Genomic DNA, 288,358 nt, shown 5'->3' on the forward strand with positions numbered 1-288,358 from the left:
AAAAGCCTTGATTGGTGATATTTGATTAACCCAAAATGTTCAACAGAAGATGCACATATTCAATGCCTAACAATGATTTAGTTAAATTACATTCAGCAGTGTAGTTACGGATAAGAGATGAGTAAACCATGACCCTATGTTCATTAATGACCATGTTTTGATATGTAACACATATCAAAATTGATTTGGATCAAAATCTAAAATAAGAATTGCATAATGGCAACATGTAATAAAGGATCTGTTAAAATGGCATTATATTCATCCGGAGGAGTGGGTGGAGTACCGAATAAAAGATGGGTACCCTTTTGTGAAGGAGGGAAAGAAGGAAGGACGTGTACCCCTATCACTAAGTAAATCCATTTGAAAGAAGGGCATAATTATTTCCACTCTGAATAATCAGTTCTGTGGTTTTCCTACATATAAGATAATGCCACAAATATAGTTTTCTTTTAACAATATATCACAATACATTTACTCAAAAGAATCTATTGCGGTAAAGAGTTCATATGGAGTCTAAGCCAAAAATATCTGGACATGATGCCATCAGATCACTATTGTACTAATTACCTTTATTGTTAAATAAAATGGTTCTTGTCATTCATTTTACAATGTCCTAAATCGAAACACGAACAAAGCAACAGCACTTTATTGGCTTGTAATAGAGGAAAGCTGTCTATGACAAACGTCGAATACATTTTAACCCGGTCACCATATTTATAGCTTTCTATCCTTGAGAATATATGATTCAATAACATTTTATACACAAGAACCAACAAAAAAGCATCACAAAGTATTTAAGAACCGATAAATATGTATCATTAAATACACAAAACCAAAACATTGGCATATCACAATACACAACACCAATATATTAGGATCCCAAAATATACATGAAACAACAAAAGAGCATCATTAAATACACAAGAACCTACAAAGAGTATATACAGAGGAATTATCTGCAAAAAAAGGTTATCACTATTTACTTCATTAGTACACATACGACTATAACTAAAAAATCAAACATCTTTCCAATTCAAAAAAATTGTAAGTCAAAATTGCATGTTTAAAAACCTGACCAATTACAAAGATATTAAGGTCATTTGCAGCATTTTTAAATGTACTTTGAAATAGCTTAAGCAATTTAATCATATAAAAGTTTGTCTTTGCTTAGTCTGTTATTTGTCACCTGAAGGCTCAATTATAACATGAAGATATGCGACATTATAGCTATATCTTGAAAGGTTAGACATTTTAATTATCAATTCTCTATAAGCACCAAAGAATCAGCAGCCAGGTCAGCATTTAAATATAAGGTGATATTACTTGTGTTGTTGGTGTATAACCCATGGTTACTCATCAAAAGGAAAAAAAATAAGCCAAGTTACAAGGACCCTTTGCAATTATTATCCAAGCAATAGCATTTTGTCACTACTGTGAATCACATAAAAAACATTGTTTTTTTATGAAGATGTTACCACAAATAATGTGGTAATTGTGATACTTATTTAAAGAATCCTAAGTTTGGGTATCCTGACATAGGGAATGTAAGTCTCGTTCTAGTTTCATTTTCTTTACCAGAATTTACGACGTAGAACGACGTAGATACTCGAAACGCTGTATAACAATGCAAATTTTCTATTTTATGTTTTTTCTTAATACTTTATCATGTAGAAATAGATATTTGTCATTTTTTTTTGTTTTGGTATATTTTCCACAAAAAAATGTTTTGCTCTCAACACTGGACTCAACGCTCTCTAAATGACAAGTCTCTATCCTTTTGAATGGTAGACAATGACCCATTCTCATGAAATCACGGAGTCACATGACAAGAACTACATATCCTATAGAGTATGCGTTTTATCAATTTAACATAGTATTATTTGTATGTATATCATCAACATTTTACATGAAATAAAAATGCATATCTTTGCAAAAGTTGTATCTATATGTTTGTGGAAAGTTTAGGGAATGGAAAACTATGGGTTTCATGTGATCACCAGTAGTGACAGAACACTATTGCTTGGATGGTAATTGTACCAGTTTAAAATGACCATCTGTCTTGTCAAATTATTGATCACTGTTTTCACTGAATTTGTCGTTCTCAAAGACCTTTTAAGATAATTGAATTGTATATATGTATAATCCTCATTCAACATACATTTTCTTAAGTCCTAACATCTGGGTCCGATGGTACTATTCTTTTTTCATTTACATTTGGAGGCTGTAAAAGAAAAATGAGTCATCTGTGGAAAATTATTACTAAGTATTATCTACTGGTTTTACAAGAGGTATGCGCCTTTTGGGCTTATTTTTTTATTTATTTATTTTTTTTTTTGCGGTGGCAGGGGACATATAGCTACATGTAGTAATCTTATATGTAATGTCAGTACAACTATGCTCAAATATATTAGCTCCATTCCACATTTTACCACAGGAATGAAGAAGTGGCTCCCAGGAGTCTGAAAACTCAGCACTGCAGTGGTTAATGAATATTTTTAATGAAGAATGATTTCTTCAGTTTTATGTTGTATTTTGGTCTGCAAATTTTAGGAAATTGACCATACAGGGCCCTTTTGGTGACTTCAGTGAGTCCCAAAGCCTCAAAGTACATTCAACTCAGGGATATTCCAGGAAAAAATATGTTGGACGGCACACTGCATTATACCCCACCATCTTTTGTCGTTAGAATAGCCCTAAATTGACAGAGATATATAATATTTCATAAATTAAAAAAAGTATAGAAATCCAATTTCAGGGGAAATTACAACCGTTTCGAACTAAGTTGGTCAGAACTTTCTTTATCAATTTTCTATAAATGTCATGTTTTGCTCAATTGGCAGAATGGAACAGAATTTTTTTTTACAATAATCACTTTCACGGCAATTAAGTCATATTTCTCAAAATTTTAAAGAAACTTTATCTTGATGAAATGCGGGACAAAGAACAACTAATTTTATACAAAAATGTCCTAAAACATTCATGCAGAGTTTGGTTGAACAAATACATGTACATGTAGTTAAAAAAAGAGATGTTTTTAAAATCGTAAACATAAAACTTAACTTATAATAACCAATTGCATAACGCATTCAATGGAAATGAACTTTTTCATTGTTGGAGTCATTGTCTTAATCTTCATTTAGTGTAGGATTCGTGATTGAGTATATCTGCAGTCGTAGTTGTCTCTATGACAGATTTAGACATGATTCAGTCCTCTTTTCGGTTATACTTATGCGTACAGACAGAGATGTTGATGGATATTTTGAATCTGTGTGGGTGTAAGATGTCTGTCTGCTTTCACTGTCTTGCTGGTTGGATGACTGTTGAAAAGGCTTGGTATCTGGCATGTGTTTACCCGAGGTCTTTTTTTTTATCTGGTGCTATCTGGGGTGAATACAAAGTAAATTTACTGGTAAGGTCAGATTTCATCAAGGACGCTGTTAATTAATCACAAATTCTTTCAATGCATAGTGGTTAGAAGAACATTGTATTTAAATATTTTGATAGAAAGAACATGTTTTGCATACGCACCATTGTAGTCTGCAACCATTCCAACAAAAGAAACGGTGAGATCACTGATAAAATAGATCCCGGAGTCCACTATTATGTACATTGTACATTATTAGCCAACATATTATTTTTCCTCATATGCAAATTTAGGTTTAAATCTTCTTTTGTCATATGAATGGAATCATTGAGTTGATGTTATCAATAGGTATTTCAACTTAAAACTAAAACAAATGTGTAAAAAAGCTAAAACTGCAACAATTGAGATAATCAACTATCTTTATTTGGCACAGTCTTATCATTAGAAATTAGGTATTACTTAATTCCTTTTTGTTAATTGTAACAATGAGGAAAAATTTGGAGAGTGGACTTTTCTTCATCAATTGGCATATTTCCACTGACATTAAGTAGAACTACTGCTATTTTTCATTGTTCATAGTTTTCAAACATGGAAAATATGCAGACTTCAAACCATAGCCGTTACAATGGAAATCACACACCAATAGTAAATTTTATTGCATATTTCTAAATTTATATATGTTCTTGACAGACAAACATAATATCAATGCAATATGTAACAAGACCGTGGCAAACATTTTCTGAATCCTTTTGATGCTTACAGAGAATTGATATTAAGTGTGCATCTTAAAGTGCAGTAAATTATACAACGTCATTTTTCTCATATATCTCCAAAACTCTTAGGTTAAGCTAAATTATTCAATTGCTGAAATGATCCTTATTATAAGGCCTACAAAAGTTGCTAAGGATCAAAGTTTTCAGACGACACCATGTAGGAGTTATTGTCCTTGAAAAGTGAAAAAAATGACGGTTTTTCTCTTACAGCTTGAAAACTATGATAGATAGAACAAAACCTTCATTTGCTGAAATGGTCCTTAAGATAGGATGAAGCCTTCAATAGTTTGCGAGAATCAAAGTTTTCGGACGATTCCTTGTTAGTGTTATTTCCCTTGAAAGGCAACAAATTATGTTTAAGCGGTTTTCAGTTTTCTGTAATAGATAGAATGAAATTTTCAATTGATGAAATGATCCATGTGATAAGTCCAACCAAGTGCTTCTTGTGTCAAAATTGTCGGACAGGTCTCATTAACCACTTCCGGGTCAAATGACTACCGCCTATGTAGTACCAAAAACACACTGAATATAGAAATATGCATTGTAAGTGCATTATTTGTGTGTACTCTGATTGAAAGTAGTCAAAATAAAGCTGAGAATGTGTACTTAAAAGTCATATATGTAATATACTACAAAAGTGTATGAATATTGTTTACATGTGTGAGTAATTTGTCTCTATGCTGTCAGTTAGCAGAAAAGGTAAAAAATGATGATTTTCAGTATTTTGTATTCAAGTAAATTTTGTGGAGAATTTCTACGGACAATCTACCATTAGAGTAATGAGTTTCCAAGCTTTGTAATGGTATGTAAGTTTAAGATGTCATTTGTCCTGCGAATTCACAGTGAAAAATTACTTGTTTAACATGTAAAGTAATGGAAACGTTAGAAGTGGTTAGTGAGACCACAACTCTTTGTTAGAGTTATTGCCCTTGAGAGGCAATAATTTAATCTGGTAAGCGATTCGGGCTTCTAGGAGCCACTTGTTTTCTAGAGCCTGAAATGATTCGTGATCTTTACAACCCGTTTTGCATGGTTCAATGAGTAGAATGAATCAACATTTATCTCTAATCTTCGTACCAAAGTTGCTAAGTATGTTAAGGACATAGGTTCAATAAAGAAGCATTGTATTATAAAAAATTTAGTTCGGAAATAGACATTGAAAGCAATAATGCTTGCATTATATGGCATGTCTGTTTTACAATTTAACACTATCTAGTGTTTGGGTAGTCATGGAAATACTTCTTTTAAAAGGTCTGTTAAAATGTCATTATATTCATCTGGCTGTTTGGGTGCAGCACCGAATAAGAGAATGATACCTCTTAGCAAAACAGAAGGACGGAAGGACGGACATTTAAAAGTAAGGCATAATTATTTATTATAGTTTATAATTAGTTTTGTGGTATTCCTACGTATATATATGCCATAAATATTCTTTACATAGTATTAGTATATCACAAAACATTTACTCAAAAGAATCCATTATGTTAACGAGTTCATATAGGGGCTAAACCAAAAAAATCCGAAGATGAGGCGATCAGATCACTAATGAATTAATCATATATATTGTTAAATAATAATGGTTCTTGTCATTAATTTTACATACCCCTATATCGGAATTAAGAACAAAGCAACAGCGTTTAATTGGCATGTAATGGAGGAAAGCTGACGATGACAAACGTTGAATACATTTTAACGCGGTCACCATTTTCGTTAGTTTTTTATCATTATGAAGTTATGATTAAATAACATTTTATACAAACAATGTTTTCAAAAAGCACATAAGAAGCAATAAATACATGTATGCATCACAAAATAAACAAGACCAACAAATTAGCATCACAAAATACTCACGAACCAACAAATAGTATATACAGACGAATTTTGAACAAAAAGTTTTATCTCTGTTTATTTACTTTTAGACTTTTTTTACATTCCTCAAATGATAAGTACTAAAAACAAACATTTTTTTCTAATTTAAAGAAAATTTGTAGTCAAAATTGCATTTATAAAAACTTGTCCAATTAGATAAAAAGATATCAAGTGCATTTGCAGTATTTTTTAAATGTACTTTGAAATGGCGAAAGCACTTTAATCAAATATAGTTTGTCTTTCCGTTTAGTCTGCTATATGTCATCTGAAGGCTCAATTATAGAATGGAGATATGCTACATTATAGTTATATCTTCAATACTTAGACTTTTAACTGTCTTTAAATTTGTTTTATTGCTGCAGAGGAAAAACAATGCAGAAGTCTCTAGAGGTTCTGCAACTATTTATAGAAAATGTTCACTATTCAAATTACATGTTGTATTCAGTCAGACGATATAATGCACAAAATTTACTCTTGTTAACCTTCTCTTCATTATACGTTTTATTCTACGTTTGCTTAAAATGTTAAGTGAATGGACCGATTCAGAAACCGTATGATAGCGAGCGACGCGAAGCGGTGTGAGCTCTACGGTTATGTCATGTCCTTTCTAAATTTCCCTTAAGGTTCCCCAACATACTAATGAAAAAAAGTCACGTTCCGGAAGTAACAAAAAGTGACTGTACTTACGGAGAAAATTCATCATTTCCTTCAATCAAACAAATAACAAAATATAAGTTAGGATTACGTTTCAGTGAAAATAAATTCATATTTTCTAGTTTTCAAGTATTTTCCTATTTTTTTTTACTTATTTAAAGAAGTGAATGTTACGCTTATAAAAAAAAACTTCGGGTATAACGTGAATGTGTACGTACGTGTATCCCCGCTGTTCCACTGTTGGTGTTGTCAAGAACCTAACCCGCCTTGGAAAAAATATAACTCCGATTGTATTACCAAAATCGAAGCATAGCTTTTCTAAGATAGAAAAGGCAATCATTTTAATGTTTGAAATTTGCATCTGTCGTCTTCATTTTGTTTACGTCACATGATATGTGTAAAATATTCCCACCATCCGTGGAGAACTGTAATATTTCCGGGATCTGTACAGATTGATCTGACAGGCAAAAACTGAAATGGATATTGCTAGAGATGTCCTTAAGGGATAAAAAATTTACAGTATCGCGAAGAGTTATAACGTTATTGACCATTTTGAGAGCGGAAAAAGGGTATGTGGTTGGAACTTTTGGAAAAACATTTTTAAAGTTATTCATTTATTAACAAAAACTCCCCCATTAAAAAACAAGACAGATTTTCAAATAGAAATAGTGATTTTGGTTGCTGAATAAATATAAATAAAAATATTGCACTTGCGAAGCAAAAACCTTCATCCCCATCCCCTTCTATGTAATGTCATTTTTTTTTGTTCGAGTCTCGCACTGTTGGTACACGTATGGTAAAGCTCACGGTAATCGCTGATTTAGACAATGCATACCCCATATTATTCTGGAATTGTTATTGTTCATGACTTTTCTGATTGTCAACGCCTAATTTTACGAGTTCACAGCGACGGCGCAATGTTGACTTCTCGGACGGAAGTATAATGTCTTAATTGGTCGATTTTAAAAAACGTACATTTGCTTCATCTTAATTTTGATAAATAAGTAAATTTGTCAAATTTCAGGATTATTTCCTCCGTTCATTTATTCTAAAATCTCTTGGTGCAATGTATTAGTAAATGTCTTGGTGTGACGTGTTAGTTAGTTTGTGTTATTTGTGTTAATATAGCTGTGTCATTTATATGACATATCTCCGAGAAATATACTCCATGTTAAACCTTAAAAACTCCCACCGTGTTGAAATGTAAGCTATTATGGTCGTTGTATAAATGACTGATTGATTGGTTTTTGATTTATGTGTAATAGCAGTTATTTCATGCATGTAAGGACAAGAATAAAGGATCAATGGAACAGATCATGATATGTACTAGTCCGTCACGCTAAGCTTGATCAATGGAACATATCATGATATGTACTAGTCCGTCACGCTCTGCTTGATCTATCTAACATCAGCCCGCAGGTAGACATCCCTTTCCCACTCGGACACATTACTAGTCCGTCACGCTAAGCTTGATCTATCTAACATCAGCAACAGCCCGCAGGTAGACATTCGATTCCCACTCGGACACATTACTAGTCCGTCACGCTTGATCTATCTAACATCAGCAACAGCCCGCAGGTAGACATTCCATTCCCACTCGGACACATTACTAGTCCGTCACGCTTGATCTATCTAACACCAGCAACAGCCCGCAGGTAGACATTCCATTCCCACTCGGACACATTACTAGTCCGTCCCGCTAAGCTTGATCTATCTAACATCAGCAACAGCCCGCAGGTAGACATTCCATTCCCACTCGGACACATTACTAGTCCGTCCCGCTAAGCTTGATCTATCTAACATCAGCAACAGCCCGCAGGTAGACATTCCATTCCCACTCGGACACATTACTCGAACAAACAGTCGTCATATATCCCTTATATACCGTGTGCTTTGCAGCGACTTTGTTTTAATGACCTTCCCCATTTCTGTTCTATGCTTTTAATTATCTTTTTGAATATACGCATTTTCCACTTATATTAGGTGTTCAAAATTTCCAGATGAAAATGGATTATAAGTTAACTGCTAAAAGTACCTATCAATGTTTGAATAATTTAAAAAATAACCGGGCTCATTACACCTACAAGATTTAAGTTGTTCCAATACAATGATATTTTAATCCAACATAAATAGAATCATTATGTTACCAAGATGATTTTTGGTTTTTGATAATTTGTCAAAGAAATACAATTTTCCGTCGACTTTTGTTTTTAAAGACTCCTGAAGATTATTGTTGCTACCAAATGTTAATATATTTTTTAGTGTGTGTAAATAACGTATGTGTCAAGATAGAAGTTGAAATCCAAAACAAGTATTTGACAGAATAATCAAGGAAACCAAGGTTACAGCGGTAACCTAAAGAATGCAATCCAGGGACAAACCAGACATGGAAAACAGACATACACAACAAAGAACATTGAGTAACTAAAATCATACATACAAATTAACAAAGTAACAAAAGCAAATGAGCAACGCGTTCGGAATCGAAAATTGCTGAGTAAAAATGAGTTGTCTTATAAGGAATTATCATTATTTTTAACTAGACAGGCATTTAAGCCGTAAATAATGATGCTTGTTTGATTGTTTGTTTGTTTGTTAATATTAAGAGACACATATCAAATTGCAAGAAAGACAGCTCTTACTCGAGAATAGAACAGTATAACAAAAAGTATGTTTATCTCACTTGACAGAACTTACGAATGAACAAATACATTAAAATTTTAGTTTTTGAAACCTTTCATCATTCATTCAAAACATGGAAATTCACAATAACGAAATTAAATTGGAAATATATGATACACACGATGGCAACACGTATTTCTTTCAACAAATTTGTTAAATATATTTATTGATTTGTTGAATTCGTGAAGTACAGAATGTATTCTGTAAAACTTCGAGCCAAAGCAAGATTTCCTCATTGTACATACGGCTTATCTTTATATGTTCAAATGTTATTTGCAGAAAAACCCATTGACTTAAACATTCTATCTTAACAGTGTCTTTTTCTAAAGTGAACAAAACAGAAAAAATTGAGCATGTATTATATGTACTCATATCGAGTAAAGGGTGATTAGCTGTTAATATTTTCAAGGCAAAAAGATTGGTCAAAGCAACTGTTGGGATCACTGAAAGCTATCAAACTTAAATAAACATATGCAAATACACATACCCTTATACGTCTATTTTTTTAAAATGTGTGTCTAGAACCATATCTTGAATAACCAAATGATTTGAATCCTTTAAACATTAAGCAGAAAATGCTTTCCACATTGTGAAAGATGTACAAAGGAACAGAAATCAGATATAGCGAAACTCAACACATATATTAACAACACATATCGTTTAACCTTTGCAAAGAGTAATCAAGGGAACCAAGATTATAACGGGAATCAAAAGAATGTAATCCAGGGACAAAGACCAGACATGGAAAACATACATACACAAAAAAGAACATAAACTAACTAAAAACATGCATACAAAGTAACAAAAGCAAATGAGCAACTCGGACTCCACTAAAAAATGGGAGCATGGACCAGATGCACCGGTGGGATAAGCGTCCTCTGTTTTCTTTTTATTTCTAGAAACACCCGCCGAGTTGCTCATAAAAAGTCAAGTCCGGGGTAGACAAACGAGAAAAGGAAAACTATAACCCGTTGAATAAATCAGTTTTCATGGTACAGATGGATACACCATAACGATATACGAGTTCTAGATGACGACCATAAAACTTCTGTATTGATGACTTCAATCTTGCAGCAACATAACCCTGTTCCAGAAGCCTATTTGTTACAGTTCCAGTTCGATAAAAATTATTAAATACTTACAGAGACGACATATTAGAAATACCGAATCGAGACGAATAAGTAAGAATAATCAAGGGAACCAAGGTTATAAAGGTAATCAAAAGAATGCAATCCAGTGACAAAGACCAGACATGAAAGAGTAATCAAAGGAACCAAGGTTATGGCGGTAATTGGAAGCACACATATACAACGAAGACTTTAAACTGGGAGCATGGACCAGATGTACAGGTTGGGTAAGCGGCGTCTTCTGCTTTTCTAGAAACACCCGCCGAGTTGGAAAACAGACATACACAACAGAGAACATGAAGTAACTAAAGTCATATATACAAAGTAACAAAAGTAAATGAGCAAATCGAACTCCACTTTAAACCGGGAGTAAGAATGGACCAGGTGCATCGGTAAAGTAATCGTCCACTGCTTTACTAGAAACACTCGCCGAGTTGGTCATAAAAAGTCAAGTCCGGACTAAACAAACGAGGAAAGTGAATTTGAAATCTAGTCAATGTATAACCGATCCGCTTGCTGTAACACAAAATATCCAAAATAAGGAAAATATGTATTTAACCTCAATAAATCTTCTATAGAAGTGTATCAAAACAAGATCATTAGTGTGCACTATACAGTTACACTAAGACGCACTGTTTCTCACACCAAGTTACCAAGACTTAAATTAAAAGTTGAAATTTGGTGGATATATTGTTTAAATGTAGTTAAGCATTTATACAAAGACAGATGTAACATATGTAATGGTAAACAGGCGTAATTTAAATGAAGAATGGTATCCGGAACGTTTCAGTCCCATGCCATACTAGGCTCTCTCTTCAGAATCATATGCCTAATTTTCAAAATACCTTGTTTCGCACGAACTTTTGGAACTACAATTGGGAGAGAATGAATTGAAAAGGATTTTATTATTTTTACCCTTTTTCCACCTACTCTATACATGCTTTCATCCTGTGGTAGTGTCTAATTGCCTGATATTTTATAAAACATATTGTTTGGTTGTTTGTTTGGAAAGGCACCACTGGTTTGTACTAAAACTCAGTAATATTTTTTTTTCATGTATGTTATCATGGCTACTGGATTTTGTAACAATAATCACTAAATTACTTATAAATGAGTTGAACCTCCACACACCGAGGATTTAAACAAAATACACTTTTTATGACAAAATACTAGAAATGTCTGTGCGGACTGCCTCAAAACAGCTTTATTTCAACAAAATGAGACCATTAAATTTTCAGAAATGACTCAACTGTATTGTACTATCTTAGATAACAACTGTGTTAGATGACAAAGGAAAATCAGGTAGCACACAAAATCGAAGCACTTGCAATATGAAAATATCTGGAGTGGCATCGGACGATCAGAAAATGTGCAGATGGTCTGCACCCTACATTTTAAGTGAGTTATACTCGGTAAACATCAAGTTTGATGGGTTTCTAATGAGATGTGACGTGAACTCGTACTGAGGATGTCGTGTTTAATATCTGGGACAGAAACGTCGTACCGGCCAATCAAATAGTGATGAACACCACAAGTATTAAATGTTTTCCTTTTAGACTTTTTATCTTGACTACTGCCTAGATTTTATCAGTTCTGCAGTGTTCTAATTACGTTTCATATATTCTCAAATTCTGGGAATTTCGAAGTATCGCTTAGAAAGGGACGTTAACAAATTAAAAGTAAAAAAATTAGTTATCTATAGCTTTGAGATCTTTGTACATTACTACTCAGAAAGAGAAAATTAAATATCGGAATGTCAATGTTAGACGACATCTATGTAAAAGCCTAAGTATGTAACAGAAGAATGTGTATTCATTGTCTATTTCATTCCGAATTCACTAAGGTAAATTGGATTTAAGAGTAACAGAATTTAATGGACAAGTCTAGTGTTTTGTATTTTATTGCAGTCGTAAAATTTAGCATCATTTAGATGAAGATAGAATAAAAGTAGTGTAGGGTTTGTTCCAAAATGATATTATATATTATACTGGTCTTTTGGAAACCTGATCACAAAACTCGAGAATAAGAATTTAGGTGTGTAATGGGCAGACCCTGCAGACCTCGCTACGGTGTATCCATCTGCGCCATGAAAACTGATTTGTTCAATGTGCCATAGTTTTCCTTTCCTCTTTTGTCTACCCCGGACTTTATAGAGCAACTCAGTGGGTGTTTCTAGAAAATCAGAGGACGCTTACCCTACCGGTGCATCTGGCCCATGCTCTCAGATTTTAGTGGAGTCAAAGTTGCTCATTTGCTTTTGTTACTTTGTATGTATGATTTTAGTTACTTTATGTTCGTTGTTGTGTATGTCTATTTTCCATGTCTGGTCTTTGTCCCCGGATTACATTATTTTGATTACCGCTGTAACCTTGGTTCCCTTGATTACTCTGCAATATACGTCGGTTTGCTAGGGAACTTTTGAAATTTTGGTATTCAGTAAGTGGAAGGAAGCGTCATATTTCCTATAACACAAGTAATACGTTGGTTGGTTCGTAACATTTGTTGCCTTTGTTAGTGGTTAAAAGCATATATTAAATATTTAAGGATTTTGTTTATTTTATGAAATATGTAGTAATTTATTTCAATTGATTTGTGTTAACTACAGTTTTGTCCAGAAATAAAAGCATGTCACAAATTCATTTCACAGATAAATGGCTTATCTGATGAGCATTGTTGTGCATAATCTAACCATTCATAAAGCACAACTACTGCAATACCACCACATACATCTCTGGTAGGAATCCTACCGAACCAATTGGTAAATGTTAATTCTTCACCGTTAATCCACACCCATTTTCTTTCTATTTTGGTTAATCCAATGAACCGATCGTAAGCATAATCTAAACAGAAAGCATTTTACTCATGTAAAACATTTGTGATTTTTAAATCTAGTGTTACACTGTGAAGTAGTGAAATTTGTTAGTTTGTTAAAATAAGCTGTAGTTCTATTTCATCGATGGTGGCAAAATCAGGTAATTATGTAATCAATAATCGGCAGTGTTTATGAAATTGTACAGTATTCTTCTGATAATATATCGCTCGAATAAGATTAAACAGCAGAAGTGTGAAGATCGGATAACATTTTATTTCATTTCATGTTGTGTTTTGTAAGAAATAAAAAAGAAATATTGACTGCTCAACTTACTTCCACTTCGATCCATTGAGAGGACGACGCATGATATAAACTCCTGTTCCTCCTTTGAATTGATGGCAACAAGGTTTCCACCAAGACTTTCACAAAATGCCTAAAATCACATTTCATCATATATTAAACAAAGAATGAAGTTGTATCTAGACTAGGCTCTTACATTTATTGCATTGACTATCACAATTTTGACATTGTTTCATGTTTGTCATTTCTTCAATTTGTAAAATATTTGTTAATAAATTTATCAGTGCTCTACGATAGTAGACAAATCCTAACAACAGAAATGTAAACACATATTAATTTTTACTTATGAACTTTTGATTTCAGTGTGACATGAAAAGAATATATCATTTTGTGTCGTTTTATATGCCACGATCTTATTAAAATAATGTGTGACCACCCTATGTAAACTGTTTCCATTTAGGACAGAAGAAAAAATGTTTCCCGTAGTCGTAACATCGGGTGCTTTGACAATTATTGAAGTTAATTGGATTCAATATCATTTTAGTTATGAATCTTCCGTCTCTGTCAATCATTAATAGTGAATCAGGGTATGAAAGAGACCACTCAGTGCCCTTAGCTATATTTTAAATTTTTAGGCGAAATAACCTTCCCTATATTCCCGTCTTATTAATTCACCTAATATGTATCTAAATCATTATGTAGTGTTTGTCTAATCGCCCATTTCTATCATTCCATCAGAATAGATAACGAACCTGTGCACTAGTAAAATTCTTTTTATCCTTGCTGAAGAAATATTTCGAGTTTCCATACAAAACAGTGACATTTTTGTCTTCTGAGGTGTTAGCTTTAACGCCTAAATAAAACAAAAATCAGACATTTAAAACTATTGCCCTCAAGATTTGAGGTGTAAATGTACATTGTAATTATAGGAGAAACTTATAGTGTTTGTCTCTGTATTTGCACTATATAGTATAATATTCATGAAAGAAAGTCCGCAATATAGTTCTGATGTCTGAACAAATTCTTCACTAGGTTCTTGCATACCTTGATATTGCATACCTTGATATTAATATCATTAATTTAACAAGACCGACGAAACAAATTAACCCACTTTAAACCGTTAAAATCTATCGTGCTTAAAGTGTTATATACATTTCTGATATTGCTTTTCAGAAAAAAAAGTAGCCAAATTAACTATTTGGACCTTACTTTGTTGTCATAAAAACATAATGGAACAGTCACAATAAATATTGTTCGAACTGTTTAATTTAGATTAGATCATTTATGCAGTTTGAAAAAAAAAAACAACACTTTCCTCAGGTGGCAAAAACTCGAATCAAAAGTTATTTCACAAATGGAAAATATGTGGTAGAAATGGTCTGAGAAATTGGTAAAATTGTGTTCGCTATTTGTTGTCTTTATCATCATTCCCACTAAATGTCGACGGTCATGTTACAGTTCCCGTCAATTTCTGATCTTCGAAAAGTAGTGAAACCAGAAACAAACCGTTCATGTCTATCAGTAAAGTGGTCGATCGAATGGTGTAGACTGTAATATGTATTGTGCTGAATAAGATATGTTTTCAAACACTATACTGTAGTATATAAGAGTAACTCTTTCTTTGTACATGTGTACAATGTTGATCTGGGGCCAACTTAAGCCTACCCTGTTGTGTGAGTGTCATTATTGGAGACCCATTAGTGACCTTGAGAATATACATTTTTTCATCCTGGTGAGGTTGTTGTCTCTTTGTCATATTTATCATATCTATTATCATTATTTAGTAGGAATGTATTTTTTTACTTTCAAATTTTCCCATCTCAAAATATACAGACCAGTAAAACTGACAGTAAGAATTTATGTATTTGTCCAGTAGAAGCAAATCTACTTTATTGCTGACAGGACAAGCATTTGATAAACGTTTACGCTACTAATTCAAGACTATCAAGCCATACTTACATGTCGGCATTATTCTGTTCCACTGACCGGTAGATGTACATGTAGTTTTATCATAACCACAGAGCGTAAACTTGTCGTTACATGTGAAAGTAGCAGTTGCACCAACGAGTGGTTTTCCGACGTCTACTTGTCCGTTAGGTAGAACAAAGATGTTAGAGTGCTTCGAATTTGCTACATTAGATAATAATACATTTGTTGAATGATATTATACCATCGATGTGTGACATGAATTCTTCATTAAACAAGTCATAATTCAGTAGAACAGTTGTGCAGATGAGGTATATATTGGACTTTTTTTAAACTCCTGATTGCTGACATTGAAAAACATTTTGTGGCTTCTTTGTTTTTATTGTTTTCATTGTCGATTTTGTTTATTGACTTAATTCCCTTCAGGAACTAAACTTATTGAAAATGTTTAAGTGCGTCGAAACCACGAACATGACCCAAAAAAAGGAATTTGAAAAGCATTATGAATTCAACATTGTTAAGTGTCAGTTTCTGTAGGAATCAAACAGTGGGTGAAACATTGAATAAAACACACCATTTTTGAAAGTGTAATTTGACTATTTGCACCATCAGTTATACTGAGTTATAATATCATTGAAATGCACTGAAAATGGAGATTTCAAGGGTAGATGATTCAAAAACCTCATTTTTAAACATTCTATTGAAAAAAATTCTAAACCAATCAAATGATGCAGACATTGAATAGTGGTCTTTTCAAGTAAAGAAATCACCATTAAGTGAAATTATCTTATCAAATCGGTAGGTTTTTTTTTACATGCTTGTTTAAGATTTTTCCATGTTTGCCTGATTCTTACAGTGTGTATACTTAATTCTTTACCGGGTCTTACTGAACAGTACTTCACTCTTGGTCGGTAATTATATAGTCGAATCCTTGGATTATGATATCGTTCTTTTGGGGCGTGCGGAAAACGCCTGGCTGTAAATAAAAAATACGATGGGTTTCAATTTTCTAGTTTTTACCTTGGTATTCCCATTTGTTACACTTACTTCCCTTTTGACTTCAGCCTAGAAATTATCAGTCCGGTAATTTTGTTATTAACCTTCATTAATTAAGCAATCGCGGGTAAAAAATGAAGAAAGTGTAACAATGGGCACTAATAATTAACCTCTAACTTCTTGAATCATTAAAAGTTTTGCAAATTAATATCCCAGTGAAAAGATATATGGCCTTCATTTACATTCATTATTTTCAATGTTGTCTTACTATTCTGTTTCCAATAAAGTACACCTCCGCGGTCCCCAGTGGACCCCTGTTGCTTTGCATGATATGCTTTATCCTGTCTAGTGAGGTTGCCAGTGGCCCTCGACATTATTTTTTCTTGCGTTGGTTTAGTTTCCGATATAGATATTCGTATTTGAGTGTTTGTCTAACTAAAAAGGGACCAGTGTAAAGAAATGTAACGAGCAATGCTCACAACACCCAATGCGCAAGCATTTACACACTTTAGACAAATTCTATTCAGTACATGTATGAACCCAAATAAAATATTGCCCATTGAACGATGTGTGTGAAAAAGTCTATGATTTATAAATAATATACATACCGTCTACATTTTGAATTGTTGTATAGAAAAGCAGTAACAGCAGTCCAAGTTTGACTATCATTGAACTGATGTCTAAGTTCATTTTACTAAAATCTTAGCGTGTTAAAATTCAGTAGCTGGTATTAAATATTGACTTAATATTCAAATTTCTAGTAAACTGAAATAGACGGAAAAATCACTAAAAAATATGATAGTTGCTTTGATGCGTAAAAATGTGACAATCAAGTAAAGGAAAACATATGTCGCCTTACGTTTGTTATTACCTGACAAAAATATCCCGAATTATTCTTAATATTTTATGTTATAAAAAGAAACTTTTTATTTTTTTGGTTGAGAAATCAATTCGCATTCGTCTTAGGGTTTTTAAAATAAGATACTATGATTAGACGGGGAACAGGATATTTTGAATCCTTGAACAAAAACTTGATCAAGATAACAGGCAACGCATTATAAATAGCAAGAACTATGCACACGAATTTTAAGTACAATATTGAACGCAGAAACTGAAGGGTAACAAGAGGCTCCCATGAACATGAATCGCTCATCTGGTTGAATTCCGTCTTTTAAAGACAATACATTTAACAAGAAGTTGTCTAACAAGTTTGATTCAAGATGACTTTGGTAGGACTTATCATAAGGATCATTTCAGCAATTGAAAGTTTCTATCTATCATAGTTTTCAAGCCATTGGCTGAAAACTATAAAAAAAAATTCCTTTTTTTCCCATTTCAAGGGCAATAAGTCTTATAAGGAGTCGTCTGACAACTTTTATGCCTGAAGACTTTTGTAGTCCTAAAAATAAGATATCATTTTAGCTATTGAAAGAATTTGGCTAAACCTAACAGTTTTGAAAATATATGCGAACAACCACTGTCTAACCCCTATGTTCTGTGTTTACGAACGGTTGCCATGTTTTTCTACGAATCAAAAATTCCCACATCAGTTCTATGAAGGATATTGAGAGGAACATTCGTATCAAGTTTCGTTTCAATTGGTAAAAATGTGTCAGAGGAGAAGAAAAACTTTGAAAAAGGGCAATAACTTCAATATGGCTTAATGAATTGAAATGAAACTTTAACTGCAGATAGATCGCATCATGCTGGACAATTTTTGCCCATGTCAGAATTTAGCTAAACCTATCGGTTTTGGAGGTATATGCCAAAAAAACTACTTTCTAACTGCTATGTTCTGTGTTTAGGAACGGTTGCCATGTTTTTCAACGGATCAAAAATCCCAACATCAATTCTAGGCAGGATACTCCAAGGAACATTCATAGCAAGTTTTGTTTCAATTGGTAGAGTAGTGTCAGAGGAGAAGATTTTTTTCTTTCCAGTGATAAGACATATTATTTTTCATCCACATTTTCCAGAAACCAACTATTTAAAAAAAATCCATACCCCCCGAAAATCAAATGACTCTAAAATGAGTATCTTATGTAAGGTTTGGCATCACGTTTGACCTGTAATATAAAACAAAAACCCTTAGCACGGGCTGACAAAATATTGCAACATACGAATGGAAATGAACATTGTCTTCTACGTTTTGCACAATGTATGCTGTAACTTATGTCTCATGATCGTAAAGGATCTTATCCGTATGCAGAGGGTTTTTTGTCAGCATTTTCGAGTTATTCATAAGACTTTTATGCTATACTAATTAATATATATTCAAATGTTTTTCTTAGTATGCCAACTCCCTGTTAAAAACTTACCGACCATACTGACATTTTATTGCTAAAAAGCATTTGCCAACATCTTCGAGTTATTAATAAGACTTTTACACAAGTTACACAAGATATAGTGAACATAACAAATGCATCAGTGTAAAACCTAAATACACATTTGTGGTGCCAACTACCATTCAGTTAAAATATACAGCGCAAACTAAATACAAATAAGCACTGCAAAGAAGTAAAAATCGATAATCATTAAGTTCGGTGGGTTCTGAACCAAATAAGACGTTAAATCTAACTAAATTATCCTGCCTCATCTTAGATTTGAATTTATTTCGGTCAACCAAATTGTGATGATGGCTATGAAAGTACTTCTGTGATTACACGAACAAAGATAGAACATAACTATGTTTAAGAATCTAACTTGTATTTCGTCCTACAAGGACAGTCATTGTACAAATTTCATAAACGACAGTAGCGAATCAACTGTGGAATACATACTCCATAGGCTGAAAATCATAATGTCCTTTGTCCTCTATGTATTGCCTGCGATATAGGTATGAAGAATATTTTGTATCAATTACATTTTTTATTTCATTTTGGTTATTAGTATTTAAGTGTAATTCATCTTTGAAATAAGAATTATTCATAGATAATGCATCATCTTTGTTACAGATATTGAAACTAAATGAACGAGGTAGTAGTTTGTTAACTTTTAATAGTACCCTTTTAAAAACCTTCCTTCATGCACGTATGCTAAAAAAACGCCCACGAATGGGGCAAAGCTTATTACCATAAGTGTTCCAATGGCCTACGAGAGAAACTATCCTCCTAATCCAACTGATGTTCTATTTAGAAAATCTTACATTTTAATAGCAGTACGACTCAGAGGACTTATTGATACAAAGTTTTGTTTATCACTTAATACGCCAGTTCTCTACCTTTTACACGGTGAGCATATCTTCTAGGCCCTGTTTGTATGGGAAAAAAAACAATGTTGAATAAGATCAAGTATAACTGGGTTTTGCTTGCCGTGTGGTGTAACTTCTTATAGTGTTAGAAAATATAAAAAAAAAAAAAAACAAAAGATGTTACTTCCGTTTGGTTTTTGATTTTTATAATCAACAAATGAGTCACGTCACTTATAAAGTTATAGTGAGTGTTTATAACTACATTTTGCAAACTCATCAACATACCTTTACATTATCTTTAAACAATCCTAACTTTGGGGATTTGATACATTGCATCTACCGCAAAGAACTTGAGATATACTACAGACACTGTGAAGACAGCCTAATATCTTGACCAATACTTAGGTACTGTTGACCACACTTTACGACAAACGTGATGACATTTCATTCAGAATTGTCAACTTTCCTTTTATTTGTGGCAACATCCCTTCAGCACCTGCGTATGGAGTGTTCATATCACAACTCATAGGTTATGCCAGAGCTTGCCGAAACTACGAAGAGGTTTTGCATCGCGCAAGAATTCTAACAAATAAGCTTCTGGAACAGGGTTATGTTGTTAGAAGATTGAAGTCTTCACTACAGAAATGTTATGGTTGTCATCATGAACTCGTGGATCGTTATTGTGTTCCATTTCGTTGAATAAATCAGTTTATATTTGCATCCTGAAAACTGATTTATTCAACGTGTCATAGTTTTCCTTTCCTCGTTTGTCTACCCCGTACTTGATTTTTTATGAGCAACTCGTCGGGTGTTTCTAGAAAAGCAGAGGACGCTTACCCTATTGGTGCGCCTGGTCCATGCTCCCAATTTTTAGTGGAGTCCGAGGTGCTTATTTGCTTTTGTTACTTTATATGTATGATTTTAGTTACTTCTTCGCTGTGTATGTCTGTTTTCCATGTCTGATCATTGTCCCTGGATTACATTCTTTAGAATATTGGTTCCGTTGATTATACTTTAATAAGAACAAGCGTGCAATTTCCTATTGATGAAAGTGAAAGCCAAGATATCTTCACCTAAAAGAAGTAAAGATAAAAACTCTTGTTATTTATATCATAAACCATACTGTTCTACAAAAAAGAAGAAAATTATGTCTATGGGAAATTTCTTCACTTGTATGATTCAGAAGGGAATTGCAATAATAACATAAAACAAAAAAACAGACAAAAATTATATTCACATTTTTATCATATCTTTGGTATTGAGTAATTTTGTATACAATTGAGTGTTAGATATAGACCTTCCTACATATTTGAGTTGCATGTTACTGGTGAAAGATTAATCATTAAAACACGTGTACAGCATAAAAAAATTGATTGCTATTTTGTATTCTATAATGGCATTATAGAAAGTAAAACCAAAGAAACCATTATTAGAACAAGGAAATTGATATCCTTAATTCTTGGAATAAAGACTATTTTGCCTGATTCAGCTATAACAAGTACCCACGCGAACAGATAACCAAAGGAATAAATAGGCAACCCGGATTCCACAAAAAAGCATAATCAAGGTTTGGACCAGAGGCTCTGGTAGCGTAAGTATGCCCATTTTATCTACAAACATTTATATTATACTGCGGGGCAATAATGGAAGTAATCAATTTAGAATAATGTTCAACTAGTTTATTTCACATATGAACTTTCTTGGATAATCGCAAGCAGTTGCATTTGTTCCAGGTGTCCACAAATAGCCTGTGCTTGCAATCATGGCCATGCATATACCATCTAATTCAGTCAGTCTGTATTCGAAACTTAAACTTTCACCATTGGACCACTCCCATTCATCTTTATCGTTTTTAGTCAAACCAATGTATCGATATTCACCTGAAGTATATTTATCATTTTCAGTCAAACCAATGTATCGATATTCACCTGAAGAATATTTATCATTTTTAGTCAAACCAATGTATCGATATTCACCTGAAGTATATTTATCATTTTGGTCATCATACTTGTCTAAATTGTATAAACTAGGAGCACAAAAACACTTTGTGATATGGATACGTAGTGTAAAATAAGTTATTCAGTGTTTGATAAGACTACACCATGTTTTGTACTTTAAATCAGAGACTTTCAACATTACATTCTGCTGCAAAGGTTCCTTCACTGGCGAGAATTTGAATTTTTTATAGCTTTAAGAAACGTTTAAAAGAGTAAACCTGGCAACCAAGTTATAGCGGTAATTAAAAGAATGTAATCCAGGGACAAAGACCAGACATGAAAAACAGACATACACAACAAAGAACATAAAGTAACTAAAAACACCCGCCGAATTGCTCATAAAAAGTCAAGTCGGGGGTAGACAAACGAGGAAAGGAAAACTATGACCCGTTGAATAAATCAGTTTTCATAGTGCAAATGGATACATCATAACGATCCACGAGTTCATGATGACGACCATAAAACGTCTGTAGTGATGACTACAATCGAAATGGAAGCAGTTATCAAGGAAGCATCCTAGCCATTCCTCATGAATAAATTAATTTGCAGTTGGTCATACCAGAACATTAAGTTACAAATTCGTAACGTTCATTGTAATATAAAATATTTGAATCAAAACGTACTAGGCATGTTTTAAAAAAAGCTAAATTATATTTTAGAAATTATATTACATAATCTCTGGCAACATCCCTTCAGCAAGAGCGTATTGAGTGTTCATATCACAGCTTATACGTTACGCAGACTTTTTGTATCGGCTACACTAGTTATGATTAGGTTTTCTGGAACCAGTTTATGTTACTACAAGATTGAATTCATCATAACAGAACTTTTATGGTCGTCATCATGAACTCGTGGATCGTTATGGTGTATCTTTCTGCACTATGAAATCTGATTTGTTTAAAGTGTCATGGTTTTTCGTTTCTTCTTTCGTCTACCCCGGACTTGACTTCTTATGAACATCTCGGCGGGTGTTTCTAGAAAAGCAGAGGACGCTTACCCTACCGGTGCATCTGGTCCATGCTTCCAGACTTTAGTGGAGTCCGAGTTGATCATTTACTTTTGTTACTTTATGTATTTGTTTTGTTTTATGTTCTTTGTTGTGTGTGTCTGTCTTCCATGTCTGATCTGTGTCCTTGGATTACATTCCTTTAACTTCCTCTAGAATCTTGGTTCCCTTGATTACTCTTTATCAATATGATTAATCAATTTTGTACAGACGGAATCGATTAAATAAAATTACGTTTGATGTATTTGTCCATATTATACGCTACGCATGATACAAATTCTTGTTCTTCTCTAGAATTTATAGCAACCAAGTTTCCACCAAGACCTTCACAAAATTTCTACAAATAAGATATAAACAATGTATTGAGATATGACAACAAGAAACTGTGACAACAAGAAACTATGAGTTCCCAAGGAAGAGATACGAACGAAGAAATAAAACGGACGGACAAACTGAACAACATAAGACTGGTAACATAATTATTTATCTTGATTATGGATCTATGATATGTAATTTATGTTATTTCATTTATAAATTTGTACTAAAAGACACGATAATAATTGCACAAACCTTTTCACTATAATCTTCATCATAATATTCTACAAATCATATTTTTTATCACCTAAAGATGCCAATATTGTTGTCTGTTTAAACAAACCCACCTGAGAGCCATTGAAACTTCTTTTTATTGTGCTGAAGTAGTATAAAGAGTTCCCTTGTCCAACAGTAAAATTCTTAGCACTAATAATGTCTTCCGTGATGCCTACAATTAATAAACCTTATTAACATGGTTCTGCAAGTCGAATGATATGTCATTCGTAGGATAATTCTGAATGTACCCTTTAACATAAAAATAATTTAAATTAAAGAATGTTAAACGGTTCTTTGATGTAGAATATCCGCGTACTTTAGTAAAGATGTGAGGATCCTAATCTTTATCGCGAAACCTAATAAATGAAATTATATATGTACTTTTCTTTGTATCACTGATAAACCAAGGGTGTATAAATTGATATAAGTATGCACCAAATCTTAATTTCCTTGATTTAATATATAATCGTTAATATTTTTGACATATATAGAATATGTAGAAGGTTGTACTCACATACAGGCATTGAACCATCCCACTGGCCGCTTAAATTACACGTTATTACGTCATTACCACATAGCGTATATTTAGTATTACACGAGAAAGCAGCTGTGTTTCCAGGGACTGGTTTCCAGACCTCTACTTGTCCATTAAGTAGATTGTTAATGTCAGAGTACTTTGCTATATGAAGACAAATGTACCATTATGTTCAACAGCCTTAAAAAGCAGTGTTCCTTTTTTTTTTTTTTTTTTTTTTTTTTTTTTAGAAAATAGCAATAGTGTATTATTTATTAGCAAAATAAACCATTTCTGAATGAATATAAATATCAAATGTATCTATATAGAGTTTTTTACAATAATAATGAATTTATTGTAAATTTATGGAAATGCGAAAATCTGCATAAATGTAAATACTCTCCCGTTTCAGTAAAACAATTCAAAATGTTGTTGCTATAGCAACAATTAGCGAAATAATGCAACTAATTATCGTGTAAATTGTTACAAACCAGGTCTTCTGGGACAACTGTAGTGATTCGACTTGTAATGATTATATATATTTATTGCCGATCTGTGGAACCCTCTGTGTCCGTGACTAAATGTGAATAGTCGTACTAAAAATAAATCAATAACTTGTTACATGCAGTTATAAATGAATAGTTTTCGGCATGACAAGTAATGATTTTGCTTTCTTAAACATAGTTTAAGTTTTGTCAACAATCTTCTTACCTCTGTGAAAGTCATGATGACCGTCTTTCCCTCGTGAGTATCTAAATGATCGTCCCTTGGCGATCTCTCTTATGAATCTCTGGTCAAAATTGCCTATATATAATTTATAAATGCACATCTTCTCTAAGATTATTTCTCTGTTTGAAAAGACTATTATTTGATCTCAGCATCACTAGATTTGTTCATAATTTTTTAATTGAATGTAAGAACAATGAGGGTTTTAACAAAGGTGTCTGCCCTTGAAATGGTTATTAACAGTGCATTTAAAAAAAATCTTAACTCAATTTACCAATATAATTCGAAAAATCTTATCTTTTTTTATTTGATAAGTCTAATGACACTTTCAAAATGGTGTTCATCAACAGTCTAATGCTTACAAAGACTGATACTTAAGCTCCCCGAACACGTTCCTGTACAAATACACTGTTAAAATTGCACCCGTCTAAACAAACTCTCTCTGAATAAGTGGTTTCAACCAGACATTTTGACAAGTTTCTTAAAATTAAGTTAAATATATTTTGAACCCAGCTTAACAAAACCAATTTTAAACGGGTTCCGGTTTAAGGCAGTTTCAATGTTTGGTTAAGAAACGACCAACTAAACCGGCATATCTAATCTTACAATGCATGCGAAAATATCAATATATTATAAATCATGTCCTTGTAAGAATGAAGTTTCAACGCTTGCATACATTTACAATGTCTTATTCAATAGCGATTTCTTATCGTACTTGAGTCTTACCGTCTGTCTGGAGAAAGAAGAAAGTTATTAGCTTCAAAAGGAGAACCAGTTTAAACATCCTGAGTCCCTTGGTATACAAAATTAATTTTGTCGTTTAACGGGAATCCGATATGTACGTAATAGTGAATGCTTTTCTTTTAGATTATTGATTTAGCGTGATAATATTAAGAAATGATAATTTCAACAATACTTACACATATTGAAGACGGAAAACACGCGTTACAATCCAATTCATTTACATATCCTACTATTTTTCTTCTGTTTCTCGTGTCTCTTAGTATTGGTACATTCGAGGATTTGTCCTCTGTTTCTCGTGTCTCTTAGTATTGGTACATTTGAGGATTTGTCTTCTGTTTCTCGTGTCTCTTAGTATTGGTACATTCGAGGATTTGTCTTCTGTTTCTCGTGTCTCTTAGTATTGGTACATTCGAGGAAACAAGATACTGTTGTTGATATATTAGCACGGTTCTGTTTATTCTGAAGTCACTTGAAACTGAACAAAAAACGTTATGGACTTTACAAACTTGTTTTGATGTCTATTTTAGTTGGCGTTTTTGTCATAAATAACGTAATTAAATATGCAAGGCGTTTATATCATCTCCTGGTATGTGTTTTATATACTGTTATGGTATAAGTGGTGAGTGATCTGATTAATTGCATTAAAAACAAAACTTTTTTTAATATTTTGGAACGAATCAAAATGGGGATCGCTTAGTTAATAAATGTTGAAGAACATGTTAGCTGACATAAATATAATCGGCTTGACGATTATTAAACAATATGGCGATAGGCCAAAATAATATATATATAAGGTTGTTCTTTAACGTAGATAAGATTTCGATCTACAGGTAAGATTAATATCTATTTTACTAGATTCTCAATAAAAAACATTGTATTGTTTTGTTTTATAAAGTCAATCTTATATATTGTCCAACACTTAGAGAACGGTGGTAAAGGAAAACTCATGACACAACTAATCGACAGGGAAAATAGAAACACAAAGCAATGATCACGAATAAGTATGCCATTAAAAACTGGGAGCATGATAAAGTGCACCGGTAGTACAAGCGTCACTGGAAAACAAAACGATAACCATACACTGAGAAAAGAAGGTCAAGGGAGATAACTAAATATTGTATATACTACTCTATTTGTCCTGTGATTTATCATAGCTTTACAGAAAAAACAGTGTCTGATGTGTAATGTACATTAACACTTCATGAAAAACACAGATAAACAAACTCAAAGTAATACATCACATAACATTTACTGTAGCCTGTTGGGGAGCCCACATATAATATGTCCTTTGAACACAACAACATTTGTAGATCCAACCAACAAACGAAGTTTATTGATTACGGAACGTCGAGGTTACCGTATTAAGAGTTGAACGAAAAAGTGCCGCAAGTGTTTAAATACCGCTGTTTCCATGGTCAGTATGTAATAAGTTACATGTACTTCAGAGAACCATTTAAGTATCGCAACTGTGCATGGTACCAGAGCAATTTGCCTAGTTTAAACATATTTGAATTAAATATTAGAAAGTGGATCAGACGAAAATTATATAGTTGTTCTCTCCATAATGAACATAACAAATATAGTATACATACAACGAACATGCATCAACAAAAAATAAGTACATATAAAATTAAATATATACACATCATTCAAAGAAGATCTACCATTGCGTTCTGTATTTTATACTAAAATCACTGGCAAATAAATGATAAAGCATTGTGTTTGAGGGACTAGAACTACAATGGTAAATCTTAAAACAATTTGTTTGCTTGATAAAGTGTTGTATCATAATAAATTTAGCAGTGTTTTGATAAGGAGTAAGTAAATCATTGCCAGAAAGTATATGTTAAATATTTATTTCGCATTCATAGAGATAAATGAATTGGAAAATTTAGACGAGCTTGATTATAAAAAGGACACTCCAGAAAATAGTGAATTGCATCTTCTAACCCCAATCACAGTCTCATTTAGGACATCGTCTAAGTCTTGTATATATAAAATTATAGTATCGTTCACCAGAATCATAAAAGTGTGGTGGTTTTAATGAAGTTACTCGGTTTTTTATTTTTGAAAGAACTGTGAGATGTTGAATTAGTCTATATTTAAAGCTACACCCTGAAATAAAGAACAAATGATAATATTGAGAGACGAGATTGTTGTATAGTTCAGGACATTGTTTTATCGTATTTAAAAAAAATGAAATTCAGAGATATAGATATTATTAATGATCCAAAGGACTTTTTCAAAATTGTATTTAAATTATATTTTCAAACACAGGTTGTATATAAAGAAACTTCATTTGTATAGTTTCATTTAAATTCAACAAAGAAATTCAACTAAAAAATGAAAACTAAAAGCTTTAATATATAAAATCTCAAAGACGGTTTCTTAAAACACAGAAATCGTACATGAGATGATGGCAAATATATTTCCGGTCAGAAGGTGATATTGTTTGACATCAGTCATGTCAAGAATCAAGAAATCAACGTACAATATTGATAGAAAGCAAAGCATTTTAATCCCAATAAATCCCAAAACGTTGGCATTTTACATCAATCTCTTGTAAGAATTAAAATAGCTAGGATTGATTTCATTCTGTTTCAATTGAAAGCTTGATAGGCAATGGTGAAATTGAATATGATACAAACATATCACAGATTTCAAGAGTTATGTCCCTTATCTTAAGTCTACTGCCTTTAGTACAGATGGATCTTTGACACAATTTTTCTCACTTGTACTTTGGCAACAAAATAAAAGTATGCCGAGAGAGAAATTCTAAAATCAATCTAGACAAATGACTTTAATACTATATGTATAGACATATCATGGCATAAATTGTATCTCTGAATTGTTCTTAAAGATACGATACAAGCAAAAACAAAAGCAGTTCTTTCTAAACTTGTTTTTAAATCAAATATTTATAGCACATTCTTCAACTACAACTTATAAATTTCATTTGCCTGTTAGACTTTCATACGCAAAGACATATTAAGTAAGATATTCTTCAAATGTGACAGTTAAAATTATGTTACCCTATCTAGAGCATATCTCTGTCTTCAAGGCATTTAGGACTATCTATTTCGTGTTCATTACAAAATGATACTTTATATCACTCATGAGACAGTTTTATTCATGTAAGGATATAATAAAATAATAGCAAACACCTGCAGTCTAAGATGCTAAGAAAACTTCAATTGATTGTTGGTATTAGGAACGAGAGACGACCCTGTTAAATTTATTTTATAATGAATAACGTATGAAATAGTTCTATTGAAATTGGTAATTTTATGTTTATTCAAGTCACTTCAGTATATAATTGGTGAGGAGGGGTATTGGTTAAAAGTGCTGAACAGTTAATGCTAAACATTACAGAAATTACGTTTCGCAAGTATCTCCTTGTACACAACTGTCAAGTAATAATTGTAAATATTTTTTAGCCCTATATATAATAGTTATCTCCTTAAAACAATCGCCAGGCTACATTTATGAAAATAATGATTTATTTCATCGCTCAGAAAAATGCAAGCTTTACTAAGTATAAAAGGTTATTGTATAAGTGATTCCCATCCTTTGATTAATATATTCAAGATAATAATTTGCACTACGGCCACCTAAGCTTGTCAAACATGTGTAATCAAGGGAACCAAGATTCTAGCAGAAATAATAAATTTAAAGAATTAAGAAAAACACCAGACAGAGAAACAGACACACACAACTTAGACACTATACTGCTAGGAGCATGAACCAGGTGCATAAGTAGAGTAAGCGCCCGTTGCTTATAAAAAGTAAAATCCGGAGCAGACAAAAGAGGAAAGAAAACTATGACAAAACTATGACACGTTGCACAAATTGGTTATCATGATACAGACGGATACACCGTAAAGATATCCGAATGATGACGACCATAAAACTTCTGTGGTGATGACTGTAATCTTGTAGTAACATAACATTGTTATAGAAGCCAAATTGTAAAAAGTCTAGCTCGGTAGAAAACGTCTGCGCAGTTACGGCATTAGATGTGATATGAAAACTCCATACGTATGTGCTGAAGTGAATAAAGGAAAGTTGACAATACGGAATGAAGAGTTATCGTGTTAGTCTTATAATTTGAACAATAGTTTTCCTTAACTATCGCTCTCTTGATATATGTCAAGGTATGAAACTTCTCATTGTCTGTAGTATTCTGTATTTCGAGTTTTTCGGTTAGATGCGATGCATAAAATCTCCGAACCTAGGATCGTGTAACAATAATGTGTCATCTATATGTTTCAATGTTTTTTCCTTTGGATCAGATCCCCTATTAAAGAGTAATCAAGGGAACCAAAAGAATGCAATCCAGGGACGAAAACCAAACATGGAAAACAGACATACACAACAAAGAACATAAAGTAACTAAATCATACATACAAAGTAACTAAAGCAAATGAGCAACTCGGACTCCAATATAAACTGGGAGCATAGATCTGGTGCACCGGTAGGGTAAGCGTACTTTGCTTTTCTATAAAAAACACCCATCGATTTGCTCATAAAAAGTCAAGTCCGGGATAGACAATCCAAGAAAGGAAAACTATGACCCGTTGAATAAATCAGTTTTCATGGTGCAGATGGATACACCATAAGGATCCACGAGTTCATGATGACGGCCATAAAACTTCTGTAGTGATGACTTTAATCTTGTAGCAACATAGCCAGAAGCCTATTTGGTAGAGTTCTAGCGCGATACAAAAAGTCTGCGTAGTTTCGGCAAGCTCTGGCATAACGTAAAAGTTGTGATATGAACACTCCATACGCAGGTGCTGAAGGGATGTTGCCACAGATTAACGGAAAGTTGACAATTCTGAATGAAAAGTCATCACGTTCGTCGTAAAGTTTGGTCAATAGTATTCCTTTACCATCGATTTCTAAGTGTAGGTCAAGATATGAGGCTAACTACACAGTGTCTGTAGTATCCTTTATCTCAAGTTCATTTGGGTAGATGCGATGTGTCAAATCCCGGAAATTAGGACTGTTGAAAGATAATACGTCATCTATACAGCGGAAACTGAGATTGAAGGATCTAGCCAAACGATATTCTTTCTTTCTGATCAGATCAGCTATAAAGTCAGCCTCATAAGTGTGAAGGAAAAGGTCAGCAAGTAAAGGAGCACAATTTGTTCCCATTGGAATGCCGACCGTTTGCTGAAAAACACGTCCACCACACCGGACAAATATGTTATCGATTAAAAATTCCAGCATTTTGTAAACATCTTCCTCTGTACATTTGGAAGATGATTTGGAATTATTTCTTACAAAGTATGAGGAATCTCTACCAAGAACTATATATTTGTATCTAGGTGTACCATGTTTTTTTTTAAAAAACAACGATGTATAATGTTTTTAAGTCGGGATTTTAACTGAGTATGGGGTATAGAAGTACACAGTGTTGAAAAATCATAGGTTTTAATGTATTATATTCAGATAATAGTCTTGAACCGATTGTCTCCAAAAGATCTTTCGAATTTTTCAGGATCCACATTGAATTAGTACCAATACGGGAGTAACAAGTGTTGTGGTAGGACTGCAGACCCTCTTTGACAGTTGTGAGTATAGAAGTTAAAAGTTTTGAAAGAGGTTTGGTGGTACATTTTGCAGATCCAGCTATGAAACGTTGTTTCTATGGATTCTTATGGAGTTTAGGAATCCTGTACATAGACGGTAAATCACAATTATTATCCGTGGTAGAGAGACCGAAGGAGGATAGCACAGATTTATGGTTTTCCACAATCATTTCTTTGGAGAGTGTGGTAGCAGTATAGGTCTTATCACTGCTATTATTTTCTACTCTGCCTCTGATAAGAAACATTGAATGTAAAACGTTATGCGGACAAAAACAATGCTGTTTTGGGCTTTGTCTGCTGGTACGACAACATATTTTTCATGTATAGTAGACAATGTTTTTGCTACATCGAGGTCTTTGAAAACTGATGTAGCCTTGGCACTCATTGACCTACTTACAACTTTCATTCGTTTCAAATTAAAGACCTTATGGCCTTTAACCACTCTGACAGAGAATCAATGTCTTCTTATTCTCGTCTTATCCATTTTATTGCATAATCCTCGACAGCATCCATAAAACTTTAAAGTTATAATTCCGATTTATGGAGCGTGGTTCACGGTACTTGGGACCTTTAGAAAGGATATTACGCAGAGATTCGTTTTCGATCATGGCTAAATCTCCCGTAACGACGTTACCAGAAGGACCATATTTGAATGGAGAGGGTTTGCAAGAAGTCACCTATTTACATGTAATGCTAAAAATGTCCAAATTTACATTTTATCGAATAATTTGAGAACCTAAAGTAATTTAAAAAAACTATCGCTCAAAATTACTTTATCAATCCTGAACTTAATGAAAATTACCTAACATCTGAAAGTTATCGGTTACCGTTTATACACTTAGATCTGAATCATAGATCGGTAATTCAATAGACAAAATTTAATTACAGATCTATGACAAAATGTATAAAATTATACCTGTACCTGTAAACAATCATAATTTTGAACGATGAGTTACTGTGCCAAGAGCGCCGAATGAACCACGAACGAGTAATTGTTGGATGATGATCACGATGAGCTCTATATAACCAGAAATGTTAATAATTAAATGAAGATTTTGAAATCAAGATTTTATTTAATCGGATTTGCCCATTCACATTGCAATGTACGTCACACAGCTTCTATCATTAATCGTGGACGTCCAGTTCTAAATTACGTAACACAGAATAGATGATATAGTGTCAGGAACTTCCAGGAGTAAGAGCGTTTAGAACACACTTTCGTATTTCTTTGTCACGATCCATGACAGTTTCTGTCAGGATCTGTCAGGGAATATGGCAAAATGTGTCCTGACCCAGGACAGCCTCTGTCAGACCCTGTCAGGATCTATCAGAATTTCGGTTCTGTCAGCTGTCGTAGAAGAGTGTTCCTGACAGTTTCTAAAAGAATATAAGAGAAGTTAGAAGTGATCGCAACTGTATCTTAAAGGCAAATTATGAACGTTTCTCAATCACATCATTTGTGAAAAATCTGCTCATGAACCTAACGCAACATTAAAAATAAAGGAAGCCATGAAAGAGCTATAACGTAAGATTAGATTATCAGTAAAAACGTTGATAAAATCTACAAATTCTTATCTACTTACAAACATCGTTTATCTTGTAAATGAATTAGGAGAAAAAAATATCTAGTTTTTGTGAGAATACATATTTCTCATTTTCTCATTAAAATGAAATTAATACCGTCATTATGGAATCATAGTCACGAAACCGTTTGGAAATATTTTAAGGTTTGACAATAACAAATGTGTTTAAGTGCAAACATAAAACTGTTCAGAAAAAAGGCTACCATTCATATATCAATATATTTAATTAAATTCGGATTTACCAAAGAAGTAAAAATTAGTATGTTGTTAATGTTACACTTCAAGGAGACCCCTGAATTTTAGCCTACTTGCAAAAATTAAAAGACTACATCGTTATTATTTTACGAAAAAAACATTTCAATGGAAAAAAGAACGGGTATGGTTAAACAAAAGAGCATCAGCGGAACCAAAATCGAAAATAATAAAATATTTTCTTTCAATAAATGTAAACACACCTTCAAGTAAGCTATAAAAGACCCTGACAACAAAAGTTATAAATTGACGGTAACAGAACAATTACACTTCTAAACTAACTATGCAGTCAAATAACGACACGAAGACACATTAATGACATACAGCTCTCCGATAAGAAGAGTATGGAATCTGCTGTGGGGTTAAACTAGTTTTATGAATATCTCTGCGAAAAGAATTAGAAAAATCGGATCCTTTACGAATAAATATATTAAGGGCAGTGGATAAAACAATCAGGTTGTGTCTGAAAGAATTTGTTTACAGACTTTATTTCCGTAAAATACTGGTTCAGTAATACATTTCTATTTACGAACCTGATAACTTGCCATCGTGAGGTCAGTTTCCGATCTGAATCTGTGAAGATATTGAGTTTTGACAATTTGATTGTGCATCATATAACATACAAAAGTTTTAATGGATAATTGTGTACTCAAGCAAATTCTTTTCTACAGAGAATAACAAAAATGTCACGATGTAATCAACTACTGATTACAGAATGTTTTTCCAGCAATTATTGAGAGACCGCGCATTTACAGGTGATTGATTGATAGTTACGTTCTTGGAAAACAAATATGACAAATACATTAAAATTCTAGCCCTCCACATACAAGTTAATGCTGATACACATTTACTTTTTTAATAATTGGAAAGGGGGTTTCTAATAACTGATACATTGTAAATTCTTTTATTACGAAAACACAAAATAACTTATCAAAGTAGCAAAATAGAATTTCTTTAAAACGGATGAATTTCTACTTGGTGACAATATTAGTATAGACAAAAAAAACGTGGCTTTTCTCAACCTCATTCTAAAATTTGAACAATGGATTACTAGTGTTTTAAATAATCTTTTTTATTACATAAATTTCATTATTGAAAAGGCGAATGTGGTTGACAGTTCGATCACATGTTGGAATAATGTTTTCATGACAATCGTGAGAATCTGTCGAATCTTGTTGGTGATTCTAGCAGAGTAAGCTCAAATTCATTACCAGTGTTTAGATATAATATAAGAATTATCTAACTATATAATACGCTTTAAATGGAATTAAGCTTTCATGCAATCACATTAAAATGAGTTTATCTGGTATATTTCCTTAAATCTTAACAGACCATCAATAAAGTCTCGTCTTGCAATAAAGACGAAGGAAATTATATCAAAGTACATGTACTATTTATAAACAATCCCAGGAATGATAAATGTCATTAAAATGAAGATATTGTTCTTTGTGCAATACATGATAATCAGCAAATGTTTCTCTTTGACATATTTTTAAGTATCATTCTGTCTATGAATCAGACAATTGGTGGCACATCATTTTTTCTTAATTTGGTCTTTTTTGCCGCGAATATTTAATACATCTAGAAAACTACCTAAAAGCTATTCAAATTTGTTTTGAAGCATCTTTGGTGTAGATATTTTTATACTGCTAATAAAGGGAAAAAGTGCAGGAAAATTATTCCTTAGTGCATTCTAACTAAATTTACCATCAATATCTTAAAGACAAATTTTACTAACACTTTGATGGTCATTTCTGAATATGATGTATGAATACTTGGATAATGCAATACAATCTCTTAATTCTTCATACGCCACAACTTATACATTTTCCCTGATTCGTAGACAGATGATTAGTTAAGTACCATTCAGTGTAAGAATTTGGCATTGGGTGGCACATCATTTTCCCCAACTAAGTTTTTTCTTGCCAAAAATATATTCAGTAAATCAAGAAAACAACCAAAAGGCGATTTAAGTTTATCCTGAAGCATCTGTGATAGAGATATATTTTGACTGCTTATATATGGAAAGAGTGCGTGAAAATTTTCCCGCTATTTCCCCGTAGTGCATTTAACTAAATTTTTCCTATCAATATCTTAAAAAGGCAAATTTTACAAACACTCTAATGGTTATTTCTGGTGTTTATCAGGTATAATTAATTGGTTAATGTAATAAAATCTCTGCATTTTTTTTCCTTTATGTGCCACACCTTATACACATTTTCCCTCATTCTTAGACGGAGAAGAACTTAAATATTTTTTCTTGACAATTTACCAGTTTATTCATATCCTATTAAATTGTTACATATCATTAGGTGATATTTAAATGCAACTTGCATATACAAGTCCATGTGAAGAGTTATTCCTCTTCGATCAGTTGCAGTTACTATATCACAAGCAATATTGAACAGTAGTAACAATAACATTGAACTAATAGTCAAAATATAGTCTAAAATGAAAGTCTGTATTACAAATGGCAATATCAAGGGAAAAATGGAGTTAGAAACCACTGCAATGGTTCTGACATCAGTTGTAAATGATGGTTTAACCAGAATCAGTATACAGGGGTAATTACTCTTTCGCTGTACCTGTGTATAATGATGTTTTGGGAGCAGCTACAGCCTGTCTTAAGGTGTGAGGGTTTCCTCATCGTTTATTGAAGACCAATAGGTGGTCTCGGTCTTACATTTTCTCAATGGTGGCGTTGTTGCCTCTTTGACATAATCGCCATACTTATTCTCGTTATATTAATTTTGCACTAAACCACCTACAATGCATATTGAATACAGTCATTCACAGAAAAAAATAACAATAAAGTTTCATCAATATTTATTATCATTTTTCAAAATCTTAAACCTCAAACAATAATATCAACATAAGTTTTAGAATGAAATTCTATAAAAGTCAACAATGTCAGGCTTAAAATAAATAAATCTGTTGTAGTTTTTAATAAAGAACTGAACCTTCCAAGGAGTACTAATCACTATTAAATGATTGTGACTTTTTCATGGAGAAAGATTCAGAAGGTTTCATATGGCATTAATGCTTGGAATCTAAGTACATATTCTCCAAGATATATCAGAACTTAAAACTGCAATACTTTAAATGCACGTTTTAAGATTAATAGTATAAATAGGGCTGTGTCTGAAAGCTAAAGTATTAATCAATCACGGACAAAAAGTAATCAAGGGAACCAAGTTTACAGCGGTAACCAAAAGAATGCAATCCAGGGACAAAGACCAGACATGGAAAACAGACATACACAACAAAGAACATAAAGTAACTAAAATCATACATACAAAGTAACAAAAGCAAATGAGCAACTCAGACTCCACTACAAACTGGGAGCAAGGACCAGGTGCACCGGTAGGGTAAGCGTCCTCTGTTTTTCTAGAAACACCCGCCGAGTGGCTCATAAAAAGTCAAGTCCGGGGTAGACAAACGAGAAAAGGAAACCTATGACCCGCTAAATAAATCAGTTTTCATGGTGCAGATGGATACACCATAACGACCCATGACAAGTTCATGACGACAACCGTAAAACTTCTGTAGTGATGACTTCAATCTTGTAGCAACATAACCCTGTTCCAAAAGCCTATTTGTTAGAGTTCTAACGTGATACAAAAAGTCTGCATAGTTTCAGCAAGCTCTGGCATAACGTATGAGTTGTGATATGAACACTCCATACGCAGGTGCTGAAGGGATGTTGCCACAGATGAACGGAAAGTTGACAATTTTGAAAAAAAAGTCATCATGTTTGTCGTAAAGTTTGGTCAATAGTTTTCCTTTACCATCGATTTCTAAGTGTAGGTCAAGATATGAGGCTGACTTCACAGCGTCTGTAGTATCCTTTATCTCAAGTTCTTTGGGGTAGATGCGATGTATCAAATCCCCAAAATTAGGACTGTTTAAAGATAATACGTCATCTATATAGCGGAAACTGAGATCAGATCAGATCAGTTATAAAGTCAGCCTCATCAGAATGAAGGAAAATTTCAGCAAGTAAAGGAGCACAGTTTGTTCCCATTGGAATGCCGACCGTTTGTTGAAAAACACGTCCACCACTCAAAGTCATCCTTCAAAGAGTAAAAATTCAAAATAGGTATGAACTGCAACCAAGAAAATTAACTAGCTACAATATAAGAATCAAAGAGCTCTAGAGTAACATGTTTTAAACATAAGAAAGATGGTGGAGATTATAAAAAATAATATACAGGACGAAAATTAAGATAAAACAGTATACCCAAGTCTCTTCTTCTTCAAAAGAAAAAATGATCTACTTCTTATAAACACCATTCAACAAAAACTAATAGATCTAAATAAAACAAGGCAAAAATATGAGCAGAAACCTACATGTACAAAAAAAAATTAAGGTGTCCAATTTGAAAAGCTTTCCAGGGGCGATCTTTGTTTATATAAATAAAAAAGAGCAAGTAACAAATGAGTCATTTTTCAATAAACTATATACATGTAAACATCACCAACAAAATGAATAACAGTTAACAAAACATGAAAAATAAACAACAACATAACAACTAAGAATAGAAGCAAACACTGAATACAAAAATCAATGAAAAAAAAATGTCTTCTTTAAATAAATAGTATACCAGCTTTATAAAGTGACAAATATAATCTTATCACAACAGGTAACAAATAGTTCCTAGTTACACAGAATTTTGTCAGTACGATGGGGTAAAAATCTGCCCCACAGTTTGTACTTTACATGTACTTTAGAAAAACAGTTGTAGTTGAAAAGTTAAAACATTTTGTAAAATAAAATTTTCAAGAACATAATTTTAAATATTTGGAAAGAGAAATCACACTCCACACATTTATAATACATAAGGCTGCTGGGCAGCTTTCTTTAAGATTGAAAGACTTATTTCAATCCCTTTTTTCAGTGGCATATATCATGTAAAAAAATACAAATAAATTTAGAACTAGGTTGCCAGTATAATTTATTAATCATAAACTACTAGTCATAATGATAAAATTGCCCAAGCTACATAATTCACATGTCAATAAATGTATTACATTTAAGAATAAAGAATTGAACCTTATCTAAAATATATCTGAAGTTGTACTTGTTAAGGGCAATGAAACAGACCTATGTATCTCTGTCGCAAATGCAATGTACATTTACAAAATGACAGACACCATTGATAATAAAAACAAATCATTGATACTTTCTAGTAAAAAAATAATGAATACCACTGTAGCAGGCAGATTGACTAGTGAGCGGTGCCGAGTGCCACATCAACAGAGGTATCATAAAACCTTTCAAGAGAGGTGAACTTGTAGTTTACAAAATACAATTTCTACTGTTGTTTACAAACTTATCCATTTCATAAATATTCAATGATATAGAACTTCATACTAAAAATAATTGTCAAAGAAAATTCTTTGACATATAGAAAAATAACAAAAATTGACTAATAATCATTTACCCTGACATTTGTTTACATCATAAAAGTTCCAATTGGCAGGGACAGGAAAAAAAATTTACATGTATGTACAAAATCTACAAACTTTCAATTACAAAACAAATATATAATTCTAGTTGGGCTAAACTATCCTTCTATTAACTACATGTACATATGCAGGGATTGAATTTAAGAAATTTATCCACCAGCCATATGTAGCAAGTACTGAAAATATACACTAGCTAAATCTGAAGTTTCTTACGTAATTTCTGGACTTTATCTATAATACCTATAGAATTCAATAAACAAATTTTAGCAAGAAGAAAATACCGCCAATTTCTACTTGTAAAATTGAATTTTAACTTGCATTTTACAAGTATTTTTCCTTAAATTCGATCACTGTCATGTATATCTACAAATAATAACCTAAAAATATCACAGCTTGCTCACCTGGTACTTTCACATGAATACAGAAGTGGAGTTTAAAATATTCAGTTTGGATTAGTCAACTTTATAACTATACATTTAAATCAATGCATAAAGATTAACAAAAAAATTGAGGACAAAATAAATGCTTTTCAAACATGCTTAAGCCAGTTTCTTGAATGCTTTGAATGTTCCATAAAAACATACTCATACTGAAACAAAATTTTAAAAAAAGTCACATGGATAAAAATTAGTTTGATCATTGTACCGCAAAACAAAATAAGCAATGGGTATTTGAATACCAATCTTTGGTCCAAATAGCATCAGGCATAAAATGTTTCTAATTCCAATTAATACCATTCAAATTTCATTTTTAGAATGTGGACCTTCCATCCTTTTCATTGAACTTTTGGTATTATTCGAATGGACTATTGTTTGAAAGCTTGTTCTTCCACTACATAATCAGGAAGATCAAAAAACACAATTAATACAAGATTTTTAAAACTACAATTTTGAACACAAATAAATGCAAAATAACAACTTCTGGCATGTCGTGGCATAATAAGGAATATTAAAAGAGGATTTAAGTCGATAAATGTGGTAAGAGAAATAACCCATTATGAAATTAAGGCAAGATAAGAAAAAAAACTCAAACCAGTTAAGACAAAAAAAAGCAAATATTGCAAAATGCCCCAATAAAAATAAGCCATGTTGAAAGCACCAATCACATATCATCTTCTGTGTCATCAACAAAGTGATAAAAATATGGCAGATCATGAAAATGATGTTCATTGGTCACGTGACTGATCATATGACCAGTTAAAAGTGTCCTTCCATATTCTATGGCTTCTGTTCTGTCATGAGCTAAACCAACTTCTGTCAACCAGTCACACATGTCAGTACCTGTAAAGACTTGTTTATATTCTCTTAATCTATACCTGTAAAATAAAGAAAAAAATACAATTAATAACTGATAAAAATTGTACTGATTGAGAAATTTTAGATCTCATTTAGTGCTTATAATCCTATTAAAAGTTTGAAAAGTGTCATGTATCAAATCCCTGTCAAAATTTAACATAATCAATAAAATTGACTTTAATAGGCCAAAACAAAAAGATCTGTGTTTAACGATACTTGAGTAACTTATTTTGTACTATTTTCTTCTTGACCAATTTGAGGATCACTGATACTGTGATTCATGAATTCTAAATTTTTACCTGAAAATATCTGAGGCTTTTATTATGGTAAAAATCAAATCGTTTTACTTGAAGCCAGAAATGATTGATAATAATAAAGATCTCCATTAGACTGATATAGAATAAAAACATTAATTCAACAGTAATTTTTGACCTCAATAGAAGAGTTAGTTATTTAGAACAGAACAAAAAATAGAGTTTACTTATGGGAAAAAAGATCACTGAAAAAATTTCTCTTTCAGATCCATAATAAGGTCTAAGTAAATGGTAATATATTTTCATGAACATGTGTGTAAGTTAAAACAGATAACAATAATCAATTCTATACATACACATATTCAACTGGAATAACAAATAAAAAAAATTATAAAAGCAAATTCTAGCAGAAAGAGATGTGCCATCATAATTGAATGTAGAAAAATTGTTTTAATTCTTCAATCTCTAAAAATAGTTTCTTACACAGTACAATTTCATTTCACATATGGTTTGTTCATCAAAAATAACTGATGTAAATAATGATATTTATCACATTAATTACTGGTATGAGACTCTAGAAAAAGTGTTGCATATTTAAACCAATACATTGTATAATATGAATGCATTCCAAGAAGTGCTTTGCATAATACATGAATTTCCAAATGTAGCTTGACAGAAAACCTATTTTTGAATATCATTCATCTCTATATCATCTCTAACACCAACTTACTTCAAATCTTTGACAATAGATTTAAAACAGCTGGTTTTATGATATTTTTTAAACTGTTCACAAAGATGTCTTGTATCATCATCTAAATCATCACTATCAGGTAAAGTCACAACCTCTACTCCATATACCAGCTTTCTCCATCTAAAATTGGAAACTTTACAATCAGAAAATTTATGTATTGCAATATCAGAAACAGAAACATGTTTAAATACATGAAGGGATACTCGGCAACTAAAAGGAAATCTACATGAATAATCTAACTGCATTTGTCCAATCACCATTACAGGTTATAAAAAACCATTACCAATGAAATATATTTGTAATTAAAAAGAAAAAAGAAATATGCTTCTATCTTAGCTATTAAAGTCTTCAACTAATAAGCAATACTATTACTAACAGCTAAGTGTGAATATTTGTATCAATGCCGACATATCAATTGCTGGAAATTAAAGACACCTCAAATGTTAAAAGCTTAACTATAAAGTAGATGTTTTCTCTAAAAAAAACAAAACAAAAACAAACAAACAAAAAAAAACATAAAACTTTAATTCAACTTATGTAAGTATACAAATACCATATTTTTGTTTACCTTTTAAGCAGAAAAAATCCAAATAATTTCTTTTTTAAACCCTTTATATTCAGTTTCAGAAACACATAATTGGAAGCTTAGTTACTCAAAAACATAATTTAGCTGATAAGCCTAGTACTAACATACATATATAAACATAAAAACATCTACTTCTTAATATCAAATATAGATTAATGTAATACCAGAATAACCGAAAAAAACAAAGCATTTAAAGGGACATAACTAATACCTCGCCATGTCATAGAGTAAAACACTATGCCTTTCAAAACACAAAATAAATATAGGGGGAGGCAGATATTTAGAACAAACTAACTGATAAAAAGAACTTTAAATGGCATGTGTTTATAATCGAAGCTACAAATGGGATTTTTTGTGAAAATAACTCTTGATTTAAAGTTTATAGTACTAGAGAGTTTTGCGAAGTTTAAAAAAGGAATCCTTTCATTTTTCTAAAATTATCAATCGTCAGCAGTGAATGGACAAATGAGCACATTTCTAACAATTACAAGTAAAACAGATGATATCACAAAACAATTGCTACCACCAATAGCCATCCTACACATGCAATAGCTTATTTTGGTATTTAAAGCCAACTTTGAAAGGTCATGGCAATCATGGTTAACTTATAGATATCACATGAATGTCAACAAATTTATATTAGAATTAATCGATTCTAGGACATCAAACATCACTAAATTTGAATGTGTAATTTTTGGACAGTTTTCATGTTCTGATATTGAAAACTTGTAGTATTTCTTAGCCCCAAATATACATTTGAACATGTTTTACCCTGAAGGTTCCTCAAATGCAGTTTTAAACATTCTTGGTAAATTGTTGGTAGTTTAAAAATATTATATACTGGTAACTTGATCCCATCAATCATTTGTCTAGACTGACAATGTAAGTTTAGAACATTTGCTGATAAAATACATGATATACCAGGTTCAGCAATAGACAGAAGAAGTAGATATTTTATAATTACAAAATTTTAAAAACAACTGATATAAATAAGCTCATTCCTACAAACCAAATTACAATACAAACATGCAGATCACAATGGAAATACATAAACATATAGGGAACACAAAAGGCATGCCTCATTTTACTCAAACTTTCAGTATTAACCTATTAGTTTAAGTTACTCAAACCTCCCAAACCAAAAATGAGTATATACACACCCTCGCTTGTAAATTTCATTTCCACAATTACATGAGGGCAACCTAGTATTGTAATGACAATTTTTTAATAAATAAATCAGTGTACATGTAGTTAGTATGTGTTATTTAATAAAGCTCTTTCGGGCCAATTTTCTGAGCAGACTCAGTTGGCACTTCCATAAGGTCAATGCTACATTTTTCTATAAAAACTATTAAATGTTTTCAACTGAAGTGTTACCAGAAATGGTTACACCTACCTAGTTGTAGTATCAATTAAACCTGCTCTGAAAATTATCACGAAAGGGTCTGTATCCTAAAGAAGCATCTATTTTACAGCACAATAATGTCTGTGTCCTAATTTATTTCATTACATTTCTGACATGCCATGCAAAAAAAAATTAAGACAAAAAGGTGTAACCACAGTTTTACCTTCTCAGAATTTTATTGTTTAGAGTAAGTATGCTACAACACATCAATTAATGGTAAATATATATCATATGTAATTCAATAGAATAGAATAGAAATGTTCTACCCTTATAATATCTATGTAAAAATGTACACAGCAAAATCACACACAAGAACAAAAATGTTGTGTAACAAATGATTTACATATAAATTTATCATGATTACCATATGCATTAATTTACATATGATTCTCACATAACCCACAACAACAATAATATGATGTAAAACCATAATCCATCAATCAAGTAAGCAATTGATAATCACATGTTAAGTATTTCACCTACATACGACTATCATAGAAGTATATGAGCAGTCCAATATTAACACATGAAAAATCAAAAATATTCATGTGATCCACATATGTAAATTATTGTATGAATTCATCAAAGAATGGTTATCATATGTGGCACTTACCACAATGTGATTCCTAGCTGTAACTTTATATTTAATTAGATTTGAATTAGTCTCATTTGAATAACAATCCATAAAAGTAGAAATATTGGGCAAAATCCAACATTGATTGTATGGTTCTCATGTGTAAATTATCTCATGAACTGAACAACAGTTGGTTTTCATATGTGGCACTTATGGTAATGTATTGTGTCTTAATTTTAATACTTTAATGTCAATAGCATCCTAACCTCTCATGCTTTTAGATCTATCTACATATTACAAGGGTATTGAAATAACAACACTGCAACCAGATGCATGCTATTTATACAGATTTCTTCCAAATCAGGTGTATCTGGATATATTCACCTTAATTAATATTTAAGCCATTTACATTGATCTTACAGCAATTACTGGTCTTCATTATCTTGACATTCCTACGCTCATTTAGGATTGTTTCTGTATTTTTTAAGAATCAAAGATGTAAGTAAATGAAGAAATGTATTTAAAAATTGAAAAACTTATTTTTTAATACATATTCTTTAAATAGTGAATATAAACAATGTTTTGTATATTCAGACACATTATTTCAACTCTGAACTATGTGCTTGGAGAGAAGCAGGGACTACCAATTTATTAGGTCTTTGGTATGACTTAACTGGGGATTGAATCCACAACCTACCACACCCAAGATGAGCAAGTTACCCCGAGACCACCAAGGCGGTTTAAAATACAATTGAAGTTTCTCATAATATACAGAATATCAATTTCCTTAGCCCACAACAAATAATATCTTTGTTTCCTGCTGTCCTACCTACCCTAGTTTGTTGTGCCTATCCTATCATTTTATGGCCATTTTTACTCAAGCACTCTTTAAAATCAGATAGTTTCCCCATTAACTCAATGTAAAATGTTTATGAAAAAAAAATTAACTTGCCTACCTATCTACCCTATTTATTTCATGCTGGTAGCAGGAAACAGAACTATTATTATTTTTGGCCTTATTTTACTGAGCAACTACTTTGAAAACTACAATAACAGAACATTTTAGGTTTATTGTAATATTTAAATTCCATTCTAATTTAAGAGTGGTATGATAAAATGATCCGGTACATTTTTTTACAGTAATTTTTACTTTTTGAAACTCATTAAACTATACAGTGAGCAATGCTCACTTAAATGATATTCCCAATTTGATAACACGCATCTTTTGACCTCCAAAATTAAGTAGGATCAAAATCTGAAATAAGAGGTGGTCATTGGGAATATGTAATAAAGAATCTGTGAAAGTGTCATTAAATCCATTCAGAGGTGTAGAAGGAAATATGGATGAGAGATGGACAACCCTCTGCATAATGGAAGGAAAGAAGTACAGACAGATGGATGAACACCCCTCTAACTATTCAACCCCAGTCAAAGTGGAGATGTCAAAATGTCAAGTCTAAAAAATATCACTGAATTTGAGTGTGTGTGTGTGTGTTAATAAATCATGTGCAATTAATTACATGCCATCTCTTTTCAAATACTGGTCAAAAAGAAAATGAAAAAAAAAACATACCTCTTTATACAAGGCAAGAATATCAATCTGGTATCAAATCCAAATATAGCAAAAATAATAAAACCCTGAAATATTCAATAAATAAACAATTAACTACATGTATGAACTTAAAACATATTTTATGTAATTTTACCAGAAGTGAAAAGCACACATTTATAAATAAATACATCAACTGACAGAAAAAAAACCCTTCTTGAATTAGTATAAGCTGTTAATAAGCAATTTCAAGATATATCTTTAGCAAAAGTTCAATATGAAATTTCCAGAGAAGTCATTTATAAGCAAAACCTTTGTTGCATAATTTAGAATTTGTTTAGCCCTTTTTCTGTAAAAATTCTGAATAATTTGCAATTCCTTGGGCAAATCTGTAAATAAATATTTCCTGAGAAAAACAACTAACATACCTGACCATAGTTCATCACACCATCTAGAAACTCTACCTCCACATAGGTACCTGATGTTATCTTATTGAACAGTCTCCATGTACACAGGAATAAACCCTGTAATAATAATTTTTTTCTAATTATCTCCCATGGCTTCCAGAGAGAAAATACTTTTCTTGTTCTGTCTTCCGGTAACTCATTCACAAAGTATGTTCTCCTTGTGCAAATACATGTACATGTATCTGTGTTTCATTAATATAAATGTGTAATGAAAGCACAGTTTAATATAATTTTGTCTACATTAATTATCCCAAGGCAAAATCAAAATGATTGTGTGGTTATGATTACCTCTTTGAATAAAATAGTCACCAGATCAGTTCATAATTATTTTTTATTTTCATTTTTTAAACAACTCCTGTGGTCAGCTTGAAATGTCCCTAGATCCAAAAAGATGAAGACCTAAGTGTTCAATGAAAACAACACCTGATGACAAGTTTATGGGAATGAAAGAACAACAGGCTGTACAGCCTTCAGTTGTCTCACAGCCACAACTGGAAACAAGAGTGCAACCATTGTTGTTTACTATAGTAAATACCAAGCACTGTCCAGAGAAAGTTTTTTAAAAAATCAGGATAACTGGAAATTGTTAGGGTTCCTTTTTTATTTTGTTTTTTTCATTTTGGAAAAAAAAGTATAAGATTGGCGGTTAAAACTAGAAATGGTTGGGCAACTGTAACTACACATATTTTTTGGGTCCAAAAATAACAAGTCGATTTAAGAATTGGCAATGATAAAAATTTTGTCTATTGAAAAATAACATAAATTTTCCATTTGCATATTGTTTATAGCGCAAAGTGCAATAAACAAAATATGCACATGGAAAATTTATGTTATTTTTCAATAGACAACATTTTTTATCATAGCCAATTCTTATAAATTAATTGAAAACATATTTTTATCTTTAAAAAATCTTTGAAAAAAGTAGTTCTGAATTTAACTGAATAAGGGCGTGTCAATATTTTTTTATCCATTAAAATATAACAAAACTATTTTAACCAATCAGATTATGATATTTATCTCAAATTAATTTATTAGTCAATAATAAATTTACCACTAGTTAAATATTGTTCATTAACCTAACACAAATGCTCATTTTTGGTTCTTCCTGGGTTGTATTTACAGTATAAAAAAAAACACATTTTTAGAAACTTCCAACATTGCTTCTAGTTTACAAGGAATGAATGGAGTTGAACAGTCAGAAATGTACAAGAGTACATGATGTAGACTTACCATAAACATGGAGATCTGAGATAGCACCAACATCAGTATAAATCTATTAGTCTGATAGTCATCCTTCACTTTCCTTGATTTACCAGACCCAATATCATTCTCATCAGGAATGGCCACCACTGACGTGTTATATTTCCGTAACAAGCCTGCACATCGCCTCCTCTGCTCAGCACCACATGACCCATAGACACATGTTTGTGACTCAATTGACTCCAGCAGTCCATCACTACTGTTGCTACAGGTCTCAGACATCAAACTTTCCGTCTCTTTTGGGAAAGGCACTATATCTTCTATACTTGTTTGACTAGTTTTACCCCTGGCTACAAACAGACAAAATTTATAGATGTTAACACAATAATCACTGAACATTTTACTCTGCAGCACTATATCTTCCAACAAGTAAACTGGTTATAGATTGCTACCAAGAAACCATTTTTATTATTTATGTCACTCAAAATGGATAAGGGACATTCATCAGTGTTAAAGCCGCAATAAAAAAAAAATTTCCTAGATTCTCATCCAACTGTATTATATATTTGGAGCAGGTGGTCTAATTTTAGTTTTTAAATTTTATCAATTATAGTGAAAAATGCTGTCAATTTTAAAGAACTTGACCTACTTTAGACATTAATCAAAATAATGTTTTTTGAGAGGCTGAAAAAATCGGGTTGAAAGAGGATAAGAATTTGGGATATTTTTTTATTTTGGCCTTTATAGAAATATTTATGTGTTGTAACATACAAATGTTCCACACAGAGCCTGTTATTTTAAAGAGATATATGTTTATTGTCAATATCTTATACCTCTCTCACCATTGTCGGTAAAGTTTGAACAAGTAACCATCTATGTCAACTCCCGGTACTACTAAAACTATTTTTTAAAAGCCCTAAATACATAAATAACTCCGACAGTGCCACTATGATGATACTCACCATTACATGTATTTTCACAATTATTACAGTTACTATTTATAGACATGTAGTCATTGTCATCATGCTCCTCATGATTGGCAGACAAGAGGCGACACCTATCTTCATGACGAGCACCATTGTTAGGCTTCCCACCTAATGTCTCCCCTGAGTTTTCACCCCTAAGTCTGTTATAATGTGATGAATTTCTCTGTTTCATTATGAGACTGATGATATTTACTGTACTGCAGAAAATCAGCACTACTAAGGATAAGATCGTCTGAAAATAAAACCATGGTAATCCAAATCTAAAATATAGCAGATGATCGAAGTTTATAGTTGAAGGTCAAATGGCAAAATTGGAAGATACAACAACGAATACAAATATTTCTACTATTAGACAATGTTGTTTGTTAAATGCCACTTATCTGTTGACTCACATAAAAACAAAAAACAAAGAAAAAGAAAAAGAAAAAATAGAAGGACTCTAATATATGACTTACTGTGAAAGTACTTTTATTCGTGGATACCAGTTTTCATGGATGGGAGAAGAAAAATAAGATCGTTGATTTTTTTATTCATGATTTTGAAGTTTTCAGTATACACATCAATTGGAATCCCCTATTCGTTGGGAATGTAATTTTGTGGTTTTGCATAGCAAAAGATAACCATGAAAATTGGTACCCAACGAACAATAGTACATTCACAGTATTTATGAACAATGCTTATTTGTTCTTGGTTCTGTTTGACAAATCAGTGATTGAAAAGATAAGCAATTATATGTGAATTGATACAGATTTTTTTTTAATAAGATGATACAGAACATAGAAGAAAAAACAAACCTGATCTGTACCATAATGGAATGAAGGATCAATCTCTTCCTTCATATGATGACTCCCTAATATAATCAACAACCCTGTACAGAACATAGGAAACCTGAAATATATATACAATATATAAACTTTTTGCTAAGTTAAAATCTTTTAATTAATATTGATATAGTGTATAGATCTGTGCTGTTTCCATTTGTTAGATGTATGTCAATAAAGTAACTTGAAAAATGTTCTCTTCCATAGCAGATATTTCTAAAAATATAAATAACAATTTAAATTTGTTCTTTTATTTTTCCATACATAATAATATGTAGTACTCTTTCTCCATATTTAAGCTTCTGGTTTAATCAAAATATTGCATCATAAAACAAATAAAGTCTACACCTACCCAAATGCAAATAAATATAGCCACCATTTGATTCTAAGTACAAAACAAAGACTCCTACAATGCAGCAAGTATAAAGTAAGGGAGATAACTGCTGTCCAACACCTGGTTGACAACACTCCCACCAGAATAAATGTAAATTGTAGGTAATGTAACCATGTCTTTGTATTGGAATGTGAACCTTCATAAAGTATCATCCCCAAACAGCTCAGAACCTGAAATGGAAAAAAAAATACTTTAAAAAGATAATATATAAAGATTATACAAAACACATAATGATAAGTTAATATCATATTGTACTAAAGATCGGTCTTAATGTGATTAACTTGTACTTTACGGAATTTATAATCCATTTCTTTTCATTGACCTACATGTATTATTGAGTATAAGAAATAATATTATTTAAGAAACAAAATTTTCATAATTTCATAGAAAATTCAAAAAAAAAATACCTGATTAAGAAGGGCATTCTACATGTTAATTTAAATAAGAAAATATTGAAAGTGTCTTCTCTTCTTGCGAGAAACTTTGTCCCTGTATCCCCATGAACCTTGAATGTCATCCTCAAAATCAGTCCTAGAATTTTCTCTAGATCAAGTATGTACATAGTTTGCTTATAAAACCACTTACAGAATTTGCTCTCAAGTTGGCACAAGAATTATACTGATAGACAAAAATATTTCTTTACATTATTTTGTCCTTCCCAACTTAATAGAAAGGGGCTACAAAGTAATGAATAAGACAGTCTAATTGATAAGAAAAGGCCATGTGGGCTATTTTGCAGGCACGACATCAGATTTAACCAATAATTATAGATATACACTACCTCATAATTTGGAGTGCCCATATCTATTTCAAAAGGAAATGACAGCTATAAACATGATGAATAAACCTCTTATATATTTGACACAAGCCCTGCTAAAGATTCTGGTATCCTTATGTATTATTCATATACTTACATGAGCCACACAGAAAGAGATGAGGAACTGATGAGGAAGCTTTTTATATCTACCACTGAGGACCATCAATACAATCACCCAAATCTAGAAAATAAGAACTTTGTTATGGCACAATAATACATGTACATGTAATATATAATAAGGAAAGACACCATTTATCATAAATACAGCGGCAAAAAATTGATCACTGTAAGAATGACAAATCATTGTCATAAAGTGACAAAATTGGGAGGGAAGGAAAAAGGTAATTTCAGTATACCTCCCACTCATTTAGTGGGGGTATAATTAAAATATAATAATTACACACCACTTTAAGATGTAAATGTAGGGAATTGGAATAAAATATAACATTAAGATTCCCAAACATTCTTAATAAAATGATTGTTGGGGTTTAACGTCCGAGCAGCAATATTTCAGCTATTTTCAGACGATGGACATGATATGGATGATAAAATGAACAAGAAATGATGATGAAATGAAAAATAAAGGGATGGGACACAAGGATAATAGGGTCAAAAAATTTTGATTGCCGCTAGAAAAAGGGAGGGATGGGTAAGGTCGGGCAATTTAGCCTCCGGTGGCGGAGCACAAAGGTTCCTACTCCTATCGAATACCACAGCAGAGTTCTTTAAAGTGCGAGGAATGTGACATCTTTCCCAACACAGTGCACCACTATGGTTTGTGGTCAGGTTTTCCGTATTATACCCCAAGGAACATTCACACTAAGTTTGGTTCTAAGTAGTTTCAGAGGAGAAGAGTTTTGCATAAATGTTAACGACAACGACGGACGACGACGATGGACGCCAAATGATGGCAATAGCTCACATGGCCTTTGGCAGTTGATACATCCCTCAAAATTGCTTACAACCAATTCACTATCAATATAAAACCACACATCAATTAAAAATCAATCCACTCATTGGGAGGCAAGATAATTATAAAGAAATTCAGACAGACAGATGGATAGACAGATGAAGTAATTTCAATATTCCACCCACTTGCTAAGTAGCGGTTTAGTTAACTATAGCTTACCAAATGAAACTGATGTGTCTTTATACAAATGTTCCCTTTACAGAAACATGATAGTCCTTAAAACTAACATGAAATTTAATAAAGGTCAACAAGTGAAAAACTTTACAAAGATGAAGTACAAGTACATATATGTTTTATAACTACAGACTCACAAAAGATTGAGAACTACGTACAGAACAAACTAAGCTGATGATACTGGTATCAAATGATGTCTCCAGCATCAATGATTTATAATCCATCTCATTGTTAACAACAACTGTCATCATCCTGGCTGAGATAAACATGATGGGAGCTGAGAGGAATGTTCCTGCTACCATACCTGTGGCTACCTGTAATTAAATACTATGATACATGTAGCTACCAATTCATTTTCCATGTAATTGTATATATAATTTCAGCCAGCTGGTATATGATGCCAGGCACCCCTCATTATGTCATGATTGTACTCTTTAACCTTAACCTTTGACCCAGAACCTTGAAAATGGACAAGGATCTGGATTATCATAAGGAATATATTCATATATTCATATGTATACATTTACTCTTAAAGATTAAAATATAAGTAGGGCAAATATCCATTGAAAGATATTGATTCTGGGTGGTTTCAATAATGATAATTAAAATTAGGAGCATAGTGTCCGCAGGGACCTACATGCATAAACATCTATGCAGAGAGTCAGAAACATCCAGCTGAAATTTGTTCTGTCTGATGGAGTAACTCAGAAGTATTTGCCGGACCTTTCAATGCAGCCATAAAGCAAGTCAATCATATTTTCTAGGCCAATCTCTTTTGCAAATGAGTTCAATAGATTTGAATGTGACACCCTTACTAAGTGTTTATTTACATGTATGATGTTCAATACAAACAGTTCTGACACTCATAGGAAAAGCCTGAAATCATATTAATATGCATGTACATTTCTTCAATCTAAGCCAGTGATTGAAAATGCTACTGACTTTAGTGATTAAATTTCTGATAATTTTCCCACCATATTATATTCCCCAGTTTTCTACTGATTTTATAGAAGAAACCAATCCTCCATCAGCATATTCTAGATTTTAATCATTACAGCACTCTCTATTGTAAAATTAAAGATTTTTAACATGCTCCCTTAAGCTTGCATTTTGAAAATCTTAATTATACCATCTCAACCAAAGAAATAATTTAAACAACTCGTTACTAAAGAAGAATATATATCTATAAACTTACTATGTCTTGTCCTATTGAGTAATGGCTGGCATACAGGAACACTGAGGGTGCCGTGGGAAATGTTCCATACAGAAATCCAAACATACTCATTGACTCTGAAATGTTTTTATCTGATGATGTCTTCTCTAGAGCACCAACAACTTCCCATGTCACTAATGGCATAATCAGTCTGATATAAAAAAAAAAAGTAAAAATGTTTTAAAATCAGTGTTTAATGATTTTGAACAAATTCTTTTATTTTTAGGTGAGGGACACAATCAAAGCTGGCTATATTGCTGAAAGATCCTTTTTGTGTTGAAGAAAACATGATACTTCCATATTATAAATTTTCAACATCAGAATATTATTGCTGGGACAGTGGGGTCTTCACTTTATTTTATCTACAGATGTAGCTTTGATTACATACGTGTACAATACATGTATTGACTAGATGTGAAACCACCAATGACTTACGCTTTGGCAACAATGAGAAGGACGGGAACTATAAGTTGTGGTCCCATCTGACCTGAAACTTTCCCCACCAAGCTCAGGCCAAGATAAAACAATGCTGTTCCAGAAAAAGCATCACCTACAGATAGAAAGAGGAAGTAAGATGTACATGTATCAGTAATTATGAATGACAAATCAGACAAGAAACATTGACCAAATTCAATGTAATAAATGGTTCAGACTACTTGCTCTGACTTAATGTTATTTGTACATGAACTATTTACACTGAAATAGTCAAAGTTTTATCTTGGGTAAGTGATTTTCTTTTTGGTTTTAAAAATAACATGTAACTAACCAAAAATTATTCCCTTTATTTCATTAGATGTTTCAAAGTGCAAATCTTTATCATGTCTCTCATCACCTTGCTATTTTTAAATAAAACAAATTCTCACCTAATACATCTAAAATCTCCATGACAACTAGTGGAATGTGTCTGTTCAGAACGAAGTTCCCAATAATTCCTATCACAGTCATAAATACAATGGGGTTTGTCAAAACTCCCTTGATCACATGTAACGTTAGAGCACATGTCCCAGATTTTGACACATGATGGCTCTCTTGCAAACCATTCTCTCGTCTTTTCTGTATCTCAAGCAGAAGAAATCCTATGGGATTGAGTATAACTACTGATACAGGTGCAATCAGATATATATAGTTCAGGTACTGTGGATGACTCTTCTCATATAATGCTTGCACTAGAAAATTATAGTACAATGTATATACATGTATACATGTACATTGATTATAATTACAAGTACATGTAGAAATAATGTGACAATAAAAGCATAAGCCATATACATGTAACAAAGCTATTTACCATCATAGTTTTTTTTTGTATTTTCAAACAATTGACTAGTTTTAACATGTAACTTTTGCTTTCAATTCTGGGAGTTATACTGTAAGTACATTTTGTATATTTGTAAGTCATTTTTCATCTTTGAAAAATACAACTATGTCATGAATGAATCTAAGGTTGAAAATTCAGATAATGTAGGATTAACATTTCTAAAGCATTATCATCAAAACATCATTTAGACTAGTATAGTTAAAAGATTGGTATTTTTGTTATATACATGTATTAAGCATTTACATGTAAAAATAATTTTATGTGTACCTTTATTGAGCCTTTACATGTACATGCAAAAATAATTCTACATGTATGCATACCATGTTTTTGTTTAAAGTCATACATACATTTGTATAAGTAGGAAAAAGTAGGTTAATTCTGCTGTTTGGTAAACAAAATGAAAATATATCTTAAGTAAATCTCTAAATTCTATAAATTTTGCCTTCATCTTTCAAGTAATACATGTACATGCATGAACAGTATATCGCTTAAACAAATTATGTAAAATTAAGTGTGTTTATTTCTATCATAAGCTTACATATTGGATATCCTAAAGCAAAATCATTGCTCTGTGTGCAGAATATGGCAAACAGACCAGCAAGTCCATAGTTAATTGGTCTCCTAGCAACAACAGTCACAACTAATACCAAAATAAATATCACACTCTTAGATATGAGAACACTTAGAAGAAAATTCCAGTCAACGACTGAGAAGTCTAATGTACACATGTTTTTAAACAGTAAGGCGGGAAGACAAAATTTGGAGACAAACGTTCCTATTCCTTTGCCTTGTGATGTGGAGACAACATTCATTCTTCCAGCCATGTATCCAAAGAGTATGATGGCAAAACATTGGACTATTGCTGGGTAGAGATTATCTATTGACACTGTATTCCCACCATCAGTATGGGAACCATTGTGTGGCACGACAGTGGAATTCTCTGCTGTCTCCATTTTTAAGACGAGTTTCAATCAAAACTGCTGGTTAAAAGCTCAGTTGGTGTGCATTACATATAATTCATCATCATTGTTAAATTACTTTATGGAGAAGTAATAAATGTATGGTTTACAACCTGAGAATCCTCTACGGCTACTAAATGCATATCTGGGTGCATTAAAGAATGTGAAGGGATGATCACATTTTGACTCTGAAAGAAAAAAATTAAAGAAATGAAAATACAAAATATTGAATGTACATGTACATGAATACAATATATAGAGAAAGAATCAAATCTTTCTAATATATACAATGTACATGTTCAAAGTTATGACAACAATGTAAAGATCACATGTACTACTTTTAAATTATAATGAACATCCATAATATTTCGTTAAATTGAAATGTGATAAGATTCTGGATTGGTGGTCAGAGATATTGCACTAAAGCCCTGTTTCTCATTACACCAATAGAAGCTTTGTTGTAAAATAGTTGCAGTTTAAATTAAGAAGCCCAGGGCTTGAAAATTTGATTAAAGACAAAATTTAAATTTAAAAGAACAGCCTTCGAAGGCTTATAGGATTTAGTTTGCTATATTGTAGCTTAAATCATGTATATTTTGTATTGCACATACCTATAAAATGGTCCTTACTTTTCTCATACAGTTTGAGGGGATATACTGTGAAATTATCATTGTTTATGGGGTACCAATTTTTCTAGTTTTTGTGGGTTTGGAATCTATGAACTGATGATTTTTCGTTTAACCAAGAAAAATGGTAAGCATGAATAAAAGTTACTTTCACAGTATGTACAAACTGCTAATTCATCTTTGAACAATTGTAAGGACATTGTGCCTCTGTCAAATAATCAGTGACAATGTCAGGAATTTGTCTAGAAGTCCATATATTTCTAAACAGACAATTTCATTCTTCCTATCGTTATTAAAAAAATTATCAGCAACATTGAAAGAAACCAACTCTTTCACAAATAAACAAACTATTGATCAATGTTACACGTACATGTACCACAGCGCTTGACAGATTACATTTGTAACCCTGAAAGCCTACATGTGACCAAACACCTAAAATTAAAGAGATAAGAAACTCATTTAGTGGCCATTGTATTGATAAAATTATCATGCAACGGAGAATGACATTCTCTGACCTTTCAACTTATTCATCAAACTTCTTTTTCTCCTTATGATGAAATGAACCATAATAAATTTAGCAAATGCCCAGAAGACGTAAAAATGGGAAACTGAAGATTTTATTTCATTATCTTTATAAACAAAAAAGGTGTGATAGATTAATGTGAAAATAATGAATTTAAGTTTGATCTATTTTCGTAAAAATCAGGGAGTAGGTACATGTAACTTGTTTTTAATACTTCTTTTTTGTTTATGTTGGTAAAAAGAAAAAATATGATATGAGGAAGAAGCTAAGATATTGTAGAATGGGACACTGTAAGATATTGAAGAATGTGACACAGTAAGATATTGTAGAATGTGACACAGTAAGATATTGTAGAATGGGACACTGTAAGATATTGTAGAATGGAACACTGTAAGAAATTGTAGAATGGAACACTGAAGGTTTTATGAAGCTAAGATATTGTAGAATGTGACACAGTAAGATATTGTAGAATGGGACACTGTAAGATATTGTAGAATGAGACACTGAAGGTTTTAAGAAGCTAAGATATTGAAGAATGGGACACTGAAGGTTTTAAGAAGCTGAGATATTGTAGAATGGGACAATGAAGGTTTTAAGAAGCCAAGATATTGTAGAATGGGACAATGAAGATTTTAAGAAGCTACAATATTGTAGAATGGGACACTGAAGGTTTTATTTCAATATTGGCAATACTTTTTTAGTTATGATCATTTCAAGTTGTTATTGTTGATTAAGTAAGTACCAGATCTTAACCCTCTGCCACATGTTCAAATGATATTTCAGTGTTGCAAATCTCTTTTATTACAGGTCGATGATGTGACTCAGAAATAATAATATGCATAATGACCCATCAAGGAAGTGAATTGCTGTTCTTAAAGTAACTTTTATACTTTATTTAAGTGTTTGAGACCCACAAATGGAAAACAACAAGATAGCAAGGGAATAAAAACAACTTTAAATTATCAAGGTAACCTGTATTAACATGATTAAGTTATAGTGTAATCTAACCTCACAAAGAACTGGTGATAACAACACTTCATTATGTTCACTTATAATATCATAATTCTTGAAGAATGCATGTTTCCTCCAATTAAGTCATGTACATGTAGGAAATCAACTTATACATTGTATACTTCAATGTGATAAAAAATGACCTTTGAAATCACAAAAATGTAACTAAAACATCAAATCCATGTGCATGTACAAATGCAAATGTAGTTACACTTTGTATTTCAGAAAAATAGTCTCAGATGCTAAAAAACATCATATTGACCACTTGAGAAACTTTCTTCAAAAGCAAAACTTTGAATCTCTATCTATTGAAACTTTGAAATGTAGTCAATACTTCTGCTAGACAAAACTTTTCAAAGACCCACATGTTATGTGATTAAAACACATCAGACATTTAAAAAAAAAAATACTTCAGTTTGTGTTGAAACAAGATATTCTTCGCCAATCCGGGAATTGTTTGAATGATAAAATTTCAAATATTTGGAATATCTTTTGTAAGCTCCTACAGATGAAATTGCATGTATCCTTAATTAAATTTAACAAAAATGGTAAATGACATGAAATGCATTTCATTTAAAAGGAACCACACTAAATGCTTCACTCGCATTTAAAGCAAATGCCTTCCTGATTTTATTCTAAAGCAATGAGGAGTGTAGAAAGACCAGGTTGCCATTAAGTTCAAAGTAAACAAAAGAAAACATTCTTGCGATTTTTCATTGTGGTGTTCTTTCCTAAGGACATACATTGTACTTATATAAAATAAACATTTTGCAAGTTACAAATAATGACATAGTCCTATGAATTAAAATTTTTGAGAAGACATGTTGCGCCTGACATTTATGCTACAGGAAGATGACTATACCAAATAGAAATGGCAGTGGCTCCTCATCCACACATCCATCAATAACATGTGGAATCGTGACAGAAACGCAGAATTTAATACAGAAATATTGTTGACCTTATCTGCAATATGTATGACTATTAATGGGTTTGCCAACTGTGATCACATTTAATAAACTGGACAGTTTTATATTTGTGTTATATGATAGTCAGGTAGAACATTTGATTGTGGGAGCAAGCCCCAGTGTTCTCCCCATAAATTTCAAATAGCACAGTACTTACTGGCATAACACAGCTCTTTTGGCCTTCCTCAAAAATTATAGCACAGTGCCCTTAGTGTAATCCAACTTAAATTAATTACTGACACCACAGTGCTAAGAAATCATGTTTTAAAATCAGGGACTGTATGAGCATAGTAATATAAAGTCCTTGATAGAAATAAAACACCTGTATCTGGAGTAGTACTTTATTAATTTGCACATAAAAAGTAACTCATGGTTTTTGATCCTGACTAAGACTAGAGCTAACAACCTGCTTTATACATGCATCGAGAGTAAATCTTGGATACATGTACGTCAAGAATTAAGGGGTTATTTTGATAAATTGACAAAGATAACTCGTCGCTGGACTTAATACTGTTACATTTTAAAAAATTAGAAAAACAAATTTTGGCACCCATTTTGGCTCTGATTTCTACAAAATTCGGCAGCTGGTGATTTTTCTGGCGACAGAATTTTGAAAGCCAGAGCAGCCTTTCTTCACCTTCCTCATAATATTTAGTTTTGACATGTGATGGATGGTAAGTGAGTAAAGTAGGCTTCTTAGATATGTCTGCAACAATTTAAATAAACAATATCCATTTATCCATGGGAAGAACCCTTTTTCCAGTATGAAAAAAAAATCCATACATTGCACATGTACATATTGATATTGATTTTCAAGCATGCCACCATATGTTACTACCTCCAGATGTTTGTCAATAGCATCTCCTGCAAATCGACTTTTAGCTTGGTTTCTTCTCAATAAATTTTGACTGTTGTAAGACTTAACATACGTTCTAGTTCGGGAATGTAGATTAAATTAAATTGTTTTCTTTTCTACGACCTCTATCAGAAACGGAAGTTTATCAAGGGACGTAATCAATGAAATAAAAACAAACAAAAAACGTGTTATTTTGTCTCTTTAAAGTGTCGACCCAAATTTTGATACTGGTCTTGTCATGTTTTTATTTATTAAGTTTATTTTGTTGTTGTTGTCGTTGATGTTTAACTGGTCATGTTTCTATTGTTTATTTTTTTTACCTTTTTGTTGTTGATAATATGTTTTTTGTTTGGTTTTTGTTTGTTTTTTTTTTAAGGTACATGTAAATGTTTTAGGGCATCTACAGAGTCGGAAGTTTCTTTCTTACTGTGATATTTTTGATATATGTAATGATGTACCTTTTTTTGCCACAGACAGACAAAACATTTGGATGGTTCCTTTACAGAATAATTCGGATAGGAATACGACTGAACCGACCTCTTAAGTAAAGCTGTTTTCAGTTCTCAAGTGTTTCGGAAAGCTGTTCCATAAGGTAGCAGAAGCAAATCGAAATCTCTTCTTACCAAATTGTGTAGAGCTCCATAACACTACAGTACCGGAAAGAATGTTTTTCAGGCTTTAATTTTAGCAGGTACTATATGCAAGCAGGTGAAAAGTTATTTATTATTTTGACGGTTTTCAGTTGTCATTGTTCTCTGTTTTCTGATTATGGTAGGGGTGCATCTAACTTAGCCTTATCAAAAAGTTGTTTATATGAGCTTGAGTGGTCCTCATACACAAATCTGAGTACTCTTTCTCCTGCACGTACGTTTTCAAGTTTTTTAGAAATGGTCTTAAAACAGAAATGCCGTGCCAATGGGTCAAAATAAAGTCACTAAGAACAATTACACGTGTGAAAGATAATTGTTAATTCTGTTAAAAAATGTACCTAAATGTTGCAAAATGTTTACCTGCTGAGATGTCTTCCTTCATACATGCATTTTTCCTATATAGTCTACAACAATAAAAGGAAGTTTGACTGTTTTCACACAAAAAATTCGCGTTATTCGTATGCATACATGTTTTTTTTCCAAAAAAAATTCCCAGCAACTAGAAACTGAAACTTGTCATGGTTTACCTACGCCTTATATTTATCTTAACTCGGTCAATAAGATTCAAAGATTCCCTTTCTTAAATTCTAATTAATGATTAAATCATAACTTGGACTACATAAAGATAAATTGTTGTTACAGGCATAGTTATATGTGTGTGTATGTTTTGCTGTTTTGTTTTGAAAATGACTGTAGATCCACTACTTCTGGTTTCGACATTTTCTTTTACATTTCATCTGACAAATAATCCACTATAATTGTCACTCTTAAATCTTAAGACGGATCTATTTACTACGATTTTTGATTTTGATACATTATTCATTTAAGACTTTTTAAACTAACATGTGAAAGTTGTCATTTTGAAATTAATTCTAACAATTGCAAAATGCCGTGAAAAAATGCTCATTTAAATCGGTTTTGTTTACATTTTTTTTCTAATTGTGTTAACAAACTTATGAAGAGTTTTAAACAAAATATATTTAATAAAAATTAATTTCCTTACATTAATTCTATTGACCTTCAAATGAAGTCCCGCTCCCATAAAGGATTAATTCGATTAATGCTAATCCTCTACTGTGTATTGCATTTATAAACTTATAATTGATTAAACGACCATTTCAGAAAAGGATTTTATGGCAATGGATTGAAACAGAAAAGGTTAGTGATCTAACTTATTATTTATAGTCCAGTTGTTTTGAGAACGTATTTCATAAACTATACACAGTATATGAATACAATCATGTAACAGTCAATAATGAAGACATATAGAAGATCATGGGAACTTTTGTAAAATTATACAAGTAAAGTAGACATAATTGTACAATGAAAATCTATGAAAAACTCTGTATGTATAGCCATTGTAGTATTTATGAAGTATTATACACGGTACAATCTTTCCACGAATATCAACCTTGTATCCGTTGTTTGAAATTTTCTAAAACTTGATGAAATTTCATTGTTTCTTTATTGGTAACTATCATCTAGAACTTGATCTAGTTAGGGGAACTTTGTTGGTGGTATCTGCTAAAGCTTGAACTAGTTAGGGGAACTTTGTTATTGGTACAGTATCTTCGAAAGCTTGATATAGTTAGGGAAACTTTGCTTGTTATTGGTACAGTATCTTCGAAAACTTGATGTAGTTAGGGGAACTTAGTTTTTTTTATTGGTACATTATCTTCTAAAGCTTGATCTAGTTAGGGGAACTTTGTTATTGGTACAGTATCTTCTAAAACTTGATCTAGTTAGGGGAACTTTGTTATTGGTACAGTATCTTCTAAAACTTGATCTAGTTAGGGGAACTTTGTTATTGGTACAGTATCTTCTAAAGCTTGATCTAGTTAGGGGAACTTTGTTATTGGTACAGTATCTTCTAAAGCTTGATCTAGTTAGGGAAACTTTGTTATTGGTACAGTATCTTCTAAAGCTTGATCTAGTTAGGGGAACTTTGTTATTGGTACAGTATCTTCTAAAGCTTGATCTAGTTAGGGGAACTTTGTTATTGGTACAGTATCTTCTAAAGCTTGATCTAGTTAGGGGAACTTTGTTATTGGTACAGTATCTTCTAAAGCTTGATCTAGTTAGGGGAACTTTGTTATTGGTACAGTATCTTCTAAAGCTTGATCTAGTTAGGGGAACTTTGTTATTGGTACAGTATCTTCTAAAGCTTGATCTAGTTAGGGAAACTTTGTAATTGGTACTGTATCTTCTAAAGCTTGATCTAGTTAGGGGAACTTTGTTATTGGTATAGTATCTTCTAAAACTTGATGTAGTTAGGGGAACTTTGTTATTGGTACAGTATCTTCTAAAACTTGATGTAGTTAGGGGAACTTTGTTTTTTATTGGTACAGTATCTTCTAAAGCTTGATCTAGTTAGGGGAACTTTGTTATTGGTACAGTATCTTCTAAAGCTTGATCTAGTTAGGGGAACTTTGTAATTGGTACAGTATCTTCTAAAGCTTGATATAGTTAGGGAAACTTTATTATTGGTACTGTATCTTCTAAAACTTGATGTAGTTAGGGGAACTTTGTTTTTTATTGGTACAGTATTTTCTAAAACTTGATGTAGTTAGGGGAACTTTGTTATTGGTACAGTATCTTCTAAAACTTGATGTAGTTAGGAGTGCTTTGTTTTTTTTTATTGGTGTGTTCCTCTTATTCTTGCTTTACTTTAGTACTGGAAAATGACATAATTAACAAGAACAAAGGAAAATAAAAACAACAGTATAACAAAAAACCATACAGAATGAAGTGAAACAAAAATAACAAAAAAGAAACCAAATAACTAAAAACCTAAATTTAAAAAAAATAAAGTAAAATAATTGAATCAACAAAAACAACAGTTTTTCTCTGACTACTTTATTTTAGTTGGTTGTTCTGCATAGTAATGGCCTACATTGGTATCTTACCATGAGAATGAAAATTGGAAATGTATTTTATACATGAACCTCCGTTCAATGAAATTCTTTAATGCGGGTAAACGTTACATGTTTTTAGATTCTCATCGAACTGCACTGTACATTTTGGATTTTGAATACGCCCTGGAAAAGTTCCTTAATATTCTTCATTGAAATTTTATATTCCAGACAAGCCGTTCAAATCACGTTTTATTTCATCTTCCAGCAAACGTTCTACTACTACTATTACGATTTTTTAACCTCTACTTTAACCAACATGATACACTTTGTTATCAATTATGGCAATAAATGTTATGAAGATAATGGCTTTAAGCGTTTTGTCTATAAGGTGTATGCTGAGATAATGAATGGAGAGAATCGGATGTTCTATTGAGTGAATTTTGTGGTGTATTCTTTTGTTGTCGTTCAGAACTTTTGATGTATTAAAGTATCTATTCTCATTTGATTAAAAAATAATTCATGGAAGGGGTAGATTTGTACTCATTTTAACATGGGTACGGCATTTATATTCGATTATTTAACACCCAGTGAAAAATTTCCCTAGGCGCAGCCAAAATAACGGCTGTTCCGTTTGACCTTTCCCGTATGGAAGTTGGATTAATAAAGAAACAAATCACATATCCAAGTAAACCGTCTATTGAATAAGTATCAATATCCATATAGATCAGCTGTTAAATCGTCACGTAAACATTTTTAAATGAGTGTTTTGTCTCGAAGCGGCAGCGAAAGAGAAGAGACAGTGCACAGTTGCTAAAGATGGAGTTGTACCGTCATATACAAATGTACTGTTTGACGATATGACGGTCATATTAGAATTTATCATATTGTATTTTGGTTATACATGAATGTATACTGGTGTATATTTTTAAGTTTCATCATATCCGCTATTTTTTTTCAGTCTCTTACTGTTCTTCCGTATTTGTGGGATCGAGTACATATTTGTTATCTTTACGTTTTATTCGAGTAATTCTTACTTGCACATAGAAAAATATTAAATAGGGGGATGGAATATACATGTAGATTAACAATTAAGAAACTGATGAACAAATACAATGTATGGAGGACGATATTTTTAAGGAAAACACAACTGTAAGCTAGAACTGTCTATAATAGAAAAGAATGAACCATTTCCATAGTTAAAACACATTAAGGTAAATTTCACAATTCAACAAATACGTTGCAAAGTGGAGGGAATTAATCCAAGACCCAGAAGTAGTAATGCTGAGGAAAAGATGAAATTAATAACTCATGCTTGTCATTTATATATAACATGGTGTTTTGTATGCATACCTTTAACAATTTAAAATGTACATTTTGTGCAGTTATTGTATTAAGTTAAAATACACATAGTTATAAAGAACATATGTATCTTTTACCATTGCAACACACCAATAAATGTTTAAATAATGCACCAACTATCTCTTGTTGTACCATTATTGACAAAATATCCAACTTCGAATAGATTTCAAGATGTGTCATGAATTAGAGTTCAGTCACTTTAATTTTTTTTAAAAAAGACTGGTACAATCATGTACTTAACACCTACATGTACATACTGTACATACATGTATTTACATTGTTATTATATACGAACAATGTTTATTGATTATCAAATCACCATTTTATTATCCGTAGTAAACTTTAAGAGATATTTAAAATTATTATGTACATGTAATTCTACATCTGATTGGTATCCCGCTGTTGATGGAAGAACCAAACAATGGGAAGGCCAATGAAAAAGCCACCATTGAAATACGTCCAGGTAGATTAAAAAACACATAATATTGTTTACGTCTGTGTAATAACAAAACAAAAAATTATACCCCAAAAATGTGGGACTGCATAGAATATTCTGCTTTACAGAATTAAAAAAAAAATGCATTTTTGAAGTACACAAAAATAATCGCAGACCCTTTGGCATAGATGTACTTGTGCTTCAGAGGTACGTTTTGTAAATACAAAGGTAAGTAATAGTAAAAAATACTATTTTTCGTCAAAAATAACTAAGGGCCATCAAACATTTAATCAAACCACGAAAGTAGTATTAAAGAACAAAATATTTTGTAACTTCAAGAAGCGATCTTTCAACTTTTGGTCAATCAAAACTCGCTTTGAAAACTGATGACTTTGAAAAAAGATACAAACATGCAACTATTGTATTTGAAGCTTTGTTATAGAATCAGTAAATTTCAGAAGTCACATTCTATGAATTGGTTACATTGCAGATTTGACTCTGTCAAGATGTCTGACTCCAGACGAAGTACGCCTGTTTCCATTCCAACAGGTCGAACTGAAAATGATAACGTTGAAATAACCCAAGAAGAGGAAAATAAAGTTTACCAATCAGAAGTAGACGATTGTCAGATAGAAGAACACATGTCAGAAGTTACAACGAAAGACGTGTCATATATTGACGATCGTTCTTTATCTGAGGACAATATTACAGAGGGGAGTGTCCCAACGGAACCGACAACTCTGTCACTGGTTGAAAACTCAAATGAGCTACATGTAGATCAGGATGTCGATGAAAATATTATACAAAAAGTACACGAGACAAACTCACAATCTAATGAATCAAAACATTCTGAAAATGGACAGGACAGTTTACCCGGGGAAACAACTAGTAATGCTGGAGATAAACAGGAAAATAACCAGAGAGATGAAACAGTTGCTAAAAACATTCAATATTCTAGTTTTGTAGAAAATCAGAGATTAAAACCTGGTCACAGAAGACTTGCCAGAATTCGGAAATCAGACTCCCGACGACACACGATAGCTGCACATAAGAACCGTCAATCACACGAGGGTCGGGTACCGTTGGAACTAAAGCGACAATCGCTTAATGTTGAAAGGTCAGACAAATTACCACCGACTCGACAATCTAGGTTACCATCGCTGCAGAACTTAGGTTCAAATATTGCAAGCGCATTCCGGATGGCGCGCCAAAGGTTAGTGCCAGTGGTTTCTTAGAACACGTATAATTTGCATGGTGTTGAAAATTTCATGCATTACATGTTTTGTTTACTGTATGTCGTATTTTTGAGATTTCAAAGTAAATTTATTATCGAGCCTCACACGCCATTTGAATTATAATTTCCATAATGATGCATGTATTATAAGATCAAATAGAATTGGTCAACTTATGTTACAAATCGAGATTGCTAAATGGATAGTAGAAATGTACTTATTTAAAATGATGATATATTTTAAATGATCAATAGTTTAAATACTTGTATAATATAAAACGAGTCCAATGTAATTCTTCTGATAACTCCATATAAAATCAGTTCAAAAGTTCAGGATTATAAGAGATTAACTCGATTGTGTTTTCTTATGTAAGTTTTTGTAAGAATCAGGCAAAATGTTAAAAATCATAAACAAGCATGTTTAGTTTATAACAATTTTATTTGGTCAACTAGAACAAATGGGATAGGATACAAGTTAGTCAAACTTATGAAGTCTTCTCCAGTGAATTATATTTCTTACAATATTACACAGAGCATACTACAAGGACATACAGTAATGACATTTACAAGAATAAAACGAAGAACAAAACAACTTATATCAATAAAATAACAAAACAACTTATATCAATAAAATAACAACAAAAGATAAGCAAATACACATAGTCTGTGTGTGGACCCGACGCCTCCAAATATTTTAAACAACGAGGAAACGTTTGTCAAGAAAGAAGCATGTAAAGATAATATAGTTTCACTCCAGGATGAATTTGAAAAGACATTTTAACTTGATCTCTGCATCACTAGATTTGCTCAGAATTTTTTCAATTAAATAATAGAAAAATGAGGTTTTTGACAGAGTTATTTATCCTTGAAATGTTTATTTTCAGAGCATTTCAATAAAATTATAACTCAATTTACCAAAGTGAAAATACAGAAAATCTTCCCTTTTTGCTTTGATTCTGATGGTTGCAAATAGTCAAATTAAACTTTCAAAATAGTGGGTTTTTTTAACCATGTTTCACCCACTGCCTGATTCTTATAGGGACTGACACTTAAGAATACATTCAATATACCGTACTTATAACAACCGCAAAACACAATGCAACATTTCTACAAGATTTAATTTTCCCTTTCATTTATCTTATTGGATTTGGCAACAAAGTTGCAACTGCACCTCGAAACTTTAAATACTCTGTGAAAATAACGTCAACAGATCAAAACGAAATATGAGACACTGAATATGGAAGAGAAATATTTAATTGAGCCACCGAAATCACCATCAATTCGAAGGTAGAGTTATAGAAAACACTTTTTGCAGAATTTATTTTTTTATGTTAAATTTAGTAATTAATCGGTCGATCTGAAATAATTGAATAGTCATTTCAAAACTAATCTTTGATATGTGTGCTCTTCATCGAACCTCCTGGCAAATGAACTTGTTTGTAGATTACTAGTTCTTAAACTTCATTGAAACATTAGTTATCTGCCATTTATACTTTGAGAGAATCATCTAAAAGTTGAAAGCTCGACGAACATATTAAACAAAATCCATGTAAAATTCTTTGTTTACCGTACACATGCTTATATTCATCGTGGACGGAAAACAAATGCTTCTAAATGGAACTTCCGTTTTTAGCGTTATTGGTAGTATTGGGAAGAGGGAACCTGAATCAGAAGAAACTAAGATAAAATCTGAGGTGGACAAGCTATGGAAAATCAGAACTACTCTCATAAAGCGTGAAATGTATGTATTAAATAATAAATTCAAGATTCGAGCAACGCTCGATCTCTACTTAAGTCATTGGCTTGTTGTTCATCTTCTCTGAAGGACGGCTAGGGTATTTCTATGTATTTCTAGGAATACAACTGACAAAATCGTTCTGGAATAAGCTACATGTAAATGTACATGTACGTAATAAAAATAGATTGTTTTTATAAGTATTCAAAAGACAGTAATTCATTGCTCTAGTATGCTGGTACCATTCGTTTCCCTCAAAACTTTGGAAGTTCGTGCACTTACTTCAAGTTACAATAGTGAAAAGACAATGTTGTGCAACATTTAAAATTCAACACAAAATGAAATAGAGATTATATGAGATAGTATTTAGTAATATCATTTATATTAACTGTAGACTTACAATGTAACTGTACCCTACCGGTGCATTTGGTCCATGCACCCAGTTTTCAGTGGAGTCCGAGTTGCTCATTAGCTTTTGTTACTTTGTATGTATGATTTTATTTACTTTATGTTCTTTGTTGTGTATGTCTGTTTTCCATGTCTGGTCTTTGTCCATGGGTTACATTTTTTTATTACCGCTATAACCTTGGTTCCCTTGATTACTCTTTCAGGAAGATTTTTGTTTCGAAGTGTACTTCGACATTCTTAATGATAAAGATTTTTTGTTTGTTTCGTAAATTTAGAGCAACGAACCAACGCTTACCTATTGAGCATGGTAGATGGGATAATTTCTCAAGAGAACATAGATACTGTACTCTCTGCAATTTGAACGATATTGGTGACGAATTCTAATATTATGAAATGTCTTTATTTTAAATTATCTAGAAAGATGTATATTAGTAGAGTTTTTGAACAACGCCCCATTTATAAGATGAAATAGTTATTAACTTTTCACGTTCTTGGTTGATATTTACCCACAGATTTGGCAAGGAACATATTATCCAGCTAAAGGCACTGATTGTTGAGGTCTTAGAACTTCTAGGCAGAGTGCGGGCTCATGTCAGGGAAAAAGAAATGTGAGTTTGAGTATTTACTACGAAATCATTCTTTCGTGTTTATTTTGTTAGAGAAACTTTTAATGTAGTAGACAATTTGAGGAAAATAAACAAATTATAACCTGGAATCCTCTTTTTAAAAACATTTTAAAATGAATGATGAAATGAATGTACCCCCTTGATAAATTTCTAGACCTGCGTATATTCTTTTTTTTTTTTTCATTTTGTCATAAATCGTACTCATCTAACACATTGTCAATCTGAAATTTGTTAGACTAACGCACTTAGGGAAAGTACATATTGTAAATGTATATTATTTTTAATTGTGCCATGTAAAGACATGGCACGATAAGCATTGATGTATATGGGCCTTCTCTCAATAGGCTTGCGTGTTCAGATAGTACATGGTTCATTGGAACCCTAAGTTACAATCGATCACACTTCTGCCAGCACATCAGCATTTTTCTGATAAATATTGAATAATATTTTATTCAAGATAAAAAGATATTTTCTCACGAAATTAAGTTATGAAATTTCTTTTTTCAAGATACTCTGACGCTGACGTTGAATACCATGCAAGGGAGATAAACAGCCTACAACTCCTGTTCCACAGTGTCTTAGAAATATGGATGAAAATGAAAGACAAAATGAAGGAACTGGACAAAAATGAGTAAGTCTATTTCTTTTTTTTAATCGTTAAAGGTATAGAGACCAGGGGTGGGGTTCTCGAAGCTTTCCTAAGATGTGTCTAGGACCAACTTCAGGATGGAATTAGGATCATCTTATGATAATATTAGGTTGTGTCTCGAAGTTATCCCAGACATGTCTCAAGTTAAGACGTCATAAAGACGTCCTAAGTATATTTTGTCAAATGTTTAAATTATTACTTATATTATGTTTTTTATTAAAAATATTAAATACAGGTAAATGGTTAATATTGTTATATCAAATAAACAAAAATACATATGATGAGGCAAACACTATCTGTATATCGGGGGGGGGGGGGGTTCCAAAAAAGTGTTGTCTCACATTTTTGGTCAACAAAACATATCAAATGATTGCTTTCTAATTATATGCATGTGAGTGAATTTAAAAACCGAATGAATTTATTGATTTTCGATTGTTACATGTATGTATTAGAAATAGAAACAGTAGCAGTATTTTTTTGTTTTTTTTTTAATAAAGTGTCACTGAATCGTGAAACATTCAGTCAAAGTTTAAAATCATGCGCATTCCTTAAAAATATGTTTGAACGGACATGTGCCGGTCATTCTGTGGTAATTGTTTCGATAAGTGATCCTAAGACATCTAGTTAGCCGTCCTAAAATTAGAATGAAAATTGCGACTCGTCTTAACTTATGATGGCTTCGAGAAGACGACTTAGGACAGAGACGAATCCTTAGATAATCATAGAAAACGTCTTATCCCTAAGATTCTTCGAAAAACCCACCTCTGGTATTTGAGATTTCAAGGGACAGTGAATGAGACAGTTATCAATGATAACGAATAATAAGAGATAGAAAATATTCATCAAATGAGATCAGAAATAACTAAAACTACTCAAGTGCATAAAACTTAATGAATACATGTACGTGTGTACCGTACAAAGTAGTTGCGTTCAACCATTATTTTGATGATATCAGAACAATATATTGAATGGGTTATTCTATTGTAAAGAAATACTCATATGGACATCTCAGTGATTTATTCATCAATCCACTGCTTCATGTGTTGAATAATAAGATGACTTTTGTACAATGTGACATCAGATTTATATAATCAATAGAAGCCATTTTTTTTCACATGTTTTCGTTTTTCCTCCTCATTTTTAATTGTAGACACAAGAATATAATTTTGTCGGAGACAATGGAACTCGCTACAGATCTGTCATCTTTATTTGGAGAGGTCATGGCACTGTTTCTACAAAGGTCAGTCATAAGACGCCCAATGTTCTAAGACTTCATCACCATTTTTTTTAAAGATAAAATACAATCAGACGAATATTCCAATTCATTAGTTAACTCATATATATTTATACATGTAATCTATAGTTACGTCTAAATGTACTCTTATAAAAACAAATAAAACCAGAAATACTGTGAGCAAGCTAATGAAGAATAAACCTCTCGCTTCAAATGGACTCAAATGTAAAATCTTCATTTGGATTAATCACCTTTTTGAGCCATCCAACAGTAATTTTATTCCTTCGTGCACAACTACATAGCGTACCTAATCTTCCTAAGATTTCATCAAAATCCCTCGGTGGGTTTAGGAGGCGTTGCACTTACAAGGTTTTAACATTCATTTAAAACCTTTAATTTGCGCTATACCCCTTTGGAGCTTGCCGATCTTCATGCACATCTACACATGATACCCAACCTTCTTAAGAAATGTCATCAAAATCCATTGAGCGGGTTAGGAGAAGTTGCGCATATATGGAATGTGGACAGACGGACGGACAGATAGATAGACATACAGACGGATGGGTGATTCTTTGTTCTTTGACACTGATATGATAAATTATAACTTTCTGATTTGATAGGTTTCATTCCGACCAAACTGTAAAAGATGATTTACCCAAATATTGTAAACAACGTAAAAAACATGTATCACAAAAATATATTTACAAGTACGATTAATTATACACAGAATAATTTTTATACTTGTAGATTTGATTTGAACATCATCCCAATGCTGAGACCTGTCCATGGATTATACTACTGTATTGGTATTCATTGTCGTTTTAACTGCATTGAAAAAGATACCATGTAAGGAACATGATTAACGCTGAATTCTAAACATCTTTATTTATATATAAACTTAGCAAGCATAATACATGCATTTCCTATTCAAATCTCGAGAATGAATCGTGTGCGTAAAACCCTGTTTAATAAAAATATTCATGTAATCAGGAATTCAGAAAAAAATGTTATGTGGGTACTTGTCAAACATTTTATGTTGCGTACAAAAATAGTACAAGTGAGATGTAACTTAAGGGATATTTCTAGGATATTTCTAGTATCTAAATGACAATTGTTATGAATGCACTAAACATCACATGGTGTAATTTATTTAAGTTACAGAGACGGAGCGTCTACAGTTTACCATGGGTTTATAACAGCTATAATGAGTTTATTGAGGGCAACCAAAGTCCTGCTAAAGAGGCTCAAGTAAGAACAAAATCTACAAAATGTACTTACAAAATGTAGCTACCGATCTCTTTTTGTAAAATTCATATGGATCTTGTACATGTACAAAGTATATTCCACTCGTTTTATGGAATAAAAAAGTGCGACTAAAGACCATAGTTTTCCAGCTACAAGCTTATAAATAATATGACTGGAAATGGTACCTACATGTAGCATTATAACTGAAATATTATTTGTTATACTTTTTAATTCCGTGGTATAAACCTTTATGTTGTAAACCACGTAAAATGAGACTTTCTTTAAATTTAGTGGATGAATCCTATTGAAGTCAATTTAATAAGAATAAAATGCCTTTAAAGATATTTCAAAAAAACTAATGGGAATGCATGGTGCATATAATGTATGAATACAATTTGATCCAACTTATACATTTGTGCATAATAATCACGGTTCATGTAGACGTCGTAGCTTATAACTTTCCTTACCAGCGGTGTAGGTCAACTTTCGTAGCAAATAAAAGTTGGAGAGATTATTTTAGTTTGTTTCCATTGGAAGCATATCGAAGCCTTTGCTTCTTGAAATACACAATGTACCTATACAACTGGCTACAGTCAGGTTGATTGAAAATATACATAATATTATCAGATATTGATTCAAAACAACGTTTTACAGATCCTTTGTACTGGCTAAACCGATTACAGAATATGTAATTAAAACATTTAATTTTTCTAATTGAATACGTGTGAATGGGGGATACAATTTGATATCTCATTATAATACGTTTTATATGTTTAAATAACAAACACCGTTAAACACAGTTATCTATTGAAGTCTTTAGAGTTTTATCTATCCTAAAGAAATTAAAAATTCATTGTGTCCTATTCCAACTATTTAGTAGACTACACAGAGATTAGGTTTTTATCAAATATTTTATCAGACAGATATAAACAAAACTTGTCACCAAATTAAATGCAGGTCTATAAAGCTTATCTGACTTGTGATATATGTTTTATACTTTTTTGAATTCCACTTGGATGTGATTTAAGACCTGTGTTTATTGTAACCATGGTAAGAAATATTTATGGTTATCGTATTTTTTGGTAAATATTTTTTTTGGTATTTTATACGTCGCAAAACAATTTGAGAAATTTAGTTAAATTCTATACAAACATACTTTACTTGGAGAACTGATTTCTGGACGTTACATTTAGTAGTCCGACTTTTCTCTGACAATGCAACCCCAACTTGTTTTATTTGGATAATAAGCAACCCGTCATATCAATATTTAATTAAAATACAAAAGAGGAGGATAACAAATTCAGATGAAAACTCGGACCATACACTAAGATAATGTATTATATTAAAGTATTTGAACTTTGGCTAGTTCGAAGAACAACACCATGGGAATATTAGGCCCGAGCATAACTTGTAAAAGAAAGCACATGCTAACGAACCTTTTTATATTATCAAGACTGAAGAGTATCCCATTATTGTACTCTGGTTCACTATTTATACATTTGTTATGAACGCCAACAATTTGCAATGACCTATATTTGCTTGTTACAACGATTGCAGTTTGTTATTGTTCATAAGTTACTATAGTAATTTTTAGTAACTAACGATTGAGGTAGAGGATTTACCGTGTACCTTAAATAATAAAATATTTATTTGTACAATCGAGGTAGAGGATTTACGGGGTACTGTAAAAATAAAATGTTTTATTTTAATGGTGCCAATAGAGTGAATCCCATAACTGAGTCATCTTAGCGGAACTTAGCTATGCATGTGATATGTAAATTGGTTCGTATTTAAATTCACACTGTGTATGATGACATTGTTCTCACTATATTAAATATTATATAAAAATAGGTATCAATTCTTGGTATAACTCGCGTACATTTATTGTTAGAACCCGATTTATTTAAGTGTAGGTAATATAAATAAAATCGGTCCTCATTATTATAAATGATGCACTCATCGATATATCTGTATATTAAACCTACATGTACATGTATCATTAAAAGGTTTGATGATGATGTTGGCATTGAAAGACGTCGCTTGGTGCAGTCAACCATTTGTAAATTCACGAAGGATATTCAGACAGTTCTAGCTCATGGACTACATGCGTGAGTTTTATAATTCCTCACGAGTGCTAAATGTAGCTGTAAACTGTCATACTGTTTTTACAATTGCATTTACAAGTAATAATATCAATTTATTTTCCTATACATTTCATTTGACAATTCTTGCTCTTGAAAGATCTTATAATGTTAATGATAACGCCATGTTTTAATTATGTTTATCAAAAAAAATAATCTTGAGCTGCCTTACATTTAAGGTCCTAATGTAATGCACAAACGATTTCATCTGTCCAGTTCTTTTGATCACATTTCGGTTCTGTCCATGTTGATTTTACAATATAACTGCAATTGGAGGTGAATTTAATGGACTATTCAACTCATCGAATTATCGTTCCTATTACTCCACATACTCACAATAAAAAGCCTACAATGGGATATACAGAGTATCAACAGTATAACTGTCATCTTATTGGTTTGCTCGTAGGTTTGTTTGCTCATACATTTTTAGAATTATTTAACCCCCCCCCCCAGACACCAGACTATTCTTATTAGATTTTGTATTGGAGATGAACACGTCACCCTTTTAAAAGAAGAAGAAAAAACAAATAACATAATACGTATATGGGGTAGTGATACTATTAAATGAAGTCACGTATAGCTTCAGTGTTCACTGTCTATGATGTATCTATTAGTGACCTAAACTCCGATGATCAGTTTTGTGAGAAACAAAAAATACAGTATACCATGAATAAAATAACTACATACGTACTATTTATTAAAAAAAAACACACAAGTACTGACCAGTGCCTCAAAATTTGAAAAATTACTTAAGTCTGAGAAAATTTTTAACTGTTTGTGAAGTCATCAAATTGGAAGAAAATTCTCAGACTTAAGCATTTATTTAACTTTAGTGGCACCAGGGTCTGGTATCGTCTGGTGTAAGGGGATCTGTGGTAATACCGGCGTACCGAGCGAGTGCTCGAATAATCATTCAAGACAAAATTGACACCTCTAATCATTACTAATTTCAGGTTGTCTCTTGACGAGTATAGAAATCTTCTCCACAAGCTTGGTAACTTGTGTTCAGATGCATTTTTCACCATTGGGAAAACAAGCGGGTAATTTTTATTATATATTGACGCTTGGGCCTATACAACTTTATTTACAAAGTTTTGAACAAGGTAAAGAATAAGCATTTTCTGAAACACCAAGACTAGACAACTGATAGTGTTTAAGTTTAATAAGAAATCAAACAGTAGTATTTCTGTTGAACAATTTGATGTGCACATATGTTAGCCGTTTAGTAAATATTTGCATGAAATTGTAGAATTTTAGGTTCATTGGAAATGGGCGAAGGCGTGTCTGCAGTGCAACCAGCAAAGTTGCTAGGCAACATTTCTCATTGTGATATTGTTCGATGTGCAGTAGAGGACCGACCGGAAGTTGTCGAAGGTCTTACCTTACAGGAAGGACAACTATTAGTATCCGATATTTTTCAAATCACAGGAGCACCTTTTTGTACGTCAGAAAAGATATTATTAAGGTTTCCTGCTTTTCCCGGATCCTTACCTCCGACCTCAATGGTTAAGGTCAAAGTTAAATATGGCGCCAAATGGACTGACATGAACGGACGTGTAAAGGTAAATATCAGCTGTTTTCCAATTCTGTGACTGTTTTAGCATTGTTTTATTTGTGGGTGTGTGTGTGGGGGGGGGGGGTAAGAACCGCTGCATACCCGGTCGGATTTAGTATTCAAAATATTTTTTAAGAGAAAATAATTAATTTCTACGTATATTCGAATTAAACGAGTTTTGATCTAAATGCGATAAAATATATAAACCGAACCAAGTATTGTCAGCATTTCATGATATTTTATTTTTGAAATCTTTATTTTCTTTCAGAACAATCAGATTGAATTTGAGTCTAAAATGATTAACGCCTTCTTGGCAGTGGCTGGATACCGTGGTATACATAGGGAGGTTACAACTGACGGGTTCAACTTCGTTTCTGACGACGACACCAGGGTTAGAATCAGCATACCGAAAGGATGTTACCAAGTTCCTAGTATCACTAAGTTTAGGGTACGTCTGTATGATAATGAAGGGTGGGTTGTCATATATCGTCAGCATGCCGATTCTAAAACTGTGTTGATGACAATTTCAGACGATTTTTTTTACAGTTCATGTCTGAGCTTATAGAATATTTTATCCTAAAACTATCCCTAACGATTCCATGACGATTCTACTATCAGATAATTTCTGGTAAGGATTGTTCTAGACCTGGACATTTCTGGAACCCTCAGCACTTACAAAATAGTAGCGAAATTAGAACTGTCATTAACTGTACTGTGAGGTCAAAATTCGATTTTGAGACATAATTGTGGTTGTTTCGATGGATGAGCAATGGAAGAGATTATCTTAACCTTTAATTGTGATTTGATCATCGAATCAACGCTGATTTCATTTTCGACAAAAAAGCAATATTTTATTTTTAAAAAAGCATTGTAACAAGATCTTGACGCAAAATTAAAAAAAAATTACATGTACTAAATCTACTTACTAATGAACTTGCATTACGCGGGAAATGTGACTTTATTACTAAGTTAATGTAGTCATATGACCAAACCAACTAAACGTATGTATTACTCCGCTGGCTTATTGTAACTAGTATGCAATGCCTATTTGTATTATTTGGCATTATTTAGTACAATGTATTCGGAATAAGTGTTTAACGCCTATGTATATAAATACATGTACTGTATATCCTATGCTCAACCTTTCGTTGAAGATAGTATACCTTGATTTGGCACGTACTTATTTGCTTTGCTTAAGTTACAAATATACATTCAAGCTTACAATTTTATGAATAAACATGAATTTCAGCTAATTCAAATGAATAGACTCCGGATGCAAGACTACAAAGAGTGCTGTAAAGAGGATTCCAATGGGATACTAGCATTGTCTGATATCCTAAATGTTATTCACGACGACAACCTGAAAATAAATAAACCAATGTTGATTCACCTACCGATTCTACACGACGTCGACGACGACCATGCTGAATTAGTAGTGTTTGAACGTAGTTTAGAGGGTAATCTGTCAATCTGGATCGTCAATGACGCCATTAAATGTGAGCCTGATGGAAACTGTTATACATTCCGTGTCACTAATGTTAATAACAGGTATGTGTAATATTAGACAGGGGGCGGGCGTGCAGAGCGTTTCGCACTTCCCTTAATTTAGGAAAAAAATAATTTTATTTGCATAAAATTTTGATTTTTCACAAATTCTACTTTTAAAAATTTGCTAGCCACGCTTGCCTCTATATTTAATTCTATTTACCCTACCCCTAACTCCTGCAATCCTGGATACGCTTCTGTTTAAAATCGTTTCTATAGCCATGAAAGGGAATTGTCTCCGCTGAATGACATTTTTAACAATGACTAGAGTTACATGTAACATCTGGCCAAAAACGACATGTTGCTGTTGGTCCTAAGAATTTAGGTTCGGTGTTTTTAGTCATTGCCATCTACAAGTAGTCCGCAGACAGAAAAACAAAACGAACTTTTAACACATTTATTGTTTACGTCAGTTATATGCTTGTGACGATACACAGCATCATAAACCTGGACTAATGTTGAATAATTAGAGTTATTTCTGTATGACAAAATGTACATCTTAAGATGCCAAAACAAGACCTTCTCTATTAAAGATGGTAACCATGAACATGTAGGTCATTGTCCATCACCAATAATGCAGTAATTCATTTTGAAAGCATCGGTTAGTAAATGAAAATTTTTGCATCCTTCTCCCTCTCAGCCGTTGACATTTTATTGTAATCGATTGCAACCGTCGCCTGTCGATAATTCACTACTTTGATATGTTTTTTAAGCATTGCATTAGGTAAAGTGAAGCGGAAAGTGTTAAAAAGAAGCAAAACAAGACTGATAGATGAATTCAACCTCTACCTCGGACTGGAACACATGGTTAACATTGTAACATACATGGATAAAAACCTTCTTAGTGTCGGTGTAGTCAAACTGTGGGTCGAAATTGTCGACAAACGATTCAGCTCAAAAATACACAGACGACGTGCAAATCAGGGCATGTTTGAGGTCCCAGGAAGCCGTAGTACAGATTTACGGATGAGAGAGCTGGATGTCATTAAAATGGATCTTGCTGGATCTATACAGAAAATCAGGGAAATACCTTCAGAACATTATTCCATTGTGTTTTTATCTACAGCGCGGGATAATTACCGCTCATTTCATGTAGAGGAGAGAAAGGATCCGAGAGGTCGACAGGTCGGCATTATCAATTTTCTCATTGATACTCAAGGAGAGAATGTGCTCCTCCATTCAGCAACGATTGACGTCAACAGATACATTAATACACTGTCACGGGTTAACTCGTCAAAATCAGATGCGAGACCTCGTATGTATTATTAAATATCAGATAAGTAGTAGAAATACTATTTACACCCCCTCCCTGGGTAAAATTTTTGAAGGAATTTCAGCGAGTTACATAGTTAATTGCAAGGAGTTGGTATGAAAATTTAATCAAGCGAAGACCAACTCTACACTCCCTAAGGTTATCTATATCGTTAGCTGTATTATGAATCGCAACCACAAATGTTTTACAATAAGATTTCTTTAAGGTCATTTGTCTTTTTGATCTAGATCTCTAAGTGACAACATACATGTAGCTTAAAACTTGAGTATTTAAAGACTAATACAAGTATCTAACTTTCATTTAACCTTGGTACATGTACATGGTATATGTTTATAAACAAAACATATTTTAAATAATATTTACATGTAACCAGGATCTGGTTGTGTTCTCTGTTTTACTCATTATTAATACCTACAGAATTTTGATGGTAGTCATCATGAACTCGTGTATCCGTCTGCACAATTAGAACTGATTTGTTCAACCTGTCATAGTTTCCTTTGTTTCCTCTTTTGTCTACCCCGGACTCGACTTTTCATGGGCGTGTGTTTCTGGAAACGCAGAGGATGCTTACATGTACCCTACCTGTGCACCTAGTCCATGCTCCCAATTTTTTAGTGTAGTCCGAGTTGCTCATCTACTTTTGTTGCTTTGTATGTATTATTTTTTTATTTAATGTTCTTTGGTGTGTATGTCTGTTTTCCATGCCTGGCCTTTGTCCCTGGATTACATTCTTTAGATTTCCGCCATAGTCTTGGTACCCTTGATTACTCAGATAGGTTACAACACAGGTCTCACGTGTTAAAGTTTAATATTATAGAAACACTTTCTTTATTGACTTCTAATTTTAAGACTCTGTTTAAAAGTCAATATATAATACCTACAACTTTTCAATCTTGATTGGAAAACAAAATTACAGTAATGATTGTAATTTCTCAATTAAAGCACGTTTGTAATGTTAAAACGTATGTAGGTTAGATTTGTGGAATAATTTTAACAATTTTTATTGAATAGATACGTTCGGAAGACTGACATTTTCACGCCAATCAAGATCGTCGAGGTCATCTGGAAGATCAGTGAAATCGACATTGTCATACAAAAATATATTTGGTAAGTTATGTTTTTACACAATGAATGAAGGCATAAAGAATAATATCTCTCCCCGGATAAGGAAACAAACTGTCGGGGTTATGAAAAGTAAGTTTTATATTTTAAATGCTTAATTATTAATTTCAGTATATTATGAATTGAATTCATATTAAACGCTGATAGTATATGAACTGTAGAATAATTTCTACAGAGTTTATCATTGTGTATTGTTTATTTTCCCGGTGGATACATGTTCAAGTTTCTATTATTTGTTGACGGTAATCACGTCAAGGTAGAAACAATGTAAATATAATTACATGCATGAAGCCAACATGTCATACACTGTTAATACAATTTGAACGAAGTAGTACCTTCATACTTACTCATACAAGTATATGTAATTTATAAACAAACAATAACAAATTTTTTTCAACCTCTTTACATGTACCTGTCAAAGCTTAAATGAACATTGTTTTAATATTCACAGTGCCCATATGAGGTTTTTGATACATTTACTTTGTAGAAGAAGTTCCCGTGCTTAGTCACCAGAGTCTTTTGGTGTTAGCCGGAGCCATGTCAGTAGAAACAGCCCAGATCCTAGGGGTAGACCTAGGACTCGAAAACGAAGCTATTCTTAACATTAAAACAATCAACCAGCCAACGGTATTGACAGTTTTTGAAATACTTTGGTTATGGCGTGGGAAACAAGCTAGTAACCTAATGGCTGTCCGATTAATTGACAGTTTAAAAAGGATAGAATTCAACCGTCTTGCCAATGTTGTGGCAAAAGCCAATCGGGAAAGACGCTATATTGTTCGTACCGATTTGAGGAATTGATATTAGAATGTTAAGATTAATGTTGTGTTCAAAACTTCTCGTTCATGAACTTCAGTATCACGTATTCCTAGTAAATTAGAAATACATTTTGCAATTACTTCAATCTGTATTTGCTTATCTCTGCAAATCAAAAGTCTGAATTAGAAAGATATCTAACAATGTCGCATTTCTTAGTCCATTAAACGGCAAAAAAGCTGGAACAAAGGTTATTAATAAATGAACACCTCGAAACACCTCATAGCTCACTTTAAAGTAGACGCAATGCGGAATTGTCCGAAAATTAGCATGATTAGCAGATTAGCAGACAGAAAGTTGATATACAAGTCATTGCAAAGAAAACTGTTATATACATTTTTTAATATTCTGCATTCAAACAGTATGGTAAAAATACAAACAACCACATGACGAGTGTAACTATTTTTACTTTTTAAAACTTTATCTGAGTACTTGTATATGTAGGCTAAATCTATTAAAACTATAAAGCTAATGATGTCACCTTATTCTTGAGTAAATAATTGGTATATTACCCATTCTTATACTACAAACAACGGTGTAACATACAAAGGAAAGCGGTTTTAACATTTTTATTTGACATTAAATATTGTTTATTCAGATGTTTAGACTCGCATAGCAGTTTTGGGTCATTCATTGTTGAAGATAAGATTACTTGGAGTCCTTCTCATTAAATATCCACTCAAAAGGAAGGTTTCATCAGGAATTAAATATGATCTGGTCCGTTATCAAAATACGAAAACAATTTGTATAGTAATAAAAAAAATAATCAAATAAAAACACACAAAAAAAATCAAAAAACGTTCATTAAAACTCTGTAACCCTTAAAATATAAATATAACAAAACATTTTAAATTGCTTAAAATAACAAAATACATTTATTTACGAATGTTTAAATAAAAATAACATAATATGTGGACATATCAAAACAATAGTGGATGTACCAAGTTCGGTAGTAGATGTACGAAGTTCTGTCGTGGATGTACCAAGTCCTGTAGTAGATCTACCAAGTTTTGTAGTGGATGTACCAAGTCCTGTAATATATGTACCAAGTTCGGTAGTGGATGTACCCAGTTCGATCCATCTGTATTTGCCAAGGGAATAATTGTGCTTGCTTAGAGGGTCTATCCCATATTTATAGTTTCTGTATACTCAACGAATGATGGTATATATTGATTTCTAAATTGTCATAATGTTCTCACGGTTTATGTCAATAAGTCCTTCGTTTTAAACTGCTTATCATAATTTATGTATCTTAATCTGTTTTATAACCTCTTCAGGCTGTCTTAAATTTAAATCTCTACCAAATAGAAATTCAGAAAGTGTGGAAGCAGGTTACTTACTCTGGGATAAGCTATGGCATTGAATGACGAAAGTTCGTCGAAACCAGAATTTAAATTTCGTAATGTGAATCTTAGCTTAAAGGATAACCATATTCTGAGAAATGTTTCGGGAATTGTACAAAGGGGAGAGATTCTTGCGGTACTTGGACCGAAAGGTAAGAAAACGGGGGTATTCTGGCAGGAATCAATCTTAACTCTTATTCCTTAAAAGATAAAAGAAGAAGCAGTTTAAAACAGGAATACTTTGTTTCTAAAAGTGCTTAACTGAATGTTTATTTTATAATATGGACTGTTTTTTTGTGCCACCAGTCAAAGATTATGAACAACCACGTACCTTTAACAAAAGAACTAAATGCGCTGGAAAACGGTCAACTACCGATATATTAGTATAAATCGAGCAGTGAATAAAGCATTTGAAGCAAGAAACCTTTACTCGCCCACGAGGGTTTTTTTTTGCCTATCAAGAGACAAAAAAAAATTGGATTAACACAACTAGCAATAAAAGTTTTTGTATATAAGGTACACGCTGATTGATACATCAAGTATTTCATCCCTGTACAAATGTACCTTATTATACATAACATGACTTCATTGATAATGTGGTTACAACCACTCCTGTCGCAAACGGTAAAATTTAAGTACAGAAACGTCAAAATTTAAAACGCAGTTTTGATCACACCAAAGTGCTTGAACCCCCGCCTTTTTGCGCGCAAGTCCCAAGTCAGGAATTTTTGGTCTCTGTATGCCCTGTGTTGGCTTTCACTTTTTGTCTACCTTTATGTTACTGTAGTATATAGAGGTAACTATTTCTCTGTACCCGTGCGTCATATTGTTTTGGGAGCAGCTGCTGTATGCATTGTTATGTGAGGGTTTCCGTATCGTTCATTGAACACCTATGGCCTTGACCTAATATGTTTCATCCCGTTCGGGTTATTGTCTCTTTGACATATTCACAATATCCATTCTCGTTATATAAAATCATGAACTTTAACGATAATCGTTTTTACGAGTAGAATGAAACGACCCACCATCGATAATGAATAAGACAAACAAACCCAATCACACGACAATCATTTCAGAGTAATATGTAAAACAAACCAACTAAATGTCACTAACATTGTAATGAAATAAAGTATCAATAATAGGGAATGAAGAACATTAAATATTAAGGTTCTGTGACATTTCTTATTTTATGACGACATTACTAGTCCAAATATGACGTGTAACAGAATTATAAATAAACGATAGGATCAGTAGTGTTTGCGTTGGTCCTGACTAACCAATATTTTACAGATTTAATGGTTGGATCTTTGAACCATGCCGTAAATATACCGTGTCACATTTGTAAACACTTGGGAAATACAATACCTTGAGAGGTGTTTTGGTGTTTTTTGATGAGGCTGAAAATTTCCTTTTACTGTCGCGGTAAATAAATCGATACTAACAGGGACAATAAAAAGAAACTTGAAATACAAAATAAACCAGGCAATAAATAAATAAATAAATAACACAAAATAAATAAGATAAAAAGCAAAACAAAAACGAAAACGTTTTTTAAACAAAAAAAAATAAAATAAAATAAAAAAGAACTGCAACATAAAATTTAAATGAAAAATAAATGATCATACAAACGCGCAAGACCTTCAAACTCTTGGTTGAGAAAGAATACACTGACATCTGCCTTTCTACAGACAAGTATGTATCCTACGTTATAAAGTACTAATGACATTGTCTAAAAACCAGGATTTTGTTTAAACTTAATATCGGTGCGTAATTTGTCATCAGAGCATTTCTGCAAAGCTCTATACATTGTACCTAGAAAATGTTTGTACATGTATACAGAAGTAGTGAAGCTTAAGTAAACGCACACACACACACACACACACACACACACACATATATATGTATGACGTTAACATGATTTTGTTTTATGTACTAACTTTAATGTTTGTCTTGTTGATAAATCTTATAATATTATAAGGATTAAATTGGAATACTAAGGTGGGTGCAGCCAATGATTAATGTATTACTACAACAAGACAGTAAATACATATATATGTTTATGGTCTCTATGGAATTTTAATAGACAACAAATATATCAGAAATGAAAAAAAAATGTAAAATATTAAACGCAACTTAAATTCCTTTAAGTAACATTCGGTGTAAGAATCAGGCAATGAATGACACATTATTTTTCTCAATTTGGTCTTTTTGCATCAAACATATTCATATACATCTAGAAAACAACTGAAATGCTACTTATATTTATCATGAAGTATTGGTGATGTAGATATTTTTTTACTGCTTATATAAAGAAAGTTCGGGAAAATTTTCCCGCCATTTTTCCATAGTGCATTTCAACTAAATTTGACCTATCAATATCTTGAAAAGGCTAACTTTACAAACACGTTGGCAGTAATTTCTTGAGGTTATAGAGTATAAATACTTTGATAATGCAATAAAATATCAGTGAAGTTTTTCTTCATGTGCCACACCTTATACACATTTCGCCTAATTTTTAGACGAAGTACTTAGTTTAAACATATTTTATTTCAAAGAATACGTCAATATTATACATGATATGACAGTGTAGTAAATAAACACAAGGATTCGGAAACAAGCCATATGGCTTATGCTAATCCGTCTCCAAATAAAGGACAAAATATATCTCAATACATTCAGAAGCATGCTTTGGAATTTTTACAAATACATGTACTATATGTGTAATGAAGTTGGAAAGGGTTAACTTATTGGGGAAATATTAATTACAGAAAAAAAATATAAGTTGAAAGAAAATTGATTATAAAGAAGAAAATATATATAAAAAATTAAAAAATGATAATAAAAAATAGAATAAAAAAAACAAAAAAAATGAAAAAATAATAAAAAAAAAAATATATATGTAAAAAGTAGATGAAATGCACTCAAAAGATAGCATGTATACAAATTATATTTATAAGCATTTACAAATCGTTTACTCTTTATAATATAGGATTGCACCTTCAGAAAAAGTTCTGTATTTTGATCTGTTGATAGAGCATCAGACCCAGTTAGGAGAATATCAATGTCAAACTGAAAATTCAAAGTGTGAATAGTGGTACGTCGTAAATCAAAATAAATACGACATTCAAGTAAGAAATGGCTGTTTGAATCAATTTGTCCACAAACACAGTTTGGGATACCCTCGAGGTTACGCCTGAACAGGTGTTCGTTGAGTGAACTACTGTTCATTCGCAACCTGGTGAGCAATACCTGACCTAGTCTGTTTCCAATATTATAATATAATGGCCGTCGGCGTTCGTTCGAAACATATAAACGCGCTTTGAAGACATGTAATGATCTGAAATTGCGCGTTTCGATCGTTTGAAGGTTATTCCACAATCGAATAGTGGACGGCAGGAAATAGTTCGAAAACAAGGATGCTCTTGTTCGTATTTCTGATATGTCATTAAATTGACGGGTAAAATGGTTATGGATGTTAACCCGCGCGTCTGGTACAAGGGTACTCAAATATTCGGGTGTGTCACCATTTATCATCTTATAAAACATCACAAGCTTGTGCTTTCGCCTTCTATCCGCGAAAGCACAAGCTTTTCCCATCCGGTTTCTCGATGTAGGCTGTCTAACGATTTTAATTTGGTACCACCAGTTATGATACGCATTGCTTCTATCTGAACACCTTCGATCTTGTTAATCAAAATCGGTAACTCGTTTTCCCAAACTACATCTCCGTATTCTAGAATAGGTCTGATAAATGACATGTACATCTTTTCCAAAGTAAAACGATCGAGAACCAAACTTACACGCCGAAGTACATTGATCCTCGAATACGCCTTTTTAGCAATATGATCATGCCATGAACCATCGTTCGAAAAGTAAACCCCTAAATGCTTGTGATTGAGGACCTCTTTATGATCGAAATTATTCATCTGTAGAACAGGATGTACCTGTCTGATATGTTTACGTGATACTAACATCGCTTCCGTCTTTTGAGGATTAAACTGTACAAGCCATCGTGAAGCCCACTGGTGGATTTTTTCAATATCTCTATTCAATGCTAGTGCCGCGTCGTCAGGAGTGTCATCGGCAAATAATTTAATATAAGCATCAATGTCATCAACGATATCGTTTATGAAAATGAGAAATAATAAAGAACAAATATATATCCTTGCGGAACCCCAGCTCTCCAACCAGAAAAATCGCCTTTTAAAACAACGCGTTGTAGTCGATCCGATAAGTAACTACGAAACCATAGTAACAGACGTCCGTTTTGTCCATACTGTTGTAGCTTAAATAATAATCCGTTATGCCAAACACGATCAAATGCCTTAGATATGTCACAAAAGACGACACGAACTTCCTTACCGTGATCCAAGGCTTGCTCAAACGAATTAGAATTGACAATTAACTGATTCACAGCCGAATCGCCATGCGTAAAGCCAGATTGGTGCTGAGTGATGATCCGATTTTCTCTCAGGTAAAAAATTACATGCTTGTATACGCGACGTTCCATACATTTTGATATGATACTGAATAAAGAAATAGGCCGATAATTTCTAACCTCTCGCACGTTCCCGTTTTTGAAAACTGGCGTTACGTTAGCTCTCTTCCACATAGTGGGAAAGAACGACTTCGAGAGCGATAAGTTGAAAAGTCTACATAATGGACCTTTCAATTCGGAAAACGCGGTCTTTAAAAGTCTCGGACTGACAAGGTCAGGGCCAGATGCCTTACCAGTATTAAGGTTTTTGAGTACCTCTTCTACCTCGGATTCATTAATAATGATTTCGGTAAGCTCGTTATCACATATGATAGGATTCGGGAAATGAGCGTTAGAGTCATTCAGTTCGGTTTAAAGAACAAAAATTCGTCACATTCGTCCGCGTTGGCCTTCTCATCGGTAATGAGACCACCAGTTTTCAATAATGCCAACTTTCGTTTCTTCATACCAGATATTTGGTTGCATATATACCACCATGACTTCGTAGATGGGTAGTTTTGTTTCCACCTGTCTACAAGTTGATTTTGATAGCTATGTTGGACTTCCACACTTGTAAGGTTACTAAATTCCGTACACGTCTGAATTTTACGCCTGAATGAACAATGGGTTGGTTTTGGCGAATTTAGTATCCCAATAATGGGACGGTATAAGGCACAAAATCTATGCTACTAGTGGCAATTAAATCAAAGTCAGACGATGAGTTTTCAGTAAAATTTGTGGGATCATTAATCATTTGCTCTACACTGTATGTATTACAAACACGATTCATTCTCGGATTGGGATTTTCCTGGTTATCATTAAAATCACCAGTCAATATGACGTAGTCGCAAGAGACATCATTAACGGCTGATTCCACAGAAAGTTCTATTGTACTCCATACCTCGTTACTAATATGAGGCGGAACGTAAAAAGTCCCATATAAAACGTTTTTGTTACGGATCTGTAACTGGATCCATATAACCTCAAGATCTGGTAAATCTAAATCAGAAGTAATACATTAAACTGATAAATACAATATATACATATAGATCGCCAAATTCCAAGTTGCCATTTATAGTATTAAACAGTACACGTTTATTGATCACCATTGAGCCATTAAAAGTTTTAATATCCTCACTTATAATAAACCATGGATTTGAAAACTAAACACAACAATTATTAACATACTATACATAAAAAAATTAAAAAAATTTAATTATTAAATTTGAGTCATGAAGGAGACATTACTTCTACTTCCACTTACCGAATCGTTACATGTACTAGTGTCACCAAAACACGAGCCAAAACTCGTCGAAGCTTTGGTTAACCTGTCTGAAAATATGATATTCGTCAAGTTTACCATTCGTAGGTATACCTAATATTTTCAATATCTATTATGGCCACTTCATATACTTGGTTGCGAATATTGCTTAGTTTTTTTAATTATGCGCGAGTCCTCAACAATAAGCCGTAGTAGGATTATCATGTATCAAAATATTTGATAATTTGCACAGATTAACATTTTTATACTTAAAAAGGCACAGTATGATACTTAAATCGGATTCTGACACGAAACTGTCACCAAAATCGTTGAAAATGACTGTAGACTGTGACATCTTTATTGAATGTAGTTACACATTCCTAACAGATATATTTGAAATATGCATTTCAAAATAATTTCTGAAACCCTAAATTACGTAATTTTGCAGAAATGTATCGCATATATACATGTTTTTTGCGATTTCTAAACAAAATGTCCACATGGTTATTTGACGTAATTTTAGTGCATGCGACGTTGAATGGAGAGGAAAACATCCGCGACGTTTTAAGTACCAGTCCATATAAAATTCAGACACTGCCAATGGTAAAGTGATTCATGGTACTAAGAAAAATCACACCAAACAAACGATTTGTAGTTGCATATGCTATACTTTCATATTACAACAAGTTTTTTGCATTCAGGTCTGAACTTTTTAGAAAATCATACGTAAATGTACATTCATCTCCTAAAAAATTAACCAAATGTAGCCAAATCACGAATAATTACTCTTGCAAAGTACAAATTTCATGTATTATCTATATAATTTTCTTAAAAGTAACTGTCTCAGAACAAGAAATAAAACTGAATTCGGTGGGTGAATCACCTTCTGTCTGATTTTTAGAAAGACTGCTACTTAAGAGGTAATTTTTTGTATCTGTTTTTCTCAATATGCGTGTTTGAAAATATGCGCATGTATGATCGTTATTTTTATTCTATTCATCGGACTTTATTTTGAAAAGCAACTCGTTGTGTCTGTTTTTTCGTCGACTTGATATTTAACTATTCGTTGAAATGCGTATGTTATACCACTAGTATTCTTAACCCCGACATAGTCTTATCCGGTAAATTTGCACGTAGACACGGATCAAAGGATAAATTATTCAGGGAGTGTATTTTCATGCAAAAATTCCCAGACCACACCTCAACCTCAGAAAATCAAATTGCCATTGTTTAAATCGTTAAATAAACAAAACTCGAACAGCGAATACAATGTTTTGTTGTTTTCTCTCCAATTAATTGTTTTGAGACATCGTTGCATCGAAAATATTATTTAATTTCATGGCTTTTCGTAAAGAAATAATATACATATATCTTCCTAGATGTTGGCATAAATATACACTTGTGCACCTGTAATGATGTTTTTTTTTTCAGAATTTTTTTTCGTGCAAAAAAATCTAAATAATAACACATGTACATGTACATGTACATACTTGATAAATGAATGCCAAGGATTAATGTACAATAAGGGTCGTGCATGAGAAGCCCACTTCAGGGTTAAAATTTTTATCGAGATTAAGGACAAAACAAAAAACAAAACAAAACAAAACAAAAACAGTAAATTAAAATGAATAGCATGGAATAAGCATGGATGAATTTTAAATGACTTTCTTCAGTTATTTGTTCGTAGATTCGAAACTTCCCCACATATTGTGAATATATGATGATTTGATTTACGCAGAAATATCGATTCTTTATTTTCAAATGCATTTTGAACTCAAAATCATCAGGATTTCAATATCAAAGCAAAAACACGCCGTTAGCACAATTTTCTTTTAGAATAAACGTCATGTATCTTTTTGACGTTACACTTAACGGTATTACATGTGACACCGTGCGCAACCATATTCATGAAGTATTCATTTACACAGTCCCCGGAAGTTGACCACCAAATAAATAGTGGTTTTGACTTTATATAAACGTGTATAAGTACTGGTAGAGGTTGACTAAAACGTTTTACAAATTTGTTCATTTGTATAATGATCACTACAACCAAAAAGACCAATCAAATATCATAATGAGCCAATATGTTAACTCAAAACCAGCCGAAAAAAAAAGGTTATGGATAATATTTGGAAAAAAAAATAACAAACCAAAACAAAACAGACAAAAAAACAGCAACAATATCAATTTATAAGACAAATGAAAAAAAGCAACAAAAACCACGTACACAGAGAAGAAAATTTATTGCTACAGTGAAAACTGATGCATTATGTAATGGAGAAAAGGGCATATTTTCAAATATGTACAGGTATATTACGAAACCAAAAATAGAAAATGCAAAAGAATAGGAATATTACTTATTTTAAGTTTCTCGTTAAGTGTGACTTGAATAGTATGTGTGACACCTTGAACAAGAAGTCTACTCTTGGAGGCATTCATTCATAGAAGTGTATTACCAGAGCAGTACCACAACAATGGACAATAAATACATGTTTAGTGTTTGTCGATTTACCTGAGATAAAGGTCAAACAATATTTTACTGCTGTATATTTTGGTCGCTTAAATACCTGAATTTTGTGTGATACTTTTAACATAGTTGATTATCATTCGTAACCTGAATGGCGAATAAGACGATTTCGAAACGTTTGATACCAGTTCTTTCCTTTTAGTTTTTCCCTACTTCATTCAGGATATGAGTACTTTAATTTTTTAAAGGTACAAAATGTAATTCGCTTTGAGATTTAACTAAGTTCAAGAATGCATGACCGGATCTAGAAATTCATAAAGGGGTAGTGTGTCCGGTCCAGAAATATGTTAAGGAGGGAATTAAAGAATGTCAGTCGCTCATTTTTTGCAAGAAATTTGTACGAAATCAACAAAACTGTTCAACAAAATAGATTTTCCAACCCTCAAACCTTCATTATAGATCTGCCACTGAGTACATGTACCAGAAATAATGTAGTAAGATATCACGATTGTAAGACGGATTGACGTGACTGGTTATATTTGAGTGTAATTATTTGTAAGAAGACTAAATGGGCAAAATCAGAAACACGCATGTCAAAAAACCCCAGCGATCTGCCAGTGTAGTATCACTGAAAGATGCTTTTTGAAAAAAAACTGTTATTTTATCTCTATATATCGTTGGATTTCCTCAGAATGGTTGAATAGAATTAAAAAATTATAGGTTTTGACAGTTATCTGCATTCGAAATGTTCATTTCTAGTGCATTTCAATGAAATAATAACTCAATTCATCAACTCGTAATGGAAAATCTTGTCTTCTTTTCTTGATTCTGATGCTGCAAATAGTCAATTAAACTTTCAAAATGGTTTTTTTTCATACCATGTTTCACCCTCTGCCTGATTGCCAGAGACTGACACTTAAAAGTATCCATGAAGTTTTTGGTCCGCGAGGTTGACTACTAATTACATGGGGACTAATATGTATTTGTATACGTGGACTATGTGTAATTAACTCGTTCTTTAATATATATCCATGACTACAACAATATTCAAGACACAAATACAGATAAGGACAACTAATTGTGATTCAATATTATAACTGCAAACATACCGACAAAAAAGATTATAGCTAATATTCAGAAAAAAAAAACTAAAGCAAACAAAAAACAAAAACAAAAACAAAAACAAAAGCAAAACAAACAAAAAAAAAACAAAACAAAACAAACTAAAAATAGTAACAACAGCAACTGATAAGAAGAATAAAAAAGGCAAAGTAATAGAAAAATTACAAAGACGAAGAAAGTAAGTTGTTGTTCCAGTTATAAATAATAATGTAAACGAGAAAGGGTATGTTTTCAAAGATATACAAATGTCGAACATTGAATAGCAATAGTTATCGAAATAGAAAAGGAATATTATTTATTTTGAGTTTTACGCAAAATAATTTTCATTAAGTGTAACAGGTTGGACGACAAGTCTATTCTAAGTGGTATTCATTCACAGAAGTGTATTACTGGTGAAGTACCGTAACAATGGATTATAAATATACGTTTAGTGTTTGTCGATGTACTACTGTAAATCATCTGAACTTGAACATACATTAGTAGAAGTCATTAGAACGATCTTGATGAAACTAAATCAGACACTGTGGAGACTAGTCTATGTTTATCATTGCAATAATATTACATATATCAAAGTTCAAATGCTCAAATACGCGTATAAGCCTTCAAGATGAAAAAAATACACGAGCTCGAAGATCAGGACAATAACATTATTTACAAAGGGATGGGAATTTCTCGATAGCACGAAAAAAGGAATACAATTAATTCAGGTTTATATACAATATACAATACGATACACTACATTGCACAGGATCTGGTAAAACTGCTTTGGTGTCCACACTTGGGGGAGTCCTGAAGCCATATATTGGAGACATACTGGTAAATGGACAATCTATGAGACAATGCGATGGAGAAATAGCTTTTGTGCAGTCAACAGATCTATTCTTACCTACCCTTACAGTATATGAAACTCTTATGGTAAATATGCATACATTTTGATAATGTGAAGAATGTTAATACAGTACCATCATAAAAAAGAAAAGTTTTCAAGGCATTGTAGGAACACTGTGGAACAAAAAACATAGTATCAAGAACAAATGCTGCCAATACACAATCTGCCAACAGTTACCCCACAAAATGTACCGTAATTGGCACATTTAATTGAATTGTTTCGAACATAAAACTGATCTGACAAATTCCAAAATTTTAATGCTGAACTTCGGTGGGATACGTGATTTGATACAGTTGAACAATTCATGGACGACTAGTCATGCCTAACACGTAAATAAATGCACATTTATAACCCCAGTTAAATGAGTACATTCCTTTTTAGTTTTCAGCTAGGTTGAGACTACAAGACGATGGGTCTAATCTCAATCTACGAGTTCGTCAGGTCATTGATCTCCTACATCTGGACCTGTTTCTAGATTTTAGTAAGTTTTATAGTTATACCCTTTAAATTATTTCCTTTTTAAGTACATGTAAGATTGTATAATATGTTTCACTGACAAATAATATTTGTATCAATTCCAATTGTACTATCAGTGATGCATCCGTCTACTAAATTATTCATACATTTCTGTTGCCATCTAAATACTTAAAATGAAAATAGGTGTAATATTGGTTTTTGCTAAATGGTTCACGATTAGTTCTGTAGAATGTATACGAATAGACTCATTTACTAACTGTGGGATGGTCGATGAGCATGCGTGGAGCATGCTCAATATACAAATTCCGAGAGGTAAATTATTTTATTCAATCCCAAGCCCAACCACGCGGAAGTGTATATTGAGCATTCTCATCAACATACCACAAATGGGTCTATTATGAAAAAAAAGCAATTTTCGATTTCCCGGCTGCAGAAATATTGGATTTATCTCAATACTATGTTATAGTGATACAGATTGCAACGCCATCAATAAAGAAGCGTCTGAGCATTGCTTGTGAGATGTTAACAGACCACACAGTATTGATCATTGATGTAAGCATTGCTTTAATAGGATTGGTCTCAAAACACTTAAATAATACTATGTAGGTAGCCATAAGATCTAAGTGATAAATGAGCACCGTATTTCTGATAACAAATTCCCTTGTCCGAATAAAAACGACGCCATTGGCTGATGCTTCTGTACCTTGATCGAAGAGTTAAACAGAGCGAGTACATAATTTCTGTATATTGCAGAAATCATTGCTAGTTTCACTTCTAACTTGCTCACAACTGACTAAGCTGTTCTAAAGAATACAATCCAGTAAGAAAGGGATTTTATAAATTAGAAACGAATTGCTTTTGGGCAGCATTTATATTTTTAAATGCTCATTAATGTGTTAAATGCCGAAATTCACTTTTCTTCCAAAACAGGAACCAATAACAGACCTTGATTACAAAGACGGTCTTGACTTGATGAGATTTTTAAGATATTACATGAACCAGTACGGAAAGATCGGAATAATCTCCCTTCGTGCTTGTCCGAGTGGAATATACGGAACTTGTACAAAATCGTTAATGTTGTACGGTGGTCATGTGAGTAACTATAGTTGCTTTAGTGTACAATGAAAAATATGGCCTGTCTTTAACATTTTCCTACCACTTCGTACAATGAGATGAATTTCTGTTTTTGTTTCGTGAATTATAGAAAAAAGTGAAACTTTAAGTTGTTAACTGACATGTGACAATAGATCTAAATTTAACTTGCATTTTGCTTATTTTATTGCAATGTTACACTAGTGTTCAGCTGTTGTTACTATATACAATTGTAGACGGCTTTTTATGGAACATCAGACCAATGTGAGAGATTTTTACATCAACTCGGTACTTCTGCACCAAAAGGCTACCATCCTATAGATTATATGTGTAAGTGACTGTGACAGGAATATATATGTGTAAAATCTTAGCAAAGGTTTCATTCGACTGTTCTATATGATTTATGTAAATTCTCACAAGATGTATTGATTGTATGCATTTTAAGACAAACCTAAAATTTAAATAAGTAAATAGTATATAATGACTGTTGTATTTCGCCTCAAATCAAAGAAATGTATGACAACGGCGAACCAAATCGAAGTTACGGTTCTGTAGACAAAACTACATGTTCATGTATGACAATAACTCCACATTGACTACAAACGAAGAACAAATCACACAATACAAGATAACTACACAAAGAAACGGATAAATGTAGCACAACCACTGCACCACCTCCCCCAAAATATAGGCGAACTCGGTTATACCTGGGTCTAGTTCATAGAAGTACAAAAAATGTATGATGAATATTTTAGTCTTCTTTAGATGGAACACGTTGGACATAACGGCAAAGGGCATTCAACTTGAGTAAAGTTTATAATAAGTTCTTGTTGACATGTCACCATTGGATACCATTACGATTGTTATTAATTATATGCTACCAAGACAATGCTACATGCTGCAACCATCAATTAAAATATCACTGTTACATAACGTTTAATCATCCAAACAATTGAATACATGTACGTGTAATACTAGTTCATGTTTCTCAGTAGAGCTGCTGAATGAAGACTGTTTCGACGACACCGTCCCTGTTCAAGATAAAATAATACAAGCTGCTTATAAAATGAGGTATAAAATAAAAAAAGGGTCTAATATTGTTTTTACGATAATAAGTTCAGATGAGACCAGTTCTATCCCCAGGGGAACTGTCAGGAAAACCGGCTCTTGGACAGTAAGTGTCATAAAAAAGTTCTAGAGCCAGCTCTTCTTACAGGTAATTCTAGCAGAGCCAGCTCTACAAAAACAGTTCTAGTAGCAGAGCCAGCTCTTCTTACAGGTAATTCTAGCAGAGCCGGCTCTACAAAAACAGTTCTAGTAGCAGAGCCAGCTTTTCTTACAGGTAATTCTAGCAGAGCCAGCTCTACAAAAACAGTTCTAGTAGCAGAGCCAGCTCTTCTTACAGGTAATTCTAGCAGAGCCGGCTCTACAAAAACAGTTCTAGTAGCAGAGCCAGGTCTACGAGAACAGCTCTAATAGTAGAGCCAGCTCAACGAGAACAGTTCAACTAGTAGAGTCGGTTTTGCTAGAAGTGTCCGAGAACTGTACTTATTCTGTCATAGAACTGCTCTTCAGACTGTTCTAGGACAGTTTTGTGAGAGGTTAGATCTGATCTGTAGAAAAGATGTCGACTACCAACCCTAAACCTACTTAATCCATTGTTAGAACGAAATCAAAATCATATTGGTAAAATACTGTTGTATTTTATAGTTGTTGATTCCTAATATTTCTTTTGATATTGGTACATGTTAAAACTCAAGTGAAACTAAATGTATGGGGGGGGGGGGAGTTTAAACCCCCGATTGTTGAAATATTTTGTTTACCAGTTTTCGCTTTTGTGAGCAATCAGAATCTGAAACCCATAATTTATAAAAATGAATATCTGGATTGTACTCTCATGCGTTTAAAACCTATGGATCCACTCCCTGCAAAGCAGTTATGGTTATTAACTTTGAACAGAAGAAAGTTAACAGGAATAGAAGGCAACAATTATCAGCTTTAATCGATGTATAATTCGATTCACTTCTTTTCAACAGAACTTCACCGGAATGGCCTGATTACTACCATTTATCAAAGTACCACGTGACATCACCGAGCCTGAAAAGATCACAGAGTTCAACGTCAAAGTTTGAAAACACCAATAACAATGTAGCTTCGAAATCTCGGATTAAGTATGATGCAGATGAAGTTAAAGTTCTTATAAATCATTCAAAAGACACCAAACAAGATTATTTGTCATTCGTTGAAAGATTTCCAACTTCGTATTGCAATCAATTTTGGATATTGTTATGCCGAAACTTCACCAATGCCCGAAGACGAATTTTATTTCCTATTAGCGTTATTCAGAACATATACATTCTTGTTATATGCGTACTGGTCTGGTGGCAGCCGCCAAGAACAGAAGAAACTGTTAAAGATAGGCTTGGTTTGGTAAGTTAATGTAGACAGTTTTTTTCATGTTTATAAATCTTTGTACATGTATATGACTTATTTATTTATAAACAAAAGATGAACAAATTATGTCATATGTTTTTGTTTAATTACGACCAGCAAAGCAAATTACCACATAAGCTTAACACATATGTGCTAATACATTATACATGTTTTTTACCTTGACAATGTGACATGTGCATCTTTTTGTTTATTAAATATATCAAAGACGAACATGCATAATAATTATGTACAAATTTATTTACAGATAATTACAAAGGATAACATATGGGTAGCATTAGTTATGTTGTACATGTACAGATACATGTAACTATAATGCGTTTGACATTTATACATTCAGATACATGTACTAATAAATTGATATTGTAGGTAGTTTCATCCATCTTTTTATGTGACATGTTTAAATGTGTTTTATAAGTCCATGTAAAGATTTTGTTAACTCTGCATATTCTACCCAATATGAAACAATGTCAAAATAATAATTAAAAAAAAACCAAAAAAAAAAAAAAAAAAAAAAAACAATGATTCCACAACAGACAATTAAAAAGCTACTAAGACGTCCTAATGACTGTTAAATAAATGTTCTTCTAATTCAGTTTTTCTTCACTGTTGTTCAATGGGCGTTCTTTGCATTACTGGATGGAATACTCACGTGTAAGTTTATAAACAAGTAGATATAGGGTTTTAATTCCCTTACGAATATACAGAACGGAACCAAAATTACAATATATAGGTATCAGAACCCTACGTGCAACAAATGCAACACTTTTATCTTAAAATCACGCTTTCACTTAGATACAAAGGTTGAGTTGAAATTGAATCTAATGTCAAAACTGAAAAAAATACAATATTTAATATTATTATATAGTAATAGATATTTTCCTATTCAAATCAATAGAAAAACAAAGCATGCAATATATCCCGGTATTTACACGCAAACTTTCATTCGTATCCAGAAAAATTCGGAGACGTTCCGAATACGTTTTAAATTTATTGAACTGTTGTCGACTGCTTAAAAAAAAAATTGCAGGGCGGGATATTAACAGGTTGTTACAAAATGCGGAATTCGAAGAAATACCACAAGAGGAGGCAAATAATGCTGTATTAAATGTTGACAGACAAGGAGTCAAAGACTTTATAGACAAGCAGAAAAAAACACATAAAAACATAAAATTATAAAAATGGCAATGACCTCTTTATTTGGGTTAACATATTTCCGTGTTTGGTGACAGTTATTGTGATTCCATTTTTTCTTTCAGTTAATACAAAGAAAAAATGCATTCCTTTCAATTTTACTACAATTTATCAAACATTCATAAATTCATATTGCACTAGTTCATATATTTATTATGCATCATATTTGAACTAGTGCAATAAAACCCATACAACGTTGTAAAATGCATTATATCCAACAAATTATTATAATGTTAACTGAAATATTTATTACTATATAATAAAAGGGATATTACACGAATACTGGCGAATATTGTCCCTCGCAGAATATTATATTGCACTCGCAAGGTTGTGCAATATAATATTCTGCTCGCGAGTGCAATATAATATTCTGCTCGGGACAAGTATTCATGCAATGACCTTATAGTATATAATTATATTTTAAACTTATTGTATATGTTATGTTAAAAAAGCAAGAGCATCAAAGCTGATTGGTAAACAACGCATATCAGAGATATTTATACTGGCGTGTTATGACATTTGTGATACACATACATACATACATACATACATACATACATACATACATACATATACATGTATATATAATCCTACGAGGAGGAATGACCCGGCCAGCGAAAGCTATATGTTAAAAGCCTAGCTGACCGAGTTGTCTTGGGCGCTGGATTTTGTGCAGGTGGTGTTGCCATAGATGCCATAACGGTACGAGTTTGAGTCCCGCGGAGGGAACGACCAAAAATTTGCATCGCAAATTTGACAGTTCTAACATCGTAGGGAATTTTTCAGACCCTTCTTTAAGTGTACATTATCTTCCCTGTATCAGTTTGATCCGATGATTCTGAGACGTTTGTGTATATATCTGAGTACAGCCCTAGATTAATCCTACGATGAGGAATCACCCGGCCAGCGAAAGCTATATTTTATATAGCCTAACTGGCCGAGTGGTCTAGGGCGCTGGACTTAGTGCAGGCGGTGTTGCCATAGATGTCACAACGGTTCGAGTCCCGCGGAGGGAACGACAAAAATTTGCATCGCAAATTTGACAGTTCTAACATCGTTGGGAATTTTTCAGACCCTTCTATAAGTTTACGTTATCTACCCTGTATCAATTTGATCCGATGGAGCAGTGTAGTGAATAGAGTCGTTACATTCTGAGACGTTATATATATATATATATATATATATATATGTATGTGTGTGTGTGTTTGTTTGTAAATCTATAATTGCATGTATTATGATTTTTTTCCGTTGCACTTTACAGTAACACATATGCTTGTATATCAATAAATAATTGTGATTTTTTTCCAAGTTGCACTTTAAATAAACAATATCAATCAATTTCTAGTTCCAAAAGAGATTAAAGTTATAAACAGAGAGAGAAAGTACAGTCTTTATAGACTATCTGCTTTCTGTTTATCAAAGACTATTAGTGAGATACCCATAGCCGTCTTACAACCCTGTATATACCTTGCCGTTATTTACTGGGTAGCTAACCTTAATGGTGTTATAGCATTTGTTGCGTCACTTGGAGTACTGATGCTTGATGTATTGGCTGCTCAGGTATGATATAATTATGGCACCAATTTATAACTGAGATACCTATATGTATTTATAATTAAAGATTGCGTTGTCACAAAGACTGTCATTTTTAAGTTTGGAACAATGTTTTAGTTAATTGTGAATCACTTGCAGATTAGATACCACGAAGTGACTTAAAATATCAAATCGTCAGAAATAGAAGGACAATTCAGACACATCAAATTCTAAGTACATTGCATATGCATAGACTTAACATGAAAACAGGAAACAGAGACAATCTACATGCTTAATGTAGCGAACAGAATGAAGTGAAGTAACATATAAAAGAAAAGAAAATAAGACACCACACAAAGAACTAATTAAAATCACTTGCAATATATAAACTCCGACAAATAACCAGGACATCAGATGCTCCGAATTGGGAAGTATGTCCTGTGACACTTGTTACAATGCTAGTGAATAAAAGTCTGTAAGAGTTTAGCAATAATATACATGTACTTGTAGCTCCTACAACATACTTTGTAAAAACGGAACCCCAAAGAAGTCCCACAAAAACAAAAACAAAAAACAAAACAAAAGAAAACAAAAACAAAACTAAACAACAAAAACAAAAACAAAACAAAACAAAAACAAAACAAAAAAAAAAAAACGGAGTAGCTCAAGTTCAAATTATGTTTCAAAATGTTTATTTCTGGACAATATTTTGAAAAATTCTTGAAAAATTTCCTGTTTTGTTTAAAGTTAATAACACGTTTATGATTTTGAACATGTGCATCTTGTTTATTATCAAGGAATTTTGCTTTACAGAGCATTGGTATGTTTATAGGAGCAGCGTTACGTCCGCCCTGGACAGTCACAATGGTTCCACTTGGTTTACTGTCGATGATGTTATGGGGTAAAATTTATTTGTATTTCTTATTAATTTCGTTTCAATGTATGCACTCACAAAATTTCTAAACGAACGAAGTTCGAGATTTATTTTAAAATTGATATCTTCTTGGGTTTTGCTTGTATTCTATTTGTACTTAGTTCATTTTATTTTTTTATTATTTTTTTTTTATTTTTTGTTCATATATTCAGTACTACAGTGTATTATGACTACTGGTTTTACCGATTTTGGTCGGTGACAATATTGGGTTGTAATATACCGTAAATAATTGACCGCAATGAAATCTCGAGATTTAGTGCGATGTGTAGTCTGGTTTAACTCAATATTTCATTGGACATGCCTGTACCAAGTTAGAGCCATAGCAATGGGGTCCAACTTTTCGGTTTTTATCCTGGTATTGCCATTTTGTTATACGGACTTTCTTTTTAAGTTTTTTTCATTTTGCTATTCCCTTGATTCAACCACTTCGGTAACTCGACATGTATATACATGTAAATTGTATTGTGCTAAACGTTCATAATGTAGTTCCCCTAAATGATTACACCCATAAATGTTTAAAGTATCATTTTTAACATGAAGTCTACACTCTTGAAAACGCTCATCTGACATTCCGATATTTCTACATGTATTTGTTGTACTATAATCCAAGCAAAAAAATATTGAAACAGACAATGACACTGGACCGTACATCTTGCTTGTAGGTGGAGCGTTTAATACACCACCAGCATGGTTTAGATGGGGAAGATTTGCATCATACTTTTTCTATGGTTTGAATGCTTTTATTCACTTGGAGTTTAAAGATGCTGCACCAATCAAGTGAGTCCTTTTTATATATACACGTAACTACATCCCTTACTTTCCATAGTTGTTTAAGAGTAATCAAGGGAACCAAGGTTATAGCGGTAATCAAAAGAATGTAATTCAGGGACAAAGACCAGACATGAAAAACAGACATACACAACAAAGAATATAAAGTAACTAAAATCATACATACAAAGTAACAAAAGCAAACGAGCAACTCGGAGTCCACTAAACACTGGAAGCATAGGCCAGGTGCACCGGTAGGGTAAGCGTTCTCTGCTTTTCTAGAAACACCCGCTGAGTTGCTCATATCATGTTTAAAAATACATTAATGTACATAATAAAAAAGGGAGAGAAAGAGAAAATAATATCTCAACATCCTTGTTATCTGTGTGTGGTAATGTTTACTAATCAAATATTCCTTAAACACTAAGGATTCATTTCTTGTATTGTATATGGTAGACCATCTCGATGATGGATTTGGCTTCCAATTTCGATAGTTTTGGTTTTGAATATTTCTTGTATACAACTAATTTTTAGATGTAGATCTTCCTATGTATTTGATTCTAATGCTGCTAATGAGAGGTTAAAATACATCGAAATTTGCAATATACATGGTATATTTGTATTTATACTAATGATTTTTTTTTATTAAACAGAAACATGACACAAACCTGTTTATAATTAATAAAATGGGTTTAAAATACATACATCATGTTAATATGTGACAGTTCATTTGATTACAGCACACAGAAATAATAAGAATTTTAAAATTGCATAAAAGAAAGCAAATTGTTCCACGTAACTATTGTCATTGCATATTCAATCATCTTATGAAATATATATTTTAGATGCGCAACAAAGAGTATGATACCTGTTTGTAACATGATTGATCCTACCACAAATTCTACGTATACGGAATTCAATTCCGACATTGTTTTAATGATGACAAATGTTGACTGGCCGTTTTTACATTATTTAGCGGTTCTAGCTGGTATATTTGTAGTAACAAAAGTTCTATGGTACGTAGCAATGAGAATCAGAAAATTGGATGAGTAGAATGCAGTTCACATTATTATGAAAAAAAGAACACTCGGTTTTTAAGGCAACATCTTGGTGCAGACAATATCATTTACATCTATAATCGGTTTTGTCATATGAAACATTTCAGAATAGATGTGTTCGAAGAGAAAAGGTCAAAAGGTCAATGATACATGTTGTATTCATATTTTCCCTGTATTACTATTATGCTTGATTTGTTATATGTCCATGTTGTTGATATCGCACCATGTGTTTCATGCACTGCAGTGAAAAATTACTCTATAAAACCAGGAATTTTGTTAGTAGAATCAGAGCTGCAAATTGCAATATCTTAGTTTTGTGTTTTGTAATTTGACTACCAGATATTGTTTTTTGAGCAAATTTGTATTTTTAATCATATATTGTTCCACTCGTATGATTCTCATATGGTAATCATGAATGAGATTCTCATATGTAAATATAAATAGTAGCTCGCTAATATATTCAAATCATACATTTACGAAAATCACATGATTATCATATGTTTGTCATGTGAAAATCATGTGACGTCAGAAACAAATGACAATCATACGTGTTTGACTCATATGTACAACATACGCTGCCCGAACATGATTCTCATGCTTTGTATTACTGTGTTGTTGTTTTACAGAAGAAAATCTTACTCTTTATAACTTATATTTATGTGAATAATGACGAAACCTGTTACTATAGTTTATTGACTATAAATGGCTAATATTTAACAATTTTGTAGTACGACTAAGTCAATTTTGGACATGTTGTAATGGCAACTGGCATTTTGGGTTATGAAAACAGTCCATAAATTTGTCTGTCTCAACTTGAACATAAGACTTGTCTTGACATCGGAATGGTGCTATAGTATTGTCAAAAAGTACACTTCGGAAACATGTCAGTCCTGCAATAGACAAAATCCGAATAAAGGTTACTTCAGTACAAATTTACATTATGTAAAACACATCTGCGTCATCAAAAATTGAAACTCACCAATAGAAAATAGACTTAGATTTTATCAAATGTAGTAATTCGCCACGACAAGGGATATTAATCAGTGCGATGAAATGACAAAATTCATTAAATGGAACGTTTCAAACACGGTAAAGATATAAAAAACCAAGAATATCCAAGTAGTGTTTCCCATCACGAAAAAAAAAAAAACATTATATAAGAAAATCAAAGTTGTTAAGTGAGTTATTGTACTGTGAAATTCTGCATTGCTCATTTCATTGGCTCCAAACGTGATAAATTATGGTCATTAGAATAATATGAGTTGTGAAGTGGCTCAGTTTAGCGTAAATAGGAATAATAATAAAAGTGTGCAATAGATAATTTTAAAAGGAAAAAGGGAACTAAATACAAATAAAATTAATAAAACGTAGAAAAAGAGGGCCAAAGTTTCTGTATTACGGCCTTCGTTAGGAGCAAAAGTACTACTTATGGGAAGACAGACCATTGTTTATCCAGACGATGAAGACCAGGTGATCTCCATTGTTTTTGAAGAAAGACGCCAAATTATGTTCTTCATCCAAAGACATCCCAAAGACAGAGATCCTGTGTATCTTTTGTAAAGATCTGGTACGGTGCCAAGTAACCAACAAATAGACAAACAAAGCTGGGTCCAATTTTGGCTACCATTGCCACTACACCTGAATGGGTATGGTGTTTGCCACCTGTCTGAAAGGTATTGAGGTTGAGGACAAGTTCAGCAAGAATTAAGACGATGCAAGTTTTAGCAAAAAAAGGGTTAGGTCTTCTGTCTAGAGTAATCACGGGAACCAAGGTTATAGCGGTACTCAAAAAGAATGTAATCCAGGGACAAAGACCAGACATGGAAAACATACATACACAACAAAGAACATAGAGTAACTAAAATCATATATACAAAGTAAAAATAAGCAAATGAGCAACTCGGACTAAAAACTGAGGGCATGGACCAGGTGCAACGGTAGGTTAAGCGTCCTCTGCTTTTCTAGAAACACCCGCCGAGTTTTCTAGAAAATGCCATCATAGCTTCATTTTTTGTGACGCTTGTATAAAAGGCTTCACATCCATAGTGAAAATTCACTCGCTTAAAAATCAAGCATGTTGAGAGTGTGACTAGTGTCGCTTTCTTTAAGTACAAGTCCATATAAAAAAATTCAGACACCTGTACTCTTGAGAAAATCACACTTTAAACTCCCACTAAAATCAACCAAAATCAATTCAAATCAAGAATTATAATTCTGGCGAAGTGCCAATTTCATGTATAATCTAAGTAAATTTTATCTCAAATGTGCAACAACCAAATGAAAAACTAATTATAAGACTAGTTATGTGATCAGTAGCATTTTCTGAAGAAGAAATAAAATTGAAATGGGTGGGTTTTTGACATGCATGAATCACCTGTCTGATGTTCTTATAAAAAAAAATACTACTTATTACAAAATGTGCAGATTTGGAATACATATGATTTCAAGAGAAATGTCGTTATTGTATCCATTATTGTAAAAAGTTCTTTGTTCTGCACTCGATGACATTGTTGGGGTGAATTGTCTTCGTCATATACTGCGGAAGTCTAGTAATAAAAACATGATAAAAACGTTTTTGAGAGGCTGGATATGGAAACTAACATTCATCGTTGACAAACATGAGTTATTAAATGGACTGCCCACTTATACGTTTTACGCTACTGATTTCAACAGTAGTATGAAACACATTTTCAGTCATTCCATATTCACCAACGAGTTAAAGCGGTATCATTCCAAGTACGACCCCCAGATACACATTCTTCAATAGAATATGTTTCTACTAAATAGGTCACTGTTTAAATAAATATCTTGAAAGAGTAAGGATAAGAGTTTATATGATAAAGGTTCGATTACAGTTTACCTTTAGTATCATCACATGGACATGTGTCGCTGCATTGTTCATTATATTGTGCCACCAATGGTACACAGTGACCATTTATTTCCTCATCGAATGGTCCTAAGGATAAAAAAAGGTAATATTACAAATACATTTATTATTCTCAAAAGTACTGTGATGTAAAGTCTCATCATCTTAAGTATCAATATTGGAAAACTGTATGATGATTAAATTGTTGGTATAAATGTCATTTCAAATTATATGTAAAATTTTGGTCGGTAACCATGCATACATACACACTAACACATACCTTAATACCCTTATGTGGGTTTATCCTGTAAAAGTGATATAACAGTTATTAAATACAATTAGAATTTGTTTAAACATGTATTGTGGCAGGCCAAAATGATTCACGACACTGCAATACTTGTAAACATAAGAATCCTAGGTTTCATAGCAATCTTAAAATATTACTGGTGTGGTCTAAACATTCATGTTGCGCAAATATACATGTCACAAGTAAAACAATACAGCAAACCTATATTCGACTTTGCTGCATTCGACACCAGATTTTGCATGGAGGCGATGATTGCAGCATAAAATCTTAATTCTGATTGTAATAGCTAGTTAAATGCACTTTGTTATTGATCATCAGAAGACAAAATAAAGAGGAACAATTATGATCGCTAATGCAAGCGGGTGGTTCGCTATATATATATATATATATATATATATATATATATATATATATATATAAACAAAAACAAAAACAAACAAACAACAAAAAAAAAAACCCCAAACAAATGAACGAAAACAGAATACATTACCTACATGGTCGAATATTCCAGAATATATTAAGAGTGTTCCATTAGTTAGTCTGCAACATGATCCAGTAGGACATTCCGATGACCAGGCACATTTTTGGTCCTCTAGAATAACTGCTCCGTCAATCTGAAATAAGGACACCACTTAATTCGTATTTACTATAACGATTTAGTATAGATTATTAGTTAAAACAAAGAATTCAAATGAGAAAGGTGCCATTGAATTTGTTTGATTAAAGAGATGTACCAATCGAACATTAAGATAATATCACCATTGAGAAATTCCACAGAGATATAGAAAATTAACTATGTCTCAAATTTATCTTATAACATTTACTGTGCTACCATCAAGTCGGAGAGAAGACATTTCAGTGCGTCCAAACAACTCCCTAATGTCCTAGAAGACATTTCAGTGCGTCCAAACAACTCCCTAATGTCCGAGAATACATTTTAATGCAACCAAAGAACTCCCTAATGTTTTGGGAAATAGAACTTTAAACGGTTAAGATTATTGTATCTAAATAATTGCATTGAACATTCCTGAATACAACATGATAAAATGTTTTACAGGAAATTTCGAAATGTATTTTTCGGCATCAGTCTTATCAACGAATGAAAACAAATCAAAAATAAAAAAATCACTGCAATAAAATTGTGGATGAAATGAGGTTAATTGTCTATGAGACCACCAAGTCATTTAGATCCTTTAATGAGGTGTAGAAAGAACATATTACTGATAAAATGATTTTGAACAAAATCAATTGAACGCCTACCATACACTACAAATACATCTGATATATGATAATCGCAAGCATAATATCAGTAACAATTATTACTCAATCCAATTAAAAAAAACAAATGTTTTGTATAACTTGTTAATTTCGATATTATACCCTTGACTTATACCCAAGTAACATTTCTACAACATTTTATGGTGAACTTTAAATTTTGTTTTCTTTTTGGAAAAAGTAAATATTGCACATGACAAAGTTCATTTTAAAGTCACGGAACTTGAACTGTAACCACATGTATGCACATATACTCATTCATCTTAGAATTTGATTAGAAATAATATAATTCAATGACAAATTGTCACGCTGTTCACATAAATTTCACTTGATTGTTTTGTTTGAAATTTCTGAATGGTATATGTTATCTTTAAACACCTCTGAGTGAATCTATTTTCAAGGTAAGTAATCAAAAACAGTTGTAAATATAATGATACACAGACTACCTTGATTAAACTGCCATGTTACTCTTCAAACAACTCTTTAGGGGGCTTCAAATACATCACGCAGTGACATAATTTCTATACAGAATATTTCTTCCACATGTACACATTCACGTTTCATACGAATCTTACAAAGTGGACATTTTAACACTCTTTAATTTCATAATCAATGTTTCAAATTCAGAGACGTTATATAGATGTTTCTATTAAGCACTATATCAAAATGGCGACTTTATAATGGAAAGCCTGTCCACATATCAAAATTTCATATTTAGACCGTAACCTTAACATTTACAAAAGGAAAATTACACCATGTGTTTTCATATACTTAGAACCAGTATGGTTAAACTATGTTTCTGTTAAAAAAATATAATATCATGTTTGGAAAATCATATGAAAACCATAATCTTTTTGTATATGAAATTCTACTCAAATCATATAAATATTATATGCCTTATACTTAATTGTATTCTACCATTAATTTTAATCGTTCAAAAGGCGTTTTTTTACAAATCTTTTCTGTATTCTGGGCGAGAATGTGATAAATCTCTCCTGTACGACAGTGTATGACAACTATTGTTCAAAATATCCCGAGGCTAGACCAAAACATTTGATTCTTTGATTAATAATTAATAATTTGGTAGTTCACGTCTCGTTGTGCTGATTAAAAAACCTAATACTATTTTATTGATTATTGTTGGTTTTACATAACTCTATATATCAATATAGATAAACAAGATTTTAACAAATATACCGGGCTAATAATGTAATAAAAAATTATTTCATAATACGTGGAAACAGTGTTTACCATGTCAACTTATTATATATAACAAAACATGTAAGTAACTGTTATCATGATACACAAATTAAAATAATACACACAGGGTTTCTGGAAAGGGTGGGGTAGCATTCTTATATTAGGTATCGATACTGGGACATTGGTATGCAGGCGTACAAAATAATTTTCTCTAAAAAGACCATAAAACATTGATTTTAGAATATGATAGTTAAGTAATGATTACAGCTAGGTTCACGAAGCATTCATTATGTATTTAAGATCAAATTCCACAATTTGTTACTACTCCTACCTCCTATTCAATGTTACTTGATATGCTGACATTATATGTTTAACGGTAGTGTTCGGATCACATAAAAAGAACGAATATGATTTATGTTTTGAAAATTCAGACTTACGCCATTTACATAGCAAAGTAATTACTATTTCAAAGATGAAATACCAAAGCGGCGCCGGTGCAAGTACACAGTAATAAGATAAACCACCAACGAGGCGCCAGTGCAGGCACACAATAATTTTTATGGAGAAATTGCACCATATGTATTCATATATTTTAAAACATATGCAAACATATGTATAGTACCAATATGGAAATTTATATCTTTTGCCTATTAAATCACATGGAAACAAAAGGTCTTTTTTCTCTAAATTATATGAAAACCATACCGTTTTCACACGTAAAGTCCTATGGCAGACATATATTCAACATATGATTTGTATTTACTCGTTTTTTATTAATCGTTTTGTTTGTCTTAAACTAATTTTTTTTATAGTTGACCTAAACATGGGAAAAACATATGCTGCAATATTACCTTTGCATGATTTTGTTTCGTACCGTGAAATAAACATTTTGTTTTTTTCCTGTATTTACACTGTTATTATCTGAATGTTATTTCTTTACACTTTTTTTCAGAAAAAAATATTTTCATTATTTCTTTATATTGAGGTTGATTTACTTACCTTACCAGCTATGGCTGTCACCTTTAAATGAAATAAAAAGCATGTGTATATTAACAAAGCTGTTAAATGTTTCCATACTAAATTTGAAAATTCGTATCCAATAATTTTTCCACCTTTTACAGAATTTCATAGCATTTAAAAATGATCAGAAATTATAGTATTTTTAAGTATCATAAATATTTCAACGATGTCACTGCATTCGCATTTTACATTCTTTGTTATCATGTATAAAATGTAAACGTTTTAAATATACATCCAGGAAGAACTGATAAAGTCGGCCTCCACAACTAATTTCCTAACAATTTAAAATGATGATTTCATATTTTCTCATTTTATTTATTATATAAAGCATGTTTAACCTCGCTGTTTTACACTAATTCATGGGGTTTTTAGACTAAGTCTTACCACTATAAGTAAATAATGAAAATCCATTTCAGACTGTATAAGAAGGAGCCAAGACTCCCTTAATCACAATATTTCAAAAGCACTTCCGGATTTATTCTGATTTGTCTGAAGCCATTTTGAAGTAAAAAAACGACAATCAATATAAGTTTTATGTCTCTTCTATACCCATTCATGTGGAACGGCTTTTGTACAGCAGTAAAACCATAACTTGTGTCATTTTTGCTGATTGTTTTATGGTAGGATTACATTATAAGTTATGAATTATGATTAATGTCATAAGTTAATGTATTCATTATTGAAATACATTTATATGACTTGTTATTTTTTACTAATGATTACTAACGTTCACGTGTACCTTGAATGTAGATAATTGGTAACTTTAATTGTAACGGTTTTTTCTACTGTGCAATGTGTTAGCGCAAATCATGAAAATAAATCCGTAACATCCCTTCAGCACCTGTGTATGGAGTGTTCATATCACAACTCATACGTTATGCAAGAGCTTGCCGAAACTACGCAGACTTTTTGTATCACGCTAGAATTCTAACAAATATGCTCTTGGAACAGGGTTATGTTGCTACAAGATTGAAGTAATTACTACTAAAGTTTTATAGTCGTCATCATGAACTCATGGTTCGTTATGGTGTATCCATCTGCGCCATGAAAATTGATTTATTCAACGTGTCATAGTTTTCCTTTCCTCGTTTGTCTACCCCGGACTTGACTTTTTATGAGGAGCTCGGCGGATGTTTCTAGAAAAGTAGAGGACGCTTACCCTACCAGTGCACCTGGTCCAAGCTCCCAGTTTTTACTGGAGCCCGGGTTGCTCATTTGCTTTTATTACTTTGTATGTATGATTTAAGTTACTTCATGTTCTTTGTTGTGTTTGTCTGTATTCTATGTCTGGTTTTTGTCCCTTGATTACATTCTTATGATTACCGCTATAGCCTTGTTCCCTTCATTATTCTTTAAGTATCCAATATTTGTATATCAATGTTTTTTTTTAAAACATCAAGCAATCACTTCAAGAGTGGGCTCTTGAACAAAAACGGTTTTTAACCGTAGAACTTCTGTTTCATTCTGGGTAACACATATATTATAATATACACATAATGACAAAAAAAAAGAAAACACGTATAAAAAGAAACACGTCTGGCTGACCCTTTATGATACTGCACCCATTCGGAAAATAACCTGGTAAAACTTAGGGCAACCTTAAAAAGTCGTAAAACATAAGCTGGAGCTACATGCGGATTTCAATAAATAAAATGTAGAAATGTTATGGTTAGGGTGATCTATCATATCATCGAAATTGCATAATTTAATTGTGTATCATACTTCTCGTGGTTACGTGTACATAACTGATCAACAAAATGATGTGTTTGCAAAAATTCGAATTGTAACATAAGGTCTCATATCTTCTTGAGAAATCAAATATATAAATAATCGAACATTTATTATGTAGAAATGTTAACTAAAGTATCAACATTTGTAACTTATTTGAACATTGCAGGAGCATTGTGTACGTCAATCATAAAGCTGTCATTGACATAGCAGAACAGTAGATAACAAGAAGGTAGGCCTATTGTAAAAAGCTTTCTCCACATAATAATTCAATCCTGTGAATCCGTTTCATTTGATATTTCAACTGATTCAAGCTCAATGTAAAATCGTGTATGCTAGAGATACAATATTTAAAGACAATATTGATATGACGTTAGAGACTTCGATATGGTAAGCTCTATGTCCTCAAAAGAAGAATCAAATTATTGTTTTTGATTTCTCGATATTTAAAAGTACAGTACAAAATCTAGGCTTTGGTTTTCATAAACATGTGGATGGTATATGTTATTGTTTTTACCGTCTCAAAATGGGAGATGTATAATGATAATGCTGTCCTTCCTTTCGTCTGGATGTTGTCCCCGTTTCTTATTCACAAGTCTTTTAAAACCGCTGGAACTCTCACTGATCTTTTACCACAGTCACTATTTGACACTACCTTGTTTTCTTTCTTCATAAAGTGGCTATTGTGGCTTTCCATATTGTTTCTGGAGTAGAAGATGTCACCCAGTTGGTCTTGATCATAGTTAATTTGGATATTAATTCTACTTGATGCACATGTTCTTTCTGTTTTTTTAATTATTTTTTGTCAAGGTCTTTCTTCTGGACTCAATTCCATCCACATTATGGAAAATAATTTTGAAAATATTTTTTTTTTAAGAACTGTTCAAAATAAAAATAAAACAGATATGGAAGGGCATGTGGCATATAATGGCTTTCATATTGCACTTACTTTGGTTACTGTAAATATTCACACGAAAGTATTAAAATAATGGATACCATTGACCAGATAAACCAATAGTTAATTTCCATAACCAATTTCATTTTCTTTTGTGACTATAAATTATCGCCGTTGAAACATTGTTCTCTAGCGCTTTCCTTATAAAAATAAATTAAAAGAGCAGAAGAGGGAAGTCTGAAGAGTAGTACACAAGTCAAACTGAGAAAAATACACGATACAAAATATGGGTTTTCAAGGGCTTCCTTCCATAACGAAAATAAAGAATATACACAAATTACTCATCTGAGTTATCTCCCCTACTTGCAGTGCAATCTAAGTAAAATGTAAATCCGACGGAAAAGTGCAAAAGAACAATATGAAATACCAAATATGATATACACAACAAAAGGGAGTAAATGCTTGTTATGTGGCACTCATTTGTTAATTTTTAATAGAATGGTTATTAAATTATTTGTTGTTCAATCGACAAATCCTTTCCATTGTATAACGTATCAAACTCAATTTTTCCTTGCGGCAAATAGATACGTTTTTGAGAGGACTATGGTAAACATGTATTGCTTTTTATGAGCAGCAATTTTGAAATGCATATTTCTATTCAAGAAACAGGACAAACGCTTTTGATATGATTTGTAACCATTCCGATTATAAAATGGATGTGAATCCGTCTATTAGAACAAGTTTGCAATTATATATGTTAGTATTTTGCATTTAGAACATTATGTCATTCGTACAATACAAAAAAACTCTAAAAAGTTAAGGCAGAAAAACTAAGGCATAAGCACCACAATAATCAGAAATCATGGGTGAATGCAGGTTTTCCGACCAATTTAGAGTGCCAGACGTTAGCTGTCCTGCTCGTGTTTCGCAAATTGTGAAAAAAAAAGACTTTTCCTGATTTTTAATAGATTTGTACACTTTTTACTACATAGCTGGATCTTCAAAATGTACCACCAAACCTCTTTCAAAACTTTTATCTTCTATAGTCACAGCTGTCTCCAGCCCTACCACAACACTTATTACTAAACTTGGTTCCCTTTATAACTCTTTCTTGATCTGTTTGAGACAATGTTTCTCGTCTCTAGAGAGATTTGTTCTCTTAGTCGCTGATTGGCCGAGATAAAAATTGGAGATTGGTTGTTGTTTAATAGCATCGCATTGTCTTTAAACTTCATCGGTCAAGAGCGACGTTATGATCTCCTCCCGTGACAACTTTTGAAGTCATAGATAAATGACAGCTAGAATTTCCATCAATGCTTACATGCCGAATTACACCTTATTTACGTTTTGATACATAAAAGGAAACAGAATCTACAACTTCAGCTCGTCAATTATGACATTTCTCCAGAAATACATTTCCGTAGTTTAAATATCTTGGCCTGGAGATAAAAAAATATGATTTTTTTTTAATGTGAGAAATTATCATTATCATCTCACATTTGTCGTCGATTCCACATATTCATAGTGATGTCGTTCGCAATATTGGAAACAATGACTTCCTTTTGGTCAATGAACAAGAGTGATTTTTTGGAAATGTTTAAATGACAACATGACATGGTTAACCTATACTAGAACAGTAACTAAATATATGCACGGTCGTTTTGTTATCAATGAACACCTCTAACGCGACGTTGTATTACAATGCCAATGAGACGCTCCAAAAGAGAGGGTAAATGGTAGTATCATCAACTTTCCAGTACACTTATGACCAGAAAAACCACCAATATCCGGCTTGTGCATGTGCAATCGGGAGCTTAAACACAGCATCATGACATATTAATTCTTGTATACATATAAATGCAAGTACGAACCACACCAATCAACGAAACATTTGTTAGCTTCGATGATAAAATGCATATCGAATCTTAGCTTTTTTCAAGGTAGGTATGATCAAAACATGGCACGCGAATGTTTATAAAAATGACGTTATTGGCTCATCAATACCAGACAATTCGGCCCAAAGGTGAATGTTCAGCGTGATGAGACCTATCTGTGGAAAACTTTTGTGTACATTCATTAAGCCGTGTTGGAGTTATTGCCCTTTTTGTGTATTTTTGGCAGTTTCTAACGTTATTACTTATAAAAATCTTGTCTAAAATTACTTGACCAATTTGAATAAAACTTGGTATTGATGATTCCCAGGGTATTGTACATAGAACTGATGTGGAGATTTATGATTCGTCGGGAAACATGGCCGCAGTTACTCAAATTAGAACACAAGGATCAGGCAGAAGTTTTTCACATATATTTTCAAAATCGTTAGGTTTAGCTAAATTCTGACTTAAAGTAAATGTGCTCAGCATAATATCCGTAGTGAATGTTTCGTTTTGATTTGTTACACCATGTTGGAGTTTTTGCCCTTATTAGATGTTTTTTGGCCTTTTTTGCACATAATTACTTTCAAAAATCTTCTCTTCTGGAACTCTTTGACAAATTTGAATCGATCTTGTTATAAATATTCCTTAGGGTATTCTACATATATCTGATGTGGATGATTTTCTGCCATCAAAAACATGGCTGTTGTTACTAAAAATAGAACAAAGAGGTCAGTCGGAATGTAACAAAAGTTTTCGGACAAATGCTTGTTAAAGATTTTGCCAATGAAAAGTGAAACATGTTTTTTTTTTCTTTTTTGTTAGTTTCCAGCTAATATCTTGAAAACTATGATAGACAGAAAGAAAATTTACATTGATAAAATGATCGTTATAATAAGTTCTACCCGAAGTCTTCTTTTGAGTCAAAATTTTGGGACAACTCCTTGTTTGAGTTATTGCCCTTGGAACGCAAAACATTAATCAGGTGAGCGATCAGGTTCCTGTGAACCTCCCGTATCGATATCTTTAGCGCAAATACCAACAAATTCCACAGCAACATATTACACAATTCGAAAACAGACAATGTAAGAAAGCACAAAAACATCAACAATGAACACGATACTGACATTCAAGGCAATTCGGATGGATTGAAACGATCGAAAGAGAGGCACTTGAATCACATTATTCCAATTTAGGGTTTTGTATTATAAGATCCACAACAATAAATGATTCATTTTGAGTTATGCAAATACCTTAATTACTTTTACAATCTTGTAAAACCCTTTAACAAAAATTTTCAGCCTTTCGAAAAATTCGAACAACGCACCGAACGATTATAGCTTAATGACAAGATTATTGTGATTGGCAAAATGAGAAAGATATCCACGGCACGTAAACAATGTAGTTTATAATTACTTTCATTACTTTTGATCCAAAGCTCCAAGAATAGAATCAATTAGTATTAAAAAAGTCCCATCTCAAATGATTTGATGATTACTCTACATTGTTAAGAGACTTTTTTAAATCTTCATGTTGAGAACAGACTTGACGGAATACGATAACATTGCAATATTATAATTTTAATTGAGTTCTCGCAGAGAAAAATAGGTAAAACTCATTTTTTTTTGGCAAAAATGGTTTAATGTTGCTGAAAAGTGCATCGATCTATTCTTCAAATTTGCAATACCCGCACAAACTAAATCAATTGAATTATGATGACATAAGTAAACATTCTTAACAATATTTACAGATTACATGTGACAGCATTGGCGTCGACATTTGCATTTTTATTATATGAACAATTTATTCCCTGATTTTGTAAAAGTAAAGAAAACCGACAATTTTGACCAACAATAATGACCCATATGCGCTGTTCAGATTATATACAAATATAATCAATTTAACTTCTGCTTTGTTCAGCAAGATAAAAATGTCTGTCTTTAAATATCAGTTTTTACAATCGTTAATATACCCAAATCTTTCCAAACGTATGAACGCTCTGCCTAGTATGCTGTTTACTTTTAGTATGTTGTTTACTTTCAAAAAATGTTTTGCATGAATTATGATATTTTGTTAAACAAACTGGAAACCTTGAACATATTATTTCGGTTATACAGAAAATATTGTTATGAAAGTTAAAGAGAACCATCCGTTAATGGACACAAAAAGTAAAGGAATGTAAATCATCGATTTTATCTCAACTCTGAGCATTTAGTCCTGAAATTGATATTGCTGACAATTAGTATTATATTTAATCAAAGTAAGTTCTCATGGGTCTTTCGTGTGAATTGAGGGCCAATTGTTTTCCACATATATCAATTATTGGAACGTGGTATTGAATTTTTGTGCCAAAAGCTGTTTAGATAGATCTTGAAAGATCTTGACGCTTGGCAATTGATGTCTCATCAAATGATCATCTGTAAATTATCTAACCAGCACCTAACCTTTAAACTAGATATTTTTCTTGTATCTAAACACAAATTTGAATATTGAGAAAAAAATAAGTTATCGCATGTATACTGTACTTGAGGAAAACTATTCTTGTGTTTGAAGCCCAAACGTCTAAAGACCGTTTATTCATCTGTATATGGTTTTCTTATTTAAATAAATACGTGTGTACTTCAATACATAAGCTGTAACAGTACAAAAACTTCAGTTCATTAGAATCTGGGTGAAATCGAAAATTAAGCGATAAGAGAAGCCATTATAATGACAGATTGTTCTGTGGTTTGTAATAAACAATGTAATTTTGTACGATCAATTTTTCACAGCTTTCTAAGAATCATTCATGGTTAAAGCAATTTACAAAAGTCACCAAATGTAACATAAAAAGTCGCTTCCTAATAAAAGTTTAATTCGAAAATCTTTGTAATTTTGAAATATCTTGTTTTAGTAACAGATCTTTTCTCTTTTCTGCACTTTTACGATACTCAACTTGTGTCAAAATCAAAGCCTAAATTTGATCAGCTGCTGTACAAATTTATTAATTGAGGAAAACTCATTTACTCTTCTCTTGCATTCAAGGAGTTCATTTCCCATTGAATACTTGATGAGAGCTCACAAGTTTTTCCTAGCTTGCTTGTGTATTTCTGCGAATCAAACCTATAAAGAGTCGATAAATGAATTTTAATTTTCAACAGATATTTGGTCAAAAATCCTTAAATTTTTGTATTTCATGCATAAGAACAACTACTGATCATTTCAGTTGTGAATAAATTGTCGGTAATTTTAAAGTAATTTTCAAAAAAAAAAAAAAAAAAAAATACAATTTTTATGTCCCCGTAGTCCTCTCGATGTCTCTTTTCTATCTCTCACATTTTTACAGATTTGAATGGCATCGTTTTTAAAAACTTTAGGTTTTAATTAAGTATCCAAACAAGAATACCATTACTACCAAAACATAACTGTGTTTAAATTATGAAGCATTTTCTAACTAATATTAATGAAATGTACACTTTAAACAAAAGTTTATGACAGTATAGTGCAGGTGGTAAATGAAAATGTACATTTTGTTGATACTGGTGATGCTGAGTTTTTGTATATATCTGCTAAACAAGTACTGTAGTATAATTCTTTGTATAAGAAACCATTTGTATGCTACACATGTAATTATTTAGAAATTACTGAAATTATTTGAAACCCAAAATGTTTGAAATAAAAGTAATGAAGTGTTAATTGTTTTTTTTGTTGTTTTTTTTTTTTTTTTGGTTTTGTTTTGTTTTTTTTTTTTTTGTTGGTTAGTATCTTTTGATTTCGTCTGAAAGTGCATAAATTGTAATTTCTTTTCTGATTACTTTCAGTTTTGTTCTTTTACTTTTATACTAGACGTATGTGAGATATCAAATAATGTGTAAAATTCAATAATACAATTTACCTCTCTTTTGCTAGAAAACTGTTTACTGTAATTATGAATTTGTAAAAACAAAACCCATTTAAATCATTCGCATATCACTGCTATTTTGGGCAGTCCTACCCGTAAGGAAGAGTTATTGACAAACTATTAAGAGAATTGCAAACGGAGCTTGTCTGGATCTGGCTGTACTAAACTAATTTGTTATACAATTGTAGTTTTTGATTGACTGCAAACGATATGCGGTTGCATTGTTGGATTATGCTGTCATCGTCGGTGGAGTCGATAGACATTTTGTGTCCGGAAAATTACTTGTGTATAAAATGTATAGATCTTCATGAAATAATGCCACAAGGTATCATATCACAACAGCGAGCCTTGAATTGACTTTATTATGACTTTCATTATATGTAAATACAGTATTTTCCTGATATCCGGGCAATAAGTTATCCATAGATATGTTTGATATTATACCACAAGGTGAAAGAGCTGAAATGGATTGTTGGGTTTGAACTTTGAAGGAAAGAAGGGCCAAGAACAAAAAACTTCTGTATGGCATATCAGGCACTTGGTTATTAGTGAATGAATCTTTGATGATGTACTAAAAGGTGTGATGCCCACAGAGAGAAACTGAGATTGATTTTATGGGTTATTACTTAAATATTACCAAAAACAAACATTTCCATGGTGTCGGGACAAGAAGTTGAGTACAAATGAATTGAACTAGTTTTTTTTTTAAATTGTACTACAATGTGCCATACAACAAATGATTAATTTTCGGGTTGTGACTTTATTTATTAAAAGAATAAGGAACCACAATAGGGACCAGAATCGGACATTTTCCAGAAGTAAATACAATAACTTAAGTATAAGTGATTGGACACCACATTGTGCAATACAACCCAAAGGAAGGCTGGGATGGATTTGTGCGTTTTGGTTATTGAAGATAAAGGGGCCACTTCCCGAATTCGGTCAGATTTCCTGTGTCAAATATTTAATTGCAATCGAACTTAGAGCTAATTCAAACTTGAGTGATATGCCATTACTTTCTCCAACTGTTGAAGGTTTGACCTCTACAGTCGTATCAATCTGCACCTTGCAAAATATTTATTCACTTCTATTATTATATTTGTGTTTGGACTTCTTGGAGCCAAAAATCGGTTACATTTGAAAGCCATATTTAAGCGTTCTCCTAAAGATAAATCTTGGTTATATCTAGAGCATGACTACAATAAAGTGTTCAAAACAAAAAAGAGCAATTAAACCTATGATAGAGAGCACTAACATAACTCTTTGAATAAATCAACTTGGAAAACAAAATTGGATTTCTTATTTGATTGAACACAATGACAAGTCACTTCTTTGTCTAAGCACTGCACGGTAGCAGAGACGTTTTTGTTTTCAATGGTGAAAAAAAAACACCCTACAGAACTGGATGTTTGGTAAGTTAATAGAGGTTCAAAATGCCTTAACAAATGTAATTTATATAAAGGATTTCAGAAAACTAAGACATGTTTTGTGATTCATTTTGTGTCCTAATAATACAGTAATATACACGGTAAAATTTCGATTTAAACTTAAAAAATAACGTTATCCAAAACATATGCATCATACAAGTTTCCTCTTTTATTAGGCTTTTACATAAGGAGCGGTATGCCTGTTATAATAATTCTACTCACAATTGGGTTGCTCATGTGCACTTTTAAAAATACAGTTAATGGGACAATTTGTAGCACATGTAACTGTTATGGCGAAGTGTTGAGCTGTTGGAGAAAACAATTTACAACCATTCCTGACAATCTCAAATCGTTTCCTGGGACTATCATGTAAGTTGTTCTATCAAATCGGATGGTTTATAAAATGAACTAACTGCTATGTTCTGTGTTTATTTTGACCGAAAGACAGGTGTTGAAACTGAAATATTATTGACAATGTGAAAAAAGTTCATCGATCTTTGTCGGTCTATGTTTGTAGTCCTTTTTGAGAAAACCCTACCTACATCTCCCACTTATATCTACAAAATCATAACCTATAATTTTTTGAAAAGTTATATTTACACTTTCAATCTATATAAATTTATACCAATGGTGCAACAATTGAACGCCAAAAAAAAAAAAAAGACTCAAAACGTGGTCTATAAACTTTTTCTGAACAAGAAATGACTTTTATGAGTATTTGATATGAATGTTTTATGAATGTCTGATATTTATGAAGACTGTTACTGCGAAGTTATTAAACGTTCATGTTTGTCAATCAGTTTTGACTAGATTACCCACATTTTGAAAGGTTCATTTGAATCTTTGCAACATCAATATTAAGGACAAAAGACAAAACTTTCCCTATCATTTTTGTAAATTGAGCTATAATTTTATTTTAGTACACTGAAAAAAAAAACATTTGAAGGTCAGATAACTCTTCCTTTGATTTTGTAGATATATCACGTCGAACCGGATTCCTCAGATTGATTCGACTGTGTGCAGCGGAATGACACAATTGAAGGAATTGTAAATATGCATATTAGTCAAGCCTCTATCATACCAGCTATTTTCTAGATTTTAAATAGAATGCTGGGAAAACAGCTTTAATTTAGGGTACATGATATTAAATGATACCCACTTTAATAACTAAGTACAATCCAAAGGAGGACTCAGAATCAAGACTTCAAAAGTAATATCAGTATTTTTTATTTTACTTATGTTCATTTCTACTCCTCGGAGACATTGTTTTTCCCCAAATATCATGTTTAGAGAGAAATAGGTATGGTATTGCAAGAAAAAATATGCTCTATTACTTATTTTATATATTGTATGAAGATCTACCATTGACTTCACATAACAATGTTTCATTTCGTTTATTGTTCATAGATATTTATCAGCAAAATTAATTACCTGGTTTAAGTTAAAAAAACAAACAAAAAATAAAAGCCAGTTATCGATAAGAGAAAATATCTTCATGATGCATGTACAATGATTGTATATCTTGTTTTGATTTCAGGGTGCTTGCCTTTAACCACATAGCTGAAATACAAGATAATGCCTTTGAGCAGTGCATCAGTTTAGAAAGTATGTAAGTATATCGATTTAAAAATAGGAACTTAATCTTCATTTTACGTAAGTTATTTTTATTTAGATATTGACTTGGTTTGTTTAGATATTTTAGGAATATTCATACTGAGATTCATCAGGAAATGTTTGTTCCTGAACTCCACAAGAATCCATACAAACAACGTTTCATATCTAGATCTGCAAAATGTACCACCAAACCTTTTTCAAAACTTTTAACTTCTATACTCACAACTGTCAAAGTGGGTCTGCAGTCCTACCACAACACTTACTCTCGTAGTGGTATTAATTCAATGTGGATCCTGAACAATTCGGAAGATCTTTTGGAGACAATTAGTTCAAGACTATTATCTGAATATAATAGCATTAAAACCTATGATTTTTCAACACTGTATACTTCCATTCCCCATACTCAGTTAAAATCCCGACTTAAAAACATTATACATCGTTGTTTTTCCAAAAACGATGGTACACCTAGATACAAATATATAGTTCTTGGTAGAGATTCCTCATACTTTGTGAGAAATAATTCCAAATCAACTTCCAAATATACAGAGGAAGATGTTTAAAAAATGTTGGAATTTTTAATTGACAAATATTTGTCCAGAGTGGTGGACGTGTATTTCAACAAACGGTCGGCATTCCAATGGGAACAAATTGTGCTCCTTTACTTGCTGACCTATTCCTTCACTCTTATGAGGCTGATTTTATAGCTGATCTGATCAGAAAGAAAGAATATCGTTTGGCTAGATCCTTCAATCTCAGTTTCCGCTATATAGATGACGTATTATCTTTAAACAATCCTAATTTCGGGGATTTGATACATTGCATCTACCAAAAAGAACTTGAGATAAAGGATACTACAGACACTGTGAAGTCAGCCTACACTTAGAAATCGATGATAAAGGAAAACTATTGACCAAACTTTACGACAAACATGATGACTTTTCATTCAGAATTGTCAACTTTCCTTTCATCTGTGGCAACATCCCTTCAGCACCTGCGTATGGAGTGTTCATATCACAGCTCATACGTTATGCCAGAGCTTGCCGAAACTACGCAGATTTTTTGTATCGCGCTAAAATTCTAACAAATTGGCTTCTGGAACAGGATTATATTGCTACAAGATTGTAGTCATCACTACAGACGTTTTATGGTCGTCATCATGAACTCGTGGATCATTATGGTGTATCCATCTGCACCATGAGAACTGATTTATTCAACGGGTCATAGTTGTCCTTTCCTCGTTTGTCTACCCCGGACACGACTTTTTATGAGGAACTCGGCGGGTGTTTCTAGAAATGCCGAGGACGCAGTTTTTAGTGGAGTTGCTCATTTGCTTTTGTTACTTTGTATGTATGATTTTAGTTACTTTATATTCTTAGTTGTGTATGTTTGTTTTCCGTGTCTGGTCTTTGTCCCTGGATTACATTCTTTTGACTACCGCTATAACCTGTGTCCCCGTGATTACTCTTTCCTACACAACAAGCCAAACAAAAAAAACAATATAATCTTCGGTATTGATTTTAACAGTTTAACAGCAGCATTTTGCTGATCCTATTCCATTAGCTGCTTAAAAAAAGAAAAGAAAAAAAAAACGTTTGCTCATTTTATTACATTTATTTTATATGGCTATTATGAAAATATGAAAAGATAATTCTTTATTTCTTTTTTCGCACAAAAAAAAAAAAAAAAAACATACACAAAAAGATACAACGTACTAAGGCTCTTTTGATAATTTGCAGGAAATAACCTACACCAAAAATTGTCTTTTTACACTAAGTTATTGTCCACTTTGTCTTTAGCTGATGTGACATTTGTTTTTCTATATATTACCTAACTGTTATAACATCACATATAAATCAGCATTCAAAATGAAAGTATTGTAACACAACTCAAAAATATTTAAAGCCGAAATCTGAGAGTAGTCATTTTTAAGAAAGAATACACAGTACACAAACATGAAATTAACCAAGGGAACCAATGTTCGAGCTGAAAACAAAATAATACAATCTAGTGATAAAAAAGAAAACAGATACGCATAGCAAAGAACATGAAATAACCTAAATAAAACATACAAAGAATAGTCCAAAAGTAAATGGACAACTCGGACTCCTCTAAAAAGTGGCAGCGGTAGATTTTGCCCTCTGTTGTTTTCTAAAAAAGCCGCCGAGTTGCTGGCAAAAAAGTCAAATCCGACATGGATATAACGTAACAATTCTCGAGTTCATGGGGAAGACTAGTACTTCTGGAGTGATGACTTCAGTCTTGTAGCAACATAACCCTGTTCCACAAGTCTACTAGTAGGAAGTCTAGAGCGGTACCAAAAGAGTCTGCCTTATTACGTCTAACACTGGAAAAACGCTTGTGATGTAAAGAACTCGTTAAGCAGGTGTCCAAGGGATATTGCCACTGGTGCATTGACTTGGTTTGTTCAATATGGAATTAAAAGTCATCGCGTGTTTCGTATAGTTTGATCAATCATTTTCCTTCCTGGCCCCTAAGTGTAGGTCAAAAATTGAGGATGACTTTAGAATGTATATAGTATCCTTTATCATAAGTTCTTTGGAGTAGATGCCAAGGATAAATCCCCGAAACCAAAATTGTTTAACGATAATACGTCACCTTTATGGTGTAAACGGAGATCAAAGGATATGGTAAAAAGATATTCCGTATATAACGTCAGCCTCATAAGAGTAAAAAAAAGGTCATAGACTAGAGGAGTAAAATTTGTTCCAATTGGAATGCCGACTGATTGTTGAAAAAAACGCGCCCACCACACTTGACAAATTGATGACTTCTTCAGTGTATTTGGTAGATAGTTTAGCATCGTATTTTTATGTATGAGGAATCTCTACAAAGTACTCCGGAACTGTATCTGGGTGTATCGTATCCTCCCCTCTGGAGTGAGTAACAACAATGTTCTAAGTGTTTGAGTCGAGATTTTAACCTGCGGGAGTAACTAGTGTCTTTATGGTCCTGGAAACCCTCTTTGACACAGTTGGTAAAATGTTTTAACTGAGGTTGGGGAATAGTATGATAAAGGGTTGATAAATCATAGGTCTTAGATGCTATTGTATTCTGATAGTAAACACGCATTAAGTGTCTCCAGAAGATTTTTCGTATATTTCAGGATCAATATTGAATTGATACCACTACGAGAATATAAAAAAAGTATACTTTTATCCACACTTGGAGCAAATTGGGAGTTTATGTGAAGGCATTAGAGAAAAGTACATTCAAATACAGATTTACATTAAGACAATAAAAATAGAAGCGTAGTTTCAGAAAAAATTAACCAAATGCAGCTCCTGCGTATGGAGTGTTCATACGTTATGCCAGAGCTTGCTGAGACTACGCAGACTTTTTGTATCGCGCTAGAATTCTAAAAAAATAGCTTCTGAATCAGGGTTATGTTGCTACAAGATTCAAGTCATCACTACAGAAGTTTTGTTGTTGTCATCATGAACACGTGGATCGTTACGATGTATCCATCTGCGTCATGACAACTGATTTGTTCAACGTGTCATAGTTTTCATTTCCTCTTTCGTCTATCCCGGACGCTTACCCTACCGGTGCACCGGGTCCACGCTCCCAGTTTTTGGTGGAGTCTGAGGTGCTCATTTGCTTTTGTTACTTTGTATGTACGATTTTAATTACTCTATGCTCTTTGTTGTGTATGTCTGTTGTCCATGTCTGGCCTTTGTCCCTGGATTACATTCTTTTGATTATCGCTATAACCTTGGTTCCCTAGATTACTTTTTGATTACCGCTATAACCTTGTTTCCTTTGATAACTCTTTTCATATGCTATATTTTACCATAGTTACCAGTGTAAAAGGGGATGGTTGGTGATCACGCCAAAGTTCTTTAACCCCGCCCCATTTGTTGCGCCTGTACTGCAGAATTTCTGGTCTCATGTTTCGCTTTCATTTTCGCTTTCGGTTTGCTTTTATACTGTTGGAGTATAAAGAAGCAAATTTATATTTCGTTTTACATGTGTATAATGTTGTTTGGGGAGCTGCAGCCATCCCAGTGTGATGTCAGGGAGTCTTGAGCTGTCATTTTCATCCCGGTGGTGTTGTTGTTTCCTTGACGTATTTACCACATCCTTTCACTTTATATTAATAATTCTTCGTGAGCTTTGTGAAATGACCAATTCATGGTAAAATATGAAAAACAAATCGCATTTCAGCATACATATACCATTATAATTATTTGAAGTTTTCGATGTCATTACTACAGCAGTTTCATGGTATTCATCATGAACTCGAGGTTCGTCATGATATTTCCATCTGCACATTGAATCCTAATTTGTTCAACGGGTCATAGTTTCCTTTCCTCTTTCGTCTACCCAGGACTTAACTTTTTAAGAGGAACTCGGCTGGTATTTCTAGAAAAGTAGAGTACGATTTCCCTACCGGACCGGTGTACCTGGTCCAAGCTCCTAGTTTCTAGTGGAGGCCGAGTTGCTCATTAACTTTTGTTGTTTTGTACATATTATTTTGGTTATTTTATTTTCTTTGCTGTATGTGTCTGTTTTCCCGGTCTGGTCTGTGTCTTTTGATAACATTATTTTGATTTCCGCTAGAATATTGGTTCCCTTGAATACTATATCACCATGTATATATATCTAAGAAAGATTGGGTGACTAATATGACACTTGTTCACTGCTTGTAGATCATTATATGGTAACAAAATATCAAGTATCAATGAAAACACCTTTAAAGGGCTTGGTACACTAACAAAATTGTAAGTATGGCATTTTATAATTATTAATTATAGTGTAATATATCATAGTACTGCTTCAACAATGTATACGCTTCAAATCGACAAGATCGTCGCAAACTAACTAGTTTCAAAGCGCATAAAATCAGCTGAACGAAACACTGACTTTAATCAACTGTTACCAAGAAACTTCCATCTTTCCATTTACATAGATATGATAACAAATATGTGCTCACACATTTCAATTTTCTGAAGACCTTCGACAGTAGTGTCGACATAAAGCGATAACAATGAATACCTGTTGTTTATTGACGAAGTTAGAACATGTAATCTAAGAAGGCTCTAATTTTATCCTACAATTTGCAGGGTATTACCTGAAAACTCTATATCAGATCTGCAGGCAGATTATTTCAAACATTGCCTGAACATAGAATATTTGTAAGTATAAAACTTTTATTCTCATATATCTGCGTCGAGTCAAAATGATATTGTCAATAAATAATTTATCTCCCAACTGACAATATTCCATCTATCTTACATAAACAAAACCAAATCATTGCTAAAGACATATATTTTACAAAATTAACACAACATTTTTCCTATTCGTTAAACTCCAGGACTGTAGTGATAGTTACTGCCACTAACCTAAACTCATTACCATTCTGTTTTCTTTTTATTTATCATTGTTCAAGTCCAAATTAGTCCAATATTTCCGTTTTTAGTTCCAAGTGATGTTTAGACACATCAGTTGTATATTGTAGCCGTCAACAATACCAAAAAATGTGCTTATGTCCCCTTAGAGAGTCATACAACGGTTAAGGGTTGATTTAATACTATGCTTGTGTGTATGATACCAGAGCGCAATATCTATTTCATTCAATATTGTACTTTTTGGGGTATGTGTCGCGTTCAGCAGAATTATAGTTTGCGAGAAAAAAAAACAAAAAAAAAAACGGAGTAACCTGAACAATTCAAGAAGATATCTTTGAAAAATTGTAATTCATATACACCATTCGTATTAACAATGAGTAACGTGGATCATCAGGTAAAAGCTGTATTTGAGTTTGTCGATTCCCAAATTTACTTTCATTATTGGCGCATAAGCATGCATTACTGTAACAATTTTTTACAGACATGTTTGAGTGTTGCATTTGATTTAAAATTGTAATGAATTATATGTAAATATATTCAATATCGGTTTGAAGGCGGCAAACACACAGTTTACTTATTCCCTGAATAATGGATACTCTAGGTGCAATTTAAATAGCATGGCAAATTTAACACATTAAAAAATGCTATAAAATGAAATTAATTCTTTTATTTTCCGAAAGCACCAAACACAAATTAGTCAAATACATCTGCTATTTCTAAGCTTGGGATCGCACGGCTGCAGCATCGCCCGTGTAAAATACTTTCGAAATGTTTGGCAGGTTCTCTGTAATTTAGACACTATATGTCGAAATGATGGTCAAGTTTGTTTTCGCCATTTTTGAGGAGCGGCTATTTTTATTGCAAAAAATAGACAATGTCCTTTGTTCTTGCTTGAAACATTTTTTGCAAGTTCATTTCAAATCTTAATATAACAAATAAAGCATCTTTGTCAGAAAATTTGCAAGTTAAAATAGTTACAACATTAGCATGGGAGTTCATATTGTCGCAACATTTATGAGCACTACTCGTAATTGAGAAAAGTGACATCTATATACCATCGACATTGACCTTCATTTAATTAGCTGAAATGAAGTATTCAGTCTTGAAATAAACGATCCGATCAAATATACATAAAACTTGTGTAATAATGTTCGCTAAGTCATTCAATCAGGTCGATCCTGGGATTCATAAAAATCTCAAAATGAGATTTTCCTCAAATCCTTAAGTTTTTCCGTAAACATTCAATCTCATCTGAGTTCGCTGATCGCAATTTAAGTCAAAGAAAGATTTGATGGAAATCTCAATTGTAAGGTTCCTTATGAAACCAGACTATTTTCTGTAATTAAAAGGACTATTACTAAGGAACTACTACCTGTGACTTTCATTTGATTTTAGAAGATTGGATGCAAACCATATAACAAGTATAGGTGCAAACTCATTGAACAATCTTGTTAATCTGCGATACCTGTAAGTACACTGTAATTCATTGTATTGCTAATTACAATAATAACGGATCATATTGACACAAATTTAACAAAATACCGAAAGAAAGAAAAAAAAACACGAACCAACCTTTCAAATTTTACATGCATATAACAGATAATACGTTAAAATAATACATTGTTTTTTAATGTTGAATTATTCTTTTATCGTGTAATCACAGACAGGTAAAGATTAAGCACATAAACACGGTTGAATCAAACAGTTTGAATAGAATAAAATTATCCAAACAGTGCAAAAATTATTGGTATTACATGTATACACAAGTTTGTTTTTTTTTTATTATGTTTTACATTTATATGTTTTACTTTTATAAAAAAAAATTCCCAATACCATTGGTTTCATTTTTTGAATTTCTTGTTGTTTTCGAAGTGTGCTTGAATCCATCATATGTTCTCGTTCTGATATACTCTTTATACTCTTCGTATTTTGCTTCCCAATCAACTTTTTCTATGTTGATAGTTACTTGGGTCGTAACAAAATAACGATTATTGATGACAATGCTTTCAAAGACCTTACCAACCTTGTAGAGTTGTGAGTATATTTGGAATGTAATATAGCTATTTGAACTCTATTTATGCTTTCCGAAATATATGCAATTAGTTTCAATCAACCTTGATTGAATTTATCCAATATTGTTCAACAGTTATTTCATTGCAATATGTTGTACAAAACAGTCCTGTGTCCGACAGAATATTCCATTTGTTTGAGCGTATAATTTTTTTTACATCACAACTAAGATGTTGGTGGTGTATTTTTGTATATTTGTAGCTAATAATATTTATCCCAAAAGGAAACAATGTTGTAATAATATATGTTCTGCAGAATTTCTGTCATGGAATATTCTTTTCCTTCAGTATTATATTTGTTCCAGTAATAAAAGGTATTTATGTTATATTTTGATTGATATAACAATTATTCCTAATAAGCATTTATTTTTTTTACACCTAGCTGATTACTATCTAAATCAGAAAGGTGTTTTAATCAAGGGTTTATTATTGACAATTAATAGGGTTCATTATCAGTTCGATGCATTTACCTGTACACAATACATGTATGTAAAGCAAAGATGGAAGCTGATGAATATGAAAAAAATATTTATGTGCTTAAATGATGGATCTTCTGTTGAAGGTAATTAAATATCTTAACAAATTAATTTGTGATATAAAGCTAAATTGCAATGAAAAAAAAAACTGTTGTACAATTTTGTATACATGGAAACAAGCGAATAATTGTAACTTATTCTATAGATACTTTGTTTACCAAATGAATACTCTATAATATTATTACTATTCGGAATGAACATTACATTATACTTTCACACTTTTGTGGCTTTATTATCATACACTATTACTGCACGAAACATAAAAAGAAATATTCTATAATACTTTTACCATTCAGAACAAATATTATATAATACTTTTACCATTCAGAATAAATATTTTGTAATAATATCACTTTTCAGAACAAATATTATATAATACTATTACCATTCAGGACAAATATGATATAACACTTTTAAAATTCAGAACAAATATTACATATTATTTCTACTTTCTTAAATAAATATACCACTAAGAAAAAATATTTATATTTGTGTATTGTTTTTACCATTTTGAATAAAAGTAGCATTATGTTCTTTTACAAAATATATATTTCTAAAGACAAATGTAATTCAAATATACTACAAATATGTATTTTTTTTTCATTTTTTTTAAAAAAGATTTCTTGAAAAGAAAGAAAATATATGAAAAATCCTAAAACATTGTTTTCTTTTATTATGTAGGCATAAATAAAAAATTGAGAAGCCATAATATTTATTCCAAAGAAAATTTGTTATGTAACAAAAATTCTGTTTATAATTTATTTTATATGATACTAATTATGTTGTATCGGTAGTTTTATTATGCATTTGGAAAATGTATCACATAAAATAGACTTGAATTGGAATTTTTGTTCCATAATGAATTGTCCTTCAAATGAATATTATGGTGGAACTTCTATTCCGTGACAGCTGTCCAAAATGTTTCATGGTTAAAATGAATTCAACGACAGATATAATATCAACATGTGTTTTTGCTAAAAGTCAAAATAACAACGTTGGTTGGGCAATATTATGCTGCACGTTTTGAGAAATATGTCAACGACATAACACATTTTTTGTGCACAAACATTATTGATCTTTTCTAACTTTTATTATTTTTTCTGAAACATTTTTTTATCAATTACTTTACGTGACGAAATGCATGTAATTCAGTTTGTGCAATCACCGTACATGTGACATTAAAATTGGCATAAACAAACATACGTGTCAGAACAGATACATTCAAAGACAAAAAAGCTAACAAACGTTTATCTACAACGTGTACATAACTGCCTTGAAAGTAAATAACACTTACCTGTCTTCCAGTTTTATGTAGAGTGCGGGTTGCTCATTTATTTTTCTGTCTATCTTTTGTTGTTGACCATGTTTTGTTCGTTGTTGTTTTTGTCAATTTTCGTTGCTTTGGCGTTTGTCCTAAATCGTTTTGAACTCTCTGGTTCCCCTTGATTTTATTTATAAATGCGTATAGTTGTTAAGTATGACAGTTACTATGTTTGCAGGGATCTATCCTTGAACAAGATAGCAAGTATTGGAGAAAATATATTCAACAGTCTTCAGATGCTAGAAAAACTGTAAGTACTAAATAAACCATGATTGATATCACATATGTAACCACTTGGCACAAAAATATGAAATTAATTATTTATTCATCTTGCTGATGATGATTGACAGCGTCAACTCTCTCTCTCTCTCTCTCTCTCTCTCTATATATATATATATATATATCTGTGTGTGTGTATACACACTTGTTAAGTATGACAATTACCATGTTTGCAGACTTTTATCAGCGAACGAGATAGCAAGTTTCGGCGCAAATACGTTCAACAGTCTCCAAAAGCTACGTACACTGTAAGTACTAAATAAGCCTGATTGATATCACATATTTAACAACTGTGCACAACAAAGGAGACGAAATAAATCATTTCTCATTTCTGTCACACAAAAAATATTCAAATTCATAGATAATTTCTTATATGACATAAAGTAAGTCATTGTTCAAATATTATTTCCTTAAAGTGTAAGGGATAGTGTAATCAATGCATTAACATTAAAAGAACTCATTATATAACAACCGTCAACTTGGGCATTCATTGTACAATTCTGAAATTGGTATCGTAGTACAGGCAGAGAGATCCAAATTATATAAGCTCCACAATTTTTAATTTAAATAATTTTATTAAGATGTACAGCCATTACATATATTGTCTATGAATGTTTTGAAACATAATGAACTATGAGATTTAGTTCTTCCCTGTTGTAATTATTTGTTTAAATCGCAAAGAAAGGTTTTTATTGTTGGTGACAACAGTACAATGTTTTGTTTTGCTCATTTCCTGACAATAATATGGGATAATATAACATTTTTATTATGTTCCGTATAAACGTCTGACTCCGTTTTCCGTTTTTTGTGCTCAGAACTTTTACTTCAGAATTATCTTCTTATGTTGTTTATTGCTAATAAAAAAACGAAATTGCTTTCTTTAACTGAACATCCTTTTCAGGACATTCAAGGTTTTCTACTACTCGAATAGTTAAGCATCGTTGACGGGTGTCTTGTGTTAATCCCTGTTACTTTACCTATTTTCGTTGCCCTGTATTATGATCTTAAATTTCGACTGTTTGTATTACCTTATCTATATCCATTTTTAATCGAAGACTGATTATTCAAGAGCAGATCCAGACACTTTGAAAAGGACGGGTGCCAGCCGAGATTCCCCCCAAAAGGGTGTAATAGGGCATTATTTGCCTTTTTACACACGAAAATAACAAATTTTCAAATAAAAGGTGGGTGTCAATTCTCTGCACTATCCCTCTGGTCTCCCACTGTTATTACAATCTCAACAAATTCGATTGTAGGGACTTACAAAATAACAAATTAACAACAATCAACGTACAAGCAATTCAACTTCCTCCTGCTCTAAAACACTTGTGAGTATTATTTTTAATATAAAAAAAAACATGTAGAGGCATTTTTAATCCAGTATCAGTTAATGAAATTCAGACAGTGTCTATAGAGGAAATGACTCATGGTGTAGAAAAACCCATCCAACCAACGATGCTTTTTCGGTTTACACACGAGTTATTATTTACGTGACGTTAGTCGTTTCTGTATTTTAATATCGTTTTTCGAGAAACCCATACATTCATCTTTCACTAAAATCAACGAACTTAAACTAAATCATGAACGACAACTTCTGTAAAATGCCAATTTCATACGCATTCTACATATCTCGAAAGCTAAATGATAAAATGACAAATTAAGACAGAAATGAAAGTGAATAAGGTGAATTTTTGGCATCTACACATGTATGTTTCACGTCCCGTTTTAGTTTCATAAAGATTGCTACTCAGATAACTGTACAACCATAAATCAGGTAGGGGATAATGTATGGATCGGGTCAAACGATTTCATATATCGGATTAAATTTATACAGGGAAGATAATTTAAACGTATAGAAAGGTCTGCAAAATTCCCAACGATGTTAGAACTGTCAAATTTGCGATGCAAAATCCGATGGAACAGTGTAGCGAATAGAGTCGTCACATTCTGAGATGTTTGTATAATATTGATTTGTTGTGACATGCATTATTAATTTGATCCTTTATCCTACATAATAACATCTAAATAAATGAACTGTCCCGTACTACCATACATCGTGTACTAAGTTACAGCCCTAGATTAATCCAACGAGGAGGAATGCTATTTTTATGTAGACTAGCTAACCGAGAGGTCTAAGGCTGTGCTGCCAAAGATGTCACAGCGGTACGAGTTCGAGTCCCGCAGATGGAACGACCAAAATTATGCATCGCAGATTTGACAATTCTATCATCGTTGGGAATTTTTCAGACCCTTCTATAAGTTTACGTTATCTTCCATGTATCAATTTGATCCGATGGAGCAGTGTAGTGAATAGAGTCGTCACATTTTGAGACGTTGTTTAATATTGATTTGTTGTGACATGCAACATTAATTTGATCCTCTATCCTACATAATAACACCTACATGAACTATCCCATACTACCATACATCGTGTACTAAGTTACAGCCCTAGATTAATCCTACGAGGAGGAATCATCCGGCCAGCGAAAGCTATATTTAATATAGCCTAGCTGGCCGAGTGGTCTAGGGCGCTGGACTTAGTGCAGGTGGCGTTGCCATAGATGTCACAGCTGTACGAGTTCAAGTCCCGAGGAGGGAACGACAAAAATTTGCTTCGCAAATATGACAGTTCTAACATCGTTGGGAATTTTTCAGGCCCTTCTATAAGTTTACGTTATCTTCCCTGTATCAGTTTGATCCGATAGAGTGTAGTGAATAGAGTCGTCACATCCTGAGACCTTATATAAATATATATATTTAAAACTTGTCAAATGCTTTGAATTATTGCAATCACTATATTTCTTTTCAAAAAAGCTCTCTTATTTAAGCGCTGAGAATATCCAATGGTTTGCATTACCATTTTATTTTAAGGGTAAAAAACTATAATTTTACTAACACATTATTATACACATACTGCCTTTAGTAGAGAGTGTTAGGCTGCAGCATCACACGAGGTGAATATATTTCACGAGACGAAGTCGAGTGTGATATATTTACAGAGTGTGGTACGATGCGTAACACGCTCTACTACAGGCAGTATGTGTTATATTATACTGAATTCGAGAGTGTGATATATCTTGACGTCGAAGGTGATATATCCTAGAGGAGGGTTATATATCGTGTGATATATCGCTGTCGTCGGGGTGATATATCGATCCACCAATCACTGTTTAGTGGGAGCGAGGAAAGTAATGGTGTGCAGGGAATAGACTAAAACAACTCATCACCAATTACCCTATCAGATTTTAAGATTTTTGCATGAAGTATTATATATTGTAACTATCACCACATGCATTTTTACAAGAAGAAATGAAGAAGTAAAGATAAAGAGAAACAATATTGCACATTCCACAAATAAAATGAATCAAGCTGTATTACAACAACAAAAAAATAAGCACCGTTCTTTTTTTTTAAATTAGAATTATAATTACTGTCAAATTTGCGATGCAAATGTTTGGTCGTTCCCTCCGCGTCGCACATTGTATATATATACATAAAGTCTCAATGATCTATGGAAATACGTACAAAAAACTCTAAGACATATTTCCAACGTTACGGTGGTGTACCCACCTTCCTCAGGGAATTTATTTTGCTAGTACTATGGGAACAAACGTCATAAATGTTGATTGTAACGTTAACGTCAATAAGACAAAAATAGATAAATACAACGAAAACAGTTGTCTATAGTTACGATTAGGAAATAGAAAGATATTTAATGTACATAATTAACATTTAATCCATAGGATTCTGAAAACTTTTCTTATGTTCAATATACTATTGTAGACATTTGTGGAGAAATCCACTGGTCTGTGACAATACGATGTCCACGTGGATAAATGCAAATCCAAATCTGTCAGACCTAACGTGTGATGGGACAGTGCTTAAATATAACTTTAAAATGCATTACCCCGATGTTTGATATGTAAGTATGTATACATTCATGCTTATGTCATGATAATTCACAGTTTTTGGTAACAAAATTTTGGAACTTTTACACTTTTGTTTTTATCAATTGTGCATACCATTTGTAAGACGAAATAACAACTTTTTGTTGATGTAACAATAGAAATACTATAACTAAAACATAAGAAAGGCAAAAACAAAATATAGATTAGTATTGATTTAAGAGCGCTCACAAACTTGTTTAACCCCTATTTGACCCTTGCTATGGTCAAAGTTGTAATAGAAGAGTAATCAAGAAAACCAAGGTTATAGCGGTAATCAAAAGAATTCAATCCAAGGACAAAGACCAGACATAGAAAACAGACATACACAACAAAGAACATAAAGTAATCATGCATTAGCCACGTAACCCTGCTCCAGAAGCCTATTTGTTAGATTTAGAGCGCGATACAAAAAGTCTGCGTAGTTCCGGCAAGCTCTGGCATAACGTATGAGTTGTGATAAAAGGCAGGATTACAATTTTCAAGAGGCAACCAAAATGCAGGATCTATTGTTGCCCTAATATTTTTTTGTTTTGTATTTATGTTTTTTTGCGTTTGGCGCTGCATAAAAACGGCATGACTTTAATTCTCCCTTAAAAAAAACAGGACCTAACCACCCACCCCCCCCCTACAAAAAAAGAGGGACCTAATGTTCTCAAAATAAAAAGGAAGGATAGAAAATTTGACCCTAGCCCCCCTTTAAATCAAATGGTTGTACTCTTAAATGCCTGTCCAAAGCTAGGAAAGTGTTTGTCGCTGATTTGTATATTCATTGTCATTCATGTTATGTTTTTTTTTCTTCTATACATTTTTTTCTTTTATGAATATCTTCAGTTCATTTATTTTATGGCTTTTTAGAGTTGCTTGATGGTTTGTGCTTTTGTCCATCATTGACGACCCCGTGGTAAACGGTAGATGATTTTTTTTCGTTGCTTAGTTGTTTGGTGAATGACCGTCATTGCAATCATAGCACATATCCTATTTTTATCTTAAACAATCCTAATTTTGCATCTACCCAAAGAACTTGAGATAAAGGATACTACAGACACTGTGATGGCAGTCTCAAATTTTGACCTACACTTCGAAATCGATGGTAAAGGAAAACTATTGACCAAACTTTACAACAAACGTGATGAATTTTCATTCAAAATGGTCATCTTTCCTTTCATCTGTGACAACATCCCTTCAGCAGCTGTATATGGAGTGTTCATATCACAACTCATATGTTATGCAAGAGTTTGCCGAGACTACGCAGACTTTTTGTATCGCGCTAGAAATCTAACGAATAGGCTTCTGGAGCAAAGTTACGTTGCTACAGGATTGAAGTCCTCACAACAAAAGTTTTATGGTCGTCATCATGAACTCATATCCATCTGCGTCATGAAATCTGATTTGTTCAACGTGTCATAGTTTTCCTTTCGTCTATCCCGGACTTGACTTTTCATGAGCAACTCGGCGGGTGCTTCTAGAAAGGCAGAGGACGCTTACCCTACCGGTGCACCTGGTCCATGCTCCCAGTTTGTAGTGGAGTCCGAATTGCTCATTTGCTTTTGTTACTTTGTATGTATGATTTTAAGTATTTTATGTTCTTTGTTGTGAATGTCTGTTTTCCATGTCTGGTCTTTGTCCCTAGATTACATTCTTTAAATTACCGCTGCAAGTATGGTTCCTTGATTACCTTTTTTTATAAATGATTGACAATGATTGTCGGTTTCATAAAGTTTAATCCCATACAAAATAGGTCGTCCCTGACCGTTATGTTTAATATTTTTTATGCTTTAAGGCGTACATAACATGATGTTTCTTTCACATTTATCAATTTAAAACGTTAATAGATTTACGAATTTATTATCACATATATTGATAATTCATCTGGCTAAATGTTTTCCCATTAGCGACCGCCTAATCTGATTGCAAACATGTCAACTATTTGTTAACCATTGTCCTTATGATTTTTCAGATATGGGTGTATTTGTACAATGATGACAGTGTTTGATATCACTTGAGATGTAATGTACACTTATATGACAAATTGTTAAAATTAAAAAGGATTGTAAATTAATTTCCAAATCTCCAAATTTTACACAGTTTTAACAACTGCTCTTGTATTGTAGAAATAAATCGCCAAAACATGTAATAACAACAGTGATATCAACATGGAATTAGATGACACCCAGTACAAAGGTCTTTATATTTTTCAACAATTGGTCGGCATTCCTATGAGATCAATTTGTGCTTTTGACTTGCTCTAATTACTTCCTTTATTCTGAATCTCTGCTGTATAGAAAAAAATACTATCGTCAAACAATCCTAGATTCGGGGACCGTGTTTGGACTTTTTGCAATATGTACTTGGTATAGATGGAGCATACATTGTAAGTGATTTTGGGTGCTGTCCAATTTCAACTTTCTGTTTCAAGGGACTTAGTCATTTTTCAGTATATTTTTGGAATAAACTGGTAGAGAAAATTTTCTTCGCAAAAATATCAATTCTCTAAAGGAAGAATTTTAATCTCTTCCAAAATTTGATTCGTACCCTTCCACAAAAATATATTAAAAAAACAAGAAATCTGCGCGTGATGGCACTATAGTGATACATGTACCCTCGGTTTCAATTAAGATATAAGGAAAATAAACAAAGTCCTTGGTAAACATAAAGTTGTTGTTGAATTTTTCCAAATGAATAGTAGAAAACTATGTTGGAAAAAATTGTTATGGTAACATGGACAAGGGTAAAACAGTATACCCTCCTCTTATATGATTTGACGACAGAAGTTTTTTTTAAGTACAATAAAAGAATGCAAATTAAAGCAAACAGACTCCCCTTTAAAATGACAAAACAAGTACACACATACACTATCTTTGTTAATACTGATTGGTAGAGTCAAAATAAAACAAGTAGCCCCCTCCCCCCCCAAAAAAAAACCTTTCAGCGTAGAGCTGCCACATCTGAAAAAAAATAGCATTCACAAAACCACAAAAAAAATAGCCCCAACCTCTCCCTAAGAACTAAAAGGAAAAGGGACCTCCAACTGAAAATAACAATAAAAGTATATCCCTCCCCCCAAAAACAAACACACACACAAAACAATAATACTCCGTTAAAACCTTTTATATGCTATCAAGAAGCAACTTCCGCTACCTGTATTATGTAAGGCACTATCAAAGTGAAAGTAAAGAACAGACAATAACTTATATCGTATTCAAACTGAGGCCCGTAATCTACCTTTAGTATCAACAAAAATGGCGGCGCCAAATTAAAACGAAGCGACGTGGCTACAACATTTGGCTGTATCTGCTGAAATATAGCAGTAAACATTATAAACCAAGATGATTCAAAGACAAAATGTTTGAGTGTATCCAATGAAGCATGTGATATAAAACGTTGTTTCGAGGTGAGGTAATAATTTCCAATTTTCCAGAATGAAATTTGCAGCGTTGATAATGGATTCAGTGGGCGGCCAAATCAGAAAATAGCTCCGGACACTGAATCCCAAAAGTGATTAGGTATTTCATACCTCACATCTACCCTCATATCTTGATAAGTAAGTGGTAAGGGAAAACTATTGAGAAAACTATGCGACAAATGCCGTGACTTTTCATTCCGTCTCGTCAACTCTCCTTTCATCGTGGCAACATTCCTTCAGCACCCGCGTTTAATGTTTTCATATCTCAACTACTCAGACTTTTTGTATCGCGCTAGACTTTTTTCTTTAAGGCTTCTGTAACAGGGTTATATTGTTACATGATGGAAGTCATCACTACAGAAGTTCAATGGTCGTCATCATGAACCCGTGGATCAATACTGTGTATCCATCTACACCATGAAAACTGATTTACTTTACAAGTCATAGTTTTCATTTCCATTTTTGTTTACCCTGGATTTGACTTTTATGTGCAACACGGCGGGTGTCTCTAGAAAAAACAGAGACACTTATCCTACCAGTGCACCTGGTCCATGATCCACGCCCTTTGTGGAGTCCTAGTTGCTCATTTACTCTTGTTACTTTGTATTTATTTTCTTTATTATTTTATATTCTTTGTTGTGTATGTCTGCTTTCCATGTCTAATCTTTGTCCCTCAATTAAATTCTGTTGATTTCCGCTAGAATCTTGATACCCTTGAATACTCGTACACTTATTGTTATTTGTACAACCTAGCCAATCATTAGTTGTAGAAGAGGATTGGCTTGTTCAAGTTCAACAAAACCGATGTGTAACATTTCTCAAGTTTAGAGAATAATTAAAAATGTCCAAGCCTACATATTTTTGATATTTTGTTAAAAATGTCTTAGTAAACAGATAGTATCATATGGTTTTTCATATAATCCATGTTCATAGGAGATAAAAACTATATAGAATGCACTGTAGATTTCAAATTTAGGAGAGATAACTTTTAAAATGCCACTCAAATACAATAGAATCAATTGGATTTTCAATGTTGATTATCTCCTAAGAGCAAGCAGATATGAATGAATAATTACACAGTTCACAATGTAGACCCATCAAATAACTTAATTACAAAAAATAAAAATATGTAGCCTTTGTTGTAGTTTATCACATTTTTCAGACTTTGCATGATTATTGCAAAGATTGCTACTTAAATATTAAAGATGTACATTTCTTGTGTCAGATTTTGATTTGAATATTTTTCAAGGCTTTGAACGTTGCCTTGTGTAACTTTTTGTCTCTTATCCATAGCTCTACCTACATGTGCGTTACTGGAATTCAACGCATTGGTGTTTCTTTCTTTCCCAGTTTTGAATGGAGTCTGAGTTGCTCATTTACGTCTGCTTCTTTTTCAGTATTAGCCCACTGTGTCAAAAAGTCAAGAATTTTCAGACTCAAATGTTTGAGTGCCTAAGTCATCATGGGGCACCAAATGAGAACGACCGAAATATACAAATGTATCATGTATCTTAATGTATCAGCTTCCCCAATTGTATCACGAAAGTTGCAAATATTATTCTTGACTGTAAAAAATGTCTTATTTATTAATTTCTTTTCAGTACTATCAGAATTGATACTTCCAGGTTGTTTTTGGTGACATGTGGTGCTTTTCAGAATTTATCAAAAATGGCAAGAGAATGGTATTGTCGAATTTGGTAAAAAAAAAGTCCTATAAACTCAACTCTTCAAACTATTGCATTACGAAAACGTCTTAAATTAGATATCATTCGATAGATAATTCCATATCCAACACCATGAAATCGTGGAAAACTTCTTTTCAGCTACGAATTTTACTAAAATTGAAAACAAAACATTATACCTACCCCCACCCAATCAAAACAGTTCTCAGTATGAATCAAAACGCTCATTCAGTGCATACCAATACTGTAAATCTCATATTTTTGGCGTTTATAATTGAGATACTGATGTATCTTATATATCTGCTCAATTAATGCACTTGTTTTGCGTTTTGAGGTTACCCTTGAAAAAATCACCTTAACACATCTGCTCCTAATAAAAAAAAATAGCAATTTCAGACTTTCTTCCACTCTACCTTTAATGGCATTTTTTTTCATGTGTACTTTAAACAACCTTTTTACATTCAAAACATTTATATAGTATCTTGGCTTTCAAATTATCTAAAATGATGAATAACTCAACATATTCAAGGTCATTTACGTGAACAATAATACCCTAAACTCTCTACACTTTGCCTACATATGAACAAAAATAATTGTTTATTGTATACACACACTGTTAATAGTGCTCATTGTGCATTTATAACGAAGATTTTATAACATATCTTCCAGAACAGGTGCCTTAATTCCCACTTTCTGGTCACCAAGGTTGTGAAATAATACAATAGACAGGTAAAGGGTTCATGTACGCACATATGAAGAATGGTTGACATATCTAAGTCATTAAAGTGCAGAAGTGCTCCGGTTTCCCCATTATAACTACGATTTTCCATGGAAAATATGTATTTTTGTTTATTCAGTCTATCGTTAAAGCAAATGTTAAGTGAATAAATCTGTGATTTACTATGGAAATTAAAGCTGTAGTAGTAGATCCATTTACAAAAGGTTTTAAAATTCAAAACAAGTTATCTATACCTTTCAATATGGTTTACAATATATTACACATTTAATCTATAAAATGGTACGGTTCTCAATTACATTTATAAACCACACTATCATCGTGTGAGAGCGTTTACATTACGTGGAGTCAAACTAGAAGGCAAAATAAGCAAAAGCTTATCCTTGTTTGTGCTCACTCACTTTTCACATTTGTCTGTGAGAGGGAGAAGTTTTAATAATATATTACATTGACAAAATGTCAAAGAGTAATCAAGGGAACCAAAGTTATAGCGGTAATCAAAAGAATGTAATCCAGGGACAAAGACAAGACATGGAAAACAGACATATACAACAACGAACATAAAATAACTAAACTCATACATACAAAGTAACAAAAGCAAATGAGCAACTCGGACTCCACTAAAAACTGGGAGCATGGACCAGGTGCACCGGCAGGGAAAGCGTCCTCTGCTTTTCTAGAAACATCCGCCGAGTTTTTGGGGCTCAAAAAAGTCCGGAGAAGACAAACGAGGAAAGGAAAACTATGACCCGTTGAATAAATCAGTTTTCATGGTGCTGATGGATACACCATAACGATCCACGAATTCATGATGACGACCATAAAACTTCTGTAGTGATGACTTCAATCATGTAGCAACATAACCCTGTTCCAGAAGCTTATTTGTTAGAATTCTAGCGTGATACAAAAAGTCTGCGTAGTTTTGGCAAGCTCTGGCATAACGTATGAGTTGTGATATGAACACTCTATACGCAGGAGCCGAAGGGATGTTGCCACAGATGAAAGGAAAGTTGACAATTCTGAATGAAAATTCATCACGTTTGTCGTAAAGTTTGGTCAATAGTTTTCCTTTATCATCGATTTCTAAGTGTACGTCAAGATATGAGGCTGCTTTTACAGTGTCTGTAGTATCATTTATCTCAAGTTCTTTTGGGTAGATGCGATGTATCAAATCCCCGAAATTAGGATTGTTTAAAGATAATACGTCATCTATATAGCGGAAACTGAGACTTAAGGATCTAGCCAAACCATATTCTTTCTTTCTGATCAGATCAGCTATAAAGTCAGCCTCATAAGAGTGAAGGAATAGATCAGCAAGTAAAGGAGCTGACCGCTTGTTGAAAAACACGTCCACCACACTGGACAAATATGTTCCAGCATTTTGTAAACATCTTCCTCTGTACATTTGGAAGATGATTGGGAATTATTTCTAATAAAAAAATAATCCCAAATCGTCTTCCAATTATAGAGGAGAAGACGTTTTCTAAACACTGTGAAGTCAGCCTCGTATCTTGACCTACACTTAGAGATCGATGGTAAAGGAAAAGTATTGACCAAACTTTACGACAAACGTGATGAGTTTTCATTCAGAATTGAAAATTTTTGTTTCATTTGTGGCATTACCCCTTCAGAACCTGCACATAGGGTTTTCATATCACATACGTTATGCCAGAGTTTACCGTAATTACGCAGTCTTTTTGTATCGCGCTAGACTTCTTACAGTTAGGCTTCTGGAACAGGGTAATGTTGCTACAAGATTGACATCATCAGTACGGATGCTTTATGGTGAACCTTGGATCGTTACGTTGTATCCATCTGAAACTTATTCGTTCGTTCAACGAGTCAAAGATTTCCTTTCCCCTTTCGTCTACCCCGGACTTGACTTTTTTTATGAGCAACTCGGTGGGTGTTTCTAGAAAAGCAGAGGACGCTTACCCTACCGGTGCACATGGTCCATGTTCCAAGTTTTTAGTGGAGTCCGAGTTGCTCATTTGCTTTTGTTACTTTGTATGTATTATTTTCGTTACTTAATGTTCTTTGTTGTGTATGTCTGTTTTCTATGTTTGGTCTTTGATCCTGGATTGCTTTCTTTTGATTTTCACTAGAACCGTGGTTCCCGGGTTAAGGGTAAAAGATATATGGTTTAAATAATTACTTATAATCCGTATACAAAATAGATCTTACATTTCATCTAAATGTAATTTCAATCTAATTTGTATATGCCTTTTTGTGCAATTTGGTTGGTTGTTCACTTTTTACGACTTCATCGATGACAGTATTTACAACAATGTAAATTCCATGTACCAGTCGAAAATAACATGGCTACCGTTGCTTTGACAAAAGATAGAGTCGTTAAGAGGCTTGAAATTGTATTATCTTTTTTGTTACATTCATTTTCCACATTGTATTTTTTTTAAATATAGTTATCAGTATCCAGTTTGAATATTGAAATTGACAATCATTTTACGTTGTCGATTGAATGCCGCCATTTGCAATGTCATATGTCAATTTCACTAAATTAGAGTTTACAAGAAAAAAACTATTGATATATATATTAGAAAGTAAAGGGTTTGAATTATAAGGATTAAACACTGTACTTCCAGAATTTATGGATGACATTAAACCTGACATTAAAGTCCTTCGGACCTTTAATTGGTTTGTGAGTGAATGGTCGGATTTTACACATCGATAAATTCTGGAAAACACTGTTTTATCCTCTTATACGACATGAATAAGTAAATGGTGTAGTATTGTCTATGCTCAACCCTCAAAATACCCAATAATGACTATTCAATATACCAAATAATAAACCGATCTTAATCATGTGTAATAGTTGTTTTAGAGCCCTATGACAAGATAGTAATCAAACCAGTTGAGAAGACAGGAAAGACAGAGTTGGTGGGTTAATTCGTTGATACCCCAACCACTAAATTCATTTGTTTTGGGTTTTTTTCAGATACATGTTGTTCTATATTAAACATTCAGAGAAATTTACGATTCTTCAAAAACCATTTGCAAATAGCTGTTGAGGATCTATTGTACTATCTATTCTATTGGCCATTGAATGTCAGGCAATTAACCAATTTGATCAAGACAACATTGATATTTCTCCCCTGATATTAAGAATGGATACTTTCTGGAAGCATATGATTCCGAAAGTAGAGGCAAACTGTAAACTTCTGCTAGATAATCTCCAAAATGGAGATAAGATACTACTTCACCTGTTACTAAAGGAGCGAGGTACTAATAAATATATATTAGTCGTAAAGAATATTTTATAACTGAAAATGATACATTTGGTACAGTCACTTTAAACTGAAGTTTTACAGTAAAGGTTTTAATCAATGGTATAACAGTCACCACTTTTATAAATGATAATAAAATTTGAATAGAATAAACGAGATTGAACAACAATGTTTACTATGCATCTGAATATTAAATTTTTATTTATTTGTAGATGAAACACATCTACCACAACAAGAAATAAAAAAAAAGTCGTTGAAAAAAAAAGAAAAAAAACAATTTATTTAGAAATGGATTTATCACGCGGAGTTGCAGACATGCTATTTGAAAGTGACACAATTACAATTGATGATCACGATGATATTGATAAAGTGGAGCAAAGGATTGAGAAAGGAAAGAAATTACTTGAGATACTACTGACAAAATCCTCAGACTGGATTCCTCGATTTATACAAATTTTGCATGAAGCAGATCACGAAAGATTGAGTAAAGATTGAATCTGCACATCTGGTACTTACACTCTCCAAACTTGTGTGTATACATTTTCCAAATATACGTTTTAACCGTAAAAAACAACTAACTCCATTCAATGAATCTGACCATTGATGGAACAAAATAATATTTTATACTTTCGATAATTGTTTTTCCTTGCACACATAGAGCACTAACCAAACATATTTAGTTAAAAAGTTATCGTGAATATGATTGCACATGCCTGTACGGTCGACATCGTATGCTTTGACATAAACAATGGTATACTTTTAGGAAATCCAGCTGAACAAAGTTTACCTTCAAGAACCATTGCAATCCATTTAGAAGGTCCAAAACATGACACCGAACGCTTTAGGGGAGTTCAACAAGATGGAAAGTCCATTCAGGGTGCCTTACAACAAATGGTTAGCGGCGATGTTATCGACATAAGGGAAGGATCTGTGGAAATATGGTTTTGTACTACAAATCCAGACCAAATAATTCCGTTTCTTAATTGCTCGGATGAAAGAAAAACGATTCATTTCCTGCGAAACCTTTCTGAGAGCAGCATATCTTTAGTCAATTATTTTGGGAATGAATTCACAGTAAAATTCTGGGCTGAAGAAGCTGTTTTGACCAAAGATAAGAGAATTTTTTGGTTATGTTAATCTTAAAGGATATAACTGTGTTAGTTATAATTCTGTTTGAATTCTGTTAATTCAACCAAATCAAGATAACTTGCAAAGGCAATTTCGCGTACCAACAACCGCTTGAAAACCAGTAATTTTCAGCTTAAATATGTAATACATCAAATATATGCAGAGTTTCGAAATCGACAACTGGGATTAAAAACCATAAGTTTTTTTTAGAACTGGCATACTAATTTATCGCCTCCCTATATTTACATGTAATTGTGGATAATTGAAAAGCAATTTAAAATTATTTTAGTTGATATATCTTTCAAAGAAGTGTGCACAGCATAGAAATATCTCCTTTAAGCAGACATTTGATAAAAACTTAACTTCTTACCACCAAAAGCATCTGTTCATTGTCAACTCTATACTTTTTCAGAGGAGTCAATCATAAATGAAGATTGTGAAGCTAAAATTCCAAATTGTACATTCTAATTATAAACAAATAACAAAAAACATTTCATAAATCAACTTCATATATCAAACAATATAGAAAAAAATATAGAATAATGGCAAAAGTATCAAACTGTAAACAGAAAGTATTTAAAAGACACAAGTTTGTAACGTAGTATGTTTTACTGATTTTACACGTTAGGTTGGAGTGAATTAGGAGTTTTCAAATGATATCTCATAATGACTGATTCATTGATATTGTTTACATGGTTTATCCATTTTGATTTACGGGTATAGGATATAAAACCAGAAAACCCCGGGATATATACACGCGGTTTCTCTTAGCAGTTTGATGGATTGTGAACTATTTCTTAATTTCTTGATATTAGGATGTATCTACAGAACTGTAGTCGATAACTACTCATTGATTTTTGACGAAATAGAAGATGACATTATGAACGAGACAATGGAGACTATAAAGAAAAGAGCATGCCATGACACAAAAATACAGGAAATAATAAAAATAAAATCCAGATCAAAGAAGGCTTATGAGTTTATAAATAAAATCCAGATAAAAAAGGCTTATGAGTTTATGAAATTTGTCCTTGTTGACACTGTTATTCGTCTTGAGTTCATAAAAGTTTTCAAAAATCGATCTCAATACACACTCATGAGTTCAAAATGCACAAAATGAACCGCTGACCCAGGTATGAATATATTACTTAAAATTTTGAACGAGATCTACTTTTATTTTTATTGTTTTTCCACTTTCTCTCTGTAATTATATAGAATACTTTGAAAGTACTAAAGCTTATTTCTTGACGCTGCTTTAAATGAGATAAAGTTGCACATTTTAAAAATTGTTATAAAATTTATATGTATATATTGCACATTATTCTTTGTGCGTTTGTTTTTTTGTTTTTGTTTTTGTTTTTTGTTTTTTGTTTTTCTTGCATATTTCTGCACTATACATTTTAGCAACCAAAACAAAGATTTGTGAATTGCAAGTCGTACTATCCGCCAGTAAAGAAGGTATAGTATTACATTTTCAATATTTAATGTACTAATGAGCACTTTTTGAGCTTTATGAGTTAAAATAAATGTGCATTAATTCCATACAATATGACAGCAGATGACACAACCTGGTGTTAATTTTACCATCATTGTTTTCATTTTTATAGCCATACGACTGAAGTATTTTATCTCCAAGTTACTCGTAGCCTGGAATTTTCAGAAAATTAATTTGTAATGGGCAAAAGTATTCCATCGAAAAAAATCCTCCTGTATTAATTTTAGATCAGACATAATAAAAATATAACTAAGCCGTACTTCTTTCCGGTAACTAACTTAATTAGATTTGTTACAAGCTACATGTAAGCTTGGTTCTCTTTTTAAAGTAGTCAGTAGTCAGGAAAGCATACACAAGTGAAGCCTTGCTTACTAAAGCTCATTCCGTATACAACATGCAGCCACGTGTAGTTCTGTTGCCTTCCCGTTGCAAATCAAGTCTAAGGATAAATAATCAATGCCTATTGGTGACGTCATAAAAGTGATGATACTGCCATACTTTATAAACCAAAAACGCCTAGTATATTTGCTTTGTTTATGTTTTGTTTTTATCATGGAAAGTATTAGAACTTGTTCCAAAAAAAGGCCGACCATGATTTGAATTCTAACTCAGAGGATATCCCAAAAACTCGCTCCAGACCATCATCAGAAACCGCGTTAGAATAGACGAAGAAGAAAACTGATCCAACTAAAAGACCGTTTTCATCTCCTGTAATACATATACATGCCTGAGGAACAAAGTTTCCGACAGGAAGTTAGTTTAAAAAAGATTAGGATGTATTGATACAGTATGATATATATTCCGAAGTATCTTTAATGCACTTTTAATCTTTTTAATAAGTTTCATGTACATGTATCTCTAGTTTCTGTAAGTCACTTAGTTGAAGTAAAAGGGTGTTCGTCTACTGTATTGGGTTTAATATTCAATCGAAACATACTTACTTGTACGACCTTCTGATGTTTAGTTGTTACAGTGTTACTGCATTTACGCCATACTAAGTCCAGTTACATGGAATGTTCCGAACATGAAAAAAAGTACAAAGAAAGCATATCTGTTGAGTACTTGTTCATGTTACTTTGTTTTTAATACATTATATATTTTCAAAACTATTTATAACAATTGGTCGAATAGTGAATGTATTTTGAGTTGGAACAATATACGTAGTAGCAGAGTTTCAGTCGATATTCATGTTCATGTCATTTTCCCGTCTTTTACCCACAAACGTCTTTCCTTCATAAGCAAATTGGGGGAAAAAGTGATCCTAACAAAGTAAAAATTGCTCTCATAAAAATGAAATAGTTATGGTCTTGAGAAAAAAGATGACACAGTCTCCGTACTTATTATGATTACAATGATTTCAGAGGATGCTCGTTTTTTGCAGTATGCTAATAAAAAACAAGCAGAAACTGCTTCTGTATATATATACATGTCTGTGTGATGACCCACATCAAATCATTGTGTCCAAAGTCTGGACATAAAAAGTACATTTTAACGTTTTTAAGAAAACAAGAAATACTATTGCTTCTTCACCAAATGTCATCATCTTCGGCGGTTTGTTTCTTCGACGTCGCTTTTTTGTTGGCGCTCGGAGGGTCAGATGGAGCAACAACCGTCACAGTTTTCTTCCCTTTCCCCGAGTTCTGTCCCTTGTTTTGTGCTGAAGTTGTTTGATCAGTTGCCGCAGCAGTCCGCATCGGGGAGACGGCATTGTTCTTCTTGCAGCTGACGTTGTACACGATAATGGAGATGACAATTGAAAATATAAGGACGCCTGCTAGTATTGCTATGACGATCACAGTCATGTTTCCAAGGCCGAAAACATATCCAACAATAATGTCTAAGATGCTACAATCAGCCTATGAAAAAAATAAAATCACGTTCAGTATCTTTGCTCAATAATTATATAAATCACAGTGAGTCCAGTGATTTACATACATTCGGAATTCATGTGTAGAGACAGGAAAATTCCATGTAAGCTTCTAAAACAAAGGTATGTTAATCCTTTGGTGATATTTTCACTGCATAAGTTTGTTTGACCGATATAAAGTTTCTATCTCACAAAAAATATATTCTGTAAGAGTTCATGGCTTACCACATACTATTAAAATACTGCTGGTCGAAAATTACTAGCTGGAGCATTCGATATCATTCCCGGTTTTATGGAAGATTTCTCTGAATTGTCTTTCTGTTTAGATTTTTTTTTTTTGTATTAGTTGTCGATTTCTAAACATATAGTTGTACATTTAGTATCGTTTGGTGGCCAGTGGAGATATATGGAACAACATGATTGAGTATAGAACATAATTATTTTAATTACAGAAGATTGGGATGAACAGAATAAAACACAACTGAGAATATAAAACGCTTTTCATGTTTTGGTTTGTAAACAATTACTGACTGTCTGGTAAAATGTTGGGTAGAAAGCATGCCTTGAAATTTTTAGTGAAGTCGCAGTTGCTCATTTGCCTTTGTTACTTTGTGCATGTACTTGTAAGTGATATTTTATTTATTAAATGTTCCTTTTGTGTTTTTGGTTCCCTTGTTTACTCTTTCATTAAATATTGTTCATCACGAATTTTCTAGAATCCCGGATTTTAAGCTTAAACTTTAATTTTGGACAATTTGGTCTATGAAATTTCCGGGTCAGTTAAAGAATAAGGGAAATCTGAATTTAATAATTTCATGGTATTTGGAAACTTGAATTACTTGACTAAACCATTTGCTGTGCAAAAGGAAAAATACAATAACCATGATTGTCCATTAGTGATAGAAATCAGTATAGTAATACTACCATCAGCAAGAATCAAGCAGTTTCAAAACGTGACGAATTTTTTTGAAAGCCGATATTTTTGTTAGTGTCATGTAAAGCTTTTAAGTTATTTTATAGTATTATTGCATAAGGTTTTCTATATTGGCTTAGTTATTGGTCCGATGCTAGCCATATTCTACTGAGGCGTAGCCGAATTCCATTATTTATAGCCGAGGACCAATAACTCAGCAAATATGGAAATCTCCAAGCAATTATACCTTTAATGACTAACTAGCCTCATACGCTAGGCCAAATGGATTTTAACCAGTTTAATATGACGTATTGGAAGAGTAAAATGCGTATTTTGGACAGCTAAATCCCGTATTGGGCGGCTATATCCCGTATTGGCGCACTTTTGTATTTTGTATTGTATTTGCAGTTTTGATCATATTTAGGCTAATATTCGATCATTAGTCCATGATAATGTATGCTAAGTACTTATAAGTATAAACGTGTAGACAATTCAAAAACCGTCTACGAAACAGAACATTTGATACATTTGAACAATGAAACTGAAAATTGAACTCATTCTTGCATGCGTTCAATTTCAATACTTAAGGCCTATGCACTGTATTAAAAAAGGAAACTTTAAATGTTTACTTACTGCTTCCGCTTCATCAGTTCCATCAAGACAATGTTCAACAGTATCACATTTCAGGTTACTTCCAATACATCTTTCAATATACATTATATACAAATGATGAGGTCGAAAACACAATTAACGTCACCTAATACTTAGTAAGTCATATATTTTTTCCAAGAACCAGGAAATAAAAGAAAAGATAGGGATAAACACTCTAGCACAATCAAATCTGATTTTAGCTTTATTTACTACATGAAATAACTTCGGCACATTGACGGTTACTGACCAATTTTGATTATTCAACTCGCTGCCTCATTACATTTTGTGCATTTATTTGGTATGGTTAACGACAACCCTAATACTATATATACACATCTATCTACATGTAGCATTGGTTTATGTTGAATATAACGTTGGCACTAAGATCATGTTGGTTATTCATCAAATTTCAAAATTGCCAAAACGTGAAATACACGAACAATCAAATGTTTTAGTTATTACCCTTAAAGGCTTAGATAAAACATATTTTACTCCATCCTTTAAACACAATAAACTGTTAACTATGTCGTATTTACCGATTGGCGTCACAATGGAACTCACTGTCGCTACAGTTTGTATCTTCCCGGAAAGAAGTGACCAAGATTTTGAAGCCTGGGAAATTATTTGCACCATTCGATATAAATATGAATTCTACTTTTGATGAAGTTGACACGAAAGGACTGGGCACTGAAAAATATGCAACTGAACATTATTTGCAATATTGAACATTTGAAAGATCATTTATATGAATGAACAAGCGATAGTTGTAATTGAAAACGTTTTGTCAAAGTACTTGTGCATTAAAACGCATTGATTTAAAATCATGGCATACAACTTATCTCGACAAATAGTAAGGTGATAGATATAAAATGAGTCAATATGGTAGCACGTACCTGTACTGCCACACAATGTCAAGTCTGGTGTTGGTTGCACAGTCGTCGAGTTGCTGCTCTCAGCGTCTGTACAATTCATTGACTGTGTCGTATTCTCTGAGTTACAAGTACAGTTATCAGTGAGGGTTGAGTTGTTTGTTACTGTACAGTTTTCCGTCGAGTTGCCGTTACAGCAGAAATAATCGACACACGACGTCGTGCTTACTTCTGAACAGTTTTGAACCACAATAGTACTTGCTTGTTGGTTTGCATCAGTAGAGTTCGTACAGTTCAAGGTCTGAGTGTCATTTGTCGATGTACATGTACAGTTATCCGTTAAAGTGGCGTTGTTTGTAATTGTACAGTTTTCTGTTGCGTTTCCATCGCAACACGTGTAGCTCTCACATACTGTTGCGTTGTTCGCAGTACAGTTTTGAGTCGTCGTGTCGTCGGTTGTAGGGGTGTCTTGTAATGTTGGTGGATCCTGTAGATCAAATACTTCCAGGCGGTCCACACATTCACTTCCACTCATATCTTCTAGTTTGAACTCCAGAAACTTTATAATGACTTTCTTACCTGTAGAATCAAGTAGTAACTTTGTCAAATCTAATAAAAAGATCATGATGTTTATGAAAACTAGTTAGACATTAATCAGCAATCAGTCAGTCGATTTATGCATCGAAGCTTCCAATTTAAGTTTGTTAAACTACCCCCCGCCCCCTTATTTTTCCGTTTGGTGTCTACAATAGTAGACGACTCATAGCTACGAGGGGATTAAAGCTACTGTGTCATCATTTACTTGTAAATAGTTTTCTGATATTCAGTATAAATTTTATGTACTAATGAGAAAGATGTTATCATTTTACAATTAATATTAATATTGAGATAAAATTACAAGGTACATTAACTTTCAGTTTATGACTCATAAACCAAACTGTACAAGGTACTTCAGCCAACTTCCCAAGCATTATGTTTACAGATAAATAATCAAATTAGATTGTTTATTTCTAATCTAAGAAAGAAAGATGATTTTCTATAAATGACGTCATTAAGAATGATCAGTCCGTAGTCCATATTTCAAATAATTCCAGACAAAACTAGTCTTTGATGAAGGGAAATAATTCCAGACAAAACTAGGCTTTGATGAAGGGACAAATCTTAATTCTGACTTTGATCGAATAGAAATTAAATCATAAGGATTGTTTTTGATTTTTTATAGAGTTATGCTCGCATAACCAACTTAAGATAATAATGATAAAAATTTTACCAAAACACTCTTTATTTATTCCATTCTATTCACTTAAAATATGTTTATATATGCCAGAGCCTTTTATCTCCACCATTGTAAACCAGTTGGGATATGGACAGTTTACCTTAATACCTAAATAGTTTGTGTTTGTGGTAAAAGAGAGACAATCCTGTTGTATTACATGTGCGTGGGTTACTTCAATAAATGGTTATTCCATATTGATGAGCTACGCACAGTTTACTCTATTTACACTTTAAAGTGACGTTTAAAGCCCCTCAACAACCAGGGGCTTTAATTCGTAAAAACTTTTTTAACGTCAATTTTAAAAACAATAAAAAGTATTGAAAAGTTACGATACTAGATTAAATTATCACGACTGTGGACGTAAGGAATAAAAAAAACTATTTTAGCGAATCTGATAAAATAATGAAAGAAATGTTGAAAAGAAAACAGGAAGAAGAAAGAACACATAAAAAATAGAATATTTAAAGTCGAAAAAGAAACCAATCTACATGGGTTTTAATAAAATACGCATTTTTTACCCTTTTGGCCCCTTTTTTTCTAAAGCGGCAGGGGCAACAAAGTCCAAATTAAATAGAAATAGGAAATTCAATCTTCTTGATTGTTGGTAAAATCACATCAATATTTCAGAACAATTCGTCAACCACAACTAACGTTATCGCACGGAAACGAAGTGTCCACAGAACACGACAACGACGACGACGCGGACGACGACTGCGCCATAACATTATACGACCGCAAGTTTTTTTTTCGTCGTGTAATAAAAACGTGAAATTTCGCTCTCAAATTTTCTCAAGGTAGTGGGGGATGCTACTGACTTTGTTTTGCTTGTACAAGGTAGGTTTGTTGGCTTTCTGTTTTAGTGAGAGTGTTTTACTTTTTTCTGCGAACCACGATATCTGTTTTCATAATTCCTAACATTTTTCTCATCGGATAAAATTTCCTTCAAATCATTTTTAAATGGTTGATGCCAAACTATTTACCATATCCGGATGTAATCTGATCATTTCAATTGACAAAAACGTACGAAAAATTAATATCGAATCGAATAATTAAATAATAAAACATGTCGTGTGTGTTAGTTTATGTAAAAAATTAAATAAGCACACTTGTTTTTACATGTAACAAGTATAGAACAATTTTCTCAAAACCTCCTCTTTATAGAAAGTTCCAATACAAAAAAACGTCGAATTTTGCCGGTTTCGACGTTACCAAAAATGACACCAACATCGTAGGCTACGTCTACACATTCATCAAGTCGATTTTTCAGCAATAATGTCATAATGATTGACGTCATAGTTTTGAATGTGATGATGCGTGTGGGCTGCTTCACAGGGTATACTGTACATATTTAAACAACGCCAAAGAAATTCCTTGCAAATTCTTATTTCTACTCATCGTTATCTATTGATCAAATATTCAAATTTTATTTACTTCTCTTTGTGTTTACCTTCAGTGCAATCTACTAAAATCAACATGTATTCTTCAAGTATTTCGTACAGGGAAAAATAGAAAAACGTGTAAAAGAAATAACAAAAAAGAAAGCAAAACAGAAAAAAATAATGATTAATTTTATCTATATAAACATATAATTTCAACGATACATTATGTACATGTATTTATAATTGATAAAATCGCAAATATTGCACAATGATTTCTCTCAAAGTTGACATTGATTGCACGGAACATTTTGTCAGCTGAACATATGATTATGAAAATTAATCTTCTCACATGTACTAGCACCAAGTATTCACTAGTTAGTGAAAAGAGAATATTGGCATGAAGGTTATTTTATTTATTTCCTAGAGGTTTTACAAAATGTTGTAGGATTCCTTTCATTGTCCCGAATAATAAGCTCAATCCATAAAGTTCACGATCTAAAACAAGATTATGAGAGAATTTTTCATCCCCTCCCGCTAACACAAAATAACATATAAAACCGATGCGATAAATGTGACTATGTCAAAGTCAGATTATCAACTTTATAACTGCTAACATAAAGAGTAATCAAGGGAACCAAGGTTATAGCGGTAATCAAAAGAATGTAATCCAGGGACAAAGACCAGGCAAGGAAAACAGACATACACAACAAAGAACATAAAATAACTAAAATCATACATACAAAGTAACAAAAGCAAATGAGCAACTCGGACTCCACTAAAAAACTGGGAGCATGGACCAGGTGCACCGGTAGGGTAAGCGTCCTCTGCTTTTCTAGAAACACCCGCCCAGTTGCTCATAAAAGTCAGATCCGGGGTAGACAAACGAGGAAAGGAAAACTATGACCCGTTGAATAAATCAGTTTAACAAACCATTTAACCAAACACAACAGTGCAAGCTACATGACACAGAAAGAAAAATAAACTGCTTCTATTTTTCGAGCTTGGGAACGCAGAAGGTGTCATTTCATACATAGTTCCATTAGTTTGGATACATGCAAGTAATGAGTCTTTCAACAGGAATATTCTGCTATAAGGATTGAACAATTCTGGAAACCTTTTCCCTACAAAACTTTTTTTCTTATTTGACAGTATGTACTTAGTAATACAAATTAAATATAAATCGTTGACCTCATTTTCAATCTGAATCATAGTTATCATGCTACCACTGCATATATCATTCATTGACAGGGTCGGATTCATAGGGGCGGGCCTGTCATACCCAACCATCCTCTAATTTAAAAATTGGACACACTCTTTTTTCTAGCATGGAATCATGATTTTTCCCTAATTCACTCCCAAATAATATCTTGTCCCGCTTCGCTCGGCCTTAAATTCTATTACATCCCTTAATCCTAAAATCCTGGATCCGTACCTGTTTGGGGTCTGTGAACACAAGAAAACCAAAACAAACCTCCTATTCAATGATTAACACCAAAGACCTAGACATGTATAAATGAAATCAAAGTGGACAGTTACTATAAGATCGAGTGTAGAAAGAATTAAGGTGAATAGATAACAGGGTATCAGTGGAGCGGACATGGGTATACTTTCACTGGGTTAGGTCACGACCCCTACCTTGACTTACACCAGAGACACATAGCTGTAAAATTTTAAGAGGTCAGCCTCAAATTTGCAAATAAAAATAAAGTAGCATGTTGTAAGTCTGTAAGTCCAGTGTTAACAAGGTTTACCCGTTAAAACAGGGGTCACTCTATGTTGAAAACGATGGAGGGCTATAGTCTCTGTTGGTTTAAATTACATTTATATTTGAAAAAAGAAGACCACATGACCCTTCAAATTGTTCATCAGACTTTGCTGAATAGAACGTACACTTAATCGATCTACTCTCGCCATTGCATATTTTAGTTTAGTAGTTCGCAAACTTTTCTCCGTGTTCATTACAAAATATGTAAGAAAAGTATGTTAACTGAAAAAAAAAGAACAGTCGAACAAAATGACAACACAAAAGAGTGTAAAGAAGAAGTAAAATATAAAATAAAGAATAACTAGGTAAATAAAAGTAATAACAAATTTACCGAACTCAAAGTCGTAAATCGACAAGGATAACTAAACAAAATTGAAATTAGCAACTGTTCCTTACATAGCACAGATATTTTCAAGTCAATAGGCTATTAAACAAAGTTTTATGACTAAGCTACATGATGGAAATACATATATTTTTGTATTAAGAATAAATAGCCAACTTGACAATTTTGTAATCGTTCAAATTGTACTAAACACCTGTATTGGCTCGTTCAGGACGGGGTTTTAGTACTTTTTAGTGCTTGTACAATATATATTCCATGTTCTGGCAAAGGAATTTGTATATTGAACTAAAAGGCAACAGATATTGTACCATTTTATTAGCGGAAAGGGGGCTAGGCTGTTTTAAGGGAAAGCTTATTCCGCATTTTTGCATTAAGTTTTACTTAGCCAAATCAAGAAACCATAAGATCATTCCTTAATATTTCCCAGTACTCATGTAGAATGTCAAATAGAAATACTACTTCTGCTAAAATATTTCTCATGCCTTCAATAAACAAATCACCACCCCTCCCAAAAAAGGCTCTACACCTCAGAAAAGAATAGATTTGATATCAATTTGTTCTGTTTTCTTCTGCATACGTTGTAATATTGCTGTTTGTATTCTTTGACTTGGAAAAAAATTATATTCCTTCAAACTCGATCTTACGTATCACTCGAAATTTTAAACTATTTTTTTTTTGTTTTGATAATGATGCATTCTATGGGTAGATATTAATGTCATACCAGAATAATGCCAATTAATTATTTAGAACGTTAAATCTGACATGATTTGATGACATTTTTCCGAGCACATCACACAGAAAATATGGCAAATGGGTACCTACAAGCTTGAAATGGTCTCGGGAGAAACGTTCGAACAAATTTCATTTGATAGTCTGTGTGGCATATTATGCAACAGAACATAAACATATGAAAACTGTATAAACGAATAAACGAAATACTTGCAGAGCTAGCTTTGTTTTGATTGCATTCGGCTATTTGAGTACTTGTATTTTTGTGTCATTAATTAGCATGTACATTTATTATTGTTTTGCCACATCGATATGCTTAAATTTAGTGAGAGTGAAATATGACGTTTACTAATTTTTTGACAAATGAAGAATTAAACCAACTATAACGAAGAAATTGATAAACCTAATACGAAAATTGAAATGAAAAAGTAAATGGTGTTCTATGTCCCCGTCGTTCATTGGAGACCAATGGGTGGCACTGAGCTGACAGTTTTCATCCAGGTGAGGTTGTTGTCTCTTTGACAATCATACTCACATTATCTATTCTCCTTATGTAAAAAGCAAAATGTTGTTTCAGGCATAAATATATCATGTTTTCCATTTTTTATGTCGAATCAAAATGATTTGCCTGATTTTACACATTTACTGTTAACGGATTATATTCGCGGTTTCGGGGTTTTACGGATTCTGTCAGGTGAACATATTCGCGGGTATCGTTTTTTGCGGTGTCGTAAAATTATCAGTGTTATACAGAGTTCAACACTTCAATTCCAAGTGTACTATTTTTTCTGCCCACCGCGGAAATAGCGCATATTAATACGTTAACAGCGTTTAAAGTAAAAGTAACGCATCGTCAGAAAAACTCTGACCAAGGGTTTGTACCATTGATGAATGAGAGGAATAAAACTTTTGAAATGCATTTCGTAAGTATTTGTTATATCAGTGCTCTGCACAAGTAATCTAAATATGATTTCAAATTATATCATTTTGAGTGGCTTTCACCGCATTGTGTTCAATATCTTCTATAACTTATTAAAACAATATAAAGGTACGTACGGATCTTAACTATTACAAAATCCAATTAACAAAATAATTTTTGTGCATATTTCGGGTTTCGTCTATGAATGCACATTGGAATGACTTCAGATCTATGCTTTTCCACTTTCTCCGACTGATATTCAATTTCTAGAAATCTTCTCACACCTTGCTATCTATACATGTATTATTCTGTAATTCGCGCATTGATATGTAATACCTGCGCGTAGTTCATTAGAAATTAATAACCCGAATATTTTCGAAAAATAATTAGTTCGTAACAAGAAAAGTTTTCCTGTGAAATTATACGAAAGCTAGTCTAAATAGTGTCAATGTGCCGTACATAAATGCCTCTCATTAGGCGACTGTCGAGAAACGATTACTTTTATGACCGCCAAGTATATCGCCATGGGCTATACAAACACTTTTACCCCGCACTTTCATAGTATCAAGAATAACTGTAAAATAAAGACAGTATAATAAGTCAAAAATGTGATCGTTTTTAAATCAAACGACAAATATATCGCCTCGGCAGTCAACCCCAAAACGACAAAATCGTCGCTTTGGCACTGAAAGGGTAATACAAAAATCATCCCGTAATGTTTTAAGTGACTGAATACCGTAGACATATCAATGTTTGCTTGTCATATTTGTTCCTTTCCTGTAGAAGGGTCTATCAATGAATAAGTGACCCATAAGTTCTTGTAGAAGGGCCTATCCATGAATAAGTGACCTATAAGTAGTGTAAGTTTGTGTAACCATTTAAAAGATACTATACTCGGCGTCACATAAATAACATACTGTTAAAATTTGAATAAAAATATTTTCTACGACTTTATTGACACCTACTGTCGTTTAAATTGTCTTAAGTGACTTGACTTGGAATCACAAATACATTTCTCTGACATTTTTTCACGAAAGGCTTTCGAGGAATGAAGTACCAAGAGTCGAACGAAGAGGACTTCGTCGACATAAAAACGAGCATGTCAAAAGTATATTAATAAACAAATATCACGAATTCCACCAAAGATGTAAATGTAGAACTTTGACTTTGAGTATTACACGAAATATAAAGAAAACACATCTAGGTAATCTTAAAATCATTTGTACGACAGGTAAATATTCGGGCGCAGTTTTGGTTAATGCTTCTAGTATTACCTGTTCCGGCTTCAAACGTCAGCTTGCAATTTTCGTTTGCACCATAATTTATAGCACTTCCAAGTTGATAGGCCCCCGTGTGAGACCTGATGTACACATCTTCCTTGTTTGTTATCGTTGAATCACAATGGCCAAGTAGTCCGTTCTCCGTGATATAGTCTGGTATCGTATTTACAGAAATGGAATCACAAATCAATGTCACAAATAAAAGGAACAGCATGTTCCATCGTGGATCGGACATGTTTTCAGTATATCCACAGGAAATTTGAAACAATGTGACGTCGTTGTCGTCAGATTTGGCGCAAATCGACGTTACGTTAAAACGATCCATTTTGGTATCAAAACCATGTCATAGTAAAACAGTATATATATCGCTTACAACTGAAACGTCAACTTATCAAATCAAGTGGATAAGATAATTAAATAGTAGTATATGAGAAAGGTGAAACCTTTTAACGCTCCCAAAGAAACATTAATTAAAAAAAAAACTTTGATAATTTTTGTCAGCTCTGATTTGATATATTATACTTCTAACATTCCGACATGGTAAACTTACTAATGATTTTAATTGTCCTATAGTATTATCCTAATTTTCATAGTCTGAAATGTCTATGAGCCCAAATGTCTGGCGTTCGTTTGGAATTAAGGGTAATCATGGTCCGAGATGTCTTTGGATCGAATTGTCCAGCATAGGTAATCATTATGGTAACCTGTAACTCGAATAATTCAAGCCCTTTCCGTCTCCGATTCTCTCCACCCGAAGGTACAATATAATTTGAGTTCTTTATTACAACAAAATACTACTGTTTACATGTGAAATTTGAAGGTATATTTGGTTTGTTGCAATCTTAAAGTTGTGGCCATTCAAATCCCTTTGTACATGTGAATATATACATGAATCGATATGAAAGTATTTTGGGTTTTTGGATTGAACTCCTTAATGAAAAAGTAACGCCTTTTCTCAGTTTTAAGTTTTAACTTAAAACCCATCTTTGTACGCACATGCCCCCTGAACATCATTATGCTGTTGATGGCTTGGAGAGTGCCCATCTGTAAATTTCGGTTAAATGGTAATATGCCTGTGCTGGAAACCACTCTTGGTAGTTGCTCCAGGTTACTAGGACCCGCTACAGTTTGTAGAAATTCCATTGTCAGTGGACAGACAGTTTCTAACTGCTTACATGCCGTCTTGCATGAAAACATACCTATGTTTTTTGTGTGCATGACACACTCCTTCAACTTACAAATCTGTTGAATTTCTTGATTGATGGTTTTCTTTATCACCTGGTTGAGATATTTTTTCAGTCCTAAGTGCCTAAGCGCAGTCTTGTATTGTTTCATTACTAGAGCCCTGCAAAGCAACTTTCTTCGTTCTTTTAGAAGGGTGTGTTTCTGGAGCTCTTTCTGAAAGATAGGTGTACCTAGAAAAAGAAAAAAAATGTTATGATAAACTTTAAACACATACCTATAAAACACGATGTAGCCTGTCTAATTTAAGTCAAATAAGTATTATCATACATGTCAGATTCACAAAAGTCTATTAAAGTGCCAGGATGAAAACCCCAAACGTTACTCTATTGACATGACCAAGATGATTAATACAATGTACATTTCTGTATTTCACCATATATTTTGATAATTTAATATCTAGTCCTAAAATTTTACAATGTGTACCTTAAGAAGGAAACCTAGCAATTTAAAATACAAATATAAACAGTAATCATAAACTTATTTTTTAATACAGACCCAAATCAGCAGTGTTAGCTTATTCACTCGTACAAATGCAGATGTACATGTACATGTATACATTCCTAGAACCTGGAAGCACAATTCTATTTTTGACCATGAGTACCCTTAGCTTTTTTATATACATTCATATAGATTAGAAACTATATAACACTGGCCTTTACTTTCACTCCAGTGGCCCTTCTCACAAAAAAAATCGCAAGAGTAAAATTAGTCGTAAGTTATTACGTCACAATACTTTTATTTACTATGACATCATAACTTACGACTAATTTTACACTTACGATTTTTTGTGAAAAGGAGCACTGCACTAATAACCGTCTTGGTTGGCTTTAGTGTTTTTCTAGGAGAGTTGGTGAAGTTCAATCTTCTGTTTGTTTTTGGATAAATGGAGCTGGCGTTTTCTTTTCTTTTGGTGTGTGGCCAGATCTTATTGGTGTGAAACAACTTCTGGGTCTTTTTCTGTTGCCTTTGGATGGTGAATGGATACTTAACTGAGGTGGTACACATATTTGATTAGTGTTGATCAGTGTATCTGGAGACAACTGAATATTCAGATTTAAAAATTTTACAGATACACTGGTTTTCAAGGTGTCTACTAAATTGTCCAGGCGCGTTTTATTCCTATAAATACCCTTGATAGCATTGAAGAATTTGTTCCACACAATACAGTCGTAATCAAGACTGTCAACATAGTCACGTAATGTGTTTTCTGCAAAATCGTACAAAAGTGACAAAATTTGAATAATGTCGACATCACCCTGACGTTTACCAAAGTTCCTTCTACCTTCTTTCGCATTGAACTGTATCCTACAATGAAAACAACAACGGTTTTGCTTCATTACACATATTTAAAAACAAACGTGTTTAGCTCCTCCTCTGTTACGCGCCAATATTTTACCGTTAGTTACCCATGATACATAGAACTTCCGGTTGACGAGTTATTATCGCCAGTGCATTCAGGCGTCCATGGAGCAATCGTAGATCGCCGGAATTACACGACTGCTATTATTTGGGTTAGGTAATCTGGTACCCTGTTCAGTATCATAAGCGACCCTAGGATCGCTAAAATATAGACTTAATCTGAAAACCTGAGTCAATATCCTAAGCGGCCTTATTACAGTTGCCTTGCGTATATTTGAAGTATCTAAGTGAAGATATCAAATCCAGCGTACCAGGTTAAATATAGACTCAGATCACCAGCGACGGATATGCACAATATATGAGTATGAATTGCCGCTTATGAAATAAAGTAAAAAAAAAAAAAATGAAATTATCTAATTTAACTTATTTATTGTACATTTGTATCGAAAGGTAATCTAAGTAATTTGAAAGAAATATTTAAACGTTCACTTGCGTTTTTAATCTTGAATAAAATAAATTAAATAACATCATATCCACTCAGACAATCAAAAGACAGAAGACGTCATTGGTGACCCGGGGTTATTTGAGAGAAACTTGTGAAACGAAAATATTACCCGGGCTGCCAGGTTAACATTATGGTTCTTATACACTGCGAAACGTCTAAAAAGACTTCTTTTATTTCAATTAGTTTTGGGTCTTACTGTTTCGATATGTATCGTTTCATTTAGTTTATCATTTCGTTTATATTCATTTTTTTAACTTTTGATTCTCTTTTTTATCGATTCTTTTCGTTTCGTTTTGTTTCGTTATCGTTTCGCAATATTTAAGTACTCAAGAATTATGGGTAATATTGATTACGTAATTTTCGTAAATATCTGGGCGCCATACTGCAGACTGCTATGGTCAACCCTATGTTGGAAAAACTATGATTGGATTTGTATTTAATCATCAAAACTTGCGAATATTTTCCGAGACTGGTTTGGTTCTAAATCGCATTTACAAAGTATATACAAATGAAGCTGACGTGATGCCATTTTTCAGCTCCAGAAAATGAAGGTACAAATCGAATATTGATGCTTTTTCTGGTCATAAGTTTATAAAACCACGTTGATAATACAACCATGAACGCTCCTTTCGGGAGCGTATAATTAAGCAAATTACGGGGAATTGTAAAAAAAAAATTATACTTACATGTTAGAAGTCGGTTTCAGCCATAACAAGCATTTATACATCTTCTCTGACTTGCTTTATAGACAAATGATTCATTGATTTATAAGCAAGCAGATATTTGATGCAATTTCAAAGCCAAATATTTAGGCAAATTTGTAGAATATTCTATGTAGTAGTCAGATACAGTGATAATATTTTATCATGCTGGTATATATATAAATTGGAGCAGTTTCCAAGAGACATGCTTTGTATCCACATATTTACATGAATATGTGCATGTAACTACGAGACAAACACTCGCCTGTCCTATTAATATACGCACACGTATGCATATACGGTCGTATGACGCGGTTTGGGTTGAACAAAACACATAGTTTGAAACAAAAAAACACTATACATAGTGCACGCCCGATACGGTTATAAACTAAACATTTTTTTTCAACATCGAAAAGAAATTTGTCGTAAGGTGAGAACAAAGTGATCAACATCCACACATTCAACTTTTCAACGAATTCTTAAAAATATAATAATATTATCCCGAGATGTTTATATCAGCACGTGGGTCTCTAGCCCAAGGGCTAAACATTGATCGAGAGTAATGTGAAGAAAATCCACGTGCTGAAAACCCTTCTTCGCCATCTTGCAGGGGCGCTCACAGTATCTTCATATTTGAAGATTGAAGTCATCACTACAGAAGTTTTATGGTCGTCATCATGAACTCGTGGATCGTTACGTTGTATCAATCTGCGCCATGAAAACTGATTTATTCAACGGGTCATAGTTTTCCTTTCCTCGTTTGTCTACCCCGTACTTGACTTTTTATGAGCAACTCGGCGGGTGTTTCTAGAAAAACATAGGACGCTTACCCTACTGGTACACTTAGTCCATGCTCCCAGTTTTTAGTGGAATCCGAGTTGCTCATTTGCTTTTGTTACTTTGTATGTATGATTTTAGTTACTTTATGTTCTTTGTTGTGTATGTCTGTTTTCTATGTCTGGTCTTTGTCCCTTGGTTACATTCTTTTGATTACCGCTAGAACCTTGGTTCCCTTGATTACTCTATTACCATTTTCTCTATTCTGCTATTTATCATTCTTCGAAACTTTATAAACAAATTCTGAACTAAACACTAAATGGAAACGGATATTAATTTGCTGAAATCAGTAATGGTACGTTTTCGCAACGTCGTAAGGGAAAGAGGGATACGTAGGCCCTTCAGTGGAAATAAAAGTATGTGTAGAGGGCAATAATTGCATATTACTTTTCATGCTTTCTTTTTCTAAAAGAATAATCTGCTAAATGTAAAAAGGACGACTATTGACAGTAAAAAGTAGTAAGATAGTAGTAACACCTCCTGTGGTAATTACAAATACACAAATAATACTTTCATTATAAAATTGAAAAAAAATCACAAACGTACATGTAACATTTTATCTGAAAAGTTTCAGCTGTCAGACCCTTGCAGACACGTCAATCCCGAGATCAACTCATATTCACACCAATTTTCTTTCCTGTAGTCAGAGAAATTCCACAGATGATGTCAGAAATCAATGGCTGATCACATCACAGTCTTGTATTTTTTGCCTCATAGGCTTCTTTACTATATTTTAAATTTTCATGATTTAAAAAAAAACAATAGACAAGGAGTTTCAATCTAACTTTTGACCATGTTTATTCATTAAGGAAATGTCAAAAATAATATTTAGGTCCATTTTAGAAAAAAGGCAGGAACTTTGGTACACCAGTACAGATAGAACTAAAAATAGACTTTTTCTACCTTCACTTTTATTTTGAGTTCATAAAATAGACCCTTTTAGAAGTATTATTTTTCATGAAAATACTGTTTTTCCTCCAAAACAAGTTTTTTTGTGTCATAGCTTGATATTTACCCTGTACTTCTGATGAAAAATGATAATCATTTGCCAAGAAACAAAAAACAGGAAAAGGTAAAAAGAAAGCGCACTATATTTTTTAGCCTCCATGTTTTGACGTACGCCCGCTCAGAAATATGTAATACAAGACTGATACCATTAGCTGAATGGCGATATTTTTATATCTTGTTCGTCAATTGATTATGTACATTGCATGTGTTTCTACGTGTAATTGCGTTAAAAGTAGTTATGTGTACACATGTATCTGTAGTACATGTAAGTAGAAAATTAATCACTGTATTTTATATCGAGAAAAGGTATGGTGTTTATGTCAAGGAAACAACGACCCAATTGGGATGAAAATGTCAGCCCAAGGCCACTCAAATATCTTCAAACAAAACAATAAACTTAAGGCAAAAACGAATCACGACATACAGAGGCCAGACATTCCCGACTTGGTGGGACAGGTGCAAAAAATGCGGCGGGGTTACAACATAAAAAGAACTTTGCGTGATCACAACCCCCCTTAAAATCTGGCCACTGTGAAAAAAAATATTTCACAAATAAACACACTTAAAATCAATTCAAAAAGGCATGCGTCCCGTGTTACAACGGAACTAAAGGAACTGAATATAAATTACCAAAATGTACAAACTAAGGACTTATAGCGTTAACCGACCTGTCAGCTCCAGACCAGTTTAAACCTTCCTAAAGTTATGTCCCCGTCGTATGTAAAATCAATCCCAATTCCTCCCATGCCGGGTTGAGAATCACGGTACATTATAAATCATACAATAAAGAAACAACCCAGATCATGCAAAAAACTGCTTTTAAATATTGTTTTAATTTCTATGTAAAGACCATATGACCGAATCAATGTTTATACCAAAAAATGCAGTCCTTAACGATTTGACAACACTTATAACTACATCAAAAATCAAATCTTTGAACAGATTCAAAATATCACACATGGACATGTAATTCATCAAGCAGTACTTTAAGGGAGCTTTTAACACTCCAAATATAGTTAATTCCTCTATGTTCATAAGCTATGTTACAAATTTTATAATCGGATTTTTAATGGTACTGTGCACGCTAGTAAGTGAAATAGAAATTCCAGTTGTAGAGCAATGACTTGAAGAGGAAATGAATCAATATTTTTAATGTGATTTGTGAACTTTAAGAGGCCAGTACATAGTAGGAACTTCTATGCTACTAGACTCAGCTTATAAAGAGGTAGCGACGAGTTTGTATTTGATCACTTTCACTTTCGGAAAATTTACTCAATTGGAACGTTGGTGAATTCATATTTTCTTTTGTAGTATTTCAATATAAAATTTACGACAAATAATTATGATCTCATTTGCTAATTTATCAGCAGGAACAAAAACAAAATCCTTGCTGAGTTCTTTCAGTTTGTGTTTTATTCGGGAAAAACGGCTTTGATGTTGATTATCAGTGAAGTGGTCCTCAAAATGTTTTATACGGTTGTCAATTATGTTCATAACTGTTTTGAAAAAAGATTCTAATTCACGTTTTATCCATTTTATACAATACGAATGGAGTGAGTCCTGGATGATGTTACGACATTTATTCCTATTGATAGTGGCTGGAGGACGTCACTTAGGTCCTTTTTTAAGAAATGTTTTCAACTGTAATAACATGGGAACTGAGACCATAAATATATTTTGAGTTACTTAAATTTCAAGATATTGGCATATTTTCCTTAATGTTTACATCTTAGTATAATTCACTATAATTAAAGACATATTTACTGGTTGGCTTTTTGTAAATATAGCAAATAGACAGGAGTTCAAACTTATCAAAATAAGCAGAGATAGTTTCCTAATACACCAGCACTGTGGCTGAAATTAAAGTCTTTAACAATACATTGAAATTTGTGATTTTCTGGACGATTAAATTTTTGGAAAAGTTTGTAATAACAGTAGGCAATTTTAACTTGAACTGTTTCATTTTTATTACAGTCCTGTAGCATAGTGTGTAATGTAGTGACTGGTATTTATCATAGTTGGTTAGAGTTGATGACGTCCATTGTTTTTAGAAATTGTAATGAACTTTGAAACCGTATTTTTTTTTATTCCGATGTTTCCGTTTATTGTTATTTACCCTGCGTCCATGAGACCTCTTGGTCATCTCGTGGAAATGTTACCTCTGCTACTGTTTATAAATTTATGTTTATATACAAGATCAATCGGAACTACTCGGCCATTTCCGGGTATTTCCAATGACGAGATCAATTGGAAAAGTACCTCGATTGGGTTATAAGGTCGGGGTAATATGGCTAATATGGCGAATCCTTCTTCACTTCATTATAATTTAGTTCGAAAAGCTGTGTTTTTTAATTGGTTCACAGACAATATGAAGAATTTTACATTCTTTAAGTTTTGGCAGTATGTTTTGTTTAACAGCTATATTTTAATTTCTTGATAAGATGTACTGGCGGGCCCGCTGAATTAATGATCTGATAAGATGTACTGGCGGGCCCGCTAAATTAATGATCTGATAAGATGTACTGGCGGGCCCGCTAAATTAATGATCTGATAAGATGTACTGGCGGGCCCGCTAAATTAATGATCTGATAAGATGTACTGGCGGGCCCGCTGAATTAATGATCTGGTAAGATGTACTGGCGGGACCGCTGAATTAATGATCTGGTAAGATGTACTGGCGGGACCGCTGAATTAATGATCTGGTAAGATGTACTGGCGGGCCCGCTGAATTAATGATCTGATAAGATGTACTGGCGGGCCCGCTGAATTAATGATCTGATAAGATGTACTGGCGGGCCCGCTGAATTAATGATCTGATAAGATGTACTGGCGGGACCGCTGAATTAATGATCTGGTAAGATGTACTGGCGGGCCCGCTGAATTAATGATCTGGTAAGATGTACTGGCGGGCCTGCTGAATTAATGATCTGGTAAGATGTACTGGCGGGCCCGCTGAATTAATGATCTGGTAAGATGTACTGGCGGGCCCGCTGAATTAATGATCTGGTAAGATGTACTGGCGGGCCCGCTGAATTAATGATCTGATAAGATGTACTGGCGGGCCCGCTGAATTAATGATCTGATAAGATGTACTGGCGGGCCCGCTGAATTAATGATCTGGTAAGATGTACTGGCGGGCCCGCTGAATTAATGATCTGGTAAGATGTACTGGCGGGCCCGCTGAATTAATGATCTGATAAGATGTACTGGCGGGCCCGCTGAATTAATGATCTGATAAGATGTACTGGCGGGCCCGCTGAATTAATGATCTGGTAAGATGTACTGGCGGGCCCGCTGAATTAATGATCTGGTAAGATGTACTGGCGGGCCCGCTGAATTAATGATCTGGTAAGATGTACTGGCGGGACCGCTGAATTAATGATCTGGTAAGATGTACTGGCGGGACCGCTGAATTAATGATCTGATAAGATGTACTGGCGGGCCCGCTGAATTAATGATCTGATAAGATGTACTGGCGGGCCCGCTGAATTAATGATCTGATAAGATGTACTGGCGGGCCCGCTGAATTAATGATCTGGTAAGATGTACTGGCGGGCCCGCTGAATTAATGATCTGATAAGATGTACTGGCGGGCCCGCTGAATTAATGATCTGATAAGATGTACTGGCGGGCCCGCTGAATTAATGATCTGATAAGATGTACTGGCGGGCCCGCTGAATTAATGATCTGATAAGATGTACTGGCGGGCCCGCTGAATTAATGATCTGATAAGATGTACTGGCGGGCCCGCTGAATTAATGATCTGGTAAGATGTACTGGCGGGCCCGCTGAATTAATGATCTGGTAAGATGTACTGGCGGGACCGCTGAATTAATGATCTGATAAGATGTACTGGCGGGCCCGCTGAATTAATGATCTGATAAGATGTACTGGCGGGCCCGCTGAATTAATGATCTGGTAAGATGTACTGGCGGGCCCGCTGAATTAATGATCTGGTAAGATGTACTGGCGGGCCCGCTGAATTAATGATCTGGTAAGATGTACTGGCGGGCCCGCTGAATTAATGATCTGGTAAGATGTACTGGCGGGACCGCTGAATTAATGATCTGATAAGATGTACTGGCGGGCCCGCTGAATTAATGATCTGATAAGATGTACTGGCGGGCCCGCTGAATTAATGATCTGGTAAGATGTACTGGCGGGCCCGCTGAATTAATGATCTGATAAGATGTACTGGCGGGCCCGCTGAATTAATGATCTGGTAAGATGTACTGGCGGGCCCGCTGAATTAATGATCTGGTAAGATGTACTGGCGGGCCCGCTGAATTAATGATCTGATAAGATGTACTGGCGGGCCCGCTGAATTAATGATCTGGTAAGATGTACTGGCGGGCCCGCTGAATTAATGATCTGATAAGATGTACTGGCGGGCCCGCTGAATTAATGATCTGGTAAGATGTACTGGCGGGCCCGCTGAATTAATGATCTGATAAGATGTACTGGCGGGCCCGCTGAATTAATGATCTGATAAGATGTACTGGCGGGCCCGCTGAATTAATGATCTGGTAAGATGTACTGGCGGGCCCGCTGAATTAATGATCTGATAAGATGTACTGGCGGGCCCGCTGAATTAATGATCTGGTAAGATGTACTGGCGGGCCCGCTGAATTAATGATCTGATAAGATGTACTGGCGGGCCCGCTGAATTAATGATCTGATAAGATGTACTGGCGGGCCCGCTGAATTAATGATCTGATAAGATGTACTGGCGGGCCCGCTGAATTAATGATCTGGTCAGATGTACTGGCGGGCCCGCTGAATTAATGGTCTGATAAGATGTACTGGCGGGCCCGCTGAATTAATGATCTGGTCAGATGTACTGGCGGGCCCGCTGAATTAATGATCTGATAAGATGTACTGGCGGGCCCGCTGAATTAATGATCTGATAAGATGTACTGGCGGGCCCGCTGAATTAATGATCTGGTCAGATGTACTGGCGGGCCCGCTGAATTAATGATCTGATAAGATGTACTGGCGGGCCCGCTGAATTAATGATCTGATAAGATGTACTGGCGGGCCCGCTGAATTAATGATCTGGTCAGATGTACTGGCGGGACCGCTGAATTAATGATCTGGTAAGATGTACTGGCGGGCCCGCTGAATTAATGATCTGGTAAGATGTACTGGCGGGACCGCTGAATTAATGATCTGGTAAGATGTACTGGCGGGCCCGCTGAATTAATGATCTGGTAAGATGTACTGGCGGGCCCGCTGAATTAATGATCTGGTAAGATGTACTGGCGGGCCCGCTGAATTAATGATCTGATAAGATGTACTGGCGGGCCCGCTGAATTAATGATCTGGTAAGATGTACTGGCGGGCCCGCTGAATTAATGATCTGGTAAGATGTACTGGCGGGCCCGCTGAATTAATGATCTGATAAGATGTACTGGCGGGCCCGCTGAATTAATGATCTGGTCAGATGTACTGGCGGGCCCGCTGAATTAATGATCTGGTAAGATGTACTGGCGGGCCCGCTGAATTAATGATCTGGTAAGATGTACTGGCGGGCCCGCTGAATTAATGATCTGGTAAGATGTACTGGCGGGCCCGCTGAATTAATGATCTGGTAAGATGTACTGGCGGGCCCGCTGAATTAATGATCTGGTAAGATGTACTGGCGGGCCCGCTGAATTAATGATCTGGTAAGATGTACTGGCGGGCCCGCTGAATTAATGATCTGGTAAGATGTACTGGCGGGCCCGCTGAATTAATGATCTGGTAAGATGTACTGGCGGGCCCGCTGAATTAATGATCTGGTAAGATGTACTGGCGGGCCCGCTGAATTAATGATCTGATAAGATGTACTGGCGGGCCCGCTGAATTAATGATCTGGTCAGATGTACTGGCGGGCCCGCTGAATTAATGATCTGGTAAGATGTACTGGCGGGCCCGCTGAATTAATGATCTGATAAGATGTACTGGCGGGCCCGCTGAATTAATGATCTGGTAAGATGTACTGGCGGGCCCGCTGAATTAATGATCTGGTAAGATGTACTGGCGGGCCCGCTGAATTAATGATCTGGTAAGATGTACTGGCGGGCCCGCTGAATTAATGATCTGGTCAGATGTACTGGCGGGCCCGCTGAATTAATGATCTGGTCAGATGTACTGGCGGGCCCGCTGAATTAATGATCTGGTCAGATGTACTGGCGGGCCCGCTGAATTAATGATCTGGTAAGATGTACTGGCGGGCCCGCTGAATTAATGATCTGGTAAGATGTACTGGCGGGCCCGCTGAATTAATGATCTGGTAAGATGTACTGGCGGGCCCGCTGAATTAATGATCTGGTCAGATGTACTGGCGGGCCCGCTGAATTAATGATCTGGTAAGATGTACTGGCGGGCCCGCTGAATTAATGATCTGATAAGATGTACTGGCGGGCCCGCTGAATTAATGATCTGGTAAGATGTACTGGCGGGCCCGCTGAATTAATGATCTGGTAAGATGTACTGGCGGGACCGCTGAATTAATGATCTGATAAGATGTACTGGCGGGCCCGCTGAATTAATGATCTGGTCAGATGTACTGGCGGGCCCGCTGAATTAATGATCTGGTCAGATGTACTGGCGGGCCCGCTGAATTAATGATCTGGTCAGATGTACTGGCGGGCCCGCTGAATTAATGATCTGGTCAGATGTACTGGCGGGCCCGCTGAATTAATGATCTGGTCAGATGTACTGGCGGGCCCGCTGAATTAATGATCTGGTCAGATGTACTGGCGGGCCCGCTGAATTAATGATCTGGTCAGATGTACTGGCGGGCCCGCTGAATTAATGATCTGGTCAGATGTACTGGCGGGCCCGCTGAATTAATGATCTGATAAGATGTACTGGCGGGCCCGCTGAATTAATGATCTGGTAAGATGTACTGGCGGGCCCGCTGAATTAATGATCTGGTAAGATGTACTGGCGGGCCCGCTGAATTAATGATCTGGTAAGATGTACTGGCGGGCCCGCTGAATTAACGATCTGATAAGATGTACTGGCGGGCCCGCTGAATTAACGATCTGGTAAGATGTACTGGCGGGCCCGCTGAATTAACGATCTGATAAGATGTACTGGTGGGCCCGCTGAATTAATGATCTGGTAAGATGTACTGGCGGGCCCGCTGAATTAATGATCTGGTAAGATGTACTGGCGGGCCCGCTGAATTAATGATCTGGTCAGATGTACTGGCGGGCCCGCTGAATTAATGATCTGGTCAGATGTACTGGCGGGCCCGCTGAATTAATGATCTGGTCAGATGTACTGGCGGGCCCGCTGAATTAATGATCTGGTAAGATGTACTGGCGGGCCCGCTGAATTAATGATCTGATAAGATGTACTGGCGGGCCCGCTGAATTAATGATCTGGTAAGATGTACTGGCGGGCCCGCTGAATTAATGATCTGGTAAGATGTACTGGCGGGCCCGCTGAATTAATGATCTGGTCAGATGTACTGGCGGGCCTGCTGAATTAATGATCTGGTAAGATGTACTGGCGGGCCTGCTGAATTAATGATCTGATAAGATGTACTGGCGGGCCCGCTGAATTAATGATCTGGTAAGATGTACTGGCGGGACCGCTGAATTAATGATCTGGTAAGATGTACTGGCGGGCCCGCTGAATTAATGATCTGATAAGATGTACTGGCGGGCCCGCTGAATTAATGATCTGGTAAGATGTACTGGCGGGCCCGCTGAATTAATGATCTGGTCAGATGTACTGGCGGGCCCGCTGAATTAATGATCTGGTCAGATGTACTGGCGGGCCCGCTGAATTAATGATCTGGTCAGATGTACTGGCGGGCCCGCTGAATTAATGATCTGGTCAGATGTACTGGCGGGCCCGCTGAATTAATGATCTGGTCAGATGTACTGGCGGGCCCGCTGAATTAATGATCTGATAAGATGTACTGGCGGGCCCGCTGAATTAATGATCTGGTAAGATGTACTGGCGGGCCCGCTGAATTAATGATCTGGTCAGATGTACTGGCGGGCCCGCTGAATTAATGATCTGGTCAGATGTACTGGCGGGCCCGCTGAATTAATGATCTGGTCAGATGTACTGGCGGGCCCGCTGAATTAATGATCTGGTAAGATGTACTGGCGGGACCGCTGAATTAATGATCTGGTAAGATGTACTGGCGGGCCCGCTGAATTAATGATCTGGTAAGATGTACTGGCGGGCCCGCTGAATTAATGATCTGATAAGATGTACTGGCGGGCCCGCTGAATTAATGATCTGGTCAGAGTAATTATACATGAAACAAAGGAAATGGTATATCGGTCCGACAAAATAAATAGAAAGATTAAAAACACTCACATATGCCAATTATATCTTACTTTAACTTTCAAGTGTATAAAATGTTTGCTTTCATTTTGTCCAGTTTTGGTTTCATTCTGATTTGACATTCTGTTGCAGCTTTTTTTCACATTTAATAACCATGTGGCTATTTTAAACTTTTGTAAAATTCTTCAGAAATGCTTGCAGTTTAAATGATGCATAAGACTAAAATAGAGCACCGTATGTTGAATAGCAGCCTTTCTTAAAGGGTTAATGTTTCAATAGCAATTAAGAGTTGAGTGCACATGGACGATTGCAACATTTTTGTACGCTCTGTATGTCAATGTCTGACAAGCTTGTAGATTTTAATTTTTAGACGAAATGAAGTCTTACATTGTACTTAGCTCAGGAAAACGGCTTCATAAGTTTTGAATCAAGAAAATTAACAGTTGTTATACCGACAACTTCGACAAACTTCCTGGTGTCATTTTTGGGAATCTATCGGTACACTTGTACCCAAAACGTCAAATGTTTTTTCAATTTCTACTGTATGTACAAGAACGTTTTCAATCCCTACGAAGTACTCTGACATACATACTGTACGTATATATTTTCGTATTTCAGAAGGCATATAGAAAAAACAGATTTAGTTATCTGCTTCATTTTCATCTCATAAAAATACATGTACATTAGGGAGTAACCATTTGATTTTTAGGAGGGCTATATTAAATTTTGTGTCCTGGATTATTTCTGTATAATTTCATTTTTTTTAAACCTGATCCTGTTTTGTTTTCTTCCTTTTGCATCCTGCCTTGTTTATTTTTTTCCCAATTGTCCATTACTTTGATCCTAGCCCCTCTCTAAAAACAAAGTTCGTTCCATTAGTCGCACAACATATACGTTAAGTACATGCGTCTGATTGTACGTTTCATAATTTATATTCTTCTTCAACAATATTTCGCGAAGTTTTTACTTTTTTGACTTCGGAAAAATTGTGTGTCGACATATTGAAAGATCGATTTGATATTACCTAAATAAGAATATTTTTCTTGTATTCATGTGCAAAACCGCACAGTTATGATTGGCATGGAATTTGTCTCATGTTGATTCATTAATTGTTGTTATATATCTATTTGTAAATGACTTCTGTATGTCCAGACTTTAAAAATAGTTTTGATCATTCTATTGAAATCAGTTTCCTTCTATTTCGTTACTCAAAAGCTGTATGCCAATGTGTCTTCTACAGGAAACAGCGAGTTAGTGGTCATGTCACTGTTTGCAATCTTATCTATACATCACATTAAGTTCGCCATTATTCACTTTCCATACCGGTGCACCTGGTCCATTCTCCCAGTTTTTAGTGGAGTCCGAATTGCTCATTTACTTTCGTTACTTTGTATGTATTATTTTGGTTATTTTATGTTTGTATTGTGTGCCTGTTTTCTATGACTGGTCTTTGTCCCTGGATTCTTCCGATTTCCGCTAGAATCAAGGGCCTTGATATATATATATTTCGACGGAGAAACATTGGCTACTGACTCTGCAAATATATCCAACATTACGCTCTCCGCCTTTAAGCAAAGATTTCGATAGGGAACAACCTTTTTCTTCTTTAATGACATGTACATTACTTGTCTTTCCTTCTGAAACTACAATCGGTTCATTAATATTAATAGAATGCAGTGGTTTATTTCTGTATTTTTTTCCTGCACTTGGTAGCACCTCTCAGATTGACAGTGTCAGAACTGTATATACTTTAGTAGATTGGAACTTTTTGATAGTGACTTGAATCAAAATTAATGATTGATCAAGAAAATTATGTTTAATGGAAGAAACACTCTAAATAAAATCTCGGAACATTCACTAAATAAGCTCCCTCTCTACAAATTGAATATTAACATCAAAAGTGACGATCGACGATGCTATCATTAATGTTTAGTATCTGTAATGACTATCACAAGGCTTGGGGATTTAATTGGTTTTGTATTCATTATTTTTTTCTGTTCTAATTCTGGAGCAATAAGATAAATTAAAAGAATGTTTTATACTGCTGTCAGTGACATTATTGATTAGATGAAGAAATCTCAAAATTAATTTAAAACACATTGACGACTATGTTATGATTACAGATGAGATAAAATTCCACAACATATAGTTGTTGATGGCAAAATCAGTGACAAAATCTGCCAAAAGAGCTTTGAGTTTACTCATTGTTAGCTAACCTTGCAAAAGGCCATATGAGCTATTACCATCACTTGGCGTCCGTCGTTAACATTTTTTTTTCAAAACTCGTCTCCTTTGACACTACTTGACCAATCGGAACCAAACTTGGTATGAATGTTTTTTAGGGTATTCTGCGTAGAACTGATGTGGATATTTTTGATCCGTCGAAAAACATGGCCGCTGTTACTAAAATAGATCATAGGGGGTCAGACAGTAGTTTTTCACATATATCTCTAAAACCTTTAGATTTGCATTTTAAGAAAATCATACATTAATCTCCTACTAAAATCAACAGAATGAAGCCAAAGTACAATCTATATGATTTTTATCTCAAATGCGCAGCAACCAAATGAAAAGCTAAGACTGATTATGTGATCAGTAATTGTTACTGAACAAGAAATAAAACTGAATTCAGTGTGTTTTTGACATGCATGAAAAAGCTTTTTGATTCGAATGTTTAGCCATTCATAAGCTATGGCTCTGCTATATGGCTTACCAGGAATTTGTTTTGCATTGTAGCTATCCTAAATAGGGCTTTAAGGTTCTTTATGGGAGTAGTCAAGTATATACCTAAAGATGCCATAAATGGTGACTTGGGCTGGAAACCACCAAGTGCAAAATTTTATGATTCTCTCTATTCAGACACTGGGAAAAAAGTTTACTGTTATGATAAAGACAATTTTAAAGTTTTTAATTGGAGTTTAAATTTTGAAAAGGAAAAATGGTGTTATAGAGTTAAAAATAAGTTAAAAGGTAGTAGTTTTGATTTTTTTTCTTTTACAAATATTGATAACGTTTTATCAAAACAGTATATTGTAGATTTAGCACGTATATAATTTAAAAAAAAAACATATAAAAATGAGTGGAAAAATAGAATTTTATCTCAAGTTATTGGTAAAATATTACGTACATATAACTACTTTAAAGTTCCTATGAGACAGAGAGATATTTATTTTGTAATATTCCATATAAATACAGAAGTGCTCTCGCCAAATTTAGGTGTGAAGTTGCACCACTCAGAATTGAGACAGGTCAATTAGAACGTAGATAGATGGAAGAAATAGTATGTTTTATTTTCATAAGTACCATTGAGGATGAAAAACATGTTGTATTATCATGTCCATTGTATGCAGATCTGCGACTCAATTTATACATTGAAACTAGTAAAATCGATTCACATTTTAACCTGTTACATGTGTCTGATGATGATAAATTCATTCATCTTTTTTTCCAATCATGTTGCCAAAACCTGCTTTAGTATTATAGCATAATTTTAATATTTTATATTCCTAAACAGGAATTGTGATTTTATATTGCATGTTGTAGATAACTGTTAATGTATAGTCGCTTATCATTCTATTTATAGAATGGCACTTGTATTTTATTGTTGAACATTTGCATTTTATCCGTATTGTGTGTATTATGTTATGCAAGTGGTGAGACTTTGATAAAACATTGAATCATGTTAAATATTGAAAGATAAACCTATGATTAGAATTTATGGTCAATTGTATTAAACTTTTCAATTCAATCCATTTTGCCAGCCCTGTGGCAGTTGGTTATACCAAGCCTAATGTCAGAATAAAGGAATAAGGACTTATAATTAATAAAGAAAATTGTGGTAGATAAATTAATTCTAAATTTCATGTATGTATGTATTCGTGTGCCAACCCAGATCTATAGTTGCTCGTTTTCTCATCAACATGATCTGGAAGCTTACATAAAATGTCATTCGTTTAAAAGGGAGCCCTTCCACAATTAAACGACAGTTCGTCTACTGAGATAAAGGAACAAGCCTGTCGCAGTCTATACCCTATAATGAAATAAATCAGGGTCATCAGAGCAAACTAGTAAAAGACATTCTGTTTGCAGATGGAGTTGTGTACCATGATGATTCTCCCTCGTTGTAAGAAGCTTCATCGCCGATTCAATACCAGCATTCAACTCCAGATTACCAACAAAGGACTAAACGCAGACGTACCTCAACGCCAAAGACGACAAAATTGAATTCCCAGAGAGATCCGAATAGACATGATAACATTGAATTATTTGATAATATAGGTAGAGATTCTCGTATTTTTTTTATTTACTTTCTTTAAACTGTGGCGGTATTTTGAGAAGACATAACTTTCCAAAATTTATAGAATTTGTAAATAAATTTGATTTCATTTATTTGACCGGAACTAAGATCGATGATCTAGTTGAAATTATTATACCAGTTTACAAATTTATAACTAAGCATAGAAATTCGCATACTTGTAATAGACTGACATCTGCCGGAATCGTCTTTGGTTTCAAACAGCATTTGATCAATATATTGATGAAATTGAGACAGATAGTAAACTTGTCTCATAGATTAAAATTGCATCACGTCTTTTGGGAACCCTTAAGGATATTATTGTAGGGAATGTACATATACCCCCCGAAGAAAACTCAAGGTATAGGTAATAGATGCTTACAGTGGTGGGCAGAAATGTCTAAGATATTCTGTAAAACATGATTATAATATTTTGAATGGGGACTGTAACAGTAGAGCAGCTGTTGAGTTAGGTTTGTTACAAAAGCGTTATAGCCAAAATTATACCAAAATCAATTATGGCAATCAACTACTAGAATTCTGTAAAAACATTTTTTTTATATATTTTAAACGGTAGAGTATGTGGTGACACACATGGTATTGCAAGTGTAGACGTTCTTGCGTAGTTGTTTATTTTTATTTATTTTTTTTTTGTGTTCATATGATTTATTGTGCTGTGTAGATAAGTTAGAAATTTCAGATTTTTCATAATTATTTTTTTCAGATATACACTCTCCTGTTACACTTGTTCTTAATTTTTCAAATGATAAATCAGTTAACAAAAATGAAAATTATATGAACCATAATACTTCAAAGAAAAATAAAAAGTGAGGCAATGCTAAAGCTGAAGAATATGTAGAAGGAGTAATCAAAGGAACCTTTTATGTGATGATAAAGGTATTGAAACTGTTGATGATTTTATGTACTTGGGAGTATTATTCTTTAAGACAGATAGCTTCGTTAAAGCCAAAAAGTACAATGCTGAAAAAAAAAATATAAAAGCTATGTACGATGTTTTCAAGAGAGGGATATTACTTTATCTATCTATTCGATCATTGTTGGACTTTTTTGATAAAATAGAACATATAGATATAGAAAAAGTCAATAGAATGATTATTGAACTAGACTCCCTTTCTCATAAAAATGTAAATGAGCTGGCCAAAAATATCAACAATCCATTATTTAACCTGCAGAACATGTTTTTGGTACTTTGTCAAACAGTGGGAAATGAAAGAACAAGAGTAAAAGTAATACTGAACATAAACATTGATTTAATAAGGAATGTCGAGAAAAGAGAAAAGCCTAGGAAAAAGGCCTTGTAGGTATGATCGCTGAGTAAGGCACAGGGAATATTTTAGAAAATGTGAAAAGGAAAAAGCAAAGAATTTTGGGATATCATTGATACAAAATATTTGAGATCTTCATCAAAGATTTCAATTTATGAATTCTATAATTGCTTTAAAGACCTATACAATGCCGAAGGATATTTAGAGAATTATAGACAGTAAAGGCAACGAAGAGTTGAATTTGAATCAACTCATAAATTCTGAGAATACTGAGGCTGATAAAATTATCCAGCCGATTCTTTTACATATGTGTGAAGTTTGGGGCACAGGCAACGTTATTATTATTTAGGACATCTCCACTTAAAAATTTGCAAAATTCTTCGGAATCCAAAGAAATCTACATCAGATTTATGATATATGTTGAATTAGGAAGTCACTCGTTTACCTTACGTATAAAAATGCGATTAAGAGTGATAAAATAAAATTCTGGAACTTTTAGTCGACAACAAACTTCTCCAGTGTGGTGGATGCGTTCTTCAACAAACGGTCATCATCCCAATGGGAACGAATTGTGTTCCTCTATTTCCTGACCTATTCCTTCACTCTTATGAGGCTGACTTTATAGCTGATCTGATCCGAAATAAAGAACATCGTTTAGCCAGATCCTTTAATCTCAGTTTTCGTTATATAGATGACGTATCATCTTTAAACAATCCTAATTTTGGGGATTTGATACATCGCATCTACCTTGAGATACAGGATACTACAGACATTGTGAGGTCAGCCTCATATCTTGACCTACACTTGGAAATCGATGGTAAAGGAAAGCTATTGACCAAACTTTACGACAAACGTGATGACTTTTCATTCAGAATTGTCAACTTTCCTTTCATCTGTGGCAATATCCCTTCAGCACCTGCGTATGAAGTGTTCATATCACAACTCATACGTTAGGTCAGAGCTTGCCGAAACTACCCAGACTTTTTGTATCGCGCTATACTTCTAACAAGAAGGCTTCTGGAACAGTTTTATATTGCTACAAGATTGAAGTCATCACTACAGACGTTTTATCGTCATCATGAACTTTTCAATTCAATCCATTTTGCCAGCCCTGTGGCAGTTGGTTATACCAAGCCTAATGTCAGAATAAAGGACTTAGAACTTATAATTAATAAAGAAAATTGTGGTAGATAAATTAATTTCGTTTTCTCATCAACATGATCTGGAAGCTTACATAAAATGTCATTCGTTTAAAAGGGAGCCCTTCCACAATTAAACGACAGTTCGTCTACTGAGATAAAGGAACAAGCCTGTCGCAGTCTATACCCTATAATGAAATAAATCAGGGTCATCAGAGCAAACTAGTAAAAGACATTCTGTTTGCAGATGGAGTTGTGTACCATGATGATTCTCCCTCGTTGTAAGAAGCTTCATCGCCGATTCAATACCAGCATTCAACTCCAGATTACCAGTTTGTCCCTGGATGTCATTCTTTTGATTACCGCTATAACCATGGTTCCCTTGATTACTCTCCTACCATTTTTTCACTATTCTGCTATTTATCGTTCTTCGAAACTTTATAAATGAGTAAGATGATAGAAATATAAAAACTTTATTTAGGACCATGGGTCATAAAGTGTCAAGAGACTGGAAGACGGCAAAACATACACAGGGAAGATAGAATAAAATGTCTTTTATGTGCCGATGACGATTTAGGGGATGAATAACACTACCCGTTTACATGCTCGGCTTTTGTATATGACGGAAAGTTATTCCTTGATACCAAGTTTAGAAACAGACAAAATGCAATGAAATTATGTATTTAAATGAACAGTAAACATTTTCCTGACAATAATTTGTACAAATGTATATGTATCATTAACAAAAACAAAAGTGAGACTCTCTCGGGTAATAACGTTAAGTAAAATTTTCTAATGCACCTCAAAATAACTGGATTTTTGTATATGTATATCATTATCCTAACCCGTGTTCTTAATTATATATGTGTTGTTTATTTGTATCTCTGTTCCAAATATGAAAAAAAATATTTATTATGACATTGTTAAAAATACAAATACTAATGTAATGTCAGGTCTTATGATCAAAAGACGAAACATTACAAAATTAAAAAGTCTTTTATTCTTATGCTTTATTCGATTCAGTACATAACGAACCACAAACTAAACTCTCTACCATTTGTAGCATACATGTACATAGGCTTAAAGTAATGGTTTAATGTCATTTGTAATAAATATTATCCTACCTTCTTAAACAGATATAGAAGTGAGATTAACAATTCAAAGAGTGGGGATTTAAGTCATATTTTGCTTGCTTCCCACTTTGGAACTGAAATAGCGATTTAATATAATAAAATGTCCTGTTTAAAAATCAAAAGTTTTAATTATAATCTCTATGTTGTAATTTCAAACTAGAAGGTTCAAATTTTAAACTTTATGATTTTTAATGTTCTTGTTACCTTGTCATCACTAAGAATGTAAAAAGAAATGAAGTTAATTCTCTCCGGAGGTAATAGGGTAATGCTTATCGAGCTAAACCTCTGACAGATTAGCATTTGGAGTAAAAGTTATCCTACACAGTTATCGTAGTCATCGCTTCAAAAGTTTTGCGCCCATTATCATGAACTTATTTACCAGTATGACATGTCTGTCTTTACAATGAGGACATATTTGAACCATTTCTCCTTTAAAATGAAATAAATCTGATAGGTCATGAACGTGACAAGAAGCTTGTGGATAATAACAGGAAAACAGAGGGCACTTACCATATAGCTGCATTCGGTTCAACTATATTTTGACAATGTCTTTCCATCGTATTTATTGTTAAGTTTTCTATGTGTAAATCGAAGAAAATATAGACAGTATGCGCAATTACCTTTCGGTATAATTTTGTTAATAATTTCCTTTGTTCGTGTATACCCTTATCGGTGCATCTGATCCAAAAGTAAAGTGGAGTCCGTGTTTGTTATTACATTTGTTTCTTTGTGCGTGCGCGTGTTACATTTCATGTTCTTTGTGGTGTATGTGTATTTTCTTTGCCTACTTGTTAATCATTAAAAGTGTGTTGCCTTCCTTGATTTCCCTTTCCCATATCAGATTTTTCAGGAATTAACAAATGCTGTCAATTTAATAAATATCTTGCCTTTGTTTCATAATAATATCACGTTGCAATTACGGATTCTTGTCAAAACTGATGGAAATTACATTCTCTTTTAAAGTGTGTCTATTTATAGAAATCTGCATTCATATTTCATAATGAAGAATATGAAAGACAAGGAATACAACATTTTTGTTAAAAGCTATGAAAACAAAATGGTAAACCATTTCTAGACGAATGCCTTCCAATGTTCCTTAGCATTTTTCATCGCCAATATAATGAATTAAGGATAAAAGTTAAGTATAAAAATATCTACCCATGGATTTCAAAGTTCGCTAGTTTTCTCTTAATGCATGAAAACGTCACTAAGAACATCAAGAAAACTAATGTCGAACATTTCTGTTTTTTCTTTTTTTTTTTTTTTTTTTTATATCTGTCAATATTTATAGTACTTTACATTGAAACAATACAATGGATGGCGAATTTACATCCTGTAATAGGTAGATATGCATATTGATTATGCAATATAAACATGAACAGACACATGGACGGTAATCTGGAAAAAAATACCATGTCTGCAAATAGTTATGAGATCGTGGATACACGTTTCTACCAAACTATTTTTGTAAGTTCCTGAAAATTACCATTTACATCAAGAGGAATTATTTGATTTATTTATACAATTCTCACCTTTTAGAAACCACCAAACGTATTCATTTTCTTTGGGAATCACTTCACAATAGTATAGCTACACTTACCAATGCAGATTTGATAAGGTTTATCATTGTTAAGAAATCCTGGCTGGAGAAGGTATTATCTCCCATAGAATTTGATGAAATGTTTAGTTGCTACGGTATTACCAGAATTTAACTAATGTCACAGTATATTTCAAAATTGTCATTTAGATGTAATACTTTTTAATAAAGGTACCACGGGAATATGGGAATATAAAAATAAAAGTTAATCCTAACTTTTGTTGGTTAAATTTTTGTATAATTTTACTTAATTTAAAAACATTATTAAATGTTAAAATTTTATATACAATTGTCAAGGATTTTACTCTAAACCTTTAAATGTATAGCTTAATCAAGGATTAGGTATTTTTATTTTGTATGTTAGTATTCCATTAATAATTGCGTTCAAAATATTAGCATTCTTTGAAAACACTAATCAGAAGATGCTTTTAACTGCTTTGTTGAAGGAAGTATGATTCCATTGTTACAGAAGTTTTATGGTCGTCATCATGAACTCGTGGATCGTTATGGTGTATCCACCTGCACCATGAAAACTGATTTATTGAACGGGTCATAGGTTTCCTTTCCTCGTTTGTCTACCCCGGACTTGACTTTTTATGAGCAACTCGGTGGGTGTTTCTAGAAAATCAGAGGACGCTTACCCTGCCGGTCACCTGGTCCATGCTCCCAGTTTTTAGTGGAGTCCGAGTTGCTCATTTACTTTTGTTACTTTGTATGTATGATTTTAGTTACTTTATGTTCTTTGTTGTGTATGTCTGTTTTCCATGTCTGGTGTTTGTCCCTGTATTACATTCTTTTGATTACCGCTATAACATTGGTTCCCTTGATTACTCTTTGAAAACGGATAAGACTATTGTATATATACACAACATTTCCATACCCACTTCTATATATCTGGTTTTTTTTAACCACCGTTGGTGTTACTGCAACTGTGTTTTTGTAATGTTCATATGATTTTTTGGTTTATATTTATACGCTTATATTTACATGTATATAAACTTTTTCTTTGATCTAGGTTTTGTGAGATGAACTGCTAATTACATATATTCTATAGGGCTATCAGTACATGTATAGTTGTACAGTAACTGCTTGTTTGTTGTATTGTTTCCAGATGTTTTACTTTTAGTCCCCATTTTCTGTATGTTATTTGCCTTTTCTGTACGCCATCTTTTTTTATAGGACGGTGTTTTTATTTTCATTTATATTGATTGTTCCATTTTACCAATTAATCCCTTCCTCTGTAAATATTTTCATTTTGTTGTTTTAATGAAGGACATGTTGATTTTTTTTATCCGGGTTATACAGCTCAATTAAGCAAACGCTGTCAAAACAATTTGGGTAACAATGGATATCAAATGTTCAAGATTCACCAAAAGCTCTAAATTGCAGAATCTATAAGCCGAATACTGCTTTTGAAAGCTAGTTAGACAATCTTAATGATACAAAATGAATTACACTATTTAGAACCAGAAACATGAATCACAAGATACCTATAGAACTTGACAGTTGGCGAAACCGTTCTAGAGAGAATAGAATTAAATTGTAATTAAATGTTAATCTCCAGGTATTGGTGATGAGTATCAGTAATTACTCACACGTAATTCACTTATAAATGAGACCAAAAATATTTTTTTAAAACAACCTTTTATACCCGACCGAACATGAATGAACTTAGTAAAGTTATGAATAATCATCCGTGTTATTGATGAAAAGATAGAATCTCCTGGGTATCCGTTGTGGTTGATTATATAACTAGATTTTCCAACATGTGTTCCTTTTTTTGAAATTCTGTATTTTAAATTGTATCATATGTCGTGATACCTATACACTATATAACATCAACCAATCTACAAGTGAATAAAATAAACAAATCAATCTGAAAGTGAATAGAATAAACCAATCTACTAATAAATAAAATAAATCAGTCTACAAGTGATTATTAGAAACCAATAAAATAAAAAAAGCCAATCCAATGGGACAACCAATATAGCTTGCATTTTTCTTAACTTAAAAGAAATAAGTATAAGGAAGAGAAAAGAAAGCTCGTTTAATCGAATGTATAATAATATGATTATTTACGGAAAGGTTCTCGACCGAAAGTAAGAACCCACAATCTTCAATCATTTATGGGTTGTCCTTAAAAACCAATATATGTGCTACTGACGAAAACATATTATTTTCATTGTAGATGACAGAGTACAGAAGATTGATGAGGGTCAACGGAAGTGAAGCTTTACGATTAATTGAATTAGCAAATTAGAGGGATAAAACTATGATGCTATAAATCCAATTATATAGACAACGCGGAAGTAAAGATCAGATAGTCAAAAACACAAAAACTTTGAATATGAACAACTTTCCTCTTTATTAGCTATGTATGCAGAAAAAATGGCATATCATATAATGGTCACAGTTAATTTAATAACAAAACAAGCTACACCACAAAAGCGCTATGAATTGGTTCAAATTATGATAAACGTTTTGGAGACAATACTGTTTATTAATACAGTACAGTTCAGTTTAGAAGGTTAACACAGTTTTAGAGCAAACTTAATTAATAAAGCATACGCATATCATTGTAATTTAATAAATCCTTTTCTGAAGCTAACTGAAGATTACAGCGATCAGCTTAGGGGAGGTATTGTACATGTAGGTATAGATATACTTGGTAAATGTTCAAATAAATAAGACTATACTTCATGAAAAATGCATGTGATTGATTAAGTCATCGACCCATGTATAAACCCAATTCCTAACGAATGAATTAGCAACTCGTTGCAATACTATTTGGCATGGGATACACAGAATTATGGCAGCTATGAATATAAAAGTGAGCCCGAATGGCGTTCATAAATGTTATTATTCTGTTTATGGGCCACGCCACATTCGTTCATCATACGTCACTTTGAAACTCATTAGAAACACTAGCTGTATTGTAGTGTTTGGGGAAAATTTCACAAATAATCTTAAATGTAAAGATAATCGTAAGTATTGACCACATAATGCTATACCTGACATGACATCATATTTGTAACGTTAGACTGATTTTTTACTTTTTGAGAAATCAACCATCGAGATAATGAATATCAAACAATACGAGCAAGGGAGAGAAGTTCACGATAGAGGGGTGTAATGTGTGGTAAGTTCAATTGGTGTTTGATCATGTTGCTCATACAATGTCTTACGTAAAGTAATATACTTTATACAGTAACACTTTAAAGACATGAACGCAGAGATTACACACAAACGAAGTGATTAGAATGCAACATTTACAGCGACGTATCCACTATAATTTGATTTCTTTTGAAATAATGCTTCATTTTGTGTCTGACCCATCACAATAAGTCGCATAATTATTCACTTCAACAGACAGTTAAACAATTTAATATCATTAAGTACGGACAGATACAATTACTGTTGGCATTACCTAAGTTTATTCCCTATCGTTACAAATCTGAGATTTGGCGCAACCTTGAATAAAGAAAGGAGTGTTGTGTTAGTTTAATATTAAACCTCAATGATTTACCTAAATATCCATATGCTATTGATAGTCAGTTGATTTATACTTTTATTGTCTTAAATTATTTTTTTATAGTTCAATGTCAATGGACTTGAAATTCTAAGCCAAAACTGGCGTTAACACGTGAATTTATCACAATAAAACCAAATAAACAAACACCCCCCATAAAAACCAAACAAAACAAACCAAACCAAAAACAACAACAAAAAACAACGAAACAAAACAAAAACAATGGGCTCATTATGCTTTATCAAATTATTGGGGCCGATATTAAATTTCTAGAAGTTTTTGTGTTGAAATTACCAATGTAAGTCGAGGTAACACCCTTTGTTCCTTTGTTACAGACAGTTTTAACTTTTTCTATGTGGCATCGAAATGACAGTTTTAGGATATGACAAGGGTGTCTTTCTGATTATTGGTATATATGTATAATAGAACGCCGTGTTTTAGATATGATTTGAAACGAAAAAATAAAATAATTCGTGTATTATGAAAATTGCATGTTTCCTGTATATGGTAGAATTGGCCCCTGCCAGTCGTATAATGTCGAAATTAAAATCCCAATGATGGCATGATTTCAGTGGAGTCATTTGCTTTTGTTATTTTGTATGCATGATTTTAGTTACTTTATGTTCTTTGTTGTGTATGTCTGTTTTCCATGTCTGGTCTTTGTCCCTGGATTATATTCTTTTGATTACCACTATAACCTTGGTTCCCTTAATTCCTCTTTGACAAATAAAAAAAATAAAGCGCGTGACTAATGCAACAGTTAATGAAAAAAACTATCTGAAGTCAAGCATCGCGCAGTTACCAATTGCATGTTGTTTAGAGCTTCAATCCATTAGTCATCGTCAACAAGACAGACAACTCAATTATTTTATTTGTAAAGTCAATTAGACATCACAGCTTGATTGGTAAATAATTGAAATATTCTGTTATGGATAAATAGATTCTGCCTTGGTATTAAAGACGTAAATGATATATAATTTACAGATCAGAAAACACACACGTGTGTGGTGGAGAAATCAAATTTCATTAAAAAAATTAACATTTGAATGAATAGTATTTATTACAAGTAGATTATATTTTGAATGTATATGGCTGTATATTTTATGATGTGACTTTCATAAGCATTTAACAAATTACAATCGTTTTTATTTTACAATAATCTCGATCCGGATGTATAACAGCGTATCGTTTACACATCTTGGGTTCTCCATCAAATCGTTGGTGTTAGCGATCTGATTAGGACAGATTCAATTTAAGGGATAAGTAAGGAAAGAAACAAATATAAGTTTTAGTCATGCAATAGGGCACAGGCATTGTCGGTACAATAGACAAACTATCGTTTCTACGTCGAAACGTTAAACGATCCAGACATGATATATTTTAAAACACAAAAAAACGGACGTTTTCAATGTGGCAATGTTGTGTTACTGTTTACATTCTCTTGCTAGTGATGTATAAGGAAACAGGCCTGCAAAACATTAAACTTGTCAAATTAGATAACAAACGTACTAAAGAAATATGAAATAGCTTGCTATACACTGCAGACATGGAACAAAATGTTTTGTAGAAAACATAAACGATTCATTCTAATTTACAAACTCAACGTTCTGGATAAACTAGACGTTTTATTTTGTTTTATATTTCTTCCTGTACTTAACATCATGACCTTTGCAGTTAAATAAACGGTGATTGTTAATATCTTTAAACACACAAATTACAGTTTGTTGTTTCCGGGACTAAGAAGTCTTTTTTATGGAATTACCACTTCATTTGTGTAAAGTACAATTTCCCATCAATGGCTTAACATCTTCGTAGTGAATAGATCTTAAACAAACTTTCAATAATTAGTGACAACATACTGTACTGGTCCCTATAATGATCATGTAAATGCAATATGAATAGTTTAATCTTATAGGCACTTAGTTATAATTATCAAGACATAACTAAAGGAAGTATAATAATAGAATGTCAAATGTGAGTTTCTCATATAATAATGCTTATTCATGAATTTACTATCAGATTTATGTTCAAGAGGGAAAAAAACAAAAACAAAACAAACAAACAACAATGCTGTTTTTATTTTCGACGTTTTAAAAGACTATAAATAACTTTTAGATATATTTTTTATATTGTTTTGACATATATTTATTTTTAATTTTGCAATGTAACGTATTTGTCCATTTTACCATCAATAGAAACTGTATCTTCGGTAACGTTTCTGTCTTTTAAGGTCTGAAATAACAAAATACAGCTTTTGACTTTGTATCGCAACCTTTGGTAATACTGTAATGTATAGGAGAAGTCAGTATTGAAGTCTTGTAAGAAGTGAGATCAGATCATAATTTTGAATTAGTTGAAATTTTCCTACGCTTATTGAGTTAGTAAGGAAAGAATGAAAACAATTAAAGACCAACAGTAAAGGACTTAAACTACCGACAAAAAACTAAAAGAAAAAATCATTTTTGCCTTAATGGGCACAGTATTTTCACCATTGATACTAATTTAGGATGTTTGCTTTGTATAAAACTCTGGCGTTTTGATCTGAGGGTGTATTTATTTGATAAAAAGAAATGTAATTATTAGGCGAAACAACATTTTGTTATTTATCAAAGCGTGATCGGGAATTTCTAAATAACCTATTTATATAATTTAAGCATTGATACGTCATTTTCTTTACGTTTGCACATGTTCACCCAAACACAAGCCTATTAGTATTATAACGGTATTTACCATTTCTAGAAAGGTTTAACGTTGGGGATTTGTTGCGTTTCAACATATCTGTTCATTGTTCTATTGAACACTGCAAGAAATTTAGCAAGACTTAACCCGGGTTACCTTTTTGTAGTTTAATCCGCACTGTACAATTACTAACAGGAGTAATTATTCCGAGTTATTTGCAGCTTCTAGAAATATATTGGTATCAGATAAGCGCACTATAATATTATGTGGAAAAGTTTATGTCAACGTTTATATGAGGATATGCCATAGTTAATAAATCTGTGGAAACACCTATAAACAGTTTGTGAAATTTCTCCTTAAAAGCTTTAATTTTTATGTATATTTCTACCAATGCATCTGATTAAAAATAAATATATCAATTTTCCTTATTGAAACCTAATTCCATTCTTACTTTTAATATTCTATATGTTAGTGTTTATTGGTTATGTTTTGCAGTGTTTCTGATTTTTACTTCATTCTGACATTTTAGTGTATTTCAGTGTTTTTATCGTCTGTACCCGTTTGTAGATATTATGTTCTGATATTTTAGTGTATTTTAGTGTTTTTATCGCCTGTACCCGTTTGTAGATATTATGTTCTAATATTTTTGTGTATTTTAGTGTTTTTATCGTCTGTACCCGTTTGTAGATATTATGTTCTGATATTTAGAGTATTTTAGTGTTTTTATCGTCTGTACTCGTTTGTAGATATTAAATTGTGAGAGTAGAAAATTCGTTTTGATCGTCTCTGAATCTTTAACTTCCGTTTAAATAAAATATCTATGTCAAGTTATTTTGTAGTAGTTTGTCGTTCTGTGATCCACGAATTCTACTTCGAACACTGTAACACGAATACCCCCGTTTAAATGCTTGTAAACAATTTATTTGACTTACAATAACAGATTCAGAAACAACCGTAACTGCGAATACACGATGAAACATGGTAAAAAAGGACAATTTAAACTTAAAGCAAATTACCATATGAGCTATTTATAACTGCATGTTATGTATACGTATAGAGGTTACAAAAGAAACATTTAAGTGTTAGTTTTTGTAAGAATCAGGCAAATTTGAACAAAAAATCAGAATCATGCATTTTAAACCACACTAATCAGACCATATAATTTCACTCAAAGAAATATTCTCGATTTGAAAAGACTATTATCACGGGACACTGGATTTGCTCATAAATTTTTCTATAGAATGTTTGAAAAAAACAGAGTTGTTTGCCCCTGAAATATACATTTTTAGTGCAGTTTAAGATATTTATAACTCATTTTATCAAAGTGATATGGGAAATCTTTTTTTAAAAGTCTTTTTTTTATGACACTGATGGTGCACGCAGTCAAATTAAACTTTTAAATGGTAAGGTTTTTGTCATACCGTGTTTCACCCACTGGCTGACTCTGTCAGAGACAGACACATACTTATCTTTATTGTAAAAATTTCCAAGATTTTTAGCAGAGTATTTATACAACATGATAGTAAAAAGAAATAACACGAAACACGCCGTTCTTAACCTTTCCAGATATTCACATCAGAACTTATGAAATTAGACAAACTGTATACTACATGAATTCGTAGACGCATAAGCTGGAAAATTATTTTGACAATATAACCTTAGAAGAATAATGTTCTATGGCCTTTTATATTTCAGTTGAAAAAGTCTGTTGGGTAATGCCTAAATCGCCATTGTTATGTTTGATATTTATTAACCATTGTAATTAATCATACAATCATTTGACGTTTTACTATTGAACAGGCGCAAAGGACAATATAAAACTTTCTTTTTGTACATCATTTTACTGAATTGTGTTTCCTCTATTAAACAAGGAGTAAATGTGTCTAACTTTTCCTCATTACAGAATATATAATAATAAAAAATAATCAACTTAATATGCATTCAAATGTATGGGACATCACAACGTTAAATCGACTTATTATTTATTAGATATCACCCATACAGTGATTTTGAATAAAACATCTGTTAGATATACATTGCCAGAATGAGTAAGCAAAAACGTTTTTAATTTCCATTTGTCTCCTTTATTCCACTTTTAAAAAATGCTTTAAGCCATAGTATGACGTTCTAATAAAATGATTAAATCATCATTGCAGTCATCATAAAGTGTACATACTCACCGCATCGCAGTCCTGATGAAGTGTACATGGTCAGAGCATTGCAGTCCTGATAAAGGACACACGGGTACATCACAACATTCCAAACACACATACATATATATATATATATATATATATATATATAGAAAGGTCTGAAAAATTCCCAACGATGTTAGAACTGTCAAATTTGCGATGCAAATTTTTTTGGTCGTTCCCTCCGCGGGACTCGTACCGCTGTGACATCTATGGCAACACCGCCTGCACAAAGTCCAGCGCCCTAGACCACTCGGCCAGCTAGGCTATATAAAATATAGCTTTCGCTGGCCGGGTCATTCCTCCTCGTAGGATTAATCTAGGGCTGTAACTTAGTACACGATGTATGGTAGTACGGGACAGTTCATTTTAGGTGTTATTATGTAGGATAGGGGATCAAATTAATGATGCATGTCACAATATAACATATAACATATAACAAATATTATAACAAGCATTTTCATTTTTTAATTTTTGTAAAGAAAATTCGGAAGTATTTTTGAATCTCCCATGACAAGTTGTGCATTGTGTATAACACATCACAAACAGCTTTATCCCTAATAATTATGTCGCACTTTGATATTTTTAGATAGAAATTTCAGCATAAAAACTTTTGGCTTCAATAAAATTTATCATTGGTTTTGCAAAATGTAAAAAAATACCACAAATACACAACGCATATCTTCGAGGAATTCCCAGGAGTCCAAAATACATTAAACCAAAGCGGATTGTTTGTTTCAGTCGGCTTTTTGGAAGTTTAAAAACTCAGTCCAATTAAATTTCAGGGAAACGTGAATTTTCAAAATTGTCTAAGGACCTGCAAGGATTAATTTTAGATAAATACAAACTTTACATTTACCACACTAACAAAATTCAACAACTTCAATAACCCTATCTATAATAAAAATAATTCATAATCCTTTGATAATACTGATGACTTAGAGCCGTCATAAGTCACAGCATATTGCAATGTTTGTGTTCTTTTCCGTATTTACTTTGAGAAGTGCTCTTTGTTTTTTCTTCCGATAGGGTACCCATCTCTAACTATTACTTCTCCTACAATACAAATTAAATTGAATGAAATTTAATAAAATATTTATTACATGCTCCAATTCTGCACCTCTGATTTAAAATTTTGAGTTTTGGTGTATCAAAGCATGGTCATGGTCATTTATGAATATGGGAATATTGAAACTTCCAAATCAGTAAATTAAATGCTCCACTTGTGCACCTCTTATTTTATACTTTAATCCAAATCAATTTAAGGGTTTCACATAGCAAAACATCGACTTTGTCATAGAGTAACCCACTTCTTATCCGTTACTCCAGGTACACCACTGGAATTGAATAGAGGTCAAAAAGTGCATGTTATCAAATGGGGGAGTGGGGGATATAAAAGTTTTTCTAGTCTTTTTTTTTCATCATTATTATTGTTTTGTCTTGTTTTGTTTTGTTGTTGTTTTTAGTTTTGTCTTTGTTTTTTGTTTTGGTTTGTCTTGTTTTGTTTTTAGTTTTGTCTTTGTCTTTGTTTTTTTTGTTTTGTTTTGTCTTGTTTCGTTTTTGTTTTTGTTTTTGTTTTTAGTTTTGTCTTTGTTTGTTTGTTTGTTTTTGTTTGTTTTTGTTTGTTTTGTTTTGTCTTGTTTTGTTTTTGTTTTAAGTTTTGTCTTCAAATAAGCAAAATCCCCAGGCAAAAGTGAAAAGAAATTATGAAAGAAAGAAAGTCTAAAAAACAAATGACAATATCAAGGCAAAAACCGAAATGTTGGAAATAATGGCAGTGGTCTTGATTTGATACAAGCATTTTCGATGGAAGTAAAGTTAAACTAGTTTGTCATTTGTCACTCAAATGGCCCATGTCATAAAATAAATAATCCATACATCAGTTTCCTTTTACCAAATCTGTGTGTTGACATTTTCAAAAAATCGGAGTGATTCATTATGCAAAAACTCAAGTCCTTTGATGCCAAAATACGATATGTTCGGAAATTGAAAGTATACAAAACTAATCGTAATAATACCCAATGTGACATTTTTGTCACGTTTTGACGTACAACGTATTCTTAAAGAAAATATTTTTGTCAAGCAAATGCAAAAGAATAAGTTCCCCTTTTTTCTGCAAACTTTGTAATACTATGTCTCAATTGACGGACAGTGAGTAAAGGTGAAATGTTAAGTGCAAAAGGAATACTAACAATATGGTGTTTAGCAGGCAGAATTTGTGCTTTATTTGTTTTATTATCGTGCAATGAAAAGAATAAAGCACATAGTAAGGTATTATATTGTCGTAACAACAAATTTGGTTAATGAATAATATTGGAAAATATATCGACAGTAAAGGAAGGTATATAAAATAAGTATAGAAGTTGATAGTACAATACAAATGATACTAAGGTGCTTTAATGAGGGAAACATTTGTTTAAAACGATATAATATCATACAATTGTTCCTGGTACAACTTGATAATTCCATTTTCCACAATGGCTAAAAACCAAAGACGTGCTTGCTTTGTCGATGTAAACAACAATGACATCATACGGATATAAATAGCATTCAAATTATATCATTTGTCAACTTTACCTATTTATTTTCACATATTTATAATACAAGTACATATATGGAAGGCATCGACCTAATTTAGTATTTTGATTAGTTCAACGCTGTATTTTGACTGGTTTTGGTTTTTTTTAAACAGTGGTAGATTGACTCTATTACAATTCTATTCGTATCACTGAATCTTATTAAATGGCTTTTTTTTCAAATTTAAATCAACTGTTTTACAGTATTCCCTACTAAAAGATTTTTCAATTATTTACATCATACTAGATCTCTAGTCTGTATTAAACCTGACAAAAGTTTCGTATTATTAGCCAAAATAGCCACTAAATAAGCTATTTTGCATCCAACGTAATTTTAACAAGGAAACCAATTTTACGATGTTTGCTAAAACCAATTTTCAAAAAGGTCGACGACCCGCTTTGTAAACGCTATCCGAGTTTTTAATGCGTAGGTTATTATTAAAAGCCACAATAACCATGCTAAAACCAAACATTAACAAGGAAGTGATTTAAAAAGCAGACGTTTGGCTATTTAACATTTAGAATATTAAGAAATGTTAAGAAACACAAGCTTGAATTCTTAGAATATCAGTAGGATACCGGGTAACAATGTTGTCATGTAAATATCAGTAGGATACCGGGTAACAATGTTGTCATGTAAATATCAGTAGGATACCGGGTAACAATGTTGTCATGTAAATATCAGTAGGATACCTGGTAACAATGTTGTAATGTCAACAGCGTCTAATAAGATTTACAAATACAATCGAAGAATTTGTTGTTGAAATATTTTACTACCTGATGGAAGTTTGGTGGAACTGTCAACAGACAGTTCATTAATAATGGGAAACAAATATGCACCTCTTCTTGTAGATCGGTTCCTCCACTCATATAATGCAGATTAATAGCAGATTTTATATAAAAAAAAGAGCAACATTAACTTTAACTTGGTGTTTTTTTAACATTGCATGCACTACATGCACTGAGTATGGGTTCTTCTATTTGCAATCCACAAAACTCGATGATTTCTCAACCACAACTGTCAATTTGTTTTGTCAGTGGCAACATTCCTCTAACACTTGTAATGCAGTTTTCATTTCACAAGATACATATTATACTACTTTTTACATCATAAAAATATCCATGCAGTACTAATTGACTCCAATATTAATCAGTTACACTAAATTGATATAGAAGCTCTTCGAGTTTTACAAGAAATTTAAGTCCTTTTACCCTACCGGTGCAACTGGTCCATGCTGCATGATTTAGGTGGAGTAGAAGTGGCTCATAAACTTCCGTTTTTAAGTGCATGTTATATCAGTCATTTTATTATCTTTTTGTCTGTGTCTTGCCTTTTTTTTGTATTCGTTATCCTTGCATAATGTTCTTTGTTAGTACCATTCGATTCATGGTTTCATTTGAAATTAACAAAGATCTGTGAAAAGTCATTCCATTTTGCTTCTAAATGGTCGTGGTGTATGTTAATTTAACAATTCACGAGACTTGGTTCCCTAACAAAAGGTAAACGTTTATTTCAATTATATAATTAAATCGCTGATCCCAAGAATTTATTTATGAAATAAAATTAGTTTCCAAATCCTTGAAATTTCGTTCCATGAGTATAAATTCTTTAAACAGTAAATACACTTTCTTTCTGTTGACGTATAACACCACATTGTCGTGACCTTAATTCTATACAATGTACTATATTAGTTCTATCATATATTCCCTTTGTATTTGTTTTCGTCCATTCGTTTAACTTTTATCATGACAGAATTGAATGCATAATTCCTGTCTGACGAAACGACGTTACTATTCATATATGCATATAACTGAAATACTTGATATGACAATAGGTTGTTTTTCAGGAAATTGCAATATAACAATACAAATCAGTCTCTATCTATCATGCTGTCATCTTTATTATATCTCAACAAGGTAATCATCTGTAGACTCAGACCGGCGTTTTATTTCATTGTTTTCTCTGTTTTAAAAAAAAGTGCACCAGTGATTCTATTGTCTGCTGCTATAGTGCGAACTCGTGCGATGCTTAAGTGTATTATGTTTTCAGGCATGAACATGAACGAATCTAATGTGTTTTCGTCAATTGGGGCAGTATGAAGTATGAATGTCTTTTCATTTTTATATTGTTACATAATGAACAATGTTGATTTGAAAATGACAGTTATTGTTGTCAGTAAAGTTCACGGTGTTTCTTTGTCAAAATGTAGCCTCAAAGATTGTTCTTTTGCCAAAAACACACAAAGAGAAACGACTGTTTAAAACATTTAATATATGCAAATATAAACAAATATAAAATAAAAATGAAATATTCTAATAAGTACAAGGCTCATTATCATTGTTCAATTTCACATATGTACAAAGGACAAAATTGGCAAATGAGTTCCCGGTTTTATAGTACCAATAACTCAATCCGCGTCAGTACACTCAAACCATTGTTACCTCATTGCTTTCTCGGGACTTCCGGTAGAACAAATCTACCACCATAAATTAAATAAGACGATAATAGTTACATAAGGCTAGATTATTAGATTCTGTCTTCATATACTTGCTCCTTACAAATGGTTTAAAATTGATCAAATGTTCAAAAGTGCTGACTCAATCATCACTATTGTTGCAAGGTGGTTTCTTGCCAAGACAAATTTCCCTAAAATAATTTCAATCAAGTTATTATCGTTATAAAAATGAGTATTTCTTGAGAAGACTTAACTTTCGTTATTCTGTAATAGAATGTTTCTGAAATAATACCACAGGAGTCATTCCTGAAAGCTGAATAGTGTATATTGAATTCTGACAAAAATGCTATGATATGATTTGTGGATAATATGCTATATAATCTAATCGGAAATTGAAAAATAGATTCTAATTTGCTATTACCGGGATATACGTCTTGATATAATTCCTTTTGTAATCAATAAATTCACGATTGTGACTGCTAGTCACAGAAAGCAACAATAATAGAATCTTTAGGCGATAGCTTTTATAACGTAGAATCTGCCCATGTTTGATACTGCTTTCTGAGCTCTTCACGGTTTTAAATGCTTAATGACCAAAGAAAAAAATAATACTTAAAAGTAAGAAGTCAAATTGTTGTTGAAATAATTCAATGCATTTCAATATAACGATAGATAATGCATCTGATGCTTTTCTTAATGCAACCTATGGACAGGAAATTTTCTCTGGAAGACCGGAGTATACCGTCATTGTACCTGCAATTTGGATTTTTCTCGTTACTGTTGGTGTGGTGGGTAATGGCCTTGTCATCTATACTTTGATGAAAAATGGAGAAGTAACTGTGACCAACTGTTACATAGTAAATCTTGCTGTTGCTGACTTGACATTTCTTGTGGTTGTGGTTCCATTTACGGCAGCTTCGTATGCCACACCGGACTGGATCTTTGGAGATTTTATCTGTAGAACGGCAACGTACATGATATATGTAAGTTTGTTTTTCATTTGTTTCCTTTAATTAATACAATGCTTTGAAGGTTTCGTTTGATTGCAAAAATAAAGCAAGTATATTATTTTCTGAGAAGGAAGTTCAAATCTATAATGTTGTAGTCTGATTAATTTTGATGATAAATTGTTCAACTTAATTGAAACCAAGTCCGACAAACAGGAAGTTCTAAAAGAGTGCTATTCATGTTCGAATTATACATTTACCTTCAATCTGAGGATATATTTAAATTCTGAGTTTATAATAACCCTAATTGAGGAGAAGTTAATAAATTCAACACACCGAGACTATCTTTATGAAGAATTACATTGGAAGACATTTCTGTTCTTTGTTTTAAGTTGCATGTAATATACGAATCCAACAAAATATTAAAACCAATCTTTTGCAATTGTGTATGATATTTTTTTAAATAAAATAAATGTTATTCTATATTAAGATACATTAATAACCAAACCCTTTGTAGTAGGTTTAACCTACGGTGACAACTATTGCTTCTGCACTGCAATCCAAATCACTTACTATGACCTCATTTTGAATAAAGACTGCGCATATACATAATAAATATTTCGTATCACTAATCTGAACAAATCTGATATAGCTCTGGTATGTTTACATTCCCCTTTTACAGAAATTTCTTATTCCCCAACTAATCTTAAATTTACTTCCTTGAAAATTTTTAAAAAATCCTTATTATAAAGTTAAATATTTGCTGACTCTTGTAGCCGGAATAATTTATAATGCTTAAATAATCAATCATTTACAAAATGTGGGTTTTGTTAAGTCAATATAATTGTAAATATTTCAATCGAAACATCATACGACTCCAATCTTACAAAAAATCCCTTCCCTGTTCATCATGTCCGTCTTCTTACTTCTTTTATATTTTTACTGAATACAACATAGATATGGAACATAGATATAAACATAAGTATGTGTTGCCTTATATAGGTGGTAAAATTTTTCATCCCGATTGAGTTGTTGTCTCTCTAACATGTTCACTATATCCATTATACGGACGTTTACCACAACCAATCTCTTAGCTCTTTATTTCGATAAGGACACTATTTGCTGGATCCTTCCTTATATACATGTTTTATACTGGCCAGTTTAAGGAGGTAGACCTAGGGTAAGGAACACAACTCTTAAAAATCATTGGAACGTTTGTATTCACCATTTTACGACAATCTTATGTAAGCATCTAATTAACTTGGATTCATTTTATTCTGCTCCAAATGAAAGCTTGATAGCCTATGGTGAAATTGAGTAAGATACAAACATATCACTGATTTCATGAGTTATGTCCCTTACCCTAGGTCTACCTCCTTAAATTATCAACGTAATACGGAAAACATACTCCGCAACTTCATTGTTTGTATGGTAAAATAAGCGCTAGATTTTAGGTTATCTTTCGCTATTGCTAGTTTTGAATATATTTTATAAGTATATTATTTTGGATGATGATTTTTCGATGCATTGGTTCTAATGGTTTTGAAACACCTGTACAGAATACCTAAACTTGCATTTTTTTTATTTTTGTAACAGCTAATTAATTGCAATAACTGTGCATTTTAACAATGCATGTCATTGACAATTTTTTTTAAATATAGATTGTATATGATGAAAATGAATTAAAATTAACAGCTTGCATTTGTTCCGGCAAAGTAAAACTCGTTTATATCATTTCATCGGTTTAAATCATTCCAAATCTCTTGATTTTTCAAATGTTACATTTCGATGTGAATTTGAAATGCAAAATGAGCATCAGATCAGCAGAGTAAGATGTTATTCCACAGTACTTATGATACAGTTCGAATTTCATTTTATAATTTTATAATTTTGTAGTTTTTACTTTTAAGGTAAATACCAAGTTCATTTTTATGCTGAATTTACCTTCTTATCCTTGGCCCACAAAACAAAGCAAAGCAAGAATAACATTTATTCTACTGATTTGTTGACTTCCTTGACATAAAAATCGATTCCTTCAAGCAGCATATGTCGATAAATTTAGTACATGTAATAGTAATAGACATGAAAAACAAACAAATTTACTATGTCGGGAATAAATTGCGTTAAAGGTAAGTGATCAATGTCTCGTCATGCCTATTACCAATAGTAAAACGAATAACAAAATAATATCTATGAATGTTGAAAAAGTTCGAATCAAATTAGAAAGCGTTAGATCTAATTCTAAGATCAAACACACTCGATTAAATGGATAAAACCGTTAATATGGTCGTATGTCTCAAGGTATATTAGGCTTTATATTGAAATTTCGTTTTTATTTATGTTCGTTTATAATGCTTTAGGCTAGAAACCACTAATTCCACTTCCCATAGGCTTCTATGCTAATTTCACAATATTCAATGGCTTCTCTGGAATTTACCTTAACTTTAACCTGCAGAGGACTATATATCAGCATGATTCTACATATGTCAGCTTACAATTCTCAGATTGGCATGTGGGGTTAGCAGACTTGCAGTGTAGTACTGGTCACCGGAAGTGAAGGGTCTATAAATAGCATGGGAAATCCCAAAGTTTTCACAAGAAAGGGGTATATTTAGAAATCATTATGGAGATTCGACTTCACATCACAAGAAGCAAAATGCACCTATAAAATGTACAGAAATATTTTTCCTTTCAGAAACTTTTTAAATTTTTAAAATAAAATGAGAACTTTTTGAGCACTATGATGAACAGGGGGTAATTTCCGCGTAGAACTATTTTTGCGTACGTTCCAAATGCTCATTGGTTGAATTGGTGGTCTGTAGCCTTTAAACGGTAGTTTAATTTCACACCATACCAATTAGTACAATATATAAATTGTTACACCAATTGTTGTACCAAATAATTATACCGAAGTTTGTCTACACCATAACTATTGTTGCACCGTACATATCGTCGCCCCATACCTATTGCTTGTTTGTAGATCATACCTTTTGTTACACCATACCTATTGTTACTCCATACCTACTGATACAAAAAGAATTACACCGTAGTTTGTTTGTAGACCATACCTATTGTTACATCATACATATTGTTACACCATACCTATTCTTACACCATACCCATTGTTACACCAAAGAATTACACCATAGTTTGTTTGTAGACCATACCTATTGTTACTCCATACTTATTTTTACTGCATACCTATTGTTACACCATACCAATTGTTACACCAAAGAACTACAGTTGTTTATTTTAACACCATACCCATTGTTACACCTATATCAATGTAAAAAAAGAATAAACACCGTTAAACTTACTGAAATAGTTTTGTTTTAAAACATTCACTGCACTTTAGGCTAATAGTATTAATATTCATTAAAGTCATAACATGAAAGAATAAAGTTTGATATCTGAATTTTTACCAAGGGGTTGATTTATTTGATTTAACCAGACTGTAGATTGCTATTAGTTTTTATTTTTATTATTATTTTATTGCCTAACATACCATGGCCATAACGCGTTTAATAATTCTTTTCATAATACCAGCATATTTTATGGCATATGTCGAGATAAACTTGCTTCTGGGCTTATGAAATACGTTTGAATTTAATATAACATATTGACATTAGCTGGATCAAATTAATCTTTGAAAGACAAATATGATTGTGTACTCTATATAATTGTATTGGCCGATTTGTCATCCCTGCTTAGGAATACTGTTATAAGTAGCAAGCAGTAAAATAAAGTAAATAGAATAAATAGAGCAACTCTATGTGATGAAAATCATTATCATTCTATAATTGGAAGTATTCAATCTTACCACTTCGGTATAATAGCATTACATGAATTCAAATATATTGTGAAATGATGCCAAAATATTTGCCAATCGCATTGACTTTGAACGATTACTTTAAAGAATTGTAAAAAAAATAACAAATAAAACGATATTTTCTTCAGCACCGAATACAACTTGGGAATAAGTTAAGGCAATATTTATGTTCAGAATAATTATTGACTCCTATTTAATGACATTGGAAACACGAGAAAAACATTACTTCGTATATTCCACGCCAACAATGGTTGATTCGGGAACAGATCGGATTTTTGATAGGTGGAAACAATATTGGCTCTTCGAGAAAGTGTTTTGTTTTCTCTAAATAGCATTTCTTGAGGTTTAGTGCTCCTTTTGTTTAATTTTTGCATACATGTATGCAGTTTTGTGAATTTGACGTTTTAAAAGAGTAAATTCAAGTGTAGTTTTAAATAATTTGGAATGAAATCGGCATATTTCCACGCTTAAAATTATATTTTCTCCATTGTTATTTTCTATGTATATGGGATTTTACGGAATATAAACGATACGTTGGCTGAAACCGTTGCACTCCCTATGTTACGATCTAAAGCTTTTTTTATGAACAAAATTGTCATGAATGTTTATTTAATGATACAATGATACAATGATTTCCTAAATGACACACCCACCTACAACTACATTATATATACAACTGTCTGTAAGTCCGTCGTAATGTAAAACCTTTTAACAATTATTAATTGAGTAACTCGAGACAGCACTAAAATAACTTTCTTGTTTTACCGGTGTACTAAGCTAATTTTGATCAAAGCCCTATATCAATTATTGTCACCAGTTTACATCCATCGGCGTCGTCTATTTTCTCTGCCTTAAATGTTTACATTTCTCGGGTAGTGTTAAGGTAAGTCAGAATCAATAGCAACTATTTCTGACATATTTGTGCCCCATCATTGCCCATGAGACAGGTTTCTGGACCAAGGTTATAAAAAAATGTCATACGTTGTTTATAAAACTTTCTTCCCGATATCCATGTATTGAGAAACATTCAGTTCCTGACTAACAAATTATACAGGCAATGAACTGTAATGAAAGCGGGGGTATGGCGTGTGATTAAACCCCCTTTCATTTTGAAATGCCTGTACCATGTCAGGACCGTTGCGGTGATTAACCGGTATTTTACCCTGATATTGCCGTTTGTTTTCATATTTTTTACTTTTTCTTTTGATATTTGCTTAGATTTGATCAGTTCGGTAATTTAGTTAATATCTGTCATAGAATTGTTACCAACATCATCCCTTGTATATCTAATACAAAACTGTGTTGATTAGTATACCCGATGTTGCGCAGGGATAAAATTGTCGATTTCTAATATAAAAGTAAAACAAATATTGATATGTTTAAACCACTTTCCTTCTTCGAGTTTAAGTTGTGAGTGAGCTAACCGGTTATTAGAGATTGTACTACAGCAGATCCATCAGCAAATATAACCTGGTTGCAGCGATGAATTTGGCTTCCTCGTTCGATAGTTTTGGTTATGAGTACTTCTTGTAAACAACTAATATTTTGATTATGATCTTCCCACATATTTGATTTTAATGCTGCTGATGAGAAGTTACTCCTTGAAACACGTGTACAGTATTTCAAAAGTTACAATATATAAAACTGGTATTTTTTTTCTTCTTTCTTTCTTTCCATCTTTTTTGTATTTTAGCCAATTTTATTAAATTCAACAAAATAGGTAACAAGAAACATTGTTGTGATCCACATGGAAATGCCCACAAAATGTATCATTCGGTTGAAGTCGACTCCTTATTACAGCATTTTTCTTGAAAGGCCAAACATTACAGCTTTTGAAGTATTTAGCTAAAAGGAGAGCAAATCTGGCAAATATGGAAGAGGTGTAAACTGTCGTTAATCTTGTATTGTTGAAAAGTGCCCGTAACTTGACTCAATGCATGGTAGAAATTTCGGATATTCTAGTCAGTCACATGAACAAAAGAAGATATACTGACTTCATGGAAATCGACAAAAATCGTTGCTTGTGTTCAAGTGACCGACTCTTTATTTGACTTATTGTACCCGAAAAGCCAAAGATTACTCCTTTTACAAAGAGCAGCATCCTTTTTTTATTCTGAGTACTTTATATAGAATATTAAAATGACGAAAAAAAAAAGAAAAGGTTAAAATATTTTATCACAAATACACTCTATAGGATCAATCTCGCACTATTGATTAAAAAGAATCAAGCAATATCGTCAAATGTACCATAAAAGTATTCACAAATGCAAAAATGTAAAAAAAAACTCGTCAACATGGGAACCGCTATGTTGTTTGAACAAGAGATCCTATCAAAACATGAGTTAGATACGTATTTCCTTGTATTATGCACACTAAACTTTACTAAGATATGACGAAATGCGTCTCAAAAGATATCTTACCAAACTTATTTTTAAATAACAGTCCTTGCTTGAAAAATACTTAGTTTCTCCTAAAAAAAATTAGTAATGATTGTTTCTCGTAAATTTTTTTTGTGCTGATATTGGCATTGATTTCCCTATTATGACACTATAGCATGCAAATGTTATTTATTCACCACAGGTATATTCACGCGGCAATGGAATAGAGAGGTCTGTAATTAGATTTAACTACAATTTCCTTTGAAATGCATTTACCGAATCAGCACTATTGGGTACCAGCTACTCATATGGTGTAATATTTATTTTGTTTGGACTTGACTTGATTGTGGACCGGATTATTGTTCGGTAATTCTGTTGTCACCCATATTCAATCTTTGCAATATATTACATAATCGTACTGTTACATCAGAGGTTATGCCATATTTTAAGGATAAATCAATTTCACTCATATCTTATATCTGCACTTAACCAATTGCAGCCGCAATTTTCAATTAAAAAAGGTACTGCACCATCTCCAATTCGCTGATCTAAAATCCAAATTACCATATTATGTCTGTTTGTCCTTTAGTACCTTGCATCCAAGCATGTCAACTTGGAATATAACATCAAAATTTTGATAGACGCAATTATCAATACGCAAGGAAATGTACTAGCAATAAACAAGAAGACACACTCTCTAATTTGATAGCATCCATAAGGACTTTGATACATTCCATAATTCTGTGTCTCATAAGTCATAACGTCAATGAGTTCCGAAACCAGCTCTATGTTTACCGATCTTAAGTTCAAAGGACTTAACAATAAAGTCGTCATCGTTTCAGCAAACAAAGCTTCTAACAAAATAGTGTTTGAGTGCAAACGACACTTATTTGACGACATAACCAGGGTCTCGACTATACAATTTGCAACCCAACATACTGTATTAGTACTATATCCAAGAAAGACACATATAACAATTACATGCCCTTTTGTATTTATATAGTTGACGACTATATTGCTTTTCCTAATATAATCAATTAGATACCGAAACTTGTAAAATTGTCCTTACAAACAGAAGTATATCGCTTGGTTTGCCAACTGCATAAGTAAACCTCTTTTAAAACTATCAACAACCTGTTTACGCTGATCAAGGATGGACTTAAGAGGTATTGTGATAAAGCCTTCTCTGCCAGTGGCATGAATCAGATGTGGATTCCCAAAAATTCGAAAGACCTACATTAGTGTTTTTCGTCTAGTAGCCTTACGTTTTGCTCCAGTATACAAACATTTTTCCTACTGTATACTAAGAATACACTGCAACATGACAAGCTTAAGTCATGCAGTTCTTCCTGTTCATATTCATAAATGTTTTTGTACAAAGTAGGGAAATTAAAGGTATAATTATCTAGTGTACGGTATACGTAGAAAAAAGTTTTATTTGTGAAAACACACTGGTTTAACCAAAAGTACTCAGAGTCTGTTGTTAAATTGTCAGAATTTATAGTCGAAAACATTTTTGTCGAATTAAGAGACATGTCTTCCGAAAGACAATCGTAATACTTATTGAATTGTCTTAGTTTCAAGAATTATCTACATCTAATCTAACCGTCTTCTACCTCATACCTAGACCTTAATTTGTTCATAGATGACATAGAAAGTTTGATATTAAACATTAATGACAAACGTGATGACTTTGACATTTATATTGTATATTTCTCCTTTCATAGTGGCAATATACCAACATCTCCGGCTTATACAGTATACATTTTACAGTGAATCTGTTACTCTTGAGCCTGTGATCTGTACTCGGACTATGTAGAACACGCAAATTGTTTGATATGAAGTTTCTATCTCACAGATTAGACAATATATAACGATTAAATTCTAACGGGATTAAAACTAACCTTACTTTATACCTTCTAGCTGCAAGTGTGTACTTATTTGACATAATTATATTGAGCATGCGTGTAGGGCATATGATTTCACTACGAATTTTTCTCAGTAACCATAAGTAGTTATTATTCACACTGCCATCACGTGATTGTGTTTAAAACACAAAAACACAAGAAAAACAATTTCCTTTAAAATCTTCAAGTATATTCTTGACACAAAGTCAGAATGTTTGGCATGATTTATTATTATGTTATATCAAGTTCAAGACTGAATGTTCGATATTTGGACATCTATAGTTCGTATTGTCCAATGGTTTATGGTAACGTTTTATTATCTTAATTTAATTTATCGATAATTTTGGATAGTTTGCCACTATTTACGCATCATTTTCTTTACTTATAACATGATACCTTGTTTTTACCTATTACCTATAATTCATTGTTTAATTGGACCCCTTTGTGTCTCGTCTTGGGGAGTTGTATTAATGTTGTTAAACAATTATCGGATTATACTGCGGCCACTGGGTTGACAGAACATACTTACCCTTTGTTTTTGTTGTGGGAGTTGTAGACAGAAATAAATGATATGTTGTGAAAATTAGTTTAATATTCGAGGTCTGCATAAAAGAGATATTCGATAAAACTATTTTTTCTGTTATTGAAAGCGTCGTGCTGGCGTGGGAGTGCGTTGAAATTATATAAATCTACACAGAGATACTTTTTTCCTTTGAAATCACCGAGTAAATTTTTGGCACAGTGTTAATATTCATAGCATGATATAATATTACTACGATAATCAAGTTAAGTCGAATTCCGACCATTTTAGTTATATAGTTGAGCATATCGTATGTTTGTTTTTGGTGATTTTTCTTTATCTCAGTTTAATTATGTCTATTGCCGATCATTTCCCACAATACCAACATGATTTACAATGTTCAAATCATGATACTTTGTTGAATTTAATTATTTCGCCCAAACGTGAATTGTTTTTGACGGGACCTATTATTGACTCATATCGGGAAACTGCATTTTGTTGCTGAGTTGTTATCGGATTATACTATCGCAAGATAACGAGTGACGGTGGCGAAGCAGATCTAGCTTACCCGTCCGGGGAACATGATGTCATTACTGGAATTTGTTGAAAGTCATATTGCCAGTGATTTAGTTTCTTGTTTGTTTTTTTTTTGTAACGTCTTGTTTTTTCTTTTCTTTTTCTTTGTTTTTTTTATGTGTGATCTACTGTATTCGATCCTTTACATTGTGTATGTAGATCGTTTTTGTTTTCTGTGTTCAGACCATGTTTCATTTATTTATTACTTATTTATTTTTGGGGGGATTATGACGTACTTAAATGATTCAACTGCTGACGCGTTTGTATTTTTTGCCGACATACTCTGTTTCGTCTTTTTTCCTTATCTTAAGTAATCTGTTCTTTTCGATTCTCTTACTTGTTAAGATCGACTTTGTTTCCTATTTTTTTCACGGTCTGGCCATTTGGATTTTGACGTATTATTGACGCTTCGATAGTTTTGTCTACATTAAGCATGCGCAATATACACTTCCGCGAGTTCTTTTGTTCTACCCAAGCCCTACCTCGCAGAAGTGTATATTGAGCATGCTCACGAACTTACCACAAAAGGGTCTATTGCGATAACAAGATAGATGTTAGATAATATATTACTGACATTATTCATGTATTCTTCCATTCCCTTGGCAAACTATGCTCTACTGTACAATAGCACATTATTTTACATTCATAACGCATATAAAGCTTTATTTAGTTTTTTCACAATTTGTGAATCATAACGTATTGACGTTGAACAAAGATGAATTTCCTTTGTTAAATATGTTTATATAAAAGTGAGTATCAATAGTTGAAAGGTACCATTCCTGTTAGGCTTGAATGATGACACAAAAACTGCATTGGAATTCATGCCTTTTTTTTGGAGATATATAATCCGCCCTTAATGTGTTACTGAAACATCGCCTGATGCTGATAGCGTCGTGTTAAGTAAGCTGAATGTGATGACTTGTCGATTTGAATGCTGCAGCAACAGGTTCAAACGATTGAAAAGATCACTTTTTATAGATCGATTTTTTAATATAATGTATAAATGCAACTTAACAGTTATTTTTCAATTAAAATATTTATTGTAGTGTTTTCTCGGTCAACAACTATAACTGCGATCAATCTGTATTTTTAGTTTGATTTTATATATTAACCCACATTAAATGAATCAATTATACCATAAAACAAATCTATTTTTTGATGTTTTAATCAGCGGTGCATATAATAAACTAATATATATTACACACTCAACATTATGAGATATTATGTATTCTATAATGTAAAACATCTGCTAATGAACGGGTTAATGTATTGCAATAACTGTTTAAACCAATAGAAAAGCATGTGTTTAAAGAAGATTGAACTGAAATACTTCTTTCATTTTATTTTTACAAAATTATATTTTCGAGAATTCATCTATGTTTTCCGTTCCATCCTTGATATGAAACACGGTATATGATAGTATAGTGCATTCGTTTTCAATGAAATTGAATATTATGTTAGATGCGTTCGATTGAAAATTTCTTAGATGTTTAGTGCTTAGTCTTGTAGTATCCAACCTTTTGATATCAAGTATGCAATTATTTTAAGTACAAATTATTTAAATGTAACAATCTGACCTCATTTGTTTCAATGATGAATATTTACAATGAATATTAAAGATATTCGCTGCTCACCTACTTTTATCAGATTTTCCGACTCCTCTGGTTTTCATCTATATCATAGCATTGGCATTCGTTGCCCAGAGATCCCACCTTACTTTTCATAATTTCATCAAACACACCGTAAGGTGTTATTTGGGAAGTTTTTTTTCAAATCATTGTAATTACTTTTAGGTTTTTAATATAGAAAACTTACTGAGACAAAGCCCTGTGAAATATCATGAGTAAACTGACTACTAATATTGTTCTAGCACGAAAGATCTAAATAGATTTCACAGTCATTTGAAATCAAGGTTATTCCAAAACAAAACAGGAAGCACCCCTAAAATAAATGGGACTTATTCAATTGGCAAATAGTTTGCGAAGTTGTATTACGTTAAAGCATTTATGTTTTGCAGATTAGTATGGTAAATATTCCAGTGAGAAAAACGACTAAAATATGGTCATGACAGCTGACAATTATTGAATGAATTAACGGTTTGAAGAAAATGAGTGTTTCGTATTCACAGCAATCAATTATAATCATTTTGAATACATAAGTAAACACCATTTCGTATGACAGATAAATAAATGAAAAATAGTTAAAGATAATTTATAATTATTCTAGTCCGGTGACAGCCAAATCAAGTTCATATTCGTTTACAATGTAGCATTGGTCTTGATAATGTAACCAAAGCGATATATGTTTATAATTTATTTGGCTAAAATTCTAATTCACCACTACCATCAAGTTTAAAAACATCTCATGTAGGTTATAAATGCTAATTTGTAAAACTGCGCTATATTATACGCATCTTTCAAGTACTTCCAAAGACCTAATTATCAATGTAAGAAACAGGAATGCAGATTTCGAGAAAGGACTGACGTCAAATTTAAGTACTTTAACAAATATATATAATTCTCATCTTTGTAGTTTTTCACCTCCAACTCTGGATGTACGAATGAAAAGAAACCTTAATATCCTAAAATTGCATGAACAGTTCTGTCCGTATCTATTACTCGGGTCGGTTAATAACTACCGATTCTAAATGACCAAAACACATGCTTCTTGCATATTTTTATACTACACGGAAACAGTAGACAAAGTAAAATGTTTCTGTCACAATGTGCAAAGGACATACACGTTTTCTTCCTTCGACTTTCACATGCTAATCCGAAAAAAATCCGTAATTTTCGCCACAAAACAAAAATCAAATGAAAAAGAGAAAAAAGCTAAAATCTGAGGTATCTTTAAACTGATTCAAAAAATTGAATAAGGTTTCCTATGCAGAATTTATTTGCATTTTTTTCCAAATAATCGTTTGTCATAACGTACATGTACACTGTTTCCCTTTTGTCAAAACGTCTCCCATATTTAACACTGTCACTGTAGAACACGATCGTACTACACTCTCAGAAAAATTGGCATTTTGTTACGATCTGTTGTACGATAATGATGATCGCAGTTAGGTCGTTATGATGTCGTAGGCCTTCATGATCATTATGAGCGTGGACAAACTTTGAACATATTCAAAACAAGCATAGTATGGTTGTGGTGAAATCTGGTCGTAGAAGTAGCGTAGCAATAGCGATAAGATCGGCATGGTCGTAGTAGCATAATAGCGCTGTGTTGACGGGAAAGTCTTCATTTTGATCATACTGCGATGTCAGTACACAATTTCCACGACTATCACGACCAATCAACGATTCAACTACAACAATACCACGTTTGTACTACGCTATTCAAAACAAAAGCTCCATTCTACCACGCTCAAGCCGTTTTTACCACTTCTTCATAACGACCCGACTACGATATATTACGATAATTTCGATTTCTATTCATGTTTATAACATTGTGAAAAAGTATAAAAAAAAACTCTAGATTTTGTGCATATATACCCATCCCCATTTAACCATAGACACATGGGACGAGAACGTTGTGGTCGTCCTTGTGCATTATTGAATATAATTTAAAAATTTCAACGATCAGGCTGATTATTTATTAATCAGAGAGCAGGGGAGAAGGAAAGAAGAAAAAAGACACTGAAGACGACATACGTCCCTTCGCTATCAGCCGAATGAAGACTACGTTTTGGCTATTTTGTTCAACTTATGGAAGATTTGAGAATCAAGAATTTTTTTTTCTTAAATTTTTTGGGGATGCCATCAGAGTAGTCAGAGCATGGTTAGAGCAATGTAGGAACGTGGTATGATCGTGGTGAAAATGTAGAAGATTATGTTGCAATCGCCTAACTTGTGATAAGGTTGCCTTAAGAAGGCGGTGAGCGCAGCGAGATTGTTATAAGCGTAGTAAAGTAGTGGTGTGAGCGTAACTAGAAGGGTGTGTGATCGTAGCGAGATCATAGTAGCAGCGTAGCTAGGCGTGGTAAAAATGCTTTTATGTGGGTTACGGTTTTTGTCTACATTTAACGGACTTAAGAAATTAAATGATAACAAGTGTACATGTTCCCTTTATCATTATAACCTTAGGAGATAGTTCGATTTTCAACACATCCGTTAGCAGTTACAGTTTTCTGGAACAGGGTTATGTTGCTACATGATTGAAGTCATCATTACAGAAGTTTTATGGTCGTCATCATGAACACATGGATCGTCATGGTGTATCCATCTGCACCATGAAAACTGATTTATCCAACGGATCATAGTTTTCCTTTCCTCGTTTGTCTATCCCGGACTTGACTTTTCATGAGCAACTCGGCGGGTTTTCTAGAAAAGCAGAGGACGCTTACCCTACCGGTGCACCTGGTCCATGCTCCAAGATTTTAGTGGAGTCCGAGTTGTTCATTTGCTTTTGTTACTTTGTATGTATGATTTTAGTTACTTTATGTTCTTTGTTGTGTATGTCTGTTTTCTATGTCTGGTCTTTGTCCCTGGATTACATTCTTTTGATTACCGCTGTAACCTTCGTGCCCTTGATTACTCTTCCGGTCTCTGCAATTGCATTTGTTCTTTGCATAAATGATATAAGCCTGTCACTAATTACTTGGAAGACATGCGCTTTATTATATTAGTATTTTTAACTGTAAAACGCTATATCATTGGTATTTTAATCAAGCAATTATCATTACGTTACGCAAACACGTTTGTGAATTCAAACCGGACCGAAGTAAGCCGAATTCTTGAATACAATATAGAGACTTAGGTAGAGGAATAGTAAATGGGTAAATGAAACTTAACACCTAAACGGCGGGTATCGCTCAACCTCCCAAATCAACTGAGTTTACCCCTGTTCAAAGTAGTGTGTGTCTTTTTTTTTTTTTTTTTTTTGGCATTCAATGAAGTGAAACCCTACTCCATATCCTAAAGTCATCCCAAATTCATAATATAAACAAGATACAATTATACTAACATATAACTTGCATATAAACTTTTGTAAGAAAATAGCATTATATGTATGCATGTCGTCTGCAAATTATATTGAAGTAGCACCGGAATAAAAATAGAATAGAATAAAATATCTAGATTAAAACTAGCGTCAACATATTAACTTTTGCTTGAAATATATTTATTTCATTTATAGGGCCATTTAGATATCAGTTATAAATGTAGGTTAATAACAAAATTACCCAACTGATAAGATCTAGGCAGTTGTTAAAAGGAATAGTAAAAAGAAAGGTCTATATAACAAATGGCAATGTCACGATAAAAACCGGCAATTTGAAACAACCGCAATGATTTTGACTTGATAAAATCATTTCAAAGTGAGAGGTAGATTTAATCAGATTTTATTACGCGATTAACCTCCTGCTTCTTTTTAGGGTCACTATTTCTGGTACTTTTAAATACAAAAGGGCAGCACAAACACGGTTTTAATAGTGGGAAAACAGAAAACGGAAAATCCTCAAATAAACTAACAGTAAGAACCCAAAAAGATGTACAACAACGAAAACAAATCAAGAGAAAAAAACAAGATAATCGAAGCAGACAAATATATTTTATTATGTTTCTGAAAAAATTCAGATTTGTTGTGGATGTATTTACATCTACTAAAAAGTAAACAAAAGATTACACACAGTTTTGCATAGGATATTACGTTCTGTTCTATTTTAGGGGATGAATAAAAAGAGTTTGATTAGAGAACTGAAAGTGCATAGTCTAAGTATATAGGTTTATTGTATTTTAATGCATGTCTTGTATCTATCTATAACATTAGCCTAAGTGATATTACATTTTTTAAAACTGCGATATCTATTTATCTCAACACTATGTTGGTTACTTGCATTTCCTATCTATCGCGTATGTTTAAGATTGCGACTAATTGGCAACATGTTAAGCCTACAAGTGATAATGCCTTCATGATAAGCATGCTGTTGTTATTGCCATAACTAAAGCCGGTGTTGTATGATGAAATCAGCAAATGTGCAAACATCCATACAGGTGCACAGCTATAGCCAATTGTGCAGTGCTGATAATGATATTAATAACAACAATTAGAAGGTCAATTGTTCAAGAACAATTGAAAGGTCTTTCCCATCCATTTCTCTGACAGATTATAGTGGACTAAATGCCCTTTGCATCATAGTGAATGGCAATATATCCAATAATCAATCAAGGATATTTTCTGAAGGCATCATTCAGTGAGACGACATTACTTATCTCTTGTGTATATTTTAGATGGCAATTTTTCTTACAGTTATTAAATTTACAAAATAGTTTTGTACTTGAAAGAAAAACAATTAAGTATTAATTGTAGTAGTGAAGTATTTTTCGCTGTCAATTTCTTCAAAACAATTAATTAATAAAGATGTTTTCATTAAAATGAAAAAAAAATAAAGAGAGGTACAGTCCCTGTATGGGATAAACTTCCCACTTGCCCCATACCCCATTGCCCAATCCCCCATCCCTCATTATCCTATCACTTATTGCCCCATAGCCCCATTTCATCACTCGATATTTGCATTGTGTATTACCGTCACTCCAAGCCGCATGAGAAATAATCATGCAAAATATTCTTAAAACTAAAGATATATGTATAAATTGTGAACGAATTTAATTTTTAAAAATGATTCTTAATAATGTATTTATAGATATTCTTGCTTCATTTCAAATTTAAAATGGGGAAATACTTATTTCCAAGTGCATATATTCAGTTCCAATTCCACAAAAGAAGATATTTCTGAAAATTTTCTGTTTTTGAAAAACCATATGTATACTGAATCATATGATTACCATATGGTGCTCGATTCATATGATAATCCTATGTTGCCAACCATGTTATTCGCACGCGTGGCTCATTTGCCTGTGCATGATTATAACAAGACTATTATTTTTTTTGTAATCCAGGGACTACACCCAGAGAACAGAACAAATACAACAAATACCAAAATAATTAAAGAAATAAAGAATGAAAAAGTAATTATTGCAGACACGTATTAGAGAAATGATATTTTTTCGTTTGTAGTTGCAAAAGAAGGTACGGTAGTGCGAACTGAACTCAAAATTACCAAGTTATGAAGATTTAGATCAAATCATTAGCAGTAAGACCATGTGTTTGATCCGTAATGACGAATTTTCTAGCAAGAGAAATCCTATTTATTTTATTATTTTGTCTGGAGATGAATGTCTTGGGCATTTAGTGAAGATAATAACATCAATAAATATATTTGACGTCTGCTGCTGAAAGAGTACGTGAAAATATGGAAAATATCACAATTAATTTGATCTCTGTTTGGCATCGCTAGCAGTTAATATCTGTTAAATTTAACAGATAATAAGCACAAAGCAATAAACAGGATTTCCATCAGTGCATTCAAAGCATCTTGGTGATTTAATGTATTGATATTTTATTATCATGTTTCTGGACCCTAGATCAAACTATGGAATATTTAATAATTTCCTTATTGACGTACTAATGAGTGGTTGATAGATGTTATGCACGCTATCAATCATGACTGAAGTTGAATTATCAATATGTATATGATCAAACAATAGGAATTGCAGGGCCTCATTTATTATTGGCGTTTACGATAACTTTGTTAGGTAGATTTATATTATGTGTATTTTGAAAAAATGACTTGGCAGGAATATTTATACCATCATTCAAATGGAAATAAATTGATACAAAATACTCATTGGAATACTGCAAAAAAACAAACGAACAAGCAAACAAAATTTCGTTATACTCGGGAAAAAATCATTTTCCTAATCTCATATTCTCATAGGTTTTTTGCGTGTACCTTTCCAATCATGTTTAAGTTTATAGTTCATTATGGAGTGCGGATTATATATCGAAATAACATATTTTGGGTTTATTTTCTAACAATTAATTGTTTTTTTTCCTTTGTTTTGTTTATTTGATGCTTTTTTTTCTTTTTTTTTTTTTTTTTTAGTTTTGTTTGTTTTTTTTTTTTTTTTTTGTGTTGTTTTGTTTAGTTTTTGTTTTTGTTGTAGTTTTTATTGTTTTGTACTTGTTGTTGTTTCTTTTTTTTAATTTTTAATAAATTTGCTGTAAAAGCGTTTTTTTTTATTCTTATTATAGCGTTTTAATTGATTATTGACAACAGTTTCACATCCATTGAAGGTTTGAAGCTTTTACTAGTTATTTATTTGAAAGAGTAATCAAGGGAACCACGGTTCTAGCGGAAATCAAAATAAGGTAATCAAGGGACAAAGACTAGACATGGAAAACAGACAAACACAACAAAGAACATAAAATAAATAAAATAATACATACAAAGTAACAGAGGTAATGAGCAACTCCACTAAAAACTGTGAGCATGGACCAGGTGCATCGGTAGGGTAAACGTCCTCTGATTTTCTAGAGAGACACACCGAGTTGCTCATAAAAAGTCAAAGTCTGGGGAAGACGAAAGAGCAAAGAAAAAGTATGACACGTGGAAACAAAACCAGTTTGTATGGTGCAGACGGATACACGAGTTCATGATGACAACCATAAAACTTCTGTAGGGGCAACATAACCCTGTTGCAGACGCCTATTTGTAAGAAGTCTAGCGCGATACTGGCATAACGTATGAGTTATGATATGAAATCCCCATACGCAGGTGTTGAAGGGATGTTGCCACAGATGAAAGACATGTTGGCAATTCTGAATGAAAAGTCATCACGTTTGTCGTAAAGTTTGGTCAGTAGTTTTCCTTTACCGTTGATCTATAAGTGTAGGTCAAGATATGAAGCTTACTTCACAGTATCTGTAGTGTCCTTTATCACAAATTATTTTCGGTAGATGCGATGTATCAAATCCCCGAAACTAGGATTGTTTAACGATAACACCTCATCTATATAGCGGAAACTGAGATTAAAGGATCTAGCTAAACGATTTTCTTTCTTTCGGATCAGATTAGCTATAAAGTCAGCCTCATAAAAGTTAAGGAATATGTCAGTAAGTAAAGGAGTACAATTTGTTTGTATTGAAATGCCGACCGTTTGTTGAAAAACGTGTCCACCTCACTGGGCAAATATGTTGTCGATAAAAAATTCCACAATTTTGAAAAGAACTTTTTCTGTATATTTGGAAAATGATTTGGAATTATTTTTTACAAAGTATGAGGAATCTCTACCAAAAACTATATATTTGTATCTAGGTGTACCATCTTTTTTGAAAAAAAAAAAACAACGATTTATAATGTTCTTAAGTCGGGATTTAAACTGAGTATGGGGAATAGAAGTATACGGTGTTAAAAAAATCAAAGGTTTCAATGCTATTATATTCTGCTAATAATCTTGAATTGAGGGTCACCAAAAGATCTTTCGAATTTTTCATGATCTACATTGAATTAATACTACTACGGGAGTAACATGTGTTATGATAGGACTGGAGACCCTATTTGGCAGCTGTGAGTATAGATGTTAAATGTTTTGAAAAAGGTTCAGTGGTACATTTTGCAGATCCGGCTATGTAACCTTGTTTGTATCGATTCTTGTGTGGTTTAGTAATCCAGTACATATACAGTGAATCACAATCATCGTCTTTGGTAGAGAGACCAAAAGAGGATAGGACAGATTTGTGGTTTTCAACTATCTCTTCTTTTGAGAGTGTAGTAGCAGTATAGGTCTTATTATTTATTTTCTACGTCTACCTCTGGTAATAAACATTGGATGTACTACGTTTTGCAGGAAAAAGACAATGTTGTTTTGGGCTTTGTCTGCTTGTACGACAACATATTTGTCATATATAGAAGACAATATTTTTGATACATCTGAAAACTGATGTAGCATTGACACTTTATTGACATACTTAAACTTTCTTTCGTTTCAAAATTAAAAGCCCTCACGGCCTTTACCTACTCTAAGAGAGAATCGGTGTCTTGTTCTCGTCGTATCGATTTTCTGGCGTAGTCCTCCACGGCATCCATAAGAATTTTAAAGTTATAATTCCAATTTATGGAGCGTGGTTCACGGTACTTGGAACCTTTAGAAAGGACCTTACGCAGAGATTCCTTTTTGATGATCCCAGTAACGACGTGGCCGAAAGGACCATATTTAAATGGAGATGTTTTGTATGAAAAATCAGGTGGTTTAGCCTTGAAGTCCTTAATCTCGATGTTCTGCAATAGCCTTTAATAGTTGAAATTTTTGGATGCCATTGGCGAAGTATAGGAATATAAAATAATTGGTATTGATTTGTCCTTGAAATATGAGGGAACTTTATTGGTAACTTTTTGTGATGGAGGATGTTAGCCAATTTAATTGCATTTATACCTTTGTTGACAAACGGTACTGGACGGAATGATCGTTTTTCGTCGTCTTGGCCTTTAACACAAACTGGTTTAAAGAGTCTCTGGAAACAAATATCCAAAATGATGGCAACAAGTCTGTATGATGATGAGGTAAGTTTTGAAACAGGAGTGTCAAGACTTGTTTTGTAAAGGGGGTGTAGTAGAATAGAGTTTAGTTCGAATGTGATGAAGTCCAAGAGGTTTTTGTATGAAAGGAAGAAAACCAACTATTGAGACATCATGTATCTTAGGTGACGTATAGTGGCGATGGTTGTAACCTCTTTTTCGTCTCTGAAATTTGTCAAAAAGAATAATCACATTTATGATATTGTTATCATTGTTGTCATTGCACCCGTAAGGTAATGCAGTACCTAGTCTGCGTAACCACTATTCCTCTCTTTCCCTATGACAGTTTTTTACTATTGACGGGACTGTTCGTTGGATGGTACTATTTGTTCAAGAATACGAATTTTCATAGAGGGGATTTCATGATCTTGTTAATTACAATGTTGATGAATTGTCGGGAATTTGTTGGTATTAATTCAGGAACAATGACCGCTCATTCGTTTGTTTAATCGTTCTTGTGTTTCACCGACATATACTAGACCGCATAAGGGTACTAGTGAGGAAAGTGTCGGTTATTAGAATGTTGCATCTTTTGAAATATTTAATACCACATTTTGAACTCGTCATCATGAACTCGTGGATCGTTATGGTGTATCCATCTGCACCATGAAAACTGATTTATTCAACGGGTCATAGTTTTTCTTTCCTCGTTTGTCTATCCCGGACTTGACTTTTTATGAGCAACTCGGTGGGTGTTTCTAGAAAAGCAGAGGACGCTTATACTACCGGTGCACCTGGTCCATGCTCCCAGTTTTTAGTGGAGTCCGAGTTGCTCATTTCCTTTTGTTACTTTGTATGTATGATTTTAGTTGCTTTATGTTTTTTGTTGCGTATGTCTGTTTTCCATGTCTGGTCTTTGTCCCTGGATTACATTCTTTTCATTACCGCTATAACCTTGGTTCCCTTGATTCCTCTTTGATAGAGTATAATATGGTTCGTCATCGTTGAGGTCAAACATATCATTTAAAGTGAGTGAACATGGTTTAATTACTTTGAAATAGTCGATTTTTTTTTCATTCTGCTAGATATTTTTTGTTGGAATTTCCGGGGCATTTTCCATACCAGATATGAGCTTGCTAGGATTTCCATCTTGGGACACCACAGCCTTACAAGACAAGTGTGTTCGGTCTGTTGTCAGGTTTGGACTTTTTATACTGGGAGACGTCCTGGCCACTTTTTCATTCATTCCTCTTGTTAAAAATCAAGGGAATCAAGATTCTAGCGGAAATCAAAAGAATGTAATCTAGGGACAAAGACCAGGCATATAAAACAGACAAACACAACAAAGAACAAAAAGTAACTAAAATAATAAGTACAAAGTAACAAAAGTAAATAAGCAAATTGGACTCCACTTAAATCCGTGAGCATGGACCGGGTGCACCGGTAGAGTAAACGTCTTCTGCTGTTCTCGAAACACCCGTCGAGTTGCTCATAACAAGTCAAGTCCGGGGTAGACGAAAGAGGAAAGGAAAATTATGATTTTATCTAATGGCATCTGAATATAACTACATTGCTTATGTGGCATTCTTATAACTATACTATTGCTCAGTTTGCAAAAGAACCTACTGGATCTCTTTATCTCTTTCGATACGTGTTTATGTACATATAAATATATATATATATTGTATTCAAATCAGTTGATGTTTTTCTATAGACGACAACAAAGACACTGAATGACTTCCATGTATATTTTCTTTATTACACCATTCATCTTTTACACATGAAAATTTTCAACATATTTTGTTCATGAATTTTGAATTATACTTTATGTACTTCTCTGACTATGAATCAGGCAAACTTTATTTAAGGTATGGCACATAAAAAAGAATGCAGAGATTTTATGGCATTATCCAAGTCATAACCTCCAGAAACAATATCAAGTTACCCTTTTTTAAAGATATTGATAAGTCAAATCATGTTGACATGTAATATGAAAAATTGCGGAAAAACTTCACTTTTCCTTAAACAAGCAGTCAAAAATATCTATTTAATAGACGATTCAATATAAATATAAATATCTTTTAGCATGTTATCGAGATGTGTTGAATGAATTTAAGGTATAAAAGACCAAATTGAAAAAAAAATTATTTGTCACCCGTTGCCCGATTCTTACACTGAATGGTACTTTAAAACATATGTTTGTCATATGTTGAGGATTGGGTTGAAACATATGATAAACATATGATAAGAAATGACACATTAATATATGATTACATATAAATAAGATCATATGGTTCGTATTTGCCTTCCGTTCGACTTTACATGTGGATGAGAAATACGTTTCGTCTAATTTAGGACATTATACAAAATCACTTTACTAACGATTTACAGAAACGTAGGACAAAAGTTTTCACAGAATTATGTATTCATCATGATTAAATCGAAGATTTAGTAAAAATAGAAACAATAATAACATTACGGTGTTAATTCCAGTAAATTTATATTGAAATTGTTATTTGATCACTTAATTTTATTTTCCGCTGTTTTATTATTAGATAACAGCACAATTCATACTTTTGTTTTCTCTTGAGATTATACACTTTAGAGTCCATGCTATAACTAATGTAATTGAACGTAATGTTAACATTTAAAGTGTATTTTTGTTAATCTATATCTTTTCAACTAGCGAATGTTTATTGTATTTCAAATTTCGTCCAAAATGTGAGCTTTGTAATACATTAAAAAATTTGTGTGAGCTTCTTTAATAGTTTAATATTTAATAAAAAAATGACTGATTATGAATGGTTTTATAATCACACATTGAACGAAGGAACTACATATATTTTCTCCGTTGTTCAGGCGAACCATCACGTCTTCCAAAATTTCTTTAATGGGGTTCTTATATTTTCTCTAATAGTTATTTGGCTCGTTTAAATTTCTTCAAATGTTATTCACTGTTATACTTTGATAAAAAAACATAAAAACAAAATATAAAAATTCGAGGGAAAATTTTAACCACATGTTACATGGGAATAATTTCAATGAATATATAGTTGCTTCATCAACAAACTTTTGATCACTAAGATGCTTTGAGTTTGATATCAGAAAGTCACAAAATAAAACGTTTCGCTGATTTTTTCCTTTATTTTCCTTAGGTGATGTGTACCATTTAAACAAACAGGATAGGTATACCTATATAAAAAGATCGGTCTGTAATTTCAAATCATGGATATTTTTGTCTTGCAAACACCACACAAGTTAACATTTTTAGATTTTTTAATTGAACGTCGTTATTTATGATTGTTTTTTGTTAATTTAAACCCGGTTTTATTTTTGGAACTTTATACTGCCTTAGTTTTTTTTTGTGTTACTTGGATTTTGGCTTATTTGAATTGTCCCATCATCGACGCTTTGTTATTTTTTGCTGATATTGAAAAATTGAATATCATGGTGTAAAACATTTTTTTCTTTTCCGTCCTTGCAGGATTCTGTTTGAAACTCGTTTGCATATAACTCTTAATAAAAATCTTGATGTTGATCTAGAAATTTGAGACCAACTTCTGTTTCTATTAAAACCCATTTTACCGAGCAAGACATACTTTTGTTTCAAGGAAAACTATGACGGTCTTCTCGTTAGTGTGTGTCATATAGAAACCGAAGGCAGTCTTTCCATAGAACTATTATGTGATTTGTATAGGCATCAAAGGTTTTTCAGCTATGCTAAATGTTTTTGATGGAAACCAAAAGGTAGGCACGCTCCTTAAAGTGTGTTATATGGAAACCAAAAGCGGTTTTTCCCTCGATTTGTTGCATGAATTGAAGACACCAACGGTTCTGGTAATCAGCTATGTAAAATGTGTTTTGATGGAAAACAAAAATGGGCACGCTCCTTAATGTATAGAAGCCATAAGCGGTAATTATCTGGATCTGTTATGTGAGTGGAAAAGACACCAAAGGCTTTTAGTTCCGGTAAATAAAAACTAAAATGTGGATACAATCTATTTTGTGTGTTTTATAGAAACCAAAGGCAGTCTTTCCTTAGACTTGTTATGTGATTTGTATAGATACCAAAGAATTTTCAGCTGTTTAAATGTGTTTTGATAGAAACCACAAATTTGGCAAGCTCTTTGATTTATGCTGTATAGAAGCCAAAAGCGGTTTTTCCCTAGATCTATTATGGTAGGTGTATAGACAACACTGTTTGTTTTTCAAATACAAACGAAAAGGTGGGCACGCTCTTTGATTCGTTTTGAAAAGAAACCAAATGCAGTATTTCCCTAGATCTGTTATGTGATATATACGTACACCAAAGGTTGTTTCAGCTCTGTAAAATGTGTTTTGGATAGAAACCGAATGCTTGGTGTGTTGCATATAAACCAAAGGCGGTTTGTCTGTGGATGGAATGTGAGTTCTATAGACACCAAATAATTTCAGCTATGTAAAATGTGTTTTGATAGAAACCAAATGTTAGGCACGCTCTTTTATAAGTGTTCTACTAACACCCAAAACTCAACATGCTCTGTAAGTTGTGGTTTACTTTACAACAATAACAACAGATGTTGTCACGATCTCTAATGTGTTCAATGACTTTTCAAATCTGATTAACAATATATTTTTACATCTTGATTTAGTATCATATTTACGAGGTAATAGAATATGGTTTGTTGCTTTTTCATGTCTTGAAATCATGTGCGCTTTTCAAGTTATAAAATTCAGAAATTTATTAAGCAGCAAGACCGGAAAAAATACAAGCAAACATCTGATGTCATTGAAACAGTCCTATGATGAGTTTAAGTGTCTAAATAAAAGGATGTGGACATCAATGACGTCTATCAATATCATTTAATCGTTACGCACTTTAACAAATTTAATTCCTCATAGCAGCTATTAAAATGTATTTTATTGTGTCAGTTCAGTCCCCTTCGACAAATTTTTGCAACAAAACATTTACAATTATACATTATAATTATATTTGTGCGACAGCTATGTCTGCTGCGTAGGTTTGAAATTTTGCATCATAATCAAATCAACAAATAATTTCTATTGAATGCATTACACTAATGAGTTAGAATATAAATGTTTATACATGTTCACGCCCTAATAGAACTTGATAAATGAAAACTTGAAAAACATTACAATTAAAATGTTTTTTTATAGAGGTGATTGAGTAGATAGGCACTACACGGGAATAATTGCAACACATGTTGTCATGTGTTTTATAACATATGAAAGTAAATGTTTAGGGCCGAAATTGAAATATAGTTTTTATTAGCTTAGCTATAAAATCACATGGAAAAAACAGTTTTTTAATGAATTAATTTGTTAGCCTTTAACATGTGTTTTTTCACATGGATTTCATGGCAGTTTTAAAAACGTATGAAAAAGAATTGCTCATTTACTTTTGTAACATGTGTGTATTTTTTGGTTATTTTATGTACTTTGTTACGCTTGTCTGTTTCCCATGTCTGGTTTTTTATCCTGGAATACATTCTATTCATGTCCGCTGGAATCTTGCTTTTCTTGATTACTCTTTGGACTAAAACGTTAACTAGATATAAAAGAAAAATTCTGTATTTATTTGCAATTTGCTGATTTGGTTGTGTTATGAATAAGCTTTTTGTCACTTGTCGTATTGATATTTGCAAGAAGGACTTTCTACAATCTGAAACAGTACATCGAAAGTCAATCAAGAGACCGATTCCGTAAACTAATCGAATAATAGCTGTACAAGACTGATCTTTTACGTTGAAGAGGAATAGCCGTTTTGGATAATTGACTTTCCCATATGGGAATTACTGTATGAGACAAATCAAGCGTTGAGCTATTAAATGATTATCCTCATTCGCCTTTGTATATAGATATAATGTAGGGAAAGATTCAGTCATATCGTAACGTATTGAATTACGCAAATATGATATTAGCTGTAATAATCAGTGCATATGCTTATCAAATCAAACCAAAGGAATACTTTTGAGACTTATTAAATTAAAAATCAAGAAAACTAGAATAAGATTGATACCCACGATGTGTCTTATTCTTTGAGAATTTTCTTAAGTGAACAGATCTGTTTACCTAACAGCTTTGATTTACATACTTAATAAAGATACATCAAAAGTTTAAGGCGATACAAACATTTGTAAATCATTTCTGAAAATCAAATAATTTCTGAAAGCTATGGTTTCCTTCCTGAAAAAAAAACCCTTTATGGGTAATGTACCATAGCTTTCATTTCTTCTCTTTCGTCGTCTTTCCCGGACATGGCTTGTAATGAGCAACTCTGTGGGTGTTTCTAGAAAATCAGAGGACGTTTACTCTGCAACAACACCTGGTTTATGCCCCTAGTTCTCAGTGGAGTCCGGGTTACTCATTTACTATATTTTATGTGCGTGTTATGTTGGATAATTTCAAGTTGTTTTATCTATTACCCGGTCTAGTCTTTATCCGCGGAATGTTTTCTTATGATTACCCTGAATATTGGTTCCCTTGGTTACACTTGTATACATTGCTGAATATTGGTTCCCTTGGCTACACTTGTATACATTGCTGAATATTGGTTCCCTTGGATACACTTGTATACATTGTTTTTCTGATTACCCTGAATTTTGATTCCCTTGGTTACACTTGTATACATTGTTTTTTCTGATTACCCTGAATATTGGTTCCCTATGTTACACTCGTATACATTGCTGGATATTGGTTCCCTTGGTTACACTTGTATACATTGCTGAATATGGTTCCCTTGTTACACTTGTAAACATTGTTTTTCTGATTAAGAATTTCCTATGTATATTTTTCTTCTCTTTTAATTTAGTGCTGCTGATGTGAACAGCGTATCTCAGTAATTTGCCGTAATCAAATAATGGGTACGTTGGTATTTGAAGATGTTGTGTTACAATAATATAATAGTTAATATAATATGAGGACGGTTGCATAGCAGTGGGAAGTTCAATGAAAAGAAAATCATTGAACAATTACTCAAATTAATCCAAACACGATGGAAATACTGAAATAAATTTCAAAACTTTCTTCAGCTTTTTTTAATTTTCTAGCTTGAGTCATGGACGTACTGATGTTACAAATGACCATGAATTGATGAAAGCTTTTCACTGCAGCCTAAATATCTGAATATTTGTTTGCAAGCTATGGTCTAAAATATGGTTTAATATGCACACATACAGCATTATTCATATTTTGATACATACCGATACAATACAAAAGTACCAGTTATATAATATTTATTGCCAATTCCTTAATGTTGTACACATGTCTAAATGGGAAACCTCTCATTATCAGCTTTAAAATCAAATACAAAGGAAGACCTAAATAAAAAAAAAAACAATTGTATACAATAAGTTATCAAGACCTAAACTATCGAAAGTTTACACTTATTCCAGCAAGAAGAGGTTCTACCATGTGCAATACAAAGAATGAAGACTTGATGGTGTTTTTGTTTTGGTTTTAAAATTTGTAATTCAGCAAATTTTGAGAAAAAAGTATATTAAATGACTCGAAGTCATACAAGTTTGAGTACAATGTTAATAAATACCATCGGGAACTTTTAGTCCACCTGCAATGACAACGACCTAAGGATATTAAATCCAAATTACCAATCACATGGTATATATCTTTTAAAATTACCTTTATTTTGTTTCTTCTAACGGTAAACCGATGGATAAACAGAGGAACAATTTTAATTTATCAAGGGATCCGACTTTCATTGTTTGATTTTGGCATCGTATTCAAGAGTTAAATATTCTTACTATGCATACAGTGAAATATTAAGTGTTAAACATTGCAAATACTACTAGGGCAATACTAAGGTTATAGGTATATGAGGGCCTGGTTGAGTTATTCTTAGCTGAAATAGAAAACCTGTTCTTACAGTATTACTAGTATGATTGAGATCTAGTGGCACATTTATCATTTTAATTCTTATAAAACTGGTGATGAATCTTTGAGGTTGGGACTGTATAATTTCGACAAAATATGATAATTTTATACTACTGAATATTTCCGTGATTGTATAGAACCAACAAAACCATATTAGAGACATGTTCTAAAAAGTTTACGATAAATAAATATTTTCTTCCATTTTTGACTTATTGGTCGTAACAAATGGAAATAAGAGCTGTTGATTCCAAGATACAATTTGAAACTAGTGTCCTATGAAAATGATTTTAAAACTTGAACAGTTACTCTTTGATGGAAATCTGTTTACTTTTAAAATACCATAAATATCACCAGTCCATTGATGTGACGGATGACCTTTGCAGACCTAATCATGAACCAATATTTGTTGTAAATGTGTGAACTTAGCTTCACCCTAGTGCTGTAAATACAGAACAGTAAAGGAATTCCGAGATAATAGGAATAATGATGCTAATAATTGAGGTTATCTGTACACGACATTCTACTTACCATCTATAATAATTCATCCGCAAAACATCATTCATCTGTCCAAAGGAAAATAATGACCTGCCATTGAATATTTATCAACAGTTATGAAAGCAGGAAACATATGGTTACTTAAACTTTTAAATGCAATGTAATATCGTTGTTAATTGTCAGACACGAACATTAACATGTACTTGTCTGTCCCCTTCATATAACCAGTAGCTGAAATATTAGTGCATTAACAGCTTCATAAGAATTCTGCAATTACTTACAAGAAAGGTTATGAAAAAAAACTCGAAAAAATAACATACACAAAACACAATAATATTCATAACAAGCTTATCCACAATAAAAATCCTAGTAGCTTATAATATAGAAAGCAGTAAATTCATATTGAAAATAGCAATGAATAATGGAGGAAATATAGATAATAAATATGATAATGGTTATGGTGAAAAAACAAAATATGATCCCTCGTGCCAAGAAGGCATAAAGAATAAACCCGTGCTCGGTAGAAGTTCTGTGCACTTGTTTAATCTAGGCGTTCTTCGGCACTCGTGACCATATTTTAGTTATTCACTTTTTCCAATTAATTATCCTATTATTATTATATTAATTAAAAATCTAAACTTTGAATTGACTTTTTTTAATGTTGGATGCTGAATTATATCAGACAACTAAAAACTTTAACGATCAGGATGAAAAAAATAAGACATACATGTTAAGTATGTATATTGTTCTGATTAACGTTTTTTATCAATTCTGCCAAGACTATTGTGACTTTAAAAACGAACCTCAAACATAAGGTTAAAGTAAGTGTGACATCTGTGGCATAGCTATGGCTGTGAAATAGTTAATTATGATAGAGTAAATTGGGCTACAAAAATCATGAGATAATTTTTTGACAATCGTATATTTTATTGAGTGTCCCATTATTCATGACGATCTTCTTAATTTTCAAACTTGGTAATGGTAATGCGGAAGACAAACTTATTACAATATTGTTATTAGACCACAAACACTGAGATTTAGGTAAATGAGACTACAAATTCGATTGAAATAATAAGCGCAGAAAAAAAACATTGTTGTCCCATTTTGTGTGATCTCGTGGTGTCACACCGTCCTGGAACAATCCTTTTAATGCAGGCAATCACAGGTACAATAAATATCTTATCATGATAAACGTCTTTACATCCTGGTGTCATTTTACGATTTAATGTGAAAATAATAAGGAATTTAGAAGTTTGTTAGAAGTAGATCTGGGCCTATTTCTGTCGGCTTATCTAATAATGCAAACATTGTCTGATTTGTTATTTTGGTAACCTTCGTAGTTGCAATAATCATCTGTCAAATTTCGGATTGACTTTTAATGACAAATCACTGATTGCAGGACTAAGTATTATTCCCTTTTATCTCTTTGATGCATGCCAATAAGAATGATTGATAATATCAAACAAAAACAAAACAAACCAACAACTGGATTACTTGGTTTGTCTGCACTTTATTTTACTGAACAAAACAAAATGAATTATGTGGATTTTCTAATATTTGATTGTTGAACAACGTTACTACCTTTGATAATACATAGCCAAACTATATTCTTTTTTGAATCGCAGACATGAATTAAACATTACCGCTATTATATTGATGGTTATACCAAAACGAGAACATGACTATATTTTCTTTCCTAACTTAGATAGACAAGTTGAGGTAACCGGCGTAACTCGATGTCGCTATTCCAAAAGACCTGTTCGTTGGCCACTTTATACCAATTGGTTTCGAGTTGTTTATCAATTACATTTGTGTTATACATTAATATGTTATTACCTTTTAATTGTTTTCTACGATTGTTATAAGATTAATCAAGATAACCAAGATTCTAGCTAAAACCAAAGAATGCAATGCATGGTCAAAGAGTCATATAACATAGAACATAAAATAACTACATAATACATACAAAGTATCAAAAGTAAATGAGCAACTCGGACTCCACTTCAAACTGGAAACATGGACCAGGTGCACCGGTGGGGTAAGTGTCCTGTTTTTCTAGAAACACCCGCCGATTTGCTCATAAAAAGTCAAGTCCGGGGTAGAAAGAGGAAAGAAAAATTATTACACTTGAATAAATCAGTTTTAATGGTGCTGATGGACACACTGTAACGATTCACGAGTTCATAATGACGACCATAAAACTTCAGTGATGACTTCAATCTTGAAGTAACGTAATCCTGTTCCAGAATCCTAATTTTAAGAAACCTAGCGCGATACAAAAAGTCTGCGTAATTACGGCATGCATAAAATATGAGTTGTGATATGAAAACTCCATACGCAGGTGCTGAAAGGATTTGCCGCAGATGAAAGGAAAGTTGACAATTTTGAATGAAAAGTAATCACGTTTGCCATATAGTTTGGTCCATTGTTTTCCTTGACTATCGATCCTTTTAAGTGCGGGTCAAGTTATGAGGCTGACTTCACAGTGTCTGTAGTATTCTTTTCTCAAGTTCTTTTGGGTAGAAGCGATGTATCAAATCCCCAAAACTAGGATTATTTAAAATGACTTTTATACGTTTAGATTTACCTATTCACAAACATTTAAATTGTGTAATGAGTTTATGAATGAATTATGTTATTTTTTTCCAAATTGAAAAAAGTTTTTTTTTGTTTTTGTTTTTGTTTTTGTTTTTTTTTATTCCTTTTTTAAAGTTGTAGTTTTTGTGTGTTTTCTCATTATCGGCAATATCGTAAATGATTCGTCGTGTGCATAAACGAATTTACATGAATTGTATTTGCTATTATGGTTATGGCAATGTTATATATACCCAGATTTCTTTTAGAACTCTTGTTGGACATGACCACTCTGTATCAGTTCATGCTTTATATCAGTTAATGTCTTATAGAAATAGTGATTTGATAACAACCCATTGCACATCACGTTAACATAGAAAGGAATTAATTGGAAAATAGCCATTTACTTTTAATTAATTCGTGTAATCAGATAATGTCCGGAAGTATTCTTATCCCAGTCAACCAGTACATGGCCACATCGTGTGGATCGTTTAAATCCGTCAACCGCTATTCCAAATATTTATTGCCATGTGCAATTAGTACCGTATTATATCCTAAGTGCAAAAAGGAAAAATTTTAAAAGATTTTTTCTATCGTTATAACCTGGCAAAAAAGACGAACTAGAAAGGACTAGCAATATACAAAATGAACTTAAATAAACTAGCAAAATACAAAATGGAAGACTAATTACCTGAATACGACTCGACCGCTTGTAAACATTGTAAATATTTATTTCTTATGTTTATTGGAAAGGTTTCATCCTTATTTATCCAAGATATGTCGGTAAGTGCTTGTCACTCTAATGCAGCCACAAATCTGAAAATGATATGGGAATATCTCACTTATCTTTGATTCATGTGTCTAGAAGGGATATAAACCATGCCACAAAATGAATAATGGCACCAGAATGTCACATAGTCTGATTTAAAAAAAAACGTGTACTTTTATTTATTGGCATTTCAAGGCTTTGAACTTCCTTCAAGGAGTTTTGAGTGTTAATATCTGTTAGAGTAAAGCAGTGTTCTTTCGTTGATCGAGAACCCACCACTTCGTCTGTGTAATTTGACTAATTGTACCATCCGCATCAGAAAATGAAGACATGATTAAAATGCAAGTGCATCCCATAATGCACTTTAAATATCAATTTCTGGCACTTCCTGTTACTTTATACTTTTTCCCTATATAAGTTTCGTGGAATGAATAAGAATTTCATTGAAATGCATTGCTCTGTCAAAACACTTAATTTTTTAACAATCTGGTGGGTTTTTTTTCTATGATTATGTAAATAATTTGGTGATGATTTCAAATATTTTTCTATTCGATATTCATATTATATATAAATAATATATAAAGATGAAGGGTAATAAAAAAAAGATGAAATGTAGGCAATAATCAAAGGAAGTAGTAAAAAGGAAAGTCGGCATAACAAATGGCAACAACAGGGTAAAAAACACTGTAATGGTACATAGACGAACTTTTGGGAGTATCGGTTTCAATGATGTACAATCACTTACCCTGACCAATAGTTTTTGTATATTTTCCCGGCCTTGACAATCACAACCAAGATGTAAGATACAAAACACTTTTTAATTAACTTTTACTATAAATCTTAGCACGTCTTCGTTGGTATAAGTGAAATAAATTAAGGGATGCATGTTAAGGCAAAATTTTATATTGAAGTATTTTAAGTAATGCAGTTCAAGGGATTTACATGTACAAAAAGAGCTTTGATATATTAAGCCTTTTTTGCTGAAACAAACGACGAAATTAGGATTAAAAGTTTTTTAATAATTAAAACGTTTTTATTTAAATAAAATGATTGTAAAAAGCTATAATTGTAAATTAACATCTTTATTTCATTGATGTTACACGTTCTGTTATTTGTTATAACATCTTAGAGAAGTATAACATCTTTATTTCATACTGATTGAAAGTATATGATTTGTCTCCTGTGATTACACTATTAAATGTTTTGCATTAGGAAACACACGATCATTTGGATTTAGCTACATGGTTTTGTTGCTTTCTGGTCATAGTTTGTTTTCGGATGCTTACCCTACCGATGCACCTGGTCCATGCTCCCAGTTTTTAGTGGAGTCCGAGTTGCTCATTTGCTTTTGTTATTTTGTATGTATGATTTTAGTTACTTTATGTTCTTTGTTCTGTATGTCTGTTTTCCATGTCTGGTCTTTGTCCCTGGATTGCATCTATTTGATAATCGCTATAGCCTTAGTTCCCTTGATTACTCTTTTACACAAAAGAACAATTGCTTCTGATTGGAGAAACTTGAAATGTCAGCACTTTTTAAATAATAGAATATTAGTGATCCATAACCTTTTCCAAACTATTTCCTCTAAAAATGCAATTCGTTTCTTGGACATAATCGCTGTTTAGTACTGAATTGAAGAATTCGTGTAACTCATAACGTCAACATGAGTTTGCAATAAACAGAAATGATGGTCATATGGTCTTAGTCTTCCAAAGATTCCTCCTAAGGTCTAAATGCTGACGATGCATTTTTTTTTTTTTTAATAAAAAGTCGAAACATTGATTCAATTAAATTTTCATGCATATGGCATGTTTCAGGAAATGTTTAAATTTGATTTTTAGTTTTAAAAAAAAACACGAGTCTACGAAGACTGGAAAATCGTCAAAGTACATGTTTTCCTACTTTCACTTGCGTGTTTTTTATGTGTTGTAGTTCTCCGTATCAGCTGGTTAAGTCTCCTCATTCCTGTCATCGTAATTGTAAACTCACACATTTCATTTATTTTGATACGTCTTTGAATATGTCTAAAATTCAAGTACAAAATTACATGCAGCTGTTAAATAAATAAGAACAAAAGAAACTATATTTTATTTGTCTCCATATTGTCGCTCAACAATATCAATGAAAGATTGGTACCTAAAGTAGTAGGAAAAAAGATGAAATGGAAACAACAACAATTTAAACGGATTTGAAAACAAAATAAAGAAAAAAACAGGATTAAGGTACAGCTCAGAAACAAGAAAGAACGACCTAATGACAAAAAAAACAAAAGAGCAAATAAAATTTAATGGTCAGTCTGGTTTCAAAGAAACATATAGAGCATTGAGAAAGATGTGAACCGTCCTGAATGTTTCTAAGAACACGAATCAAGTTGATTCTGTCGTTTATACTACAGAAGAAGGACAAGACGTCGAAACGAATAAATATTGTGTTCTAATAATGAATACAATTGCAAAGCTTATAATCCGGCAGCTAAACTTGTGTTCTTTATACCATGGTAACATGTGAACATAGGAAGTAATAAATTTATATGTAAATAAGAACTTTGTGACAAATTAAAAAGTTCACCAGACACTTTTATCGGCAACCCACTGAGAACACCTACGAAAAATGTTCAGTAATTTCTTTCCAACAAACGACGAGAAAACTTATTCAATGTTCAGGAGTGAAAATAAATTTAAAAGTACAAGCAGAAACTTGATATCAATATTCCTTAACAAGTAATGTGTACTAAAATTGTCCCAAAGGATGAAATAAGAAAATTAAGATAAATTGTTTCTTTAACTAGTACAAACACTGGATCATTATGGAATTGGTCTTTATTCTGACATATCACGAAGATACTTCGTATGCGTCGAAATGGTGCAATATAAAACTCAAGTTATAGCCAAAATTTTTTTAAAATATGCCTGTCCTGTTTTTGTCGTCCTATTATTAGACTTACCCGACGAGAAGGCATATCTATTTTAAGTTTCGTATTTTAATGACAAAATACGAAACAGAAAGTTACTTAAGGATGTTCTCTGCTCTATTAAGGTATAACAAGGATTTTTAAGGACTGTCAAATCTTTTAAGATCTTTCACACTGGGACAATATTGGACGAAAAATAAATGTTTCTGTTTGTGAGAGAGTAATCAAGGGAACCAAGGTTATAGCGGTAATCAAAAGAATATAATCCAGGGACAAAGACCAGACATGGAAAACAGACACACACAACAAAGAATAAAAAGTAACTAAAATCATACATACAAAGTAACAAAAGTAAATGAGCAACTCGGACGCCACTAAAAACTGGGAGCATGGACCAGGTGCACCGGTAGGGTAAGCGTCCTCTGCTTTACTAGAAACACCCGCCGAGTTGCTCATAAAAAGTCAAGTCTGGGGTAGATAAACGAGGAAAGGCAAACTATGACCCGTTGAATAAATCAGTTTTCATGGTGCTGATGGATACATCATAACGATCCACGAGTTCATAATGACGACCATTAAACTTCTGTAGTGATGATTTCAATCTTGTAGCAACATAACCCTGTTCCAGAAGCTGATTTGTTAGACATCTAGCGCGATACAAAAAGTCTGCGTAGTTTCGGCAAGCAAAAAAAGATAAATGCTATGAAACCAGAAGAGTCCGAAAATCTGACAAAAATGGCTGATCATGACCAGCGAACATCCTTAAACTTGAAATTGTAGTATGAGCAAATTATTACAATTGCACATTTTTGTTTTGCAATACATTTACTTCTAGAAAATATGTAAACAGGTTTATCACCATTTTACTAATAAATAATTATGATGAGTTAGTGAAGTAAGTTTTACAGTACACCTGAAAGTAAACTAATCAGATTAATTGAACATCCAAGCAATTAAATTGCACTTTGATCCTGAAAATGACTATGTAACAGGTATGACAATTTCAATTACAGCATAAAACCCTGGATCACATGATGTAGGATTTATCCTTAACATTAGGTCGTATTACTGATTATGATATTCGAGTTACCCGTTTTTCTTGCTTGAACTGTATTTTTTCACAAGATACCCCTATCACTGTATTATCCCCAACTTGCAAAGTGGGAATAACATAGTAATATGGGTGTCTGTCCGGAACATCCGTCCGTCCTTCCGGTATACAGGGATCCATGTCTTATCCGTTATTCCTCTTATATGACTGAATGGAAATGAATGTAATTTCTACAGAATCTTTATCACATTTTTTCGTGAACTCGTGGATCGTTACGGTGTATCCACCTGCAGCATGAAAACAGTTTTTTTTTAACGTGACAAAATTTCCCTTTCATCTTTCGTCTACCCTGGACTTTTTATGAGCATCTCGGTGGGTGTTTCTGGAAAAGCAGCGGACGCTTACCCTACCGGTGCACCTTCTTCATGCTCCCAATTGTTAATAGAGTCCGAGTTGGTTACTCATTTACTTTTGTTACTTAGTATGATAATGTTGGTTATTTTATGTTCTTTGTTATGTACGTCTGTTTTCCATGTCTTGTCTGTGTCCCTGCATTGCGTTCTTGTCATTTCCGCTAGAACCATGGTTCCCTTGATTACTCATACATAAGAAGACCAAATGCAAAACTAGTGTTGTGAATACGCTTTCAATAGACCAACGACAACGTTTGTACCGTAATTTGCACTATATAAACCAACTTGACACTTTATGTATAATTTCTATATACAGAGCTAAAACGACGCTCATAACGTCATGTGTAATCGCTATATATACAGACCTAATGCAACGCTCGTACTATGATATGCACTCTTTAAGTAGGTTGCATTTGCCCTCAGATAATGCAGTTCTGCGGATTAGAGTCAGAAACAACTGCTCAAGAAGACAATCTTCTGATTAGCTGTTAATGGGTTTTTATTGCTCAACGAAATTCACAGAGCTTAAACGGAATACTGAACAGAATGTGGATTTGTTTCTTACATATAAAATACGTAATTACCATTCCTCTGTGCTTAGTAGTGACTCTTTAGCTGTATCTTCGTATTTTTTTCTCTGAAATTTTGAACACTTTCTGCAGATATATTATACCCGTTGGCGTAATTGTTAGTACCATTGCGGCAGATATAAAGGGATTTCGATAACTATAAAGTGAACCTGGTTCTTTTCATTTGCGTTTGAATTATTAAATTTCTATTATTATTGTGTAAGTGTTTGTTTTTTTTTTTTTTTTTCATTTCTTCTGTTATAACTATGATTTTCAGGAAAATAATATTAAAAATGCGTATTTTTTTTTTATCTCTCGTGATTTTTGTCAACACTTTATAGGTGGTTATGGACCTTGCGTATTATATGGTAAAACAATAAATCTATTACATGAAAAAAAATGATACAATATTTTGTGAGTTCGGTAGTCTTGAAGTTCCGCTTCTTTGAATTCCTTCCTTTTCAAATATACACAAAATTACTAACTCAGCCATATGTGTTAACAAAAACCTCCTGAATGTTCTTGAGTTAATAACTTATTCGTTGATATATGACATACTCCCATTCTGGTAAAGTGTAACAAAACATATGGGCTTTTATATCTAAAAATTATGAAAGTGAAATAAGTTTTTTTTCCGAAATAAATTACGGAAAGTGAGAAAGCGAAAAAGGCTTTATGTTATATGGTGTGATCAATTTGAATACCTGTATTATTTTCTCCTTCACGTGGTCGTCTTTTTCTTCTCTTTATAATGAATTGACTTTATTTTTTCAGGTTACATTACACGCCACATCGTTTACCCTGACCGCTATGACTATAGACAGATACCACGCCATCGTTCATCCCCTCAGTTCTATGAACTGGAGAAATAGGAGGATTTCTACAATCACATGTGTTCTAGTATGGGCAGGTGAAATCATATTATAAATTATATTATATATTAAAGTTATCGATATATATATCAGACTGTATAATGTAAGACTAAACTTTTCTTTGGAAAAAGGGTTTTCTTAATACTTTCTATTTAAATGTAACACTTGACAATAAGGCGTAAAATCTTTCAAAAATGTTTTGACATTTATTAAGCCTTGAAAATATCATTTACACTCACAAATTTATTTTTGAGACCATTGAATTTGATATTTGATATATTTTGTTATGACTTTCAAAATAAAGCAGCAAAACTAAGACTATAAAATTGAACTTATGCTTGACCTTTTTTGTTATAGTTGCATTTGTCATTTCCGTGCCATTCGCTTTGTACCACAAGGCTGTATCTAACGAAAATTACACCTACTGCCAGGAGATCTGGCCCAATGAGACGCTTGGAAAAGTATTGTTACTTTCTGTCACAGGAACAAATTACGTCCTGCCGCTGATGATCATTGTCATATGTTACTATCAAATTTTAAAACACCTCTGGGATGGATTTAAGAGAAAGGTGAGATACATCGAGACAAATCGCATCATATCATAATTAATTTATAAATGTCGTCGTTTATTTCGGAGAGAGAACAATTGATAATGATTTCAAATATATTGTCGTATTCGCCGAACATGTTATCTTATGTTCTGCTTATGCCTACGTCTGTGTTTAAAAAGTGAACGGTGCACAACATGTCATAATTCATAACAAATGCGGGTTTTGTTTCAGGCATTTGGAATTATCACAATAGAAACGTTGAACATTTTCTCAAATTATTTACAAACAGTTTCTCGAAATTAATTCGTGAATATTAAAAAACGATGTAAACAAGACCCCGTCTGATGTATAAAATAGTTTAATGTCCAATGGTTCTATATGTGTGTATAAGATTTCAGTTACAAAGTTACAAGTTAATTTTTTTATGACAAATTCAAGCATAAAAATGTAAAAAAAACATCATTCATTCACAGCATGTACTTATCTCATTATTCTTCTGTCGATCAAATCAAAAAATTTATAATTTTCTGCCAGAGGCTAAAAATTCAAAGTTAAATCAGTCTCGACCGTAGACGTTTGTCCTCGAGAAACAAATTTCTGTTCATAACATCTTCGTTTTCGTATTCATTCAAACGTCTTGAGAATCTTGGTTTGGTCTACTGCTTGTATACACATTGTTTTATCTGATTTTTCTTTCAAGGACAGTAGGTAAATGCGCTTGATTAAAAATCCCGAATATTTTTTCCTGGAGCGACTAAATTGTGACTAAACACTATTGTGAACTATTTAGCAAATGGTTAATGATACCGGATTCATATGGCAATATATGGAACGACATAACGCCCTGGAGACATATTATGAGCCGACGCGTAGCTGAGGTCAAATAATAAAAGACACCAATTTACCGGTTCATATACTAAAATGTGACCCGAAGTGCAATTAACTATTTGCTATTTTATACTTCGATACATGTAGAAGACACACAACTCGTAGACATCCTTATACCTTAAATATTGCCCACCACACTCTCGAAACTGGAAATAGGAATGATGCTATAAATACAATTAAAAGTCCAATGTCATTTCAAGCCTGCCATAAAGTATTTTACTGTCCAGTGTAACTTAAATGCTTAAATAGGAAACTATTTTTAAAAGAATAATATTATTTTATCATTGTCGTTACAGAAAGGGCGGTCAATCAAGTCAGCTGCAGTAAGTGAATCACAAACAAGAAGGAAAAAGAGAATGACCAGGATGGTTGCCTTAATAATTCTTTTGTTCGCTACATTCTGGTTTCCGATTCACGTCATTAACATTTATACTAAATTATGTCCTGATTTTCCAAAGACAGAGCCTATGTTTGTAACCAAGATAGTGGCGCATACCTTGTCGTATTCTAATTCTTGTGTCAATCCGTTTATATATGCTTTTTTGAATGATAGATTTAAAAAGTCCTTTGTGAAAACGTTCCCGTCAATGAGTAATTGGTTTCCATGCATGCGGAATATTATCGAAGAATTAGAGCATACTCGAATAACTAACATGGTAGATCAAGCTATTCAAGCCGGAACTGACGACAATGATATAGACCAAAGTGATCTCAATTGCACACGATCTACTATTTTCAAAGTTCAAGAAACTAGACTTATTTAATTTATTTCTAGTTACCGTTATCAATAATGAATTATATAAACCTGTGTAGTAAAACATGTTAAAGATAGTTGTCCTTGCAACCAAATCTTTCATTTATCTTGGTTAGATTTTTATATTCATTACTTCGTTCCATTGCGAATGAATTACTTAATTAAGACTCTGTTAAGACAGCCTACTGTATATTTGCCATCATTATGAAACGGCTGACTGCAGATGTACTTTTTTGGTCTTTAACGATTTAAGAAACTCGATGAATTTTAATATCTCAGCTGCATAATACAAGACATTAAACTAAATGATATTGAACTTTTGTGTAGGCAATCAAATCATGGTTTCAAAGTACATCACGTTCGTTTATGTGACATATTTGGAATTCCGAAGCTTTTTTATAATCGCTTTCACTAAAGGTATAATAAAACTGTCTTCTTGTAACCTCAACATTAGATGATTCAAGGAATAGTTCCGGGATGAATGTCAACAGGGTTCAATCATTAAGATAAGCGAAAAGAGAAGAATTATCATGGGGGATTGTAAACAAACATAATATACTATATATTGTGTGATTAGTGTCAATGGGGAACTTAAACTTTTGATAAGCTCTTTACACCACGAAGCTTGTTCTTAATTGTTGTTAACAAACAAGAACAACAATGTCATTTGAAATAGATAACAAGATGTCAACACTTTTGATTTTAACTGGTTTTGAAGTTAGCCAAAGATAAAACCAATAAGATTCCAGACATAGCCACTGCGTATATTTTATTTCTTGTTCTGCTTTCTCGTTTTTGTGTTGTTTTATTTTATTTTTATTCTATTTTTATTTATTTTGTTTGTTTGTTTGTTTGTTTTGTTTGTTTTTGTTTTTTTGTTTGTTTTGTTTTTATTATTATTATTATTTTTATTGTAATGTATCTGTTTATTTTACTCTTACAAATATAATTCCTATTATTATAATTTATTATAGGATTACACGATGCTTTCCAGAATTTATTGATGTGTAAAATCGTACCATTCACTCACAAAACGAATGAAAGGATTTTTATATAAGACTTTTACGAGTGAATGGTCTCATTTTACACATCCTTAAATTCTTGAAAAACAGTGTTTAATCCTTATAATTTCCATCCAAAACCATCGGCAATATATTTATTACTTGTTCGTGGACCCTCGTTCAGTGAAATTGACACCCTAAATTTGATATTGCAAATGGGGGCATTCTACCGATATCGTGACATTGTTGTCAATTTCACTATTCGTAGTTTACATATAGGGCTACTGATATTGAGTGGGCTGATGAAATTAAAGAGATAATACCGTTTCACGTCTTTAATTGGTTCTATCTTTTATCGAAGCGATGTTAGTCATTTTTATTTACGATATGTACATGGAATGGACACTTTTGAAAAAAACTGTCATCGCAGAGATCGTAAAGGGTGGAACAACCAATTATGAAAAAAAAAGTGATTTTTGTACAACAGTGTATAGTAGTAAACAATAATGATGATAGCGAAGATAATTATTACCACTATGTTCAACATAAACAAGATGAGGAAACAACGGTTTGGAGAAGTTACAATCTAAATTGATTATTGAAATGATAAAGAATATTACTTTACAAACATTACAATTATAAGTATCAACACGAATGAAGTGCAGATATTGCCTATAATTAAGTTTGATCCAAGTGCAGTAAACCTACAGAACAAAAAATGCTATATATTAACGAAATTATATTTCTTTATGTATACAGATCTGTATTGTTCTAGAAAACTATACATAAAGAGATTTTATTCGGGGCTTAGGTGTAAAGATAGTGTATCGGCAAACAAGTAGTGGGATGAATCAAATACGTCGTAAATGAGTTGTAATGATGAATAAGGAGACGGTTTGAGGAAAAACATAAATGAAGAATAAGGCGATTGGTGGACGGAGAATAGAGGACGGCAACATAGGGATACAGTATCAAGTAAGTCGAGATATAGATTAAACAGGGATGGTTTCAAGTAAATGGAGAAACGGAGATGGAGATGGTTTCGAGGAAATAGAGAAATGGAGAATACGGAGACGAATTCGAGGAAATTGAGAAATGGATGGTACGGAGACGGATTCGATGAAAAAGAGGAATTAGGAATACTGAGACGGTTTCGATGAAAAAGAGGGATGAAGAATCGGAAATTAGTTCGACAAAATAAAGAAATATATTAAACGGAGATGGTTTCGAGTAAAAAGAGAAAATGTAGAATAATCTATCTACTAAAGTAATGGGTACCTTTATTCTGAAATGACCGGTAAAATCTTATGAAGACCGGTAAGATCAGATATGACTGGTAAGATCTGATATGACCGGTAAGATCTAAACACTACCGGTAACATCTAACCTAACATACCTTCATTAGCATCGTAGCATTAATATCCATAAAAATGGTTAATTTGTTTTTACATACATCGTATTACTTTCTTCCTTGATAAATCACTCCAACAAGTTGTTGGAATAAATCATCCTACAAGAGGAAGGGTAATATGATCAAATATAGGCAGTAATTTAAAAAACAGTCAAAAGTAGAGTGTTCATAAAAAGTTGCAATAAGAGGTCAAAACCGGTCAGTTGGAAACCACCTCAATGGTCCTAACCTGGTACAGATATTTCAAGATGATAGGTGTTTTCAACCAAGTTTTATAGAGCGCTAAACCTCTCGCGTCCATCACAATTTATTATTTTTTTTATTTTTTTTTTTTTTTTTTTTTTTTTTTTTTTTTTTATCTATCAAAACACAAATCAAATCGGCAGTATGAAAGAATCATTCTACAAGAAGCATTTTAATCCTTGTTGATGTGACTAATATGAAACAAACATGTTGTAAAGGTGGGTATATGTTTATTTCAAGACACAATTATACATCAATCATAAACTAAGACATCAATGAAAATAGCATCATATACAAATCAAAAGCTTTAACATTCAAACATAAAGAGATTAATATATGTTTTATTACGGTTCATTGTATTTATTCAAGAATGATTGAAGTGGAAGATTTATCTACGAATGGAAACGACTAATTCATTTATCTAAAGTTCTATTTCTATTATGTACAAAAAAAACTAAAACTGCCAGAATAAGCAAGGAGAAGCAAGGTGAAACATAGTAAGTGGGATGCAAAACGTCAAATGTTCCTGATGTATCATACTGCTACGTATCATAGTACATACGCTAGAAATACATATATGCATAAAACCAAATACAAAAGGAAAAACTTACAAAATACTTAACGATAAAAGTAATAAATTTGGGGGGAAATGCCTCAGTCATTGCCATAAAAAAGTGTTTACATAGCAAACATGTTTACACATTTACTTATACATTTTACATTTATCGGCGTCACGTGACTTGGGTTCTAAAAACAAAGAAATAGAAATGACATAATTTATCTAAATTCATATAAAGGAAGGGACAACAAATAAGATCCACATATTGTCAATGATTATACACAAAATAGACAATCTGGGATGCTTCGATAAATATTTCATGAAACATTGTTTGATACACGAGACTTCATTATGTAACTGAGTATTCAAATATCTCTTAAGAAATTCAAGCATGCGACAAAGTATAGAAGTATATATATAAAAAAATAAAATAACGTTAAGGAAGATAGAAATGTGTTTTGTTTATTAAAGAACAGTTTTTGAAAGATGTATATACCTCAAATGGATTACACTGTCTTTTTTTCTAAGATGTAAAGGGCAACGATAATTTCATTCACCAAGTTGAGAATGTAGTATACTTCCAATTAAATGAGGAATGGGTCAACACAGCAATTGGGAACGTGAGATATGGTAATTTGGGCACGGAGTATTGGGACATAGTATGGTTCAACAATTAGATGAATATGTCACGGCTTGCGTGAAATTTAGTCTATCGTGCTTTAGATATTTCCGAGGTTAAGCCTGTATATAAAACGAATCTTTTACTCATGTTGGTAAACAATACGTATTTTTATATCTAAGGAATAAATATTTGCAAGGTTATTGATTGAAAATTGATTAAAAGTTTAAATCAACAAGTTGATTCAGATTTTTTAAACGAATTGCTAACACCTCGATAGTTACATAAAAAATAATATAATTGTTACTGTCGGAAGTATTTAAATATTAAGTGAGCAGTCTTATTTCATTGTAACTATCCAATTCTTATGAAAAATGCACATTTATCGGAGAACGATCATCACAGGTCGAAAACAGGTGATAATTGATTCTGGATATCACCCCTGAACTGCAGTACAAATCACGTGATACAAATACATTAATCTTTATCATTTCTCTTGTCATCGTCATCATCATCGTCACTATCTTCATCCTTTTCCTTATCTGACTGATTCTTTTTGCCCTTTTCTGACATTACCGGGGCCACTCTAGCAGTATTCTTAGCCTCGTCTTTCGGTGAGCATTTTGTGTGTCGACCAGGCATTGGGTAATTCAAAGAGGCGCTGTAGAGAGGATCCTCGACTGTTGTAATTTCACCGGGAAGTTCCTCGTTACCGCTCTCGTTGTCGGGTTTGGGTGACTCTCCGTCAGAGTCTTGGTCAATATCTTGCGCATCTTCTCCATCTGTTCTTTTGATTAGCCAGTATGTTATCATGTTACCTTTTCCCTGTGTATACAATTCAATAAAACAATATATAAAGTAACTCTAATTTGAGAATATAGAGGATTTAATGACAAGCGAGATAACTTCAAATTGATTTTTTACCAATGTCATATAATAACAAACACTCACGACAGCTTAAGAAGCATAAATATTTAAATCATTTGTTATATTGACCCCAAAAAATACAGGAGTGACACTTGCTCCTGAAGGTTACGCATGTTCTGCTTCCCCATCGGCAGAGGTTATATTGCAATTGAATAAAATCCGGTAAGAGTCATGTATGGTAGGTAGTCAGTCCGTTTGAACTTGAAATCCAAATACAGAGTTTGTATATTTGAAATTTCATATCGGTCAACATATATGTAATTATGTGTCAATAAGTCATACCTACTAGTTCCATGGAAATGATAAATTTGGTGTTTTACCATATCTTTCTTAATATATACATAATTAAAGTTACATCATTACAACAATTGTCATACTGTACCTTTACTGAAACGCTTCCTCTCCTTTTCATCTGGAACTTTTTAAGCTTACTTAATAATAAATATGTAGATGTACTGACATGGATCTTGTTTGCTGTTCCAGAAAAAAAAAGGTCTACGTTATTTTCAAATATTTTTTCTGGTATTCTGGTATAACTTGGTAACAGAGCAAAATATGGTTGATTATACATTAAAAATACAAACCCGATAAAATCGTTTAATTTTCGTCCGATTAAAAAAATATTTCAAAAACGAATATTTGCTTCGATTTAATGAGGTTCGTGTTGTTCAATTCCTGTGTGTACCTTAAGGTTCTTTTCTCTATGTGTTTATTTTATCTGTGTTTTGTCATTTTGGTGTTCCCAGTGTTTTCTTGTTAAAAAATTTCCTCAATTGCATCGTCATTATTTTACCCCCAAAAATGACGAGGCAAAACAGTTCATTTCTGATTCATTATGGAAATATCTATACAGTAAGTAGATGAAGTATAATATCAGAAAGTGTATTTAAGGACTAAAATCAATTAAATAGGATATACTTGCTTGAAACGTTTTGATGAGGAACATATTTATCTCCTTAATAAATATATTTTTTGATTATTGTCAATCATTCAATTATGAAATTTGACTTTTGACTAATTTGAAGCACAATTAACACCTTACAAAACACCTTAGTATTATCTTGTGTTATGGCGGATAGTGTTTGTTTAGAGTTAACATTTAGACCTGTTTACCAATATATTATGATTTTCTGTATGGACCTTCCCTGAGGTTATTTGTCCGTCCGGTGCACATGGTCCACTTTTTGGTGAAGTCTGGCTTGCTAATTTACTTTTGTTTCTTTGTACGTGCTGTTGGTTATTTAATGTGTCTATGCTTCATGTTATCATTGGTTTATATTCCTTTGATTGCCGTTCAAATATTGGTTCTTTTGATTTCCATTCTATTATTTAGAATGCGCATTTAGTGGTTATTTCATTCACCACTATTCTTTTTATTCATATCTTAAACTTACGAGAGCTGTATGCTTTCATTCTCGATGCAGTATTTACGGTATCTCCAAACAGACAATATCTCGGCATCATAGAACCTACTATTCCAGCCATACAAGATCCTGTAGAGAAAAAGAACTAGTTAATAATGATTTCTAGGGTATAGTCAAACAATGAATTGAGACATTTTAAGAATTGTGCAAACGTAATTCATTTAACTAAATTTTAGATAATCGTTTCCCACCCGACTGCTAGATATGCTGTTCATACTTTTACATCCCATTCCCCATTGTCCATATCCCCATTCCAAATTGTCTCCATCCCCATTGTCCTCATTGCCTAAATCTCCATTGTCTCCATGCCCATTACCCCACCCCATTGTTTCTATCCCCATTGTCTCCATTCCAATACCCCACCCCATTTTTCCCAACTCGATTATCCTCATTGTCCAAATCACCATCGTCTCCATGCCCATTCTCCCACCCCATAGTCCCTATCTCCATTGTCCCTATCCCCATTGTCCCCATACCCATTGTTTCCATCCCAATCGTCTCCATCCCCATTGTCCCCATCCTTAATGTCCACACCCCCATTGTCCCCATCCCCATTGTTTCCATCCCCATTGTCTCCATCCTCATACCCCCACCCCACTGTCCCCTTCTCCATTGTCCGCATAACCTATTCTCCACTGTCCCCATTCCAATTCTCCCTAGAGAATTTCACGTTTCCCTGCAGAAAAATTCCTGATCACCGATAGAATCCCCATTATAGTTTCTTTTGTCAAATATTTACATTTTCAAATTAATTTGTACATTTCTAAATACGTTTTTAAAATGATATTTTCAATTAAATTTGATATTATTCTTATCAATAACTACTATAACAACTTATCTCCCCATCTTACCCCATTCAAAGCCCCAACACCCCATACACCATTTTAATCTTTCATTCCCACTTCAATTCCCCCATCCCCAATTCACAATAGAAAGGAAAAACAAGTATCGTATTTCCAATAAGCCAATATGCCTTCCAATCATTGTGTTTCAAGATGAATCGATCATCTTATTTATAACTTTTAAAACTTTTCTACTCCAAGTGAGAAAAAAACATTAAAATTCGAGGATAATCCACACAATACCATTACATACCAGTATTAATCCCTATTCGGAGTTCAATAGATCGATGCCCTCCACAAAACTTCATCTCCGAAACGGTGTTTAACATTTTCAAGGCAAAATTGGCTATTTCTGAGGCGTGTCTGTCTTTGTTGCGCTGGGGTAAACCTATATGAAAAATTAACAATAGTCAAAACATCTCATTATACTAATAATGTATTTCTGATTGTAAAATCTTGAAAGCCACTATTTTCTAATTCCGTTTTCATTCTTTAAAACCCAACAGGATATTCTAGTCGTTAATATAGCATCACAAATTGATTGAAAAATGTAGTGAGGGGGCACAGTGTAGCCGTCTAGACTCATAAAGGACTAAAACCCTTTATTTGCATCTGTATATAAAACTACCTGAATTGTTCAAAAAAATCAATTGTCTGACAGACATCTAACAAATAAAACACAATTCCTGATTGTTCTCTAGTGGTGACATTTTCTATTGTGTTGTATCAAATGTTTTTAATAACACAATTATAGCATTCATAAGGTGAACAGCTTTGTGACGGCAATATTTACGTATGTGTGAAATTCTTTAAAATTAGTTACCAAAACTACTACTAATTCATATTTCATTGTTTGTTCTACCCCGGACTTGACTTTTTATGAGCAACTCGGCGGGTGTTTCTAGAAAAGCAGAGGACACTTACCCTACGGGTGCACCTGGTCCATGCTCCCAGTTTTTAGTGGAGTCCGAGTTGCTCATTTGCTTTTTTTACTTTGTATGTATGATTTTAGTTACTTTGTTTTCTTTGTTGTCTATGTCTGTTTTCCATGTCTGGTTTTTGTCCCTGGATAATATTCTTTTGATTACCGCTATATCCTTAAATCCCTTGATTACTCTTTGATATGCATTTGTATTGTTTGCACTGTAAACAAAAGGATAATTGTCGTAAGGTATCTCACCCGAGGCGACCATATAGCAATCGTTTATTGTTTCAACTTTGTATGCATCAAAGTCGTCTAATATATCATCTACGGTGCTGTGGAGGGAATTCAATAATTTTACAATTTCCATTGGTGTAAGCTCGACAGTAATTCGATCAAAGCCATGAACATCAGAAAAACATATCGTTACGGTCTTAAAATATTCAGCTTCAACCTTCTTTTGTCGTTTTAAACGATTGGCGACTTGCTTCGGTACCATCTGGTAGAGAAGTCCGTCAGTCCGTTCTTTTTCATTAGTAAGCTCTTTAGTTTTATCCACCAATGTCAAGGCATATATTTGGATGCTGCTTGTGAGACTTTCTGTTGCCATGATTACAAGAGGACACATCAGAATAACAACTACTAGTAAAACGGCGTTGACTGCAAGATCAGTTGTAAGATCATCGATAGCTAAATCAAGGATACTAATAACTTTTTGAGCCATCTGTGTTTGAATATCAAGAAGAGTATCGAGGTATATTGTCATATTGTCGAACCAGTATCGGGATTTTCTCATATCAAGGACCGTTGTGTTTTCAACGGATGTTTGAATCTCCTTTCTAAAAGCTTCAATAATAGAAGTTATATTAGTACCGGTATTTTGCAATCCAACGTTGTAAATCTGACCGACAAATTCGGAGTACATGCCTGCAGTTTTCATGTGAGCTCTAAAACTGTGCAACTTTTTGTTGTACATTTCAAAATAAGAATGAGACTCAAATCCACCTTGCGAATAAAACATAGTTCCCAGAGCTCTCTCGACCCCTACATTTTCTTTAGCAGAAGCCAACTTCTGATAGGCCACTAAAATTTTCCATACTAAGGAGAATTTTGATTCGGTAATAGTATTGTACAACCAATAAATTGTGGTATCGATAATGCGGGAATAAAAGTCTATTTCATCTTGAATCGAAAATCTGTCGGGTGAGAGAATTTGTCTATGGCCAGCGAGGTAGTCTTGGAAACTAGACTTTGATAAAAACATGGCGCCGTTTGCTTTATCCAGATCTCCTGGCCAATATGACAATCGGTCTATAGTTCTATCTGTGTTGAAATATTCGGCTAGCAGAAAAGTTCTTGTTTCTGGTCCGAGAGCACTGAGGTATAATACACTCATATCTCTTTCGACTTGTAAACGATGGACAAGCTGACCAACATCGATACTGTAGTATACAGAAGATCTTTGCTAAAATAATTTGGAAAATCAAGGTCACTAGATATATAGACAACAAATATTTATGATATTGGTTTTTTTTTCAGCTTTTTTGTAAAGGATTACTGAATGCTTCTATTTATCTAAATTCTGGGGGAGTAAAGAATAAAGCTGATTTGTTCTTGGTTATGATCCTTCCTCGATAACTAATGATGTACAAATCTAGAAAATTGTTGAAACTGTTCCATTCTCTTCAGAATAACAGCGACATTTCGAAAACAATTAGTATCATTGCTTTTGTATCATGAACAAAATAAAATTAAGAAGCTGAATTAAACGAACAAGCATACAGTGTCAGCGAGATTTACTACAGGGCTTTCACTTACCTTATTGTTCTCTTCTCTGCTGTTGATACTGTCAGCTAAGGTATATACAGTGTATCCCCATAATCCTAAAATCGGTAGAACCGTAAGACATAACATCTTTATCAGCTGTAATCGCTTCCCTGTTTGGGAAAGTGGCTCATCTCGACAAAACCCTAAAAAAGTTTTGTTTTTCATAATTTTGTTTTTCAAGTTTAATAAGTGTATAAAGTAAACGGGTTCAAATTGTTAAGAAACAAAACGTCTTGTTAGTTCGAGCATTTTATTCATATGTTAGTATGCCTGTTTATTTTGGGACCTTACAAGTTTGAGTTAACTTTATGATTAAACCAAAGTTTGTTCAGATTGCAAAAGTCAGAACTTATTGTGTAAAAGTTTTAAAATGTTACAAAGTAAACAAATCTTATTGTACTGAGACAACTTGAGTTGTCTTGAGACACGTTAAAATTAAATGTTTTAATTTTTAATTTATGTAAAGTGCTTCAGGTTGACAATTAGAGCTAAACATACATAGAAAATTATTGATCATTTGCCTTACTTAATGCATGCATGGGTGCTTATATTTATACACATATTTTTGCATTGCCTTTTTAAAGTAACTAATAAGCTTTAATTTGTTCGAAAATATATAGAATTTATATTTTTATCGTCATGTTTATAAGTGTTTTGTTTGTGGTTTAGATACATATCAGACCTTTTTAAGGTTTCACTGTGTACACAGTAAAATAGTGGCTGTTTAACCATTTTTGTTTTTTATTATCATTAGAAATTGAAATAATTAAAACCCTTTTGATTTTTAAAGACGCAGATTTTAGTTTTAATCGGAAGAAAATCGGAAAAAAATTTAAAAAAAAAAACACACAAGCATACAAACTGCCAACTGCATCTAAAAAACTTGAATTTAAATATTTTGTTATGTATACCAAACCTCAATTTTATTCAATCCTCATATATATTTTATTTGAAGTAATCGTACCAAGTCAGAACCATTGCGGTACCAGCAGCTCCAGTGGCGTAATATCTATTTTGCCAGATTTATTTTTGACATGACTTGATTATAAAACGGATTAGTGTTCGGTAATTTTCTTGTTACCCTTATATTCTAAGGCGTTGATTTTGACACAAACATATCATCATAATACTGATTGCAGTGTTTAGATGAAAGTCTTGCGCAAGGACTTGTTTTCTGATATGCCAGCTGTTCATTGTTAAGTTTTTCTACCATTCAAATGACTGACCTACTTTATATGTATGCATTTGTTTTTCTGTGTTTTAAAAGGTTACAAAGTAGATTAGGCAGTTGATTTAAAATCCAAAAGATACCGGATCGTCGAACTTACATATGTATATGTAATACTCCAGCTAAGAATCATGCAAAATGTGATTCATGGGTTACGAGCCTACATATTTTTATTTTCTTAGGAGATAAAAATTATATAGAATGTACTGTAGATTTAAAGATTAAGGGAGATAACTCTGTAAATGACACTCAAATACAATAGAATTTATCGGATTTTCAATTCTGATTATATCCTAAGAGCAAGCATATTTGAATAAATAATTACACATTTCATAGTATAGACTCATAAAACAACTTAATTACGGAATTAAAAACATGTAGCCTTTTTTGGGGTGTATCATGTAGCCTTTTTTTGGGGTGTATCACATTTTTCAGAATTTGCGTGATTCTTACAAAGACAGCTACTTAAAAGATTGATTTGTTTTTGGAAATAGGAAGTTGAAGATTCAATTTAAAAATAGGATCTCAACTATAAATAGTCTCAAAATAACGTTTATGGGATCGAATTCTAAATCAATTTGACTTTAATATTTCTTAATGTAGTTAGTGAATATCCGAAAATGTGTACTAAGTTCTACTTATGGTTTTTTTGACAAAATTGTAGAAGCCGGGTTACTTTTGAAATGGACTATTCTTTATCTTGTTGAAACTTGTTACGAAATGGATTGCAGTTATCAATGTCAGCATTGATTAGGTGATTTAAATAAATTTATTTGCTGAACGACTGTTTTGATGTTTAGTGCATAAACTGGAGTATCATAATCGCTCAATATATATTTTGATTTATATAAAAAGCAAATAAAACGAATGCTACAAATTATTGCTACTATTCATGTCGGTCATATAAAGCAGTCACTAAGGTAACAGTTTGTAAGACACCGATTTCCTTTTCACTTAAAATCTGCAAAATGATACATTTTAAACTTTACCTCTCCCAATCAATGGAGGCTGTACGATATCTAATATGTCAGATGTTCCATCTGTAGTGCTCGTGGATCCCGTCTTTGACTTTTTTATTAGACTCCTGTTGATAAAAAAAATAACGTAAACAATGAGCTCGAGATCTAATAAATTAGGGTATAATAATCATCATCATTTCGAGATCTAATAAATTAGGGTATAATAATCATCATCATTTCGAGATCTAGACCTTCAACTGTTTTGCCTTTTTCCCAAATTTCCCTAACAAACAAAATGCTTTTTAAACATATGAACATATATAAATTTAAAATTGTCGTAAGGAAATCGTCGTATCTTCATCGTTAATGATATTGTGGCGTTGAACAATTGAGGTTTACAATATAAGTCCATGGTTGTTGACGTAATAGTAATTGTCAAAACTAGAACGAACAAAATTATTTGCAAATATCTGGATTAGTTTGTATAAAAGTTTTTTTCAACCAATATACATGTCATGCTATCTTGGAACGCTTTTAACTTGATATCATCAATGTCCTTATAATTCTCAAGTAACTTTTCAAATTTACCCGGCTTATCAAAAAATGAAATTATTCATTTGATGTTGTAAACCAAAACCAATTATATAGGTGACTTTCATTTTATTCGAAAATTGTATAACAAACATCGCATGAAACTGACAAATGAAGGAGAGACTCAAATTGTTGGTAATTTACTGGTATTGCAGATTAGTTTTTAACTGAAATATGAATATATGAGGAAATTATTTGGGAGTTTTTTAATCTTGAAGAAGCATTGTTTGAATCTTGGCGATCTAATGGGCTATGACAAACCGTTTTTTAACATCTAATTACTTTTATCTTAATGAGGCGGGACAGTGACGTAGTTTATTTATTTTACATTGCTGCCAGTAAATTGTAAATTCCAGGTGATAGATAGAGTTTGTCTACTTATTGCAGCTAGATCCTTGGTTCCCTTGATTCCTTGATTCTCTTTGATTTCATGGCTATTACCTAACATTCATCTCCCACTTAAATCAACCAAATGAAACTAAACCAAGAACTCTTGCCAACTTAATGTACATTTTTTTATCTTAAAAGCGCAACAACCAAAGGAAACCTAAGACTGGTTATGTTATCAGTAACTGTTTCTGAACAAGACATAAAACTGAATCCGGTGAGTTTTTGACATGCATGAATCACCTTCTGTCTGATTTGTAGAAAGACTGCTACTTAAGAGGAGACAAATAGTTTCTCCTAATGTTAACATTGCCTCTCTTTAACTATCTGAGAAGCTACAAATGAGGATAGTTTTATATTACAGAATAAGTTTGTTACATAAACCTAGATGGAGATGAAATGAATCGGATGTTTTACGTTTTCGTCGATTACATTGTGTTAATTGCTATAACAGTCAATCTATGGTAATGAGAAGTAAGAAGAAAAACTGCAAATTTAAAACAAAAAGAAATTCATACTTATCTGTCTTGTCCGTCATCTTTCTTCGAGATTTAGTTTTTGTTGCTATGGTTTCTAAATGTGTGATTCTCTAATCAATCGAATTTGATTAACACTTAAATTTCACAAATGCTGATTTGCATACAGATAACATATCTTCGTATTGATTTTAGACATTCTTGCAAATCCAAAAACTGTGAATTGTATGCCTCGCATCGATTATAGAGTTGGGGTGTAGTTTAGACTTGTGTAAAATTTGGAATCAGATGTCTCAAAATATTCATACGCATTTTCCGGTGACATAGGGTACATACACAAAAAAACAATGCTTGATGTTTATTCTATTATATAAGCAAAAACATATTAAAATGAGGGCGTATAAAACATGATGAATAGTCTTTTTCATACATTGTATGACCACCTTGGCGGATTTTTATTTTTTATATTTCATATTCAAAATACTTGGGACAGTTAATTTATCAATAGTACTCACTTAACACGATTGAAGTTTTTCTATGCCCGTGTTTCTCTTGATATCACCTTTGTTTATTCTAATCAACACTCAAGAAGTATTGATGGTAAACAGAATTCGTGAGCAACCGACAGTTAATCTACAATTAAGAGAGAGGAATGACGTCTTCGCTATTTTGTCACTACTTTTTAACTGCATATTCTTATGTGTGTAGATGTAATGAGCTTTCATTTAATACAGAAATTGGCTGCTATAAAGCATTTCCGGTCATGATATTGGGGTGAAAACTATTTGACAGTGGAAAATCATGTGGAAAATGAGAATAATTTCAAACCTATTTACTTTTCGGATTACTGCATACCCACTCAGGCGTAGCAAAATAACGTTCAATTCACTTTTAGAGTCTTGCATGAAATAATGTATTGTTCATGTGAAATTCATTTACTTGTTTTTATATTCAAAATCCGTGTGTCAATAACACGATAGCTCGACTATCAAGATGTGCATGTTCTGCCTACTAAAATGTTCTTTTTTCGGTTCAGATGTAAATCAAATAAAATCATAAAAAATAGTTTTGTCATTTACAAAGGGGCTGGAAAATAAATTAAACTTCTTATAATAAAACATTATACTTCCGTTTATGTAAACTACGATATTTTGAAGTCATTTAGCTAAGCATGGAATCATTGACACCCATTCCTTTTTCGTCACGTTGTCCGACATATTTGACAATCCTCAGATCAGGTGGATGAAATCTTTATATAGAAAGTATTCACAACGTCTTTTGTTTGCTATTACATGCTGTATTTCATTTTCAGTTCGAGGCTGTGTTATATTCTGCTGTGTTACTAGGGTATTTTGGCGACGTTTAAGTTTTTCAAGGCCCCGATGAAAATTGGCAATCATACTTTTCCATACAACGAAATCCTCTCTCTGCATTTTGAACGTTAGAATTGCTGTTTTATGCAGTCAGTTTGTAGAAAATTATCATGGATCTTGCATAAATAAGCGTTTCACAATGTTGATTTTGCATTGTACATTTTACCAGGCAAAACATCCCAAAATATTTAGAAAACTGATTTATTTTGTTATTTTAGAGCAAATCATTAATTTAGAAGTTTTATTTAGGTTCTGCTAAAGTCAAAATCTAGGACATTAATTGTCAAGATAATATAAGTCAAGATCTTAAGTATGCGATTATCATGTTCTTGAAAACTTTGTTTAATGCTTCTTTATACAGTATTCTACATATATGCATGTTTCCTTCCTTCACAAAACATGTTACTACAGCCATACTTAGTTAACAACTGAAGTGCAAACATCAAATTTTAAAATGAATGTACAGATTTGCAAGATCAAATATGTGTTCTGAAATGCAAATATGTTGTAGCCTAAATATATAGTACAGTGCAAGCTTGCAATAATTTGCCGGACTTAAATGAAAATTTTAATATGTTATGTTTATTGGTGTTGGTGTTTAGCTGGATCATGGCATAAAATACCTCAATTCATCTAAATTTGAAGAAGGAGCATTTTTTCTAGAAATTTAATGCTACCTTGCACTGCATGATAAATTATAGGAACAGGACAATATGAATTTCAGACTTCAAATCTTGTTTTTTTTTACAGCTGTAGATTTATTCTAAAATATATTGTTTACCAATTTGTTGTTAATGTTACATAGAAGTTATAAAACATTTTTTCTAACTTTTTCTTGTGCTTGTGTGTTAAAAATATATAAAGATCCATTTAGCAATGTCTTAGCGCTAAATTTATTGCACTATTGAAACTATGAATGAAAACATTTCATTAAGGAATATCCTAGATATTGAATTTAGCTGAACCTCAAAATTACAAAATGTATTTGACCTTGAAATCGATAGTTTATTTAGAAGCTTTAATTTGTTAATAACGATGAAAAATATTATGCTGCCATATAATGATGCACAAGTATAAAATATAATTGAAAGTTTCTTTATAGCATACATGCATGTTCTTATCTGTTACTTGTACAGCGTTGTGGGTGTTAAAAGATATACAATAGGCGTGACTAATAATTGCATAATTGCATAATTGTATTTAAAAGTAGTATTTTGTCGATACATTGAAGGAAAAAATATATGATTCTGCTGATAAGCCATATGCAAGCTAGTGCAGAAAACATGACTAGTTCACTCGGGTAAAGCGGATGACCGTCACGGCCGTTACGGTCATCCCAAGATGGAAGATGGAAATTGGTGTAAGAATGTTTTTCTTTAATAAAGTTTTCTATTCAAGTTATTCAACAAAATAAATATGACAAATAGTTAGTCATTCGTTAATGATTTATATTTGAAGCGGGAAGCATATGAGTAAAATGTATGATTAATGAGAAATTGAAAGGTAAAAATATGATGAGCGTAACGAAGAATGTGAGATGGCCGTAACAAATCAATAGACTGACGAATGGGATGACCGTAACGGGTTCATTTGAAACGAAATACTAGAAATACGAAATATTGGCAAACAATATACCGAAGCATCAGGACAATTCAAAGATATCAAAATCAAATTCATGGCGATAACACAAAACAGATGCGGATCCAGACACTTTGAAAAGGAGGGCTGCAAGCCGAGGTTCCTCATAAAAGGGGGTTGCTAGGACATTATTAGCCATTTTTGTCGATTCTACACATGAAAATGACAAATTTTCCAATAAAATGGAGGGGTGCCAACACACTGCACCCTCCCCTGGATCCGCCACTGAAAAGCAGTAAACAATGACGATATATACATACACAATATAGCTATTTAAATAAGATACAGTTACACAATAGGTCTATATAAAAAAAAATGAAGATATTAGTGTATATTTAATTGTTATGTAATAGCGAATGTGTGTAACAATGATATATGCTTAAGCTGAATTAAATTGAAGCAAGTATATTTAATGTAGTTGGGAGCTTAGTCAACAGAATGCCCCCTTCTCGATCATTGATATAGGTATTATTCTGTTTCAAGGCCTAAAAACACGTCACTTAAAGATTTCATAGGATGGAAAAAACGCGTTATGTAGGTAAAATCATTTTATTTTCTTAACTTATTTCATATTGACACTTATGGGGAAGCTTTTTTTTTTAATTTGATAGTGCTCAACTAAGAAATAATAGTTTAGTGACATTTTATCAAAAATACCATAATAAATGTGCTAGGGTAGGGAGAAGAAAATAGGGTTGGTAATGTAACATTTAACAGACATATGCTTTTCTTGGCTGAACACAAGATGCCATCAAAGTAAATGAAAATTTGTAATACATAATGTCAGTCAGAAAAATTGGTAGAAAGTCAGAATTTTCATTTGTTTTTTAGTTTATTTTGTAACATGCATTCTGACACTAATACATACAACTTCACTAACTTGAACCAATAGATTTGTAGCAATGAATCTTTTGAAACACCAAAAACTCTACCACTTAATATTCTCATACTATTTAGTATGAACAAATGTTTATATCGTGTGTCTATTTTCTTATCATAGCTCTTTCTCATTTCTCTTAAATGATCATACTCATAACAGTTTAGATCTCACATAAAATCATATTATGAAATTGAAGTTGCACGCCACACGTGCACCCCATGTCGTATGTAAGCCAACAATATTGCCTACCGCATGCAACAGCTATACATGTACATTATTACGATGTTTCTGAATTACTTAACACGGCGTACTATGCTGTTCGGTTGTTATGTGTTGGACTTTTGCTCAAGGGAAACATCATGAAAGTCTTCAAAGATGAATCGCCGGATCCATTGATTCAACGTGCTAATTTTTTAAGGTGTCATATTTCTGTATTTTGTACAACACACAGCTTGAAGTAGAAGCCAATTGTTATGAATTTAGTAAGTACATCAATTTAAAATTATTCAGTGAAATGTTTGCAGAAATGTTTTGCGATTCAACCTTTATCATTATGGCAAAGTATCAACTCTCATCACGAAACGTTTATGTTTCTCATCTTGAAAACATTTCTTGTCGCATGATACGGTCATCCTAAAAAAAGAAGATTCTTCGTCACGGTCATCCCGTCGATATTTTTCCTTTTACTTTCTGAGTGATCATACATTTTGCCCATATGCTTCCCGCTTCAAATATGAAGCATTTATGAATGACTGACTATTTGCCATATTTATTTTGAAGAATAACTTGAATAGACATATATTATTACAGAAAATTATTCTTACCCAAATTTTCCATCATCCATCTTGGAATGACCGTAACGGCCGTTACGGTCATCTACTCTAACCCACTGTAGTTGCTAATTTCATACTTAATTCGATTCATATGTATAGCTTCATGTACAAAAGTCGAAAACCAGACTACTGAAAAGATATCTTCATGCGTGAAGCGCTCTCGGGGTAGATCCATTGTGGGGAGACAAAATCTCGAGATCTACGCCTACGACAACTTACCAAATACAACATATTCGATTAATTGATGCAAAATTCTTTTTTTTTCTTAATCAATTTATTAACAACCTAAATTGGTTAATTGTACAACTGTATAAAAATTAAACATTTGTAGTCGTCCAATGGGTGTTTTGTAAAAAATAAAGGTGTTGAAATACATATATACATAAACCAACTACGTTTTATCATGTAATGTAATATTTAGATGCAGATTTGTTTTCATTTCCGTATATTGCCAATCAGAATTACACGGATAGGTTTTTTACTAGTTGTTAGTGTTGAATTACCAATATATATAAAACAATAAAATAGAAAAAATACATACAAAAACTTTCAAGACTAGATCTACATTCAATGTTTATATGTTATGAAGGGATTATATGTTTGTATATGTCATTCAAATTAGTATCTACACTTACAAATGCATGTGTTTTCGGTTTCTTTGCCAATGATGAAACGGAGAGGCTCAATTTTACGCCAAACCGTACGTTTCGGTTATCCTTAAACCGCACATCGTATTGTACTTTTCGTTTTTAACCATTTTGTGTGAGGATTAGAGACGGTTTTGCTTTTAATTATCCTCTTAATTAGAACTACTTTCAAATACCCTCATGTATAAGTAAGTTAATATAAACAGAGCTATAAATAACAATTGTTACATGGAATAGATTGGTATAATGAGACAGCAATGACAATGTTCATGTGTAAATAACAAAACTTAGATATGACACAAAGCAAACGTGAGGAACAAACATCTTAAGTAAAGTATGGTCAATGTTGTAATTAAACTTCTAAAGAGCTGTTTTATCTCAATGACTCATTGTAGAAATTCTAACTGGCATCCAGATAAACATGTCTTAGTGTTTACCTATTGTAGAACAAAAATAATTTTAAATAATAAACTTAATGTATATTAAAATAAATATTTAAACTTCTAATTATAAACATTAAAAACTTTAGTAAATCGGGCAAATTATGCAAAAACATAATGATATATTTGTGCGATATGTATTTTTCTAAATTTAGCTTAAGATTTGTTTAGAACGCTTTTTCATCAATAAGAATGTAAAATAAGAAGACCTAATGTACCCTTCCGGAGCAAACTACTGGGCTGTTTGGTGATACTTTCAAGATTTAAGACAAAAAAGTAACATCAAAATGTGTCAATTGTTGTGTGTACGAATCAAAGGATTGTACTAGTAACAAGGAACCCTTTTAAAGTGATCCAGGGGGATAGTGCAAGGGGTTGGCATTCACCTTTAATTGGAAAATTTGTCATTTTCATGTGTGAAATTGACAAAGAATGGCAAATATCTCAGCACCCTACCTTTTTCTGAGGAACCCGGCTTTATGAAGATTGGCCCAAAAGCTTATATATATTTTTTGCTATGTTATTTTCTAGACTTCAAAAAATATAAACAAATGTATCATTCATCAATGTAAATAATACAATACAGGAAAGTATAAAGTCAATGATGAATACGTAAGTGTGTATACAACGTGTATATGTAATTAAAAAATAATGAAATCATATGTATTTTCACACTAACAATATTGCATCTATTTGTAACTGCCTCAGAAATCATTTGTTAGTTTGCATCTAGATTCTATGGCACATTATGTAGTTTTTGATAAATACATTACATTACACTTTCATCCATCATTCGAGCAGTCAATGACTCTCGGTCTAGAGATTTCAACGTTTTCTTTCCAGTCCGCGTGACAATCACATCAACTTCCGGCTTTCCGTAATTTGAGCCCCTGTAGTCATCAAAGTTAGAGCCCCTTATGTCCTCATCAGAACTATAAGCTAAATTGTCATAATTGTTTTTACGATTTCCAACATGAGGAAACTGCTTGTTTCGATTTCTCTTTTCATGTATTTGAGGTCTATCACTATCCAAGTATCCATTATTATCTGGGAGATATACCTGCTTTCTGTTACTCCTTCCCTGTATTCTAGTTTTCTCCTGGTAACCTGTTTCTTCATACCCGCTGTCAGCAACTGACGAATCAGATCTCCCACTTCCTTGGTGATAATGAAAATAACGTCCGACCTCATAGTCACAATCAGAGTCTTGTGAAGGGTCTTCTTCTGGAATGCTTTGAAATGGTTCTTGAGAAGAATGCAGATCTACTGCAATACAATGTTTGTTTGGTTTGTAGGCAGACGATCGTTGATGACGCGGTTGTGTTGTTATGACGTCGCCTCCGGTTGCACCCATGTTTGTGTCTGAATGATAATCTGACGTTGACACAATAGACTCTTCTACTTCAACTACATCAAATACCCAACGTGGTAGCATCTCAGACAACTGACCTACAATGAAATTGTATTTCTTTTACTGGTACGTCATTGAATATTCATTTATCTCGTATATGATGTGCATTTAATGAACTACCCCTTTCATTTTGTTCATATACGCATGTTTCCCGCGATCAACACTTCTAAGGCTTTGGTGTGATAGTTCGATAGGGAGTCATATCAATAACAATAAATTACTCTATTGCTTTATGCTATCTATTTCTAATTTGTTGGAGGATAAACCAGTTACGCATAATCGTAAAGTATAATTCGTATGACTCGCCGAAAGACCGAACTCTTGTCCTTCCACGTTTAACGTAAATGATTGTGCTATCTAATGCACGTTCACCGAGACTAATAACAATTAACGAAATCTTCTAAATATTGCAAATATCTCAAACCGCAAACTTTCTATCGAATTTTTCTAAGAATGATGCTATGAGACAATAGGTTTTCCATAATTGTACAATGTGTGTCCTACACTTCTAAAACACCTAACTGTGTTGTTTTTGTCTGTTTTCCATGTCTGGTCTTTTCCCCTGGAATACATTCTTTTGATTTCTGCTAGAACCTTGGTTCCTTTGATTACACTTTGATCATTACAGAAATTTAATGGTGGTGGTCATGAACTCGTGGATCGTTACAGTGTATCCATCTGCACCATGAAAACTAATTTGTTCAGCGTATCATAGTGTTTCTTTTCTCTTTTGTCTACCCTGGACTGGACTATTTATGAGCATTTCGGTGGGTGTTGCTAGAAAACAGAGGACGCTTACCTTACAGGTGTACCTGGTCCATGCTCCTAGTTTTAAGTGGAGTCCGAGCTGCGCATCTACTTTGTGGCTTTAGTTGCTTTAGGTTCTTTGTTGTGATTGTTTGTTTTCCATGTCTGGTCTTTGTCCATAGATTACGTTCTATTGATTTCCACTAGAATCTTGGTTCCCTTGATAATTCTTCAACATTATAATGTATAAGCAGATATTTTGCTACGTATATAAAATTAATGCTTAATACATGTTCGTAATCAAAGTGACTTACTTATTGGGATGAATTCAAGGATTGGAGACCTTTTTTCCTGGGCAGCTTCCTCTAAAGTTCTGACCTTGATTTCAGAGGCTTCAACATCCTCAAAACTAATTTTAAGTTGTGCAATCTGTGAAAAACGAATACAGAATAAGAGAGTATGTTAATATCGTTTCAACATCCATACGTTATCGTGTATAGTTACGTATACAGGATGATGTATCCACATGTGTCTCATCCCTAGCTAGTAGTTGACAGCTTCACTATAAAGTGTTGGTATATTTAATGTCTATTAAGGTGCATGTACCTATAAAGTGATTGACACCTATCAAAAATAATCATACAGTTTTTGCATAAGCTGTCCATAAGTAAAACAATACAAAATGGACGAGAAAAACAAGTACCTATCTCACTAATGAAAATTAAAAAAAAATGTTATTCAACACAGAAAAATATATCTGCATGTAGTGATAAAACGGGATTTAAATAAATGGCATGCATTTTTATGAAAAAAAGTACCCATAGTTAGTCTGACATAAACAACATGTACCTCCGTTTACATACCTTATTGCTAGTTGATTTACTTGGTGACGATCGAATGATGACGTCACCAAATTCACAGTCTGTGTAGGCAAAGCTGGAAGACACATATTTAGCAATGTTTCCATAGTAATGTTTCTTTAAAATGTCACCAAAAGAAAACTGAAACAAAAAAAAAGGTATGGATTACCCATTAATGAATAGATAAAGGCAATACAGTGTGAAAAAAGGGGACAGCATTTCCAGACAGAAAGTCCCTAACTTAAACAGGTCGATTCAAGTAAAGTTATCGTGCAATGCTTTCATGAATTTTGTAAACAATTTCAAACCGCGGTGGGAAGGTGGAACACCATCGGTATCCGATTATCGTTTGCGTTTGTTGTTCTACAAACCTATAATTTCTTTTAACAGCTAATTATTAATAATTTCTTAAAAGAAAAAAAAACATCTTAAATAATGACAATCTTAATACGATCAGTGAGGCGATAACACCCGAAACAAATCGAAGTGAGTGGAAAGAAAAAAAATACTTAGGTGTTCCGAAGTGTAAAACTTTAAACCATGGACAAAACATAGTGGTGAACATAAAAAGGCATGAAGGAACTAAAATGCACCTATAACTGCACGATGCAGTAACAAAAGCTACATTAACTACAGGTGCACCGAAGCAATGATTAGTTCCTGCTTCCGGAAAATCATCAAAAGTCATGACCGGCAAAAGAGGAAAGAGACCTTTGTCTAACCTGTAAGAAACGGTCATCAGTGTATGGTGACAAGTCAGAAAAACAATATCATGTTGTGTTGGACCGCGTATATTCCTTCGTAAAATGCACTAAAAGATTCCATATTGCTTGAGCTGAATTAGTACACATCACATTACATCTCACCACATCACCTAATTTTATATTTTTACTCACTCATTGTCTCGTCTAAACTTTGTAAAATTTAAATAACACTATTGATTGGTTGATTTATTATTTCAGGATAAGACTTCTTAAGTGTGTCATTTTACTTGTGTCTAATCCACTTTGTTTATTACATATTAAATATGTTTAAACAAAATACATGTAGAATTTTAAAACGATGTGCAACATCAATGACTCCAATATTAACTCTACCCTTCCGAAAGTCATTAGTTCAGACAAAATACCAGCAGAGGATTGGCGTCACGCCAGTGTATTTCACAGGCAAAATACCAGCAGAGGATTGGTGTCATGCCAGTGTATGTCACAGGAAAAATGCCCGAAGAGGACTGGCGTCACGCCAGTGTATGTCACAGGCAAAATACCAGTAAATGATTGGCGTCAAGCCAGTATATGTCACAGGCAAAATACCACCAGAGGATTGGCGTCACGCCAGTGTATGTCACAAGCAAAATACCAGCAGAGGATTTGTGTTACGACAGTGTATGTCCTGCATTAAGAAATGGTGACAAACATGATCCAATAATCTACAGTCCTACATCATTGATATAACAGAGATTATTCGCAGATGACAGCACAATCTAAAAAGGAATTAATAAACCTGAAGATTGTCATAATCTAGAGGAAGACATGAACTCCACTAGTAGGTGGGAGCTGGATTTCACTCCGATAATTGTAATGTTCTCAGTGTAGTGTCAAAAACAAAACCCCATAGCCTAAGGAAAAAGTTGACTCCGAAAAATATTTAGGTGTAAATCTACAATCAAATTTAAAATGGGATAAACATATCAACAACATGACTACAAAAGTAATTAAATCAATCTTTAGGCTTTCTCAGAAGTTTCAAAATATTATCAGAAAAAGTTAAAGCACATGCATTCAAAGTTCTAGCACGATCAAAATTAGAATATAGTTTAACCATTTGAGACCTTCATCAAATATAGCAAATAACACAAATAAAAAAATTCCAAAGACGAGCAGTCCTGTTCACCTGTAACCGGTATCACAACACAAGTTCAGTCACAGACATGCTTTCAAGTTTAAATTGGTGTCCTTTACAAATCAGACGTTTAAGATACGGATTGGTTTTCTTTTTTAAAATTATTCATAATATTGTAGCAGTACCAACATCAAGTTTACTCAATCCATCAGACAGTAGAACAAGACACAGCATTCCATACAATTATAAGTACATTTAGGCACCAAAAGACTGCTACAAATACTCGTTCTTTCTCCAACACAATTATACAATAGAATAAACTCCCAATGCAGTACACTTCAGCCAATACAGTAGAGGGATTAAAGGCGCTGGTCACAGATCCAGACCTTATCCCTGTAGTGGGACTCAAGGCGATGGTCACAGAACCAGACCTTATCCCTATAGAGGGATTCAAAGCGCAGGTCATAGCACCAGACCTTATCCCTGTAGATGGATTCAAGGCACTGGCCACAGAACCAGACCTTATCCCTATCTTCTCCTCATAACCTACTCCAGGTTATATAATAGTTATCACATGTAAAAAAGTTTTGAAATACATACACATGTACATGTATATGACGACTCTATTCGTTACACTGCTCCATCGGTTCAAATTGATACAGGGAAGATAATGTGACATTCTATATATATATATTTGGTTTCCATTTTCAACTTGTTTAAATTTATATCATCATCATTTTGTAAATTCATATTACACGCTCGGCCTATGATCTTCGACAATGAAGGAACGCTAGAAAACTGAAAGAAGAATGTATGGGGAACCCATTCGTAAATATGGATAGTTACAAAACAAACCCAAGCCATGAATAAAATCATATATACCGTCTAAGGCTGTCGGAGATATGTACATGTAATTTGAAGACGTAAAATATTTTAGTGACCTTGCACTTTTAAGTCTACTGCATTTATGAATACTTTGTTATCTTAAATGCATATCTCCTTTTTAAAGACACTCTTATAAAGGCATGACACTGTTTTTTTACGCGAAAGGTCGGCAAGTTGAGATTATTTAATACTTAATACCTATTCAATTATCAACAGCTATAAAAAATCAAATGGAGCCGTGTCTAGCCAGTACATACAGTGGCGTAGCCGAGATGTGTATAAAATGGTGAATTGTATTATACTAATGATGCGGACTAGTCAACTAGTCAATTCTGTTGTACCGTTTGCTATACGTCATCATATCCCTATCAACAGCTAAATAAATATTTCCTTATTATTTACAACTACAGAGTAGTCAAACAAACCTCTAATACAAAACCTTCTCCCCGGAACATAGCCCTTGCTGCCAAGTCCATCCCTGCACTTATTCTCTCCATTATCTTAGAATGAAACTGGTTCACCATCAGTACCCATGATTCTAAAAGCATTAAACAATTGTTTGTCTATCATTTCAATCATGTAATCCTTGAACTACATGCATGAACATGAATTATTTTATATCATGAAAAATTTGCAACTCCTTTCGACCTCGTCATCTTGAGACTACTTTAATATGGAAATGCCTACGGTCTAGCGCGTTTGTAATTCTTATTTGCAGCACTTAAGGCCGTCTGCATAAGTTATTGCAATACAAATAAGCAAAATTTTATCCCTTGATGCTATCACCACAATTTACCATTTTCATATATTTTGTTAAACACAAAGCACCTGTATATCACATAGTCATTGGAATTACAAACCTCTCTTCACACAAAAGAAACAATCGAGGCTCTGGATTCCTGTCCCTGCTTGAATAATTGGTTGTAACACCAGAGGCCGTTTTAAAAGCTCTTTTCGAAACTCTACCAATTCATCGACGCTATTCATACAATATATTCTGGAATAAAATTATTGTACATGTATTTGCATTTTTGGAGGAATAAAAGGAAAAGATCGGGAATAGGCAACTATCGAATATTTTTTTTTTCCAAATCATAACTTCGAGTTTTTATTTATACATCAAATGTATCATGAATAAAATTATTTTTTAGCACAAATACTTAGGTACACACTATAGGGTACTACCTCGGAATAATCTTATTCGACAATCACAAACACAATCTCCAGCCTCTGACCGGCTCGAAATTCACTATGGAGGTCAAAGCGGTTATAGAATAGTTTGAATGTATAAAATCCTTGTTTTGATTTAATCAGAAATGCATGTGTTTATCAATAGATCTCTATCCATTATTAAGGGATTGCAGAGGGGTTAATAGTAACATGTTTGTTTTTTATTTGAAAAAATTAAGTTGAAGCGAGGCACTCCCCAAATCTGGGTTCACCCTTCCCATTTTATACTAGCCGGGCTGCATATTAAAAATTTGACTGTGGAAGCAAGTCCCTGTGTCTCAAAAAATGCACAAATCTTGCTAAGTTGGATCAAAGTGAATGATTTTACGCCACTTTATCCGATTTGATTTAAATAATGTCCGAAAATTTCGAAAAGCCTGTCTGCAGCGGTAGGTAAGAAAGAATATAAATCTTGTCATAAACCTTGTCGTCACCATCATCGGGATTATAATAATTTTGTTTTGTTTGTTGGGGTTTAACATCCGAGCAGCAATATTTCAGCTATATTCAGACGATGAACATGAAAGGACGATACAATGAACATGAAATGAAGAAAAAAGGATGGGACACAAGGATAAAAGGGTCGACAAATTTTGATTGCCACTAGAAAAAGGGGGATGGGTAAGGTCGGGCATTTTAGCCTCCTGTGGCGAAGCGCGAAGGTTCCTACTCCTATCCAATACCACAGCGGGGTTCTTTAACGTGCGAGGAACGTGACATCTTTCCCAACACAGTGCACCACTATGGTTATCGGTCAGGTTTTCCGTATTATAGCCTGACAAACCCAGCATGTAACATGCCAGGGGTACCCCATTCCACCACCTGGGGCACACATCCCAGTTGCTCTGTGGGCAGAGCGCCTAGCCCCGGCTAGGTTCTTACGACAATCTTAGCGCTGCTGCATGCCTATTCTTTTGACACCCGGACCTGCACGGGGCCTCATGTTTCAAATGTGCCATTCATACACGAATTAACACAATTACTCGCACCTTACAACTTGTGTGATAGAAGAGACGAGTAAAGACAAAACAGTACATTCAGGACAGAGATTAGCAGTCAATAAATCATTCTAATCGAAATTTGACCTATCGATTGTTCCACTCAGTCACTGCATGTAGGATCTAAGTGTAAACCTGGCAACCAAGATTATAGCAGAAATCAAAAGAATGTAATCCAGGGACAAAGATCAGACATGGAAAACAGACACACACAACCAAGACCATAAAATAACCAAATTAATACATACAAAGTAACAAAAGTAAATGAGCAGCTCGGACTACACTAAAAACTGGGAGTATGAACCAGGTGCCCCGGTAGGGTAAGCGTTCTCTGCTTTTCAGGAAACACCCGTCGAGTTCCTCACGAAATATCAGGTCCGGGGTAGGGGAAAGAGGAAAGGACTAAGGTTCTAACAACACTCATTCTACGTTCTGTTCACCTTATATGACCTTTTCAGAATTTCTGAATCCTCGGGTTTTACCCTTTGAGTAATGCTTTCAAAAATCTAATTCCAATATGCAGTGACTGAATGGAACAATGATAGGTCTAATTTTAATTACAATTTGAATTATAAACCCGACTAAAACTTAAGAATAACATATCTGAGGACTGTGATTAGCATAGCAGTTTTCAAACAGAGATTGTGGACAGATAAGCAGTCGAGATATATATATATATGTAGTATAATTCGCATGGGCTGTCGACGCTATATAATGATGTTACAAGTGAAGAATCACTGCTGAACATTTATAGTATGCTTTGGATGAATTATTTCATCAATTAACTTTAGCCCTTTGGGAGACTATAAGGTACTTCTTTTCTGTGACAGATCAAAGCCTTACAATCTGACAAATGATATAGAGGAAGACTGATCAATTTTTCATGGTATAATCAAATTTGATATCATGAATCTATAAATATAAGGCACAAATGTATTATGAGTTCGCCATTCTGAGGTTTGTACATGTCAAAACAATATATAATTTTGACACATGGAACAGCATCAGATATATAAATTATAGAAACTGTTTGTGCTTTGAAACATGTTTAATATACAATACACAATGAAAATTTAGTCTACATGGTATGCCAGATGAGACAGTTCCGATCATATAGTTTGGAAAACGAACAATATGGGAAGTATACAGCCGAAAATATGGGATACTCAGATTTTGGAAAAAAAATCCAGTGCACACATGTGCATGTACACGAATTATGTTTTGAATGTGGCATAAAATATGGAAAGAAACTTGATTGATCCTTTGATACACAACCTTTTAAATGTAGACATATTATGCAAATTAGAACTTAAAATGTCTTCATTTAGATTCATTCCTATTACTTATTACATTGTAGTAGTACATGTAGTTACAAACCCTATCTTTTATGTTGTTCTTCGTTTTATTTCCTTTATTTTTTAATGTAGTACCTTTTTCTAGGAACAACGTTCACCATACGTGATGTTGATTCTATAGTATTTGGCTCTTGACCTCGTTTGACCAATCCGTAAAGCACATGACCGTGCGAGACCACATCATCATGAGAAGCCAAAATTAATGCCACCGATTCCTCTGTGTCGTCCATTTTGAATTTGCACAAAAATGTCAAAATCCGAAACTACATTTACACCATATAACTGTCATATCTGAAAGTAATAGTAACATACAACAATTCTGGTCAACAGAACGTGTTAACGATGATATAAACGGGAATTAATTTCTATTGAAATGTACAAAAAAATGTTTATTTATGATAAATGATTGAAATTATGTGCAAAACGCCTTGAGGCTGTACATGTGAATAGAGATGTAAAATGCTTGATAGCAAAATCATGAACAAAACATTTGGATGAATATTACTTTCTACAAACAATCTGTTAACACCTTTATATGAAACTATTTTAAGAACCAATAAACAAGAATCAATTGTATATGTCTGTACGTCTGTACGGTACTGCCCTTCTTATATTTTGCATGGTGCGGAACATGGTCTGAAACCACATGTATATATATCTTTACGATGGAGGACAGTCTTCTATTTGAATTTGAATAGAGCTATGTCGGTTTATATCACCTACATATGTATACACAGAATTAAATATTGACCGAGTCGTACCATTTATGGCATCTATTGTTTATTTGTTAGATTAGTGGGCATTATGTCTGGACAGGAATTTTTAACAATGTACTGTGTTCTTATGAATGAACGTCGGAACGGGGGATAATATATATACATAGAATAGAGATGAATACAGGATGAACAAAAAACTCCCAAGATGAATCAAAACATTGTCTTAAAAGATACTTTGAAATAAAGCACTTAATATTCCGTCACACCAACAGTTGTTGTTCATGTTACATGAGAATTAATTGCTTGTCGAGAAATGTCTTGGTATCTTAAGTCTGTATATTCAATTTTGGCAGCCTATGTATATCTCAAGGATTTTCATAATAGTCTACATAAAATCCTTAGTATTTCTGTATAATGTGTATATGCCTCGAACTATTTACAAAGACTTTTATAGCGAATCCCAAGCCATCTGTTTGTGTTTTATTTCTGGTCAACAGTTCAAAAAATTTACACTCTACCTTATCGTTTATGAATGTAAAATATTAGCCTGAGGGTATGATAAGTAACAGTAAGACTTTAATATAGGTAGCAATGGCAAATATCTGGCATTTTTGTTTTGCCACGACCGACATTCCTAAATCAGGATTAAAAACAAAGTTTCAAAATTGACAAATAAAAACATGCTGAACAGGGAGTGTATAAATTAGATATGAAGCCCATGCTCTGAAATATACTAAAAATGAATCATACGACACTTTTATTGAAGTTTATTGACTTCTATTTTCTGATGATATCAGTGAACAAAGGATACCCCGTTTATAAATATGACTTAAGTTGTGTAATCATTATGTATATATTTCTCTTACTTACCTTTAAATTCGACATTTGACCAAAATATTCCTTTTATGTGGAAAATATGTTTAATATTCAGTCACAGCATGTTTACCTTTTTGAATATGTGTACGACCTATTTTACTACGATTATGTGTCATACCTGTACAGGTAAATTATCGCACACACTGGTATATATAGATCTATGTTTACGGTAAATGACAGATCCGTTCATTTTTTTTTTCGGATCGATCGATGCGATAATCTAGTAAAAACGCTATCCTTTAAAAACTATATAGTATAGTTTGGTAAAAGAAATTCTAGAATTCTTCGAATACGAAGTACCAAATAAATCAAAACATTTTGATTTCTGGAAGAGCGAGTACATTTTTAGATTCAATTCAGGGGCGGATCCAGGATTTTAGATTATGGGGTTGGCGTACAGTTAAAATTTCGCCGAGCGGTTCGAGGCGAAATTTTTTTTTTTTGTTAAATTTTTTAAATATTCTTCTAGAATGGGTACAATGTAGATATCTTTTGTGGTAAAATTAGCGAGACATTAAAGTTTCAACCTAAAACCGCCTAAACCTACCCCTGACAACCCATGCTTTGCAAATTTTGGGGGGCGCACGCCCGCCACACCCCCGTCTGAATCCGTCCCTGCAATTGCTTTCTTTAATGATGCTCGTTGTAATTTGCTTGGAATTTTACTAATATTTACTCATTTACTTGTGGTTAATTTTGACTTGTCCCATCATTTTTCGTATTTGTCCGCCTTGTAAAAGTTTTCGTTTTTTCGTCTACTCTGGACCTAGCGACGTTTACTAAATTACGTATTACTTAGGACTCCGTATCCTGATGGTAAATTATTAGAACTCTACGTGACTCCCATTTGCCATGTGTGACTATGTGTTATATATGTTTATGATCGTCATCAACATATCATGATTGCCCCAAAAATTATTTAATCTGATTTAGAAATTTTTTTTTCTCCATAGTTTGATGGTTTTAATGGTAAAAAAAGTTTCAACGGATCTCCTTGTTTGCTCGTTGATGTGATTTTTTTTTAATATTCGTTTTTACACTGAAGGGTTTTTGATCCAGAGGTTAGGTAAGTTTATTTTGTATATTCATTTTCTTTGTCTTTGTCTTTGTCTGGTTGATTCATTTTAATTACCATTATCAGGCGCGGATCCCAGGACGGGCGTGCCGGGCGTACGCCCCCCACACCAATTAAAAAAAAATTGTTGCATAAAATCTTGAATTTTCAAAAATTTTACCCACAAAATTTTCTTTAATTTTATTTACACTCCCTAATCTGAAATCCTGTACCCACCCCTGATTATGATTGTTAAAACATTCTCCCAAACAAATTCTGAAAGGTATAAATACCACAGGGACGCTTGTTCCAACCATCAAATATATGTACCCCGGCAAGTATGTAAACACAAACCTTATTGGGCTGTATATTTGATAATTGAATCAAGTCTATAATAAACACGCGATAATAAAACAATTGGTGTGTATACGTGCACAGGTACTTGGGGTCAGAATTTTTATTTATTATTTATTTATCTATTTATTTTTATTTATTTATTTATTTATTTTTATTTTTTTTTATTTTTTTTTTTTTTTGTTAAAAAAAAATTACGACTATTATAACAGCTAAAATTACACTTACGAATTTTACGAATATGAAGTTTTCTGGTATATTGGGGTCGACTATGCCAGTCGACCCCATATACCCGACCCCAAGTACCTGTGTATACATGTAGCAAATTTGAAATTGGTATACAATATTTAAAAAAAACCTAGTTTTGTGAAAGACCATCTGTAATATCGCAACCATGCAGAGGTATGTGATATTAATGTTTCTGATGTAGGCAGTTGCAAGGACCGATTTATACAAGAAACTTTGAAAAAGGAGGGGTTCCGGGCTATTATTTCCCCATTTATAATCAAATATGCTCAGTCAAAATAGGGGATTCCAACCTGGTTCCGCCACTGGTTGCAGAATTGCGACTTTTTCTACTTCGGGTCCAAAACCTGCATTGTGTCGATAGAGTTTCTTCTAGCATATACAGTAGGAACAGGCGTTTCTATCCCCAGCACTATTTAAACCCTTTGACATAGAAAAAAATAATATTGTCTCGATCCTTATAAGAAGATATCGTCTCAAAAATGCTATGGCATGTATATCCATGTCTTTCTAAGAAACAGTTCACGATTTAATCTTAAACCACATAAAACATTCAGCATCAGATTCAAGCATTTGACAACACAGAAAAGTATGAAGAAGGCAGATGATACCTGTTTTAAACAGCTGCCACCGTTACAACTGAATGACGCAGTCTGGAGTCATTTAAAACAGAACTATTTACCAAAAAGTGAGGTAACTGTTTTGAAAATATGCTGGCACATGTTAACTCCTAGAATTTTGTTCCAGAATTAAATTAATCCCTTTGGGATTTAGTTTCCTTATGTGGGTGGCCAAATCAGAAAACAGCTGGAGACATTATACATTACAATACAATACATAAGCTTTATTTAACATCGATATTTTAAAACAGTGCGACATAAGCTCCTGGGAGCTTTTAAAATTGAAATATATGCACTACAATAAATAACATTTACATCACAAGTACAATACATGGCAACTATCTATTCATTTTCATGCAAACATATATAAATCATCAGTCAGCATATAAGGCAAATAGTAGCAAATGTAAAATAGGATTAAAATGAAAGAGCAGCACTATAAATAGTCAACAATGTAAAAGCATAAAGCAGAGCTGTTATGAATAGCAAGCAGAACAATGACATGACTAGCCGTTCCACGAGTTTAGAAGATTCTTAAATTGAGAAAAAGATGATTCTCTACGAAAGTGGTATGGCAGGTCATTCCAGGTTTTGAAAGCAAAATATTTTTAAGGAGTTTAACCCATACCTTGATGTTCTGACACTGAGTTGGTAGTTTCACTGTGTTCTGATATCTGAAATGATATTTATTACCCTTTATTTCAATTAGGTCATGTAGATATACTTTGCTCTATCTATTAATTATCTTGAAAGGTTCAACTGCAATAATTCTAATTCTTCATACTTTCAGTGATGACATTTTTTTAGCCTCATTACAAAAGTGCCAAGTGACAGGACAATAATTAAAATTGGACAAAATAAAAGAGTGTTAAATTGTTAACCTTCCCAGTTTATTTAATTGTTTCCCTATCCTTTTTAAAACATTTAACTGTTTTGAGGCCTTTTTGCTAATATTTGCTATATGAGTATCAAATTTGAACTGGTAATCTATTGTTACTCCCAAAAGTTTTACTTCATCCTCACATTTTATAGTATTATCACCAAGATCGAAAGAAATGTATTGATCATAAGTTTTTCGGCCAATGGCAAGTGCCTGAAATTTATCAGGGTTGGCTTTCATCTGATTCATTGCAAACCAGGCTATCAATTTTAAGCTATCTGACTCCAATTTTGTTTTGACTTCATCGAAATTGTATCCAGCATAAGAAAGAGTATTCTCATCAGCGTAGATATAGGGAGAAGAATCCTGAATGAAAAGAAATATATCATTTAGAAAAATATTGAATAATACCAGGCCTAGAATTGACCCTTGAATACATAAAGGGATTACACTTTTAATAATATAATATATAGCTTTAGTTGAGACACCTATCCTTTTTGAGATATTGTGCTGTATATGTTTTTATGTTTTTACCACCATTGGTCCACCATTGTGGAACCCCTAAAAGAATTAATTGAGACCCTGGTTCCTGAATCCAACAAAATGTCAGTAATAAGAGGGTGTTATGCATATTTTTTACATTCCAACCAAAGATGTCCCATTGATGTCAGAAAATTAAAAAAAAAAAAAAAAAAAAAATTAATAATGACTCATTGAAAATTTGATAGCATTAGAAATGGTCCATTCTCAAAATTTGCATCCCAGTCATTGATAAATTGACATATTTTTGTGTTGATTTTACAATATAAGGCAACAAAATAGTATGTCTGTGTCCTGCTACCCGTAGTTTGTTTTGCCTAAAGTGCCTAAAGTTCTAGTTTCTTAAAAATCTAATTATTCTTATAATCAAATTACATATGTATTTGGAAAGAATTATGAGCATACAGTGGGTTATGTTTGTGGAAAACCTGTAATCCATTACATATGTCCATAAATAAAGACCATAACCTATCTTCTGGAAACTTCTCAGATTTCTTTACCATCCTTTCTATCAAGTCTTGTAGGAATCCTCGCTATTAAGAAGAAATAAACACATAATCAAAGCATAGCTATAAATACACTTCGTTTTACTAACTAAAAGAAATAATGTTAGCCTTTTATGTAAAATTTCATTTCTCTTTCAATGACTTACTTTTATATAAATATTTTGTGTGAGGCAAAAGGTTGGTTTTGGTGGATGTAAAACATTTGAGAGAAAGAAAACAAGCATTTCTTTTTTCCTAATAAATTAAATATCTGTATGTAAGTTTATCTTGTACACTATGATAAGTTACTTGATTTTTTTTTGACAGAAACTTTATACATGTACATGTATATAAGCACTATATTAGCCAAAAAAAGTCCTCTAGATAAAAGCAACATTATTACAAGGTTATGAAACTTAAGTCACACACTTGCAATCAAACACCTTATCATGTCATGGTCATGCATAAATGTTTTGGGCAGCAAGATAATTTAATTGTTTAATTAGTTTATGCCAAATTGCTGAATTTTGGTAAAATGTCTAGTCGCAAGATCCTCATATATAATTTTTTGTTGGAAAAAAACTGGAATGTGAAGTTTACATGTGCTCATTTATAACGTATGTCACTGATGATAATATTAATAAATGATGACTGTAACCTATATTTCTCCTTATGAATCAGAAAACTCTGTTGGTTATCCTAACAATCTTTTTCAGACTTCAATGAAAGATGAAAGAAGATTTGAATGCTTACTGTCTGCTCTTGGAACACCTCCTTTATTTACATCATTAAGAGTTAATACTCTGAAAACAAATATTAACAAAGCCATTGATATTTTAAAGGAAAGATTACAGGAAGTGAGTATACTAAATGTATTACTGAACCAATGGAAGCTTGTTGTGAAAGACCAACAATCAGGTACATGTACAATTGTAAATGAAATTTAGTTACATGTACATGTAGCACTTTCCTTTACAGCAAAGAAACAGTAAGTTCATGCTAACAAGAAGACCTTATTTAAACTCCTTCAATAGCAAACATCCTGTCTGTATGTTTCCGATTTGTCATTCTGTCCATCTATCCGTCTTATTGGTCTACTTTTTTACCTTGTAACTGTTAAATAGATTTTGATGAAACTTTATAGAAAAGTTAGGCAACATATGAAGATGTTCAAATAAGAAAGTAATATCAGGTTCCTCCAAGGAAGATTTTTGTTCACATGATTAGAGATCACCTGAAGTTGGGATATTCTTTTTGTAAGCTTTTTCACTGCATTCTACCAGGTTTTTCTCTCTTTAATTTCCTAATCTACTTGTAGAACAAAAGGGCAGTTTTTTGCCCATCTTAATAGAAGTTTATTTTCAAGTTTTCATATGATACTATATCAATATTAAAAAAATGTTTTTTTTTATTTGCCTAGTTTGCTGTATGATTGCCTAGCAATGCATTTTGAAAATATCATATTTTGAGGTTTCTCTTACCCAATATTCTTAAAGATTGGACTTATTTTCTATATAGATCAGGCTTAGTTCTCATCTTGTGTTATTAAAACCAAATTACTGTTGGTTTAAAGGATAATAAAAAGTAAATGATAATTTTTGCATAAGTTGTGTCAATAAAAACAACTCAGCAACGGAATGTTTTTCATAGTGACCAGCAATTTACCCTTTGATTTGTGGTATAAGTGACATAACCTTATGTAACATTCCACTTTTGAAATTTTAAGTATGTTTTGTGTGTAGTAATCTGTAAAATTTTTAGTATGTTTCGTGTGTGGTAATCTGTGAAATTTGAAAACCATAGATATAAAAATTGTGCCTTAATGTGAGCAATTTGGACTCCTCTAGTGTTATATCAATTCCTAAAACCCTATGATGTTTCTCCACCAAGAATCATCTATTTTCCTTGTCTAAAATAGACATGCATATATAAAGAGTTGTTTCTATGGAATAGCACAGAACACCCAATATCTTACCATATCTCATCCTTTTACACATTAATACATGTATTAAGAGTGATGTACACATATAGCATTAACTTCAATAGGTTTGGTTAAATGACTATGTAATTAAATTGTATGACATTCATGTACAATTGTTTATTTAAGATGTACAGTATGAAGCAGCAAGAACTGCCAAATATATATCGACATCCAGGTATGAATGATGTCATGGTGATTGAAAACAGGGGGCCAGTACCTAGAGAAAGATCTGTGTAAGCAACCCCATGAACTAAGCAAATATATGTTGAAAAATTAAACATTAATCTTGCAAACATTTTTTTAACACTTGTATCAGCTCATTAAGTTTGCTAATAACCAAATATTTGTAACAACTGATAATATGTATTTTCTTATTTATTAACCAGCATAAAATGATTAAGACTAAAGATTTCTAACATCTACAGCTTTGAGACAAGTCTTATCAGTTGCTTAAATAAATAAATGGAATATCTGCCAAAAGATCATGTACACTGATTTAAGGAGGTAGACGGTAGACGTAGGGTAAGGGACACAACTCTTAAAAATCATTGGAACGTTTGTATTCAGCATTTTACATCAATCTAATGTAAGCATCTAATTAACTAGGATTCATTTTATTCTGCCTCAAAGGAAAGCTTGAGAGGCTTTGGTGAAATTGAATATAATACAAACATATCACTGATTTCATGAGTTATGTCCCTTACCCTAGGTCTACCTCCTTAAACCAATAAAAGAGTGGTTTTTGGTATCTGACATTTTAAAACTAGCATTTAGTTGAGAGATTGGAGCCATTTCAAATGGTATAAAGTATTGTTATACTGAAGCTGACAAGGAATATTGTCAAGCTTCATCTGCTCTTTAGTCCTTCTTTCTCTTCATCTTTAATACATTGTGTACTATTGCATAATGTTCAAGAATCAACATACAAATGTACCTATTCTTGAAGAAATTCAAACTCTACTGAGGCAGAGTAGAAAACTCACTCAAATTTAACCAGTTCTGAATACAATTTTCAATATATTTACTATATGGCTATATAAATATTTGTTAAAATTAGCCAGCCCTGCCAAAAAAGAGCCAGTCTCGGGCTGGTGGGCAGGCTACTATTTCAAACTCTGTCAAAGGTCATGATCACATTGAGACTACCTTGTAGAAAGTCTTTAACATTCTTGTCAACTCTCAGGAATCAAACATTGTACAATGTATATTGTCAGTTGACAAAACTTGGTACATTACAAGTTCTAACCCACCTTAAACTTTTATATTTGCTACCTAGGTTACAAAGTACAGGTAACTTGGTCACATCTCAGGGAGCCACCTTTTTACATATGTCTTTTAAATTTTTGGTCATTTTTAGGAAAGAGGTAGTTGTAGATATGACATGTGGTATGGCAGTTCTTAGAGGTGCTGATGTTTTTGTACAAGGTATTTTAGGATGCACTGGAGGTAAGTTTTACCCCTGTAGAATCAATAACTCTTATTTAACCAAGTTTTGCACTATTTCATTTTAACTAGGTCATGTGTATACATGTATGATAAATTCTTGAACATTATTAATACTTTTTTAGCTCATGTGTACATTACATGTCAACTAAAGAAGCATAATTGTAGGACATGTTATAATTTGTTGTTTATATGGCACAATGCAAAAAAACGTCTTGCATCACTTTAATATATTTTTGTTTTGACTACTACTTTGTATTGTGACCTTGAAACTGTTTAGGCCTTTTTGAAAATAATAACTTTCAAAATATGATTGAACTCAAGTTTTTATTTTTCTTTGTCTTCTTACTGTACATATCAGTGTTTACTGGTACACACTTCACATATGCCACATTTGATCATTATGATTGTTGCATTTATATGATTATCATATATAAATATTGGCTGGCCAACATATGATTATCATATGAATTGAGCATTCAGTGATTTACATATGTTTTGATAATATATGTTTATCATGTGTATTACTGTTTTGCTGTGTTTACCAGTACTCCACACTTTAAATCTTGGTAAATGTAGAATGTTTATGCAAAAAAAAAACACAGACTTTAACATTCAGCTGTTCCAGTCAATGCAGGTATATACAGGTAAACATATACATGTATGTAAGAATGTGCATTGTTTATTTATTTCTTATTCTGTATAATTCTCCTATCAGATCAAACTTCTAATTAAATTAATTATAAGAATTGTGTTAAAAGATGGTCAGATAAATAGTATGCACAAACAAGGAACTCTATGAACTCACAAGATTGATAACAAGTTCAATAGATATGTAATGAACTAGTATTGTGTATGGCATATACACTCTTCGATTAAATTTTTATCACAATGTTCATAATTTGTTGCTTTATGTACTGGTAGATGCTAGAGCTTCAGACAAAGTTGCAGTCTATGCAGATTTGGATGGTAAATGTCTCCGAGGTTACAAGTCTTACAGTGGACAGAAGATGTTTGTTGGTAATGGTATATTACAATACAGTAGGGAACAGATGTACTGTGGTATAGAGACTCTCTGGTAAGACAGCCATTAATCATTTTATATACTCCCCTCTCTTTATAGTGTTCATGGTGTTCTTCTGTCCAGCCACAAATTTTTTATTACAATTTTTCTGCAACTACTGATCACATTCACATGATATTTTGACAAAAGATTTATAGAATACATGTGATTAAGTCATTCCTTCAAAATTGGAGATTTGGTTTGAAAACTGGAGGCTTTTTATCAAAATTTGGTACATTACAAGTTCTAACCTACCTTAAACTTTTATATTTGCTACCTAGGTTAAAAAGTACAGGTAACTTGGTTACATCTCAGGGAGTCACCTTTTTACATATGTCTTTTAAATTTTTGGTCATTTTTAGGAAAGAGGTAGTTGTAGATATGACATGTGGTATGGTCAAATATGTGTGAAACTTAGGGGAAACCTTACATTTTCTTGAGAAAAAATGCTGAATACTCTATTTTTAATGTTGAAATAAACCTGATAGACTAACATTTGAAAGTAAAAAATGATTTGATGTATTAATGACAATATGTATGTAACAAGAACAGTATTAACATAGATATCTTTCTCAAAATAACTTTCATTTTAAAATTGTAATCATTATAATAGCTGCTATTACTTAAATAATTTTCATTTAAAAAATGTCACTACAATAGCAACTATTACATAGATATGATCAAAATAAATCCTTTATTAAAAAAAATGTCATCAAAAATGGCCCAAATTACACAAATTTTCATCAAAATATTTCCATTTTAAATGGGATCATCTCCTGATGCTATATAGTCATCTCACCTCATCAGTAACCACTAAAACGCTAAATTACTCATCTGTTTATGACTCTAATTAACATGTTTACACAACAATCTGTCAATCAATTTGTTCACCTGGGTTACTTGAGCTCAACCGAAAATGCTGTTTTCCATCCTCTCTGGCTTTTTTGTTCAGTAAATAAAAAAAATGGTGACAAAATTTTTTTTACAGTGCAGTGTTCTTAAAGCAGTAGTTTTTTTTTTCGACGGTAGAACTGCAGGAAGGTTCTAAGTTCCTTCAAATATTTAATACTGGCAGAAGTTCACGTATAATATATTATTATATGTATGATGTATTGTAGGATTTGATTTAAGACTGAAACTACATCAAATTTTTGTTTGTCAACTAAGTTTAAGTTGTCACAATATATATGTTTTTATATCAAGGGCAAAAAGAGGGAGTGTAATCAAGTAATCACAAGTAATCAATTTGGTCATAGTATTTGTTTGTTATTTTTAGTGGTATAGGTGTTCTCATGACAGAGCCCCTGTTTGAAGCACCAAGTCTTAGTGACATGTGTGAAGATATAATTTTCCCACAGAATATCCCATCCATAGTATGTAGCCATGTATTGAGTCCAAAACCAGGGGAGACAATTTTGGACATGTGTGCTGCACCAGGTACATTTGTTTATCCTTTTGTTTTTAAATTCCACTTACATTTTTAGATAATCTACAATTTTATGCTGTAGTGTACATAAGTAGTCATTCCTCAGAAAAAAAAATGACTTTAAATATTTCCTTTTCTCCTGCCTACATTACAGAAATTTGCATCTACTGTGATAAGTAATATATATTAATAATATCAAGTTCGAATATGTGCTGTAATGTTTTGCAATGGACATAGATTCTTTTATGTCTAAATATTAATATTATAGGTATAATCATATTTCTTTATTCTTGTTTAGGTGGAAAGACAACACATATAGCTACACTGATGAAGAATAAGGTATGAACATTTTGTCTCCTCCTTGTTTTGTACATTTGACCATGTTCCTTGTGTGGAAAGGGAAATCAAGGGAACCGGAATGTAATAAAACAAATACAGGGAACTAGAAGGTAATAAAAAAGATACACAATCCAAGGACAAAAAAAAGAAAATATAGACACACTACAAAGAACATGGTATAACCAATTCATGGTACAACCAGTTTGATTTACATTGACTGTATATTTACATGTAATATACAGTCACTGATTGGATATAACATTCTGTTTTGATGTTACAAATGTTACCTTGTTTTGATGTTGCCAGGATGTCGCCTGCTTGAAATTAAAAGCGTCGTTTTCCATGCTTAAAACATCATTTTTCTTTTAAAACATTGTTTCAGTGATATGACAATAATTGATCTATCAAAAACTTTGATATACAAATTTGGCTCGACCTGGAGAAAATACTCAGCAGAGCCTTGCATTATCCCACGTTTCTAAGCCTGATTTCTATAACAGTTTTTTTGTCTTGTCAGTGCACTGTTATTGCCTATATAACACAAACAATGACACAAAAGACTCCTCTAAAAAACTGGGAGCATGGAACAGGTACATCAAGTATTGTAATTGTCCTCTGTTTTTCTAGAAACACCCACTGATTTGCAAGCTGTCAATACAAATACAAAACAACACTGTTATATCACAACCAACTAACTATCAATGGGAATGGTAAAAATAAAATCTTGAACTTTCCAAGTCTTAAAAATAAAAAAAAAGAATCAAGAAATTAATCTTGAACTTAATAGTTTTGTATTTTAACCCCTTTTATTGTTTATCTCACATTTGTGAATTTAAATGGTTTATGAAATTTCTTCCTTTTTCATACTATTATATTTCATTCTTATTCAGGGAAGATTAGTAGCGATAGACAGAACACCACAGAAAGTGGAGAAAATATTGAGAAATGCCAAGAAGTGGGATCTGACAATTATAGAAGCATATCCATATGATTCTTCAAAGATTGTTGACAGTCAAGCAGGTAAACTGTAAAGTGTTAATTTTCAATGTGTTTCTAATAAAGTTCATAGTGTTTCATAAGTATCTTAAAAAGCTCAGTACATTTGCAAATGCTGTATAACTCACTAGATGAGATTTTCTGCTACCCTACCTACCTGATCATTTTATGGCCATTTTGGCTCAAGCATTTAAAGTTTAAATTGTTTCCTCATTGACTCAAGGTAAAATTTTTTTTTTTTTAAATAAAATAATTTCTCTACCTACCTGTCCTATTTCTTACTGGTAACAGGAAACAAGACTTTTATTTTGTTGGCCTTAATCTCTAGGCCAGACAACTGTTGGCCTTATAAGAGTTGGCCTTAATCCCAGTGGTTGTCATTGTTATTCGTTCTACATTTTTTGTTGTTATATAGATTAGGTCATTTTCCATCTTTAATGAATAATTTCACATCATTTATTTTTTTGGGGAAATTTACAGCTTCTTCACTGTAGGGGTTTTGCCCTTTATTGAAGACCATGTGGTGATCTGTAGAATTTTTATTGTTTGTTGCTTGGCATTTAGTGGATGACTTTTCAATTGGTAATCATACCACATTCTCCTATTTTGATATTAAAAAAGAATAATTCCATTAAAATTCCTGGAATTACTCATTAATTTCAATTTGTGTTCATGTAATGTTACAATTATGTATGGTTGGACACTTTGTATCATGCATCCTAGCAAATCAATCAATCTGGTTGTGTTTTGAACTAACTCATGCAATCAGATGTTCCTATACATTGTATCACTATATCTTGTATTTTGTTACTGTATTGATTCGCATCAATAAGGTTTGACTAAAAATGTGATGCTGTATTCTGCTATACTCAACAGATTTCAAAACAAATAAAAAAAGAGAGGACCTGCAAAGCTCAGCTATGGTTACATGAACTGTATTGATTAACCATCATTTATTTCAGCATATTAGATCCTAGTTTCATCTGTTTTCAGATTCATTAGGTGGTCCCCCATACTGTAGTGAATGTTTTGACAGAATTTTACTCGATGGTCCATGCAGTGCATTAGGTCAAAGGCCATCTACCAAAAATAAGATGTCTTTAAATAGTTTAAAGTCCTATTCCTCCTATCAACGGACAATAATTTATGAAGTAGGTATTGACATCAAACTGTTATAATAGTTTGTGTTGTTTTGAGAAGATGTGATTCTGACACCTGCTGTAATAATCTGTCAATATTATGTTATGAAATTCAAACTGTATATACATAATAAAGCTTATGAATATACATGGATTATTGCCAGGGTCTTTCCTTGATTGTTTTTATATAAAACTGTGAAACTCATCTAAACCAAACTTTGAATAGAAAAAAAAAACTGTTTAAACCAGACAAGTCACTTTTTATGAAATTAAATGTATTTTGAACATTGGTCATTTTAAAACATGTCTAAACCAGACAAGTTGAAAAGTCTCTCTGCTTCCAAAAATGTATTTTAACATTAACAGAACACGTGTCTGAACTGGAAAAATTTTAACATCTGTTAATACAGGTTTTACTGTGCTCTGTATTTTGAATTGTTCATGTGTTTTTATGTCATTTTTCCATTAAACTTGATTTTATCAGGCAGTGAAGTTGCTGAAACCAGGAGGTATATTGGTCTATAGCACTTGTACAGTTACTCAGGAAGAAAATGAGAAACAAGTTTCATGGATGTTACAGAATTTTTCTGAATTATCTCTTGAACCACAGGTGATCATTTAGACTAATAAGTGTGATGTGTGTAATAATTAGCAATAATAACCCACTGAAACTGACACTTTCAAATTTTTTCTGCTTTTACTCACTAGCAGTTTGACAGGTAGTCATGGCATCTGATGTCATTTCTTTTTTTTTTTCGTTAGAGTTCATATTGAAAATGCTTTAGTGTTTGGTATTATTTTCCTTTAATTTATATTTGTATTCATTCTGCTGTCTACATTATGTTTATAGATTGTCTCCTATAGGTTTCTATTTTCATATTTTTAATCATATCTTTGGACTCAGATGTTTCGGAGTTGTTCTTGAGTTGTCTCTGAGTTGTCCTTGAATTGTCCCTAAGTTGTCTCTGATTTGTCCTTGAATTGTCCCTAAGTTGTCCTTGAGTTGTCTTTCTGTTATTTCATTTCATTAGATTTTGTGCTGATAAATGATGTATTCATCTACAATTTTTTTTTCTGAAGAAACTTTTAGGGATGCTGATGTTTCAGAAGATATTCATGTGTTGCTGATCAAACAGAACAATTATCATAACTATTACCCTTTATATTGGACAGGTGCCCCATATAGGACAGACAGGGCAGCCATGTGAGGGTTTGACTGAAGACCAAAGGCAGAAGCTACAGTTCTTTGATCCCACTTCAATTTACTCCCAACAAACTGTTGATAACGATACCATAGGATTCTTTATTGCAAAATTTAGAAAAAAAATACATGATAGCTGATGGAGGTTTTTATAGGGTTGCTATAGAAATGCTAAAGGAAAGTGAGGATTAGATACAGCAAAACTCTATGCTCTCCTGAATCAATTCGATGCAGATTTTTAATTAACTTCCACAAACCTAAAACATTACATCAGATACTATTGGAACAGATATACCTTGAATTCGAATAAGCTAGCAGGGACAGATCCAGAAATTTATGGAAGGGAGTTCAGGGTACCATTTCTAATTTTTGCCCTAACTTTGCATTGAATTAACCAATTTTTTCAGCAAATTTTGAGGTTTCCATTCCCCCTTTTCCTTGGATACACCACTGGCAAGACACTTTTCAGGTTGTTAAATGTGATGAAACCAAAAATCTGTTGAAATAAAAGTTGTATTTATTTCAAATGATTTATTTTTATCTATTTAGTAATGTAAAAAGAATAGTATACAAAAATACAAAACAGCAGAAATAAAAATATGTAAACTATATAACAGATTGGTCATCAACATTTATATTCTATGTATCATTGCAATTTCATATATGTGTAGAACATTTACAAATACAATTAACATCATTATATATAAAATATTATTACTGGCAGCATTGAAATCTTGGCTTTTTTTCCAAATTTTGAAACATTTCAATATGTTTTTATTTTCAAGTAAGAATTCCACATAGTTATGACACTGTCACTGAAATAGCAAAAGTAGAAAATGAACTACAATGTGAATTCAATTTCCATGTATATGTTTTTCTATTACAGTTTAACTACTTTTTTCACTGTTAAGTCCATCAGTAAAGAGAAAACACTCCTCCAATTATATGGCACATAGTTCTATGTCAAGTCTGTGTATTTAATATGCAGCCAGTGTGATCATCAAACCAAGGGTAAAACTGGTCGCAAAAAAAATGTGGGCAAACAGGAGATACGTCTTCAGACGTCCACACTGGAAACAAAATTGAGAAATGTAAATAATCAAGGATTGCAAATGACGTCGGCACTGTTTAGTTGATAAAATATCATCAATAATTATTGGTCATTGTGGTCAAATCAAGTTGACACCTACGTACAATAATCAATGTTAATATACAAATATTATTTTAGCATGTTTTTTGTTATTGTGTAGAAATGTGTCCAGGTGCAACTACTAACTGACTTTTTTGTGGATCAGGTGCAACTACAAATATTTTTTTTTTGAGTATGGACCAAGTGCACTGGTAGGGTAAGCATCCATACAATGGATATGATCTATATGGTTCTTCTCAGTATCTTACTCAATGTTGAGTGGAAAAGGTATCAAGTAGCCTTATCTGTTATCTTGACAATCTCACATACATGTATATTGTTATTTTGCAATCAGAATTACAGACTTACATATGGTTCATTAGTGTCATCTTTAGGTGGAACCGGTGATCCATTGGATTCCCCATTCTCATGGGTGGTCAGCTCTATCTTGCTACCACTGACTGTCTTAGCAGTGGCAGGTCTGTTGTATGCTGAAATCAGACAAGTTGAACACATAGTTGATTGATATATTTTCCAAAATTAAATTTGTTTTTAATATAACTGCTTGCTAAAACAATGTCTGGACAGGTTATATAGGGTTTACATAACTGTCTGTTCATTTAACTAGTGAAGGTAAGCTGGTAGTCTTTAATTGTTTTTAATGAACTTTAGTGAAAATGTGTCCACTTCTAGATATATGTATACATGAAGCAAAATAAGTTATGCTAAATGCCTATAATGAGTAATAATCCAACTGTAGGTTTTCATATTTTGTGAGCGGGGGTATCAACAGTTTTAGAATGTCCAATAATTGGATAGCTCATCCGATTGCTATGTCTACCTTTTAATTTCTTTACGTCTAATCAGACGTAAAAGTATATGATATGAATTTCTGAGATTAAATATGTGCATGTACAAAGTTTTACAGCTATTGCCCACAAGTGAAATAGTGGACGCATTACAGATGAGAAAAATGACGTACATCCATTTTTAAAAGGATAAAATGTTGGCATCCGTAACATGTCCGTTACTATTTGGTCTCTGTAATGTGAGCAGCTTTTATCTGGTAGTCACTAATTACATCACCTCTCCAAGTAAAGCTCACATTTCATTTTTTTGGGGTATTTTCTGAAATATTGTAACTTAATGGTGGCATTATGCTTCAACTTACTCATTGTCTTTCCGCTCTTATCCTTTCCTACTCGATCAACGACCTCCAGAGTGATCTCCATAGCAACCAGATAGACACAGAAAGCCACCAAACCATAGACAATATCAAATGGTACATGAGCATCCGGTGTGGCCAGGCCAATACCAATGTTAACCACTGCCAAAATATAAAGAGAATAATGTCATGTGTTGAACAGATAATATTCTTAAAATGTGTAATTAAAGCAATGTAACAATCCATACAGAAAGTATAAAAAAAAACTAGTAGGTTCTTACACTTGCTGCTGATTAAAGATTGGTCTTTCACGAGTTTGACAAATTCAAGTCTTTTTTCACGAGTAAGAGAACGAGTGAAAAGACCAAGAATTTATCTAACGAGTGAAAGATAACCCAATCTTATTAATCAGCAATGAAAATAAGTAACTGTTTCTCCCGTGAAAAAAAAATAGTTTGTTTGCTTCTCCTGGAATCATAGTATAGAGTGACGTCAAACTTTCTCTTGCCTTTGTTTTGAATGATTATGACGCTGCCACTTTTAAGACGTTTCATAGGTAAGGAGAACGAGTTAACAGGAACGCGCGTGACGTCGTCTCAGCTCGCAAAAGGCCATTTCCGGAGGAATATTTAATAGACTGTCATTTCCCTCAAGAAAATTAATATATCCTTATTATTTCTCCTATCAAGCATAATGGAATGTTGTTTTAGATCACCCAATTGCAGTCAGCACTTCTGTGTCAAGAATTTCTGATATTGGCAACTTAAAAAAGCCACACATAACAGATTTCTCACAAAACATTCTTTCTTCCATATCGATTTATATACATGTACATGTAATTAGGATGTATATTGCATTAAGGTTTATATACCACCCCCTTCAACTAGTTCATCATACTTACATGCTAGAATGTAGGTGGTAATAGCAACGATTAGGTGACTCCAGTAGAACAGTGGTCGAAGTTTGTGTTTTGGACCTGGACGGATGAATCCTCCAATAACCTACAAAATAAAGTCCATCTTAATTTGAAACTTGCTTCTGGAACAGGGTTTTATCGCAACAAGATTCGTCTACCTTGGAATTGACTTTTTATGAGCTACAACATTTACTCGGCGGGTGTTTTTATAAAAGCAGGGGACTCCTACATTACCGTTGCACCTGTTCCATGCTCCCATTTTTAGTGGAGTCCGACATGCTCATTCACTTTTGATCCTTTATTTTGGTTATTTTACGTTCTTTGTTGTGTGTGTGTGTTTTCCCTCTCTAGTCTTATCCCTGGATTGTATTCTTTTGATTTCCAGTAGAATATTGGTTCTCTTTACTACTCTTTAAACCATTAAGAAAATTTATTTTGTTTGATATTACCTCTATACACAGAAAAAAGGTTTACCAAAATGTTTCATTATGTTTTAATTTTTGTTTTGGGGATTAATATCTGTAAAATAATCATTTCGCTACCAACGTACTTAGTATGAAGTCATGATGTAGGCAACGTCACACCGGGATATGTGGAATGTTCGTGAAATTTTACCGTCAAAGTGGTGAATGTAAACAAACCAACTACATGTATGCATGGTACGTTATAAATATACAACCGTATGCACAGTGGTATATGCATTTTATTTGATTGCTTTTATTCTCAAAGAAGAAGCTAAATGGGTAGACCATTTATTGATCGATGCATAGACCCTTAGACAACCCCTTCACACACTTCTGTGACTCTAGCACTGGTTATATTGTTGAAATGGGGCCTCATGCACTTACGGTTTAATATAGTAAAATCATAAAAGCTTTATACTTACGTTAAGGATGGAGCCGACTGTGACTATGATACCGAGCACGGGGTGAGCATTATATGACTGAGCGCCATAGATCTGTGAAGAAAAAAACAGCCATAGAGCAGTCATTCAGAAATATTCGTTTCTCAGTGTGAATTGCAAATCAATTACGCAAATTATCATATATTTTTAATGATTCAAACATATTGTATACGATTATACGAATAACCTGGTTTGCGGTATTAACACTTACATGTATAAACCGCGAAACAGTTTAAAAATATGGATTCAAGTGCAGTGGCGAATACAGGGGGTAGAACCCCCTTTTTACTGGAAATTTGTCAAACGCATCTGTAAAGTTTTTTTAAAATGGCAACAAATCTAGCATTCCTTTTTTTCTGAGAAACATCGGCTGGCAACCCTTTCCAAAGTGTCTGGATCCAACTCTGCAGTGGGATATTAAATGATAGCCCACCATGTTGTATTGTGACACATGCTTAATTATAAATCTTTCAAATACCCAATATTCAAGAAAAGATAGGTCCAATTCGTCAAAACATTTTGGGAACTTCAAATGGATATACATTTTTACGTAAATAGTTCGGTCAAATTAAATTCGGAGTAACGTTTCAAAGTTTACAACTTGAAACTGCAGGGGCGGGCAGACGGACGGAAGGATATCCAGGCGTACACGTACATGTAACTATATTTTGGAGTGTATTACATTATACCCCATAACTTCGTTTGGTGGGTGTGAAAAGTGTATTACATTATACCTCAGAACTTCGTTTGGTAGGATGTGAAAGGTGTATTACATGTGTACATTATACCCTAGAACTTCGTTTGGAGGGGTGTGAAAAGTGTAACCAGGTTAATCTATATAAACTGCTCATAAAATGAACAAAAAGAAGAATTTAACATCAAAATAGAATAGATTCGAAATCCAAACTTATTTCTTTTGGGATTATTGATATCACTGACTGAGAACATTCAACATTAAGAGTCACAGACCCAACACGTATTATCTAGAGTTTACTCCTCAGTGTGTTTGTGTTTTTTCAATTATGATAGAGATTTTCTGTCTATTTGCTTGTTACCACAAATAGTCAAAGAACCTTTAAACAATATAAACGGTATTTTTACACACTAACCTCGAAGTGGCCACTAAAAACAACAATAACAGCAACAAGATTAAAAACAACAGCAGCTACCATCAGTCCTCTGTGTATCTAAAATGGAGGATATAATTGTTAACTCAGCGACACGGTTACGTTCAATATATAGAAATGAAAGTAACGAAAGTTGGAGATTTACTTGTTATGCTTAGAATGACACATTTTAGCGGATGATAATGTATGATTTGAATTAAAATATAGTCAATAAAAAGTTATAAAAACAAATCAAAGTTAAATAAAGATCAAGTTGAACATGGGGTTTATTGGAAAATATAAAACAAAATTCATCATTATAATGAAATATCCATAGTAATAAAATGTGCGACTAGATAAACAGCACTTACAAAAAGAAATTTCCCTTAAAGTCGAAAACATCATATTTTTAACACCTAGAAATACTTTTAATTTCGAAACCCTACCTGTAACCAAATAGCCATTCCAAACAATTTCTTGTTGGGCCACATCGGTTTGAATGATCTGGCCATTACAACACCAACGCTAGTAAAGCCGATCCAGGCAATGATGGCCAAACATCCTATAAACAGCCAGACAATAGACTAAGTGGTTAATTTCACGAAACTTAATCAATGAAATGAAATTTATCAGTTTAGAATGTTATATAGTTTTCCAAAGCATTAATTAGATCAAGAAAAAAATTGGATTAATGCAAAATTAGTCCTTGGAACAATAACTGGTTAAATCATTAGACATGGTATTTTTAGCCATCCCTTTAGAGGAGTTAATGCCATTTAAAATTTTAATACTGACATCAGTTGTTGCTTCAACAAGTGCTATTAATATGGTCTTGCCTGGAGAAAACTTTTTTTTATCAATTGTACCCGTTTCGCTATTTTTCCTAGAATTAAGTTGGTAAGATGTGGTATATTTGTAATGGTACAATTCTTATCTGTAAAATACAGTAACACGTACCGTGAGCCTTAACTTTGGGTTTCTTTTTCTCTGTAACGTCTTCATATGTTTGTAAATCAACAACTTTAGAGGATATACCATAATCATCGTGTTCTTCCATCTCACCTAAACACAATTATTTGTATGTACCATAACATGCCAATTTATATCTAATGCAGAATATATTTAGTGCCATAGAAAAGAGTGTAGATACAATTGTTGTAGCCATAGAAAAAAGCCAGATATTTTTCACTTTGTGGATTGGTAAATTGTGCAGAAATTATTCCCTTATTGTCAATCATTTTCCATAGCTTAATGTATGGTCTGGCATTTTTCGATATCTTTTCTTTGTACACACTAGTTTGAAGAACTTGAAAAAAAATTTAAACATCGTCCATTACAATAAATATGTCTGAATTAGCGGTCTTTGCAAGAATCATGCAAATTCTGTAATATGTGACACACCCTAAAATAGGTTACACATTATTATTTTCGTCATTCAGTTGCTTTAGGGGTCTATTAGAAGATGAAATGTATCTAATTATTCATTCCAATCTGTATAGTTATAGTTACTTTCATCTGTTTCGTATTCTCCAATAGCCCAGAAGAGGTACCAGTCATTAATCAAACTGAAAATTTTGGCATCTGTTGATGTATTCGTCCTTTTGAAGGCACATTCTAGTATACCATTAGTGTAACTCCCAGAAGTTGCAGACAGTCCTAAAGTTGGCTGTAAGTAGAAAAAGTCCAGTTTTCTACTCAATACTTTAAAGTTATAATATCAATCAGGTGGGTTTTATTAAATCGTATAATTACATCCAGTCATTTGATAAATATGCCACGCAATCCTGCAATTTGATTGGAAAGCTGTACAGAATAAAACCAGAATTAACCTGACCTTTGAGTTTACTACTCCTACTCTTGACTAAGAGATCTCCATTCCGAATATAAAGTATTTGAGAGCCATTTTACAGACGAAGTTTTGATTTGATTACACTGATTCCATAGATGAAAAGCCTTGCATTTATTGTTTAAATATATATATATACATACACCAAAAACACTCAAGTTACCAAATTTTCTATCCAACAACTTGCTTACAACAAAAAAATAATGAATTTGTTACGGTAATTCAGAACGATAGGAAACGCTTAAAGTGGCTATTAAAACTACTCATTGATTGGTAAGAATGCTCAATATTTCTAACCAGGTCTTAAAAATAACCAGGGCCGGATTCAGAAACTGAAAAGGAGGGATGCCAGCCGAGTTTCATCAGAAAAAGGGGTGCTACATGCAGAACATTGTTTGCCTTTTTTTAATTTTACACATGAAGATAACAAATTTTCCAATAAAAAGGGGGTGTCAACCACCTGCACCCCTTTGAATCCGGCAATGATAACCACTAAAACGTAGTAAGTAGCAGCTTATAATACTCTGTTTGAAAATCGGAACGGCGTCGGTGTATTGAAAAATTGCTTGTTAGTGTTTGGAATACGGAGAAACGGATTTTAGGAGTTTTACGTTCAGAAAATTTAAAGTACATTCGTCTTTAGAAGCAAAACACCGGCAACAAACAGGATATCTTCGAGTGCTAACATTGGCTGATAGTCAAATGTAGTGGGCAAACCCACTCGATGTATCCATGCTCGGGATCAAAGGGTTATTACTGTTACACGCCGTTCAGCGTTTACAACCCTTTTGATTGAAGTAGTAATCACTGATAGGGGTTTTGATAAATGGTAAGTATAGATTTATAACAGCTCTTACTACATGTAGATGTAAATACCCTAAATCTCGTTTGTCTATACAACTTGTACTAAAGACAGACTCAACAATGAAGGGTGTCATGCTACCGGAAATCAGGAATCAAGGGGTAAAGTTTTCAGAAATTTAAATTTGAATGATTTTAAAAACCACGCCAAATGATGAAAAATATATATATCCACCTCATCCTCAAAATAATTATTGCCAAAACAGACCCAAGATGTGAACAGTACTTATGTGCTTAGAAGTCACGTACTATCTTTTGTTGTATTTAGTCAAAGCACTCGGGCATTTTCTGAGCGTCGACTGCATGTTACACGAAAAGAAAAAGGGAGACGTACGCCACTTTTTACAATTCAGTGTTAGTGGCATATCTCTCAGTACAACCGAACCAAATTTATGGAGCAGGAAGAACCAAAACGCAAAAGTCCTTAGCAGTGGTCCCTCCGTACTCCCACAATTTTTTTCCATTCTAGTGGATGTAAATTAACGGCACTGAAATGGCGCTTCTCTGGAGTTTGATCAAAATGTCATGTTTGATATAAATTAAATTATCTAACAAGGAATTATAATGTTGCAGCCTACATACGTTGGTGGTCCTCTCATTACTATCGTCATCCGGGTTATAGGACTGGTACACGTTGAAATTACTACCGCCGGTCATCACACATTCTGTCACACTATCTTCACCCTAATCAAATAAAAAGGGATTTTTATACATTAAAGACCCAACGCAATCGAAACTCCGTTAAATTTCTATTTGTTTTTGTTTTTTAATGGAAAACCACGTTTAATTTCGTACTAGCATGTTCTAGTCATACCTTATGCAATTACAAATTAAAGTCTTACAAAGCTTTATTTTCATTCAATACAAATCGGGAAATTCGATGAATGTCATTTGTAGATGTACATATTAAGTTTGTTCATAATGCCCAGGATTTTTAGGTCTACCATAGTACTAGAAGTTGACTATTAAAGTTATCGTTAGGTACCATTTTCTCGTCGCTGGAGAAACCCACTGCTATATATTGGTCGCCGGAAGTAATCAATTCTGACTTCAGGGTGAAGTCTACCCCAGTAGAGGTCTGAACCCATGTCACTAAGTAGGTGCACCCATCAAATGATCTGCAGTCACTAAAACATCCTTTTGTCACACCGCATGACGAGTCTTTGGTGAATCGTGCCTATAGTGAAAAAATGAAATACCATGCATACTACGCTTAAATCTGTTTTAAGTGACATTATTTCTGAATGCATGTGGTTGCTGAGACATTTACATACATTTATTTGAACCTTTCGGTAACTTATACAAATGTAGTTTTTTATTACATAAATCAAGCGTACCGATTCAAATCGGGAACTAATACAACTGAGGGACCATTGGTAAATTACGTGTAGCTACAGATCACAATTAATATAGGGCACGTGTCAGTAGAGGGCGTAAACTGAATGAAACGGAGAGGTCGCTGGTAAACTTAGTGTGGCTACACAAATATCACATTCGATACAGAATTCTTATTTATGTTTATACATTGAATGCAGCATAGAGAATCTGACCATAGAGGCATTCTCTCAATATGCAGCCCGTCTACTACTTATAGGGGTTTTCAACGTTCCTTGACTACTCTGTCGGGTCTCGCACGGACTGTTTTGCAGCCCGACTTATGTATTCGTGTTTATATACTAGTCGGGCTACATGTTCGATCATTGGAACAAGCGGGAGTGTATATTGAGCATGCTTCACGCAGGCTCATCGACTATCCCATAGTTAGCACAAAAGGGTCTATACCGATTCCATCCGTTTATAAGTTTATGCACACAAACCGGACTGATTTTAACATTGAATCTTCGATACCATTTGCTACAGGTACGTAATTCTAATTACCAAATACAGTCGCATACAGTTTTTAAATTTATTAGAGTCGTTCTCATATTTCCTTACTAGTACAAGAAGTACAATATACTCTCGAATAAAATCAATCCTGTTCGTTTCTAATGTATCAAATATGGACTAATGTAATATATCTTTTCTCGCATTACATGCAATGAACCAATGAACGAGTGAACTGGTCATATTTTTACTGCGAAATATGGAAATTCATAATGAATGAATGCTTTAAAAGGTAAATAATGGGTTCTTTTGTACTATCAAAACTATTTTTGTTAAAAAATCGGTCGAACATTTTATCATAATTCCTATGGTGAATGGAGTCACGTCCGCATTTCTTTAATCCAATATCATTGTATATTTTGGCAGATATCTGATACAACAAACCGCTTGCATATCTGATTTTAACACTCTACTTATATTCTGGATTGAAAATTTTTAAAATTATTTAAACAGTTGTATATTCAACAAAAATCATATTAATTGATTCATAACGAAAACTTGCATGCATTTTTCTTGAAATAACTTTGAGTTCTCTTCACGATTATTTTTTTTAAAGGAACCGGTGGGAGAATGTCATGGAGCCCTGTACGTGCCATATAAAAAAATAACTAAGTCGTGCGCACAATAAACTATATTAAAAATGTTAAATCGTGCGCACGAAATACTTAATTGTGCGCATTAAGTACTAAATCATGCGCATGCGACTTACATTCGAATGACAGTTGGCACCAATGAGTTCAAGCACGTGGAACATAAAGTAAGGAGTCATAAGTTTCCTTACCCTAATATTTTGACTATATCTTTCTTCCCCTAAGAAATGTCGATTTTTTTCCTCAGACACCTATATTTAATAGAGACGTTACGCGCAAAATTTTGCATGATGGGTAACAGGGATTATCACGAAAACTATAAGGGAAAACGTCTTTTTTTTCACTAGTAGACAATCTTGTAGAACTTTGAAAGACCTCGTATTTCGTGTGCACGATTTATTATTTTGTGCGTACGATTTAGTATTTTGTGCGCACATTTTAATATTTCATGCGCACAATTTAATATTTCGTGCGCATGTTTTAAAAATTTCCTTCGCACGACCTAGTTAATTTTTTTTCTGCATGGCAGTTACAGGGCTCCGTAGAATGTATATAGTATGAATAGCACTTAATTCATAGACACATAAATAATGTTGATCAGTTACCAGTAGATATTTTGAATGAGATGTATCATTGCTCATTTTACAGAAATTTACAAAAAATATTAGGTACATCTTTCTGTTTTTTATTTGTTGGTCTCATCGATTCAATACTTTCCGCAGACTTAGATCATAACGTATAACTCTTGTCATAGTCACGTTCTGACAATTGAATAGTACATTTCAATTCAGTGCCAATATATTGATTACTAGTGAAAAGATGAATGTGAAACCACGAAGGAAATGAGTTCTCTCAATCAGAAATCCAGTCAGTCTGTGTATTGTCTTCTGTTAAAAATTGATAAGTTGAAACACAGTCAAACCTGTCGTTAGTGACCTTCTGAGGGAAAGAAAATCCATGATCTCAAAAGATAGATCGATTTTTGACATAAAATGAAGTACATAGGTATATTACAACTATAGTCTTTTAAAACATGTTTTTGCTGAATGCGGGTGGTCGTTGATACAGGTTTGACCGCATAAACAACAGTTTGGTGCTTTGTATACTTACATTTGCCGAAAGAATGATTGCCAATACGAAGAAGACAATTCCTGAACCTGAAGACTCCATTCTTACTAGCTACTGAAAGTGAAGAATGGAAAGATCCCGTGTGGTCTCTGAAAATGCTCCTGCAAACAGAAATAAACTAGTATAAGGTCTGAGAATAAAAAATTTTTATTCATGGTATGCTTTATTTCCATTTACATCTCGAAAATTTTATAAAGGTTACATGTACATGTATTATATCAAAGTTGAATAAATAATTTGAGCGTGTGAATGCACCAAAAGCTCCAACGCCCGGTAATGAATTCTAATTTCATTGACATTGACTTAAGCTATCAGAACTCGTCCTCAAATGACATGTTTACAGTTTTTCTTTTTGTTGGATTTCTTTGTTGTCAAGAAATCTCCAAGTTTAATGCTCTAATTTATACATCAACCACAGTACTTATGTCTTTGTAAGTAAAAATACAATGTTAGTGCACTGTAGTTTATGAGATATAGATTATTTTCTGAAAGCTAAACTGTAGAGTTACATAAAAAAAGTCGTGATAAAATTCAATAGATTCTCGGTGTAAAAATATCAACCTTTACAATTCGAAACAGAAGGGAAAAAACATTGATCTACAAGTTTCGTATTAGTTTAATTAAATCGGAACTACTCAGACTTTCACGTTACAACGGGGGACATTTTAGCGTAGCGGTTTGGATTATATTTATTAAGAGGGTGTCCATGCA

At 32.9% G+C, this 288,358-nt stretch overlaps 13 protein-coding genes and 1 long non-coding RNA gene across 27 annotated transcripts in view; 5 read left to right on the forward strand and 9 right to left on the reverse strand.

Annotated features, from left to right (window-relative positions):
* Nucleotides 1–13,005: 13,005 nt before the first annotated feature.
* On the reverse strand, nt 13,006–17,274 carry LOC148603776 (uncharacterized). Its single transcript, XM_088552610.1, has 6 exons — nt 17,112–17,274; nt 16,385–16,483; nt 15,541–15,711; nt 14,334–14,434; nt 13,615–13,714; nt 13,006–13,309 (listed from the first exon to the last, which is right to left on the reverse strand). The coding sequence occupies exons 1-6, from the start codon at nt 17,191–17,193 to the stop codon at nt 13,098–13,100; spliced, it is 765 nt and encodes a 254-aa protein (XP_088408736.1). The 5' UTR covers nt 17,194–17,274; the 3' UTR covers nt 13,006–13,097.
* Nucleotides 17,275–21,357: 4,083 nt separating this feature from the next.
* Nucleotides 21,358–25,660, reverse strand: LOC148603777 (killer cell lectin-like receptor subfamily G member 1). 3 transcript variants are annotated; one of them, XM_088553533.1, is made up of 7 exons: nt 25,254–25,421; nt 24,513–24,605; nt 24,293–24,397; nt 23,802–23,966; nt 23,359–23,459; nt 22,931–23,033; nt 21,358–21,573 (listed from the first exon to the last, which is right to left on the reverse strand). In XM_088553533.1, the coding sequence occupies exons 1-7, from the start codon at nt 25,309–25,311 to the stop codon at nt 21,368–21,370; spliced, it is 831 nt and encodes a 276-aa protein (XP_088409659.1). In that variant the 5' UTR covers nt 25,312–25,421; the 3' UTR covers nt 21,358–21,367. The 3 variants fall into 3 exon arrangements, with proteins under 3 accessions (XP_088409659.1, XP_088409661.1, XP_088409660.1); XM_088553535.1 differs by lacking the exons at nt 24,513–24,605; nt 25,254–25,421 and adding an exon at nt 25,448–25,660; XM_088553534.1 differs by lacking the exon at nt 24,513–24,605 and having other exon boundaries at nt 25,254–25,419.
* A 5,033-nt stretch (nt 25,661–30,693) lies between these two features.
* On the reverse strand, nt 30,694–32,490 carry LOC148603778 (uncharacterized). Its single transcript, XR_015916861.1, has 2 exons — nt 32,452–32,490; nt 30,694–32,245 (listed from the first exon to the last, which is right to left on the reverse strand). It is a non-coding gene; the product is annotated as an uncharacterized LOC148603778 (long non-coding RNA).
* A 3,022-nt stretch (nt 32,491–35,512) lies between these two features.
* On the reverse strand, nt 35,513–58,033 carry LOC148603779 (lysosomal cholesterol signaling protein-like). 5 transcript variants are annotated; one of them, XM_088551935.1, is made up of 16 exons: nt 57,869–58,022; nt 53,485–54,093; nt 52,492–52,794; nt 52,064–52,178; nt 51,611–51,779; nt 50,574–50,729; nt 49,369–49,452; nt 48,413–48,624; nt 48,034–48,127; nt 47,216–47,471; nt 46,284–46,603; nt 45,015–45,110; nt 44,611–44,675; nt 42,627–42,659; nt 40,452–40,592; nt 37,135–39,487 (listed from the first exon to the last, which is right to left on the reverse strand). In XM_088551935.1, exons 2-16 carry the CDS (start codon nt 53,897–53,899, stop codon nt 39,274–39,276), a joined length of 2,673 nt encoding a protein of 890 aa, XP_088408061.1. In that variant the 5' UTR covers nt 53,900–54,093; nt 57,869–58,022; the 3' UTR covers nt 37,135–39,273. The 5 variants fall into 5 exon arrangements, with proteins under 5 accessions (XP_088408062.1, XP_088408061.1, XP_088408060.1 ...); XM_088551934.1 differs by lacking the exon at nt 42,627–42,659 and adding an exon at nt 42,219–42,260 and having other exon boundaries at nt 39,126–39,487; XM_088551936.1 differs by lacking the exon at nt 42,627–42,659 and having other exon boundaries at nt 35,513–39,487; nt 57,869–58,033.
* A 5,659-nt stretch (nt 58,034–63,692) lies between these two features.
* Nucleotides 63,693–79,221, forward strand: LOC148603780 (uncharacterized). Its single transcript, XM_088553283.1, has 15 exons — nt 63,693–64,399; nt 66,051–66,158; nt 67,073–67,168; nt 67,695–67,817; nt 68,986–69,075; nt 69,817–69,915; nt 70,225–70,317; nt 72,321–72,422; nt 73,409–73,495; nt 73,705–74,017; nt 74,279–74,458; nt 75,260–75,558; nt 76,269–76,810; nt 77,840–77,935; nt 78,438–79,221. Exons 1-15 carry the CDS (start codon nt 63,693–63,695, stop codon nt 78,749–78,751), a joined length of 3,249 nt encoding a protein of 1,082 aa, XP_088409409.1. The 3' UTR covers nt 78,752–79,221.
* An 834-nt stretch (nt 79,222–80,055) lies between these two features.
* Nucleotides 80,056–100,552, forward strand: LOC148603781 (uncharacterized). Of its 3 annotated transcripts, none has more exons than XM_088552623.1 (13): nt 80,056–80,261; nt 90,185–90,351; nt 90,707–90,806; nt 91,269–91,354; nt 91,733–91,894; nt 92,131–92,224; nt 92,887–92,965; nt 93,931–94,324; nt 94,942–94,999; nt 96,885–97,099; nt 97,886–97,973; nt 98,669–98,783; nt 99,620–100,552. In XM_088552623.1, exons 1-13 carry the CDS (start codon nt 80,120–80,122, stop codon nt 99,825–99,827), a joined length of 1,908 nt encoding a protein of 635 aa, XP_088408749.1. In that variant the 5' UTR covers nt 80,056–80,119; the 3' UTR covers nt 99,828–100,552. The 3 variants fall into 3 exon arrangements, with proteins under 3 accessions (XP_088408749.1, XP_088408750.1, XP_088408751.1); XM_088552624.1 differs by having other exon boundaries at nt 80,124–80,261; nt 89,768–90,351; XM_088552625.1 differs by having other exon boundaries at nt 80,150–80,261; nt 89,776–90,351.
* On the reverse strand, nt 100,517–103,963 carry LOC148603782 (uncharacterized). The gene is made up of 4 exons (XM_088552626.1): nt 103,830–103,963; nt 103,496–103,619; nt 102,693–102,788; nt 100,517–100,722 (listed from the first exon to the last, which is right to left on the reverse strand). The coding sequence occupies exons 1-4, from the start codon at nt 103,857–103,859 to the stop codon at nt 100,571–100,573; spliced, it is 402 nt and encodes a 133-aa protein (XP_088408752.1). The 5' UTR covers nt 103,860–103,963; the 3' UTR covers nt 100,517–100,570.
* Nucleotides 103,964–108,379: 4,416 nt separating this feature from the next.
* On the forward strand, nt 108,380–133,866 carry LOC148603783 (uncharacterized). 2 transcript variants are annotated; one of them, XM_088552531.1, is made up of 13 exons: nt 108,380–108,460; nt 116,481–116,673; nt 117,280–117,351; nt 117,842–117,913; nt 122,589–122,660; nt 123,003–123,074; nt 124,683–124,754; nt 125,250–125,321; nt 127,392–127,463; nt 127,669–127,740; nt 128,749–128,820; nt 131,276–131,414; nt 133,397–133,866. In XM_088552531.1, the coding sequence occupies exons 2-12, from the start codon at nt 116,501–116,503 to the stop codon at nt 131,409–131,411; spliced, it is 957 nt and encodes a 318-aa protein (XP_088408657.1). In that variant the 5' UTR covers nt 108,380–108,460; nt 116,481–116,500; the 3' UTR covers nt 131,412–131,414; nt 133,397–133,866. The 2 variants fall into 2 exon arrangements, with proteins under 2 accessions (XP_088408657.1, XP_088408658.1); XM_088552532.1 differs by lacking the exon at nt 127,669–127,740.
* Nucleotides 133,867–140,517: 6,651 nt separating this feature from the next.
* Nucleotides 140,518–155,397, reverse strand: LOC148603784 (uncharacterized). 4 transcript variants are annotated; one of them, XR_015916634.1, is made up of 7 exons: nt 155,114–155,397; nt 147,453–148,037; nt 147,096–147,246; nt 146,542–146,611; nt 144,070–144,984; nt 142,004–142,075; nt 140,518–141,433 (listed from the first exon to the last, which is right to left on the reverse strand). XR_015916634.1 is itself a non-coding variant. In XM_088552957.1 (5 exons), the coding sequence occupies exons 1-5, from the start codon at nt 155,352–155,354 to the stop codon at nt 144,655–144,657; spliced, it is 1,347 nt and encodes a 448-aa protein (XP_088409083.1). In that variant the 5' UTR covers nt 155,355–155,397; the 3' UTR covers nt 142,077–144,654. The 4 variants fall into 4 exon arrangements, 2 of the variants coding, with proteins under 2 accessions (XP_088409083.1, XP_088409082.1); XR_015916633.1 differs by having other exon boundaries at nt 140,518–142,075; XM_088552957.1 differs by lacking the exons at nt 140,518–141,433; nt 142,004–142,075 and having other exon boundaries at nt 142,077–144,984; nt 147,453–148,007.
* Nucleotides 155,398–192,502: 37,105 nt separating this feature from the next.
* Nucleotides 192,503–232,282, forward strand: LOC148603785 (galanin receptor type 1-like). The gene is made up of 4 exons (XM_088552401.1): nt 192,503–192,933; nt 229,914–230,049; nt 230,369–230,580; nt 231,747–232,282. The coding sequence occupies exons 1-4, from the start codon at nt 192,601–192,603 to the stop codon at nt 232,212–232,214; spliced, it is 1,149 nt and encodes a 382-aa protein (XP_088408527.1). The 5' UTR covers nt 192,503–192,600; the 3' UTR covers nt 232,215–232,282.
* Nucleotides 232,283–235,082: 2,800 nt separating this feature from the next.
* Nucleotides 235,083–244,276, reverse strand: LOC148603786 (uncharacterized). Its single transcript, XM_088553380.1, has 7 exons — nt 244,197–244,276; nt 241,971–242,122; nt 240,411–241,617; nt 239,484–239,618; nt 238,359–238,457; nt 237,347–237,438; nt 235,083–236,862 (listed from the first exon to the last, which is right to left on the reverse strand). The coding sequence occupies exons 2-7, from the start codon at nt 242,064–242,066 to the stop codon at nt 236,515–236,517; spliced, it is 1,977 nt and encodes a 658-aa protein (XP_088409506.1). The 5' UTR covers nt 242,067–242,122; nt 244,197–244,276; the 3' UTR covers nt 235,083–236,514.
* A 6,628-nt stretch (nt 244,277–250,904) lies between these two features.
* On the reverse strand, nt 250,905–262,505 carry LOC148603787 (uncharacterized). The gene is made up of 7 exons (XM_088552474.1): nt 262,346–262,505; nt 260,835–261,050; nt 258,037–258,173; nt 257,602–257,714; nt 254,453–254,590; nt 253,904–254,018; nt 250,905–252,880 (listed from the first exon to the last, which is right to left on the reverse strand). Exons 2-7 carry the CDS (start codon nt 260,987–260,989, stop codon nt 252,201–252,203), a joined length of 1,338 nt encoding a protein of 445 aa, XP_088408600.1. The 5' UTR covers nt 260,990–261,050; nt 262,346–262,505; the 3' UTR covers nt 250,905–252,200.
* Nucleotides 262,506–264,401: 1,896 nt separating this feature from the next.
* Nucleotides 264,402–276,645, forward strand: LOC148603788 (tRNA (cytosine(72)-C(5))-methyltransferase NSUN6-like). Its single transcript, XM_088551930.1, has 11 exons — nt 264,402–264,698; nt 267,247–267,387; nt 268,638–268,744; nt 269,869–269,957; nt 270,879–271,032; nt 272,294–272,454; nt 272,742–272,782; nt 273,673–273,802; nt 274,772–274,929; nt 275,402–275,527; nt 276,091–276,645. The coding sequence occupies exons 1-11, from the start codon at nt 264,498–264,500 to the stop codon at nt 276,256–276,258; spliced, it is 1,476 nt and encodes a 491-aa protein (XP_088408056.1). The 5' UTR covers nt 264,402–264,497; the 3' UTR covers nt 276,259–276,645.
* Nucleotides 276,646–276,963: 318 nt separating this feature from the next.
* The window catches only part of LOC148603789 (ferric reductase 1-like), a 14,262-nt gene continuing 2,867 nt past the window's right edge, over nt 276,964–288,358 (reverse strand). For both annotated transcript variants that reach the window (XM_088551933.1, XM_088551932.1), the window contains exons 2-13: nt 287,630–287,748; nt 285,031–285,222; nt 284,628–284,729; nt 282,848–283,004; nt 282,296–282,400; nt 281,785–281,900; nt 281,342–281,419; nt 280,215–280,286; nt 279,314–279,413; nt 278,419–278,574; nt 277,617–277,738; nt 276,964–277,188 (exon numbers count right to left, since the gene is read on the reverse strand). In XM_088551933.1, the coding sequence (XP_088408059.1) occupies nt 277,096–277,188; nt 277,617–277,738; nt 278,419–278,574; nt 279,314–279,413; nt 280,215–280,286; nt 281,342–281,419; nt 281,785–281,900; nt 282,296–282,400; nt 282,848–283,004; nt 284,628–284,729; nt 285,031–285,222; nt 287,630–287,689 (1,353 nt within the window). In that variant the 5' untranslated portion in view covers nt 287,690–287,748 and the 3' untranslated portion in view covers nt 276,964–277,095. The remainder of the gene's footprint in view (nt 277,189–277,616; nt 277,739–278,418; nt 278,575–279,313; nt 279,414–280,214; nt 280,287–281,341; nt 281,420–281,784; nt 281,901–282,295; nt 282,401–282,847; nt 283,005–284,627; nt 284,730–285,030; nt 285,223–287,629; nt 287,749–288,358) is intronic.

This window comes from Perna viridis, chromosome 11 (assembly GCF_037379345.1).
Source record: "Perna viridis isolate PV_CMFRI_1.1 ecotype Kerala chromosome 11, ASM3737934v1, whole genome shotgun sequence".
NCBI lineage: Eukaryota > Metazoa > Mollusca > Bivalvia > Mytilida > Mytilidae > Perna > Perna viridis.

Bases quoted from the DNA above. Each gene is read 5' to 3' on its own strand.
- LOC148603776 (XM_088552610.1), bottom strand. From the start codon at position 17,193: ATGAACTTAGACATCAGTTCAATGATAGTCAAACTTGGACTGCTGTTA. The intron at 16,484-17,111 runs GTATGTATATTA...TTTTATTTACAG, and splicing joins AACAATTCAAAATGTAGACG to CCAGGCGTTTTCCGCACGCC. The intron at 13,310-13,614 runs GTAAGTTGAGCA...CTTTCTGTTTAG, and splicing joins CTCAATGGATCGAAGTGGAA to ATTATGCTTACGATCGGTTC.
- LOC148603777 (XM_088553533.1), bottom strand. From the start codon at position 25,311: ATGTTTAAACTGGTTCTCCTTTTGAAGCTAATAACTTTCTTCTTTCTC. The intron at 23,967-24,292 runs GTTTGTAACAAT...GTCTTCATATAG, and splicing joins CAGTTGTCCCAGAAGACCTG to CAAAGTACTCTGACATTAAC. The intron at 23,460-23,801 runs GTGAGTACAACC...TATTAATTGTAG, and splicing joins GGATGGTTCAATGCCTGTAT to GCATCACGGAAGACATTATT.
- LOC148603779 (XM_088551934.1), bottom strand. From the start codon at position 53,899: ATGGAGACAGCAGAGAATTCCACTGTCGTGCCACACAATGGTTCCCAT. The intron at 46,604-47,215 runs GTGAGTATCATC...GTCTGTTTGTAG, and splicing joins TTGTGAAAATACATGTAATG to CCAGGGGTAAAACTAGTCAA. The intron at 42,261-44,610 runs GTATGTTTTTTT...TTACAATACTAG, and splicing joins TTCTTGCCTTGTATAAAGAG to GTTGCCCTCATGTAATTGTG.
- LOC148603780 (XM_088553283.1), top strand. From the start codon at position 63,693: ATGTCTGACTCCAGACGAAGTACGCCTGTTTCCATTCCAACAGGTCGA. The intron at 69,076-69,816 runs GTCAGTCATAAG...TTATACTTGTAG, and splicing joins ATGGCACTGTTTCTACAAAG to ATTTGATTTGAACATCATCC. The intron at 70,318-72,320 runs GTAAGAACAAAA...TATCATTAAAAG, and splicing joins GTCCTGCTAAAGAGGCTCAA to GTTTGATGATGATGTTGGCA.
- LOC148603781 (XM_088552623.1), top strand. From the start codon at position 80,120: ATGGCATTGAATGACGAAAGTTCGTCGAAACCAGAATTTAAATTTCGT. The intron at 95,000-96,884 runs GTAAGTTTATAA...ATCAATTTCTAG, and splicing joins ACTGGATGGAATACTCACGT to TTCCAAAAGAGATTAAAGTT. The intron at 97,100-97,885 runs GTATGATATAAT...TTTGCTTTACAG, and splicing joins TTGATGTATTGGCTGCTCAG to AGCATTGGTATGTTTATAGG.
- LOC148603782 (XM_088552626.1), bottom strand. From the start codon at position 103,859: ATGTCTTCTCTCCGACTTGATGGTAGCACA. The intron at 103,620-103,829 runs GTAAATGTTATA...TCCTTATTTCAG, and splicing joins TCCGACTTGATGGTAGCACA to ATTGACGGAGCAGTTATTCT. The intron at 102,789-103,495 runs GTAATGTATTCT...TTTTATCCTTAG, and splicing joins TGGAATATTCGACCATGTAG to GACCATTCGATGAGGAAATA.
- LOC148603783 (XM_088552531.1), top strand. From the start codon at position 116,501: ATGCCTGTTATAATAATTCTACTCACAATTGGGTTGCTCATGTGCACT. The intron at 123,075-124,682 runs GTAAGTATAAAA...ATTTGATTTTAG, and splicing joins TGCCTGAACATAGAATATTT to AAGATTGGATGCAAACCATA. The intron at 128,821-131,275 runs GTGAGTATTATT...ATACTATTGTAG, and splicing joins CCTCCTGCTCTAAAACACTT to ACATTTGTGGAGAAATCCAC.
- LOC148603784 (XM_088552956.1), bottom strand. From the start codon at position 155,354: ATGTCCGATCCACGATGGAACATGCTGTTCCTTTTATTTGTGACATTG. The intron at 148,038-155,113 runs GTAATACTAGAA...TCTTTTTATTAG, and splicing joins GACGTTTGAAGCCGGAACAG to ATTTGACAAAGTTACTACTT. The intron at 144,985-146,541 runs GTAAGTAAACAT...TTTTTTTCATAG, and splicing joins GAACTGATGAAGCGGAAGCA to GCTGATTGTAGCATCTTAGA.
- LOC148603785 (XM_088552401.1), top strand. From the start codon at position 192,601: ATGCATTTCAATATAACGATAGATAATGCATCTGATGCTTTTCTTAAT. The intron at 192,934-229,913 runs GTAAGTTTGTTT...TTATTTTTTCAG, and splicing joins CGGCAACGTACATGATATAT to GTTACATTACACGCCACATC. The intron at 230,050-230,368 runs GTGAAATCATAT...TTTTTGTTATAG, and splicing joins ATGTGTTCTAGTATGGGCAG to TTGCATTTGTCATTTCCGTG.
- LOC148603786 (XM_088553380.1), bottom strand. From the start codon at position 242,066: ATGTTATGTCTTACGGTTCTACCGATTTTAGGATTATGGGGATACACT. The intron at 241,618-241,970 runs GTAAGTGAAAGC...AAATTATTTTAG, and splicing joins GCAGAGAAGAGAACAATAAG to CAAAGATCTTCTGTATACTA. The intron at 239,619-240,410 runs GTGAGATACCTT...TTTTTCATATAG, and splicing joins TTGCTATATGGTCGCCTCGG to GTTTACCCCAGCGCAACAAA.
- LOC148603787 (XM_088552474.1), bottom strand. From the start codon at position 260,989: ATGGACGACACAGAGGAATCGGTGGCATTAATTTTGGCTTCTCATGAT. The intron at 258,174-260,834 runs GTACTACATTAA...ATTTTATTCCAG, and splicing joins AACGTTGTTCCTAGAAAAAG to AATATATTGTATGAATAGCG. The intron at 257,715-258,036 runs GTTTGTAATTCC...TAATGCTTTTAG, and splicing joins TTTCTTTTGTGTGAAGAGAG to AATCATGGGTACTGATGGTG.
- LOC148603788 (XM_088551930.1), top strand. From the start codon at position 264,498: ATGTATATCCATGTCTTTCTAAGAAACAGTTCACGATTTAATCTTAAA. The intron at 271,033-272,293 runs GTAAGACAGCCA...TGTTATTTTTAG, and splicing joins TGTGGTATAGAGACTCTCTG to TGGTATAGGTGTTCTCATGA. The intron at 273,803-274,771 runs GTAAACTGTAAA...ATCTGTTTTCAG, and splicing joins GATTGTTGACAGTCAAGCAG to ATTCATTAGGTGGTCCCCCA.